Below are 288,358 nucleotides of genomic sequence, written 5' to 3'. Positions count from 1 at the left end.
GGGTTGACTTTCTAGCTTTCCCTGGGACACATTCTGAACCTAGAGGCTCAAATATGCCCAACCTGACTCAGCCACACCCAGAAAGCATGGACTCTCCCAAGCCCACTAGCTAAGGGGCAGAGCTGGGGGAGAGGCCCAAGGGATCATGGGAGGTTTGGATTCAGTCCTTATAGAAACTCAGGGCTTACAAAAGGGACTGTTTTACAGTTGCCTAATTTGTACTCCCTTTGTCTTAATTTCAACCAGAAAAGCCAACATGTGTTCAGAGTGTTCGAAAAAGCTTACTGTTTATGGAAAGAATGTGGCAGTACTTTGTATCCACTCTATTCTTCAAGCACACAGTGCCACTGTGGACCACTGTGAAATAAGTAGTATATTTATTTAAAAAATTCTTTAAAAGTTCAGCCTCATCAATTTTGCTTTACAAGCAAAACAAACTTGAGATCTAGAAAACTGCATTCGTTTATCCTTATAAAATTGAGGTGTTTTAATTGCAAACTCCAAACTTGGTTTCAAGTTCTTCCATATTTCTTTCTGTGCATTGAGATGTTGTATCCAGACAACATCTAAGAGTCAGTGAGAAAGGTCCAAGTCACATTTCATCCCCAATAGCTATTTGCTTAATAGTTTTACCTTCTTAGCAGTCCCAAGTTACTATTAAAAGAATTATCCTTTACTTTGTGTCTATTAAATAGGGAATTAATTTGGAACACTTATTTCCTATCAACCTAAGATTAAGAGTTTGTTTGCTTCCCCCGCTTTTTCACCCTGCATCTTATCAGATTAAAATTTTTAAAATTTCTTTTGTTTTTGTTTGCTAATTTGAAATCTACAAAAAGCATCTATGTTCCTTTAGTGGCCAATATTTTTTACTAGTTATATATTTTTTTCATAACAACATATAAAGCTAGTCAGGATTTCTAGCCTGTTTCAAACATATTGTGGGAATTACCAGGTTTTTAGATACCAACAGAACCTCCCAAAGAAAATGTTGATTTTTTTCCTCTAAAGTTTAGTTTTACTTTTTTCTATATACACCAAAATTAGTTTTGACTTATTTTTATAATAAAAGGTAATAATTTTTCTACCATTTGTATGTCAGAGGCAAGGGAGGGTGTGAGCTTAAGGAACCAGCTTGACTTGAATTTAACTTTTTATTATAGATTTTCAACATTTGATATAATCTCAGTTAAATCAAGCTTCTCGAGAGCTGTTGTAAACAGTTTAATACAGAAATATTCTAAATTCCACAAGATATAAAGAAACTAGAATTTTAAGGATAATTCATTGTGATTCCAAGGGGGCATCCTATGCCTTTTCGTGAATTTCTAGAATCTGTGCCACAAAATCAGAAAACCCTAAATAGGCATCCACAAATATCTTCAGAATATCTGGAAACAAAAGTTTAATCTTTAGTGATATTAGATAAATATGTAATGTAACTTAGTCTTGAAGTTACAGATCATGCAGTTTAAAACAGCATTTAATATTCAAAAAAGCTCCTTTTTCTTTAAACTTTATTCATAGATATAAAATTACTCCTTAATTAAGAGTCAAATTTTTAAGCCACTACTAATTAAACCAATGCTGTTGTTGAAAAAGACTGCAGATCCGATGCATTGATTCACACAAAGTAATAGCCATTATTACACAGAATTCAAACCTTCTGGGAAAGCAGAACACAATCTCTGAACTTAAATAAGATTCAGAGATGTTCTAAAAATGGTGTAAGTCAATATTTAATCAATCAGAACAAATCTGTTTTTGTATAAAAATTTAAACACACAAAATGAACACCTTGAGACACTTTTGGAATATATAAAGAAAAGGAATTTCCAAATAAACAGTCTGAGCTTGTGAGTAAAGCCCTCGGTTGTTGTGGGCTGCAGAACAGCAGCGCAGTATAGACAAAGCATGATAGGGCCATAGATCACAGTAATAACATTTGCAATAAACAATAACAGAACAAAGCAGACATCTATAAGAATCCCACGAGGAATTTACGTTATCCATAATTTTTCTTTACATTTGAGAAACTATGGCAGGAAAGGCCATTACATTCAATGGCACCAATTAATTTCTGCAACTTTTAATGACATCTTTCTGAGTAAAAACCTCACATAATGCCCTAAGCACATGATTGATAGCAGCTTATGTTTGATTTGTACTGGATTCCAGATTTTTTTTTAGTATTTTTAAAGAGTCCCTCTGCAGCCAATCAAGCAATCAACATGAAATACTCAGATTCTGTCTTGAAAAGTATAAGAAAACAGAAAAGACGATGTGGCTGCCTTCCCTGACCAACAGACGATTGGTGATGCTATTTAAGTAGTTTTCTGGATGATGGATCACAGAGACGTTTATTCCTAGAGAAAATGACAGTCAAAGAGAACCATCTAATTCTTGTTCTATTCAGAATGTCAGAGTGCAACATTGGGATGCACAATTTCCCTTTATTGACTTTCCTCAACTTGAGCAAAAAGAATTCCTCCACATCTAAGGAAATATCCCAAGTTTATAATATCAATGAAAAGATTTAAACTGAACAAGTAGGACCACACAAGAACTCCCATATGTTTTTAGTGGGCATGATCATGGGGAATGAGTCCTTGATTAACAAGGGGTGTGGTTGGAACTTCCCTTTTTTAACCACATAAACTCCAGTCAAAGTCTGGTTTGAGTAGTCTACGAAATAAGTCTGTAACATAAAACAGTGAGTATTTAGGAGTGTGCTGTTAAGTACAAGGTTTCCACTTTCAAAGTATTTACTATTTAGAAGGGTCTCCTCTGTGGAAGACATGGCACCTAGAAAAAAAGCTATGTAGCATGGGTGAGCACATGACATTCTATAAAGCAAAAATGACCTACTAGAAACCAAATTCTGTCCAGAACCATTTATCAGCAATGATCATGCAGAGAGCATGGTGTTGTGGAGAGACAAAACATTCGCTCATTCCATAAATGTTTATTGAGTCTCTATTACAGTCCAGATACTGTGCTAAATTCTTGTTCATATGAAATTATGAGCTGGGGGTGGTGAGCTTAGAAAGGCCAACGGGCTTGCACAAGGGCATAAAATCAGTAGTAGAGTTGGGATAATCTAATTCATACTCAAATCCTAGTTTGTAAATAATATGTAAATAGCACAAATAAAAGGACATTGGATATTAGTGAGTTATAGTGAAAATTCTTTTAATTGGTGGTTTAGCTATTTCTGAACTATTTTCATCACCAATTTTAATCATATCAGATCAAAGTTCTTGTACAGAAGGACCCCATTTAACTGTGGCAATCTTGTGTTCACAGTTAAGAAAGAATTGTTGCCTATGTACTCGAGAAATGAAATACACTTCTGCCTTTAAGTTTCTATAACTTTTCTAGTATTATCCGGGGTGTTTAGTATATTAACCAAGAATCCCAGATTACCCAGATATTACTTAACCATTATAACCTCTGTTGACAAATAAGGTTTTGGATGATAGAGAGATAGATTAGAGATGATACAGTTGAGATAGTTCCTTGACTGTCAAAATTGTCACAAAACTACTGTGTGGCTTTATATGAGAATAAGTCATGGGCTATTTTCTGATGTGTATATTTAATGTAATATCTCTTTCTATTCACAGAAAACTACCTTAAATTGAGTAATTTGGGCGGGTGATGGACGAATCCATTTTCAGCTTCTAAAATGTTATGCTTGTAGATAACTACCAAGGTTTGTGGCATATTAGGGATCCCAACCAGAAATGATCTCAAAGACAATGAATTCAAATCTCCTCATTTTACAAACCCAGCAGCCAATTCTTTGAAAGTTAAATAATTGCCCAAGAACACTGAGTTAGTGTGTGGAAAATCAGGATAGAACCCTCATGACGAGAATACTGGTAAAATCAGCCATGTTCCCTTGCCACTCTGTTTACAACATCAAAATTAGAGTAAACAAACATTAGGGCATGGTGCTGTCTTCCTTAAAACATTCTGTGAGCCTGGTCAGAGACTTGAGTATGCTTTGCCTTCTCCTCTTAAGGAGTCTCAAACTAAACCTGCCCAGAAAGATCAAACTCCAACTAAAAATTATTTCCTGTGACTCCCAGCAATCAATGTTGGTGTTTGCCATTCTCCAGCAGGGGCTGAAAACAGAATCTACCCATTATATCTGAAAAGATTATTTCCTTATTCAAATTTATGCAATCCCAGAGAATTGAGAGGCTGAGAAAGGAGGATCACAAATTCAAAGCCAGTCTCAGCAATTTGGTGAGGCCCTAAGCAAACCTAGTGAGAGCCTGTCTCAGAATAAAAAAATAAAAGGGCTGGGGATGTGGCTCAGCATCCATGGATTCAATCCCTGGTACCAAAAGAGAAAGAAAAAAAAAAAAAAAGAAAGCATAAAAAGTCAGGAGAGAAGTATTGAGAATCACAAAGGAAAGAGGTGAAGTGGGGAAAAGAAAAGAACAGTGAGATGTTACTATATTACGCCCATAAGGAGGCTATTATTACAAAACCAGACCAAAGAAAAATACCAGAAAACAACAAGTTTTGTTGACAATGTGGAGAAATTGAAACCCTTGTGCACTATTGGTAGGAAAGTAAAATGGTACAGCCACTGTAGAATAGTGTATGATTCTTTAGATAATTAAACATGGAATTACCATATGACCTAGCAATTCCATTCCTGGAGGGACATCTAAAAAAAATCAAAGTGAGGGATTCAAACAAATGTTTAATTCTCAACAGCTGAAAGGTGCAGGAAACCAAAATGTTTACTGACAGAATAATGGGATGTATACACAATGGGATATTGTTCAGCTGTGAAAAGGAAGAAAACGCTACCACGTGCTACCTTGTGAGTCATTCTTGAAGACATTATAAAATTATTATTATTATTATTATTATTATGAAATAAGCTAGTAACAAAAGTCACACTTATGATTTCACCTATATGAGTTATGTAGACTAGTCAAATTCATAGAGGCAGAAAATGGAAGCGTGGTGGTCAGGGGCCGCGGCCTGGGGAGGAAACAGGAAGTCACTGCTTGATGGGGACAGAATTTCATTTGGGGAAGATGAAGACATTTCTGGAGGTAGAAGGTGGTATTTTCTGCACAAGGGTGAGTGTACTTCTAGTTCTACTGAACTGTACTCTTAAAAATAGTTAAAATGATACATTTATGTTCTCTATATATTATCATAATTTTTTAAATTACTGGGAGAAATTTATAAAAAAATATATATCTATATAAACAATCTTTATACTTTAATATTTGCCTCAAAGAATAGCAACCTCTCTGAGGTAAATATTCATTATTTTCAGCAAAGATGATTATTTTTGTTTCTAAAACAAGCAACTGTTTTTTCCAAACAGGTGATTTGGGGATACTTCCACTCCCCTCCACCCCCGGCAATACTTAGTAGCAGGTAAATTGGTGCATTTCTTTTAGCTTAAAAAAGATATTGGAATTTCAGAATTGCCCACTTGATGGAGCCGAAATATTTTCTCCTTGTGCAGTACAAAGTTTGCTTTTATTATTTCTATTTGAAAATAAATAACCAAGTCTTTATTTTTTCAATACTCTTTCTGATCGATCCAAAGCCAGCAGGAATGAAATATTTGATCTTTCTACTCCTTTACAGTTAGTTTTTCTTTAATTACAGGAAATTCTCATTATAAATAGGCTCTGTGTTCTCCTGCGGCATTGGCTATTGGATACTTAGCCTAGATGGCAAGTTTATTTTAGTCTTTATAGCTCCTCCCTCACAAGGGCATTCCAATCTCTCCTATGCCCTTTTAGAGATTCATTAATGGCCAAGTTGCAAAGGATCATTATTTATTAAATGATAAAATGTCTTTCCAAAAAGCATATGTAATATGAAGCCACTAATTTGAGATATTTAGTGCTCATTTTTATTGGCAAAAATTACAGTATTTTGAGGCCAGGGCTTGCTTGGTTATACTATGAAGTTCTCATATAATTACTTCTCTAAGCAATTTCAGGAACTGTGCTAAGTTAGGTACTATGTTGCTCTGACAAAAGGGCCAACTGATATGTTCCTTGTCCTGAAGGATCTTATCATTTAATAGAGGCTCTATATGGATAGAACTTTTTAAGTTTTCTTTTTATACAGACTTTTGTGATTGGAATCTTCCAGGAGCAGTTCTACCCTCTATATTGCCAGAATATGCATCTTTTCATGTCTGTTCATCTCCTGTGATGTGAGAACCCAGGTCATCTCCCACAAAGCTTACTATCTAGGTTTACATGACTTTACTACTCCATTATCTTCAAGGGCATGATGTCACTATTTTAAGAGTCTCTTGTGCAGGTCAATAACTTGAGTGTTTATTACAGGAATTTCCTAAAGATCCATCAACTCTTCAATAGAAAATATCAAGAGGCAATTCACATCTGACACTTTAAACCCTTGCCTCAGAACACTTGCATTTCTACCCGTCCTAAACTATTATATCATGATCCTTACCCAATCTACTCTTCTCTGCTTGGGACGACAAACCTTAAATCTGGACTTTAAAATCGTAGAAAATCAGATCCTGCTCTTCCCTCAAGTCTGCAGCATTCACAATAGCCAAAGGGGAAGCAAAACAAAAACAAAAAAACAAAAAAGCCAACCTTGAAATCCAAACTGTTCATCAATGGAAGAATGGATAAACAAAAGATAGTACATCCATTCAGGGAAATACTACTCAGCCATAAAAAAATCAATGAATTACTGACACATGCTATATCATAGATGAACCTAAAAAACATTATGCTAAGTGAAAGTATTCAATTATAAACCATCATATATTATATGGTTCCATTTATATGAAATATCCAGAATGGTTAGGTCTATAGACTCAGAAAAAAATTTGTGGTTGCCAGGGGCTTCAGGTGGTAGTGGTAGGGAAATGGGGAATAACTGCTTCATAGTTATGGGATTTTCTTTGGGGACGATGAAAATCCTTTGGAACTGGAGGTGATGGTTGCACATTGTAATATTTACACTGTGCAGTTGTAAATATTTAAATGTACAGTTTAAAATGGTTAGTTTTATGTTATACAAATTTCACCTCAATTTAGAAAAAAATTTAGGAAACCTGTGAAATTATTGTTCTCTTTTACCTTAATAAGCAATAATTTAAGTTTTGTCTTTTTAATAAGCTGCTCCAGTGGTATCTGGGGAGCAATATTCAACAGGTGTCATTTAAGCCAGAGACCATAGTCCTATTAGGGTTTTGAAAATAGATCATAGTCCCTGGGTTGTGACTCTGGATTTCCAAAGCTAGATTTCAGCTGTGAGGTTGCACCACGTTTTATCCTAATGTTCCGTTTTCCTACGCTCAGAAGTCTTCAAGCTATTTCTGACTCTGAGGTACTCTTATATCAATAACCACAACTTCTGTTTGACCAGCTCTGCATTTCAATTTCACTGTCATCATTTTCATTATGATGCATCAGTCCTTAAAGATAATCACAGTATTTATTTATATCTAGTTGTCTGCTTGTTTGTAACCCTTATTTATTTATTTATTTTTTGTTTTGGTACTGGGTATTGAAACCTGGGGTGCTTTACCACTGAGCCACATTCCCAGTCCATTTCTTTCTTTATTTTATTTGTTCTAATTAGTTATACAGGACAGTAGAACACATTTTGACCCTCATATATAAATGGAGTATAACTTCTCATTCATGTGGTTGTACATGACATAGAATTACACAGGTCATATAATCATATATGCATAGAGGGCTTTTTTATTTTTTATTTCAAGACAGGATCTTGGTGCATTTCTGAGGGTCTTGCTAAGTTTCTGAGGCTGGACTTGAACTTTCAATCCTCCTGCTTCGGCCTCTCAAGTTGCTGGAGTTACAGGTGTGCACCACCACACCTGGTGTAACACACACCCTTTTACTCCTGCCTTTTTAAAAGTTAAATTCAAACATGAAAAGTACAAAGATACTGAAGTCACCTTGGATAGGGAGCTCTATTCAGGTAAGCTGGAGCAGGACCAGAATGGCAGCCTCAGGCCCGGGCTAATCTCTCTGTTTTCTTAAATGCAGTTTAAAAAAAAAAAAAAAAAAAAAAAAAAGTGGGGGGTGTATCAAGAACTGATTCTCCTTCCTGACTCATTTGTGCAAATTTAAACTTTTTTTTTTTCTTTTCTCATGCCGATGTCTTGTCCTGACGGTCTCCTATTCCAGTATTTTCCTGATGGCCTCCTGATTCTATCAAAGTTCAACTTAGCCAGAAATGAGTTATTGGAGGAAGTGTAGTGTGAAGATGCCTCACATTTTGCCATTATATTGCTCATTCCTTTCCACATTGCAAAATAACTCAGGTCTAAACAGATTCTAAGTCGCAGGTAATTCGTATAAGTATGTGTCTGCTTTGTTCAAAGACAACTATTTCATCCTAAAGCCCAATTCAGTAGATTTATCTTCAGCAATTACAGAGCTTTGATCACCCTAGAATAGGTGGTGTCATGTGGCCGGTAGCTGTCCTCTTCCAATGCACTTCCCTTATCAGGATACATGTCTGTTGATTTGTGGGAAGCTGGCTGTTTTTCGTTCCTGACAAACTCCAGTGATTAAAATGTAGTGGCTTGCTCTTGTTCCCCTGATAAAGGTGACAGCTGCAGAGTTTCTAGTGGTGGTGGATATCGTCCATGCAGATTGCTTTTTAATGAAAGCAATATATTATCTTACCTAGAGACCCCGAAGCCTTACCTTGTTAATGTATTCTAGCCTGGCACCACATTTATCTATAAATTAGTTGTATTAAACACATTCTTTACTATTTATCCAGCCTTTAAAGAGTTTTTCTAGTGAGAGGATTTTGCCTTTTTCCTCCATCTTAAGTATTATTGTAGTTCATGACAACGTCACCAATATTTTGAAGTGCAGTTTTGTATACAACATTCCTCAGCTAGAAGTATATGACTCCAACTACCTCTCCACCCAAAATCTTGATAATGCTTTGCCAACCGAGCCAATAAAATGAGAGCAAAAGGAGCCGATTAGAGTATGAGCCTTTCAGCCTTTCTCCTGAAACCAAAGCCCACTAAACAGTGTGGTTATATACATCAAAGGCTAAAAAGATTTAAAAGTTAGGCTGTAAAGCTTAAACATTTGAGATTATAAGAAACTTTCTTTTTCTAAGTAGATAAAGAAAATCCTGACATAGTTTAAACCACAAATAATCTCCAGCATGCAACTTTTGATATTTCCTACTTTACCTAAGTGTGTATATGATAGCGCCAGGTCTATGTGAATAGTCACAATTCTGCTGGGAGTGAATGGGATCTATTGTTCTCTGAGAGGAAGACTCCACAGTGAGCAGCAAGCTGCATACCATGGCTTTGGAAAGAACTATAACACCAAGGCCTTGTAATGACCCATGAACCAAAATTGGAAACAAACAACTATTTTGCTGAATGTGTCCTCTCTGACCTAAACTCAATATTAAACTTTTTACAGAGCTATAAATCAAATCCATTAAAAACAAAACAAAACCAAAAAAACCCAGTGAACCAGTCTGAACTAAATCCAAACCTACATATTTTCTAAAACAACTGAACTGTAACAAAACTAAAACATCAAAATATTCCCCAACCTGAATCGATATTTCATTTGGTTCAAGTCTCTGAACCATATTTTCTATTTCAAGACAGGATTATTGTTAAGTGTTAACCATCGCTTTAAAAAAAGAAATACCGAAGGGAAGTTAATGCCATGCTTAGTACTGAGTATAAATAAGAAAAGTACTCAATAAACTGCAAAACAAAACAAAATAAAACAAAAAACGCTGCTCTAAATGTTTTGAGTAAACATACAGTTGTTTAAAAGGAAGCCAGAAAATAATTGTCAGAGAGAAGCAAATAAAAGAACCAAATTTGTGAACCATTGGGAAGGCACAGGGGAATAGATTCCACAGTAGATAAAAAGAGTAAGCAAATTCGTATCAGGCATTAATGCCAACTTTTAACTTGGATTACAGAGAATTGTATTCAGTATTGCTAGAATTTTCTTTATTTGCTAGTTATGCTTTTTACTGGTTACGAATGGTGGACAGTAAGTAGTGAATAGAAAATAATTTGGGAGTGACGTTTGGTCTCTATGAATAAGAAACTACAAAATTCAGAACTATATTGTTTGGATTTTGCAATTATCCTAGGCAGACTAAAAATTTTAAAGGCTTTAAAAAGAAATTTATATTTAAGGAAATGATTCTCCAGCATCTAAATTTTTGTAAATTGGCTTATTGTTTAGAAATACAAATATGTTATTTAGAAATACAATATATTGTTTAGAAATACAAATAACAACTGAAATGTTATAGCATTTATATGGCACATTTAACTATGTTTTATGTATGTGTATGCATATATGTATACAAACATTTACCAAAAGAAATCTAAGTTCTTACCAATGGCATTATCATTAGAGAAATGAGCAAAGGCTCATAGCATGATCCATGATTTTTTTCAAACAACTTAATTCAAGTAAAACAAGACTCCCGATAAGAATACTAACATTTTGGCTGGGTGCAGTGGCGCACATCTGTGATTCCAGTGGCTTGGGAGGCTGAGGAAGGAGGATTGCAGGTTTAAAGCCAGGCTCAGCAAAAGCAAAGTGCTAAGCAACACAGTGAGACCTTGTCTCTAAATAAAATACAAAATAAGGCTGGGGATGTGGCTCAGTGGTCAAGTGCCCCTGAGTTTCATCCCTGGTACCCCCCCTGACCCCTCAAAAAAGAAAACTAACATTTTTTGTCTATTTCTTAGGGATATATGAGAAGTTAGAAGTCAGATATGTACTTGTAAAATAATAAAACTAAAACTACAATGAAGAAACAAAGAAAATTATAATTTCGTTTCTGAATTTTTTTTTTCTTGAAGAAATGGTCATGAATGTGAGAACCTTTACCTGTAAAGTTTATCTATGATCACATGTAGCAGGAACTGTTAGCTAACCCCCATGCCCATTTCCTCCTCTTGCAGGATACACAGCTAATGTATTTTCCAGCCTCCCATGTACTTAGATGGGGCTATCTGATCCAGTTCTATCAATGGAATGTGAGCAGAAGTGACGTGTGATATGTGCCATCTCCAGTCTCACTGGAGATTGTTTATGTTTTTTTCCTTTCCATGGAGACCTTGGAAGCTACATGTTAAAGATGGTGAAATCATACTAAAGAAGGATCTTGCATCTCTCAATCACTATTTGAAAGAAAGCCACCTGGTGGTCAGAAAAACTGCTTTAGACTGTACACGAGTAATAAAATTTTACACAGTAAAATTCTACTGTGTAAACTTGTTGAGATTTGTTTATCTGTTAATTGTTACTTAGCATACAATATATTTGTAAACAGCAAAATATTAGAAACAACCTGAAAAACCTAATAAAGTTATAGTGACTATTTTCTTATAGCATAAATCATTGATCACTTTAATTTTCTTCCTTGTATTGTTCTGGATAGTTTTCATTTTCTGCAACACATACATGTAACATTTGCAATTAATACATACAATTTTATAAAAATGAAATTAAACATGCATCATTTGATCATGTAGAGGGTTGATGACATCCATAAATAATTAAAACTTTTAAACTTTTAATATTTTATGATCATGATATATGATAAGTAGTTGGGCAGAAAAATACCCATCCATTTTTATTTTTCTCATAACTTGATTTAATCATATTCAATAGAAAACATGATTTCATGCAGAAGGTATGTTGTAGGTCAATTACTCTGCATACACTTTTAAAAGTCTTTGTATGTGTGTATGTGTGTTGTGATATCTGATAGAAATCAAATATAGACTTTAACATGCAAATGACTGTGGTATGACTAGATTTTCAATACTCTTAAAAATCATATTGAATCATTACAATCCCTGGAAAATATAAAGAATCAACTCTCATTTAGAGATAAATCTAAGGCTAGACAAGCATATTTAATTTTCTTTTATATTTGCCAACTTTTATTTTAGAACCAATTATGTGATTATTACCACTTTCATAATGTTCAGTATTTGTATTATGTGATCAGCTTTAACTCATTTACTTTTATTAAAGCTAGATGAATGTTTCCCTTTATTTGCATAGTACAAACTATCTTAACTGACTTGTACATGACTAACTTAGCCAAGATAAAGATGCCTTCCTTGCCATTGAAAAACCTGTATTCATATTGAACTCTATAGTATATAGAGTGCATATAGTCAACAGGTTATATTCTTTTTTAAAAAAATATTTATTTTTTAGTTTTAGATGGACACAATATCTTTCTTTTACATTTATATGGTGCTGAAGATGGAACCCAATGCCTCATGCATGCTAGGTGAGTGCTCTACCACTGAGCCACAACCCAGCCCCCAACAAGTTACATTCTAATATACTTATAGATTTCCAGAGCTGTGAACTGAGCTGTATATCTAATGAGGATTGTTGGATCTGAGATCTCTTTTCACCCTCCTTACAAGCTAAGTTAGCCTGTTATTTCATCGATGCTGGCACAAGATACAAGACTACTGGAACAGAGATGAAGGACTTTATTACTCATGGCATAGCAAGCAGCAGGAGAATCTGAATATTTGTATCAGTTTTTTTTGGGGGGGAGGGTACCAAATTTCTTTATTTGAAGGAAAGGTACAAATTAAAGAATGTAAGTAGATGTTTTGGTACAATTTATAGAAAAGGTGAAAGTAATCCCAACATGCATGCATTGCCTTGGTGACCATGGAAGTCACTTCCACAGCTATGGGGAACTCAGCTTAAGGCTGTCTCTCAGGGTGTGCTTGTCAAAGAGATACTCTGCCATGCCAGATTCTGGGGCTCCCATCCTGTGCAAGTTGGTTACCTAGTCACCCAATTCTTTGATGGATTTCACCTGCTCATTCAGGTAATGAGTCTCAGTGAAGTCACACAAGTAGGGCTCATTTTTTGTCAGTGGCTAGTTTGTGAAGTACTAGGAATGACTGGTTCACACTTTTTTTCCCAAGTGCATCAGTTCTTGCTTCCCAGTCTCATGAGAGCAGTGTAGTGGGCCCAGGTGAATGGCACAAATGCATTTGGTTTGTATTATGGCCAATGATTGATTTAAGGACTCTCTCTTATAGCAAGTAGTAAGCAATCTTTTCTTTACTTTTTTTTTGGGGGGGGGGAGAGGAGTGAGTCTGGGAAGAGATGTTGTCATATCTCTCAAAATTGCTGCATAAAAAAACCTTGAGATATGGCCTGAATAAAAGAACAGTGAAGGTCTTTCAGTTTTGGCACACCAAATTCTCTAAAACACTACTCTCAAATATGGTATGGGCAAGATAATTATTAAAATCTAGGTAACTCTTGAAATAAGAAACATAATGAGTTCTTAAAGTTCCCACAACTTTGTAGACGAACTGGAAGTAGAAATCACAGATGATTCTTTCTTGGCCTGGTGTGTGAAATAAATTTCACAAAGAATTGTTTTTAGTAAATACACACTCAACATAAATTAATGTCATGAAACGAAAGTCTGACAAACGAATGTATATTTATATGTCTTAAATTATAAATATTTAAGGAAGGTATACATAGTGTATCTAACTAGGGTTTAAACCCCCTTTTCCCATTACTTGCAGTTCCAAATATTTTACTTTTCTTATTTCTAAAAGATACTTACTATCAAATGATAAATTTGAAGCTAATAATAGACTCAGGAGTGGTGTAGAGCTAAACTCTCCCTGTAGTTTCCAAAGAGTGTCTTTAGCTTGATAGCTACATGACATCCAGTGCTACACTACTGAATTTTCTAAGGTATTTCCTTTCATAGGCCCCTTCCTCTCTCTCAGAAAAAAAGCATCTTCTTAGGTTGTTATCGATAATAGCAAAGCTAGCTACCTTAAAAACAGGTGTCCAGGTTATGAATCACTCAAAGGAAATTTATTGACAACATGACAACTTCCAATACAAATTAAGAAGAAAGAAAATGCTTTAGCAAATATGTATGAATGCTTTTTCCAGAGTTTTTCATGAAACATCAGTTGCTTTTGACTGAGTTTTTGTTTTTTCCTTGGACGGTTGATATTGAGGTTGCCACCTATGCTAGGCTGGAAGCTTCCAACTGATAAACTGGGGTGTGGATAACCTCATATGAAGAATTTTCAACTCCAGCCATCAATATTATTGCATATCTGAGCACCTCGACTGTGGCAAAGGGTACTTTTATTTTATAAGCCCAGAAGTTCTTGTAACAAGGCTGTGGGCCCATAAACACAGTGATACATTCACACTAATTAAGTTCAAAGATTTAAAAAAAAAAACTTATCTAATATACCACTTGGAAATAGCTTGTTCTCAATTCTGTTTAAAAACAAATTGAGTTAAAAATTCTACAACCCAATCCTAGTTTGGCAAATTAGTGCTTTTACTTGAATTAATATTTTATTAAGAAATATTAGGAAATAAAAGACCTTTTGAGAGAAAAAAAAATTGCTCATGAATTTTCCAACCACTACAGTGTCATAGAACATGTGTAAACAAACATTGGAAAGCCCTGAGCAGCCCGTTCATCCTGACCCTGTAACACCAGCCCTGCTCTGTAACCTCTTAACCTAATGGGACTCTTTGTCCCTCACCACTTTTTTGGACTCAGTTCCTGGTACATCCAGATAATTTGATTGACAAAAATGACCTCCTGAGGCAAAAGAAGTGAATATTTCTACAGTTAGATTACTAGGGAAAAAGAAGGAGATTATCAAAGATCTAAATAATGCAACCAGTAGCAAAACATTCTAGTAAATCATACTAACCCAGCTAAATTAGATAGCACTGTCCATATACAATTACACTGTTTGGCTCCCATGACAGCCTTTAAATGTGACATGTTATTTGACATGTTTGCAATTAGGGTGTAGAAAAAATCAATTTTTTTCTATTCCACTTAAAATAAAAAATGTACTGTTTTCCAATGAAATGCACCTTTTTTAAAACTCAAGACAGACAAAAAGGTAGCAGCAGAACAAACATATCACAGCTGCATTATGAAGATAGACAGTTGAAGTCTAATTTTATTAGATTTTGTGAAAGGGCAGAACCTAGGAGTAATTACTAGCATGTTGTATTTATGTTTGCATCATTATGTGTATTCTCTTTACCCCTAGACTTTGAACAGGAAGTGAGGTGGCTACTACCTGGTGGGCCTGGGGTCTTCTGAGGACTCCCTGTGGGAGTTGCTTGTTTCCTCCTCACGTGGAAGGGCAAGCTCTCCCTTCCTCAGCTCACCAAAGGACTAGGAAAAGGTGTTCTCTGTCCCTCCACCTTCCACTTTCCCTCAGTGTTGCTCACAAACTGCTCTGAATAATCCATGCATACTAGATAGGGATAAATAAAGGTGAAATTCTTAAGTGAATAAAGGGCTTTTCAACTTAGCCATTCTTCCTTTCTCAGGACTCCCTTGTAAACTCTTTTTTTTTTTTTTAATTTGGTACAGGGGATTGAACTCAGGGGCACTTTACCACTGAGCTACATCCCCAGCCATTTTTTAAAAAAATGTTTTATTTTGAGACAGGGTCTCACTAAATTGCTGACACTGGCTTTGAACTTGGAATCCTCCTGCCTCAGCCCCTAAAGCTGCTGGGATTACAGGCATGTGCTACCGTGCCTGGCTCTTATATTCTCTTAATATCTGTAATGAACATCTGATGTGTTTCTTTTTCATGAAAACATTTTGACTTCTACCACACTTTTCCCCATCCTAATATATAAGCAATATGTAGCAGTAGAATTACAATGATCATAACAAAAAACTAACATTGTTCATGTAGTTTGTATGCACCAGGCTGAATATGAATTATCTCAGTGGATCGTCACAATGACCCTAGTAGCCCCTTATCAATACACTCTTTTCTCAATGATAATTCCTAAGTAAATGTTCATAATTCTCATTAGTTACTTTAATGCAAAGGTAGGTGTTTATGATACTTAAATAAACTGAGAGGGATTTTAGATAAAACGAATTAAGTAAGTATTGCAGTAAACAGAATAAAGACCCCCCCCCCAAAGACATTCTTATCTTAACACCCCCAAACTGTGAATATGTTACCTTACAAGGCAAAAAGAACTTTGCAGATGTGGTTAAATTAAGAATCTTGATGGGCCTGGGGATGTGGCTCAAGCGGTAGCACACTGGCCTGGCATGCATATGGCCTGGGTTCAATCCTCAGCACCACATACAAACAAAGATGTTGTGTCCACCGAAAACTACATATATATTAAAATTCTCTCTCTCTTTAAAAAAAAAAATCTTGAGATAGGAAGATTATCATGGATTATCTGGTGGACCCAATGCAATTGCAAATGTTCTTATAGAGAAGTGGTATAGGAGTGTCAGAATAAGAGAGATTTAAGGATACTGTGCTGTAGATTCTGAAGAGGGAAGAGTCCATAGACAAAGAATGCAGATGACCTCTAGATGCTGGAAAAGATGGATCATCCCCTACAGCTTCTAAAAGGATCACAGCCCTACCAACACCTTAGTGAAACTCAGTTTGGGTTTATTACCACCAGAATTGTAAAACAGTAAATGTGTATTGCTTTAAGCCACTAAGTTTGTGGTGATTTGTTACAGCAGCAATAGGAGACTAATATAAACATGAATATGATGTAAGGTAGATGGCATGAAGTATGGGGCCCCAGAAGGAGGACCTAGAGGAGTCAGGAGGGCTTCTTGAGTCAGAGGGGCAGTGCCCACACAAGAGGGCACTTACTTCCAACACCAACTACACATTCAGGGGGTGCTCAAAACCAGCGTTAGGCTTGAAAATTCTCTAGAAGGACTCTCACAATTCTCCTTTCAGAACTCACTAAAAAATGGTTACGCTCACAGTTGCAATTTATTAGATGGAAAGGATCCAGATAAAAGCCAGCCACGGGAAGAACATGGGGCAGTGTCTGGGGAGTGTCAAACACAGGTTCTGGGTCCCCTCCCTGTTGAGTCCTGGACAGCCTCATTTTCCTGGCACTAATGTGTGACAATGTTGTGTGTGGCATGGAGGACTGCCAACCAGGGAGTCTCTGCAGAATTTTTATTGGGGTTCCATCACATGGGCATGAGTAATCGATGGATTGCATGGTTGATCTCAGTTTCCAAGTCAACTGATACCATCTAATTCAAAACCTCCACTCTATGTTATATTTTTTTCCTGGTCAGTTCCCAATCTAAATACTATCTACTGTGGTCAGAATATACCCTACCTTATGATGTTCGTCTATCCAGCATAATCCAAGGACCACAGGCACACAAAGATACTCCTACCAAGCCTGGTACTCCAAGGTCGTAGAGATTATCTCCTAGAATCCATAGGCAAGACTAATTTTTTTTTATTTCACATACACAACACACACACAGTTGACTTTAAAGAGTGTGTGGAATTTTTCCAATTGGAGCAAAGGAAAGGAAGAGAAGGGTATCCAAAATATAGAAAAGAGCATGAACAAAATCATAAACATTTGTGGAACTCCCAAAGAAAATGCTGGAAATCAGTTATAAGTAGACTATAGGGCGCTGGGTACTAAAAAATGGGAGCAGCTGTGGATAAGCCTGATTGTACAGGCCCAAGTGCTACATCAAGGAATTCTGAATCGAGTTCTTTTGTAATGTGAACAGTCACATCCCACTTCATTTTTCATGAGGCTATGCTTTGATGTATTGGATTTGTTTTTTAATAGGGTAAATTATATTTATAAGGAAGGAGGAAATTCTCTATTCTCTAATAATGCTGACAACAGAATTAGAGGATCTGCTCAGATCAGAACTGCCCACACCTCAGGGTGCTAGACAGGAATTTTTCAGGGGCCTGCTAGCAGGTCTTCTTCCCCAGACTTCTTCACCATCACCTGGAAAATGCAGGGTGACTGCTTAGAAAGCAAGGATTCTGGGACAGAGCTGGCTTGGCCGTGGATTTCTGGCAAATGACCTAATCATCCCATAGCCAGAGTAAAAGCAATCCTACACAATAGTTATCTATTTAACCTTTATTTTACTCCCAACAAAGTTCCCAAGCTACACTGTTGTGATGGTCTACAGAGGCAACCAAAGCTTGCCATTTGTCTCCATTCAGCTTACTCATGCTCAGTGGACTTCCCCACAAAGCAACACCACTGTATGCCATTTCATTTTAACCACAGGGTTGATTCTAAACAAAAACTAATTCAAGGGTAATTTTTACTTGGGAAAATTATATCATGTGCTTCCTAGAGAGAGAAAGGACTGTAGGATTATTTCAATGCCTGACCACATGGCATACATATTCTGGTTCACCTTTGTGTGATCTTCAACATACCATCTATCTAAATTTAACTTGTGAAACAATAAGCGCAATCTTCTCCCCCAAGGGCAGCTTACTCTGTGGTTTTCTGAGGACCAAGGAATATTGAGATAGTTGTAAACAATTGTGGACATGGAATTTTCATTCTCGTGACACAAGGCCTTCATTTCCTGTGAGGTTTACGGATATACTACAACTATTGTAGTAGCCCTCAGTTAGAAAGCACTGCTTGCTGTAGCACCCCTGGGGAAACAGAAGTCAAAGACTCGATGTCTACATTCTTGAGGACCTTATGGCCTACTTGATGTGACAACTTACATGGACATTGAGATTCAGCTACATTCAATTGACAAAAATACAGAATTCTTCATTAAATTTGAACTTCAGATAAACAGTGAATGCTTTTATTTATTTTAAGTCTGTCCCAAATGTTGCATGAAACATACCTATACCTAAAGAAAAAAATCTATACCTAAAGAAAAAAATCTGTTTATCAAAATTCAAATTTAACTGAGGGTTCTGCATTTTATCCTGCAACAATTCTCATAAGCCAATTAAGAAACGGACTTCTCCCTGTATTCAAAGGAGGGATGATGTCAGTTCTCAAGGAAGCAGATGCTAAGGCAGAGTTCTGAGGACAAAAGACTTATTGCAAAGTCAGACCTGTGAAAGGAAATGGAGGAGCCATCAGACATTGATGCTGACCTCATAAAGTCTCTGCCATCCAAAGCAGGAGCTAAACAAAGCTTGTCTATAGAGCAGTGCTCATTGGGTAGAAATGGCCAAACTCTTATACATTGGATTATCCAGTCTCCTCTCAACCCACCCAAAGTGTCTTCCTTCTTGATCAGCCACTGATGCTGAAAATTCTATCACTAAAGAGCCATTGTCACCCAAAAATGGAGAATTAAGTTCTCTCTTTATTCTATGTAAAACAAGTACTTCTGTTAAATATAACATAAAGACAAATGCTTATTAAAATGGGTTAGATCTCATTTTGTATACATATACTGAAATGTCACACAGCAACCCATACATATGCATGAGTACTAGGCATCCATTAAAAAAAATAAAAATATAAGCCAGGTGTGCACCTGTAATCCCAGCTACTTGGGAGGCTGAGGTGGGAGGGTCATTTGAATCCAGGAGTTTGAGACTAGACTGGGCAAAAGAGCAAGACCACATCTTCAAAAACAAAACAAAAATAGAAATATAGTTTAAAAATGGATTAATGCTCTGGTTATCAATCAATATTTAGAGTATAATCTCATTTTATTAATACTTGTATTTGAGTCCATGTTTTGCATACCTGTGCAGGTGTGCATGCACATAGACATGTGGGGATGGACGGAAGAGACAGAAAAACTGAAGGGATCTACCCTGAATCTCCCTCTGGGTGGTAGGAATTAAAGAAGGTTTTTATTCTTTTGTTACGAAACAATTGTTTCTTAATTTTCTATAGTAAGTGTAATTTTTATTACAAAGTAGAAGTTACTATTTTTTAAAGGGAACTGTTATATTTCTTGGACTTTCCCTCCCTTCTCACAAGAATTAAATACTTTTCTATACATTATCTTTAAAACATAGTTGTAACTCACCCTAGGAAAAGACGTTCCTTCCTATTTCATTCTTCTAGAGAAAGCTATCTAAGCAGTTTGCTGGGATTCTCCTCTTTAGCACCTTCTATGTGGTTATGGTGACAGCAGGCAAACCTGATAAATGCTGGTGGTCACAGAGACAATCTTGTACCTTTTCTTTTCTACACTTGTAGGAGAGACAGCAGCAGAGGCTTTCTTGTCACTACTTTCTCTCCTCTATTTTTAATGTGGAATCTATTTTTTCATTCTGGGGAGAAAAAAGATCTCTTTGCTGTATCAACACCTTACTGCTGCTAATAAAGCTTTTAAATTAAAGAGGAATTTAGATGTGGCATTTAAAGCATTGTAATAGTTTTATTTATCAGGGATGTGAATGGCTAGTTCATAAAAGATGAAAACATGTGCATTTGCCTTCAAGATGTGCTCTGGCATTCTTGGACCATAGAAAATACTGCTGTTCACAATATTATGAGAAGGAATTAAATACTCTTGAGAAGGAAGAAAACAAGTTCTTCTTGAGGTTTAAGATTTTGCAGTGAATTCCTTGTTACCACAAATCATGTGAAATTTTTCCAGTTTTAGGAAGAATATTATAAAATAGAACCAAGTTGGAGGAAAAAAATTAAGTGAGGCCAGAAAACACTTGAGTCATTCGTGAATGATGTCTTTGCTGGAGAAATCAGTAAGAGGAAACTGAAGATCTTTTAACCAGGAAAGAACTCTTCTCTCCTGTATTGCTGGCATGTCCTGCCAGGGGCCCAAAGGGAAAGTTCTCTACCTGCTTACTTCTGATTCTCTATTCAAACCTGGTTGACGATCATGTTATGGCAAGAAAGAAAGAAAGAAAGGAAGGAAGGAAGGAAGGAAGGAAGGAAGACACAACATCCAGATTTGGGCATTTATTCCCCGAAATAATATACTGAGCAACTACAGTATACTAGGCACTAAGGTACAAAAGACATAGACTATAAAATGCTGCTTTGTAAAACAGTCAGATTATATGATTGCTGAAGCTCCTTCCACACTTAAAGTTCTATATAATGTAATTTCCACAAAGCTATCAGAATCAGAAGAGTGCTAAAATCAAATTGAGCTGATGGTTGTATTAAATGTGAAGAAAAAATGAGGACTAGCATAGAGAAGGCCACCTACCCGTGCTGTGGGAAAGGAACCAGGAGAAGGTGGACAAAAGAGAGTAGGAGAAAGAAGAACCATGGAGAAGACCCCTGCAGCAAGTGAAGAGTCTTCCATATGTTTGGAGAATAAAAGTGGGTCTGCCAGAGCCACGAACATAGCATGAAGGTAGAGAAGGAGCTGATGTAGATAGTCTGACACAGCAAATTAGGAAATATGAGGAGTCAGGGACGGGTTTTCAGCAGAGAGGGAACTTGATCAGATTCAGAGTTTAGAAAATGATTCTGATATCTGCCCTTGGAATGGAATAGAGGTTGACAATTGGTGGAAGGCAGGAAACCAGAAGGAAGGGGAGAGTCAGGAGTCTAATTGTATCTTCTGAACTGAGGATATGGGGTTAAAGGAGAGGAGACATTCCAGTTATATTTAGAAGGCAAAATAAGAATAACTGGGTAGCAAATTCAGTGGACCTGGATAAGGTTTTATGTGTGGCATAGCACAGGACTTTGGCATGTCCTAGATGGGAGTCTATGTTCCTTTCTCCTGAACCTGGGAGGCCTTTGTTTTGACTAATAGAGCATGGTGGAATGGATTCTATGACCTCCATGTTTACATAAAATCCCATGCACTTGTACCTTTTTCTCCAGGGATGCTTAATTTCAAACAGCTGCCATATTGTAAGGAAGTCCAAACTGGCCCGTGTAGAGAGATCATGTGGAGACCCTGTGCATGTCTTCCAGCCAACAGCCCAGCTGAGGTCCCAGCCAAAGAGAACATCAACTACCAGACATTTAAGTGAAAGTATATCCAGATGATTTCAGGCCCAAAATATCAAACTTGAATCTTCTCAGCTAAGGTCTCAGACATAGTACATTACAGTTCAGCCAACTCTCTTGTATCCTCTTTGAAATGCTAACACACAGATTCTATTAGCATAGTAAAATGGTTGTTTTGCACCAGTTAATTTTGGGGGTACTTTGCTATACAGCAATAGTATCTGAAACAGATGCACATGCGATATTCATACAAACATGTCCAGCACAGACTTGGCTGTAGGAATTTGAAGTTAAAAGTAGACATCTGGACTGGAAACATTGAACTTAGAGTCATCAGCCTGTATAATACTGTATAATACTGAATTCATAGATGTAGGTGATAATCCCAGGAAGTGTCTTAAGTAAGAAAACAAGACAGTTGGATTAGGAATGTACTTATATTTAAGGAATATTTAAAGAAAATGAAGAATGCAAAATTGAAGAATGAAGAAGCTAAAAAAAACTGGTCAATATTCATACAGGAAACCAGAAACAACTTGATGTATCTTAAGCAGAGATTTAGATGCTTAGAAAATTATTAGAAAGGCTGGGCATCTGGTACTAACTTTTGAGATTCACTTTCCAGCTGTGGTACTGAGTCAGAGAGATTCTGCTACTTCAGAGGGTAGAGATCTGCAGGAATCTGTTTGCAACCTCACGGACCATCCTCGACATTGAGATGGTGGTCAGCAAGGGGCATGGAGGTTGTTGCAAAGCTTATCTAGGTAGGTTATGGCCATATTGCCAAGGTTGAGAGTTAGAAGGATCGCTTCCACTTTCCAAATCTAATGCCAATCATCTCCTTGCATCCTGAATACAAATTTTATCCAGAACCTTGAAGTGAGGGAATATAAGGAAATGTAGCCCAGGCTTCTTTCAGGAGAAAGCGTAAAAAGGGAATGAGAATGAATGCTGACTACGAAAATTTCTAACCTTACAATAAAACTAAAGTGTAGTCTCAATACTTCCTAAAGAAATGGAGTATTTTGAGGTACGAAATAGAGTCCACCTCTATGGTCAAGCCCAGAAGTAAAATTAAGGGGTGGAAGGGCAGTGTGTTTGGGAGACCAACAATCTTGGGCTCAAATCGCCAATTTAGTTTCTAACTTCGAGGAATTATCACTTTTCCAGGCTTCTGTCTCCTTAACTGCCAGTCATGGATGGCAACACAGATGACTGCAGAGTTTTGGGGAGAGTAGAAAACAATGTGTTGGATGCTGAGCACCGAGATCAGAACACAAAGACAAACAGAGTGGTGGCTTCCAAGGTGGTAGGTGACAGGACTCGGTCCAGGATGGAACAGGCCCTTTCCACAGGGGAGGTTTTATCTACATCCCTGGATGAAAAGCCAGAGTGGCAAATACTTAGGTGGAGCAAGGACTTTCCAAATGGCCTTTAATTCATAACCCTTGATGTAACATTGCTTCTTGAGAGTCTTGAGGTAATAGGTGGCTTCTTGTAGCCTCCTGGAAAGTTAGCTTCAACACAGTTTTGAAAGGAAAAAGAAAGTGGGCCACTTCCCAGGAAGAAAAAGATGCTAAGAGCTTGGTTTACAGCAGCATATTCCAAACTGCACTTTTCAAAGCTGACTCCACTTCTCCCTACAGCTTGTTCTGATCCTTTGGGAGCCTCGCTTCCAACATTTTGTGAATGCCAGTCTGTCTCCCTTTCCAGCTGGGTAATTTCCGTGAGGAGTTATAGACCAAAAGATGGAGCAGTTAAAACAGCAGTGTGTTCTATCTTTCAGAATGCTTAGCATTGGGGGAAAGGGGGTCACATCTGGACTTGTAGCCATGTTATGCTTCTTCTGAGCTGGGTAAATTCTAAAACTCTCTGAACCTTAGTCTCCTCTTTTATATAGTGGAATAAAATCTACTAACTACCTTGCAGGATTGCTGTGAAGATGAAACAGAATTAGTATGTGATGATAGCTGCCATTTATTGGCATGTTTGCAACTGTGCTGTGCTGAGTGCTGTACATGCATTTACTGAATTTAATTCTCAGAATAATCCTGTGAGGATGTATTATCTCTGATCTCCTTGTCTCTGATAAGGAGAAACTGAGGTTTAAAGGGGTAAGTGATTTCCTTCAAATTATACAGATAGTCAATGTGCTGCAGAAGCAAGATTAGAATCCTTGTTGATGGAAGGGCCCAGCACAGGGTCTGACACACAGGAAGTAATCAGTTGGTGGAAAATGCTTTTTAATAGTACGACTCCCCTTCATATGATAGTCTCAACCTGATTTGCAGAGAGTGACTTGCCAAGGATTAAAGCTAGGGTTAAAACCTCAACCTCCTGATACTGAGTCTAGTGATTTTGACTTGCCCCTAGACTGTCCTCTCACTGTCAGATCCCTTTCTAGGAAGACTTGAGCCTCAGACAGGCTGGACATGAATGATCACATGTACATGACAACAACGCTCTCTGCTGGCTTCTAACAGAAGTGAAAGGGGCCATCTAGCAGTTGACTTCCTGGTTGGGTTTGTTTACTATTGACCTTTCTATCTCAGCAGTCTTTAATCCCACTCCCTCCCCTAACTTTTATAAAGAGACACTTACGTGCCCTTAAATCTTCTTTATTTTACTAGAAACTCAGTCTTTAAAAACTCTGTGACTACTCAGAGTGGGATGGATCCACGACTATGGAGTTTCTCTGATGCTTCAGGACCCTTCCATTAAGATTCTAGCTCTTCCCTGTACCCCACCCTCACTGAGCATTACCTCTTGGTGAACACTGTCCTGGGTGCCACATACTTTGGTTGTGCTAGTGAAGGGGAGTATCAAGAGCAGACATGTCTTTATGGTGGAAGTCTCTATTGTCTGCATGCTTTGAGGTCATGAGGGAGAACCATCTGAATTCAACCCAGATTGTGCGCTTTTAGGGTACCAGGTTAACTGACAAAGCATACATCCCCTCAGGTGGAGTCGGAATCACAGTGTCCTCGTCTGAAAGCAAAAGTTTAGACTTAATTTCAAGTGCTTGAAGCACAAACTTAGAAAGAAATTTCTTCGTGTTAATTGAATGCTAAATTAATTGTGCCGCTTCCAAAAGAATCTGCCACCTCTATTTCTTTTCTTTTTTTGCTCCTCTCCCATAGTCTAGAGACTATGTATAGACAGTTAGAAAAGTTTAAAAAGGTTTGTTTACATGTATCCCTGGGTTAAAAACAGCTTCTAGAAAAATGCTTAGGAATACATTCTATAGGGAAGAAGTCCAGAATCTTTTGGCATTTAACTATAGAAGTTAAATAGACGAGTGTTCAGTGATCACTACACATTCAAGTACTAACATTTTGAGCAAACATTAATGTTTCTAAATGGTGAATACTTTTGTGTTAGTCAAGTTTTCATTGAGGGTGGCCAAAATACCTGAGAAGAACAACCTAGAGGAGAAAATGTTAATTTTGGACTCATGGTTCCAGAGATTCAGTCCATGGCTGACCCACTCCAGTGTCCTGGGCCTGAGGTAAGACAGAACATCATGAGGGAAGGGTTTGTCAGAGAAAAGTTGCTCAGTTCCTGGCAACTGGGAAGCAGAGGAAGAAAGCAAGTAGGTAGGGACAGATGTAGTCCCCAAGGGTATGCCTCCAGTGACCTACTTCCAACAGTTACCACCTAGTAGTCCATTAAAATTATTAATCTATCAAATGGATTAATCATTGATGAGGTCGGAGCCCTCCTGATGCAGTCTTTTCACCTCTGAACATTGCTGCATTGCCAAACATATGAACTTTTTTGGGGGGGGATATTCCAGATTCAAACCATAACAACCTGGATCATCCAATCCCTGTTCTCACTGAGGATTTAAGGAGACGATGCATGGTGCCTCGCACACAGGAAATAACTCATAAAGATTGGATAGAACAAGACAAAACCATACTGTCCCCATGACTGGCACAAACTCTCTCAACTCCTAGATTCCTTCTACAGATTGGGCATTCGCTGGCTTTTGGAATGAGGAACTGAAGCTGGGCCCTCCATTGCCAGTGGCAGTCACCTGACCTTGGTGATGTTGGAGCACATCAGCTTCGCCTGGCTGGGGAACAAACTTGTCATATTAAATATCTTCCCCTTTGATTCTCCCGCAGTTACCTGGAGGGTTTGCTTTTCTGCCCTTTATTTTCAAATTAGAGAAAATTCACCAAAACTTTTCCTTGATAGCTCACTTCCTGCAATAGAGAGAAGATGAGGCTCTGGGGAGGCAAGGAACTCAATTATAGCACTGACAGAATCTGTCAATACGGGCCTCGAGGTGGTTTTCTATCTTATTTAGGTGGCATTTTCACCAGTAGGGACCAGACAAAGTCCTAGTGATATATGCAATTTGACAGGAGTTTCTGTTACTGCCTCCAGGCTGACTGTATTTGTATAATCATTTCATTTAAAGAGGTCAATTGGTTAAAAACACAGAATAAGACTGTGAAGATCCACATTAGGCAATCTTAGATAAGTTGTTCACTACTTTGAGTTCTTCAACCCTGAGATAGGGACAATGATAACCAAATCTCTCCTGGCAGCTCCTGTGAGGGTTATAGATGATGATATGGAAACTGATGGTCCTGGTGTCTGGCACAGAATAGCACTCACCTCATTCATATATTCAACATAAGTTGACTGAGTACCTACTATGTGTCAGGTGCTGACCCTTATTTTAGAGATTCAACAGTGATGAAATAGTCAAACTTTCAGCTCTCAGAGACCCCACAGTCTAGCTGGGGGAGACTAAGGATAGACTTATAAGATAGTATATATATCTGGAACTATGTGAGCTATGTGCAGGGAAGAAAAATAAAACAGAGTAAAGGATAGACAGCATCTGCAGTGCTATTTTTGACAGAGAGAATCTCTCTCTCTCTCTCTCTCTCTCTCTCACACACACACACACACACACACACACACATACACACACACATCAGGAAAGCTTCTCTGGAAAAATGGCATTTGGGAAGGGTCCTTAGTGAAGTACAGTGAGATCAGTAAATTCCAGGCTATGGAACAGGTGCACACTTGGAATTTGGAGCAGCAGCAGGAGGCTAGCATGGTTAGAGTGAGGTACAAGGCAGAGAAGTCAGAGTGGTGTCTGGAAGCTGCCTGTGTGTGGGAAGCCACCGGAGGACAGGTCAATGGGTGGTGAAGGTGTACGGTTGTGCAGGCCGAACACTGCATGAATCAACACATTTCTCTTTCCTTGGCTCCTACTCATTCTCTCTTCTTGGCACCTGGCATAATCTAAGCACATACCTGTATCTAGAACAAGTCTTGAAAATCCATTTTATGACCATCCTTTCCCCTCTCCTCCCTTACATGGGAGCTTAAAGCCTCTGAAAAGTATAACTGGGGATTTCCAGGCCAGAGAAGGCATTTAAATAAACTCCATCCCAGCACTCACTCATTCTGCCTTTTCTATTCAGTGTTATAAATATTATCTGTTATTAATTATTGATATTAATATTAAGTGCTTCCTAATAGACTGACTAGGACTTTGCTGCTCAAGAAGGTTTTATATTTGTACATTTGGGGAAAAAAAAAAACCCTGATTAGTCTTCCTGAAAATTAACCCAGATTGTTTACTTATCTAACAATTATGAAGGTCACATTTACCTTTCCCAGGAACAAGAACTAAAGTTATTGATTGCCTGTTTCTTTCAGGGCACAGAGATAAGATTTTTGTTTTCAAACTTGGGAAATATCACAAAGCAGAAAATCTTCCTGAAAACATTAGCCTGTCTATCAAGAACGTGTTTGATGACATATTACAGACAGATGAAGCTACATGAACCATCTCTTATCAGAGGCAAAATCTGTTTTGGTGGATGCTAAGCTGTGCCTGGATTTCTGACCCACAGAATCCGTGATAATTTTTGTTGTTTTAAGTCATTAAACTTTGGGCATAATTTTTTCAGTAACAGAGAACTAAAACATAGGCCATAGATGGAGTGTTTTCTTTTAGACTTTTTTTCAATGTCCTAGTTTAAAAAACACTTTGGGAGCATAATGCTTACTAAAAGTACTAGGGTTACATTTACTAGGTTTATAAGATGGCTCTGGAAATGTAAGCTCAAAGGCTGAAGATCAAGGTTCTCTTAGCATAGAAACTGAAAAGCATTTAGGGAAAATAATAGTGAAAGCATTTAGAACTGATATAATAAAATGAATGCTTCAGAGCTCTTTCCATTATTACTATATGCTCTGGAATATATTAAAAACATAATTAAAGGCTGCATTCCATTCTGCACACATAGGCTTCTGCAGTATGTGTCTGCCACGTGGTTGGGAGTAGAGCATGTAGGTTGATAGCCCGTGGCCAAGCTTCTAGTAACTTGCAGTGAGCTCACAATTGTCTCTACCATTTGTTTTCATAATGTTTACACCACTATTTTGCAGGTCTGACAAAAGTTCCTCATTCCCTGTAGGAAGCAGCTTTTGCTTTAATATTCCTTTGGTTAAATATTTTTTTCTCTTCTTGTATTGGCATTTGGTCCTATAAAAATTCAGGTAAGCAGAATGATATACCAGGAATTTAGTCTAGAATATGGATCTGAAGCAAAACAAGAACTTAGAAATCAACATTCCTATTTACCTGATAAATTCTACCATGTGCAAAGGAATTATAACTGTTGCTTAAGATTCCAGAGCTAAGTAATTTCATGGGACTACAGAGAATGGTTTACTCCAGTGCTGGCACTTGACTACTGATAAACAGCTAGAGGTAAACCAAAAATATTCCCTGAAACATTGAAGTGGCAGAAAAACAAATAGCTCTGTTTATGAAGGGAAGAAAGCCTCAGATAAGCATATAAATAATCTCAAATAAGAAGCACTGACATAATCATGAGTACTTTCCACATAAAGAGAACTGAGTTTCTGCAAATTATACTTGCTTAGCTAAATGTGTATGCAATATTGCTAAGGCTAATCTAAATAGTCAGGAAATAAATGAGGCTAGAATCAAACCAGACATGCTGGCTAGGATGTCTTTAAAACCCACTTTCAGAGTCATAAAATTTGTTTGGAAAACTAATGCTTATAATAAATATTTGTTTACCTCTCCTTTCAGCTCCTAGTCTGTGATACATGAACACATTAAATGTTTAGTTGCCGCATTAAGGATTTCATCCATAAGAGACCTCCATTACTCTCCTGGAGTATTTACCATGCTATATGTGTGTTGTTATTCTTTTAACTATGAATGTTCTGAAAGCAGTCCAATTTTTTTAAAGTCCCCAATTAGTCTAGTCTCTGGCACATAGTAGATGACCAAAAAGCTTGTAATTGAACAAATTAATGATAAAGCAAAGGAACATGAAGAACTTGTAGACTTGTGTAGTCTCAGCACCAGAATCTATCACAGGATGGTCTCATTGGATCTTCACTTCCTCCCAAAGAATCACCATCTACACTGTAAACTGAAGGGGCTCCTTTAGGGATCTCATTCTAAGGATATTGTGAATCCCATTCTACGAATCTCATCCTATGACTCTAAATAAGCATTTTTTACCATTAAATCATTTATAGAAAGTTCTAGTTTCTTGACTTACAGAATTTATGTAAAAAAATAAAAGGACTAAAATTACAAAATGAATCAACAATTTTGGAAATAGCTGAAAAAATATAGTAAAAATCCTCATAGGAGAGATCTTACCAAAAAGATATTTTAGAAACTATTTCAATGCAAAAGAAAAATGAAAAAACTTCCACTAGATTTCATGAAGCTAGACAATTTCTGATACCAAACTGGAGAAGCACACAAAATAAACAACAACAACACTAAAACCAACAAAAGAGCTTCTGCAACTTTCATCTTGCCACCTTCCTCAGCACCTGGTTTAGCAGTTCAAAATTTAGGGCAGTGGTGGATCACACCAGTTGGATAAGCTTGCTTTGAAATATGGTGATCTGTTTGCTGGAGCACCAGAGATAACAGGAAGTGAGAGCAGAGCTAGGTTGTCATTTCTGACTAGCATGGAAATTAGTTATTATTTTAATGGGGAGACTTCTGCTAGAAAAAATAATTCAATTGCTGATACAGCCTCCTCTCCACAACAGTAATTAGCTTAAGTGAGCAACAAGTGTTTTACATGTAGCAAGAGCTGCATTTATTTACCTGAGGACCAAATCTCCAGACTAAGGAAGACCTTGTCATTGTAGCAAGCTGATGACTAGAATGTCACATTAGATTTGTGGATTAGTAGCAAGAAATTAAACCAGGAAAGTCAGAAGGCCCAGTTGGAGTCCTAACTTTATCCCTTCCTGGCTTTTAAAGCCTTAGGATACTATTTAACATACCAGATTTCATCTTATTTTCTCTAAACAGGAGATGAGGTCACCTGAAACCAACCTCATGGGGTGTTGAGAATCAAATAGCACAACAGGAGAAGATTATAGAATTTGTAATATGATACCAAAGAGAACTCTTTGGGTAGGGGAACTCTTAAAAGATTGATAAATCATATTTTAATTCCATTATTTCTGAAGCTACTCGCTTGTAACCTAGGGCATATTCCTTAACCTCTCTGGACTTCAATTTTCTTTTCTGTGAAGTGGGGATACTAGTATTACTCATCTAATAGTCCATCTATTAAGGCAGCTGTGATGACTAAGTCAGTCCTTTAAAAATGCTTAGAAATATATACATTTATTAGATAAAATAAAAATCATAGAAGCATATCAAAATTTGTTTTTCATAAGATTATGGATGATTTTGTAATAAACAGTAATGAAATGAGATTTCATATAAATTCTAGCTCATCTTCTTTGACGATGATGAGCTACTTTGCTGCAACTGTTTTAATCTTGTGGCAATAACTATTCTTGAAAGGCTTGTAAAAACCTATCTTGAAATACCTTCCACATAAAAGTATGGCCACAGACAGCACACTACTGGCATAAAAATTAGAGGTTTAAGATGAACCTCAGAAATTTAGCCCTTCTTTTATTCTGGAATTTTTACCTGAGTCAAATGTTCAGTGATATAGGTCATTATTATTGAAGATGAATGTGTTTATGTTCAAATTGGGTAACTTTTTTTTTTTTTGGTACCAAGGTTTGAACCCAGGGGAACTTAATGACTGAGCCACATCTCCAGTCCTTTTTATTTTGAGACAGGTCTCACTAAGTTGTTTAGGGCCTCCCTAAGTCGCTGAGGCTGGCTTTGAACTTGGTATTCTCCTGCCTAAGCCTCCTGAGCTGTTGGGTTCGTATTCTTCAGGACTCCTATGTGTTATCATTCTCTGGAGTTCATTGCGACTTTCTGTGGTACAACTATGCAGAAGAGGTTTGAAGCATAAGGCCTCTTCAGTGTTAACCAAATGTATACTATTAACTTGGACCCAAAGCCATCTTATTGAACCACTGTTGAAGCACTATTCTGTTTGGCTTCAATCACACCTTTACCTTCAATTTCACATATTTTCCAATAACTCCTTTCTCACTCAAGACTTTTTCTTCCCCAGAAAAAAAATGAACACCTTAAACTGCAATTTTGTAATTGCACATTCTGAATGCTGCAGAAATGACATATGAATAAAAGATCTATAGTCACAGGCAACCTAAAACATGTCTCAAAATGTTGTTAAATATATTCATATGCAATTGGATTTTTACTTTGCAAAATCCTTATTAACCAAACCACCTGTTTATGGGTAAGAATTCTTGAGCCACTTTTACAACTCTAAATACAGGGGCTTCAGCTGGTCACACAATTATTGAATTCATTTCCTCTGTGTTTCAATCCTATCCTGTCAAGAATGACCATACCAAAGTAAATTGGGGTACCCTGCAAGCCCACCAACCAGGACATTTACCAATGACAGACTTGTTTGCACATGTGGTTGTCCCTGAGAGTGAGTGGTGTTTACTGACTGAATAGTAGAAGAGGTGGCCACAGCTGTTTAGATGAGACATTAACACTTGATCTAACTAAGCCATCTTCTTAGTTTGAGGAAAATGGATTCAGAACACAGTGACAGGCAAAACCTTCCAAAGGACACATAGGACTGTTGGAACAGCCATTTTCTATCACAGACACAGTAACGTAGTTGGAGCTCATCTGCAGAAAGGGAGAAGCAGATGTGCAGGGGAAGGAGACAGGCCACTTAGCACGGGAGTAAGTGGAAGAGGACATTGAGGCTGTTTTAATTTGACGTTGTTTTGCTGTTCCTCTTTCCGGGTCTTCCAGGAGGCTGATGATGCTTCCTGTCCTTGATTGTGTGAAAGATCTTTGAGACTTTCCCATATAATCTCCTCTTCCTCCCCAGCCTAGGTTGAGTGGGTTTTTGTTATTTTTAACCAAATAGCCCCTGAACATGACCAGTGTGTAGGCAAAAACCAGTGAAGGGAAGAACTAGCAGAGTACTTACTCCTATTTCTTGATCTTGGTGCTTATTTGATTGGGTCCTGCTCTCTGAAACCTGTCTTCTTGGGCGGGCTACAGGTGGTTTGGCAGGTGTTGGCTCCTCTTTTTTAGGTGTAGGGTCTATGTTGAGGAAACCAGATAATAAAAAATCTGCCACTCATTTATCAACTTGATAAACATTTAGTGAGCATTTTCCTCATGCTAATATACTCTGAGAGGCATACAAGATGTCTATGTTAATAAAATCAAGTCCCTCTTCTCTAGGAGCTCAGTGCCAATGGCCTATATATTATTTTTAATCAGATCTGTGGCTCAAGAGCATATTTTATTTTAATTCTATGATTTTAAATTTTTAATTCCCAAATATAATGGGAAACCTTAAGAAAGATTAAAATTCAGATATAAAATTTTCTTTAAAAAAAGACTCGTCATTGGTGTGAATATAGTTTTATTCGTCTATTATGTATATTTGACTTTGTTTTACTCTTTCTGTCAAGAACTGCAGGATCTAAAACACTTGTTAAAGACACTCCACATATTAGTGCCTTTTAATTCAGAAACTTTAATTCAGAAAACTGACTTAGGAGAAGAAAACTGGGTGAAGTTAGGAGACTTACCTCCTTTCTCTTTGGATTGCATACTTCAGTAAAGCAGGTCCTTACTACTTAGAAATAAGCAAAAGAAAAAGCAAGAGTGGGGAGAGAGGAAGAAAAGAAAGAGGGAGAATAAAGGGAAGGAGGAGCAGCAGTAGAAGAAATTAAAATCAAAGCGAAGAAACACATCGGAAGCTGTTTACCTCTAGTCTCTGCTTTGCTGCTACACACTCAGAGGAAAGCCCAGGATGTCTGGAGCTCTGTCTCCCTCTGGTGACCACTCTTACCATCTCTGGATTCCCCCACAGGTTGTGGCCATCCATTTCTGTTGTTTTTTTTTTGTTTTCAGAAGTTGAGGTCCCCATTGATAAAAATGCTCCCCCTTTCCCTTTGAAGACTCTAATGTGAGCCACAGTAAGAGACCACCAATGGCCCAAGCACTGGAGAGACTTCCCCGGGGTTGGAATGCCAGCACCACTTTCCTAATCTATAAAATGAGGAGGACAGTACACGTCCCTCAGAGGTTGTTGTGAAGACGGAACAAGAGTCTCCACATCAGCACTTTGCCTGGGATCTGGCACAGAGATCATGTGTCTTGCTGCCTTGGTTTGTACCCTATCAGGGATACGCCATCCTCAGAGGGCTCTGGAACAGAGATCTGTGGAGACCCTGGGCATTAGGGAGCACAGCTACTGAGACAAGACCAAGGCACCTAGAAATGAGGGACTGAGAAGGGATGGGGAGTGTATTTTAGGAGTCAGTTTCCACATAGGAATTCGTGGCTCATGTTTTTAAATCAGAGCCCAGAAGTACAAAACATAAGAAAAACATTAAAAAAAAATTCAGATTCTGGTCACCAGAAAAATTAGATATTTCTATCACAAGGAGACTCGAGTCTGACTCTTTGGGTCAAATCCTGATTCTACTACTTTTCAGCTGTTTGAGTAAATTATTTGTCTACTCTGAGCCTTAGTCACTCACCTATAAAATGGAAATGAACTGCTTTCCATACTCATAGTGTTCTTGGGATGATTTCGTCCATTAAGTCTCAAGATTTCAATTCTGCAAATATTTCAATGAAGTTGACACAGGTATATTAAAACAGAAATCATAATATAGAGATCATACATATTATTATATTAATTAATATATTATCATTATACTATATTCTTTTATTATTAAGTGATTATGTAATATATTATTTATTGTATACTATATTTTTATAGGTGTTACATTATCTGGGACAGTGGAACAAAATGGGGTAATGTTATATAAACGTATGTTATATATTATATGTTATATGTTATATATTATATGTTAATAAACGTATGTTATATATTATGAACTTCAGTCTAATTTGAACCTCTCAGTCTCAGAGTAAAATAGCCCATTGACAAGGTACAAAGCTTGTTAAAGATAGAACAATTTCTGAAGCAATGGAGTTAGCAGGAAATAAATCTAGTTCCTTTTAAAAAGTATTTTTCAGAATTGAATACATACTGGAATTGTCTGGGAAGCTTTAAATGTCAGAACCCAGGCTTCAACCTCTAAGATTCTGCTGTAATTGATCCAGGGTGTGGCATTGAGATCTATAAAAGTTCTCCAGATGATGACAATGTGCAGCCAAAGTTAAGAACCACTTCCTTGAGAATACCTTTTGACACACTTGCATGATGTTGGATTTTTTTTTTCTGCACCTTTATGAAAAATCTTCTAAGATGTGTAAGTTAAAAAGCAATTTAAGAACAGACTGTATTTGAAATCATATCAGTTTAATGGTTTTTCAAGGTTGGGGAAACAATGGATAGGGAAATGTAAGTTATGTCAGGTATTTTTGTAAATTGTGATGCTCTTCAGAACTGTGAACCTGCTTCCATTATCTTTGAAATCCCCTTCTTCATTCACATAGAGAGCAGAAGGCCTCTGTCATTCCCTCCAGAGATGTAAAACCTGGTCATCATACACACAAGTCCACACATAAACCCAATCAACAGCCAACACTAAGGAAGGACTTTAAAGGGAAGATTATCTAGGTTTGAATCCCAGATTTGCCACTTACCATGTGACCCAGGCATGTCACTTATCTCTCACTGCCTAGTTGCCCTACCTGTAAAATAGAGATGATAACAGAACACACCTAACACAGTAGCTGAAAGCTTAAATGTCAATCAAAATGTAATTAAATGCAATGAAATTCAATGGAATCATTGTCAAGTACTCCATAGAGCACTTAGGATATATTGAGGCTGTATTCAATATTGATATTTATAATCTAATGCTGAAGAAAACACACTTAGGTTTCAAAATATGAAAGTTTTCTTAAAACAAAAATGACTACAATGAAAGGTGATGTTCAACAAAACTACGAGAGAGGTCTTGGACTTGGGAGCATTCTCATTCTCTCGTGATGAGGTCCCTTCCTTTACCTTCAGCAATGCAGCGTTAGGAGTCACTGGCTGAGATCAAGCTATGAAAAGAATGCCCTGGGAGGCCAAAGCCAGCATCCTCCTCCAAAGTGACAGCAGGGGATGCTGCAGGAGGTGCCATGCAAACGTGAACTTGACTATGTGGAGAATGGTGGGCCACACTGCATCCCAGGGAGAGGAGCTAGTTTTGAGGATTTTTGTTGTAGGGGTGCCTAAAAACAACTGTCTCCATGGTTAGGTCCTGTAGCGCCTTTTTCCACTCAGGTGGACCCGAGTAACTGAACAGTTCATCCCTGAAGTGTGAGGCCCATCAAACCTAGAGGCAGAGGGTTTCATTACAGCATCTTTGCGGGGGGTGGTGGGTGGGGGCATTCTGCTACATTAAGAGGTATGCACAAGTTCTCATGAGCAACTACAGGGGTTTTGAGAGCTTCTGGAACATGAGATAAGATGAAACCAATAAGGAGATACCTAGGCCCTCATGCTGTTCTGTAATAAACACACAGACCTTGTTTCTCTGCTCTGGGGACAGTCAGCGCTAGGTCTTATTCTCAGGCTCAGGCAGGATAGTTAAGTATTTGGTATATGGTGTTAGAGTAGCCAATTCTGGAGATGCTTAACTCATGATTTTATTTAAAACATATGAGTTAATAACCCTCCCTCCCTACAACTCCAATTCAGAGAAGAATATAGAAAGGGTGCAAAAGTGTAGCTAATAAAAGAAAAAGCTATTTGAAGGACACTGTTGAGGACATCACCCAAAATTTTTCCATAAAAGGTTTCTCAAAGGCTTCAAACTCTTAAAAATTAATTAACATTTTACATTCAGCATCCCACGAATTTCACATCTGCCACTGATTTTCTTACTAATTAGAAAAGCTGTTGGTGGAGGAATTGTTAGATGTCTGCACAGTACAAATTAGGGCATAATTAGAAGGCAGGATGTATGCTAATGAGCAGCAAGGCTGATGAACCAGTGTTTACAGAAACAGAAGACTTCCTCCTCATAGTTCTTGGGGCTAATTTCTATTAGTCTGTGTGGGTGTAGGAACAAACTCTCTTTGATAGGGTAGTGGGAGTTACTTGAAACCATACAATCTTCAGAGAGAAGATGTCCTCTGAATTCCTTTAGCTGCAAAATCCAATGGGGAATATAGCAGCCACCCAGTACCTACTGTCAGGTGTAACATGATGGAACCTAGTACTGGTTCCACAACTGCCCAACACCTACATTTTGAAATGTTGTTATTTAATGCTTCTTAAAGAGTCTCCTTGGGCTGGAGATATAGCTCAGTTAGTAGAGTGCTTGCCTCACATGTGCAAGTCCCTGGGTTCAATCCCCAGCACCATCAAAAAAAAAAAGAGTCTCCTCTTTGGGAAACTGTCAGGGGCAGAATAGCTAGTCCCAGCTGTCATAGCTGATGATTCTTGAGATTCCAGTCTCAAGTGATATAAACAGAAAATTGAGGAGATAATTTAGAGATGGGGGACTTGGGAGTGAGCTAAGTCACAGGAGACTGTGAGAAGGACCATGACAATTGTGTTTTGTACCACAGATATGATCTCCGGTGTTCTCTTTATTATTTATTATTACCACTCAAAAATCAGTGATTTTTAAAAATTATGAAATGTTTTAAATTATGATTCATTTTGTTAATAAATGCTATAAAAAGTTATATGTCCCTAGAAAGTTGTTGCTGGCAATTCATACATGCTATTTATAATGTAATATGTTGGGAGAGTGGTAAATAAATCCCTCAGGCAAAACAATTTTTAAAACTCAGGAATTCTAACACTTGCCATTTTTTAACTCTAGTAGAGTGATATTCTGTTAAAAGAACCTGTAATCTCTAAAGACATATCTACAGCAAAATATTGCCTTAAGGAACTAGAAGTACTTCATTTTTACCAAGAGCTTGTATATAAAATAATATTGACATTCTAAAGATAGTGAAGTGCTGGTGTGCTGGTGAGGTGATGTTTCTATAGTAACAGGTATCTTCTTTTGCATAACATTGGTAAGAGAGAATGTTGATTTAAAATTTTGTAATGGGAGAAATTTTTTTTCCTGTTTTTTTTTTTTTTTTTTTTGGTCATTTTTACATTTAAAAAAAAGTTAATTTACATGGGTTTGGGTGATAATCCTGAAAGACATTCCAAAACACCAAAATCTCAAATGCTTAAATCCTGAAGGATCGAAGTCCTGAAAAGAGAATTCTGTAGAAAATAATCTTTAAAAATCCCTTAAAATATTTATTTACATTTTTTAAAAGAGTTTTATTTGAGACATAAAATAAATGATCTACACTTTGTAGGTCATTTTGCAAAATGAAAGAGGCAATAATAGCAGGGGCTGGGGTTGTGAGTCAGCGGTAGAGCACTCGCCTTGCACGTGGGAGACCCTGGGTTTGATCCATAGCACCACATAAAAATAAATAAATAAGTGAAATAAAGGTATTGTGTCCAACTACAACTAAAAAATAAACATTAAAAAAGGCAATAATAGAATGTCTATTTTTGCAGGCATAAAAGATTCATTGATGGCAGTTGCATGGGAATAAGTTATGAATAGATGAACCATTTTCATAAAGAAAGAGTTTCAAAAAGAAAATGTATGAAGGCATATCACTATGGTTGGTAACTGTGTGCACCCAGGGTTATAACTGTGGTCATCTGAAATATCCTGAAGGACAACGTAAGTCTTTTCACCAGAGCATTCAAAAACTGAGATGGGTCACCATCACATATGCAGTCACCCAACAAGTTAAGATATTGATGAGTTAGCTCAGTGCCTGTCCGAAGGCCTCAGAACCAGGAAGCCTAGGGTGTAACTCAGTCTGAGGCCAAAAGCCTGAGTGAGGATCCAGGGAGCTGCTGGTGAAAGTCTTGGAGTCCAAAGGCCATTGAGATCCCATGATCAAGGCAGCAGAAGAAAACTGTCCCAGTTCTTAGAGCTGCCTTCCATATTTGTTCTTTTTAGACCCGAGACTGGTTGGATGGTGCCCACCCACACTGAGAGTGGTCCTTCTCCACCTAGTCCACTCAGAATCAAACATTAACCTCCTCTGGAAATGTTGTTACAGATACATCCAAAATAATGCTTTACAGATTTCTAGGTATTCATAATACAACTATTCTGTGAGCTACCCAAATGCACTAATCCCTTCCTCAGAATTTGACTTTCTACTCCTCTTACATAGCTTTTTTTCTCCAATGGGAATTTCAGTTTGGGGAATTTCAGCTTTCAGAATTTCAACATTCAGGATTGTAATTTTTGAGATTTTTTAGATTTTAGGGATTTTGATCTTTCTGGATTTCAATATTTGGGCTTATGACATTCAGAATTGTGTCTGATTATGATCAGCACTGAATTTATATATAGCAAAGTTCACCCTGTTTGGTGTATACTCTGGGACTTTTGATAAATGTGTACAGTTGTGCTCAGTTTAGACACTGAAGGTAAAATATAGAGATAGTCTAAAGTCTAATTGTTTCAAATTATTCTTTATATTCACTCAGTTATTTCAGCTCCTATTGATGTCCCAGGAATTGGAAATACAGAGAAGTAGATATGGCCCTTTTTGAATTCAAAGAGCTTGCTTGTTCAAAGAGGAGCCAGACACCTAAAAAGTGAGGATGAAGGACAATACCTGCTATAAAAGATTTTTGCATAGATATTACTCCTGTCCATTTACTGATCTAATATCATCAGATCCACCCATCAGTACCAGGCCTGCTGCTGCATACTGAGAATACAACTGTGGACAAGAGAGCCCCCAGCAAATCATGGACAAGAGAGCTTCAGGCAAGCTCACAGCCCTGCTAGGGAAACAAGCAGGTGGGCAAGGAGATAGAGTGCAGAGAGGAAGGGGAAGGACAGAGATCTGTGAGGTCACATGGGAGAAGCACATGCCCACTGGGAGTTGGGAGTGGTGGATCTAGACAAGGGTCCATCTTAACTGGAGCAGAGCAAAGGCATGCTAAGGAAGGCATGACAGCTCTTGTGGAATTCCCTGTGTGATTGCTCCAGCATAGCCCAATTTTGGAAGGACTTGAAGAGAACTTTACAGAGGGGTAAAGAGGTTGCTTAGTAGATTGATTTATGACTGGTTAGTGATGGAGAAAATGTGTGAGAGTACATTTATACAAAACCACGATCCAAGAAAGCTTCTGTTTTTCATGCTCCAATCAGGCATAGAAAAATGGCTAGCTTGCCGACAGGGAGTCTATGCCGCCACTGATCCATGTGGCAACAGCGCCAGAAAAGCCATTTATTAGTAAAGGGAGGACAGAGAACAGGCCTGGGTGTCTGGTACCAGCTGCCCCTCCCTGGCCCTGCTGGCTAAGCTCCAGGTGCTGACAGAGGCTGGGCCTCTGATGAAGTCGATATTGGCTGGGTTCGTTCCCAGCCACTGGTGCTGAGATAAGTGGGCCCAATGGGCTGCCTTAGTTACCTTATCAATCTCAAGGGAGGCAGACGATGGTCAGAAGGCAGCCAGAGGGAGAGGCTCCCTGGTCTGGAATGCCTGGCTTTGTCTAGATCCTGGTCTTCTCTATCCCTGGCCATGCTGGGCCTCCGGTGTGGACTATCAAAGGGGACATTTAATTGAAACAATTTCAAATTTATTTGCTTACATTAATTCCTTGTTCCCTCCACTTCAAATTATGGAAACCACTGAAAGCTAATGGCTTGCCTGGACCTATTTTACCTGCAGCCATCCTTTGTGGCCTCATTTGTCTTCCTGTATGTCTTAGATGCTGGATGCAGAACACAAAGTCAGCCTTAGACTCAATGAGACGTGGGGGTTCTTAAGATCAGCACTAAAGCATGTTGGCCTGATTAATTCTGTATTGTTTGAGTTGTCCTATGCATTGTAGGATGTTTAGCAGCATCTCTGGCCTCTACCCACTAGATGCCAGTAGTACTTCCTCTATTCGTTGCCATCAAAAAATGTTGCTAAACCTTAATAAATGTCCCCTAGGGGGCAAAATTGTCCCTTGTTAAGAAATCCTGAGCTAGAACTGGATTCTAATTCTGACTTTGCCATTTATTAAGTTACTTAGCTTTTCTGGGCCCTAATTTCCTTGTCCATAAAATATCTTCTCTGGGGCTGGGTAGAGTACTTGCCTCAGTGGTAGAGGACTTGCCTCGCGTGCGTGAGGTGTTGGATTCAATCCTCAGCACCACATAAAAATAAATAAACAAAATAAAAATATCGTATCCATCTACAACTAAAAATATGTTTTTAAAAAATCTTCTCGCTTAATATAAAACTCAGGAAAAAGTATATTTAGTTCTTTCCTGACATGTGCAGCCTGCAGAGCGCAGCTAGTATTACTACTCCAGTCCTCTGTGTGTTTTCCTGGACCATTTTAATTTTTTTGTAATTCCAGCTTTCTGGTTGACAAAACAGTTCAAGACGTCTGTGGAACTGACAGAATTTCCTTGGCTTTGTAGTCTGCCACGTTTAGGAAGCTTGAATTCCACGACACCAATTAAAAGTATAGTTTAGGGTCTCTGTCTGTGAAAACTGCTGTTTTCAACATTCCTGCAGAATGGAGTCAGCTTCTCCGGGAGCATAAAGAGACTCCTGCCTTGTTACTGTGGCTCTGAGGTTTAAACAGCCTGTGCTTTCCATTATGAGCAGGTAGATTGTGGATGATTCTGAAGTCCAGACTTGAATTCCCCAGCCTTTGAAATTCAGGATTTTGAACTGATATAGCAGTAGGACTTCCAATAGTTTGAGAGAGAGAGAGAGAGAGAGAGAGAGAGAGAGAGAGAGAGAGAGAGAGAGCCATTTCTTGAAATAAGTTATAATTCTGGAAAAAAAATAAAAGAAAATCTTTACCAGCGCTGATCATGGTTGAAAGAATTCATCTCTCTCCTCCACCACCCCAACACATTCATTCCTCTTTCTCATTCTGAAAATATGCACAGTTTTGTACAATTACACCGAAAAGTGCTCCCCCAAAAACCAGTGTTCTATTGGTTTGTTTATAAGAATGGACAAGAAAGAAACATACCAAGAGGAGAGACATTTTGCAGTTTATCAAGGGTAGGAGATAGTACATCGCTCCTTTTTCTTCCTGTCCTCCTCCTATCTTACCTCCTTCTTTTGTTTTCATTTATTCCCCTGCCTTTCTTCCATCCCTTTCTCTCTCTCACTCAAAATCCTTTGCTTTAGGATCTGCCATGCATCATGATGTTTCAGAACTAGGGCATAATAGTTGAATTGAATCATAATGGAGTTGTGCTGGAATGAGCCATTTGTTTCAATTGGGCAAAAGTTTTGGTCAAAGTCTTACTTCTGTGGTGGAATAAGGATTTCAGTTCCTTAAGATCCAAAGAGAAGCAAGAAAGTCTCTTCAGCTGAGATGGAGAGACTGAAATAGGGAGAGGAGATCACAGAATTGTGATGATTAAATTAGAACTTGACTGAAAGCAGGTTAAATCAGAAATTGTTCAGAACAGTGCTCACACAGAGTAAGTAGTCAATACATTTTAGGAGAAGAAGAAAAGGAATGAAAGAAGAACGGATTCTATAGGAATGTATATGTTCTATGATTAATGAGAAAACAAGACAGTTCTTTAGGAATTTAGAAAATATTATAGGGCATGGGTTAGAGGAAAGTCCTCAGGATAAACATGGAGAAACATATAAAATGTCCAATTTGGTAGAAACATATAAAATGTCCAAATATAGAAACAGAGGCCTTAGTTTAGCCAATAACGTAAATATTTCTAAGAAATAAGTACTCACCAGGCAACTTTCTTTCTTTCTTTTTTGGTACTGGGGATTGAACCCCAGGTACTCAACCACTGAGCCATATCCCTAGCCCCTTTTTAGAAATGGTTCTTTTTAGTTATACATGACATTAGAGTCCATTTTGATATACTTATTCAAACATGGAATATATCTTATTCTAATTGGGACCCCAGTTCTGCGGATGTACACAATGGTGAGATTCATAGGAACGTTATATCAGATTCATTCTGTTATCTTTCCTTTTTCTTATATCCCTGACCTTCAATCCCCTTTGTCTAAACTATTGAACTTCTATTCTTCTCCCCCATCCCTTATTGTGGTGTTAGCTTCTGCATATCGAGAAGATGTTTGACCTTTGATTTTGGGGGATTGACTTATTTCACTTAGCATGATAGCTTCCGGATCCATTTATCAGCAAATATCATAAAGTCATTCTTCTTTATGGCTGAGTAATACTCCATTGTGTATGTATACCGTGTTTCTTTTTTTATCATTTCATTTGTTGAAGGACACTTAGGTTAGCTCCATAGCTTAGCTAGTGTTAAGCTATGTGCTGCCCAAAACATTGATGCACCCCAGCCTTTTTTATTTTGAGACAGGGCCTCACTAGATTGTTTAGGGCTTGCTAAGTTGCTGAGGCTGATTTTGAACTTTTGATCCCCTTGCCTCATCCTCTCAAGTCTCTGGGATTACAGGTGTGCACCACCATAAACTATCAAGATAATATATGAAAATAAAACTCATTGTCTCTTGCTACCTAGAACCATGTATTTTTAGAACATATGAATATCCCATTTGCCTGTACTGGGTATTCTGCATCTCTATGAGGCACAATGAGAAAAAGGTATAGCTGTCCCCTAAAGGCACCAGAAAGAACCAGAGACATGCCCTTATTCACCCACTTTAGCTTGTAGCCATGTTTCTCAATGTGGGATTGTAAATTCTTTAAGGCACTCCTTGCTGTGTAAGTGATAATTTCCTGTATTCCTCCTAAGAGTACCTCTTTTGGACTGTGAGATTCATCTCTGGATACCTAAACATTTTATTTACCATATGAGGTAAAGTCCAACTCCATGTCTTTAATTTATTTACCTATTGGTCAAAATACTGGGTCTTGACTGAATATGGATCTGGTCTTTATTTCATTCAGGGCTGGTGATTTCTAGACCTTGGCTCGTTTGACAAACTGGGACCAAAGCAGGTTTGTATTCAGAAATATGAGGGCCACACAAGGTAACTTGGTGTGCCTTCAGATTGATGAACTCACTGCGTATTGGTTTAACATTAACTTCATAGAGATGAGGAGATGCTGATTTTTAATGAGTTAAGTTTTACACCTCTTTTCCAATGCTCAAAATTAACTTCATTACATATAAAGTATTAAATCACTTTCTTTAAAAAAATTTCTTGATAATTGCCTAGGAATTTTCCTTTTCTGGGTTAATTTCTTGGGCAGCATATTGGATCTAAACTGTAGATAATAAAATAATCACTTTTCTCAGTAAGTAACACTCTACCCTGCTTTTTTTTTTTTCTTCTCCCCAGAAAACTATTAACTGACTGATTTCAAGATTTGTTCTGGGCAGGAAGCCCTTTGGAAAGAATGGTTTTATAGTTAAATTGTACAACTTTAATTAGCAGGATCCATTCATATTTTAGCAACATTATCTGTCATCTGTGTCCTGGATTATAAACCCAAGGCAACAGGTGCCATGTTTCTAATTTTTTCTGCCCTGTTTTTCTGGCAGGTGAGGGCGTCCACTCTGGACTGCAAATCTGCACCATGGCTGGGCCATGACTGAGCTGTGGCTCTGCAGGTCTCTGAGCCCTTCACCTAGGGCATGATTTGCAGTCAAGAGCAGACCCTGTCATTGCCTGAGGACTCTGTCCATTTCCTGAGGATTCACTGAATGAGAATTGTTCATGAGTGACAGAACATTCACAGCTTCTCTTTCCAGATCTGTAAAAATTACATTGATTCTACACTTCAGAGAAAGATGTACTTAGGAGCAGGATAAAGATAATTCCATTTGGATCCTATCACATCTTCCATGGTTTAAATTTTTCCAGTTAAATCTCCCAATGTGCAACTTTCCTTTCAAAATTTTATTAGTCATCCCATTCCTTCTGGGAATTATTCATCCCTCTTTCAATCTGCTCTTATTTTGTGGTCTGCTTTATAAATGCTTTACTATATGATATAATAAGGATAGGCTTTGACTTCAGGAATGCAGCATGATTCCAGATTACCTATAGAACCCTCTCTGGCATGGGACAGGGTGGGACAATTATACCTCTGACCTTGGAAAACACTTAAGTTACCCCACATTCCCTCACATCCCAGCATCTCCATACACTTGCTTGTCTCTGAGCTTCTTTCTTAAACTGCCTCATCCACTGTCTATTAGCTGCTACAGGTTCCTGGCTGTTCCTTAAATATGTTATACTCATTCCCACTTCAGGGATTTTGTATTTGCTCTTTTTGTTGGTCCTTTTTCCTCTGGCATACTGTTCACAAATTTCTATCTGGGTTATTCTCTCCCTTCATTCAGATATCTACTCAAGTGTCACCTCCTCATAGAAGCCTTTTAAAACCATCCCATCTAAATAAGTCGCCAGTCCTACCAGCGGACTCTCTCACTTCACTTAACTTTTTAAAAATTTCTTATCACTAATGTTATAGTACTTTTTTTTTTTTAAAAAAAATGTATCTGTGTTGACTACTTTCTTCACTAGAACATAAATTCACCCAGGATAGGATTTTTATCTGTTTTACATACTTGTGTATCTTTGGCACCCTAAAGAGGAAAACTTAGACACAATAGGAGGAATTACTACGTACAGAGCAACCAGTGGCTTAGAGAATTTACAACCCCAGAAATTCATGGCCACCAGCTTACAGTGGGCAAACAAGGGGAGCTGTGGTATTGGAGGGTTTATCTCTAACTCTTTCTGATTCACGGTACTCAGCAGGTGGTTTAATAATATATATTTGGTATAAATGATTTTAAATAATTATAAGTTGCCATAATTTCCAATGTCTTCTTTAGTTCTAAAATTTTGAATCTTTGAAACTCCTAGAAGTGTCATCAATTTAGTAAAATAGGAAAAGCATGCCTTTAGAATTCCTCTGGGATCCCAGACTAGGAAAATCCTGTCAATATCATATTGACCATGGGGAATGTTTGGGAAGAAATGAGCTTGTCTCTATTTTTTTTTTCTTTTCACTGGAGAGAATGTTTCACAAATGGCAATTGAACTGAATCATGGCAGATGTACTCTCTACTTTCCAAAGTAGCCTTGTTGGCAAAAACGTAGAGAAGTGTGGGAGTTAACAGCTGTCACCAGGCTTCCAGGCAAAGCTGCAGAGAAGGTCAAGCTTGCATTCTGCATTCCAAACCACCTCGTACTTCCTGAGTCTGATTTTCACCCCATTTATTGCACTCCAGCTATTGAATTTTCTCTGGCTGCCATCTGCCTTCTAAACCTTTTCTTTTCCCTGACTGCTGCACCCATCTGCACAGAGATTTATCTTGTTTCTTCCTCACCAAGCTAGTGTTCCAATCCCATGGGTTCTCACCAACTCTAGTATAGCTGGTTCATTAAAACATTCACATAAAAGAGTGAATAAAGCCTAAAGAAAATTTGCAGTTGGAAAAATGGCCCAATATCTTACCTGGTCTTCTAGGACTTGCAATTCACAGAATCAGGCTGGTCATCTTATGCACATGTAAAGTTCACCCTATGAGCCAGGTGGTGGTAGATAAAGTGCTGCTTTGATGGAAGCCATTAGTGAGCAGTCCTGACTGTCCATGTGCCAAAAGCCTCACGTACCTCCTGACAGTCATGGGTTTGGAGTACAATCTTCGACATTTTTTCTGATCAGACCAAACTAACAAATAATGGTTTTAAGACAAAGGGATTTCCTAACCACTGAAATTTTTATGGTCTTGTGGCACAGACACAGAAAATGTACTCTGTGATTAACAAAATAGTTAACTAGTAAGAATTCCTTAGAGTCATCTTAACGTGGAACCAGAGCGGGGATCCTCCTTCTCTCTTTGCCATTAGAAGATTTTATTCTTAATCCTGGATCCTACTTCCCATTCCCCTTGACAGGCAGTGGCAATGAGTGGGACTGAGTCCTGCGTATGTAATCTTCCCTGGAGATTCTTGGGATTACTAAAGGGAGAAGACCCTAGAAAAAGACTGGAATTTCTGTTTATTTGTCTCATTGTCCTCCTCATTTAGTATGTAAGTGAAAAGAGTGACAACATTTGCTTCCTGAGTTGCTTAAATTTTAAGAAGGTAGTTAATTAAATAAAATTTCAGCCTTAGATACAAAGGCGAGTTGAGTTTCTGCAAATGGTCTGGCAAGAATGGCTCCCAATCTGATGTGGCTGGGGGGGGAGCAGTGAACACAGGACACTGTGTTCTTTCTTTGCCTTCAGTTTAAAGTAGAACCAAGATCAGAATTTCTAGCATAGGGTCCAGAAATGTATATTTTCACTGTACACCCCAGGTGGTGATGATGCTATCCAGGACTGACACCTCTGCCTGTAAGTTCTTTCAGCAGAGCAGCCAAAGACTGGGGGCTCTATGTGCTGATCCCTAAAAGTAGGAAGCTCACACAGAGCTTGTGATGGGAATTACAGCATGTAAGAGGTCTTGCACAGCTACGGGGCAGGAGAGGGGCAGGCTTCAAAAAATGTTTTAGGAGATGGATTTCACTGAGGTAGAATTTACATGCAATAAACTGCATCAATTTTACTATATAAAAAATGTACACCTAATAACCACCCCAGTCATGATACAGAACATTTCTAACACATGTCAATATTCCTGCATCCTACTTTGTGGACAGTCCCTCTACTATCCTGATCCACACACTTGGCAACCACTATTCTTGTTATTGTCAGCAGAGAGTCGTCTTGTCTGTTCTTGTAGAAGGGAATCACAGTATAAATTCTTTTGCAGCAGGCTCATTTTGCTCAACGTAATGTTTTTGAGATGAATCTTGTTGCACATATAAGTAGTTTATTCCTTCATATTGGTGAGCAGTATTCCATTGTATGAATGAACCAAGATTTGTTCAACCCTTTACCTATTAATGGACCTTTGAGTTATTATGAATAAAGCTACTATAAACATCGCATGCAGTTTTTGTAGATGTATGTTTTCACTTGTTTTGAATAAATATCTAACTGTAGAAGTACTGGATCATATGCTAGGTATATATATCCAACATTATAAGAAATGGTCAACTTTCTAAAGAGGCCATACCATTCTGTATTTCCACCAGCAACGTAAGAGTTCCAGATGATCGAAGTCCTTGGCATCACTTGGTTTTCAATTTCAGGCATTCTAGTAACTATAAAGTAGTATCTCATTTTATTTTAATTGGTATCCCCCTAATTATTAGTGATACTGAACGTTTTTTCAAGTGTGTATTTGCCAAATGTTCACCTTATTTTGTGAACTATTGGTTTAAATATTTTTCCCAGTATTTGGGGGGAGGTTGTTTCTCTTGAATTGAATGAATTCTTATATATCCAGAATATAAGTACCTTCTCAGAAATTTGTGCTGCAGATATTTTATGCTGTCTGTGGCTTGCTTTCATCTTCTTTATACAGTCTTTTGAAAATCAAACGTTTTAAATTTTGCTTAAATCCAAGCTATCATTTTTATTTTTTTATTTTTAGGGCATTTTGTCCATGTTCAAGGTCTTTGCTTACAATCTAAAGTCACAAATATTTTTCTCATGTTTCATTCTAGAAGTGTTACACACATGTATTTGTGTGTGTGTGTGTGTGTGTGTGTGTGTGTGTGTGAGAGAGAGAGAGAGAGAGAGAGAGAGAGAGAGAGAGATGGAGAGATTTTAAAGATTGGTTCATACAATGGGATAGTAGCTGGGCTAGGCTGATAGACCGTGGGCTCAGGGGAAAGCCGCAATTCACATCCAAGTAAAATTGCTGGCACAATTCCTTTTTTTTGCTTAGGGAAGTTCAATCTGTTATAATAAATTTTCTTTATTCACCAATTTAAATTCCAATCTCATTCCAAAAAACCCCTCACAAAAGCATTTAGAATAACGTTGGAATCAACACCTGGGCACTGTGATTCGGTTAAATTGACACATAATATCAATCATGGTAGATGCACAGATGTCTAGTTGTTGTAGGGCTCCTTGTTGAAAAGGCTATGTTTTCCTCACTGACCTTTGGAACTGGCCCCAAATCAATTAACTGTGTGTGTCTGGGTCTATCATTGGACTCTCTTCCATTGATTTATCTCTCTATCATTGTACCAATGGCCAATACAACTGTCTTGATTTCCACAACTTTGTAGTAAATCTTGAATTCAAGGTGTGTAAATTCTTTCTTTCTTTTTTTTTTTTCCAAATCATTTTGGTTTTTTAATGCTCTTTGTATCTACATTTTAGAATTATCATGTCAATTTACTAAGATATTCCTGTCAAGAATTTGACTGGGATTGTATTGAAGCTACAGATCAATTTGTAGTTAATTGACATCTTGACAATTAAGTTTTCCAATCATTATTCACAGTTATTTCTCTGTTTTTTTTTTACTTCTCAGCAATGTTTTGTAGTTTTCAGTGTAAATATCTTACACACACATTTGTTAAATTTTCTTCTAAGTTTTTTAGATGCAATTATAAAATATCTTTTTAATATTTTACTTTCCAAGATTCATTGCTAATATACAGAAAGACAATTAATTTTTTATTAGTTTCGTGTATGGAGATCTTGCAAATCTGTCATTAGTTCTAGTAGTTTATTTTTGTAGACTCTTTGGATTTTCCATGTACACAATCAGACCATCTGTGAGTACAGACAGTTTTACTACTACTTTTCAATCTGTAGACCTTCTGTTGTTTTCCCTTGTTTTACTATATGGCTAGTACTTTCACTACAATTTGAATAGCAGTAGTGAGAATGGACATCTCTGCCTTGTTACAAGTCTTACTCTCATGATGAAAGAGATTCACCATTATGTAGGATATCAGCAGTGGGCTTTTCTTTGATACCCTTTATTATGTCAAGAATGTTTCCCTTTTTCCTAGTTGACTGAAAGTTTTTATTTCTGAATGGGTATTAAGTTTTTTGAAGTGCATTTACAGAATCTGTGAATATAATCATGACTTTCTCTCTCTCTTTTTTTATTGTGGGGAATTACATTAATTGTTTTACCAATAGTAAAACCAATTTGCTTTCCTGAAGTAAATTTCTCATGGTCATGATGTAGTATTTTTTTTTTTACATATATTGCTAGTTTTTGTTTATTAAAATTTTATTAAAGATTTTTGGCTTCTCTTTTCACAAGAAAGACTTGTAATTTTCCTTTACTTCAATGTATATTTCTGGTTTTGATCTCAGCATAATAAAGTAAGTTTAGAAAATATCCCCTACTGTTCCATTTTCTGATTTTGTGTGGAAGTGGTATTTCTTCCTTAAATGTTTGATAGAGTTCTCTAGCCAAGTCATCTTGACCTGAGGTTTTCTTGGAGGGAAATATTTAATTTTTTTTTGTTTTTAAAATCATAACTTCTGTTTAGTAGATATTGGTAGGCCTCTATGTTTGACAAAATATGGTGTGATCAAATATATAGAGGGGTATCTAGGATGTCGATTTTTGTGTCAATTTGGTAATTCATAACTCTCAAGGGACTTCTATTTCTTATTCATTGTTGACTGTTCATTATATTTTTACTATCTTTGTTAAGTGGCCATAGAATCTCTAATGATAATGACAGTTTTGTTCCTGATATTTATATTTTATGTTGTTGTAGATTTTGTTTGATGGTTTTGTTTTGTTTTCCCCTTGCTCAATCTAGGGCTTACCACTTTTATAGAACTTTCTGAATAACTAAATAAGTTTTTTTATTGATTTTTTTTCTATTTTTTATTATTATTTCAGCTCTCATGTCCATTATGCCCTTGGTTCTAGTTACTTTAAGTTATTGTTTCTTTTATAGTTTCTTAATATGGACCATATATAATTGATCTTAAGCTTTCTTTCTTTCTTTCTTTCTTTCTTTCTTTCTTTCTTTCTTTCTTTCTTTCATGGTGCTGGGACTTGAACCCAGGGCCTCATGCTTTCCAAGCAAGCACTCTACGATTGAGCCACATCCCTAGTCCACTCTTCCTTTTTTAATATAAGTCTTAAGTTCTAAAAGTTTACCACTTAGTACTGTTTTAGCTACATCCCCCAAGTTTTGATATATTTGTTTTCCACTATCATTCACTTCAAACTATTTCCTAACTTCCTTTGTAATTCTTCTTTGAACCAAAGAAATAAACTCAAAGATATAAACAGGTAAGAAAATGAAATCATACTTTATTCATATTTGTAATCTGCTTTTTAATAATAATAATATAAGAAAATCTTTTACTAATTTTCCATAGCAGCATTTTAATAAATGCATGCTTTTGCACATTGTGTTTATATATCATACAAAATTTAAACCAAGCTCCTATTGTTGCAAAACTTAGTTATTTCCGATTTTTAAGTTATGAATTATTCTAACATATCCTTATATATTAATTTTTGTGTAATTTAAGTTTTTTGTGTGTAATTTTCTATAAGTGAAATGATTAGGCAAAGGTATTCTTCATATAGTTTTCCATTTTATGTTGACTTCTTGACCTGAGCCTACATTTTCTTTTTTTTTAATATGGTGAATTGAATCAATTTAGTTGGGAAAATTGCAACTTGTTTTCCTATAAGCCCTATTTATTTGTTGGTGGATGGTTTTTGGAAAAAATTCTTTCTACTGAATATTCATACAGAACCAGGTAAAAAGACCAAATATTTGTGTATTTTAATCTACTGCTTCTGGATGTGTTTTTTTGTTTTTATTTATTTATTTTGTCAGAGGTGATGTGGCCTATGAGCTACAGCAACACACAGACATGATTATTTAATATTTATAGTGATGAAAATCATCAAACTGACAACATGTAAAATTGGGGAATTATCACATATAGATTTTGGATTTTCATTCGCTCTTGGAAAATTGAGGATATGGCAGCACTGAGCCAGCATTCCTGTGTGATAAAAACTAGCGGGAGTAGAGTAGCTACTTACTCCTGGGTGGGTGGGACATGCCCTCTCCATTTGCCATGGTTCTCCCTCAACTGTGTCACTGGGTTAAAATACAGACAGAGTCTTCCAGGCATTTCATCCCTAATCCTTGATTTTATAGGATAGAAATGATTAGAAGGCTAATGCTAGTTGAGAACAGGCAATCCTTAATGCACCATTCTAAAACCACACGACGAGGGTTTCTATATCCAGGCACTGAAATTTCCCAGCATCCATGAATGACATTCTACTGTGGCTCCTTCCCCTTCTTTCTGCAACAGGTTCTAGCCCTCCATTTGGTAACCTATCAGAGTTACGCTTCCAAAAGGAAACTTGACTCTTTTGAGATATAAAGCAGAAATCTCCTTCTCCATGTTTTTATACACATGAGTTTTTCTAGTCAAATATTTATTATCTCTGGAACCATGCAAACAGCATCCCTCCATACAATGGCTCTCAGAGAGTTTCCATCTCAGTTTGAATGGTACATCAAAGGTATAGGCCTTACCCCTCACTAGTTTTTAATAGTAGTTTTTTACAACACAGTTAAATATATATGTGTGGGATCAAACTACTAATGCTGGATGTTTGCCATCTATTACCCTACCCCACCCAGCCAAAGACAATTCTCTAATTATCAGATCAATTTTCTAGTTCATGTGCTTCCTCTAAATAGTGGCTCTTTTCTGCTAGGAGAGAGGTGAGATCAATCAACATCATAAAGGGGTACAAGAAAGAGGGGATGAGGAAAGACACAGCACAGAGAACCATGTCTTGAGAGAACTTACTGCCAATTGTGAACTGAAATGCTCTACGTTGGCAACAAATGCAAGGGAGAGAGGTATAAGATGAAAAGGATTTTAATAAATATTATTATAGTTTTTGAATTTGGATCCCCTTTATATTTCTTGAAAAAAATTTTTTTATTAGAGCTGTATAGTTATACATAGTAGTTGAGGTTATCCTGACAAACTCATACATGCAGGGGATTCAGTTTCAGTTCATGATCCCCCTTTCCCCTCTCCTTCCCTTTATATTTCTTAAGAAACATAAAGGAGGCTGAGGCAGGGGTTAGGGAGTTCAAAGCCAGCCTCAGCAAAAGTGAGGCACTAAGCACTTCAATGAGACCCCGTCTTTAAATAAAATACAAAACTGGGTGGGGATGTGGCTCAGTGGTTGGTTGAGTGCCCCTGAGTTCAATCCCCAGTTCCCCCTCCCAATAAATAAAGGATTTGGGTTATTTTTAAATAAATTTGAGCTGTGAAAAGCTGTTTCTTGACTGTGAACCTGCTCTGAGACTGAACAGCATCTGCCCCAGCTTCACAAATATCACACAGACTTGCGAATACGTCTGCCTTGTTCGTGTCTTTGTATGATTATGTTCACTTGCTGTTCATGAGATAGTAGGTACTAAACACCTGTTTAAGCAGATTGAAGGTGGTTCATTTTAGCCTAGGATTGTGGTGTGTACCCTCTTTATAAAAAGTCCCAAACCTAGACACTTGACACAGACATTTTTCTGTTCTCCTTTCCTGTTTATGTTTTTCATTCTATGGTTTTTCTGAGGTGGGGAGTCCACATTAAAGGTCATGCTGGTTCTGGCTCTAGGATTTGATTTCTTAAACACATCCCAGGTCAACCAGAGTGCTAAGAGTTTATTACTTTTCAAAAACCAAACCCCTGCCAAGTGAAAGGAGAGAAGAGCATGTTTAGATGAAAGTGCTTGATGTTCAAATTCTGCAGTTTGTTGATGTTTTATTGCTCAATGCAATTTCTCCTACCCTTCTGGGCATTTAGCTTAATGGTTTTCCAAGAACAGTATGGTGAGGCTTCAAAGCAAGCCCAGGTTTTAGCAACACGACTCTTATTCCAGTTTATAGGAGTCACATGTCCAAAACCTTGTATAAATCTGCAGTTTTTCCCATAAACACTTATGCTCCCAAAATATGGTAAGCTATGTTAACAAGCCATATTAGATTTCACACGCTAATATGAAAATAAACCAGGTAACTCCCATGTAATAGATCTTTGTGGGGGCCAGAGGGAGAAGAGGGGATCATAAACTAGATTTTAAATGTGTAGTCCTAAATTCATTCAAAGATATCTGTTACTACTGGACTGATAGGGTCGTTGTTGGATATAATTTGTCATTCAGAGCTGGCTGTGTTGGTATGATGCTTTGAACATTGAATTATTATAAGTATACCAACAGAGTGATGCATAACCCCAAGAATTATGCCCTTCACGATTATTTATTCCATGGGTCATGGGGAATATGAGCTATTTATTAGCTTTAAAGTGGTTTTCACCTTATTGAACCACATACATACCAATAAAACACGACTTTATGAGGGGATGGGTTTTAGTTCTTTTTATGGTTAAAAATTGAAGTGCCAATTCTTACACTTGAAGAGCTATTCAATCCTTCTTTTACTATTCTTTGCTTCTACAATGGACTCCCCCCTCCCCACCTTCCATATTTGTTCTGGACTGGGAACTTCACGTGGCCAAGTGAGTCAGTTCTGGGAAGGCAGGCCCATGGAAACAGTCTGCCTGGAGGAGGAACTGAGTGGTGTTAATGGCTGCATCAACGCACAAGAGTGCATTGGTGAGCAGGAGAGTGGAATCTCATTTTCTGGAGGTTTCATGAACAAAGTACCTGCTTTCTTCTGTCTGAAATCATGGGACTGAACTTCTTCCAGAAAATTTTGGGAGGCAGCTGCCCTAGTACTCCACACTTTTCTAGTTTTTTTTTTTTGTTTTTTTTTTTTTTTTTACTAAAAAACAGAGGAGAGGGTGCTTGACCTCAAAACAAGTAGAGTTGGTAGAATCTTTTCATGGCTATGGTTTCTAACAGTGTAATCTCCCTGAAACTAACATCAGCCAAATCTGCCTCATGTACAAGATTGTGGGGGAATGCTTAATGTTTAGGAAAGTGTTAATACTTACTTGAAACTTCATCTTACAGCCATTCTGCAATACTCATTGCACAACAGAGGAAATTTTCAGCCCCGGTTTTTAATTTTCTTCTCTTCTGTGGGCTGGGGTACAGACCTCAATGTTATTTTAACTTCGTTTTCTCCAGGCGAGGAGAGAGGAGATTTACTTAATTGGGTAGACAATCAAGAAACCCTGTTGAGCATTTTGCCTGTGCATGGTCTGGTCTGTGGTGCATCTGGAAAACAAAAGAAGCCCAGGGAGGCAACTCAGCCCTTTAGATGTGCCTGGAAGGAAGCTGAAGGATATTCAAACACAGTGACTACTTTTAAGGGTACACTGGGTCAAAATAAATTCCAGAAACTGGTCCTAAAGTCAGAGGTGTGATTTTTCTTGCTTGTCAGAGTTTAAGTCAGGGAAAGAACAATAGCTGGGCACTTAGTTGGAATGCTGAAGCACATACAAGCAGAAAGAAGGGCTTTCTGTCCTTTTCTTATCTAAGATTAACCATGGATTGCATTCTGCTGGAAACTTATCACAATCTGGCAATTGTTGGGAGTGTGACATCACAGGAATTTTTCTCACAGATGTGTGTGCAGATCCAGATAAACATGGCAGTTTGCAGCAGAATTCCAGGGACCTTGTCAGACAAGCCACAAATAGAATGGTTCCCTTCTTCCTGAAGTTTTCACAGATTTTAGGAACTGCTGCAACAATCCAGTATGTGGCCAAAAAAGGTAATCACCATCAATAATGTAATGACCAAAACTCCTCAATCTAACTTCATTATTTACTCCCTGAACCTGCTATTTACTGCCTGTAATAAGATTATTAAAATTTTAAGTATGATTATATTTAAAAGTATATCTCTCAAAATAGATAAATGTAAGGGAAATAAATGCTACCAATAGGAGAAAATGACTTTAGCAATTTGCTTACATGCTCTTTAAACTAATTTCATATAAATATGGAGAATAATAATGTAAAGAATCAAATCAAAGAGAAAGAGGTGTGACTTGTTCATCTGTGAATAGCAAATTTTTTTGAGTAAAGGACAAATTATATATATATATATATATATATATATATATATATATATATAGAGAGAGAGAGAGAGAGAGAGAGAGAGAGAGAACACGTGCACTAAAGGGGCAGCTCTCTTTAACTTCTTATGAGCTTTCTATACCTTGAATTCAGATAATGTATTTTCTGTGTTGTGGAGTCAGCTTTCCTCCACAAATACCACCTCCCCCACCTCCAGCTCCTTTCTTCATCCCCCTAAGCCAGGATCTGGTCCTTGAGCCTGGAATTTATAGACCATAAGGGAACAGAATATGACTTTTTGTAATATAACTCAAGTTGGGGAAGGAAATAAAGACTCTTACCGTATGTTATAGGGAACTCACATAGTAGCTCTGAGTTAATCTCTGCAATGAAGAAGAGGGACTGTGTCCTTAGCACCCCAGCTGCAGAATCCTAAGCACTAACCTCTCCCTACCAAGCAAGGGAGGGTCACGGAGTGTGTTGGGATAGGTCATCTGAGAAGCAGCCATAAAACCAAAATAGATGTGCAAGGGATTTATTGGGGGGACATGCTCGAGAAGAGTAAAGAGTCCTCAGGCAGTGATGTGCATCTGATACTGTGAGTTAGGAAGGAGGATTGGGCAGGAAGAACCTCAGATTGCAGCACATTTTGGAGAAAGTTTTGACCAGGTCAAGGGGAGTGCCAGGCCAGATTCCCATGATGGGAAGATATGCCCTGGCTCTAATACCTCTGCTGTGCTCGGGCACTGGCTAAGAAAACCAGGGAGGGAGTAGCCCTGGGCTGAGTGCATGAGCAGACTGTGTTCCCATAGCAGGGCCTCCTGAGGAGAGCCCTGAGTATGGCAATTCACAGTGGCCATAAGAGGAATGCATTGTGCTGACCAAAGAAGTAGTCAGAGGAAGCCTCACAGGGTCTAGAACTCAGGTCCTAGATTCAAGTTACAGCAAGAAGACAAGCAAAATAACACAGAATTTCTAAAACTCTGCTTTCTGTGGGTTCCGATATATTGCCTGGTCCAGGAAAGAACTGAATAAACATTTTCCAAGTTTCTCTGAGTTTGACAAGCTACTGGTAAGGCCATTTGGCTGTGGATGTGTTGTATGTGATATGTTTTGATCTGCGATCCTCATTTTGATGCCTAATTACAGTACACGAGGACATGGGTAGCCAACCACTGTACCTGAGTATATTTGTCTGTCTCTTGTTAAATACCAGCCTTACAAGGCAACTACTTGATCTCAGCCAAATCTAGAGCGATTCTTTCAACAACATTGCCCTCTGAGATGCTGAGGCCCATAGGATTCCTTATCTTTCCATGTTTGTGCATGTGAGTTCTCCCATCTTTAGTAACAGTGAACATTTTGGAGGTAACAATTGTCTTAAGCTTTGAACCAGCATTGCCTGCACATGGAGTGTTGGTTTGAACAATCACTTAAATTAAATTGAATGAGCAAGTTTGGGTGGGTAGGGGGTAATGGAGAAAAAATAATGAAAACATATGTATTTATTTCAGGTGACTTGTTTTCAGAAAGGCTAGGGTGGCTTGTAATAGAAGACACATATGTTTTAACCATTAAAAATGATTAAAAAAATAAGAACAAAGGAAAGGCATGGAGTGGGAGAAATAGGTACTTTAGAGAAACATAGGCTAAGGATTGCTACTGAGATTGAATGCAAACTTTACTTTTGACCTTTTCCTGGCAGGCAAGTCAAAAAGGAAAATATAAGTTATATAAGGTTCTTATTAGCTAATAAAAAGAAACATGCCAGTTTATCTAGAGGCATATTTTCCCCTAGCACTAGCTCTAAGAGGAATTTATTTTATGGCCCCTTATAGAACCATTGACTTTTTTAAACATCTGATGGTTTCAATAACAGTTTTATAAAAAAAAGGAAACTTTTTTTTCTATATGGCTATTTCCTATATTGATTTTTGATAAATGCCATAGAGCAGAGATGATATTTCTGCAAAGACATGGGGTATAGTTCACCCATCAGCCACGAAATGAAGTCTGGGCCCAGAGTGTATGGAAGGATCCTTCCATCATTTAATACTAATGACACAGGCTACTATATTTTCAATTTAAATTATACTCAAATAGAATATAACTTTAACTGCATTTCTTTGAAATTTGTTTAAATAGTTCTTCCCTAATGCACATATTTTGGTTTGACCCTGGACCTTCCTAATGGGAGAATGGTCTAAATTCCACATAGATGTAATGATCTGAAATCGATTACAGTATGTCCTCAAAATATTAAGAGATAAACCACTCTGAGGGATGTGTAAGGTGTTTTTTAAAGAAGAGTCCTCTGATATACACATCACTTTAAGCACCAAACACAACTAAACAAGTTTTTGTCCTACTCTGGGACTTCTTCAATACTTGAGCATGCTAAAATTCTGTCACAGATGGAATTTCCTGGTAAATAGATTATGACATCCAGATTAGTGTGCAGGAATTTTATTGTAGTGGCTCTTGGGATCAACATTTATGAAAGGAAAAGGGGAAAAAGGTAAGGAAATGGGATTAGGCAGAGGAAGAAGCTGGGCCCAACCCATGGTTAGTTCTTAAGTTGAGATGGCTCTTTGGAGTTGTCCAGAGTTGGGTGAAGGGCTGGACCTGTGTATTTCCATACTGACCAGTCATTGCATACAGGTTGCCTGAGGAAGGGGTATGCTCTTGGGCAAGGGTGTGCTCTCTTCAGCCAAGGGTGATTCTTAGAGAAGGTTAACACATGAGGGCTTTGGGCTTTCAGTGCTGTCAGCACCTGGGGAATATATCTTTTGTTTTGGAAGGTGGTTTCACATGGTTGTATAGGATTTTGTATGCGCTGTTCATCTAACCAGCAAAACATTTTAATCATAGAGCACAACCAAATGTCCCCCAGACTTGGCAGAAAATAGAATACAGTGACATGCAATGCTGCTTTATTCCAATGATGTGCATGTATACTCTATTCTGTCACCTGAGTACGAGCACTAGGTTTTATATTTGGCTTGTCCTGTGCAAAGTCAGATATCAGTGATTTAGTCCATTAAGAGAGTTTATTTTTACTCAAAAAATAATACAGGGTACAGTTCATAGCTTATACAGATGCTCAAGAAACAGACTCCCTCTTTCTTCCCTGTTTTCCACTTCTTGGCATCAGATTTTTGTCCTCAGGACTAAACAGTCTGTGTTCTACACCAGAGAGAAAGAAGAGTGAATCATAAGGCACAAAATATTAGTGTCAGGTAAACTTCTTGCTGCACAATATTTCTTAAACCCCTTCTAGGAATTTTACTTATCTTTTATTGACTAGACTGAGTCACAAGGCCATTCCTAGTTTCCAGGGCATCTGGGCAGGTTGATAATCAAGGGGAGTACCCAACTCAGTGCCTGGTATGGGCTCAATTACCATTTGCTGAATTCATCAGCATACAGAAAGATGCTTCTTCTACTTACATGCATGGCCAGGAGGGAGTGGTGACTCACTTTTTTTTTTTTGTAAAATATCTGGTTCTGGCATGATTCTACTTCCTGTAATTCCTTTGCCAGTATTCTTTCAAGGAAGATCCTGTATGTGAGGTTTTGAGATTTTATGAACAGAGGGTAGAGAAGAGTGAGGGAAATAAAAGAAGGGAGGGAAGAATGTAAGGGAGGGGAGAACGTAGGGAGAGAATGGAAGTGGGAGAAAGAGACAAGGCAAGAAAAGGAGAGAAAGGGAAAAAAGAAAACTGAGGAATAAATGAAAAGAAAAACAGATACATGGGTGTTGAAAAAATCGTTAGCAGGTATTTACGAGCCACCATCTATGAGAAGTGACGTTGATATGCTGTTGAGATCAATGAACTTCTCATCCCACTAGGACATGGGAATCAAGTGCTGGAAAAGTCATGTAAAACTATGCAGTAAAGAAAAAAGGGAAATAAAGGTAACATAGGACATAAAGTTTGGCCCATCAAAAATGAGTGTTATGAGTAGTAGACAGAGAGGGTGAACTCCATTTTTATGGGGGAGGGGTGGAAATGGTACCAACTCTTGAAATAAATTTCTTATTCTTACTTAGTTTTATCAACTGATCTCAGTCTCAAGCATACATTGGGCATGGAAGAAAACACCTTAAACCCATTGTGTATCGAGGAAATTAAATATTTTTTTGTATCACAGAAATTGAGTATTTTTATAGTTTTTTTCTCTATCATATATCATCAGGTTATTTCTGATTATCCACTTCCGAGAAAATTTTCTCAAAATCTTACTTGAAGATATCCTTTGAGAGTTGTATCCCTACTCCCAACCCATGATGCACATCCAGAACTTTGTTAGGGTCAAAGTCTTGATACTAATGTTTAATGAGAATAAATAATGGAAATTCAATCTGTTCAAAGTGGTAATGGTTTGGTGTCTTGTTATCTTTTCTAAGAAACATTCTTAATTTGATGTGTTAAACTTTGGAAATACAAATCTCTTTAGAGACATTAAAGAAGCCAATCTTTAAAAGATGCTGACAGATGTTGTGATTTTTTTTAACACTGGAACTGAGTTTCCCACTCTGCTGCATGTAATTAGGCACGCAGATAGAGCTTTACTCATTTTATTAGCCCAATGGGAGGGAGTTGGACAGGAGCCACAAAGCTCTACTTACTAAAAGGAATCCCACTCTTTTTCTTTAACATGTAAATGTGTTTCAATTCCTATAGAAAAATAAGTTTGTGTTTTCATTTTTAAAATGCCACAGAAGACTAAGTTTGTGGTAAGAAAAACCTCATCTCTATCAAAAATTTCAAGTAACCACCATTTATCCATTTCATAAGGATCTTGGACAGTAAAGATATGTACACGTGTAATTTAATGGCCAGCATTTTTAGTGTCCTAGCAACATCATTATACATAGAAAGCCCTGTATTGCAGTCTGGCCAATTTGAATTTGTTCAACTTTTATATTTTACCTACTGTAGGGTCTAGGGCTGGGATTGTGGCTCAGCGGTAGAGTACTTACCTAGCATGTGTAAGGCCCTGGGTTCAATCCTCAGCACCACGGAAAACTAAAAAAATAAAGATATTGTATCCAGCTACAACTAAAAAATAAATATTAAAAAAAATACCGTGGGGTCTAATATGTTATTGGCGTCAAACAGTTGAATTGTCAGGTAATGTCTTTTAAACTCTTAGAATTTTCTTTGCTATGTTTAATTGATCCATCTGTCTTGCTTAGACAATCTCTGTAGAGTGCCCCGATCCCTTCATCTTTCACTTCCAAGAACACAGTTTCAGAACCAAACTGGGACCTCCTGGGGACAGAGTGAGCACTATTTGAGTCCCTTATCTTTGCAGGTCCCATCTGGGCCCAGTCCTAAAAGTCACTATAATGTGACTCATGTCGCCTCTGAACCAAGCAAAAACCACAGGAAATGCTATGGGCTTGCCACATATTCTCTTACTAGAATCTCGAGCAACAGGACAGAACCATGAAATATGAGGATCAATCAAAGAGGATAGATGAAGCCAAAGGACCAAAATCTGAGACATGGTCTCTTATTTGAGAACAAGACTGTGAGAAACGCAGAAGTACACATGGCACCAGGCTCGAATAGCAGGAATTTACAGGGCCCAAACAAGGACAGAGCCAGCTGGGTAAAATCCATAGACATTTTGCTCTCTAAGTTGGAAGGAAACTACCTCCTAGATGTGCATGTAGGCCAATCTTGCCCTTTTCCAGGTTTCTTGAGGAGGCCTTGTCCCCAGTCTAAGACTGAAGAGTCCTCTGGATGTAGAGCCAACTCCAGAACTCATGCCCCTGTGTAATAGTCAATGCACTAATGAGACAGCATAGTGTAGAATGGACAGGATAATGAAGTGGGCTCATAACAAAATCGTACCAAAGCCTACCTATGCTATTTACTAGAAGTGTTACATTGGACACAGGACTTAAACTTGCTTAAGTTTAATTTTCAAATCTATAAAATGCAAGTAGTGGCATCATCACATAATAGTGTTTGGTATATCAAAGGCACTCAAATATTAAAACCTTCTTTCATACCTCACTGCATCTCATCAACCCCAGGCTGATCTACACAGGGAAGATTGCCTCTGAATTCAGTCTGCTCTGCATACCAGGTTGCAAAATGGTCCACATGAGACTACCTAACATTGCTAGCACACTGTGCTCCCTCCTACTGGTAAGAATACATTCTACTTTCAAACTAAAACTTGTCAGACTTCTTATAGGCCATGCCAATGCTTTGAAAATAAGACTCTTGAAGTTTCAACAGAAATATATTTTTACATGATAAGATGAAACCTTCTGGAACTTACTGCTTACATGGATTGAAAGAGCTGCATCAACAATAAGCCTCTTATGAACTGGGGCTCCACACTGTCTCCTAAAGGGATTAGACAAGGCTTATAATGTGTTGGAAGCAAAAGAAAAAAGTGACCCAAGAAGGGACTAAATCCTTGGTTGTCATTTGTATTTTCCCATGTCAGCGCCAAGATCTGGGAAAGCAGAAGGATTGGCTTACTTTACTTTACTTGTCGGATCCTTTAGTATTTAATGAAATATAGAATGTTTTATTTGACCCCTATGGGAAAACAGTTAAACCGAGCAGTTTGTTCTTGAAATCAAATATCAGCAATCAAAATACTTTCAAAGTCCCTTAGAAATCAGAACATCACAGATTTATTAGAAAGTTGGTGCCCCAAGCTTATAGGTGGCTGTTAACATTGTTTTTTTTTATTTCCTTTATACAAAAAGTAGAAATGACAGAAAAAACACTCGTGACAGAAAACAATACCACTGACCTGGTCTCATTGAGGAACAGAGCCAACACTGCCCATGTTAAGGGAGAAGGGAAGTTCAACCAACATTAGCAAATACTCATGCAACTGTTGAAATCCAAGACGGTGTCAGTGGCTTGGTGAATGTCCTGTGCACGGGGTGCCAATCCAACGTTAAAAACATACATACGTTAAAAACAGTCATGCTTTTAAACAGCATCTTGTGAAAAACAAGATATATATATACAGATATCACCCAAAAATGTATATGACATAGTCTAATATAAATTTAAGGCATCCTGATATTCTGTTCTTCGGCTGGTGAGGCATTGTTCTTGTGGTTCTGTTTCCACAGAGGATAGTCCAGTAATTTCCAATTGTGTCCAAAGGGCATCAGTGAGAGAGAATAGAAAAGGGCTTTACAAAAAGAGTTCTTTTAACTCTGGCTCAGCAATGTGCTTTATGCCGTAAGATTTCTTCATTGTTCTACTGATGTCTTTATGTCTAAATAGAAAAGAAACCACAGGCCAAAATTAGATAAAACTATGGTCCAGTTACAAGACAATGCCACTGAACAGTTCACCAAAAATTAAAATTATCCACACACAAACCACAATTGAAGAACACTTCATTCCAAAAGGCAAATTATTTTCTTTTCATATATACCACTCTTTCAACAATAAAAGCAAGAGTCATGTCTCAACACACTCTTGCTGAGCACATTTGCATTTGGCTCCAGAGTAATTTCTCAATCACACTGATTGGAATCCAGGCATCCTACAGTCAAGAGGATTTTATCAGATCAAGCAAGGTAGAACAGTACTGATGGCTGAATGGAGGCAAGAGATTTTCATACTTGATTAAAACAAGATCTCTGGTGACACATTTTATTTTCTAGTTAGTTTAAGGAAAAATGCTTTTTATTTGGGTAAGTGATTACTAATTAGCATGTTGAAAAACCATAAGTAGGTAAATCTATGAGAAAATAAGGCAAATAGGGAGTGATAAGGCTGTTTTCCCCTCTACACATGATACCTCCGAAGTACATGATACCTCCCCCAAGTACAGGCTGGGGTTGTGGCTCAGTGGTAGAGCACTTGCCTGGCAAGTATGAGGCACTGGGTTCAATTCTCAACACCACATAAAAATAAATAAATAAAATAAAGGTATGGTGTCCATCTACAACTAAAACACAAAAACAAAACCAAACTCAAGGCATGGAATAACCTTGATTTTTAAATGAATTATCCTCTGAATAGGTTCATTCATTTTTTATTTGAGTTAAAAAGCTTTCAGAGAGAACCTACCTCCTTATGGTGGGAAAGCCTACACACCACTAAATTCCTGGGTGTTGCTACATAAGAGAAGACCAAACTGTTTCTGGTAATGGTTCTCCCTGACATGAGAACATGCTTGGATGCAGAGAGCCCCAATTGTGGTTTTCTGACCTCAAAATCTTGCTTGCTTACTACTATGGCTTGGATATGGTATGCAGGTTCATGTGTTGAACTTTAATCCCAGTTGTGAGTTATCAAGAGGGTGGAAATAATTCAACTCTGATACTTAGAAATGGGGATTTTGGGAGGTCATTAAGATTAGATAAGGACATTAGGGTGGAGCCCCCATGATTCAGTGCTGACGGTTTTATAAGAAGAGGAGAACCAGAGGATATTTATATCTGTGTTCCCTAATTTCCATCATGTGATGCTCTGCACCACCCTGGCACTCTACCAGCAAGAAAGTCATCACTAGATGTGACCCATCAAAATCAGATGTCCAGAAACATGAGCCAAAACAAGCCTGTTTTCTTTATAAAGTTACTAAGCTTCAGATATTTTGTAATAGTAATGCAAAACAGACTAATATGCCACTTAGCTTATTCACAATGTTCTATAAGCATTTGATCATCATCATCGGAAAGTTATAATTCTTATTTCTATTTATTCCTCTGAATAAAACTTCAGAGAATTATCAGTGTGCAAGTAAGGAAAAGGAAAAAAGTCAAAATAAAAACTTAATTTTTCAAAAGATGCTCTAGGGACTTCTAATTAAGCATGATAGATTAAATGCACACATTTATTACCTTTCTTGTAAACTAACACTTAATTTTAAGTAAGTAAAATTTAAAAAGGCATAATCCTATATGAATAAGGGAAATGAGCGAAAAAAGATAAGAGACAAAATATCTATATTTCAGAAATGAGGTGAATAGATATTTGGAATTAACAGAAAAGAAAAAGCAGAAACCTGGGCCTGTCATCAGGGAACCCAACAAACTGATTTTCACTTCAAGATGCAGCAATTAGAAACAAAACATGCTGCTGAAGACGCTAGTAATTATGTAAAAGAATGGCAAGCTCTCTCTCTAATACATAAAGACCTCCAACATGTTACCTGAAAAAAAGTAAAAAGCAAAACTGTATATGGTAAGCTACCTTTATTGTAAAAAAAAGAAGGCAGAATACACATTTGTATTTGTTTATAAAAATTTAAGTAAGATTTGTACATATAATGCTATAAAAAAGGAACCAAGATAAAACCAATAAAATGTTATTGGAAATTAACACTATCACTGCAGAAGTTAAAAAAAAAATTGGAAGGGAAATTCCAGTAAATGTCCTAGAAATTAGAACTAGAAAAAGCCGAAGTATGGATAAAGATAGATTAGAAAATGTGAGGATCAATCTGGTATATCCCACATTTTAGAATACTAGGATTTCCAGAAAGAAAGAACAGAGCAAATGGAGAAGAGAAAATTTTCCAAGAAATTATATAAGACATTTTGCAGAGTTGAAGCACATAGGGTTCCAGATTGGAAAATACCTGTTGTGTGCTCATGGCCCAGGAATGAAAGCAGATGCATATCACAGCAAAGCAAGAAGAAATCAAAATAGTGAAGATAAAGAGAAAATCACAAAAACCTCCAAGAGATTACTGTTCAGAGAGGAATGGAAGTTCTCCATAGGCACACTGGAAGCAAAAGAAAATGAAATAATGTGTTCAAGAATCTTAGAGAAAATAATATACAATTATATAATATTCTACACCCAACCAAACATGCCTAATCTAGTAAATCGAGATATATTCAAATATGCAAGTTCTCAAGAAATTTAGCATTTATTCATCTTCTTAAGACGGGAAAGTGTATTTACTAGACCACAAGAATAACTTCTCCTCTCAAAAAGAGAAAAAGTCGGATGCAGCAAATAGAGTCTACACAGGAGAGAAGTAGAAGCAAAAGGAATTCCTAGATGACAGAGTTGGGAGAATCCAGGATGACAGTTGTGTGACAGTGCCAGAATGCAGCTGCAGACGCAGGCAGGAACACAGAGGAGGGATCCACGGATAGACACAGTGAGAGACATCAGAGTTTTCTGAAAGCAATGAAAGATGGCTTTTGTCTCAAGCAAAGTGTTTAGAAATATATGTGTATTAAGAATTGTACGGGCTGGGGATGTGGCTCAAGCGGTAGCACGCTCACCTGGCATGTGTGCAGCGCTGGGTTCAATCCTCAGCACCACATACAAAATAAAAAATAAAAAGATGTTGTGTCCACTGAAAATTAAAAATAAATATTAAAAATTCTCTCTCTCTCTCTCTCTCTCTCTCTCTCTCTCTCTCGTTAAAAAAAAAAGAATTATAATGCAAAAAAAAGTACATGTATAATGGCATAAATTGACGTGAACATACTTTATATACAGAGATATGAAAAATTTTGTGCTCTATATATGTAATAAGGATTGTAATGCATTCTACTGTTGTCATGTATTTAAAAAAATAATAAAATCAATTAAAAAATGAATTGTAAAATAAGGGATCAAAATTATTTCTAGGGAAAACATAAAATTATATGAGAAAGAATATGTAACATAGTATACAACATGGATCTTTTGTGATTAATATTTGTGTAGCCATAATCATAGTAAATGCTGAATACTGATTTAACCCCAATATGTAACTTTACTAATGGCGGAAGGGAGGAAGTAAATGTGTGGGGAGGTGACGAGAGTTAGATGCTAAGACAAATTTGGTTCATTGGTAAGAAAATGGACTTTGAAGCCAGGCTGATTAAATTCAAACCCTGGTTCCACGATTTATAACCATTGTTACTGTGTAATCTCTGGCAAGATACGTAATCATCTGTGCCTGTTTCTAATATGTAAAATTTGGATAATAATAGTATCTGCCACATAGGGTCACTGTGAAGATTAAATCAGTATATGTATGTAAAGCATCTGGAATATTCTCTAGGATATTTTACTTTGTCTTATTTTTGCAGTGCTAGAGATTGAACCCACGGCCTTATGCTAGCTAAGCAAGCACTCTGCCATTGAGATATATTCCCAGCTCTTCTCTAGGATATTTTAAGTGCTGTCATTATTTTTACTTTCTATGGTAGGATGCCAGTTTATAATAGGGATAACATCTGAAATTAAAAATTCATAAGGATGTTTTAGAAAATAATACTACAGAAAATATCTGAAGGGAAAGTGGTTAATTCAGAGGGGTAGAAATAGAGAATGGGGTGAGTTGAGCACAAGGAATAGTAAATATTTGTTATAATGCTACTATTAGTATTATATGTATTATTATATCTACATCATCTTGACAAAAAATAAAATTAAAAGGTTTTTAAAATAAGGCTTAGGTTGTAGTCTAAAGATAATAAAGTTTATTTAGACTTTGATGGAACACTTCTGATTTAAAATGGGGTGCTGTATTCAAAACCCCCCAAAGAATACTCTTTTTGCAGAACAAAACCCAGCATGATTAGAGTTGAATCTAGACCAAGTAAAATGCTATCCTGAGACATTTATATGAATAATATAATAATAATTCAGTTCTCCCCAAACCCTTCAATTATGTAGTCCTGAATCACCAGTATTCAAAGGAACAAAAAGTATTTGGGTAATTCTGGCACAAATCATTCAGATAATTTGCTGCTCCTTGATTTCATTTTTGGATATGAAATCATATACTTAGTGACCAAAATTGGAAAGGAGAAAAGGCTTACATTTAAATATCAGTTTTGCAAGTAATCGAGTATGCTGACTCATCTAGGCACAGATTCCATATTTCCACAGCCCATGGAGACCAGACACAAGCCGACAGGATCAGTGTGAAATGGTCCACAGCATGCAACATATCTCCATTGATGATAACAGAGAATGGGATTTTTGCTATCTTCCTTAAAGCTTTACTGAGAGCATAACTGTACATTTCACCTACTAAAAAACTGGGGTTCTGGTTTAAAGTTTGAAAACTTGTACTGAAATGCTCAAACTAAAACTCACTGTAGGAAGAACAACTTGTGACCCCAAAGGGTTAATACAGACAATGTTTTTTTCTATGAGATAGACTTCGGGGTATTTTTCCTCTCATTTCTCTTTTCCTTTTCCTGCCTCCTTTTTCTTTCCCTACCTCTGCTTCTCTGCAAATATTTATGAAGTCCCTCCCATGTGCCAGGCACCAAGCTAGACACTGGGAGAAGCCAGGGAGGTACAATGGAGCCATCAAGGAGCACTGCTTTCAGTAGTATTCTTACTGCTCTTATCCTTTTAACACAGCTTACCATGCTTTAAATGTACCCTACTTTAATTCTCTCTTGAGAGTTCAGATATCATGCCTTATTCTGGTATTACAAAATGTGTGGCTCGGTGCTAAAGATGCTGTTGATATGAATGGCCAGGCAAACCAGGGATGTGGCATCCAGGAAAGTTTCTACCTCTGTGCTCTGATCTCAGTATAGCAAGGAAAATCCCAATGACTGTCTGGGGTAGTGATGCTTGGCAAAGGCACTAGGAGGTGTCCAGCTAGAGTCTCTATTTGGTTTTCTTAAGTCTCCACCAACCAACCACTTCTTTGACTTAAAAGAGTTTGTAGACAGATTCTGCTCTTTTAATGTACAAAGATGCCCCTAATGGTGGCAGACATGTAGTATGAATATGACATGAATGGAATATCTCCCCCATTTGGTATGATGTAATTCACAACTGGACCTTTGGGGAGTGAGGAAGGGAGGGTGGAAATGAAGAAAGGAGTTGTTTCTTCTTAGGTTTTCTGATTGCCATTGAACCAGAAATAGCATGATGAAAGAATGTCCTGGTGGGATGAGTTTGATTTCCAAGGTAGGTTCCCCCTCTGCACCCTCTATGGGGCACAGCAGATGACCACTGTCATAGCAGATGTCACATCTTCATGGGCTAAACAGTGAAGTGTCTTTTGAATAACCTTTTAATCTGTGCAAAATATTTGATGTTAGCTCTTGGCTCTGCCTATATAATTCCCAGTGTGACTAATTCCTTGGCAGTACAATCCACACTAATGGCGTTTATTGCTTAAATGTCTTTTTAAGGAGTATCCCCTAATGCTGGAGCCAGGATCAGGGTTTCATCAGGAGGCTGAGCCACCATGATCAGAGAAGGTGTCACTGGCTGTGGCCAGAGATTACCACCTTCTGCCTATTGGTAACTGGAATCAACATGCACTTCAGTGCTAGGGATCTCAGACAGACTTAAACCCTGGGAAAAAAATGTTTCATTGGCATTTTAAGACCGGTAATTGCAAAAATTTCCTTTGAGTTGTAATAACGCAAAACAAACTTATCTTTCATAAGAAAAAGTAAAGATAAATCTGCTTGTTATAAACCAACTCATCCTCTTCAGTTGAAACACACTAGGAAAGCTGTTGAAAGCAATAAGGTTGAATCTAATTTTAAAGGGCATTGAAAAGAAATTTAGATTCTTTGCTATCAAACTGTGACCAATTTAGAAAAACAAATAGCAAACAGAACTCCCTTACAGAGCTGACATTCTTTAAAATGTTCTATTTATTGCTCCTATTTTTCCTTTACTAGGAAAAATAAAAATTTCTTAGGAACTGAAATGAGATTTCATATATCTCTGGAATTGAGATCCATTGCCCCACTCTTCCCCAGGCCTCTGCTGACAGGACAGTGACTTTTAGGTAATTCCTGTGACCTGAGAGGAACCATCTGGTCTTCAAGTAATTCTGGAGCCAAGAATTGAGGCTGTTGATAAATACATGGGCTCCTTTCTTCTTGCAGTTGGGTCCCACTGGTGAAACGAGGCAGGCACTAGAGTCAATCAGGTATTTTTCATGCCAGCATTTTACTCTAATCTTAATTTCTCCAAGGACTCTTTATTTGAAATAGAGAGACCTGTCCTTGATTTATCTAAGGAATGAATCAGGCCAGTTCTCTCCACCTGTGTGTGATTATAAGTGAATCAGTGAAACATTTTCTCTGCAATAAGAAAAACACTAGTGTCTCCTTTTTATGGAAACACATGACAAATTAAAACTATGATAAATTTATAGGTTAGGGAGGAGAAGGGGTCAGGAGACTTATTTAATACATTATTTTTACTTCTGGGTTTCTAAGTGGTTAGTGCTGAAATCAAACTTTGCTAATACATAAAGCCAGAGAATCTGGAGTGTGCAGAACTGAGCCATTGGAGGGATGGTTCCTTAAGCTGAGTGGGAAAGTGCTAACCTAGTGTCAGATATCCGAGTAGCCCCATAACCTCATTTTGTGCTCTGATTTTTGTAATCCTATTATAGCAAATTGCTCAGCTTTGTTCCTTTGCTTGTAAAAAGACAAGGATGAAATATTTCTGGCAGGAGAATCTATTGTGATACTAATTGTCTTGTTCCCAGTGCTGTAGAAGCCTGGAAGAAATGAGAGGTATTCATTTTCCTTCCTGCTCCCAGGGAATTTGACAAGTGTGCTTCCTTTCCTGGGGGTGTTGCCATTGACTTCTGATTAAGGACAAAAGAGAATTTCCCAGGCAGCAGAAGACACATTCAACCCTACATGGGGACAGAGAAAGATATAAGCGTGGGGAAACTATATTGAAGGAAACGTAAGTGGGTTACTCCCTGTGTCTGGGAGGGGAGTATTTCTTCTTCTTCCGGTTCTACCACCGGCCTTTGACTCTCAGTACTGGCCAAGATTCTCTGCCCTAGGATGGCTGGAAGCAATCCAGGTACCTGCCTTCAGGCCACATGTAAGAATGGTACCCAAGCAGACCATGGTGACCAGCAAACACTGAACCTCCAAGGCTCTTACTTCAGTTTACTAATTCATAAGACCTTTAGGGCACCCCCCCCACCCCCCCCGCACGACTGAGATTTAATCTCCCTCTAGCCTGAGTACAGACTTAGAGCAGATGAAAGTTGATTTAGAGATGGGAATAAAAGAGAGTTACTTTCTTGCACTTTAGTATACTGAACTAAAATCCACATGAATAATAAATTCTCTCTCTCCTATCTCCCTCTCCTCCTCCTCCTCCTCCTCCTTCTTCTCTCTCTCTCTCTCTCTCTCTCTCTCTGTCTCTCTCATACACACACACACACACACACACACACACACACACCCTACACACATTCTTTGGAGAATTTTGCTGAATGGCATGTCATGATTTAATTATTTACATGATTTAAAAGCAACAGACTCCTTTTAAAATGGGTTTGGGGATTTAACTTTACTCAAATAAACCAGTCAAAAGACACTGAGCTCATTAGTTCCCCTTGGGCTGCTCACTTTTTGCTCCTTCGCTCTCCTCTTGGTTAGGAAATCGTGCATACTCCCCACATGGGGATGAACATCATGCTGCAGAAGGACTCTGCCCAAGGAGGTACCCCAGTCACTGGGGACCCGATCTTCCCTCTTTCATGTACAGAGCCCATGAATTTTGTATTGGTTACTAATTCTGGGAAATTGTTTTATTGGTGGGCTTCTGGATAGGGATTGTGGTTCAAAATGCTAAGCTAGAGAAGTTTCAGCCTGACAAGGCTTGCTTCTCCCAAGATTAGCAGGATGGTGATGAAAGGAGCTTTCTATCTATAGTCAGCCCTGAAATAAAACTCCAGCTCTGTTTCAAAGTTCTGATTCTGATTGGAGGCTGACTCCTTCTACCCACGACAGGAAATTTAATTTCAATACTTACTTGGTACTTGACTCCATTAAAACAAAGACTAGAAGCCAAAGTCAACTAAGAAACACAGCAAGTTTGTGAAATGAGTAGATTTTCTGAGTGATACTGGAACACAGCCCTTCCAATAGATATTAGCTACCTAAGTCCTAGTTACCATCTGCACCTGCTTCTATTTTGGGGGAAGAGTTACGACTTTCTTCTTCCTTGGTGTCATCCCCTGCTGAAAGGTTCTACAGTTCCGCAATTTCAAAGCTCATGCACTTCAAAGCAAAGCCATGGCAATGCTGTACAATGCATCTCCAGGCACCACGTACCGTGCATAGTTATGCAGATGCTCTTCAATCAGCGTGTTAGAGGAAAGATGGATGCAGCTGCTGTACATCTCCTAGAGAGGTGCAATTAAAATCATCTGAAAACATGCAACAGGCTCAGCACATGCACAGCCCCAGTAACACGAAGCATGCTGGAGACAGGGCAGAGGACAATAGCCAGGGAAACACTTTAGAGAGTAAGGAAACTATATAGAGGATTCTCCATTTTCTACTGATTAAGATAATCTATTAAGTTACTTGGAAAAGTTTTATTTGAACAATTTAAATTTTGACATATTTAATCCAAGAGGTCTGGTATCTGGGCCATGAGTGTGCCTTTCCTAGATGGAACTATCAGCTAAAATCCAGCATAACAAGGGCAAATTACAAAAAGAAATCGGTATATAATACGAAAATTGTTATTCAATCAATGGATTGGCTTAATCCGTTGATTGATTTGGTATCACAGAAAGAATGGTGACAGTTCTTAAGACTTCGGTGTGATTAAGATTTTACCATTATTGCCAAAAATATGTTATGAAGATCTGACACTCCGCTGGGTGGTTTATCTAGATAGAATGTGGATGATCTGGGTCATTCTTTTCCACAGAGAGTTGTGCATTTTGGTTGCTCTGCTGTATTCTGATGGTGTGGCAAACACACAACATGCAGAAAACATTGTCTAAAAAGACGCTGGAAATCTCTGATTCAATGGATGCAAATCACAAATTATCATGCATGGTTTTACAATAAAAGCAATTATCAGATGTAGTTTATGGCACACTCTGCCATCCCCTGTGTACTGGCAAGCACTTCAGACTCCTGCAGCCTCCAATCAACACTTAGGGTTCTGTGTTTTAAAAATGCCAGTGTGGAGGCCCCCATGGTGTACTCATTTCAAAGGTCATTCGAAAGTTGAGCAGTTGAAAGTCTTATAAATAGAGTTTCTATTTATGTGCCTTTTAATTGGGCTTGAGAATAAACTATCCAGTCACAGGGAAAGAACAAGCTCTTCCTGAGGCAGAATCAGTGCCAGCAAAGGACCTGGTTTTACATCAACTGGAGGTTTCATCTTATAGAAATGCCTCCAAGACTAGGACCCCTACCATCCAAAGGTCAAGCCATTGAGGAAAATCAAGAGACCAGAATATAATCTCTTGAGATTTATTTACCTAGCTGTCTGGCTGTCTCTCCCTCCCCCTCTCTCTTTCTCTTTCTAAAGGCAGAGCAAGGGGTATATGTACTCTCACATGATATGTTTCATTAGAAACATGAGTTTGGCTTTAGGAGTGTTTCTGGGGATTCCCTCAGAGTGGTACAGGTCAGCAATCTGTAGGGTCAGGAACAACTGAACCAATTTTAGGGCAAAAAAAAAAAATTATATTCTCCAAAGATCACTCACTGCCTTACTCTTTCCTTTGCTAGCAGAACTCGCAGGGTTTCCCTTGGCATCTGTCGTCTTCCTTCCAAGTGAGGTTAAGGGCAACGTAGAGGTCTTCAGCTGGGTGGCTGCCTGATAGTTGTTATTATTGTTCTGGTTGCCACTCAGCGTCTCCATGATGGACCGAAAGGTTCCAAAAGGCCTTTTCAGTTGTTCCCCTGATTCACTACTTGTGGAGGTCCGTTGGAGGGTCCTGCCCTTATCTTTGTCTTTTTCTCCATTCAGTTCGAGGTTAGTTTCCTCCATCTGCACCACAGGCTCCTCAAAGGTAACTCTGAGTTTCAAGTTCTGAGATGTCCGGCGTTTGGAAGAGGGAGACTTGAGGGCGCTCTTGGGACTCATGGCGACCTTCTGGGCGGCAGTGCTGTCAGGGCTGCACTGAGTGGGCTCTCCAGAGGGCTGGCTTGGAGGAGTGTTCCCCGAGACTGGACACTGGGGTTCCAGGTCTGGTTCGCTGCTCTCTGAGGTGGGAGATGGGCTATGGCCATCTAGGGATTTAGAGGCCTTGGTACTAAAAGGAAACCTGCGTCCTGATGCCAAGGAGTGCTTCTTTATCATCAGGTGTAAGCTTTCTGCGCTGTCTATACTCTCCACGCTCTCCACAATGGGCTGCGGCCGGGGCCTGTCAGCCTTTCGCACAGGGGTGTTCTTGGGGTCCTCAGAGTTGTTGGAGTCTGTGTCCGACTCACTCAGTGACCTCTGCATCAGCTGCCTCAGCCTGGCTAACTTGAGTTCCCTCTTCTCTAGAGGAATCTTTTTCAAGTTTCTAGCGGACGTCTGAGCATCCTGGAATTCCAAAGACAGCTTCTCTTGAGTGCAAACGTTCTCTGAGATTTCTTTTCCCAATAACTGGCGCAGGATCTTATCAGAATCTTCTTCTTTTGCTTTGGCCCTAGCTCGGCCGGATGCTGACAGGTTTCCAAGGACCTGAATCCCTTCTTGGACTCCTGGTTTGCTTTTGGCTGTAGACTCATCTTCAGTGTCTGAAGATTTCCACTGGGGCTTTCTGGAAGCTGGTGAGGAGGGTGAGCTGAAAAGTAGGACATATGACATGAACTTCTTACTGGGCTAAGTAAAGTGACTCAGCAATTTAAATTTTGACATATTTAATTTTGAATTGACACACAAATGAGAAAGCAGTTAAAGAATGATCACTTAATGACTTCTCAATGCAATTTGCAAATACTCCATAGTTGCAAGTGTGACTAAAGTACAGCGTGCCTTTTACCTTAAGGCTACCAAATTTGCCTGTTTTACTGTTAACACATAATTTTACATATTTTTCCCAATTAATTCAATTTCCTACAACCTTACTAACCTAAATATCCTTATTCCTGGTTTCATAGGTCAAGAAATGAAACAGACAGAGTAGATGAATTTGTTTATAGTTGTAGAACAATTCACAGAGCAGGATCTGAGTTCAGGTCTTTGGACCCTAGGTTCATTGACTATTTCACTGTGATATCTTATTTTTTGTTCCTGTTTATAAGAATAGAATGTTTTCTGTTGTCATTTTCTTAAAAGACTTTAAAAGGAAATCCAGAAGAAGGTTCAGGCATTTAAGATATTTAAGAACTCCTTACACCAGTGTGCCTGGTCTTACCTGGGTGAGGAAGGGAGAGACTTGCCCTCTGATTTCTGGGCTTCTAGAAGTTGCTGGAGTTGGTTCTGCAGTGTGACTCGCTCCATTGTCTGTCTGCAGAAGACAAACAAAACATGGCTCCCGCTATAAACTAGGATGCATAATATTTTTCAGTGATTTGAAATAAGATACACTAAATTAAAAAGCCTTTAAAAAGTACATAATCTTTATCCTCAGAGTTTAGAAATTTTCCTAAGAAAAGGATGTTTATTATGCACATTAGTGAAAAAACTGTAGCCTAAATGCTCATCTGTAAGACTAAGAAAATCAATTAAAATTACTTCTAATAATGTCAGCTTTTAAAATGATAACATATTTGACTATGTATGGGCATTCAGAAGGTTTGTCTAATATATATATATATATTTATTAGATGCAGGATACAGGGTATAAAATTCATTTAGAAAACACAAGTTATTACAGAAGTTGAAACAAATAAATCAACTGAGTCTTGCTTTGTAGAGATAAGCAGTGTTTACAGAGCCCTGTAGTACTAGAGTGGTACCCCCAAAGATGTCCACCCATGTCCTAATCCCCGGAAGGTGTGACTATGTCGCCTTATGTGACAAAGGGAAATAAGTTGTGTTATCAGCTGATGTTCAAATAGGAAGGTTTTACCAGTTCTACCAAAGGCCTGGATAAGCAGGACAGGACTTATCCTAAAGCCTCTAGAAAGGAACACAGCCACAACACCTTGATTTTAGTCTGGCAAGACCCTACTGGCTTCTGACCTACCAAGTGTTAAATCTGTACTATTTTAAACCACTAATTTTGTGATAATTTGTTATAAACAATGGAAAATGAATAAAATTAGCATAAAAGATGATAGCAGATCTCATGAGCTAGGGCATAGAACTGAATAAATGAGTTACAAGTGCTAAAGCAATGACCATGCCTTGGATACCAGGAGAAGCCCAGTGTTCTCCTTGCAGGGGGTCACTGCAAACAACAGCCAGTGTCTGCCTAAATCTAGTTCTGTGGAGTCAGATTCTGACAATACCTTTCCATAAACCCCGACACTTTCTTTCTTTTTATGAGATGCAATCAGTTATATTCCTAATATTTCATTCTTAAGCCTGTCATCTCATTTTATCTCACTTATTCTGCCAGACTCACCTATTGAAAATTTAGTTGCTAAAAGAAACGAGCAAACTTTCTTAAAGGGCCAAAGAGTAAACATTTAAGGCTTGTGAGCAATACAGCTTCTGTCACTATTCAACTCTACCTTGTAACATGCTACATCCTTACACAATACATACACAAATGTGTGTGCCTGTGTGCTAATAAAACTTTTCTTATGAAAATAGGTGATAGGCTGGATTTGGTTCAGTCTACAGTTCATTAACCTTGAGTTAACCAAAAATACATTAGAGCTTAGTGAAATTGGATAAAATGGATGAAGAAAGATTACATTCTTTTTATTTGTTTGTTTTTGTTACTAAGGGTACTTAACCACTGAGCAACACTCCCAGCCCTTTTAATTTTTCATTTTGAGGTGGGTCTCACTAAGTTGTTAGGGTCTTGCTAAGTTGCTGAGGCTAGCTTTGAACGTGCGATCCTCCTGCCTCAGCCTCTTGAGCTGCTGGGATTACAATTATGTGTCACTGCACTTAACAGAAAAATTATATTCTGTTTGAAGGATTTATTAGGTGTCCTACATGGATTATATCACAGTCAAAAAAATTATTAGGGGGCAGTTGGGTTGACTGCTGGCTGGAATCCCAGCTGTGAATGGGGAAGAAAGATTCTAAAGAAGACCTCAAAAAGGACCAGTCAGCTTTAATCATAGAAAATATATGAGAATAAATCCTATTGTATGAGTTTGCTAGAGCTGTTGTAACAAAGTACCACAAACCAGGTAACTTAAGCAGGAATTATTGTCACATATTTCGGGAGGCCTAAGAAGTCCACAATGAAGGTATTGGCCAGACGGGTTCCTTCTGAGGCCATGACAGTGTGGTCCCTGCCTCTTTCCCACTTTGGGGGAGTTTGCTAAAAAGAACTTTGGTGTTCCTTGGTTTGTAGATGCATCACCCTGATTGCTGCCTTCATGTTCTCCCTGTATATATGTCCCTGTGTCTACATTTTCCACTTTTATAAGGATAGCTGTCATCTTGAATTAAGGCCTACCCATATGACCTCATTTTATCTTGACTACATCTGGGAAGACCCTGTCTATCTATAAATAACATCACATTCTGAGGAACTAGGGGTCTGGACTCCAACATACATTTTTAGTTGGGACAGAATTTCACCCAAAATACTTAGACTTGTTGACTGGGACTTCACTAGAACTGAAGGTTGTCGTTCTAAAGAATAATTGTTTATTAACTTTATACAGAGCTGGTGAAGGTATCATAGTAGGAAGACATACCAATTCTCTCTCCTCAGAGTTTTGCATTGAGAAGACTAGTATTTTGTATCTATATCTGCCACTTTCTGTTACAGGTGCCCCACTGCCTGAGGGCACTCTATCAGGTGGATTTCTCTGTTCACTTCTAGTGTTGCCAACTTCACTGAGTACCCAGGAAGTGAAAGACTAGGGTCAACAAGATAACCTCTCACACTATCACTGGCCTAACTGGAGACAACTGGAGGGATGCTGTCTCTTAGTGTATATGTGTGTTTTAACCCATAATCACCAACAGTGAGAGCAGCCAGGCTGCTAAATTGAAGCAGTTCAATAAAACAGCCACACAGCTCATGAAAGCTTGTCAGATTCCACCGGATGAAGTCTGAGGAAAATGTTTTCTAATCTTTTCTCCATTTTAGAAAAATATTCTATTGGATCATTTTAAAGTTCCTCATTATGGATATATCCATACACTGGAGGAAATGAATATTGACAGAGCATTTTGGAAAAACATTAGGCAACATATATCCACATTTTTGAGATGTATGCTTTTTTGTGCTAATAATTCTCTTCCTAAGAACTTATTTTTAGGAATATCTACATAGGTACATAAAGACATGTATGTTCATTATGGAAAATAACTTACTGAATTGTTCATTACTTTGTGCATATTTTTTCTTCAATTATATTGAGACCTTTAAGCCTACCTAGCTAACCTGTCCTGGGAAGTTTTGTTTACTGGATAGAGCATGCTTGGAAGTAGCCCTTTATCTTTATCTTAAATTTCATTTTATTTTCTATGAAAAGTCTCAACTCATTAAAAAGATTATTTTAGGTACTGGCAGGGGTAGGGATATAGACTAGTACCTTTAAGGCAAGAGAGTAGAAGTAGAGAGAGAAGGGAGTTTTCCCCAGGTTTAGAGAAGATAAGAAGGTCCAAGGCTTTGCCATATTGTTGCATGATTTAGACCAATTAAGGCCTTTCCCCTGCCCTGGCCCTTTTACTTAAATGAGCTATAACCAGGGGACACACACACACACACACACACACACACACTATACTCACATATTTTAATATTTTTAATATATATTCACTATACTATAGATTTCACTATTTTATATATATAAAATTGAATACTGATTCCAATTTCCAGGGAACTCTCCCTAATACCGTAACTGTCATGTATTGGTGTGCTTTAAAAGGGCTGACCTCAGCCCTCTCAGGTGGCCTGAGCTCCTTCATCCTTCAGCTTGCTGTGGAGCCACCTGACAGATGCTCATCTGGCCCCTCTTTCCTAAAGCACATCACATGACAATGCTTCCCTGACACCCAGAGATGTAATGTGTACCCATTTAATAATCACATCAAGGAAAGAACTGACTTCAGTCACAGAGTGAACACTTTTCTATTCCTAGGATTCATTATTTTTTACAGGAAATTTGCTGGTAATGGTAACCAAATTACTTAGCTGTAATTTCATCTATCTATCTATCTATCTATCTATCATCTATCTATCTATCTATCCATCTATCTCAGGCCATGGAGAGGGCTGAGGTCAGCCCTTGGAAAGCACATTAATAAATTACAGTTATGGTATTAGGGAGAGTTTCCTGGAAATTGGAATCAGTATTCAATTTTATATCTCTCTCTATATAATATATGCTATATATACATTATATATATTATATATGCTATATATATATATATATATATATATAAATATATATAATTACATATATATCTCCATCCCTAACCTTTTTTTCTCTCTCTCATGATCTTGATGATCTCCAAGAATATTAAGTACAGAAGGTTGAAAATGATACATGTGTGTGCCTTCAGTGTCCTGCTACATAATCTGGCCCTGAGATGTGAATATGAAGGCTCTCTCTCCTTTTTTTATTGTGGCTCAAATTCCCTTTTTAGGGAGCTTGCTCTGCACTTTGTGGTTTAAATATCATTTTGCTGCTGCAGAGATGGCATGTTCAGCATTGAGCACTTAGGATGGGGGAAGAAAAGAAGAAGAGGAGAATGCTGGAAATTCCCTCTACCACTGGAATGAAGGGAGCTCACCATAGCCCTTGGCCTGAAATGGGTGCATGACAATGGCAAATCATAACTTTGTTCTCACAGAACCACCAGGCCACTTACTCCTTTAGCTGCTTGGTTAACTTTACCACCTGTGAGGCTAGTGACATGCAGGTCTCGACCACCACCAGGTACCGGGAGCACAGGGTGTGCCCCTGACGTTCAGCGCTCTGGGAGGGCTTTTCCCCAGCGTGATTCTGCATGGTGACGTTTGCTCCATACTCCACCAGGGTCTGTCAGGAAATGCAGAAACATGGAATTGTATCAGGTCCTCCATCTAAACATTTTTTAATGACTGTAACAGGATCAAGAAAGGACTCCTGTTATTCCAAAGCCAGTTATCAGAGCCCATGGAATTGGGGGTGATGATTCCAATACCTAGAAAAGAGAGCCGCTGGAGCCCATTTAGGGTTGATGTCTGCCTCCTCCCTTCAGAGCCTACAAAGGTGGAGCTGGACCCATCCTACTACCCAACCCCACTGTACCCTAAGGGAGAGAGGTCTGGGAAAGGGAGGAGGCTGTTGCTGTCCCTTCCTGAGAGGTATAATGTTTGTGGTGGTTGGGCTCCAAAAGAATTGTTCATAAACTCAGAGATGCCTATAAGATGGGGGGAATGAAATTATGCTTATCTGTTCCTATTTGCTTGGGCTTTGATAGCTGGTTTTGTAACAACCCTTATTGATCTCTTGCTGAGCCCACCTGACCAGAAATAAAAAGAACTGAAGACATGGCATGGCAGAGATTGGGGAAGCTATGAAGCAGCCCAGACCCTTACCATGTGTTATGGCCAGGATGTGTTTGTGGACTGAGCAGACTTTGTAGAAGGGAGCTTGGTGGGAACTGCTTTTAGCATCCCCCACTCACACACAAAAGGAGAGGGTTCTCCAGAAGCACTTGACAGTGGATTGCCCCATAGATTGAAGAAATCTATAGGAGAGGATGAGGCAAAGTGGGGGGTCAGGACTCCTATATCAGGTACTGGTGGGGAAGACCCCATCGCGGCACCCATCAGACAGATGTCATCTGAGAGTTGTCATACAGCATGTCAGTGATCACAGCCAAAGAAGCAGTGACAACTTTCAGGAGGACATGGCCTCTCCCAGTTAAGCAAAGAGACACTTGACTTTTTTTCTCTCCATACCTTCTCTTTGTCTTTGATACTGCAGCATGGGAGACAGAGGGGAGCAGGAGCTAAAGTGGTGTGTTAAAAGCAGATCAAGCCTCACTCCTCATCCCACATCCTTAATCTGGCTGGGGGGTGGGGCTGGGAGAATGCTTTGAATCAGAAATAAGATTGAGGTTTTAAGCCGGTTTGAAGTAAATTTTAATAGTCAAAGGCAAGCCTAAAGCTATGGAATCTGGTCAAGGTATCAAGAGTAGAGGAGGAGATTTGATGCAGTGTGGCAGAAATCAATACTTTAAAAGCATAGAAATTTTATTTAGTTTCTATTTATACTGTGATGCCATTAGACTTCACACAAAAAAGCTGTCACATCAATATTAATTAACCACCACAATCTGATATATTCTTTGACAGCTCATGGTGCGATTGCAAACTTCTAGATTTATTTTGGTAGTAATGTTTTTTTTCCCACACACAATGCATCTATTTAAATTCTTAGGCTACTTAAATCTCAAAGAGCATTAAGGAGCTTCTTTTTCCTTTTGGTTTATGATCACTCACCATGAAAGGTCAAATCGCTATAAAACCATTGCCACCTTCCTCACAGGGGTGTCCCAGAGACCCTGTCAGCATCGAGCTCTCCAGGAGACTGAGTACAAACACACACTGTTATTACTCCCCTGGACTCTGACCTCTGCAGTTTTCTTTCCACTGTTTTCCTTCCTCAGTCCCCTCCTCACTGCATAAGATCCCTTGCTCACTCTCTCAGACTCGTTTTCTTTTAAATCTCACACCCAGCGGACAGACCAAGGTTATCCAAGTTTCCACATCCATCGTATCTAACGCCAAAAACATCATTTGTGTTAAGTGGAGTGATGAACACTCTGGAAGGACTGACAGCTTCCCTTCACATGTTAAAAAAAAAAAAAAAAAAATAGGCCCACACCTGTAATCCCAGCGGCTCCGGAATCTGAGGCAGGAAGATCTTGAGTTCAAAGCCAGCCTCAGCAAAATCGAGGTGCTAAGCAACTCAGTGAGACCCTGTCTCTAAATAAAAGACAAAAATAGGACTGGGGATGTGGCTCAGTGGTTGAGTGTCCCTGAGTTCAATCCCCAGAACTCCCTCCCCCTATCAAAAACAAACAAACAAACAAACAAACTAACTAACTAATTAGTGATAGCAGCTGGATGTCTTTGGCTTTCAGTTATTAGTACAAGCTGATAAAAAGTTTATTCCAAGACTATTTAACATTAGAGTATCTTGTGAAAGGGAAATATATGATTTTCAGTGTTCATTCAATTATCTTTTTGCCACAAAAAATACTGCTACTCCTTTAATCTTTTTGCAGATGTTGGGAAGAATTTGAATTTCTTTCCTTTATATACTTTCCAGTTTCTTACCATTCCTTTTATAAACTGGTGTCTGGTGCCTTAAATTAGAAGATGTGTGTTTTGCCAACAATCATGGGAAAATGTTCAGACACTTTATTTCCTATCAAGTCAGTTCTTCAAAGAGCAGTTTCATGTGAGTACAAACTATAGTAAGCTTTCTGCTGGATCTCTGCTTTTGTTTTTATTATTAATCCCCTTTTTATATTCAAAGTTTTTCTGTGTAGTCTCCTATTATTTCCTGAGTCCTCTCTACTTTCCTGAGTAAATGGTTCTCACTGCTTACTTTTCTATTTCAAATACAGCCTAACCTGCACACAGTAGGGCATCAACAAGTACCTGTTGAATAAATGAATACACAGGGTTTGCAGTAAAGGAAATAATGCATCCAAAAGGAGTGCTGCTTTGTAGAGGTGGAAAATGTGTTACATGTTACAAGCACATCACATTTTGAACTGTATGAAATCGCTGAGGTGGAAATACTTTCTCCAGTCATGGCTTTCAACCATGTGTTGTCAATTTCCCTTTCCCTGAGATGTGGGGGGGAAATCCACAAATGTTCAGGCATTTTCAATGATAAGAATGGTCTGATTGGCCTGATCCTGGTAACCATAATTTATTGTCAAAAATAAAATTTCAGGCCAAACCTAAACTTCAACTTTGTCTGCCAAAGTCTTTGCTGTCCCTACACTGCTGCTCCTCGCCCACCTGTTCCTCCTCCTCCTTAGGTCACCCTCTCTCTTTCTTCTGTCCCTGAGGGCCTTCAACATTTTCCAGGTGGAAAATTCTATCTGGTTTTCACATGCATTCTCCCCCACCTTCTGGGACCTGAACGGCTCTCAGTGCCATGTGGAAAGTGGCTCAGCTTTGGGCAGCTCTGTATTCTGTGGCATGAGGAGATACCATTGCCTCTTCCTGCAGGAACCCATGCTCCTGGAGGGCTCCTCCCGTGGACTGGAGCAGGTAGAAGAGCCTCCCTCCCCTCTCCTGTGGCTCTGCTCCCCAGTCTTTTAATATCATCTCACACATTGAATACGAGAACATTTGGAAGGGATGCTGGGCTCAAAGCATGAGGCTGCTTGAGGCCTCTGGGTGGAATGGTTAGCCGACCGAGGCCCTGCCTAAGGTCCAAGAGGATCAGAACAAGGGGAAAAGCCCTACAAGAGCGACGATTTTTTAGTCTCTCCAGTGGACTTCTATTGTCCTCATTAGTGCATCTCTCCTCCCCAGGTATGCGGAAAATAGGACAGATTTTCCAGAAATGTATTAGAAGGATTCTTCATAGTAGGGGAGCAGTAGTCCAGCAAGAATGTGCTGTGTTTTTCCCCTTTCTCTAAAGTAGGGCTGAACTTCTCAAATGCATTCAAAGAGGCTCAGGTTTAGTTAGGGGTCCAAAAATATGGATATTTTTTTTTATTTAGTCAGCATTAGGGCTTTATAGTAATGTGACTTTGGACTATTGAGACAGCAGTACAAGTCCTTTTCAACACCCTTTGATGCTCCAGGAGAAACTCTTAGGGCTATTTGTGCCTACATGTATGTGGATTTTTAGAAAAAAAAAAAAAAACTGTAACATTATAATTCTTTATTTCCATGATAAAACAAAGGTGAACTAATCCAGGCATTCTCCCAGTGAGCAAAATTTCCATTTTTTTTAAAAAATTATTTGATAGCTCCTTCCTGTCTGCAGAGCAGCAGTGCTGCATACCTGGATGCACCCGAGGTAGCCGTGCTGTGAGGCGACGTGAACAGCACTGTTGCCATCCTGGTCCACTTCATCCAACGAGATGCCTTGTTCTTGCATGAACTGTAGAAGCCACAACAGAATCTTCTCCTGTCAACACAAGAACACTAGGATTCACTGGAATATCATGCAGAGAAGCCACATATGAAGACAGAGGAAAACAATAACTGGCAAAGAGTATGTAAAGGAAACTCACCTGTACCAAAAGAAAATTCCCATTCAGTACAAACTGAAAAATCCAAAAATCTCTTACCAAAAACGAATGAAAGAGGAACACAAAGGGGATTCTAAGAGCAGGAAGTTACCTTGGAAATGCTCTGGTTTTATTTACTTATTCTACCGACGAGAGAACAATTCACAGAAAGTTGAAGAACTTTCTCAAAGTCACACAGCTAAACAGATCCAAGGTTGGAACTAGAATCAGGTCTTTTGGTTCCAAGGCTCTCAAGACAATGTTTTGGCTATCGTGTTAAACTGCCTGTGGGTTTCAAGCACATTCATAAAACCCTGGACTACTGAGATAGCTAGCTTTTACTTTTAAATTTATAATTCTTACACTGCGCCTCCTAATCCCATACCTCTGGCAAATCAACAGACTTACAAAAAGAGATAACACCTTAAATTGTCAAGATAACCCCACTGAAATACAACCAGAAACCGCTTGTTGGTGGTGTTTTAAAGGCAAAGTTTTTTTTTTCTTCTTTCATGTTAAAGGAAGGGGACCAAAAGCTCTGAACATAAACCTTTCAAAGGCAAAATCGTAGAGCAGTCAGTCTGTTTCGTCACCATCTGTTTGCATTTTACCCACCGAGTGTTTTGTGGTATTTTTGTGTTATGCTTGGCCTTCAGAGAAAGCAGGGGGATGGGATTTCACTGTTTTAAAAATAGAAAAATTAAATATAAAGTTAAAAAAATATGAGAGTGGTAAAAACAACAGCATGAAGTTTAGTGGGTGGAATTTGACATTTAAAAAGATGATCATGTGTTTGAAATAGCCTTGAACTTCTTTCTTCTTAGCCTTTTAAAGGATTTTTTTTTTCCAGTTATTTGCTCAGAGTGGTCATGAACTTTTATACTTTCCTGGATTAAATTTGCCTTTATCTTCCAAACATGCCAACTAATCTGCTAAAGGAATGTTGGACAAAAACAGCCAGTTCCTTTAATGTTTCACCCCTTATGCTGGGGGACAGGGTGCTGTTTATGAAGGTATCTGAGACATCAGGGACAGACTGAACATTTGCACCACACTTTTTCCAAATGAGCAAGTAGGGAGTAAAGAGTCCTAAAGAACAAGATGAGAAAAATGTAATCACTGCTTACAGCCTCCCAAGAATGCACCTGGGGAAGCAGGGTGAGTGTTAGCTGCAAAAGCAGACAGACCCTGTAGAAAGTGAAAACCCTTAAAGATCCCCCAAGAAGGAGCAGAGCCCTAAGGTGAACGTAGGGAGTTATATATAGAGTTTGGATAAGGATATTCTGATATGCTTATATTCTGATATGCTCACATATTATCTATGCAAACCTAGAGAAAGTTGGAACTGACATTTTGGTCCAGAACAGGTAATTTTTCCACATGCATGAGGTAAAACCACTTCCTTTACCTTTCCTAATTGGGTAGGAAAGAAATACTGCATTACTTTTACTTGGAAACAGATGATTGTACTATGTAATTTTTTTTTGAGAGAGAGAGAGAGAGAGAATTTTAATATTTTATTTTTTAGTTTTCAGCGGACACAACATCTTTGTTTTGTATGTGGTGCTGAGGATCGAACCCGGGCCACACGCATGCCAGGCGAGCACGCTACCGCTTGAGCCACATCCCCAGCCCCGGTAATCTTAACTCCTTAAAAAAAATCTCAGTGAACCAGAATTGCAAGTTTGAGGCCAACCTAGATGACTTGGTAAGGCCCTGTCTCAAAATAAAAATAAAAGGGATTAGGATGTAGCACAGTGGTTGAGTACTACTGGGTTCAATCCCTGGTACCATAAAACAAATAAACAAATGAATAAGAACCTCAATGAGTAGAAGTACTTTAGGATAAAAGGCATAACCAACCATTCTAAAGTCAATGGCTAAGACATATGGATACTGCATGAGGAGGGCGGCCTGCTGGGTCCTCACTGGTGAAAAAAGATGGGGCAACCATATGCAAAATAAGCCCCTTCGGTGGGTCATTTTTAAGCCACAGTAACTTGGTTTGCTCCATAATATTAGAATATGGATTCTTAAAACTATAGACTGAAAGAAATTTTAGGGAATCATCCAGTTCAAACAGTCTTACTTTATAAATTAGAAAACTGAGGAAGAGGACATTTTGTGTACTCTGATTTCTAGCAGCTCATTATTTAGTGCAAAGGAGTTTAAGGTATTTATCAATGTATTATCTGTACCTTCTTTTCATGCAAATTTTCTTATTTTTTTTCCAGACCCAATTATATAGTATTGTGGATGCTATATTTGGATAGTCCACCTGCCCAAAGCATCATTTACTAAAATCACAGTATTCTGACTTTTAGCAGTGGGTGGGTGTAGGCAGCGGAATACAGCATTTCATAAGACTAGGAATTTTCCTGTTGTGGAAATCTGGGGTGAATCTAGGGCTCTTTGCAGAAGCCTGGTAACCATGGAGAACGAGACACACGAGGTCCATGTGAGCCAGACACAGTTGCCCTGGCTCCAGACAGCTCTTCAAGCCAGGATCAGTCTGTATAGTTATAATAAACTCCCTTATTTTCTTACAATGACAATTAGAGAGTTTACCTAATTCAAGACTTACGTAAAGGAAGAACAATTTTTGATTGTTCAGAACAAGTCAGGTGTTTGCCCAGCAACTCCAATTTAGTTTGATGTTTTTATAGGACAATTTACTTTCCAAAGAAGATAGGCAATTGGCTTAGCCAGTGTACAAAAATAAAAATCCTTCCCATTATACCACATAGAGAAGTACTACTAAAAGAAATTAGCTGATTATATGCCTGGTCTTTTAACCATTCACATTTAGGATTTCTGAGATGGACATAGAGGTGGCTAGCATCTGTAGTTTTGGTAAAACCAGAGAAATTCTGCTTGGGTTCTGGGGAACATACCTGTGAGATGCACAATTTAAACAATACCTCATGAGAAGGTCAAAATATATATGGCCACTTTCTCCTTATTAAAGCACATGTGTATTTTTAAAAAATATTTATTTATTTTTAGTTATCGTCGGACACAACATCTTTGTTTGCATGTGGTGCTGAGGATCGAACCCTGGGCCGCACACATGCCAGGCGAGCGCGCTACCGCTTGAGCCACAACCCCAGCCCAACACACGTGTGTTTTATCTATAGGCAATCGTGTCTACCTCCCCTTAGCCCTTTAACACATCTCTCCCCTTTCTCTCTCTGTGTCTATAGGGAGAAGTTAAAGAAACAATATAACTTTGATTTTCATTTCCCTGTATTACTTTCAGAGAGCATCCACTGCTGTCACATAGATGAAAAGGCCCTCTGCATTATTTCCATTTCACAGAATGATTTTCCAACTTACATTTCATCCCTGCACCCACACATGCATCTCTCTGTTCAACTTGCATCTACTGACTAAAAACTTCCTTCATGTACCAATTTCCTTTTCTAGGGATTTTCTGATCTTTTGGTAACCTGATATAGTATTGTATTTTATGTGCTCCCAAAGGCAATGCAAGTTGTTTAAAGAGGCAATTAATACATGTAATTTATGAGACTTGCTGGATAAAGTCTAATAAAAAATTTAATTGAAAGTATGTCACAGTTTTATTGCTGGTATCAATAAAATCTCAATAGTTTGTGGTGCAATCATAAGTTCTGAAAAGAGTCAGCTTTGTTTGCAGCCATAGATCATCAAATCTACCATGCCATTGATTTTAAGATTCATTCCAGTTTTTGAGAAGTTAAAATGTAGGGGAAAAATGGCCAGCCATAATTTCATAATGTCATTTATTGAAGTAAATGTAGAATCTGGAGATGGTAAACTGTGGGGGGAAAGGTGCATGCAAAAATTGATTAAATAGGTTGAGGCCCAAATAATTCTTTGGCAAGTTTCTCTTATTTCTTTAGCTATGGTGAAATAAGTAAATAAATAATACTGATAGCAATAAAATAACAAATTATAACAGTCACAACTGTCAATATTTATCTACTGCCTTCATTGTATTGGGAAGTTTGTTTGTTTTTCACTCAGTCTTTTGAACAATGTTATAAGGAAGGATCTATTATCCACATGGAGTAGATGAGGAAAGTGAGATCCAGGGAGACCTTTTCTTATTTTCTTTATTTTCTGTAAATGAATGTTTCTACCGCCATGCAGCTAGTAACTGGTGACTAGGATTTAAACACAGACAGCTTGAGTTAGGGACCAATGCTCTTCTTGACTCTGCTTTCTATCTATGAACACAAACATGCACAACTACTCATTCCTCCACTGCCCTTAAATCTAAAGGACATTCTCTTTTTCAGCCCCATGGGTCAAAGAAATCACTGTGAACTGCCTGTCAGACTGTGGGCTGTGGAGTTCTGGCTCAGTTGGGTTTTTTTTGAGATCAGTATTTGCAGAGCAGATGGATGCCAATGCTAATCAAAGATTTTTCTATTTTTCTCTCATTTGAAAAGGTAGGCAGCACTTTCAGGTTGTTTACTTATTTCTGCACCATGACAGTGAAACAATAAAGACAATGGAATAATAATGTCAAGGGAACAGTCTCCTTTCTAAAGTCAGTTGGGGAGAAACGAGAAGAACAGAGCTTGCAGGAGCATCCCTCTTGCGGGCAGGTCTACTGCTGCTCAAGCACGGGCATTCATAGAAATTGCTGAGCCTTTTCCTTTTTAGAAAGTGCTCTTTGAAAGTATCTGTGTCAGGGCAAACCTTTAAAATGGAGAATAAGTACAGCATAGGCAAAGGCGCTCTTGGTAAATGCTCGATGTTGGGATGCAATTTTTGTAGAAGGATGTCCTGACCAAATGGCATGTAAATGATTCAGAAACAGGAATTACAAGCTTGATGTTGAAAGACACAGAGAGCCAGTGACCAATGCAGAACAGGCTGATGCCCCAAGCAGCTGCAGGTGGGAATCTCTGCTGGAAGAGCCTGGATGCAACCTTCATGTTTGAATAAAAGAGCCCAACTTACATGGGCTTCGAATAGGAGCTTCGAATCAACATGGTTGTGACTCCATTGTTTTGGCAGCAACATCCCTCTTCTGGGATGGCAAGGCAGGCCTGGCTAAGGACACCTGCTTGTTCCCCCAGTCTCCCCAGGCTTTCACCTTTGTGTTCCCCGTGGCATGTTCCGCTAGGCACCATCAGGCAATGAAATAATTGAACCCTCTGAGACTTCAAGTGTCAAGAAGAGGAAAATCAATTCCTATCACCCAAAGATCTATCACTCCAGGAGGCCACTAAAAACTGCTGGCTACCCTGTGGTATTGAAGTCTTTAAAGGTAATTTTTACAAGAAAAAGGACACAAATTGGGAGTTGAATGGAGCCCATTCTTTAAGAATCGCTATGAGGGGCAGAGGGCAACTAAAATAAATGGAGAGAGGAATTTTCCTTGGTGCTATCTTTTCCAGAGGTATTTACTGAAGAAACAAAATCAGAACACACTCAAGTGCCTGCTTGATGTAGAAAAACTTGCATGTGCTGAATTCATTAGAAAACTGTTCAATAACATTCTTCCTTGTGAAAATATTAGCCTTGTCATGGTTCCAAGTTCAGGCGTCTCTGCAGGTTATCTGTTACATAAGTGGCTGTGGCGGATGTAGGACGGCTGGACAGAATTCACAGATCTAAAGGGGCTTCTATATTTTCCACTTGGGCAGGAATGTTCTCCTAAGGGTGCTGCCCGGCTGCCCCCCCACCCCAACCCTCAAAGTTCTACTTAAGGTCAATAAAAAAATGCTTATCAGCTTGAAATAATCTAAAGATTGGTAATAAAGTAAAGCAAACGACACAGCTCTTCCAACAAGTCAGTAACTTCCATAGTTTCCTCTACTTCAGCTGCACTTTACCCAGCCAGTCTCAGACAGGCCCCTTTCTTTTGTGGTATCCCAACAGATTCAAAATTATGAGGAACCTGCTGTGAATAAAGAAACTGGTATATATGAGCAACATTTCCCAAGATGAAGAATGCTGAATCTGAGATTCACTGAGAGGCTCAGAACAACTCTATCCTTTCCTCCTTGACTCTGGTAAACTCTGCCACAGATGTCTTTAAGTCCTTGTTACGCTTTATAGGCAAAAGGACTCAGGAACATGAAACAATTACCCACACAATTTAATAAAATTCTGTTTTATACTGAAAGTGATTTATAAAAATTAACAGTGATCAATACTCCTGAGCATTTAAAATTTCTATTCTTCCTTTTGCCATTATAAGCAAAATAGGGCCACCTAAGCCAATGCCTATCAATCACTATTGGTTGTTTTTAGGACATTGTGGATGGGGACTAGCCAGTAAAATGCACGAAGAAAACTGAGTAACTGCAACATTTCAAAGACAGTGGCTTTTACATGTCTTAAATATTCTTCCTGATCCTTTCTCCATTTCATAAATTTGCACAGTTGCTCACTTCAATGAGCAATGAAGTACTCTGTATATCAGTGTATTTATTGTTAGACAAAATGTAAAAAAGTCTTCTTCAGTTGTATCAATGCCACTGTTACAATTTGTACCAATTTTCTACACAGATGGGGACAAATAGAAACTGGCCCTGGAGTCTGAGGACCAAAGCAGAGCTCTAGTCTTTTCTCTTTCTAGCCATTAGACCATGTGCAAGTCATTCAACTTTCTTTCTTCAGTCCCCTCATCTATAAAATGGGGTTAAAAACATCTCATAGAGTTGTTTTAAGAACCAGATAATGTATACAAAACCCAATGGTATAGAGCCTGGCACACATAGGAAACATTATATGTGTGTATGCCTCTGAATATATAATTATATACATACAGTTTATTTATATTGTTTGAAATACATTTGTATCTGTATTAATTGAAATTACTAAGGTACAAAATAAATAATCAGTTAAAAAAATAACAAAACTATCAGCTAGCATGACTCCAACTAATGAAAGACTGGTCAGGCTCAGTGGTGCACACCTGCAATCCCAGCTACTCAGGAGGATGAAACAGGAAGATTCAAAGTTCAATACCAGCCTGGGCAACTTAGCAAAACCATGTCTCAAAATAAAATGAAAAACAGGCTGAGGCATAGCTCAGTGGTGGAGTACTTGCCTAGCATATGCAAGGCTCTGGGTTCAATCACCCCCTTCTGTTAAAAAAAAAAAAAAAAAGACTGTGACAATATTCTTCAGTCTATTTTTTGAATTTGGGACTGTTATGTTTGAAAAATCATAATCTCTTATTGACAATACCACAATTTACTGCCACTGGGAAAGTTTATGAAGTCAAAGGGATATAGTTATATGCATGAGAGGCGATTTTCTTTGCCGCAAATGTGATTAAATCTATTTTAATGCAGTTGCTGACTTTATTATTTTTAAGACTGAAATTGGTATTTTGTGGTTCCAATGTTGTTGCAAGATAATTTATACTCATCTCCCTTAAGGGAAGATAGGTTTTTAAAAAATTTTTCACTCTATATACTGAATTCTGATCTGGGTGTATCAATTACTCATGCTAAGATTTCCTAACATAGAAATTAGTTGTAACTAGTTAGTGTGCTCATCTTTACTTGAGCAGACTTCCTTGATTAATGTCTTTAACTTTTGGTAAATGTTAAATATACTTATTATAAAAATCTGAAAATATTGAACAAAAAAAAAGCCACTTATAGTTCTATCTCTTCAATAATGACTACAAATATGTTGTACCATAGTTTTTTTTTTCTGGTTTTACTTTCTATTTCTCTTTCTGTCTCTTCAAATTTCAAAGTTGGTACCAAATTACAGGAACAGTTCTGTATCATACATTTTAATTAATGTTACATAATTAGTTATACACACGAGAGGAAATTTCACATGAGAATTCCATCATATGAATATAGCTTTATTATTTATCCTATATCCTATTCTTGGGTTAACAGGTTGTTTAAAAGTTTTTATTTTTTCATTAAAAATGCTACAATTACTATCATTGCTTAAAAATCAATGAATACATTTTGAATATTTTATGTTTGGATTTTGATGAACAAATAAAAAGAAAACAAGTCAATTATATGGTGCATAAAGGGAAGATAACTTAAAAACTCCATACCTGGCCATAGCAGCCTGCATAATGGATAAGGCTTGGAAAATCCTTGGAACAACTCAGTTCGGCAATAGCTTCTGTTTCACTCACCATCCAGCGTACACATTCCAACTGACCATTCTAGATTTAAAAGAAAGAAAGTCAAAGTAATTCAGGTTTTAAAAATATCTCTGCAGTCTTTTAGGATCCACTTCTTTCACAATCAACTTCTTTCACTCTGCTTAGCACTTCTGAGATTCATCTAAGCTGCTACTTTGTTATAAGTATTTTACTCCTTTTTTTTTTTTATTGCTGAAAGTAGTCCATTGTCTCACTAGATCACAATTTGTTTATACAGTAACCTATTGAGAGTATTTGGATTGTTTCCATTTAGGGGATATTATAAATAAAGTTGCTATAAATATTTCTTTTGTGAATATGTCCTTTCATTCTGATAGGTAAATATGGAATTTACTTAGTCTACATAGGGTAATTTCCAGTTTATGACTGGAATTTCTGGATCATGTGTTGGTGTGTATTTGACTTTATGAAAAACTGTCAGACTGGTTTCCAAACTGGTTGACTACACTATCACTGGGAATGCTTGAGCATTCTAGTCGTTTCATATACAAGCCAACAATGTCAGTTATCTGTTATTATTAAAGTTTGTAAGCTAGAGCAACTATTTTCTAACACCCAAATAAAATAGTATTGTATCTGTTAATGAAAAATTAACAATCCATATTTAAAGTGCAAGAAATAAAATGAAGAATTGACAAATAGGATGGAATTGAACTAAAAAGCTTCTTCACAGCAGAGGAAACAATTAAGATGAAAAGAGAGAGCCTACAGAATGCAAAAAACTTTGCCACCTGCATCTCAAATAGAGCACTAATCTCCAGAATATATAAAGAACTAAAAAATCTTAACACCAAAAAAACCCAAAAACCAAAAAACAAAAAAAAAAACTCAATCAATAAATGGGCAAAGAAACTGAACAGACACTTCACAGAAGAAATACGAATAGTCAACAAATATATAAAAATTGTTCAACTCTAGCAGTTAGAGAAAGCTAATAAAAACTATACTGAGATTTCATCTCACTTCAGTCAGAATGGCAATTATCAAGAAAACAAGCAACAATAATTGGCAAGAATGTGGGGAAAAAGGCACATTCATACATTGCTGGTAGGACTGCAAATTGGTGCAGCCAATATGGAAAGCAATATGGAGATTCCTTAGAAAACTGGTAATGGAACCACCATTTGACCTAGCCACCCGACTCCTTAGTTTATAACCAAAGGACTGAAAAACTGCATACTATAGGGACACAGTCATATCAATGTTTATAGCAGCACAATTCACAATAGCTAACTGTGGAACCAACCCAGATGCCCTTCAGTAGATGAATGGATAGGGAAACTTTGGTATATATACACAATGGAACATTTCTAAGCATTAAAAGAAAATAAAATCATGGCATTTGCAGGTAAATGGATAGAGCTAGAGAATATAATGCTAAGTGAAGTTAGCCAATCCCACAAAACCAAAGGCGGAATGTTTTCTTGGATATGACGATGCTGACTCATAATGGCAATGGAGGGGGGGCATGGGAGGAATGGAGGAACTTTAGATAGGGCAAAGAGGAGGGAGGGGAAGGGACTGGGCAAGGGGGTAGAAATGATGGTGGAATAAGTTAGACATGTAGGAAGACAGAAATGGTGTGAAAATACTTTGTGTACAATCAGTGAATTAAAAACTTGTGCTCTATATGTGTAATATGAAATGAATAGCATTCTGCCATCATGTATAACAAATTAGAATAAAAAAAAAGAGAATACAAGCTACAATAAATGTTGGCTGAATGTGTGGAAAAAAGGTACACTCATACATTGCTGGTGGGGACTGCAAATTGGTGCAACCACTATGGAAAGCAGTTTTCCTTAGAAAATTTGGAATGGAACCATCATTTGACCCAGTTATCCTCCTCCTCAGTTAATACCCAAAGGACTTAAAATCAGCATACTACAGTGACACAGCCAAATCAATGTTAATAGTTCAATTCACAATGGTTAAACTATGGAACCAACCCAACTGCCATTCAACAGATGAATGGATAAAGAAAATGTATACACAATGGAATATTACTCAAACATAAAAAAGAATAAAAGTATATCATTTTCCAGTAAATGGATGGAACTGGAGAATATTATGCTAAGTGAAATAAGCCAACCTCCCCACGCCCCCCCCGCCAAAAAAAAAAACAAAGGCTGAATGTTTTCTCTGATTTGTGGATGCTAGCTCACAATAAGGGATGAATTGGGGAAGAATAGAAGTATTTTTGGATTAGACAAAAGGGAATGAAAGGAAGGGAAGAGGAATGGAAACAGGAAAGATAGTAGAATGAATCAAACATTATTATATATATATAGTAGTATATGTAATCATATATATATATGATTATATGACCAATGTAATCCTACATCATGTATAACCAGAAGATAAGTTACATTCCATATATGTATAATATGTCAAAATACATTCTACTATCATGTATAACTAATAAGAACAAAATAAATTACAAAGGACAGATTAAATTACAAAGGAGCTGAAAAAGTATAGCACCTACAATTATGTGCATTATATATTTGATAATAACAATAAGTAACTGTTACTGGTTTATGTATTATTATACTTTCATCTTTAGAGTGTACTCCTTCTACTTACTAAAAATAGAGTTTACTATCAAAACACACACACACACACACACACACACACACACACACACATACATATACCAGGTAAATGTCTTAATTGGTCAAATGTTAAAATTTTAAAAAGGAAAATACTCTTATGAGAGAATCAGTTTTTCATTGGTAAATGATAAAACTATCAACACACAAGGTCAAACAGCCACAACTTGGCACATTTTTTAGGAAAACAAAATGATTCTTAGGATCAAGAAGAGCAGGAAAGTAGAAGTAGGCAAGAAAAAAGAAAAAGAAGAATGTAATTTTCTTGGAGTCATTATAAGGGGTTTTATGAAGCCAGATATTATTCTCATCTTTTATTAGAATTTACATTTCTCTCCTATCTTGAAACTATTATTGGGTTTTACTCTCAGGTACTGTGAGAATTTCAGAAACTTAACAAAACATTTCAACAATTACAACACAGTTCATATAGAGGAAAAAGAATAAGAATGGTTGTGGGATCTCATGAAAATCATCTCATGAAAATCATCTCATGAAAATCAAAGGGTGAAAAATGGAGTAGATGAAAGGGACTAGAAGGAGGGAGGAGGGAAGGGAAAGGGGCAATATTTTGGAATGACTTTGGCCAATTAAGTTTTTATATTCTGTGCATGTATGAATATGTAACAATGAATCCTGCTATTATGTGGAATTATAATGTATCAATACAAATGTGGAAAAATACAGTCCACATATATTTGTTGAGGATTTTCAGGACTACTTATAGTATGATAGGCATATTCTAATAATTAAGACCCACACAGACTCTGGATTGGATTTAAATCCCTAATCTGTCACTTAGTTACAAGATGTTGGGCAAGTTACTTTATCTCTGTAATAAGCAATGGATTCATCTGTGAAAGAGGGTTAATAGTAACTACCTCCCTAACGTCACTGTGAGGATTAAATGAGATAAAGCATGCAGGCTTCCTAAGCACAGAAAGCTTTTACCTTCTACTATTAGAACGCTCCCTTGGACTCTGATGGTAACTCTGCAGACAAATGAGACATTTAATCAGCTTCCTAGTTTGCACAGCGTGGAATACAGAAAAGGAGTTACTGTGGGCATAGAGCCAGGGAAGGATTCAAAGAGGGTAGCATTTATGTTAGTATAATAGGATTATTGTCTTTTTATTTTAGAATCCTAATACTTATTTTCTCTAGGTGAAAAAGTCTATTCTAAAAGCTAGATAGAAGAGGTGATCTGCTCATTCTTTATCCTTCCTTATTTGGATAATAGAATTTCAGTCAGCATTTCGGGTCTATTTGCATGCAAATTCTGTTCCCTCTTTTTGAGATATAGTCATGTGCTACATTATGATGCGTCTGTCAACTAGTGTATACTACTGTGGTCCCCTACAATTACATGGAGCTAAAAAATATAGCACCTACAATTATGTGCATTATATACTTAATAACAATAAACAACTGTTACTGGTTTATGTATTATTATACTTTCATCCTTAGAGTGTACTCCTTCTACTTACTAAAAATAGAGTTTACTATCAAAACACCATATCTTGATTCCATTAGAAGGCCACCTTGACCTATGCCCTCTGTGTTTGTTAAGTACACCCTCTGATGTTTGTACAAGCACAAAATTGCCTAACAACTCACTTCTCAGACCATATCTTTATCATTAAGTGACACATGCCTGTATTTGCATGATTAGGTGTGTGCTATTGTTCCCCTTCTCTGTGTTCCTTCTTGCTCTGGGAGGTTGGGTTTGGCTGATGGAGATGAAGCAGAGTAAGTTTCAGCTATCCTCTGCTCCTGGCTTCCATCTAGAGGGTTTCCAACTGGCCAGAGGAGCCCTTCCTCCTACTAATGGATTAACTGACAGTACTAGGATTACTTTGATGAATCCAAGATCAAAAGCTGGCCAGTCCTTTCTGATCAATCCTCTCTAGTTAAGGTTCTTGCAACCATTCCTCCCCCAGCCCCTCCAGGCTTTGGGGGTGGTAAATGTGCTCTGGCTGTTGTTGACCCCAGGAGACTGCACTTTCCAATAGACTCCCTCCATTCACTCCTCCCACAATTTGGAGTATAATAATGCGGTCATTACAGACTTCTCTTAAATGTAAGTATGTTTCTATCAGAATTGAACAAACAAACCTACTATATATTTTGTTTCATTCCCTCTGAATAAAGAAAGGGATGGGAATTCTATTCATTTGATACAAGAAAAATGGTTAAAATAAATTGGTATTTATATAGCACACAGAAATGTGAGGCAAAGTTTTAGTAATTTCTCTCTCTCTCTCTCTCTCTCTCTCTCTCTCTCTCCTCACATTTGTTTCCACTCTAATTTTTATTATTTCCTTTCTTCTGCTTGCTTTGGATTAAGTTTGCACTACTTTTTCTAATTTCCCAAGGTGTATGATTAGGCTATTGCTTTGAGATCTCCTTCCCTTTCCTGCATCTTTTACAAATTTCCCTTTAAATACAGCTTTAGCTGCATCCTGTAAGTGTTGTATTTTCATTTTATATAGTTTCTAATTTCCTTTATGGTTACTTCTCTGACCTATTAATTATTTTGGAGTATATTAATTCTTTACACTTATGGATATCCAGATTTCCCTTGGTTATTGATTTCTAATTAGATTCTACATTGATTGGAGAGCACAAATTTGTATTTCAATACTTAAAAACTTACTGAAATTTGTTTTCTATCTTAACATAGGATTTATCTTAGAAAATTCCATGTACACTTGACAAGAATGCATATTCTGTTGTCATTGGGTAGAGTGTTCTTTTAGATGATTATTAGGTCTAATTTTTCAAGGAATCAACATTTAAAATAAATAAAACACTGCTAAGAAGGCAGAAGAAATTATTATGTCACTACTATGAGTTTGAAACCAGTATCACTTGCAATAAATATAAATACCAAGAAAAGAAACAAATGAACCAAAACATTATCTAATTCTAGCAAGAGATTTTTGCCTATCAAATTCTCTGTGTCTGGGGTTGCTCAGTGTGTTAAAAAGAAGTCAGTAAGGTTGTGTGTTTGAAGTCATCTTATCACCAGACCAACACTGTGCTTTTGGGCTTAATCAGAATGACTGAAGATAAGAATCACTAGGCAATTAAGGTCATTTTATTCCATGTCTTTTTAGCTACTAAAATAATTTCTTAGTAGTTCCATTTTAGAAAACAAGATTGCTTTAGAATTAGACATTTTAAAAATCCTTCTCCATTTCTTTTCTTAACCATCTCCAGAGGATACCAATAATGTCCTGAACTCTCAAAATATCTACTGTTGGGTCTTTCAAAAAGCACTCAATAAATTCTGCATGCAACTGGCATAATATATTATGTTTCCTTGAAGGAATTTAAGAGTGGGGGAGAGATGTTCTTAAGTTCTGATATGACTTTAAAACCCCCTTTCTCAGGTAATCTTTTCACATAATACCTTATCTCTGACTTTGCTCCCTGTCAGCTAAGTCATACTATCCAAGAAACTTCAGCCTGTTTGTACCAAGTGTGTTTGTCTTTAATGACATCAGGGCTCTGAGACCTGTGTGTAATGAGGTGAAACACCTGGGTACTGGTGTTCAAAATAAGGCCCCCAAATAGAAGAATGATGACTCTCAGGGCTCTCTCAACTTCATCAGTGTCTATCAAAATGCACTGAATGGAGAGAGGCAGGACATACATCAGGACTGATTTCTAAAGGGGGTGGTGTGACACTTATTATAAAATATTTGTTCTTAGTGCTTTTACAAATTCTAGATTAAGTAATGGAGTGGAAGAGCACATCCACTTCTACAATCATTGTCCAGAAGTAAAAATGAGAAACCTGTGACGCCAAATCAGTAACAGCTTTTGGTCTTATGAATTGGATATTTGTCTTTTATTCAAATAAAAACAAAAAAATTGTTGTTTAACTTTGCAGACTGCTTATGATATATGCATATCTTATATGATAAAAATACTTTGTTGACTACAGGAGCTTGGGTATGAATGAACATTCAAACATGTACATAACAGGAGGTATTTATGCTGAAGATTGGCTTTTTTTAACCATTAAGTTTCCTATGTATCTTTCTTCACAGAGATTTTAAGTCCATCAAAACAAGCATGAGGGTGCATAAACTAAGAAAAACATGGGCTTTTGTCCAACTACAATATATCATTAGTTATGAAAACTAATGAAAATTACATTTTTATAAACAATAAAGCAACAAGGCAAATGTCAACATTCACTGGGATTCCAAAAATATTTTATTTGTCTTTGACACATGCCCATTGATGATTACATGTAACCCCTGTTTTCTTACAGAACTTTGTCACAGGACTAGATTTCAAATTTGCCAACTTGCACTGGTGTTACTGATGACACACCTGTCTTATCTACCAGGTTACCAGCTCTATAAGAACAAGAGTATGCCTTATTAAATATGTATCTCCAGTATCTAACTAAGTACTAGATAGATGGGGTACATTCTGATAAACTCAACTAGACCAAACCCTGACTTCACATTTAATTTTCATCTCTTTATGGTGGCTGTTGTAGTTGAGGTGCTTGAGTTGACATAGCATTGTTCACAGCCAAAGGAAAATCATACCCACTACGGTCATAGGTTTCTTATTTTATTAAAATTATTTTTATACTGTTTTTGAAGTCATTATTCACCCCTGAGCAAAAATAAATAAAATTGAACACATTTGCAAATATATAAAACTTTACTGAATGATAAACAAGTTAAAGATACAAAAATTCAAAATTTGCATAAAAGATATATCAGAGGTAGGACAACGATTGTTTGTTGTTCAAATGTAACATGTTTCATAGTGAATTCACAAGTAGGTTACTTTAACTAGCAAGTTCCCCTAGTCAATATCAATATAATTCCATTTGTAAAAATTATGATTATTTGATTTTTAGAAGACACAACTATTATGAAAGCAAAGTACATATGCAGAAGTGCAAGATGTATTATATTTCCTTGAACTTCACTTCTAGCTTTTTAATAAATGTGACTGAATTCTACATTTATTTGCCAAAGATCTTAAAAGTAACTTTAGTTTAATAGCTAACCTTCTCATGATCTGTTATATTTTCAGAGCACTCACTGCAGTACTATAAAAGTCCATGTTTTCTTGTATTGTGGTTTGTAAGTTTTAACTCCATCCTAGTTGGCATTAATTTGTATAGTTTTTGACAACATATTGTGCTCTGCAAAAACTAAATGCAAAATCCACACTGATATTCTAAGCAACTCTTGATACCTGAAGACATTTAAACTTCGGATCTGATCCATTAAAAATCTATTTTATTATCTGAAATACTCCGGAGTGCTATCATCCCTGAAAACACACCTTTTCCTCATTTGTCTTGCTCATTATTCTCACGTTAGGAAAAAATGACACAGTGTCTGATAGAGCCAGGTATGGTGAAGAATTTAAATTGCAGTCACCATGAATTACATAAGTCCTTAGCACTGCAAAGGATCATTTTCCTCTCTTTTGTCTGATTTGAAGCCTAACCTTATTGGACAACAAATTGGAATACATCTCAAAGCATCTAGTGATGGAAATGGGTAATCTCTGACATGTGATGCGTTCTTTGATGTTTGCTTGATAAATCACTCTCCTCTCCCTCCCGTCTAATACTTTAGCTTCAAGGAATTTGAAAACCCAGAAAACTGACTTTAGCTGAGGAGAGCCAAGCCCCCAACCAGTCACCTTGATGGCCAGGCCTGCTGGTGTCAATTTCTCGGTATTCCGCTCATTGAGGCAATCTTCCCCCATCAAAGAAGTGAGGTGCTGGAGACATTCTGCGTGTCCCTGCGATGCAGCAATGTGTAACAGGTTGTTTCCATTTTCATCATGAATTTTGTCTAGATTGTCTGCTGCTAGATGTGGCTGTACAAACAGTAGGATTAGAAAACAAGTCAACACATCAGAATAAGAGTCTGGGGGGGGGGTTTGCTCTGGGCTCTGGGAAGAAGTAATAAGCTTAATGAAGCCCTAATGGCAGTGTAGGGATGAGAAAGAGTTCCTTGCCATTACTCCTTGTGATAATATGCCTCAGAATGTGAATTCTCAAGAGACGGGTCTTTACGTGAGACATGACAACAGGGCTAGGGCCAGTGGGCTGTGGAGGCTTCAATTTGGCTTTCTAAAATGCAGTGACATTTATGGTAACTGGAGGGTCCCTGCATGTCTTCCCCTCTTGACTGCTAGGTCCTTGAGGCTGGGGCTGTTTTATTCCCCCCTGTAGATCCACTGAATGAATGAAGAGACTACTGGTTTCTACCCGTCTGAATTGTGGAAAACTGGCTTTGACTACAAACTTCATGATGTCTGCAGCTACTAGTGTTTAGTGGGTACCTCCAGATACTGTCACCTCCTTATTGCTCCTGGGGGCATCTGGAGGGTACTCAGACTTTTGTTTTCTCACCTCTAGTGAAACTGAGTTCCCTGAATATGAGACATTGTTGGGGAACTAAGTGGTGTTCACAACTGGGAAATATGAAAACATGGTAAGATCAAAGGAAGAGAATAAACCAACAAGAATAAGAGGAAGGAACCGGGAGAAATGGAAAACATATTTTCAGGAGAAAAAAAATTACCACTTTATTTGATTAAACTATCCAATTATATTGTCTATGGCAATAATGTCTGTGATAATAGACCAAGCACGTTATATTTTATCTACGTAAGGCTTCACACTAAGTAGAAATACATGACCAAGAAGCAGTGATTTTCTTGAATGAGGCTTTAATCAGCATTGTAGTAGGAGCCCAGGCTTGCTACTGTTTGATCCATGCCTGGAAGCCAGAAAAGAACAATGCAGGCAGATGGAGTGCTATTTGAGTTGCGCTCTGAGCTGAAGCAGAACAGACTTTTCTTACATCATGTTACTCTGTGTCTTGAGTCTTTGGAAACACTCCTTCAAGCTCCCTAGACATGTAGAACTGGAACTAAGTAAAAACTACATGTGGGTCAGAGGGCAATCAAGCTCTAGGGTAAGCTTCTATCTGCAAATACTCTGCAAACATCCTGGCCCAACTCTCCTGAATAATGATCAGGATAAAACAGAAAAGTCTCTGTTCACATATTTGGCAGGCCTGTCATCGGCAAGGAACTGACATCCCTACAAATAACTGAGCGAGAGCATTGGGAATCATTTGAAAAGCAAAAAGAAAGACTTCAAGATTCAAGTGAAAAAAAAAGTGCTGGGCTCTCTTTGTTTTAGGTTAAATCTCTTTATTCCAGTTGAATTTTTAAAAGTTAAAGTGAAATAACACTCCTTCTATTATCAATTTGTTTTCCCTGTATTAACCTCCTAACTTTTTATTTTAAAACTCAAGAGGTCACTCCCCAACTGAAGCCACAAGAAAACATTAAACAAGATGCAAAATGCACAGAACATCATTGTTAAGAATGGAGCTGATAACAATAGCTCTGTAGACTACTATTGTGTATACCAAGGAGAGAGACTTACCAGGAGAGATATTTGTCCTTCTTTCACGATGTTCAAGATGCTTTTTACTTTTTTCAGATACTCACTCCTTTCTTCTGGGCCTTGGGAGCTGGTCCAGCTCATGCCCTTGACCGGCTCTTCCAGTTTGGATTCTGTTGCTGCAGATTGCAGGTGGAAGCCCCGGAGCTGACAGTCCGGCATTGTCTTCTCAATCTTTCGGCTATGCAGGTCACTAAAGGCCTTGTTTAAGAAGTCTTTATTCTGGCTTTCTGGCTCATATGCAGAGCCACATGTAACCAGAGGAGGTGAGCTCTCAGACTCTTCAGTGGAGAGCTTGTGCTGGTCGCGGAGGACAGTTGATGCTTTTCTCAAGTGAGGGCTTTTCACAGGAGAAAGAACACAGAATGGGGTCATACTGGATGGTGAGTTCTCAGTGCTTCCTGTAGAGGAGGCTTTGCCAGAAAGGCCATTGATGGTTGTGCATAAACCCAAAATTCTTTTTTCTGAAGTCACCTTGGTAAAAGAGGCAAGTTGCTGACTGGATTTAATGTAAGGCACATCCAGAATCTCATCCATGTCGAGGTCGTAATGTTCCAGTTCGCCCAGTGCAGTGCTGGACTCGGAGCTCTTATTGGGCAAGCCTCCCACTCCATCTTCAGGGCTGAGCTCCTCAGGCGGGGGGCCCTGGTCAGACTCACCCACTTTGGGGTACTCCACTTTATGGTTCTTTTGGTCATCACTTTCATTGTTTTCTAGAGTCTCTGGCTGATGTTTGAGTGGGGAAACTCGCTTCACTGGACGGAATTTACTGTATACCTCAGCAATTCCTGTGGGCTTTTGTGTGTTTGTAATAAGAGTTGAGACTCCACAATTCCAGCTAGAGCTAGAAACTGTTTTGAAAAAAAAAATTAAAAGAGAAGACTATTACATTGGAATGCTGTACACATCTTGACCATGAAGGCAGATGTGGTCCACTCAAGTTATGCTCATAATTAAGCCCCTGTGTTAAGGAGAATACTTCAAGAGGACGTATGTCCTTAAAAGGAATAATTTGTACTTACCATTGAAAACAGTGAAAGATGAAACATGTTGACCAACAGAATTAGAAGATGGGATCCTCTGTGTTAAATGAACTTTCAAATGAAGTTGGGGAGGAAAAAGGGATACATTCACATACATGCACACACACACTCCTCTCTAACATTTAAGAAGTCCCATATAAAGAAAGGGTAAATTACTTAACATTGCACAAACTCAAATGTGATTTACTGGCTGGGTGACTCATTAGTTTTCCATTAGGTGGTTAAGGAAAGAACAAAAAGGAATGAAGTGGTCAGGAGTTGAATGGACCATGGGACATAAACCATGGTTGAATTAACCTCACCCTAAGCTAAGCATCCTAAGTCCCCTATCATGCAAGGGCATCTCATGGTGCTTCTGACATTTGACACAGCAATGTAATACACTAAAACCTCACAACAGAGCATGCTCTTCAAGATTTAACACTGTCCTCCATTATTAGGAAAGCTGAAAGTGAACAAAAGGAAGAGTAAGTTTTAAAGGGAAGATGGGGTAGGAAGACTACCTTTTTCTATGCAAAGTTAGATAAAGATTTTCTGTTGGTTTACATTTAACTAAATGTCTGGTTGAGATGGAATAGAAAGTGAAACAAATACATTTAGAGGTGAAAGATAAGAACCACTACCGTTCCTACTGAGCCTCAATACAAGTTCAGCACCTCCTCACTGGGGCAGGCACACAAAGCAGCAACAGTATCCTCAGCCACGATGGTTTTGCTTCATCTCTGGTAGATGACAGGCATAGCACCCTTGGAAGCTTACAGGACTCTTATAGGTTTCTACTGATAGGTTTCTCCTGCCACTTAGTTTACAGCATTCTCCATCAAAGAGATGAGATTTCAGGATGTGCCCAGTTAGAAACCTCTCATGTATCTCTTTTCTTTGGAACGACAACAGGTGGGAAGGGTTTAACCCTAAAGCAAGCATACATGTGTGTCCTTTGCTTACAGCACAAAAAAATAATGAAAGAACCTGAAACAGGTATGTTGCTTAGCTCTGTTAACAACTGCAATGAGCCCTGGCTAGTCCTGACTCTTGGGGTGAATGCGTTCATTATTGAAGTTCCCCAAATTTAGGTTATTAATCATTCTTCTTTCTGCCAGAATGTGTTCCAAAAGGATTCAGAGAAGTTCTGGAACCAAGCAAAGGTATGAGAAAGAGTGTTTTGAATCTGAATGCTATATAATTGTGAGTTAGTTCTATTCCCCAAATGGACCACAATATGGTGTGCAATTTCAGAGGGTCTTCACTATGTGACCCACCCCTGGGGTCTTTTTGGCTCGGGCATTGTAGAACCTAAGAAGAAAATACTACCAGCTGTGAAGAAGGGCTGGTCTCTCTCCAATAAGTAACATGTAACAGAATTTGCAGAAGGGAAGGAAGGTATCAAGATGGCCTCAGACTGCTGCTTCTCTTCTCCTTTCTTGGCTCCAGTTCTTAGTCATACACAGTGCTTGCCCCAGAGCAGACAATTAACAAATGCAAGTATGTGAATTTGAATCTCACTTTGCACAACACATTAAATCTTTTAAAATGCACAAAAGTGCATCCTTCTGAGGGATTTACAGTTTAATTTCACAGGGGACAAAAGTCCTGTTAATAAACTCAGAGGAGTGATAATCACCAATAAGAGCTAGATTTTCTAAAGTTATTTATGAAATGTAAATATGCAAAGGCAAAGACTAATTCCAGTTGGTCCCTTATAAATTTAAAAGTTTTCTATCATTTATATATCCTCTCTAAAAAATGTGAAGCTATGAAAAATTATCGTCTGCCAGAAATTTTTGCCAAGCCTTTCTCTCTTCCTTGAGAACACATGGTTACTTATATAAAACAGCAGATAATGGACATAGAGTTTATAAGGTGTAAATATGCCTTTGATTTTATTCATTAGCTTTCTAAAAATGTTTTATTGGGAAAAATAAATATCCATAGACATTTATGAGATACATACTTTTATTATGGTATAGTATTTGATAATATTTGCCTTAATTTCCTTGGAACTTCTAAAAAATGTGCATCTCAGAATGTATTAAAAAATTTAAAGTACTTGTCTTAGTGGGTCAATACAACGAGTGCATTGTACTGATATATTTATATATTATAACAGGTCATGGGTTCAAAGGGCTACTCTTTTATGTTGGCTTTATTTACATGTGAAATTTTTTCCAAGTGATACAGGGAAATGGATACCATATGTTTCCCAGCTGTTTTGTTCTGACAGGAGCCATTAAGAACGCTCTATGGAAATGAATTCTGTCTGAGTCTTATGAAAACACTTCTTTCCACAGAAGGGTCTAGAAACTAAAGAAGGAGCATCAACATTTAGGCTTGTTGTCCTTCCCCTTATTCAAACTTATGAATCTTTTTTAGGCTCAGGGTTAAATCTGTGCTTTCTAGTCTATATCTTTACTGCCAAGAAAAAGTCCCAGTCCTAAAAAATGGATTATTTCATGGGTTTTCATGAGAATGCTCTAATATATTGCTATATCATATACTTGGATGAGAAGAAAAGGCAATGCTATGCTATATGCAAAAGATAACATTCAATCAGTTTATTTCTCCTAAACTAGACAAATAGGTACTTTAAATACAACAAAAGAAAAAGGGTTATTAATGACTGGTAAGATTTTCACTTCCAAATCTTTAGATCTACCAAAAATTTCACTTTACTGTTGTTCTACTCCAATGCTATGTTTCTTATCATCTATAGAAACAAAGTTCAGAATAACTATGGTCACTGGGAAAATTTCTGGGGCTAAATATACTTTCTGGATATCATGAAGAAATTCTTTACGTGCAAACAAAATATAAATCCCTGAACACTTTATCTATCTTAGATCTTTACAAGCTCCATGAAAAGAGGATCTGTGTCTAATTTATCTCTCTCTCTCTCTCCAAGCACCCAGAAAACTGCTTTACCTAAGTAGGTTTCTAAGACTTTTTGGTTGGATGGGTTCATTTTTTTTTTAACATCTTATAAAAGTAAACATGCTTAATATGCCTTAGACCTGTGTACCTGATTATATCACAAGTTTTCAAAAATAAGTAAATGAATGTGTGTATTTGATGCTGATTTATGGGCCAAAATATCTTTCCTCTCTGGCTGACATTTGGAATGACTCTTAGTTCAACTTTTGGAGTTGCTTGCTAACCCCTTATATCCATTTTTTCTTTTCTTCCCTCCCCCCCCCCTTTTTAGCCAGGATTAATGCAGGCTTGAGATATGTGAGAATTTGTAACAGGCAGCATGTTTCAACCTGGGATCTTATCTATCTGCACCCTTGTCTCCTTTCTACACACACACACACACACACACACACACACACAGAGAGACCCCTCTTTCTCTCCCCAAACATATTCCTCTTGATCCTGGCCTGGATAATCCCAAGACCATTTATGCAGTCTCTCAAGCAATCCATCTCCAAGGCATTGTTGATGATTCTGTTTCCATGACCCCTGCCCCACATCCCTCAGGAACTATCTTTTGGCTTTATTCCAAATCCTTCTTAAATCTGGACCCTCTTCATCCTCACTGCCCTGAGTGGGCCAGAGTGGGACCCTTGCCCACAGCCTCCACAATGTTTTCTCTGCTTCCATTTGTCCGCCTTTCCAGACCTGAGTTATTCCTGATTCAGATAATTTTGTTTTTGCCACTCAAAAACAGCAAAACATCGACAAAACACACCTCAGGTGGCCTGTTCTTCCTAAAACAGTACTTCTCCACTTGGGGGATGGATTTCCCTTCAGTGTCTAAGATGGTACACAGCAACCTTGCTAAATACCCCTCTCAATCAATTTTTCTCAATTTTTCTTCTTTCTAATTCTTATAAGGAGTCTCAGTTTAGTTCTAAAAGAAATTCAGTTTCTCTCAAAACCTAAAATCTCCCTTTAGAAAATGAGACTGCACACCTCAGACTGAGAGGCTTTCATCAACAAAGAATTAATAGGAATGTTTTATATTCATCAGGTTGACTTTAATGAGGATCTTGAATGGACTGCAAGTAACACTTGTTTACGTGTAAACATCTGTTTACAGTAGTGACAAAGTTTCTTTTAAAAACAAATGTTTAAAAGCTGAGTTTTAAATAAAAATTGGATACTAATTAGAATAAATTATACCCCGTCCGTGTATGTATGTCAAAATATACTCTACTGTCATGTACACCTAAAAAAAATTAAGTAAAAAATTAAAATCAGTGTTTTAGTGCAAATAGATAATAGTATAAGTGGTTTACAGGTAAAGCAAAAGTAGCAGAGATAGACCTTGGATATAACACATGTTGTGGAACTGAGTTATTTGGGAAACCCTGGCTTTTGGATTAATCTCTAAATTCTTCAGCATGATATATATAGTACTTCTTTTATTCACTAATTTACCTTTTGATCTCAGCACTCATAATTCACAAAATACTAGTTTCCCCTGCTTCTCCATTGCTAAATTCACCTATTTTGGATATATTATGTTCCTCCTTCGCTGCTCCTGTCCTTGGGCTCATTCTCTCTTGCAGTCTTCTCTGGCTGGGACTTGAGATCAGCACACAAGATGCCATCAGGTGTTATCCCACTGATGCCCTTTCTCTGATTTTCGCAGGGAGTAGCTGCTCCTTGCTTCTCAGTGCTGATAATTCCTGTACATACCCACAGTTGGGTATTTCTGAAGGTAAACACCTGTTTACTCATGCATCAGTCTCACCTCTCTCTTGAGAGTTCCTCAAGGGCAAAGGGTGCTCCAGAACCTACTTGTGTTTATGACTAGCCCTTTGTCTATCACAGTAACTTTAAGATATTGGTGCTCAATGGCTAATTCTTTCAAAAAATGAATGAAGATAGGAGGGAGGGCAGAAAGAAAATGAAGGGAGAAAAAAAGGAATATGCCAGATCAAAGATGCAAAATATAGCAAATAAATATGAGTTCTGTGATGGTATCAGTCTTGACACATTGTGGGCACACTGTGCTGAATAGTTCAAAGGTAGTGTTAGTGTGCCCTTGAAGATATTCAGATATTTACAAGACGTGCTCAATATTGAAGTACTTTCATCTATTTCCTGTGCTAAGTTCTTAGTCTCAGTTTCCTCATCTGTAAAATGAAGAGGCTAGCTATGATCTACCCCTAAATTTTATGTCTGTATGGAATGTCTATAAATAACAGGGCTCTTTATTCTGAATGAGTCACTATGAAACACTATAATTCTTCTGGATTCATGTATTTTACCAGATCTTCACAAATTCATAATTATGAGGCTAAGCTGATTGCTGACATAGAACAACTCTTTGGTTGTTGGGCCTGATAAATTAGTATTTTCTTAAGAAGATAATGTACAGTTTTGCTGCTCCAATGGTAGATCCAAATTTTAAGATTAAACATCAACACTGGCTCCTAAAATGACTATTTATTTTACTGCCAAATATGGAGTTATGTGGCCATATTGGAAAATTAGCTCAATACATGAGGGAGAGGAAGAAAAAGGTTATGTTTTGGGGTAAAATAGTGTTCCTCTGCTGTTTTTTATTAAATGGATCCATTTTCAGTGAGCAAGCAAATGGCCAGCATTAGCTTTAATAGCTTTAAAGTAGACATAACAATACACATCTACCTGCCTCAAGGACTTACCCTCTCCTCCAGCATTAATTAATTAATCCTTTCATTTTTACACCAAAAGGAGGAACATTAGAAAATATTAGAGATGTCATTGTGAGAGTCATGGGTTTCCTTCATTCTATGTAAACGGAAATCTATATGGACCCACTTGATTGCAAGCACCCCAGGTTCTGTAAGAAATGATGACAAATTCTGTAAGAAGCAATTGCTTCTAGAACCTCATGTCAATAGGAAGAAATGTCTGGTGTCCAAGTGAGCACTACTGCTGGCTGCTTTTCTGTTCTATAGTCTTTAGAGATTCCAATGTAACCTGATCCAAGAACAGGTTGAGTTAATTCTGAACTGGTAGGGTATATCTGGACATTACGTTGGGAAGAGTGAATGTGAGAAGAATACATGTTTCTAGAATGTTTCCATGGGGTTTCTTTCTTATCCCTTTAAATGAAGCCACAAACCCTTTATTGAAAGTATACCAAGACTGGAGGGAAAATTCAGAGGTCTTTATTATTATTATTATTATTACTAATAATAATAATATAAAATACAGTCTGATCTATTCACATTTCAATGTTCAAATACTATGGGAAAGAATTCAATGATTTGGGTTCTAAATTTCCTGTCTTTAAGTGGTTACTGATATCAAGCAGCTGTTGTTATATATATATCAGACTGATGATTTACGGTTCCTAGCTCTGTCCAGAATTGTGAAGACCTACCTGCTCAGGTAACTTTATGGCCTTTCTGTACCCATTTCTTCATTCTACAAAAACTTTCTGAAATACTTGAGCCCTATTACTCTGGATAGAAAAGATATTCTATCATGAAGTCAGACTCAATATTTTGACAACTTTAAACCTTTGGGCTTCAAAAGTACAGTTTCCATAACTAGTGATTGGTGGGTCTAAAGAAAGTCCAAGCTTGCAGAGTTGTGTCATCTAAAAAGTATGCTGACCTTCACTTTGACATTAGCAAAACCTCAAGAGTGTTTTGTGTTCATTCCAGGCCCATTTACCAGGTTCCTTTTCTTTCTTTCTCTCCCTCTCTGGGTGGAAATGTAGAGAGACACACATCTAGCAACAGTGAAAAGGCTCATCATGCAGAGAAGCCTGGAGCAAGACTGAACTTGTGAGCAGACTCCATCTGTGTGCTTTCTAGCTGTGCAGGCACACGTTTGCCAGTTTTAACTGAAGGTGGCGGTGTTTTACAGTGCTGATCTACTGTCAAGGACAAAGAGCACCAGGTTACTGCTTCTTGGTAAGAGAAAACAAGAGGCAGATGAGCAAGCAGGTGGGAAGTTGGAAAATCCTTATTTTCTACTTCCATCTCCCCACACTGATAGCTCCAAAATGCCTCTTTACTTTGCTTCTGAGTATGGAGCATGTATCCACATTAAAAATTAGCATTAGATACCAAGAAGACAAAGAAAAGGAGATATGTCTTTAGGGTATAAGAGTGTTCCCTATATGTTTTTAGGGTATAATAGTGTTTTCTATTTTCCATGAGAAACAAAGTGGCAAGTCTGGGAAACCTGGTCTAAATTTTGAGAGAGATGCACTTTAGGGTCTCAAGGGAAAAAGAAATATAAGAACTAGCTCTGGCCTGCAGCCTGCTCTTCCTCTTGGCAGGCCCCTGCATCCGCCTGGGCGAGCGCCTGCCTCTCAGTTACAAGGCTCTGAGAGAACAGGCAGGTGCAGAAGCACAAAGCAATGTGGGGGGAAGAGCAGACAGTGGCTCTTCCAGGATAAGCGAATGGCAAGGCTGCTGTGCCGGTGATCAAGTGCTGCCAGCGTACACTTCACGGGCGTTATCAGAAGCCATGGAAGAATGAGGCAAACGTGTATTAAGAATTCCTCAAAATGATATATCTCAGTAGGAATTTTCCTAAAATTTCCATTTAACACTTTAAAATTGCCAATACATTGTGTAAAACTTTCTTATGTTTCTAAGTTTAAGGCAAGGGTGTATTTATATCAGAGATTCAGAAGATCAATGCGCAGGTCTCATGCATTCTCACTTGAAAATAAATGAGAATTCAGGGAATTTTAAGTATTATGTGGAAAATTACATAGCATTCTCATTTCTCAACCAGGACTGAGGTTCTCTGACTCCAACTTTCCATAGCATTGGAGGAACACTTTATCAAAATTAATTATTCCCTAAGCATTCACTTTACAATTTCTCTCTTTGGGTCATATGTAGGCTATGGAATCCCAGAACCCAGGGACAAAACCCGGTCACACACGTTTCAAATTTACTTTGACCTAAATCCCAACCGCACCCTCTGCCTAAACTTTTATAACCATTTACTATCTACCCTCAGTTTGGGAGTAAAGTTGGGAGAATGGCTTTTAATAATAATTTATTAAAAGCAGTTAAGAAGAAGAATTTCTCTACTTTATTTTTAGTAGTATTTGCCCAAATTTAGATTCATCATATCACTGAATGTCTGTTCTTTCCATTTTCAGTTCCTTCCACTGATTGAATGTTGTGACTTCTTTTTAATACAATCAAGAGAAGCAGGAATATAATGAGGCACGTTCAGCAGTTTTATGTCGCAGTCATGGGAAGAATGCTAAAGTAGTCTCACAAGATTCACTCGACACACATTTGTTCTCTGCCTTCTTTGCCCATGGTCCTAGGAGTGCAGAGGCAAATGGAATACACACAGATCTTCCAGACAATAATGCACATACACAGATGAAGGAAAAGTAAAAAATGCAAAGTGCTTTGAAGGAAACAAGAAGGGCACTGGAATAAAGAACAGCTGAGAAGCCGCATCAAAGGGGTGACATTTAAACTAAAACCTGGAGATGACAAGAAGACAATCATGTGAGGATCAGAGGGAAAATAAGAGATAATTTTGTGAAGATCTGGGTAGAGGGAAGCACCTTCACAAATACCTAAAGTAAAAGAGAATTTAGTAGGTTCTGTGATTGCTGGAGCAGAGGGAGCGAGAGTGAAGATGAACATGTGGGAGGTTATCAGGGGCCAATCCATTTGGGATCTTATTGAGCACACACACAAAAATTTGGTTTTTGTTTTAGCAGAAATAGAGTATCCCCGAGGTGGTTCCACAGAGGCACATGTGTTCCTTCCTGGGTCTCTTGCATAAAGGCACTGATCCCATTTGTAAGGGCTCTTTCCCCATAATTTGATCACCTCCCTAAGGCTCCACCTTTGAATAATATCACCTTGTGGATTAGATTTCAATGTTCGGATTTTGAGAGGACACAAACACTCAGTCTATAACATGGGGATATATTTTGAGCACAGAAGAAGGATAAGGGAGAGGGAGAATTCCAGATTCAGCAATGGAGTGGATTTTTTTGAAAGCTGAGCTCTGTTTACTGAGGGGAAAATCTGGGGAGGAACATGTTGTGGAGGAGGATTGAAGAATTCCTCATGAGAATTCCATGGATGTCTATCCAATGTAGAGCAAAGGAAAATGGAGTGTGGAGATGAGCAGCAGCAAGTAGATGGTACCTGACACTGTGAGAACGGATGAGGGAGGCTGAGCAAGGGTAGGTCCTGTTGAAAATCTAGTATCACGTCAGTATTTTTTTTTTTTTTTTTAGAGAGAGAGAGAGATAATTTTTTAATATTTATTTTTCAGTTTTCAGTGGACACAACATCTTTATTTTATTTTTATGTGGTGCTGAGGATCAAACCCAGCGCTCCACGCATGCCAGGTGAGTGCGTTACCGCTTGAGCCACATCCCCAGACCTTCACTTCAGTATTTAAAGTCCAGCAAAATGAATTGGAGTTGTAAAGGAAAATAAGGAGAAACAAGCATGTCAGGAAGGAAGTGGGGAAAGAGGTGGTCTCACAAAGCCAAGAGAGGAGGCTGTTCTCAGAAAGGAGTAGCCAGTCGTCTTGAATACTGCCAAGAGCCAAAGAAAGATGAGTTTATCAGAGTGTCAAAGGATCTGGCAATACAGAAGTGGTGACCTTCCCTGGAGAGGTGAGTCAAACCTGAGATGCTAAGGCAAAGAGAAGACTGAGTAGAAGTGGGGTATCCATAACTCCTTAAGCAGCTTGGTTCTAAGTGGGGTGGAGGGAGCAGAGAAACTCCAGAATTTTAGAGTGGGTGTTCATTTTTTAAGATGGGAGGTTGACAGTGTATGATGAGGGTAATGGCCTCACAGAGAAAAGAGATTGATGGTACAGATGGTACATATTCACACTTGAATGTGCTTAAACAAATCACTTAGGGACCAGGCTTATTAAAATGCAGATTCTGATTCAAATAAAACAAAGAGAAGTGAAATTCCAATTAGGATAAAACCTCAAAAGATTCCTCTTTGACCTCTTCCTATATGTATCCACACCCCTGATACAGTTAGCAGCAATGCTCAGGAGATACCATCATGAGTAAAATTGCCCAAATAAGCTTTAGTCCTTGAGAGAAAACTGATTAAACTAGTATCATATTATTAATAAATTTGAAAACATAGATATGTAAAGAGTAGGAAAAGCATAGGAAGATAAGAACGAATATAGTGAGTTGGCAGAGGTACCGATACCACCCAGGCTGCATTGCCAATATAGAGGCCACTAGAAGCCTGTGGCTATTAAGCATTTAAAATATAGCTGTCATATGTCAAAAATCACACGGGTTAAATAAAATATGTTATGAAATTAACCCATCTGTTAAATAACCATGTGGCTCCTGGGAAGTTTTTATGTTATTTGGTGGCTCATATTTTTATTGGATGGTACTGGTCAAGGGAGTCACCCTGATGGGGTGACTTTGGAGATGGAAAGGAGTGAAGGAAGCCACCCCTGGTGAAGGACACAAAACATTTGAATAAATGAAAGAGGTTCCCTGATGGACTGGCATGCTAAAGGCAGGGGAAGAAGCAGGCAAGGGAGCCTTGGTCCAGGGGAAGATCACTCTGGGCCTCCACAGCCATGGCCACAGAAGACAATTTCCCATTGCAGATCTTGAGAGAATGATTTGGGAAAACACCAGCTGGTTCTGAGCAGGGGGGAAGACATGGTTGCATTTGCATATTTGAGATCACTGTGCCTCAACAAGAATAATAAGTTAGACTGTAGGTAGTCTAAATCAGTGCTTCTTGTACTTGAATGTGCATAAATGACTTACTGAGGGACGAGGCTTATTAAAATGCAAATTCTGATTCAGGGATCTGGAGTGGGAATTAAGGGTCTGCAAAAGCTGCCCACAGCACTGTTGTTGGTCCTGACCACATTGCGAGATGCAAGGGCTGGGGTGAGCAAATACCAGAGAAGGGTTTGAACTTGTGTAGATGACTCTATTCTCTCTTTCAGAGGATCCTTCAACTACAAGGTTCTAGGATTCTGTTTGAATCACTGAGTTTATTTTATTTGCTTTTCTTTTTCTTTTCTTCTTAGGGAAGACTAAAAGCAAAGAAGATATGGAAACAAAGAAGAGCCATAAAAGAGGAAAATAGAACCCATTTAATATTAGGAGATACAAGAGGAAGAATATGCCTTCAGCAAGAAGTGGGATGCTGTCAGAGATACCCGGAAGTTCCCCAACACACACTCTTACTCTCATAATGGACTGGGAAGATGGGATGCGGGAAACCATTTCTCCCTATGACTCCTGAGAAGGAAGTCGTGTGAGATCACACAGGTAAAAGGCATTTTGCTTCTCTATCAGGTTTTCCTGTTCTTGCGCTTCCCTTTCCCTCCATGCTCAGTGATGCTCCTCTCTGCACTTCTGGTTTCTCATCTTCCCTTACTGCAAATTCCCCGGAAATTCACCTCTCCCAAGAGGAGGTTTCCATGATGGCCAGTTTGGCGGATGGGAGGTATGTTCCTTAGAGTCCAATAAAAATAGACCAAGATGTGGAAGAGGAGACTGTGAGTCCCTTCCTCTAAGTTTCTTTTTCCTTAAATGTTGTCTTTTTTTTTTATTACGAATTCCTGAACTCCACTGCTATTAACCTTTTAGAAAACCAGGTTGCGTGGTGATTGCATTTATGGTTAAGCAAAGGGAAGACATGTTCAAGTAGAGAGAAGGGGCAAAGATGCAATGTAATTTAAGCTCTGCTACATTCCAGCCCCTCTCCTTATTTTGATACCACAAACTCTTCCTTCATTTCCTGTGCCATCTTTACCTACACTGATTTATATCTTTTTTTTCTCAGAACCATAAAGTGTTCATGGACTAAAGATGACAATCTCTTCCTTTGGACAGTTCTTCTTTCATAGGTAAGTTCTGTGGCCCATGCACAATGGTGGCCATGTGTATTGTGTAGTGATAGAAGAAAGGCAGCAGATAAAGCTGTCTTCACCTTATGATTATGGCTGTCCCCCAAAATAATATGGCTTGGGAAAAATACAGTAATTTTGTTTTGGTGGCAAGGTTAATAGTAGTTTTTAACGTTCTGTTTTTCAAATAATGGATGATATCATCTTTATAATTATAATACTGCAAACGAAAAATAAAAATAAATGTTTTACATGATGAACATTCTCATCAAGAATGTAAAACAATTTGATGTTTTACCACTTGTAAATTTTCACTGTTGTTAAAATAAATGGGATCTTTGTCATAATTGTGAGATTCTTTGCAGCATCGTGTTGAAAAGTTCATTTTCTTGACTGAGATCTTAGCAAATGTGTTTCCCTATTCTTTGGAGTCCAGTTTATATTACGTCATGTGAAGTGGATTAATCAGCAGGCTTTTCCATTTAAACTGCCATACTTTCACTTTCATGCTTTGAGCATTCAACCTTACTACAAATTGAAAACAGAAGTTTTTATATATTTAGCATCATCAACTATGTCACAGCAATGTCTACAGGATAAATTTCATGCCAACTTATTATTTTAGGTGATGGCTGAAATCCTTGACAATCTCAGAACATCACATAAGTGTCTGTTTTAATAGGTTCAGTGTCTTGTCACAAAATTTGCATGCATTGGGTTTAAAAATACAGCAAATCTAAATGTTTTAGAATATACATTCTAAATGACTTTTGATGAATACTAATTAAAAATATTCGTCATACAAGTAACATTTTACATTACTAAAATGTAAAATTCTTTTGGAGTCTATTCTCCAAGATGTCACAGGATCATTTATTACTGTTTTATAACCGATTTTTCAAACCTCAGTACATCTATGTTTTCAGACACAAAGCTGCATTAATATTTATTTGCCTTCTTTCATAAGAAAATTATACAATGAGCTTAGCAGATATTTTGAAAGAATCACAAGACATTTGAAACATCATGAATTGAAACAAATGTGTATTTGAATATCTAATTAATTTTCAAAAATTCCAAGTCAATGAAATTGAATATGTTTTGATTTGAATACCATATGTTGCCATGATGTATTTTTATCCTCATTTGGAAAAAACCCACAGAGCAGAGTTAACATTCATTGCTGTGTACTCTCCTCTTTTGCTACAGGAGTAGCAGGTATTGACCAGAGAATGCCTGCAAACATTTCACAAATAACTTCTCTCCTTAGATGCCACTTTTTCACACATAAGTTCCTTTGCGGCTAATTCTAACCTATACTATTTGCTACACATTATTCCTTAGACTAAATTACTTCTTTCTAAAATCTTTTGTTTGTTCTTTTTAGTTATAGATGATAGTGGAATGCATTTTGACATACATACATACATGGAGTACAACTTCACATTTTTGTGGTTGTACATATATAGGGTTACACTGGTCATGTATTCATATATGAACACAAGAAAGTTATGAGTGATTGATTCTACTGTCTTTCCTATTCTCATCCCCTCTCCTTCTTCCCTTCATTCCTTTTTGTCTAATCCAGTGAGCTTCTATTCTTCCCTCCTCTCCACTTATTGAGAGCTAGCATCCGCCTATCAGAGAGAATATCTAGCTTTTTGTTGTTTTGGGATTGGCTTATTAAACTTAGCATGATAGTCTCCAGTTTATCCATTTACTGGCAACCGCCATAATTTCATTCTTCTTTATGGCTGAGTAATATTCCCTTGGGTATATATGTCACATTAGCTGTATCCATTATTCTGTTGAAGGGCACACCTAGGTTGGTTCCATAGCTTAGCAATTGTGAATTGAGCTGCTATAAACATCGAAGAGACTGCATCACTATAGTATGCTGATTTTAATGGACTAAATGACTTCTCATTTGAGAAAAATTCATAGGAGTCCTGGAGACAGCCGAGATGCTCTCATGTTCACTTGCTAACTCCAGAACTTTTGGACAAATCATTTACTCTGCGGGCCTCAATTTCTTCATCAATAAAATGAACACAATGGTCCTCCCTCAGAGAATTAAGTTGAGGATACACAGGCTGTTTACATAGGACCTGGCATAAAGCCTGGCACATTCAACATCTAAGAAACAATTCGGATACTTCAGCAGCACCTGTGTAGCTCCCAGCACAGCCTGTTCTAGGGCTTCTGGCTCCTTCCCTGCCTCCCCAGCACCTGCCTGTGATCATCTCCAATTTCCCTACCTTTCCTTTCAAAATCTCTTCTCACAAAAACTGAAGCCCAGTGATAGTTGTGTAATTAATAGAGAATAGCTTAGATCATTATTCTTGTCAGGGAAAAATATAGATGTCAATAGGAATCAAAGTCTCTGATTAAAGGCAGGGCACTCTAACAAAGAACTTCCAGGCCTTGGTGAGCTGGAGGGAGGAGAAAGGAGCTGGGTCCCAGGCCTCTGTAACACTCTCCCCCTGCAGTTCCTGCGAACCCCCACTGGAGCTGGCCCTGATGCAGAGATGAAGGAGGTAAGCCCTAGCTCTATGCCTTGCACAGGGGCTTCCAAAAGGCCACAACTAGGGCTTACTTGACATCCCTGCTCCTCTACACTCAGGAAGCAGGCAGAACTGCTGAGCCCACCTGGGCAGGCAGGAAAGATATGTAATGCCTCATAGGAGCTATTCCATGGGACTCACACGCTCTGATCAGAACACCCGGAAAGACCCCTTGGATTCTGTTCTGGGTGTTCGGCTTTAAGACGCACCCTGGAAAACCTCAGTCATCCACCAGAGAGCAAGAATGACCAGGATGCACATAAAACTGGAGGGAAATGTGAACCTGGAAAAGACCGATGGCTATCTCTACACACTTAGCAGCACTCTTGTCCGGGAAAATTGTTCTTCTCAATAGTTCCAAGGAAGAACAAGGTTGATGGGTGGAAAGTCAAGGGACACTGAGTTTGGCTGAATAACAACATTAACCTTTATGGACAGGCTGCATCCTAAGACTGGGCACTCCCTGACACCAAGTGATGAAATACAGGCAGAGTGACCCCAGGGTTGGGATAGTAAGAATCACCTTCAGAGACTGGCTTTGGAATACATATTTTTTTTTGTTTGTTTACCTTTATAGAAAACTTTTTATTTATAAATAATTTAAAATTTTCCATTAAAATAAATTTATATCATAGTTGCAAAATTAAGAAATTACCCCCAAACAGCTGTATATCCTTCATCCACACTCATCCGTTGTCAACATTTTACCCATTTGCTCTATTGTTTAGACTTTCTCACTTACTCTTTCGCTCAGACTTGATGATTTTTAAAGTCCCTTACTTACTAAGAACTCTGATTCTACATGCTGAGGCTTCTTTCCTGGTACAGGTTGAGCGTTCCTAATTGACAAATCCAAAATGTTCCCAAATCTGAAACATTTTGAGTGCTGACATGATGCTCAACAAGTTTTGTTTCTCAGAGCTTTGCAAATTTTGGATATTTGGATTAAGAATGTTCAGCCACTTAAGTATGCAGAAATCCCCAAATTCCAAAAAAAAAAAAAAAAAAACACACAAAAAAACAAAAAAACCCAAACCTCTGAAATCTGAAGCATTTTGCACAAGGAATACTCAACCCGTGATAGAGTTTTAGAAAAACTGGAATCCTGCTGGCAGTGCTTTTCACTACACTTAGTAGAAAACTGGAACTCCCTAGGGAGTTTGGCCTGGGCCATCTCCCTGATCTCACCTCTTATCACACCTGTTCTGATCACCAGGCAGCCACTTCACAGTTTTGCTTTCTTCCTCATATTTGCTAAGATCATCCCTGGCTCAGGGATTTTGCCCTTCCTTAGTTCCTTTGCCTTAAATCCCCAATCCTCTTCACTGCCTTTCACATGGCTGATTGTTCCAATATTCCCTGACCTTCGAAGCTCTTTCTAAAACCCTTAAGTTATTCTTTCACATTTGCTCCTGAGGCCCCATATTACCCTCTGTAATGATCCTACTTGCCTTCTGACTTTACCATGTTGAGATTTCTTTCAAAGTCCACAGGTAATTTATTATACAGCAGTGCTGTATACAGGTGAATTTGTCTTGTGCATCTTTTTCTAGGATTACTTTTTGTCTACTCGGAGGCTGGGAAACTTCCTCCAAATGGTCCATCAAGTTGGAGGTGGTATATGTGGTTTCATCGAGAGGTCTGAGCCTTTTCCTTGTACATCAGTATTCTGGCAAATCTCATTATTTCTGATCACCCTGAGCCTGAGTCCTTGCTTTGGGTGAAGGGCAAATGCTCATGAATGTGAAGCTGGCCTCCTTCACCACTGCAGAAGAACATCTAGAATCCCAAATGATGGACATGGCTGTTAGTTACAAGGCCTGATGAGAAAGGAATAAACCAGCCCCAGAAAAACAATTGTTGAAAGTTTCTGTTTATTCACTTAACTTGGTAAGTAACAGTAGTTATTTAACAGAGAAAAAGAAATTCACCGCTTAATGGGAGGAAAATGCTGATTTTAACAGCTTTAAAAGGATAGCATCCTACAGTTGCCACTAAGTCCATTTATCTGAGAGTGGTATATGTAAAGAATAAAAGAACAAAATCCAGAGGCAGACTTCCTGGGGTGTGAATTCCAGTTTATGACTTAACTGCTATGTGACTCTGGGCAAGATACTAATCTCTGTTCCTCAGTTTGCCCATCAATAGTATAAACTACTAATAGTACTAAGCTCTCAGGGTTATTAGAATTAATGTAGTTAATGGAAGTAAAGTACTTATAGAAATATTGAGTACATTAACAGTGCCTATTTCTTTACAATAAAGCATTTGCTATTATGTTTTCTTATGTTCCACCTCTAATTAAAGAAGAAATAAAATTTTATATCTACAAAATGCCTTAATATACATTACCCAATTTTGATCCTAACAATAGCCTGGTGACTTTGGTAAAAGAAATTTCTTCTTTATTCTATAGATAGCCACAGGTTCAGGGTCATATAGCTGTTAAATGGCTGATTCTAACAAGAACCCAAGTCTTAAGTCTTTAGTCTCTGAGCGTGGTGGCCTCTCTGTTGCACTCTGTGGTCTCTGTCACTAACCACAGTCGTTGGTTCAACTTTGAAACAAATGCTACCTTTTAAGGACATACTGCTTTATAAGGCTTACAAACAAAAGCCTCTCTTAAACCCTATAGAACATGAGAGTCTTTGAAATAAAAAGGTAGAACAAACTAAGGGCAAATGAAAAGTTTTATTTGAACTTTATGCTATTTTCTGACCCAAACAAGGGTACATCACTTTCATTCACACTCACAAACAACATGCAGATAAACACACAGAGACCAGTTATTTTTCCTGTCTCATCTAAGCAAAATGTTGAAAGAAAACAATCCAGGGAAAAATTAGCTTTGCAAAAGTCCTTTAAGTAAGAAAGTCCTGGACTTCTGGTAGCTGTCTCGGTAGGGTATGCCTATTTATTTTTAAACATGATATACGTAATTTGAGGATTATCTTAAGCCTTCACCAACCATGGCTCTCCAAACTCTCCTTACTATCAGAGGAAGTCCAGCCTTGGCAAGGTTAATGGTGATGCCTTATGGTAATTACTGGGGAAAAAAACAATAAATTTCTTAGTTTAATACCATGATATCATTCCCATCAATATCCTTTTTATTTTCATTTTTGCCCATCACAGTGAGAAAAGCAGAAAGCTTAATTTGATTTACACAGAGCAAAACAAACCCTAAATGTACTTTTTTTTTTTTTTATTGAGGGAGGGGGCTGAAAGGAGAAAAGGTCAACCAGCTGGTTTTCATCTATATGCCATAATTCTCTGTTTAGTTTACACTATTAAACTCCAAAGCTTTTCTTTAATCTTAACTGTTACAGTATGCCTTATTGCAGATTCTATCATGTCACACTCCTGATAGGGTTTCAGACTTTGGCAAAGCACCATCCCCCAAGCTGGTCCTTGCCATATGGGTAGTAAATACATCCAACATTTTTTCATTGGCGCCTGCATCATTATGTTTTGTCACCAATGCCTTCTTGGGTTTTCAGTAAATTGCTGCATACACTGTGGTTTGGAGATGCTGAGATGATGTACAGTTTATCTGTACACAGCCGGGTCCTTATTAGGGCTTCTCTGTCCTGCTATCCTTTTGTGGATAACCTTATCAACCGTTTGTTGAAGGTGGCAGGGAGGGGGTGTGAGCGGAGAAATTGCCAAAAGAAATGAAAACAGAAAGCAGGAGGGCAAACTATTTTGCAAAAGTCCTTAAGTCAGGATGGGGGAAAGAGGAGAGCAGCCCAACATACCTGATCTGTCTTCATTTTGCGAGTCACATCTTCGGCACAGCTCTGGGATGGTCTTGAGTGATGTGACTGAATACTGAATGGGAAGTCAAAGGAGAAAGGTGTAAAATAGCAAGTTAAAATGAGAACATTCACTCAAATAGGTTGGGGGGAGGTAATAAAAACACAAGAAGAGATACCTGGATGCTTTGGAAGTCTATCTCATTATACCCTAAATGGCAGCATCCTAAGCTTCACCTTCAAGCATCTAAGCAGATGCAGATTAAAAAAAAGGGCTGCTGACAGTCCTTCTTAAACTAACAAAGTTGGATGTAGCCTCCAGATGCTCCATCTCTCCTCACTTCTGCTACTTAGGAGAGATGGAAGAATTATATGACCTTAAGAGCTTCCAGAAGATGGCTATAACATTTGCATCCTGAATTCTCAACTGTGTATCATTATGACAAATAGAGGAGTTATTATTATTATCATTGTTATTATTATTATTATTTGTGGTGCGAGGGTCTAAATACAGGGCCTTGATAATGCCAAGCAAGCTTGCATTCTGAATCATTTTTATGCAGGAAGAGCCAAGTGAAGGAGCAACTGCCTTCCAGGGCAGTCAGGGGACATGTCTGTGTTGGATGCTGACTGGACAATGCAAATGTCCCTAATGTTGTCATTTACCACAGATTTTATTCTGCAGCATCTGTGGTCTCTGTGGGAAATACCAGAGTAATATCATAAAAAGTGAGAAGAGCATGGTTCTGTGTTTGAAAGCTCATGTGTTTCACGTACAGATTAGTCTGAATTGAAAGAAACCATCTTTCATGCTTAGCCCAAGCACCAACTCAGGGGCTGGCTATCAGGATAACAAATTATGACATAGGAGACACAAAATCGGAAGAGCTAAAACAAATGTAAAATCAATAGCTATGATTTATGGTGAGTACATTTGATGACAATCAATCTTTCTTTAGAGACGGGTGTTTTAAAACAAAATAAATAGGATGAACTCTTTCTTTAATCAAAGGCCAAGCAGGGACTGCCTTCAATTATGCACATACTTTAATTTGTAAAATGCAGCTTACTAAAAATATTTTTGCTCTGTACCTCTAAGAACAATGTTCTGATGTAAATGAGAATGTATCATAAATTACTTCACCAGTGCAAAATTTGGGGGACTTGTGAGAAAACATTTATTCTGGAAGAAAAATGATCACTGGAAGCTCATTAGGATTATTCTAGCATTGCAAGTAAGAAATGCGTAATTAGGACACATTTTTCAATACGGAGGTTCTTTAGTTAGTGTGATTTTGATGGATGAAGCAAAGAATCTTCATGGAGACCTCCAGTGCTTTCTGCAGGCTATCAGCACAGCAAGATGGAGGGGGGTGCAGTTGTGCATATTGTCAGTTTGCCAATTGCACTTCACAAACAAATTAAATTTCCAGTATTTCCAAGTGAAAAATGAAATCTCAGATGACTAATTAGAGAAATTATTCTTACCTGTCTGATGCAATAGCATCCTGTTTATGTTAGCCCTTCCTCAGAGACTACTGGTACTTTAGCAGGTTCACTAGATATGCAGATGGAGGGATGATGGTCTCTTAAACCAAAATGGAAACCCAAAGTGTTTTCCCCTTTTATATAATATTCTTTGAGGCAGTGGGGGGTCATCAAGGTTAACATTGAGAAGACATTTTTCTTGGTACTAATAAAATACTTTATGTTTATGGCCAAGTACAAGCTCTTGAAGGAATATAGGAGCTTCATGGGATCAACTGATAGAGGTTAAATAATTACATAGTCTATAATCCAATTAAATTTTTTTGTTTTGTTTTCTAAATACCCCATGAACGACTCTTCGACAAATACTCTTCCTCCCTCCCTCCCTCCCTCTCCCCCCTCTCTCTTTTTGCTTTTTTCCAAGGCAAAATTCTAGATAGAGGAAATTTAAGATTGATTGTGTTTAAATATAGTTAGTGACAAATTCAATAAGGTTTGCTCACTGAGTTTAATGAAATACATCTTATTAAAATGGGTGATCTCCTATCTGCATTTCTAGACACATGCCTCCTAGCTCCCATCCCAATGTCAGACACATTAGGATCTCTGATTTATTAGTTGTTGTTCCAACTCTTCCTTTTTGACCACAAAAGCCCACGTGTGAAGTAAGTTTTAATTTGATGAGGTTTGAATTTGAACAGCACCAGCTGCCTGGCTGGTATGGGGATGGGGTCACAGGCAGAGACTAGTGTAACGGAGCAGCCCACTGCCTCAACCTACATCCCTCCCCACCACCCACAGCTGTATAAAATGTCACTTCTGGGGAGGCATATATTTGAATTCCTCACATGAAAACTTAGCCACTTGAGGGATAATGACCTTGAAGGAAAAGTCATGTGCTGCTCCTGGGAATGGACATAAAAAAGCACATCAATCTAAGGAAAGGATGATGTGTTGGCCAGAAAATTAAAGTCTGGGGTAATTTTAAGGATGTGTGGAATGTAAAATCAGCACTGACCTGAACAAATCTGTCATTTTTTAATTTAAAAAAAAACATTAGAAAAAAAGTAATTTGTATTTGGATAGAGGATCAAACTTAAAGGAACTCTGTAAAGATGGTTAAGATGTGATGGGAAGAAATACAGTGGAAACACAATTCACAAAATCAACATGCAAAAAACATTTTCATATTTACAAATTTGGGAATGAGCACAAAACCAGGAATCTCCCTTGTGAGAGTACATTGTGCTACCATCTGGGAGCTAAAATGGAAGACTTCCCAGGCCTTCATCCCAATTCATAAGACAGATGGCCTTTTATAAGCAGCTGTCAGATGGCCAACTACCTCATTGTCAGGACAATGGCCAGCTCCCAGGGCAGTAAACTATTGTCATTTTGGCCCCATCAGGACCAAAGCCCAATGCATTTTCCTTGTTTGCTGTCCACCAACCCAAGTTTTATAGCCTCTTCTCTTGATTCTTATTATCCTTGGGTGATAAGAAATGAGAGAGGGCTTGATGTTGTTGGAGAAACACTGTGTGTATTTCCTTTCACTAACTGGTCCTAATGTATTCCTTTTCTAGAATCTTCCAGAGGTTATTCACTGTGGGAAAATTCTTTCTGATATAAACTTCTTTTCCACTTCTCTACTATGTCTCAAGAAGAGTCCTTGCCAGAATTTAACCAGGTGCCCCAGCTTCTACAATGTCCTGTCCATTCAAAGTCTAGTTCTCCCTCTATTCCTTTACTCCAGGGTCCCTCTTGCTTGCAATGATTTATTCTAGCCATGCAAATACCAGGTTCTGTATTTGTCGTGCCTTCTCCACAAAGCCCTGGCTGATTGTTTTTTCCCTAGCTGACCTTTCTCAAGTCTTCCCTTGGTAAATTTCTGCCTTGTCTTGTGTTTGGATGTTTCCTCTGTATAAGGGTTGGTTCCCATACGGGCTCATGGGAAAGGATGATGTCTTTGACTTCTACGTGTGCGTGGCACACAGGGACTAATTAACTGAGGGGAATACCAGGATGTACATACATTTTACTATGCTTGGGTACAATTCTATAGATGTTCAAAAGAGCTTTTTCATGTTTAGGCAGTAAGTGGGAATTTCCTCCAAGCCTTCATATTGGCACTAGAATTAGTTTCCCAAAATACAAATGTGACTTAAGTGTGTTTCCATTTCAAATCCTTCAGGGGCTCTGCACAGCCTATAGGACAAAGACCATGTGTCAGTACAGCATGAACTCAGCTACATCTCTCACTATTGTCTACTTCTCTTTCAATTTTAGCAATAAAAAAAATATTTTGTGGTTCACCTGTTGTTTTACCTATCTATACCCTTTAATATGTGCTATTCCATCTACTAAATGTGATTCTATCCAGATGCAAATTCCTTCTAATTCTTTAAGATTTATCTGGATGCCATTTCTACAATATCTTTTCTGACTCTTCCAGATGGAAGAAAATGTCAGCTTTCCAAGTGTGTTCTCTGGACCAGTGGTATCAATACTACCCAGGAATTCATTAGGAACTCACATTCTTGGGAGCCATCCCATAGCTGCTAAGTTCAGAACTCTGATTATGGGGCCTAAAATCTATTTTTTTATAGCCCTTCAGGGGGTTCTGAGGCATATTGGGGTTCAAGAACTAATGCTCTATATTTTTCCTTATTTTAGTGATTCATCCATTACAGAATCTATCACAAAACATTTCATCTATATATTTACATAAATGCTTTCTCTGCTTCTTCAGGGTGTGGTGGCCAACACTTTATTTATCTAAGACACTAAATATTTATTAAAGTGGATTAAAAGCATTCATCTAGATAGTTTGTGATTTCAGACTCAGTAATAATAACTGAAGTGACCTTAGAAAAACCTATAATTACAAATGTAACAATAAAATCATGATACACTTAAAAGAAAAATACTCTCAATATGCTAACAGTATGAGTATTCATTGATGTCTAAGTCTTTTGAGTACAAGATAGTGATTTGTAGCCAGAAGATTTGGATTCAAGTGGCAACTCTGACATTTATTTAACTTTGTGGTTCTGCACAAATAAATCATTTCATATCCTGGGACTTAGTTTCCCTATCTGTAAAACACAAACAATTATACAAGATAATATGGGTGAAGTCATTTTGTAAACTTTTATGTGGAATTAAAAGTTTGTCTCTTCTTTGTAACCTGTTTTCTATGAGTGTCCACAGCCCTTTCCTCATTTTTTATTCCTGATAGTTAAGTTGATTTTAAGCGTAGAATCAGACATGAGAAATAATGGTGCAGGAAGAGAGGAGGTGAGCTGGAAAGAAAGGAAAGATGGTTCGGCCCATCGCAGCATGTTATTTGACTTATCTTTATTCTTTCTTCACCCAAGAGAGTTTGGGGCTGACGGCCAGCACTGAAAACTCAGCTTCAGACTGCATAGTTGATATGACACAAGAAAATTCTACATACCCCACAGTCTATACCAGTTTTGTCACTCTGCCATGCAAAACAGTTGGAGCATGCATGGGATTTATAACAACAGTGAATGATTTCTACATTGGGCTATGGGGATCTCTGACCACCCTAGATATTGTTTGGGACTGAAAAGCTTTGGCCCCTATTCCTGAAAATGAGAGCCAGTTGGGTGGACAAGCAGACATTACTCAAATGGAAATGAGCCACAGAAAATGAAAGAACAACCTACCCAGCACCTTTTCAAGCTAGCGACTTTTAAATAACTAAGGTCCCACTAGGTTTCCAAAACAAACAATTAAGCCTTCCATCCAAACAACCATCATGAAGTTCATGATTTCTCATAGAGCCTTCCAAAATTTAGACAGGATCTTAACAGGCATACAATAAAAACAAGGACAGTAACGTGTACAAGCACAACTGGCCATGAAGGCAAAGACACACAGCCAGAGAGATTTTCAGAGCATACTATTCTTCCAAAATGTTGTCGATCTCATCAAAGGCTTGCCCTTCCCATTCAGGAAGAATGCCCTGGCTTCATGGCCCTCTTGAGAAGGTGGCACTAAGTCCACCCCTGCATTGCCAGCCTTCTGTGGGTGCTCACCTGTCATCTTCTCCCATCTCCTGAGGACCATGCCCTCCCAGCCATCATCCCTGCCTCCTTCCCTCCTTAGCCTCTGGATCCTCTAAAAATTAAATATGATGTAAATATATTTCTTAAAAAATTAAGAAGCACCCCTGCCACCTCGGAAAGTTCTGCCGCCTGACTGATGATGGGCTTTCCTGCTCTTGGGTTTGTTAGCCATCTTTGTGAAGGAATGGTCTCTGTTCTTATCTCAATTTCCTCATCTCTGCATTTACTCCTCCTGTCACCCTGACATGGTCCTCCCACCATCTCACAGACACTGTGCTTGCCACGGCCACCAAGGGCCTTACCTGGAAAATCCAGTTGGTACTTTCACTCCTCACCTTGCCACTACTGACCAACTTGTCTTTAAGTTCCTTAAACCCTGTTCCCCCTTTTTGGATTCCTTAGTTTTCTTTTTATGTCTAAAAATTTCTTTACAGTTTCTTTTATACTACTTCCCCCAACACACAACTTGCAGGATATACTTCTGTGTAGTTTCTTCCTCAGGACATTTTCTCTTTCCATATTCCGTTGTTTTCACAGATGACTTACCTGCTCCCACAGTTCCCGCCACCACCTTTCCACAGAACAGATAAGGAGGGTCCACGTGTTCCTATATCTATCCCACTCTGCTTTAAGTACATTTATTTTCACTAATTGCCTAATTGCCAATAATGAAAAATATTACACTTCACCCTATTTTTAAAGGCATTTGATTTTTGCTCTGGCTCCTTATTTTTATATTTTCCATTTTCCAAGAGTTTTAAATACTTAATAATAATACAATTATTTTATGCTAGATTTTATGATGAGTATTTGGGAAAACTCAGTAACTCTTTTTGACCATTTTAAGAGTAAGCCAGGAAATGGCTATAGGACATCAACATATAATTTGCCTTTTCTGGATTAGATGATTCCTAATTTATTTCCTGAAAAGTACTAAGGAAACAAATTTTAAAATAGCATATGATGTTAGAAGAACATGATAATATGGGGCTGAAGAAGAGGAATGAGAGAGAATTTGTACTCAAGTACAGGACATTGTGAAAACACCACAAAAAAGATGAGTCATTCAAAACAGTTGCTAAAATGAGATCACATTGGGAAGCACTAAGAAAATTTTGAATATAAACAGAGCAGGTCAAATCCTGGAAGGTCAGGGCTGGTAGGACAGTGACACTGGGATGGAGACAGCCAGCATTGGTCACCTTCTAGAAAAGTGGAAGAAAACAGGGTTTATTTTTCTCTGATGATATTAGCTTCCCTCTGCATCCTATAAAAATTAAGAAGCACCCCTGCCACCTCAGGATGTTCTGCTGCCTGACTAATCATGGGCTTTCCTTGCTAGAGTAGAAAGGCAAGCCAGGTTGTTTATATCTTGAATATCTTCCTACTCTGTTCCATACCTAAACTCATGTATCCTTTACACACCCCAACTCATGGCTGATGTCCACTTGAGGGGTTCTCCATCCCCTTTCTCAAGGTCTCCCACTGCTGTGAAATGGGTCTTTGCTGAAATGTAACAAAATTGGGGCAAATGTCAGGACACTGAATTGAGTAAAAAGTGGTATGCAAAAAAACAAAAAACAACAACAACAACAACAAAAAAAAAAAAAACAGAAGAGGGCTAGGTAGCTCAGTGACAATGATGCCCAGACTACAAGGAATCTTTTTTTTTCCCCCATCAGAACGTAAAAGCTCACTAAAATGAGATTAGTTTTGACCTCTAAGAATTTTTATTTTTCCATCAGACTACTGCATCAGACTTCAAGCACCTCAGAAAATGAATCAACAAAATTTTATGTGGTTACTCTAGGTTACAATGACTTGGATCAGAAGGGATAGTAAAGAGGAAGGACACAAATTTCTCTATCTTGATCTCACATGACTTGCACAAAAAATAGTTTCAGCAATTAATAAAAAAAGGTAAACTTTTACCAAAGCTTCAGTAGAGTGATACAGAAAGGCAACAAAAATTCTTGCAAAGAGGAAAAGAGTATTTCAATCACTTTTATTTGTATGTATACTTTTGTATGTATCTATAATTAACATGTACACACATGTGGCTGTATGTATATGTGTATGCATATGTACAAGTATATATAGTTATGTATATAGGAGTGTGTTTATATAATATATATGATTTTTCAAGTTTTCACCCATAAAATCCAAGGCGATAAGATAATCATTATTGTTTTATAGAAGGGCAACTTGAAATACAGTAAAATTAAGAGATTTGCATAAATTCCATTTAGCTGGTTTTATTTTATTCATTTATAATATATACCAACTCCTTTACTACCCAGAAGCAATCTGTAATCACTTCAGTGCCAAACGGGGATAGTGATGGGTGAAGTGACTGGTCTTAGGGACACCTCCATTCAACCAAGTTGCTCAGAGGGAAAAGTAATGTGTCAACAGTTCTGTATGTAAGTCCTGATCCTGCCACTTGCCCATCTGTAACCTGTGAAGATCATACCACCTCTGCAAGCCTCAACTTTCTCATCTACAAAATGGGATGAAAGAAGAGACTGTCCCCCAGAAGGAATGTGTGGCCTGAAGAACATAATTGACCTAAAGAGTTGAGCTCAGTGTGTGGCATAGTGGGCAAGTGATGATGGGTGGTGGCTTCAACAGATCCCCAGTGCAGTGTCTGCTGCATTCAGTCTTGGATATGATTCTATTTTTAAGAACAGCAAGTTGGCCCTTCTTAATAAAATAAACACGCCATGACTCCTAAGAATTCCAGAGGGTTTTTGTTTTTGTTTTAATTCTGGAGGGATCTGGCTCCCAGAGGAAAAAAGAAAGAAATCTGTAAACCCATTTGCAGTGACAGAAAAGCCCTGCTTTGAACCTTGTGTTTATGTGTGTCATCACCTCTCTCTCACAGATTCGCATTTATTGCACAACGTTCTGCCCTTTTTGATGGCAGAGTTACAAGAATGTATAGTTTAAAGTCTGCATTTTTCAAAGGATGTGCATTATTTTTGAGTCTGGGAAACTTCAAAATAATTTGGTTGCCTTCTGTGTTTTGTCTCATTAGGTAAAGGAAAAAAAAAAACTAGTTGTTTTTTAAACCAATATACAGCTTGTGCTTTAATTAAAACAAGAACAAGGCTCATGACCAGAGGGGAAAACCATGAAACACAAAGCCTAAACTACGTAATAGGGCTATGGCTGGAGACTCAGAAGAGGCGTTTTCAACTCCAACATGATTTTTGTAAACATCTTTTTCAAGTGTAATGTGCGTTTTCCTCCCCATTCCTACCATTTAAACAGGAAAGTGGCAAAACGGCCCTGAGAGATGAAGGTTTATGGAATCCTAAAAATAAAAGCATGTTCATGGGAAATGACATTTCTTTTTATGCCAATAACTTAGCACACTGAAAATATTTTCATTTTTTTCAATTTTAGCATTTGAATAATTTCCATTTACCCTGAAAGCAGCCGTAACATTCATTGCTCCTAGTTTACCTAAATAGGCTAACAATCATTTCAATATTTATGAGATTATATCTGCTCTTTTTTCCATGAAATCACTGCATAAGAACAGTACAATTCTGGCATATTTAAGGCATTAAACTTAGATGCACTGAATTATATTAAAATAATCTTCTATGCTGTAAATGAAAGTAGAGCTTGCCCACTTCCAAGAGGATTAACATAGATCAGTATCCTCAGTACTACCAACATTTTGGGTTGGGTAATTCTTCCTTGTAGGGGATTGTATACAACCAACAGGGGATGTTTATAAACCTCCCCGGTCTCTCTACCCATTAGATGCCAGTAGTATTTCCCCAGTATGACAATAAAAAATGCCCAGGTATTACCAAGTATTCTTTGGGTGGGGTGGGGAGGGAAATAAAAATTCCCTGATGTGGAACACTGTGTTAAACTACACTCATCTTATAGAGCCAGTCAAGTGTTATAACTTCAAGTGAATACTCCGGAGACAGATGCTCCTGACTAGGTGGGGGACATTCAACCAGGTATATAAGATCTCCATGCTTCCTTCCTCCTCTGTCAGATGGAGATGATAAGAGCACCTCCTTCACAGGACTGTTGTGAGGATTGAAGGAGATAATGCCTGTCCTACAGTCAGCTCAATAAATATCAGGCATTATTATCGCTTCATCAATTCTATGTACTTGCAAACTTGATTCAAGCTTAACTGGAGGTTAAATATCCAAATGAAAGAAACATTTAAAGGGGGAAGTCTGGGTGGGGTTACACTATTACAGATGGACATTTTTATTTATGTTTCAGAGTGATGGAGTTATAGAAACTCAACTATTGCATAATCTTGTAGCCTAATTTGCTAAACAGTTTTAGTTATTGCTTAGCATATTTTATCTTTCAAGTAGAGCTTCCTAATTCATCAAAATTATGGGCTGCTGCCAGATGATTCCTCTGTAAATACAACTGCTCTGTTGTGTTTAAAAAAAAAATCTTGACAGCATGCCTGGTCTTTTCCCTTGAGTTCTTTCTTCACCATTGGTCATATAAATATTATTGTATTATTCACCGAAATAATAACAAAAGCTACCATTTTTAAGAGTAATTTTCCGTGTGCCAAGCTAAGTGTTTCACATACATTACTATTTCACCCAATCCTCAAAACAATCTTAAAAGTTAGGTGAGAATCTCAGAGGGGTGAAGTTAATGTGCCCCAAATCATCCAGCCAGCAAAAGTTAGAATGAGATAGGGACCTAGGCTGGCTGCCTTCAAAGTCTGTGTTCTCATTTTTCTTTTTTTCCTTTTTTTTAAATACCAGGAATTGAACCCAGAGAGACTTAACTACTGAGCCACATCTTCAGCTCTTTTTAGTTTTTCTTTTAAGACAGGATCTCACTAAGTTGCATAAGGCTTTGCTAAATTGCTGAGGCTGGCCTCAAACTAGCAATCTTCCTGCCTCAGTCTCCCGAGTCACAGGCTTGCGCCACCACCACAACCTTATTATCCAACCCAGAGAGCTATCTCCCAATTCTTAATCATAACACAAGTTTCTTTTTATACAACACCTTCCATCTTTCCCACATAAGCCCATAGTTTCATTATTTTCCTTGCTCTTTCACCACTCAAATCAAAATACCTTGAAGGGAGTGGTCATAAAACAACCATTCTCTGAACACTATCATCAAGTAATTGAGAGACCAACCACAGATAACAGACAGATATCAGGGGAATAAGAAAACTCACTTCACATTAAATTTGAACGAGGATCAATTAAAACTGTCTGAAAGCTAAAACTGGAAAGGTTGAATTAACATTTTCTGATACAATAATAAAGAAGAATCATCAGATCATATAAAACAGGTGATTCATCAAATTCATCTCAGGGATCTATATCTGGTATATAGTATGCATATTTCACTTCAAGGTAATGAGTAAAGCAGAGGAATAAAACTGTAGAAAGAGGTGTGGTAAAGTAAGCTCATCATTTCCAAACAATTTCCAGGGGTGACCTAAAGTTCCGGGCCATGAGAGATCAACAGATGATGAAAGCAGATATTGTGAGCTCCTGGAGAGAAAAGTTTTATGTCTAGCTCAGAAACAGCAATGGCCCACCACAGACTTGAGAGCCCAATGTTTCTGGGGCACTAGATGCCAAGATTTTGTCTGTGGGTGTGGCCGAACTGACTGGGTGGCCAAGGATAAGTCACGTGGAGCTCTAAGCAAGGCACATGTAGACAATTCACTCAGGGCAGCCCTGAGTGAACCTGAAGAAGCAGAAAGTTTGTTTGTGAGTGTTATAGGAACTTAAAGAATCATCAGCCACAGTATTACAAAATTAGTAGAACCTCAAGGTCAGCTGGTCCAGTTCTTATGAATGCATGACTCTTCCTGAATATTCCCAAACCAGTGTCCAGTTTGTGCTTTGATACCTACAGTGACTGAAAAGATTCCCTTTATTTTTTATCAATTAATAAATGTCAATTTGGCTTCAATCTGTGTTGTTATGAACTGTGGAGAATGCTGGCATGGAGTAGCCAGATATATAAGAAAATTGGGAATTAAAATTCATAAGGTTGATTATGTGCATACTCAGACAATCAGTAATTTTGACAACACTGGAACAGATTAGGAATGGGAGGCTCAATGAATTAAGTGCCTTGCCCTTCTAAGCTTGCACATAATTAGGTGGGGTTCACTTCTTGGTCCAGAGACCCTCAAACCACACTTTGCTTACCACACAGAGTTCCTTGCTTTCAATTTCTAAATGTAGTCCTAGGAGTTGCTAATAAACAGATGACAATAAAGTATGAATTTGAAGGTAGAAGATCTTGAAAGCATGGTTTACAAGAAGTAACACTTTTTTAAAAGAAGTAATACTTACAGATATGTCATCACTAAAGTCAATTTCATCCAAATCAAGATATTCAGGGGCTTCCATTATTCTTCTTTGCACATTTTGAGTAAGATCAAATACTTATGATTTCCTGGCCAAGACAGAAATAAAAAAGAAAGGCAAAAATGTTAGCTGTTTATAGCCAAAAATATTATCTATATTTAAACAAACATGAAGGTGAAAGATAATCAGGTGCTAGTATATTTGCAGACTATATTCAGAGTATATTTCCCCTCTCCAAAGCCCCTCACTGGGCTTTCCAGAAGCAGGAGCACAGCTCCTCCACAGACCCCAGCATGGCTCCCCAGAGAGCAGCCATAATTCTTTGCTTTACCTGATTTGCACTTGCTTGCCTTTGCCAGAGCAATAACATGGGTCAGAATTTTCCCCTATGATCAATGTTAGGATTCACTCCAATACACACCCTGCTCTCACCGTACCCTGGGTGCACGTATGGGATTCAAAGAAAGGGAACCAGCCTGGGAATCTTAGGAAAACCATATTCATGTATTTCCTGAAGGCATATCCTTGGATTCTGTGCATAGAGCAATGAATACTAGGATCTCTACCATAATCATAGAAGTATAAGATACCAACTAATCTAGAGGAACAGCTTTTTAGAATTTGTGGTACAACATCTCATACAATTCTAAAAAGCTAAAAAGCAAGAGGGTGGGGAGAAAGAATGAATGAATGAAGGAAAGAAAGAAAGGAAGGAAGCCTTCTTCTAAGTCTAAATCATATTTAAGCCACAATTATTGCATTGCCCTCTGCCTTAAACAGCTTTGTCTGACTGTGCCAGAGTGACCTGACACAGGCACCAGAATGTCCTCCGTCAGCACTTGCCTCAGGGCTGCCTGTGGCAATCTTTTAAACCTGTCAAGGTAAGATGCATCGCCTCTCACTTCATCTTCCCATCACTTATCATCATCACCGTCGGCAGTGGCAGTGGCACCTACAGATGTCAAGAGCAGAAATATAGATCTCCTGGCAGTGCCTTGGTGTGCAATTATCTTCTGCCAAACCAATTCTCAGATACTGAAAGAAAATTATATTTCCCACAACTTGTCTTTCTTATTATAAAAATTGTCTTATACACCCAGACTTGAGTATTTGAAATGATCCATTTTTCTCTTTTAGTTCTCTAATCAAGGTGTTCCTTGCTGAACGGAGAAGAGCCATTACTGGAGAGTGAAAGTGCATCTAGGCTGATGAAAATGGGCTTCTGAATACAAGATCAAGTGCAAAAATGCTTGCTTTTTTAAAAAAGGAAACTCTTTACTCTAAATGCATTGCCTTCTTATTCTGAGCTATTTCTCTTTTTTAAGCTATGCAAATTGTGTTACTACAATAAAGAGAAAAAAATCATTCCTCAAACCTATCACCTAATTTTTCCTGTTTCCTCGCCTTCCTTTCTCACACACATGCATCATTTTTTACATAGATTTATTTATAGCAGGTAAAGAGTCCCAAGAAAAATTTAGAATGCTATTTTTACGATCAAATGAGATAATCTAATTATGATAAATGGATAAAGTTCTTCTGAAATCACAAGGGTTTTTTTTGGGGGGAGGGGTGCATCCTGAGGATTGAACTCAGGGACACTCAACCACTGAGACACATCCCCAGCCCATTTTTTGTATTTTATTTAGAGACAGGGTTTCACTGAGTTGCTTAGCACACCTTGCTGTTGCTGAGGCTGGCTTTGAACTCTCTATCCTCCTGCCTCAGCCTCCCAAGCTGCTGGGATTACAGGCGTGTGCCACATGCCCAGCTGACATCATAAGTTTTTAAAAGAAAAGAAAATCAAATTTGTATTTGTAAAAATAATTTTAAGCCAGAAATTTTGTTATTGACAGAAATCCTAAAATAGGTGCTCAAGCAAATAGTTGGGTATAAAAATACATTACTTTCCTTGTAATCCTTACAGAACTTTTCAGAAGAAAACACACACATTTGTACTTGAGAATTACTCAAAATAACTTTCTCTTTCTGGATTTCAGCTCATCAGCTAACAGACTTTCTTCCAATCCAATTTCATTTCACTAAATCTGTCCTTCACAATGACTAGCTGATCTACAGACTCTTTCTGTGCCTTGGTGAACAACACAAAGATGATATAGTACAAACAAACAAACAAAACAGGGGAGCTGCATGCTAATCCTTTCTTGGATGCACTCTATCTACTACAATTAAAACTATGGAAAAAATGGCATATGCCTGCAGGAAGGGAAGGGGGAGAAACATAGAAAATTAAGATAGGTAATAAGTTGAAGGTACAATATTTTTTGTTTAACATAATCGTGCCATTTGTGTAGCTTTAAAAAAAAATAGCTCAAAATGAGCAAGCCATGCATTCAGAATCACCAGCAACATGGAAATATGAGAAAACATATATCAGAGCTGAGGACCAAGAAGATCTTTAAATAAATGGAAATACAAAACTAAATACAAGATGAAGATGAATATGCCTTAACTAATCAACTTCGCAAAGAGTCACTGAATACCTGTTTGAGATGCTCTGACAATAGAGAGACAGGGCCCTATCCACTTGAGGTTTGTCATTCTAGCAGAATGTAACCAGTGGGTAATAACATGACATCAGAGCAGAAAGTCTTTGTGTCTGCACTTGAAGGAAGGTAGTGAAATTCTTCATTCTGTAGCCCAGAAGGTAAGAGTTACAACAGCTGCAGCCCATTGTGGAAGACCTGGGTCCCTGCTCATGTTATTCTGGGTTGGATGATCCAACTGAGACTAAGAGTCCAAGACACCAGGAGCTTTCCTTTGCTTCCAGCAGGCCTCCACACACAGCCATCCACTTCATGATGTCTTATTCAGTCTATGTCACACTTTCTGTAGTCTGGTTTCAATGCTTCTTTCAAGGTGTCACTTTGAGAGCATTTACATTGCCAGTAAAAATGTGCAAAAATACCCACAGATCACCAATCCTGACCATGTTTCCAATTGCTTCTTTACAGTCAGGGGTGAGTTCACAGTTGTCTCCGAGGTCATTACTGTCTCCCTCTTTCTCATCTGCCCTTTCACAGATCATTGCCAGCTTTGGGTCCCCTTCTGAGGCAGTAAGATGAGGTCGGGTCAAGATGAAACAAGATGAGGAAACTAAGCTAGAAAAGCTAGACCCTTGTGGATTTGCTCATCCTTCTCTTCTGCCACCTCCTACCAATCTGCAGTGGAAACCCAGCAACTCCCATTTCTGACTGCCAACATGTGTGCTGTAACAGAAAGCTCAGCTACACAGGGCACATCAGAGGCCCATGAGCCAAGTCTGGCACACAGATGTGATGTGTTTGGCCCTCATAATATTTTAAAAAATCGAATCAGTTGCCAACTTGTAGACCTTGGGTGATTTCACATAAGATTCTGAATTTCTGGCTTTGCTTTAAAGTATCTGAAGCTACTGCAACATCGGTTCACTTTCCCCATGACGCCAACAGTAGCTGCTCCCACCTATCTATGAGGTCTGTGCTTTACCAGATCCCCTCTGTGGTTGCTCTACTAAGGCATATGCCCTGCCTAGTCTTGACTAAGCCTCAGAGGGTCACACGCTCAAATGCCCTGGCCTTTTGGGTATTCAAGGGTTTGACCTTCAGAGGGAATTCAGTATTAAACAATGAGTACCATCATCACCACCACCTTTTTCATTTGGTGTCTTCTGCCAAAAATGTTGACCTCATTTGTATTCTAAGACCAAACTTGTATTTTTAAGATGGTTTTAAATTCTTATACCACAACAGCAACAAAACAAAATTTCTTACAAATAAACTACTGCTGGGGGTCACAATTTATGCTTTCACTGAGTCTCTGTTTTCTTTCTTAGAAAATCTTCACAAATATAATGTTACAAGGTGGGGATTATGCTTCTAACCAAAAGATGGGAGGGTTCTTTGCTTTGTTGTGGATATTTACATGAGTCTACTTTCCTGCTGAGAGCAAAGAGGACAGGGGAAGTCATGCCAAGGGCAAGCCCAGGTAGACCCCAAGCCATCCTCCATCTGACCCAGACCAGCAGCTCAGAGATAAGAGGGCTGCCCCTTCTCAGGCTGGCAAGGATGAGTTTATGCCTGAGTGAAAAGTAATTTACAGGCTTCCCAGAATGGGCAGTTCAGCTTAAAATCCTTCCTATGAAATTTTTCTTGCTACCTATCATAGTTGGCCATGGGCCCCCTTCAAGATCTCAGGACCTAGTCATCTGTAAATTTGTACTGCACCCCCATACCATCAGCCCTGGCCCTACAACCTGCGTCACTTAGCCCTGGTTCTCTGAGATCTCCTGAGGGCTTTCTATCTTCTTAAAGTCCCTCTCGCCTCAACATACATCTCCCAAGATCTGACTTAAGTACTGTCCACTGATTGAAGTCATCCCATTTCAAGCTCAGTTTGTTTTAAATGTATCTTCACTGCATTGGCAATTTTCAGTTTGTTACTCGTGTAGGTAAGTGTGTTCTGTGTTTTGTTTTTTTAAAGAGAGGAGAGAAGATGCTAGGCTGGGGCAGGGTAGGAGAGAAAGGTAAAGAAAACATTTTTCAATGGTTTATTTGAAAATTTGAAATTTTTTAAAATTTGAGTAGAAAAACTATTAGGAAAGGAAAGAAGAAAAATAGTAGAGCACGGGGACACAGAATCAGATGCTGGAATATACGCTACGTGGAAGCTGCTGGTGACATCTTGGTCTCTTCTTTGAATGCACCCAAAGCACAGGGAGAAACTTACCCCAACTCCAAACTGATGCTTGGCTTGGAGAGATGAAGCATGAAGTAAAAAATCATCAACCATGCACAGCATCTGTAGGCTTTTCCAACTTTCACAGAACTTTAATAAACTGCCAAGAGCAGAAATGCCTCCAATGCCTATTAAAGTGTATGTTAGGGGCACATGCCCCCGATGGGTCTATCAACAACATGTCACCTTCTCATGGGTGACCTCAGAGATGGCCCCACTATTCCCCTCAAAGGAAGATTCCCCTGGGAAAGAGCTCAAAGTAACAGAGTCAAATGGGATCATAAAAAGTAGCTAAGCCACTGAAAACAGTATGTTTCCCTGTTCCCCAGTACTATGATTTTCGGGTGACATCTTGATTTTTCTTTTTTTTTCTGTTGTTGTTTGGAAAAGAAAACTGACTAAAAAAATCATTTCAAATGAAGACTTCCAAAGAAATCTGTTGGGTAATGGCAGCATCACTGGAAAAAGCTTAGAGTGGCCAACAAAATTTCTTTGAGAAACCATACTCCCTTTTAATGTATACATTCTAGTGTGCTTGGCTTATAAAAGGCTCATTGATTTGTGACCATAGTCACATATCACATAAATCGCTTTACTGAAATTCCTTTTAAAATGGATCGCCTCACTCCATTTTACAAGGAGTCAGTATGGACTCATTCTGAAGGCTCAAGTTACACACATTTCTCATTTTCTGCCAAAGTCACTATTCTTACATTTACCAGTGTACTATGAGTCTTGGTAATTAAAAATAAGCTGGGCTTGTCAAAATAAATGAGCAGAGTACATTTGGCCATGAGGTAACTTCAACTGATTTGCATTACAATTTATTTTTTCACTCTTGAACCCACCAACACTTGGGAAAATATAGCCACTCCCTTCCCCCACCCCGCACACACACACACACACCTGCCAAATTCACACTGGGATAAATTTTCAGTGTGAAAGCCGGCATGTAGATATTCAGCTTACTTTCTTCAATGTAAGAGCTTTTTTTTAAAAAAATCACAAACTAAGAACTGGAAGGCTTGGGTGGAAATGTTGTCCCCGTTGGCTCAGTAACTTGGCCGGCAAGGAAGCATCTCCTTCCAAATGCTGGATTCAGTTTCCTTCCCTCTTTGATTCAACAGTGGCCAGAAGCATGGCAGTCACTAAATGCCTAGTCTAGAAGCAGAAAAATGACAGAGGCAAGAAATTTCTACCAGAAAGAGGCAACTGAAGGAGAGCCAAGGAGTACACACAAGGAAAAAGTGGGAAAGCACAGCCCTGCGGCTTTTCCCCTCTTGGTGTGTGGAATATTCTGGTGTACATGCTGCAGGGCTGTACAGTACACACAGTGTAAAGTGAGAGGAAGGAAAACACACTGTTACAATGTAACATGGACTTGCTTACATAAACACACAGGGACCTAAGAAGCTGGTCTAGATCTTGGAGAGGAGAGGAGCCTGCCTGGGGTAAACAAAAAGCTAAAGGATGAGGGGCAGGGGCAGGAAGAAACTCTAGGAACGGTTCTAGCATGGGCAGAGCCTGGAGGTGAGAATACTGAAAGAAGATTTCTAGAAACATGACTGATCTAGCACCTATTGCTATACTTTTCCCTCTAAAAATAGATTTTGAAGGGTGAATACCAGAGTGGTGGGGTGATAAATAGAAATACTCAGGGCCATATTTCTAAAGCTAGGGTATAGACAGAGCACAACCTGGAACATCCTATTTTCTGGCTTATTTGAAAAAATACAAGTGAATATTTGATATCAGACAAAAGACTTCATTGTAATATACTAAGCCTGCTCTAGCTCCTGGGGAAGGAATAATGTGTTTTCTTCGTGCTGTCCTGTGGGGTCATTCATGATTTCTGAACTCTGACACCAAGAATGAACTAACTTTCACTAGAACTTCAGAGCTTGGGTCGACCCTAGTTTTTAAGCCTAGGGAAGAAATGCATGTTTATAATTATAATTTGTGTGTGTGTGTGTGTGTGTGTGTGTGTGTGTGAGAGAGAGAGAGAGAGAGAGAGAGAGAGAGAGAGAGAGAGAGAGATTTAAAATGAGTTTAACACTGCATCTTCTTGGAAGAAGGGAACAATTCATGCTCACAGCAACTGTACAAGAGAGAATAAAAGAATATACAATAGAAAAAAAATACACATGAACACACACACACACACACAAAAATGAAAAGTACATTGTGTTCAGTTCTGGAGGTCACTTCTTAGGAAGGCCACATTCTAGATGGACTGCAATGTATCAGGACACAGTGAGGAAACCAAGACAGCCAGGATTGGGAAACTCTTGTCTTTGGAAGCAGGGTTAAGGAAATATCAACCTTATAGAAGAAAAAATTCTCTTTTCTCTCAAGAATTTAAAAATTCAGCAGATAAAGAGAAGGATTTCATTTTGAGGATAGATCTTAGAGGAAGTTGCAGAGATTCTGAAGGTGCTATAACGGAATAGGATGCTTTGAAACATCAAAACCACCCAGAAAGAAATAGTTCAGACCAAAGTTTGGAGGGGTACACTGAGAAAGGAAGAAGGGAGGAGGGGATGGAAGGATGAAAAGGAGGAAGAGGAAAAGAAGGAGCAAGAAGAGTTAAGAGGAACGAGACAATGAAGAAGGTGGAGAGAGAGAGGAGGAGGTTCTGTGTGGTCTGAGAGGACAGTGGGAAATGTCTCGGAAACCAAACCAGGTCCTTTAGTCCTTGGGACTGTCCTAATTTTTATCCTTCTTGAGGGTGCTACCTATGACAATCTCTGTGAAACTTGCTCATCCTCTTTCATCTGCTGTCCTAATCCCACCAGGAGCTTGAATAAAGTATGAGAAGAAAAGGGAGAGAACAAAAACGTTAAAATGAAAATAATTTTAAAAGAGAACTGGAATGTTGCTCACTCAGTGAGCATAGGACTTTCTGTTGCAGATGAAAGCTTATTAATTAATTCCACAAGGTGAAATGCTGATCTAATGAGACCCAAACAAAAAGAGGATATCTGGGAAGAAAAAGAAAGCATTTCTACCACTGGGAAGTTGAGTATGGGCCTAAGCCAACTGTGTCTTGCACTGGCTTCTGGAAATGAACTATGGAATAATCTGGGAACTGGATTCTTAGTTATGCACAGGAAAGTATCCAAATCCAAGTTCCAAATTTTTGGCGCACCTGAGGTGGTCATGCTTTATTCTTGATTTTGCAAAGATTACTTATTTCTACAGTGGATTTGTTCGTTTGGTAACTGTTGAAATGTATGGAATACAGACAGCAATCCTGGTTCCCACTTTAGAGAGAAGGAGAAATGACAGGAATATGCATGGAGAGCACTGAGGATGACCTTTTGAGTCAGTTATCTTGGCTTCATTCTGATCGTTTGTGGGGATTAAACTCTGAAGCAACCCTAGACTCGTGGCTCTCAAACATTAGTGTGAATGAGAATCATCAGAAGGCTCATTTAAACAGATTTCTGGTCCAGAGTTTGATTTAATAGATCTAAGGTGGGGGTCTAAGAATCTGCATTTCTGACAAGTTCCCAGGTAATGCTGATATTTCTGGTCCCAGGAACACAGTTAAGAATCACAACCTAAGATCAGCATCCATTCCCAGCTCTGGCTACATCTGCATTTAATTAGAAGATGGTGACCTCTTCCCCACATCCTCCAGCTCCCCAGATGTTAACTTCATTATACAGGATCCATGCCTAGTGCCCTTCTGATTAAACTGCCTCAGTGGACTCCACTGAACATTTCCCATGAAGACCACCTGGAAATCTCAGAAGGTCTTACGTCCATCTGTTTTGTTTTTAATTCCCAGTGCTGTGTAAGGGACAGACATTGGCCCACACAATCCTACAGAATTTAAGCCTTGGCTACTTTAAAATTTACTTCCTCTGTAGTATATTCATGAGAGCAAAGATGTTCTAAGTCTCTTTTGTAAATGAGATCCAGATTTATAATTTTCAATGCAGTCTTTTTAGAGAAGGAATCTCAAATTCCAAGATACTCATTCACTATAACTATCGCAGAATAAATCTCAAGTCTGGTCATAAAAAAGGAAAATTTAAAAATGTAACAGGAATAAGCTAAGAATTCAATGCCGACCCAAATGTATGCACAGATATTTAAAGTAACTGTTCCCTATATCTAAAGCACTCTAAATGGCTACACTGAAAAATAAAAACCCAACCATGTATTTTTAATTGTAATTATAATGTGATTACTTTTATTGATCAAGAAACCAAATTATTAGGAACACTTTATCGGTTCTTTTGTAATTTGTAAATGTACCAATGTAATAACCAAAAGGGGGAAATAAGTCATGTATAAAATAAATGTCATTTTTTTCTGAATAAAAGAGTATAGTTTGATATATGTTTTCATGTTTAAGCAATGACAGAGGGCTACCTGTCTGTAGCGACCAAACAGTTGTACATCTACATATTCACACTGAGTATAAATTAGCAAGTTAATTCTTTAATTCATTGCTTTTATTTAGCCCTAATATACTATAGATACTTAGGGTAAGGCCAATGAATAAAATGTACTTCCAGATTACATGAGGTACTATTACTAAAAGTGCAAAAACGGAACACCACACACCTACCTAATGTACTTCCAATATGTGTGGAGGCATTTCAAGAAAAACACAGATGAAAACATAAGATTACTCAGGAGTATCTTTGGGAATTCATCTAGGAAATGTTATCCTCAGTTTCAACAGTATGTTGTTGTTTTTTTTAATACAACACATTGCACAGAGAAAATACTTAATACAGTGTTTATTTTGAGTTCATTTCCAGACTGTGATTGTTGTTACTTTAGAATTGCTACATAAAAAGTCTTGGTATTATCCTAAATAACAAATGGTGTGATGACTATTTTTCTTCTATAGGCAGTAATTTAGCGATCTTATGTCTTCCTCTAGCAGTTTCCCTCGTTAGTCTATTTTGGAGATGAGTCAATTCTCAAGCAGTCCTTTCAGAAACTGTTATTTAATAAGGGCTATGAAAACTTTAGCTGCACCCTCCAAACACAAGGCCTGTTTTCCGGGGATTAAAATTGAGTTCTTGGCCATTAAGCATATGGAGAAAGAGTAACATTCACAGACTGTGGTGCGGGTGTTTCCTCCTTGGCGTTACAGAAAGACACCAACTTCATTTTATAATTAACCAACATAAGCAGGAAAGGACTGAGAGCAGAGAAGCCTGAAGAGAGGGCTGTGAGAACAGCTGGAATAAAGACATAGGCTGCCAAGTCTTTCAAGAAATAGACTAAGATAAAGTGAGAAATCCAAAGTGGAGTGATCAGCAACATTAATAAAATACTGAACTTGGCCCCTCTAAGAATTTCAGTTTCTGAATCATCATCTCCAATCCAGATGTCACCATATGTCATCTTCTTTTTCTCTGAGAGGAGGAAAGACATCCAGAAACAGACAAAGACTAAGATAGCTAAGGGAAGAATATCAATCAGAACTAAAAATATTTTCCCATAGTAAAACTCTACCTGCTTGTTTCCAAAGCCAATTAAGCAATCCATGTAAATCCTGTTAGTCGACAAGGAGTCTGTATCATTTCCTGTGTTCAGGTATTCTGATTTTCTAGTATAAATTAAAACTGGGATGTACACTGCCACACCAGCCACCCAGAGTGCAGAGACCCGCTTCAGGGAATGTTTCTGTTGGTCCAGGTTTGCAGCCTCACTGGAGCAGTAGACAATGTGGTAGAGCTTCCGGTGGTAGAACAATGCAAAGTGTAACAGGAACCAGATGGCCAGTGAAGTTGTCAGGGCTGCGGTGAAGTGCAGAACTTTGCAGCCAGCTGAATCCAGCACGATACCAGAAGAATACACAATTTTCATGACATTGACCACCAAGTTTTTTATAAGGTGGACAAATACAAGACTGAAAATGAGAAGAAATGATGTCTTCAAACATCCAGAGATGCACTTCCTTGTAGAATAAAATAAACAAGTGTTTCCCACAAAGCTGACAAGGATTAGAATGGCACAAGCGATGATCTCAAGCACGTCTGCAGAGAGCTTCATGGTAAATGCCCAAATCAGTATTTCAAATACCTTTTCTCTTCAGCTTGGCTCATTAGGCTTCCAGAACACTTTTGAGAGGCCTTTAAGAAAAAGATCTCTTGTTTTTTTTTTTTTTTTAAATCCACTATATTGAAAAAAAATCATCAACTGGTAATACTTTAACAGTTCAAAATCGGTCCATAACAGAATTCTGCTTGCTCCAGCGAGGAGCAGCTGAAAACAGAATGACTTCCCAAGAGAATGCTGTTATATCATCTCCAGGGGCTTAACTATGATGAAAGGTTCTAGGTATCATTGCTTAATTAAAAGTTCTCAGAAATGTATTTATGGTACTCTAATGCAATTTCCTAGACATAGTATGATATAGTTTTCAAAATAATAGGGGGAGAATCAAATTAAGTTCATTATAGCAAAGGAAAGGTGGTCACTGGTTAAATCACCAGGAAATATCAAAAAATATAAAAATATTCAAAATCACAAAATATCAAATTAAGATTGAAGGGAATAACATGACAGATTTATACAAGTGCAGTATTGTGTACTTTACTATTTTTGCAAATCATGGATACCGTTACCTGTTCTGATGACCTCATGGGATTGTTAGGAATACAAAAGATGATAGAAAATACTTGTGAAGAAAGTAGGGGAACAAAAAAGGAAAAAAGAGAGCCACAGAAGGCAGATGGAAGATGGGGTAGGAAGAAAAGGAAGAAGATGTTTTTATAAATCTAGACATCATATCCATGACCAAATTTCTAAACTGTTGGTTAACAAAGTATTAAATAATTGGGAAATGATTAGAGAAATTTTCGTGCTTGGAGAACAAGAGGCTGGGAAAAGACTTCTCTTCTAAGTATGACTGGAGAGTTCAGAGCAAGGGTAGAAAGATGGCATTGAAATACACTGTTCAAAAAACCTGACATTAACTCACTTTCTGGATGAATCCTGTTGGCCAAGTATATCTGAATGATCTTACTTACTCTGAGGACACAGTACTGTCATGCAGGGCTTAACAATAGGCATAGGTTCTGAAAAAATGCTTTGATATCTGATCTCATCATTGTGTGAACATCACAGAGTGTGATTACACAAACTGATGGTTGTGACATCACTAGGTGGTACAATCTTAGGGAATCACCATCATCTATGCAATCAGTTAAATGAAAATCTTACAAGAATCCTGGCTGTACTTTTCCTCTATTGCATTTGCTTATAAGTGTTGTTGTCAATCATCCTACTCTACACTGTCAAAACATGGAACTTTCTCCTGACCCACAAGTGCAATGGAACTAGTTTGCACTGTTGTGAGCAAATGTGCTTACCTCTTTACAACTCAGTGATTTCAAAATCAATGAATTGTACATCACAACTCTGTGATTTACAATTCAGTGATTTCATGCTGACAACTTATAATTAGCAGTGTCGGGAACACGCACACTATGGAAATTGGCAAATACTACAATTCAAGACGTTTTTTGGAGGGAAGCTATTTTCTTAAGTACAACAATGGTCTGAAAAAAAGGTATGGATTAGAATGATATGAAATTAGTTGATACTTTATCTGTATAAAAAACTCAGTATTTGGTATCTGCCACCCTTTCAGTAAGGAAATGAAAAACTCCTAGAGTGAAAGTGGCAAGAGAGTTATCACAGTATTAACAGATACAAAATCTACACCCCACAACTCCACTGCTGGGGTAGGTGGGGGTTAGGGACTCGCAATTTCCTAATAATTCCTTTTCCCCTAATTGTATACAAAGATGGCTAACCCACTCAGAGTTGCCACACACCAAACTTATCTTTCCTTAGAAATATCAATGCCAATTGCGGTCAAGTAGGAAATCCTGTTTCTGATGATGATGATGATGACGACGATAGTGATAATAAAATTAACACAAAATAATGACCATTTTGGCTATAATTTATTTGACCCAGACACTGTGTTGGTGTTATGCTTTATAAATTTATATGATGTAATCTTTCATATCATTCTCATTTCACTGATAAGGAAATAAAAGACCAGAGAGTAACTGTTCTAAGTTATAGATGAATAAGACAGCAATCCCAGCCAGTTGTGACTGATGTTCAAGCCACTGGCTCTTAGGCTCTCTTCACACATACTTTCAGACTATAGATTTTTCTACTAATTAGTCTCAGTTTCCCACTAATGATTTATAACTGGTACATCCAACAGATAAAGTCTATGAACACGCTTATTTTGAGAAGATTTTCCTTGAGTTTATAATATACAAGTTATGAACATTTTTTCATGGTAATTGGTTTTCCCCCTTATCTTCCAATAATAATAAATACTGATGTTTACAGTTTGGTACCTTATGAAGTCCTACAAGCATTCTGTTACTTGATTCAAGATGCTTTATTTGAAATGGAAAAATACTCTATCCACAAGAGAACACACACAAATCAATTGCTTTCTTATACACCAATGATGAACTGCTGAAAAAGTAATCAATAAAATTTCTCCATTCCCAGTAGCCCCCCAAAATACTTAGGAATAAATGTAAATAAAGATATAAAAGAACTCTATAATTAAAATTATAAAACACTGAAGAAAAAAGTGAAGAAAACCTTAGAAGATGAAAAAACCTACCATGTTCATGGATAGGTAAAATCAATATCACCAAAATGACCATAATATCAAAAGCAATCTACAGATTCAATGCAATTCACATCAAAATACCAATGACATTCTTCACAGAACTAGAATAAACAGCCCTAAAATTTATATGAAAGAATAAAAGATCCAGAAGAGTCAAATCAATCCTGAGCAACAAGAGTAAGATGGGAGGCACCGCAATACCTGATCTCAAATTATACTACAGAACTATAGTAACAAAAACAGCATGATGTTGGAATTAAAAAAAACATATATGAAGAACAGTGGAATAAACTAGAAGACTCAAAACAAATGCACACAAATACAGTTATCAGATCCTTGACAACGGTTCAATAACCTTTTAAACAAGTGGTGCATAGAAAAATGGATATTGATATAGAAGAATGAAACTAGATCCCTACCTCTCACACTGCACAAAAATCAACTCACAGTGGATCAGGGACCTAGAAATTAGACCAGAAAATTGGCAAATGTAGGGAAGAAAATATAGGGACAACATTCCAACACACTGGCATAGCTACCAACCTCCTTAGGAGTCTAAAAGATCAATAAATAAAGCTGAGAATCTATAAATAATTTCTGATGATGATGATGATGATGATGACAAGAGTGATAATAAAATAACACAAAATAATGCTCATTTTGGCTATAATTTATTTGACCCAGACACTGTGTTGGTATTATGCTTTTAATTAAATTTAAAAGATTCTACACATCAAAGGAAACAAGAGTATCTAGATAGAGCCTACAGAATGGGAAAATATCATTGCCAAATACTCTTCCAACAGGGGCTTAATAACAAGAATATAAAAAGAACTTAAAAACTTTACACCAACAAAACCCCCTAATAATCCACATGATAAATGGGCAAAAGGTCCAAAGAGACATTTCTCAAAATAAGAAATACAAATGGCCAGTCAACATATAAAAAAGTACTGGTACCAAAACAGGCAGGTGGACCAGTGGTACAGAACAGAGGACACAGAAACCAATCCACAAAATTACAACTATCTTATATTCGATAAAGGGGCTAAAAGCATGCAATGGAGGAAGGATAGCATCTTCAACAAATGGTGCTGGGAAAACTAGAAATCCATATGTAATAAAATGAAACTGAATCCCTTTCTTTCACCATGCACAAAAGTTAACTCAAAATGGATCAAGGAGCTTGATATCAAATCAGAGACTGTGTCTGATAGAAGAAAAAGTTGGCTCCAATCTACATATTGTGGGGTCTAATTCCTTAATAGGACACCCATGGTACAAGAGTTAAAAACAAGAATCAACAAATGGGACTTACTCAAACTAAAAAGTTTTTTCTCAGCAAGAGAAACAATAAGAGAAGTAAATAGGGAGCCTACATCCTGGGAACAAATCTTTACTCCTCACACTTCAGATAGAGCCCTAATATCCAGAGTATACAAAGAACTCAAAAAATTAAGCAATAAGAAAACAAATAACCCAATCAACAAATGGGCCAAGGACCTGAACAGACACTTCTCAGAGGAGGATATACAATCAATCAACAAGTACATGAAAAAATGCTCACCATCTCTAGCAGTCAGAGAAATGCAAATCAAAACCACCCTAAGATACCATCTCACTCCAGTAAGATTGGCAGCCATTATGAAGTCAAACAACAAGAAGTGCTGGCGAGGATGTGGGGAAAAGGGTCCACTTGTACATTGCTGGTGGGACTGCAAATTGGTGCGGCCAATTTGGAAAGCAGTATGGAGATTCCTGGGAAAGCTGGGAATGGAACCACCATTTGACCCAGCTATTGCCCTTCTCGGACTATTCCCTGAAGACCTTAAAAGAGCGTACTATAGGGACACTGCTACATTGGTGTTCATAGCAGCACAATTCACAATAGCTAGACTGTGGAACCAACTTAGATGCCCTTCAATAGATGAATGGATTAAAAAAATGTGGCATTTATACACAATGGAGTATTACTCAGCACTAAAAAATGACAAAATCATGGAATTTGCAGGGAAATGGATGGCATTAGAGCAGATTATGCTAAGTGAAGCTAGCCAATCCCTAAAAAACAAATGCCAAATATCTTCTTTGATATAAGGAGAGCAACTAAAAACAGGGAGGAAGAGCATGAGTAAAAGATTAACATTAAACAGGGACGAGAGGTGGGAGGGAAAGGGAAAGAGAAGGGAAATTGCATGGAAATAGAAGGAGAACCTCATTGTTATACAAAATTACATATAAGAGGATGTGAGGGGAAAGGGAAAAAAATCAAGGGAGAGAAGTGAATTACAGTACATGGGGTAGAGAGAGAAGATGGGAGGGGAGGGGAGGGGGGATAGTAGAGGATAGGAAAGACAGCAGAATACAACAATCACTAGTATGGCAATATGTAAAAACGTGGATATGTAACTGATGTGATTCTGCAATCTGTATACAGGGTAAAAATGGGAGTTCATAACCCACTTGAATCAAATGTATGAAATATAATATGTCAAGAGCTTTGTAATGTTTTGAACAACCAATTAAAAAAAAAAACAAAACAAAAAAATTTATTTAACATTTTAGCAATCACGAAGATGCACATCAAACTACACTGAGATCTCCTCTCACCTCAGTTAGAAAGGCAATCACCAAGAATACAAATAATGATAATTGATGATAAGGATGTGGGGGGGAAACTACACTTAAACATTGTTGTGGGAGAAAATTAATACAACAACTTTAGAAAGCAGTATAGAGATTCCTCAGAAGACTAACAGTCTTTTGGTAACGATGTGACCCAGAAAACCTACTTCTTGATATTTATCCAAAAATAATTAAAATCAGCATACTATAATGATACATGCATAGGAACAGACAGGCATAAAGTAAATATTCCTAAATATAGAGCATCACAATTCACAACAGCCAAGTTATGGAACCAGCCTAGGTGACCATCAATAGACAAATGGATAAAGAAGAGTAGGATATGTGCACAATGTATTTCTCCTCAGTCATAAAGAAGAGTGACATGATGTCATTTGCTCGTAAATGGATGGAACTGCAGAACATTAGGCTAAGTGAAATAATCCAGACTCAGAAAATCAAGGGTCAAATGTTTTCTCTCGTATGAGGAAGTTAGACAGAAAAATGTGCATCTCTTGAAAATAGAAGAGAGATCAGTAGAGTACAAATAGGGGACCAAAGGGAAGAGGGGACCAGTAGAAAAAGGGAAGAATTAGAGCAGGATGTTAACCAAATTATGCTATGCACAGGTATGAACATATCATAATTCATTCCAGTTTTACATATAATTATGTTTTAGTCAGCTTTTCCTCAGCTATGACTAAAAGGCCTGACCAGAATAACTGTAGAGGAGGAAAAATTTATTTGAGGCCTCTCAGTTTCAGAGGTCTTGATCCTTAGAGAGTTTGTTCCACTTCTCAGGTCTCCAGGCAAGGCAGAACAACACGGTGGAGAGAGTGGCAGAGGGAAGCAGCTCACAGGATGATTTGGTACAGAAAGAGAGAGACCTCCACTTGCCAGATACAAATATATACCCCAAAGCCAATGAACCGCTTCCTCCAGCCACACCCACCTGCCTCCAGTTACCACTCAGCTAACCCCATCAGGGATTAAGTCACTGATTAAGTTAAGGCTATCACCCAATCATTTCTCCTCCAAACCTTCTTGCATTGTCTCACACATGAGCTTTTGGGGAACACATCTAAACCATATTAACTGTAATGGGCCAATTAAAAACTAAGTAAATAAATAAATAAAAAGAAGAAAGACCAATAAAGTAGAGGAAGGGTTATCAGTGGGAAGGAGGAATAAAGGGAAAGAGGAAATACTAGAGACTGAATTGAGGAAAACTGTATTATATGCATTTATGAATATGTGAAAATGAACCCTACTGTTTCATATAAGTATGATGCACTAATTTTTTCAAAAGGACCCAGAAGCACAAATGACTACCTGGGGTAGATTTGTAAAGTTGTGAAGGACGACCCTAAATGACAAGCAACCTATGAGCCCACTGTATTAATCCATTTCTCATGGAAAAATAACTGACACCGGATGATGTATAAAGAAAAGAAGTTTATTTATCTCATAGGTTTGGAAGCGAAAATTCCAAGATCAGGCTTCCCTATTTGTTTGGCCCTTGGTGACAGCCCCTTGGCTTTGTTCCACTGTGGACGATATTATGTTAGAAGTGTGTATGAAAGGCAGAGATCACATGGTGAAAAAGGAAGTCAGAGAGAGACAGAGAGAAAGGAGGGGTTAGTCTGGCTTTTTCTAATAACTCACTCATGGAACTAACCAGGATCCCATGGGAACTACATTAATTCCTTCCAAGGTCAGCAGATCCTAGGATCCCATCACCTTCCACTTTGCTCCACCTATTCAAGGTTCTACCACCTTCCAATATGCACCCTTACTAAAGACCAAGCTTCCAATCTATGAACTTTTGGGGGATGCCCTCGAACCATATTCAAACCATAGCCTTCCCTTCCTCAAGTGCTCAAGTGCAGTCTACAATGCAACATGTATCTATCCCCAGTAGTGCCAAAGTCTTGACTCATTCCCCTGTCACTCAAAAGTCCAAGACCAAAGTCTCATTTGAGAATCAAGGCAACCTGCTTCCAGGTAGGAGCCTATAAAATAAAAAACAAATTACACCTTTCTAAGCTTCAAGGGACAGGCAGACACAAATAAATATTGCCTAAAGAATAAATATATGCCTAAAGAATAAAAATATGCCTAAAGAAAAGGGAAGCCGGGTGGAGGGTGGGGGCAGGTCACAGGTCTCTAGCAAGAATAAAATCCATCAGGATAGACACTTAATCTTGAAGTTCTAAGTCTGACATTTTGTGCAACCTGTAGGGGAAGGACCTCAATCCCTCAGGGAACCCTGTGCACTGGCTTTGCTGGTTTCAAGTGACACGGTTATCTCTCTGGCTATATGCTGAGGACTGCAGTTTTACTAGGCTGGCTCTACATACTGCTGGTTGCTCTACTTTCCTGGGGTCCCTGCTGTGGATCCACTTCAGCAGCTCCACCAGGCATTTTCTCAGTGGAGAATCTCTACTGGCTCTGGTTCTGGAGCAGGTCTCTGCCTGGCTTCCCACACTTTCCTTTGAAATTCTGGTGGAAGCTGCCACCACCCCATAACGATTGCTCTCTCTGCACCCGTAGAACTAGCACCACAAGAACACTATCAAAGTGTGCTGCCGACATGAACTATAGCTTCAGCCATGGAGTACATCACTAGTGAATAACAAAAAGACTCTTGTGGAAGACCCGGGCAGCAAGTCCATGGAGAGATCACCGGAGTTCCCTGAAATATTTCTATTCTAGGTTTCTGGGCCTGTGATGGGAGAAGTGGCCTAGAAGGTTTCTGAGATACCCCGAAGGCCCAATTATCTTGCCAATTAGCATATAGTTCCTTTTTTCCCAGGTTAATCTCTTTAGCATGCTGGGCTACTCTCTCATTGTGTTCTCTCAAAGGTGCTTTTTCTCTTCTCCCCTGGCCAAGCTATGAATTTTCCTCGTGCTCCCAAATCTCACTGGAAATATGACTAAAAGCAGCTAGAAAATGCTTTGCCATTTGGAAATCTTTTCCACCAAATATCCTAGGACACCCCTCTTAAATTCATCCTTTCATAAAGCTCTAATGCATGGATACAACATAGTCAAGTTCTTTTAACAGTTTAAAAAGGACGACCTTTACTACAATTTCCCATAAAATCCTCATTTCCTTCTGAAAGTAGTTCCCTAGTCTTGTTTTCTGAGCCTTCATCAGAATCACCCCTAATGCCTCACATACAACATTCCAGGATTTTTCCTAGGCAGCTCCTCCAAATTCTTCCAACTTCTGCTTGTTACTTAGGTCCAAAACGAGTTCCACATTTTTAGGTTCAGTTATAGTAATGATTCCAATTCTTGGTACCAATCTTCTGTATTTGGTCCATTTTCCATTGCTATAACAAAATACCTTAAGTTGAATACTTTTTAAAGCAAAGAGGTTTACTTAGCTCAGTTTGGAGGGTTTAAGGGCATGACACCAACATCAGCTCAGCTCTGATAAGGACCCCATGGAAGACAGCATCACAATGGCAGAAGTATGTGTGGAAAGGAGAGGCCACATAGTGAGAAAGGAAGCCAGAAAGAGAGAAAGAAGGCCAGTCTTTCTCTTTTACAACAATTTTCTCATGAGAACCAGAGCTGCACAAGAACTCTGAGGGTAGCACCCTTAATGATCCACTCACCTCCCACTTAGGGTTCCATCACCTCCCAACATAATCACACTGGTGAATAATCTTCCAATATATGAACCCCTGAGGAACACACTCTAACCATATTCAGACCATAGAACCCACCTTTATTTGAGATTTAACTCTGGGATAATAAATTTAAAAATTGACTATATGGTACTATTTTTCATATATGCCCATAGTCATAAATATGGCAAACAACAGATTTTCCTTGGCATCAGGGAAAAAGTGTCATGTTTTTCTTTCAAGGTGATCTCTAATATTAGAAAAATGAGACATTTTTAAATATAAGAGGAATACTATTAATTTTTGTGAATATTTGCTTACATGATGAATACTTTCCTTTATTAATTATGTGACAATAGGATAAAGAGTGTTTACTGAGAACTTATTGTGTTCCTTACTTATGCATATTTATGTCATTGTCCCTACCTAAAGTTATATGGTTTAGTTGTAAGAACATGTTAATGTATAATATATATGTCATATATATTATACTACATTCTGTATATACATGTATGATATGGGATATTATATTTATATTTTAATAGTTATCAATAACCAATAAAAGTGTATAAGTTGGGGCTGGGGATGTGGCTCAAGCGGTAATGCGCTTGCCTGGCATGCGCGGGGCGCTGGGTTCGATCCTCAGCACCATATAAAAATAAAATAAAGATGTTGTGTCCACCAAAAACTGAAAAATAAATATTAAAAACTTCTCTCTCTCTCTCTCTCTCAAAAAAAATGAGTAAGTCCATGTACTAGGTCACCAGGTTGTGAATGCAAACATAAACTGTCTGGGGAAGAGAGGGATCCATGTGGGTACTGTTTTAATCTCCAGTTCAAGGAAACTGAAGCCTGGAGAAAGTTAAGCCATTCACCTAAGCAGCATGAAGAAGTGGCATTGAACTCCAGGCCATTTGCTTTCAACAGCTCTTTTTGAGAAAGACGAAGGAGGGAAAGGTTGTTGTTAAACAGAGGTGCTGACAAACCTGGGCGCCAAGCCGGGGAATAACTGTTGCCGTGCCATTGGTGCCATGCTCACACCGATGAGCTCCTTAAAGCCAAAGTCCCATTTCTCAGAGTGATATCCATGGCCCAGAGCCAAGAGGGCCCAGGAGGCAATACTGCATCCTCCACCAAAGAAGGTAACTCTGATATGGACACTTCAAGAGGGAATGAAAAAAAAAAAATCTTTCTTTGAAAACCAAACATTGGCTCTGCCAATCCAACTTCACTGAGGTCACTTGAGAACGGAGGAGTTCAAAGGTTCTCTACAGCTTCCATTTACTTTGGCATAAGATTTAACAGAAAGAGAACTAAAGGGGAATTTATATGGCCCAGGCTGTTTTCCAAATCTCAAACTGCTAAAAGTTATTTAGAATTTGCTTTAACTCCAAATCACATATAAAGTGGTTCAGATGTAAATGCTTTCCGTGTGGCATAAGGCAGTCTAGGTTTCCTTAAATGCACATATGCATTTCCAATATTAAAAATTTCAAGTGGAAATCCCTAAGTACCTCGGACTCCTCTTGATTGGAGACTGCCATTACTTTGTGCAAAGTTGGGTCAGAAAGTGGTGAAATAAAACACGCTGCCTTCATTTGGGCATTATGTTCTCACAGTAGCACTAAGATAAACAAACTTCAGAGGCTGAGGGAAAGGCATTGACTCCTTTAAATTAAGTATGTAATATAAATAAACGTCTTCTAAAAAGAGATGCCTGAAACTTGATTCAAAGTCGGAATCTATAAGGGGGCACTGATGTATTTTAATGAAGATCAGGATGGAGTGGAGGAGGGGGACTTACATCTTGACAGCAGAGCTGGTCTAACCAAGCAGGATTATTCACTGACTCACAGAAATATACTGCTGGAAACTGATTTGTTCACTGGCCAGGAGCAAAAATTAATATTTGCATCTTTATATAAAACCAAATGGAAGGAATTACCAAATCTTCTACCTTTTAATCAGTGGTTGCCTGAAGTTCTTTTCAATTCTGAGCCAGTGAGGTTGTGACCAGCTAGGGTAGAACTACAAACCCCTAGCCCCAAATTAGAAGTGAATGGAGAAGAAATTTCAGGCTGGCTGAAGCCAGAGCAATTAAATGGTAATTGCCTTTTAGATATACTAATGTCGCTAATTATATTACTGTGCTAAGTGCTGGGAACTATGGTTAAGAGCTCCAGGCCACTCTGGTGGGAGAAGAGAGAGAAGATTTATTAAGCCTGGCACTGAGCTGGAGCCTTCACATACGTTATCTCCTGAAATCCTTACAATAACCCTACGAGGTATTATTAGACTCAATAAGGCTGAGAAACTTGATCAGTTCCAGTTGGTTCGGGACTGGGTCAGGAGTCCCATCAGATTTGTGTGGCTCCAAAATGCAGTGGGTTGGCAAGCCCTTGAGTAGAAACAGAAAGAAATTTGTGACTTCTGGATATACTGGATTCAACAACTGGAAGCAACTGGTAGCAAAGAAAGATGAGAGAATTTGAGAACTAGGCCATGATGAAAAGTCGGCAAGTAGGAGGCCCCCAGGAGTATCTTTCGTCATTGTGTGTGGAAAGGAAGAGCCCCAGATGGGAAAGCTTTGTGAGCAGAATCTGGGATGCCCTCAGATCTGAATGCAGGAGGGTGGGAGGAAAGAAACTACCACCATAGGCAGATTGAGCCTATGGTGTTCAAGGAAGCTGCTCACTACGCTGGACACAGCAGGGACCAGGGAAGAGGTCCCCAGAATGACTAAGGCTAAAAGGCCTGCTGAACCTGAAAGTAAAGTGGAGGAGGCGGTGGGTGCCTATACATCTGGCACTTTCCAGGCCAATCTATCAGAATGACAAAATCTGCTAAAGATGGCCCTAGGAATCCAGAAGACCTAGGCTAAATCATGTATGGACTGTGGGAGATCTGGACAGCCCTGACTACTTACGTCTCATGTTTCTAGGAAGAAGTTTCTCAGAGAAAATGAAATGTAAATAGATGTGTGTGTAGGTTTGTCTATACATGCTTGTGTGTGTGTGTGTGTGTGTGTGTGTGTGTGTGTGTATTTACTCAGACACACAGCTATGAGATGATCATGACTCAAACTTTGAACTCATATGGAAAATTGCAGAATGATAATGGCTGTTAATTTTAATAAGTGTTTAGTTCCTAATATAATATCTATTATAGTAATAGAGGTACTTTCTGCTCAAAATAAAAAACATGGTATACAGGATCTTTGCCAAAGACTGAAATTCTAAATACATTGTCTTTGCAGCATAAGCTCAGTCCTTTGATAAGCAACTGTGGAAAATCTCCCCATGCTTTTTCAGGTCTGACTCTGGCCCTAAGCCCCTTGGCCTCTATCTCTCTACTCTACCCTTTAAAGACCAACCTTATCTGCTTTGTTTTGTTGCATCTGACTATGCATAACCTGAATTTCTACCAACTCTACAAAAAAAAAAAAAAAAAAAAAAAAAAAAAAACCACCCAAATTCAGATTCCATCCCATCTTTTCTCCCTTTTCATCCAAACTTTCAAGAGAGGTATCTATCTATATCTATCATTGCACTGCCACTTTCTGATCTTCCTTTTACTTGTTAACCCAGCATAATTTAGTTTCTCCTTCTTTTTCCTCTGAAATTATCCAGAACATTATCATCTCCTACCAGTAAATCCAAATCCCACATTGATATTATGTTTCTTTTATGCTTTTTTTTTTCTTTTGCTCCATATGGCAAAAAAAATCTAGGTTCACTTCTCTTCTCACTCACATACTGACCTCTGAATACACAGATTCTATCTGCTCCTGGACATCACTACCTGATGTCCCATAGGATCCTCCTCAAACTTAACCTTGCCTGGCAACACCATCATCTTCTGCTCAACTAACATGAGAGACCTGGGTATTATGCTTGGGCCTTCTCTCTCTCCCTTATTTGCACATCTAGTCATCCCACCAATTAGATTTTATCCTTTCCATTCTTTCTACCATTTTCATACTAATGGTTCTTATTGGTTTTTTGCTTGAATACATCTGAGAACAAAAGACAAAGAAATTCAATTTTTACTTCCTCAAAAGCATTCTACAACTCTACACAATTATTAAAGTGACCTAAAATCCAAATATGGCCTTGCCACTTCCCCGGTAAAAACCCACCATTCTATAGGACAGCTCCTCTCTAGGTCCTATGAAGCCTCCCATGTTGGGAGTCTGCCTTCTCTGCAGCTCCAAACAGTCTCTGACTCACATGGGTAACTTCAGCAACAATGAGATTCTGGGCATATTCCAAGCTGTTTTCTTGTCCTGGTGTTCTGACTTAAGTTGATCTCTGTGAATATATCCTCCCCTTCTCAAGGCCTCACCAAGCCTTCCAACCCCAGGTCTTTGGCTTCTCACTTGCCAATGGTACCGTCATTTGCCTATAAACTCACAAAGTCATCCTCCTAGGAAACTACATTTCCTAAACTCATTTGCCAACTGAATGGCTTCCAAGACGTCTGGCTAATGGGAGGCTCAGGAAGATGACTGAAGGCACTGGAGGGCAAGGATATTCCATCCCATCTTTTCTCCTTTTTCATCCAAATTTCCAAGAGAGGTATCTATCTATATCTATCATTGCATTGCCATTGTCTCTCTTTCTCCCTCTGTCTCTCTGCCTGGCTCCTGCCCCCACTGTCTGTCTGTCTGTCTGTATCTTACACACACACACACACACTCTCTCTCTCTCTCTCTCTCTCTCTCTCTCTCTCACTCTGTCTAGGCAGTGTCTTCACATATCATCATTCTATCTTTTCTGGAAAGTTCTAACCTGTGGGTGGGAACAGACCTCTTCCCTTTGTCCTTTAAGCCCCTAGGCATGGCAGTGTCTTCCTTGCTATCAGTATTCTCAGGATTGCCTTATATTGCTTAGTCTGTAACTTTGTAGTAACAAATACTCTATTTTAAATTTCCCCCTGTTTGAAATATTTAGAGTGGTTTCTGTTTATTTGGACTCTACCATGAATAATTCACTTGTTTATTCTTTGAACTTATTCTAAAGACTCAGCTTAGGTGTTTCCTTAGGAAGTAACATCCAGGAAGCTTTTAAGTTCACATTTGATTTCAAGTTTAGATTATATACCTGTCAATTCCTCTGTGCAGGAACTGACACTCCTGAACAATCACATTCAAAGCACTTTCCATAACAATATTGTTCTCTGTCTATGCATCCACATTCCACATGAGGAGATCCTTTGTCTTGTTCACCCATAAACCACAGCAATCAGCATAGAATTTTAAAAGTATTGATGAAGGAAAACGTGAAACTAAACAGGGATCTTTCTATAAAAAGCCAACTTTGGTTTAGCCACAGACGATGTCCTAAACTTTCTATACCAATACTACAAAAAAAAGTTACCACAAACAAATCAGAGCTTTATATTTTAAAATAAATATGCCATGCTGCCTTTTGGAGAAAAGCATGTATCATAAAATTGGCCATAATTAAAAAAAAATTAGGGGTTCAAGATTTCAAAGAGTCTAGAAAGAGAACTGGGAAGAGTAAGAAGACTATGGTATTTCATAACAGTAAATGAACTAAACGAGACTGATCAAGGACCAGGGTAGTCAGGATGCCAAGTGGAAGAAAACATGCCAATTAAAACAGTAGGTTCTTTTGATACTCATTTTATGTTCAAACTCTAGTCCTCCTCAAAGGCTTTATATGTGCCTATTTTATGATTATTCTGTTTTTTGTTTCTTTGCATTGGGAGAGCCACTAGACATCACTATTTACAAAATCAGATTGTCTAGCACATTAGTATCAGCTGACCAATGAAGAAAATGAGATCTAGAGGGGCCTGGTGGCTTGCTTAAGGCCACACAGCTTGCTAATGGAACTGTTAAATAAAAGACACAGATCTCCTGAGTTGTTCTGCCCACTACTCTTTTAAAATTTATTAAAACAAAGTAAAATAAAATTAACAAAACAAATATTTATTTTTTGACATTAGAGCAAGTTTATTTGGACAAAGCACTTAGTTCAAGTGACTTCATTAGCTTGACATCCATAAACACTGAACATCTCATTTTCATTATAACCAGGCAAAAGACATAGTAGTATAAGCATCATCTGCCTAGAAGGCAATTTTTTTTCTTTTTTTGTACTGGGGATTTAACCCAAGGTACTTAACTACTGAGCTACATTTCCAGACCTTTTTTATTTTTTATTTTGAGACGGGGTCTTGCTAAATTACCTAGGGCCTCACTAAATTACTCAGATTGGCTTCAAGCTTGGGATCCTCCTGACTCAGCCTCTAGAGTCACTGGGATTACAGGTGTACACCATTGCATCCAGCTCCAAAAGTCAATTTTTTGAATGTTCATCTGAAGTCCTGCTACCTAATGTAAAATATCTGAACAACAAAGAGTTGAATATAAATGCTGTGCTTTTATGTGTATAACATGTGGTTTATTTCTTTAAGAAAGTCTTCAGTTTCAAAATTTTTAAAAACCAATCAAGAGATGTTTTTAAACTCCTCACCAGCACTGTTCTAGGTGCTATGCAAAACACAGATTTTCTTCTTTATCTCTGATACCTAAGTTGTATTAGATCTTCATATTATAATGTATGTTTATTCCTGTTTAATACCCATCTTTCCTTTTTTGGGGGTGTAACTCTCCCAGGTAAGGTATGGCCAAGGTGGCCAATTTCAAGCCCAGAGCCTTTGTGAATCCTGGCAAGCATATGCAGGACTTTCAGGCCAAGTTCCTTCTAGGAACTGCTACCAAGTGGTAGAATGGCAAGAAAGCATGCACATGTGACTGGCTGAATGGCTGGCATAGAGTGCAACCAAGTCAGTGAGAAAAACAGTGGAGGCCACGGTACCTGGAACTTAAATATAGCTACTTTCCCCCTTGATGCTATGTTTTGTCTGGGGCTCAAACCCTTATCAATTTTTCAGGCAAGATCAGGCAGGTTCAGGGTGGTATGGCTGCAGATACCTTCTGGAACTTTTCAAAATCTCCATCCCCCAGAGTGAAGCAAGCTGGAGCTCATGATGCTGCTGCATTATTCAATCCACTTACATGTGTTTGTTATCACTGTATCGTTATGAAGGGGACATTGCCAAGGCCATCAAGTGTGGTTCATGCTTAGTTCAGCTTCATTGGACCCTCTGCTTCATTCCATCAAACTCCAGCTAAGGTCTTGGCTCACTCCATTCTTGTTATCTAGTGAACCATGGACATTCTCCAGCTCCCCATCCCCTGGTTAATCTGATTCTGAACTTGGTAACTAGTACACATTCCTATGAGTTCTCAGACTTCAAACATACCATTTCTACTGATAAGCCTTAAATTTCCCATTCAATATACCACAATTCTCTTCAAATCAATACTGCTGTTCCTCTGAATAGCTCTGAGCTTAACAGTGATAAAACATGGTCTTCAATAATATTCTTTGCACTTCCTCTATTCTCAGATTCTATTTTTTTGGGGGGGAGTGGGTTATTGAGGATTGAACCCAGGTGTGCTTTATCACTGAGTTAAAATCCCCAGTTCTTTTTTTAATTTTAAGACAAGATCTTGCTAAGTTGCTGAGGGTCTTGCTAAGTTGCTGAGGCTTGCAATCCTCCTGCCTCCCTCCTTGCTAGGATAACCGGTATGCACCATAACATCCAGCAGTGCTCAGATTCTTAAATCTCCGGTGTATCCCTGTAGTGAGCTCTACTGAAAATCTATGTAGTTTTAGTTCTTTGTACCTCAATAGGCAACAGCATCCATATTATTCTGTGCCAGATTTCTACTCCATTAGCCATTCATCCACAGGCATTTAAATGATGGAGATTTGGTATCTTCACTGTAAAATAGGCTCTTGAGGGTATTGTGAAGATACTTTGATCTTGGACTATGAGGATTAAATGAGATAATACAGGCAAAGTCCTCAGTAGACGTTGTTATTGTTTTTACTCTTCTCCACTTGATCCTAATATGTCCCTTGAGAAGATAAGCAAAATTACTCAATGCATCCAGGTCAGCAGTGATTAGGAAATCAGGACTCTGCAGCTGGAATTTAGAATACTCACACATATTATCCTTTCTTCTTATTGTCCCCAACTGAATCCATTCCCTAGGAGCAGAAAACTTTCAGGATCATTATTTCATAAACATTACTATCCAGGTTCTTTTGCTTGTTTTAATTTCTTTAATCACATTTATTTAGTCAGTTTTATAAATGATTAAAACTTGGTTGTGCTGATACAAGGCATGAACAATCTCCTCCCCACCTTTTTTTTTTGTAATATACCTAGGGTGTTGCTAGGAAATGATGATGTGATAGCAAAGAATCAAATAATGCTGATGAAAAAGCTATCCTGGAAAGCCCAGGGGACAGGATGAACAAACATGCTGAAAAGGATCATGCTGGGGACCTTTGGGACATGATGTAGCTCTTCATCAGGGTACGACAATAATTCTACACAGAGAGCCCTGGTTATCCAACTTCCCACAGTTTCCAGGGTGCATAGGGATATAAAAGTCATCATAACATGAAAATATTCATGAATTGGCTGTTTTAATAAACATTCCCCAATCCCGGCTTCTCTCTGTATCTATTAAATCAACATCTTTGGAATCTCACTGATGTGGGAGATTTAAAACCCTTCTTTAATGTAACACAAATAAAATACAAGTAGGTTGGAAGTGAAACTGCAAAGCTTGCAAAAGATGCAGGATTAGCTAAGTCAGAGAAAGTGATATTGAATATCTGAAATACACACCAGGCCACTAGCACACTTGGAACAGTTAATTTCAGAAACATATTAATAAAGAATGATGGTATGGTGAATGCTTCACAAAAGAATGATCTGACTACTAAAGAATACAGAGAGGACATTGGATAAGTTGATAAAGCCCAAGAACATTTTTTTTTTTTTTTTTGCAAAACAGATTCTCTCCTACTATGTACTATAAAGTCAACACAGAATGAAGGCTGTCATGTAGTAGGAGTATATAATTGTGTTGAAATAAATGTTGGCCAATTCATCCCAAAGAGCTAACCTAAGTTTTATTAAATATAGATATTCATACACTTATTTTCATAATTTCATTTTGATTTTTCAAGACAAATTCCAACTAGGTGATTTATTTCCTTTGATTTTTGTTTTTTTGCTATTTACTATGAAAACATGGTTCCAAGTTTTTACTGGCTTCTTCTTTTTCTTCATTCCTCTCCTGAATATTCATAGATAATAAGGCTTTCTGGTACATATAATCATACATTTTCTCATGGAGCATACTTAGAGACATTACAAATTAAACTTAAGTGCTAACTGAATGTAGTCCAAAAAACCCAGTTCTCTCCTTTTTTCCAAGTTCAGCTGTTGAATTTCATGAACTAAAGAGACATGACTGCAGTTTGAGCAACTACCACACGCCAAGCCGTTTACATGCTTAACTATTAAAACTTACAACAACTCTGCAAAGTTGGTACAATTATGCCTATTTTAGAGATAGGAAAATGGCTACATAGGTTAAGTAATATTCACTGATTCACAGAGCAAGTAACTGGTAGAGAAAGGATTATAATCCACAACCCTACTCATCACCAACCTGCACAAGAAAGCAGCAGTTTCTTGGGCAGGCTGCATAGCCTGTCAGGAAGATAGATAATCCCCAGCTCCAACACAGGTCCGGGCATTCTGTTCCACTAAAGCTGCCATAGGCATCTGAAGCAATGGTATGCCTTCTTATGCATTTAACTAGTTCTGGGATATTCTTTCACTGGAAAGGCTGACCATGTTAAAAAGCACTTAGATGTCTATGAGCCAAAAGCAATTCTAACATCAAAATATTCACAAAATCCAAAAATGAATGGTGGAAAAGTGGTTTCAGGTGCTTCCTGGAATAATGCTTTCCTACACCTGCGTAGATGAACCCCACCACAAGTACAGATAACTAACACTGACTGCATAAGGAGTTCTTAAAATCCAGCAGATTCTCTGAGCTGTAGAGTGTTCCCTACACAGAAATACTTGCAGCATGAGATCCTCCTTTTCAGAAGTCGAAGGTATTATTTTGTGTGGCTGAAGGCACTATTATTTCTGTTCATGTTGGAGAACATGAATCTTTATCTCTAACCCTACAGATCCATGGCCTGCTTACCACTTAGCTTTTTTTTTTTTTTTTAATTAATTTTTATTGTAGGTTGTTCAAAACATTACATGGTTCTTGATATATCATATTTCACACTTTTAAAGACCTACTTTTCCAATTAAAAATAAAACAAATACAACTCAATACTATTGTATTGCTCTCATGCTATCTTATGAAATGAAATTGTTCACCAATTCATTAAGCCTTCTGAAGAAAGGTATAACAGATCTACCAATTTTATTTGTTTCATTCAACGTCTAAAAATTTCATGTTTCTTATGATATTAAGACATTAGACATGAAACCTACTCAAAAAGGTAAATGGTCTAACACTATTTTTTATAGTTTAAATCTAATATTTATAGGATATAGACTTAACATGATTTAACAAGTTATTTTGAGCTTAAATCATTTATCTGTCTTAAATATGACCAATTTGGGGGAAACTGCTTTTATTTGAATACAATTATCATATCTACCATATGGAATTTTTAAAAAAAATCTAGACAACTATGAATTAACAATTGTTCTCTAGGAACCAGATAATTTTTAAAACATTAAATTATTACAAATCCAAGAATCAAACTTAAAAAAACTATGTGATTTGTTTCAGAGAAGATGCAAATTCTCAGCCTTAGATTACCTTACTTCTTATCACATATATTCAGAAGTTTCTCTGAGTTCAAAAGTTCACAGTAACAATTTATAAGGGTATTAGCTCTGAAGCAAGCCAGAGGGAAAGCACTGCTTTTAATCAACACGCACCAACAATCCTGACGCAGCAGCAGATCTCGCCTATCCGGTATGATATAGGGTGCTGCAAATCCATACACTGTCAAGACACTTTCAGAAAACACAATTTTTTTTCCACAAGTAAATTCAGAAATATAGCTCACGTAACAACTCACAGGCAAAGGCATTCCATATTTCCAGCTTTGAGGAACTGTAGCCTCAGTGAGGGTTAGCAAAAATCTTGTGAAATACATTCTAGAGATAAAGGAAGAAAATGGTTTATTGTGCTAAACAGAGACAAGGGGGAAATGGGCCTTTCTCCTGGAAGCAAGATAAAGACTTTATTTGAAGGATGTAGTTCCCAAAGTAAGGCTCTAAGAAGACGAGGTGAAAGGTGGCATTAGTAAGAGGGGATTACATTACAATTTAAACATTCCCCCAGTTCCCTGTCATATATTTAGAGACAAATTTTAATTTCTTTAATCCTAAATTTCAGTCTATTTTAGGGATGTGAAAGGATTGACAACAAACATTGAAGGGACGACGGTAATTCTTCCTGAAAAAATACAAAGCTCCTCTTCTTTCACTCATTCATTCACTCCATTCAGTATCTATTGAGCACCACACGTCAGACGTGGATGTTGAAGTTTCAACAGCTAACAAACCAAACAGGATCTCTGCCCCTGGAGAATGCATGTTTCAATGCAGCCCTGTTCAACAGAACTCTCTGGCTTACGGAAACATTCTGTACCTGTGCTGTCCAATATAGCAGCTAGCCATCCAATGATTGAGCATTTAAATGTGGGCTAGTGCAATCAAGGAACTGAATTTTAAATTTTATTTCACTTGAATTTATTATATTTTATTTATATTATTTTTACTTTATTTTTTGGTACTGGGGTTTAAACTCCGGGGCATTTGATTACTGAGCTACCCCAGCTGTTTCTACTTTTTATTTTGAGACAGGGTTCTCACTAAAATGCTTAGGGTCTCACTAAGTTGATGAGGCTGGGCTGGAACTGGCAATCCTCCTGCGTCAGCTTCCTGAGTCCCTGGGATCACAGGCAATGCCGCTGCACCCAGCTATTTTATTACATTTAAATTCAAGTAACCACATATGGATAGTGGCTGCCATACTGGATAGCACAATTTTAGTGGACTAATCAGACCATAAATAAGTAAATCACTAGATAAAGTCTTTTCAGGACTGGATAAGTGCACTAAGGGGGAAAAAAGTTTGAAGGAGACAGGAATCCTGGGTTCGCTTAAGTATGATGAGTCAAGAAAGGCTGAGTTATAAGGAAGAACGTTATAGAAGAAACCTAATTGATGAAATAGAACATTCTGTAAAATATGTGGGGGAAGATTATTCCAGTTAGAGAGCATTGCAAGGTCAATAGCCCTAAAGATTTCAAGGAGTGAGCTCAGCAGAGACACACAGCAAGGCCACAGTGCAAGGGAATGTGACAATAGCAAGAAAAAGAGAAAGTCAGAGATATAATTCTGCAGGGCCGTAAGGCCGTGAGAAGGAGTTTGGAATTCTTATGTAAAGAAGCCAGTGAATGGTTTAAAAACTGGAAGAGTATGAAGTTTATTTATATTTAATAAGATTGGACCCAACATGGGGTTAGGTAAAAACAAGCCTGAAAGACAGGAAGAATAGAATCAGTGGCCCACTAGAAGGGTACTGCATTAGTCCAGGCCTGGTGCTCCAGGGGCTTGTGTAGAGCAATACCAGTGGTCAGTCGATGAATGTGTTATGAGGGTACAGCCAACAGGCTTTGGTGATGGATGACATGTGGTGAGTACATATGTGTAGTGAGGAAGGAAAAAAAGGAGTTGAGGATGAGTCCAAGGTTCGCTGTAGGGCTTATTCCACCACCACCACCAGATACTGGGGAGAGACTGAACTTGGAAGAAAGAAGGGAAAAAGTGCCCCAATTTCCAGAAGCAGTCTAACCAACCATACAAGTCCTTATAAATATGTTAGGAAGCACTTCAGCATACATGTGTACGGGTGTGTTTTGTAAGTAAACAAAGCTTTAAGTAAAATGTACCCAATTACTTTAGTCTGATCAAAAAGAATTCTTTAACTTTAAGCACATAAACTATGTAATGACCCTTTAAAAAGGAAGTCGACTCTTGCAACACTGAATTGTTGCCAAGCTACCCTTCAGCATAGTATTGGACACAATCTCCATGTATTTAAACATGCATAAATGACATCCACCTTCAAAAACAGTTACTCTAAACCATAACCAAATGTATCTAAAAGCATTTGGATACAGACCACTTCATTCTCTCATTACAAATGTTGGTTTCTAGTGTTTAACCTTGGCGTTGACAATGTATTTCCTGACAAATTCACTGGCAGAAAAATCCTTCAAGGACTTCACAGGTACAGAATGTCACTGCATGTATGCATTTATCCTCAATTCAAATATATGAGGAAAAGGAGGAAGAAAGGAAAGCAAGTGACTTGGAAGCTCAACTTGCTATTCCTCACAAAGAGTCTAGGCCTGATACTGAACATGGGAGATGAGACAGAAAATTAGCTGTTACCTCTCTGTTGATTTGGTTCTCATTTATTTTATGCTGAGGATCTTCCCCTGCCAGGGGCTTTTCTAATGTTTTAAGAAATATACTTTATTCTGCAACCTACCTGGCCCTATCTCATTAGATGCTCAAAGTGATGTTTCCAACACTAGGGGAAAACCTAGTGTTTTGAACACTATGTTGAGTTTGAACTCAGACAGCACTGAGTTCATAGGAAGGTAGATTTTATGGGCAATTTAATAGGATTTCAAGGATCATTTTGACTAAACATGATTATTTGCCTCATATATTGATCTTATAACTAATCACCTTAAAAGTGGGAGTTCCCTGTGTACCATTATTGGCACAGAGTTGCTTTAGCTTTACTTAGAAGGAAGATGATAAAGAAACTTATATTACTAATGTTTCAGTTTGAAAAAACCTGAAAATCAAGCTATTTCATGTTTTTTTTTTTGGGGGGGGGTGTCATCATACATGTGAAGGACATTAATACAAGCAAAAGAGAATATGAAAATTTCAAGGGATCTTAACCTGCTTAAAATCTAAGTTGAGCTTGTTAGATGTTTGTTTATATAACCTATGGATAAGAAACAGGAACGTCTGTACATGGAATTCGCTTACCTCTCTAGAAATGTCCATGGTATGAAGCTGAGCTCTTGAACAAAGAACATGTACACCCTTACACATGAGCTCTTTTTTTCCTACTAAAGATTATATGATCTCAAAGCCTAAACATTCTTTTGGAACATAAAACCAGAATTTATATCCTGGCACTTGCAGATTTGGGAGTTATGCCTAGAAAAACAAACATGTTTTCTTTAATTAGTCCTAAAGGAAAAGAAATACAACTAGAAATTAATATTATAGGTTTTAAAATGCATTAGAAAACATGGCTTATATATGTGAAGGAAATCTGAATTTGTACTAGGCAATCCAAATACACTGTCTGAATAAAAAGTATAAAAATAAATAAAGGCTCAGTTGATCTGCTTCTCAAGGGATGTTTCATTTACTGTTTTTGATCAGTTTGTGTTTTTTGCTCATGTTTAAAACTCCTATTAGGCTGATCATTGAAAATATCATATAACCCGAGTCCCATAATATTAACATGATGACTTCATGGAGATAGCTGCTCCAAGACAATCACCTCAGTCAGGGCAACTTTTCTTTCAATTGCCTTTGTTGAAAAGTTGCATAAACATCCCAAGTCAGTTAATTCTTTCCATGGGCTTTAAGCCTCATTGACATGCAGATGAGAGTCTGATCAAATGACAAGTCTGGGAGCCAAGTGATGTGGCTGAGTCTCCCTGCATAGAAATGATGGGCACTGCAGCCTGCAAGCCCGGAGGAGCACTCAGCAAGGTCTGGGCTCTCATCACAGCCCTTCTGAAAGACCAAGGTCTCTCACAAAGCATATCCAACTACGCTCAATTCTCCAAACATTCTTCCCTTGAACAAAATGAAGCATGCAACAAGCAGAAAAAGAAAGGAAATCTTAGTATGTGCCTTAATAAAACGAAATACTTGGCTTTCTGAATAGGAATATTAATGTGAACCAAGGAAGTGCAACCTCAAATGTCTTCTGGGGAAGGATAAGTCATATAAATGAGTTGGTTGGAAGGCCTGAATTCTAAATTCCGTGAGCTCAGGGTCTAGCTGGGTCAGTCTAAATCCCAATATCTTCTGGTGTGCTGCACCATGTCAGGGATGTGGTATGTGCTCAATATACATGTATTACATGAATTCATAAATGTTGTCATCAAGTAGCTGTGCAATTTTCAGCTAATCACAGTCTCTGGGGAGCTCTCTTTTCCTCACTTCTGCAATGTGGTGGATAGGTTAGGCCTATGGTTTTCAGACTGCTTTACCCTGACTCTGTCCCCATCTTGGGTCCTGCCATAAGCCCTGTGTAAACGACAGCAGCTGTCTTCCCCTTCCCCACACACACTCTTATAACTGTTAGTATTTTAAGCTGTCTGTTGAAAGGTATTCAGTCCATAATTGCATAGCTTAATGAATTTTCACAAACTGAAGCGTTCTCCTTCCTGCCCCATTTTAATCACGATCCCCCATCTTCTGAACCACATATAGGAAACCCAGTGCTGAATCCCAAAATGACTTGCCTCGTTAACTTTATATAAACAGAGTCACAGAGGTATGCTCTTGTGCCTTCTTTCCTTTTTGTTCAACATGTTTGGGAGATTCATACTGTTATATGTAATTATTGTTTCCTCTAGCTCTAAATTTCTGCTGATGCTAATGACAAATAAGAATAAATCAGAAAAAAGATAAGAAATAATACTTTCTTATCAATAAATAAGGAAAAATACTTTTGAAAACATCCAAGGCAATATAATGGGTCATATTAATAAAAAGAACCATTTCTAGACTAGGTGAGATCGTCTTAATCTTTATGTGTAGTAAAGGATCTCCTACGTAGACTGAGTTCAGTACCCACTGGTAGAAGCTGGTGATGACTCCAGAACTGTTCTAAAGTTTCTTCAAGAGTTCATGGTTTTAATGAAATGCTTGGTTACAGCCATGGCACATCAACTGTGAGTATCCAAAAATTTACCTCTGAAACAAGGTGGTTTCAAGTAGCCTATAAGTCATTTGCATGAAATAACAAGAAATAAACATGTGTTCAAACAAATGAACTAACAGAAGGAATCCAAAATTATCTTCCGATGTTGTGTCATTTGCCCACACAACTAAAGTCCCCCTCCCTTTGGCCTTTAACTGCGAGGTTTAAAAATCTGATTCTTTTTACAAGGTTCAACGAGGTTCAAAGAGGACAAGAAATATCTGAAATTTTACATAGGTTAAAAAAAAAAGCAGACAAACAAAAATTAAAATCCTTGAAGAACTTTTTTTGTAGTGGGGAACTATTTTCCCATGCCTACATGAAACCAATTTTTTTTTAAGGTTTCTAATGAAGATTTATGATACAACAGAATTATGCAAATAAAAAAATCGCTGGAATCTCACATTTGCCATTTTTTTCTTCAGCAAGGGATATAGAAAATACAGTAATACAGAGTAGATAACTTAGCCAAAGAAGGGAATTTTCAACCCTGTGAATGAGAGTTCAATAGAAGTTCCAGTAATATACAAAAAGCTGTTAAAGCTATTTTTTTCAAAGAAGGTTTAATAATAATGTAGAGTTCTGAAAACCACCCGAAGCCTTGTAAAGACTTTGAGATCATTAGCAAGGAGTGGTGTTATCTTTGATGATAATGTAGAACTGATAACATAAGGAATTAATTTTCTGGGAGGGTCTGGATGAAATCTTTCACTGAAAGTACCACACTAACCAGTTTAATCCATTTGTGAAAACACCATTTACAAACACTAAGCGTCCAAGATTTTGGAAATTGCACTTGCTGGTCATTGTTAAGCCCTGTTGCTTTCAAGACAGCAATTAGATGAATCAGACATGGCCTACCTCCTACAGGGCATGAGAGGGTGAGATCAGAGCGCCCTGCTTTGCCTGCTTTTTGGAAGACCAGAGGTCATCCTCGCTGACAGAGCTCTCCTTCTGAGAAGGCCATCATCTGGTCTTCTGGTATACAGCTGACACACTGTATACAAACTCATTTGGTTTAGGTTTGAGTTGGCCAAGTTTGCTAAGCAGCCAGCCTTCCTCATGAGGTCAGCACAAACATCCCAGTTACAGCTGGAACCAAACACAGACTATGTTGCATGCTGTTGATTAGTGCCCTTATTGAGGCCTGTCTGGGTCCTAATGACATTAAATGCAAAACGAAAAAAAGCTGTTCACTGGCTATGCTAAGTATACAACCTCTACAGAAGAAACATGTCTTTAATCAGTTCATAGTCTTAATATTCCTCTGCAAATTCCTTATTTGTAAGCACATCAATTAGAGAAAGAAGACATAAAATGAGGAGAAAAAATGTTACAAAAAATAATTTAGGGCAGAAAAAGACTGAAAATGGGTACCAAGTTCATATGTAACAAAACATAAACCATAAACATAATGGTCTTTAGGATGAAAGAAAGCCATCAGCAAGAAAAAATACTGGAGATCTTAGTTGTCACATGATCTTTGGTGTTGGCTTCTGTTAAGCCTCTTTCTAAAGAAACCCTTTAGCCAGGCACAGTGGTACCCACTTGTAATCCCAGCCACAGGAGACTGAGGCAGGAGGATTGCAAGTTCAAAGTTAGCCTCAGCAACTTAGCAAGACCCTGAGCAACTAGTGAGACCCTGTATCCAAATAAAAATTAAACAGGGCTAGGGATGAAGCTCAGTGGTTAAATGCCTGAGTCCTATCCCTGGTAAAAAGTAAAACAACAACAACAAAAAAGATAAGACCCTCCCCATCCCACCTCACCCTGGCTCTCTTCTCACTTCATCATGAACAAACACCCTGACCCCTTACACCTCCTCTCCATCCCATCTCACCCTGGGAAGGCCTCCTCCACAGGCTCTGCTGTGAAGAAGCCTGGAGGTGATTTGGAGAGCTGTCTCATGATCTCACCATACACATTCTGTGACCTTTAGGTTTTGTTACACATGTAAGCACAAAAAAGCTAAAATAATATGGTTTTTGACCCCAAACCCTTGCAAGTGAGGTTGGTGAGCAATGAACTGTGAGTCAGCCTCTGAGCTAAAAACCAGAGAAATGATTTATAATCCTTTCCTAGTGATCAACATTGATTTACACAAAACTCTTTAATCCTTGTGAACCCTTTGTGAAACATTATTTGTCACAAAAGGAATGTACACATCTAAACCACAAAGTCTACTTAGTATGCACTGAAGTAAATGAATAATATTTAAAAAATTATATCATCCCAATTTTTTAAAATGACCACTAGTTGTAACTCACTCCGGAGATGAATTAAGAAAAAAAAAAAAAAATGAACAGGAACTTAGTTACCTGTGAGGTCTCTTTCCTCTGAACATGAAGATCAGCAAACTTATTTATGCATTTACAAATATTTTCAGCTAAATTTTATCCCTAAATTTAGGTATCACCATATCTAACTTATTCCAAATGCAGAAATATGGCATAACTAAGAAAATGTAAATCTTGAAATAAATCTGTATAAATTTTTGTTATATGTAAATGAAACTGAGATTCTTCCCATCAGCATATCCTTATCCATCATTTCCTAACTTAATAATAAATTGCTGGATGTCTATTGAATATCAGCAAATTATAATAGTTGGAAGAAATATAATATAACTGCTCTTTCAAAGAACATCAAGCTGATGGGGGAGGCAAGCTGCACAAGTCCAGAGATGATCTTCTAACTGGCCAGGAGGCCCTGTGATGGGTAAATGAGCAAGACAGCTAGAGCAGAGAATAGCCCAAGTAATAGCACTGAAGCTTTATTAAGCAACACTTATTTAAGAAACAAAGTGTACATTTGTGTGTAGAGGATAGGATACACAGTGGAATGAAACAGCACAAGAGAACAGAAAGCATGAAAAATTATGATTTTTGAAGAGGTCCTGTCAAGTCCTCAATCTCTCAAAAACACATGCACTGTTTTCTCTAAAGACAGCAAATAATAGCAGAAAAAATAAGTTGAAAAAATATTTAGTTCAAAATTAAGAAATGTGTTATCTTGCTTAAGTTATCTCTTTCTTGTCAATAAAGATATAATATATTGCTATTTTTTAAAAATTTTATTTCTATAAGGGAAAATCTTATAAGTTTTCAAACATATAAAAGTGTAGGTAGGGTGCAAATCATATCGGTATTTATTTTTTCAGTTGCAAAGCTCAATGCTGAAAGTTCTATTTGATGTACTATTGGTGGCATTCGCTAGAAATTCATGGAACAACTGTTAATAGTAATTTGTTTCAAGTTCTATCCACCCCACCACCCCTATCCCCTGAGATTCTGATTTAATTGTTCTGGGCCTGGAGCCTGGGCTTCAGTATTTTTAAAGACTCCTCAGTGAATTTTAATGTGTGTCCAGCATTGAGAATCACTGTGCTGAATAATTATGCTGAAAAGAGACAAATAAATACTGTGAGGTTTAAATGGCAGGGGCAACTGAGGCACATTCTATTCATAACTAAAGATAGTAGGAATTTCAGAGCTGTGGCTTTATTCTAGAGGTCTTTATTTTTAGAAAATAATAGGTAACAGAAAAGGGTCAATATACTTTTTCCTGAAAATAGTCAGAAATATCACGCTTGGGTATTATCTTAAATAAGTTCACTAAAACTATATCACAAGAAACAAAGTTTAAGCTGTAATTATAGCTATGAACTGAAGACTGAATCAAGTGTTAATTTTTTCAGTACATAATTTTTTCTTGTACAAAATTATAAAACATGGCCTGGCACTGTGGTGCATGCCTGTAATCCCAGTGGCTCTGGAGGCTGAGGCAGGAGGATTGTGAGTTCAAAGTCAGCCTTGGCAACTTAGAGAGGCCCTAAGCAACTCAATGAGACCCTGTCGCTAAATAAAATACAAAACAGTGTTGGGGATGTGGCTCAGTGACTGGCACTAGTGCCCCTGAGTTCAATACCTGGTACCAAAAAAAAAAAAAAAATTATAAAACAGGTTAGCCTAAACCACAGCTACTATTGGCCAAATACTCAAAAAGTCATCAATTTTCCCAAGAGTTTCCCTTATCCTTTGAGTCTGAGATAATTCTCATATGAAACATCTATTTATGTCCTCATCCATTTCTGTCCTCTCATTTTCAATTGCTCCTTAGTCTAACTTTGCTAACGCTCACTTATCAATGCATTTATATGTGATACACGCAGTTTTTTAACATTAGTTTCTTGAATTAAAGAATTCTTGCAATCAATTTGCTTTGTTATATGGACTGCATGTGTGTTATACATTGAGCATTGTATTTTGTACATTAAATTGTGGTGCTAGACATCCAAGCCAGGGCAAGCACTCTACCACTGAGTTGCACCCCAGTTGGAGGGGATTTAGAAGACTTATTTTACAACTAGTTATTTCATTAGTGAATACTTACAATCCTCTTATGACAACTTTGTAACTGAACTATGGGGATTCCGGTGATGTTGGTAGGGTGCCTGTTACCCCAACACTTATTTGAGAGTATTAAGGTAATAAAAAATAATAATTGCCTAGACCATAATGTTCCACAAAGTGAATGTGGGCTTATCCATTTTTTTTTTCTCTTTTTAGTGCTGGACCTTGCTAGGCAAATATTCTACCATTGAGCTACATATACCAGCTCTCTATGTCTTTTTCCTTTAATAAGCACAAATATCTTATCAAATATGAAGGAGTAAACTTCATAAATAGCTGTTTCTATAATTCCCATTTCTTTAAGCAGTATATTAAAATACCAGGAATTTAAAATTTCAAGTTGCATATCAATCGTTAAATATTCTGATGAAAGGTAAATATCCCTTAAAATCTGAAATGATGGAGGAAAATCCCAGTCATCTTAACAAAATTTAAATACCACCAATATCTGTAGCATTATTTAGACACTGAAAACCACTACTGATTTAAGAGCTCAAAATAAAATAGCTATAGCTTAGATTGCTGGTAACATGCTTGGAAATGTTGAGTATACAAAAACCAAGAAAAAAATGGGAACTAGAATAGAAGCACTTTTTTTTTTCTGATGTTTTTAATCAAAAAGGTCATCAGAGGAAATATCAGAATATGTTTCTTAAGTTCAATTTTGCCCCCTCCCTTCATAGCTTCACAATGCTAATTTGTTTTTTGGATTTGGTACTGGGGATTGAACCTAGTGTTGCTTAACCTTTGAGCCACATCCCCAGCCTTTTTTATTTTTTATTGGGAGACAGGGTCTCCCTAAATTGCTTAGGGCCTCACTGAGTTGCTGAGTCTGGCCTCAAACTTGTGATCCCTCCTGCCTCGGACCCCTAAGTCCCTGGGATTACATGTATGTGCCACCACACCAGGCCCTGTATGTGTGTATGTGTGAAAAGACACAAGACACTTCTTCATGTCACAATATTCTATAAGTTCAACAAAGAATAAGGTGCTCAGTTCAAATATGTCTTCATGAATGTATTCTTCTAATAAAAATATAAAGAATTTCTAGAAATTGAAAACTTAATTAGAATGGAGACAAAGAAAAAAATCATAATTTTTTTCTTGGTTTTTGCATAGTAGACACATGTGGAGGTGCCTCTGACTTTGAACTTACATGGAGCAACAGAACACAATCTCACAGGGCTATACTTATGGTTTTACTGCAATCTACACACATGCACCCCCCCACACATGCACCCCCCCAAAAAAACACAAACATGCACCCGTAATTGTTATCTGTAGTCTAGCTTCAAGCACAGAAGCTGGTCAAGAGAGAAAAAAAGTCATTCCCTGAAGCATTCCCACAACCAGTCAAAGAAAGCAGAGCTGGTCAACAGATGTTCTTTGTAGTAAAGATGTAATGATGGCCACTTTATCCCAGAAAGCTTTAAAAAGCATTTCTCACATAGACCTTCCAGAAAGCTGAAACATATTATGAGTGACAAAGAATTCATAGTCTATCTTTTCAAGTTATTTGTGGGTAAAATGAAGAAAGACATATAACACTGACTTCTTGAAGGTTCTACTGAAGTACATGCCATTTGCTCCATCTGCATTAAAATATTCAGTTATCTCTAATCTAATGATAAAAATTAGCTCACTCACATCTGGGAATCATTCCTGCAAAGCTTGCCTCAAACTCTGTTTTAATTATTTGGTAATATAGTTAATGTGATTGAAAAAAGCCCTACACAATCCAGTGACAACTGCTTTCATTATATCTATAATTATATCCATATTATTAGTGTCTCATAACCTCACAGTTCAAATATCTCAGTAGTCAAAATTATTACTTTTATGTGGCTACTAAAAGGTTTTAAAATTGACTGCTTAGCTTTATACTAATGTGCACTGAACATGACAAAAGACTTGCAAATAGATCATTGCAACTCAACTTTCATTTATCCAAATTCCAGTAAGTCATTAGAAACAAATATGAGAGCCCTTTTTCAATGACTAGAAGAAAGACATGTACTAAGTGTCTACTGGTCCAGCTGTCTAGATTATCTCTGATTTTACAGTTCTAAAACTCTATTAGTCCATGAGCCTATTCTATGCAACAGACATAATGTAATCAAATTTATCGGTCGAATTGCCTTCCACTTGAATGAAAAGAGGAAGTGCTATTTTGACTTTGGAAAAATAATCAGCCATCAGAAGCTCTATTCTCTCCTACACTTAAATTTTTCTTTCAGCCTCATTTAATAATGTTAACATACTTAGAAAATGTAAAGCCACATAGAGAAAAATCGATATGGGATAAACCAAATAAATTTTTGAGTTAAAAAATAAATCTCTGAGAGGATGCATTCTACACAACAATAAAGATGCTACTAGCCAAATCATTAGGGGTAAGCATTCTGTTGGATGTCCAAAAGTTATAGAACCATGATTTCCTTGAATTTCTATCACTTGAAAGAAGACTTGTGGCTATGGGCTACTCTAGTCCAAGGAGGAAAACCATGAGAGAACAGGCTTCCTGCAGTGCAGGGCCAGATAATATTAATCTTCCAGTCCCTCATATTACCTATTAAGATATTTTATACTTAGGTCTGGGGCTGCAGCTCAGTGGCAGAGTGCCTGCCTAGCTTGTATGAGGCACTGGATTTGATCTTTAATACCACATAAAAAATAAATAAAATATAATAAAGGCACATTCTCCATCTACAACTATAAAAACATTTAAATAAAGATGATGTACACTTAATGAAAACTGAGCATGTCTAATTAGTGAACAAAACTGTTTTATCTCAATTTTAAGCAGTCCTCTACTCCTTTCCTCTTTCTTTGTTCCCTGCCATCTCCACTCAGTTCAGTATCATTATAAAATTATACCCAAAAAACCCTTACTGCAGGTATTGAGCAATGCTAGAATTTAGAATAGGCAAGATGCCATCATGTTATACCATAAATGGAGATGGAATAGTGTAGATCATGGGAGCTGAGTTTCAGGCAGGAATTTATCATATTATAATCTACTGTGAAATCGGGGGATCAATTCCTTTCCAGCACAGTCAATAAAGAAAAGGTCTAGAACACTCAGTTTGGTTCTTTTAGTTCTATAACTAATCTGTAATAAGCAAGTGTCCATTCTACAGTCCTAGGGCTGCCCTAGACTCATCAGGACTTGACTTTCATCCCAGGAAGTAGTTATGGGGAAAGAAAAACAAACAAAAATTAATATTCCTATGAATTATTTTGACCCTATGTTTAAAAGTATTAAATAGTAGATTCTTTAAAAGAGCTAACTAGGGGTCTGAAGCTATAGCTCAGTGGTAGAGAGATGGCCTAGCACACGTGAGGCCCTGGGTTCTATACTCAGCACCATATAAAAACAAATATATAGAATAAAGATGCTGTGGAAAAAAAAAATTCTTCAAAATAAAAAGAGCTAACTAGGCATTCTAACTAAGAAATACACAGGCATTAAATCAACCAAGAACATGAAATTTTATATTAACATTTTTGGAAAGATAATGATATTAGTGAATTCTGGCATCTGCCCATGGCCAGGTTGGTCATTCATGTCAGTAGGGTTCAGTACATAATCTGAAGAGGCCACACTCTTTACCTTGCTGCACACCTGTCCATCATGTTCAATACAAAAATATTTGGTGGAATGTATAGCTTTATTATTTCCTGGCATTTTAATCCAATAATTTCTGGGCCTTATAACTAAGCCAAGGATTTTGTGATTCATTTTTATGATAAGGTGTAAATTTCCTATTAAAGGCAACTACTTTGATTCAAAAGATTGAGTGTGAAGGTGCTTAAAAACATTTGTAATTGGTTGAATTTGGGAAGCTGGCAACATAATATAAATTTTTAAAAGTTTTGAAAGTATAGATTAAAATTTTAAACTGATAATTAAAATTTTTGCTTAAAATTCAAAACTCTTAGTTTTTAGTTCTAATCAAAACAGCATTCAAAGGAATATTGTGCTTGTCCTTCTGAACCTTCCAGTGAGACCATGTAATGATAGCCCTTTGCTTAGTGATATATTTGCAGTGACTACAGAAGAAATGCTAGTATTTTTCCTGCTATTTTCTCACTTCATGCATCATCTGGGCTTTTTCTCCTCATTTCCTTACAGCTAAAAGCTTTTTCTTCTCTGAAGTCATTGTTTGCTTGACATGAAAAATAGACTCTAGTAAAACTAATTATATAAAATGAGGGGAAAACCTAAATCTCAATTATGGAATAATTAATTATAAAAGCACTAGGTGGAATGACTGTATGAAGCTGTGGCTTCTTCAATAAAAATTCTCTTAATTTATTTTCAGCTACATTTGTGATTTTTAATATCTTCCCTCTTCACCTTTTTACATAAATTGTCCGTAAATAACTGACTCATTTAATCAACAATTACTTATGGGTTGCAAATTATGTGCCAGGTCTTAATCTATGCTCTGGGATTATACCACTGAACTAAAAAAAGAAAATCTTACTCTCACAAAACTTGCATTCAAGTGGAGGAGGAAGACAAGCAATTAAATTCATAATTTCAGTTGGGGGCTGGGACAACAAATACAATGAAGTGAAGTGAGGGTGACAGTCACAGGATTCTGCTATTTTCTAATAGAGAGATTGCAGAAGGCCTGGTAAAATGATGCATGGGCATAAGTGTCTGAAAAGAAAAAAGAAACCAGCTTAACCTTAGATATTAGCCACATTCTCCACTTTAACTTGGCCATCAACAGTGCTGATTTTTTCCCCCTGTGTATTTGTTGGTGCTTACAGTTGTGTGTGTGTGTGTGTGTGTGTGTGTGTGTGTATGTGTGTGTGTGTGTATATATATATATATATATATATATATATATATATGGAAAAAAATCAACTCTGTACATGTGTACATGCACACAATATAATGATATAATTTGGCCAATATCATTCCCCAGTATTCCCCTTTCCCTTTTCCCTCCTCTCCCATCTTCCCCTGGTCCCTTTCCTGTATTCTACTGATTTCCATTCAATTTTTATGAAAGTCCACCTACCTTTCTTGTCCTTTTTCTCTAGCTTTCACATATGAATGGAAACATACAACTTTTGACCTTTTGAGTTTGGCTCTTTTTGCTTAATGTTCTAAAGTTCCATCCATTTTCCTGTAAATGACATAATTTTATTGTTTTTATGGCTGAATAAAACTCCATTATATATATATATATATATATATATATATATATATATATATATATATATATATCACATTGTTTTTATTGCATTCATCTATTAAAGGACATCAAGGCTGGTTCCATATTTATCTATTGTAAATTGTGCTATAAACATGGGTATATGTACATATTGCTATAGTATGATGACTTTAATTCTTTGGGGTAAATTCTAGGAGTGGTATAGTTGAATCATACAGTGATTACATTCTCAAGTGAGGAACCTCCATACTTATTTCTATAGTGGTTGTCCTAATTTACAATCCCATCAATGGTGTGAAGGTGTTCCTTTTTCTCCACATCCTCTCCAGCATTTATTATTGTGTTCTTGATGACTGCCATACTGACTGGTATGAGAAGAACATTGTGGTTTTGATTTTCATTTCTCTAATTGCTAAAATTATTGACCATTTTGTTGACCATTGTATTTCTTCTTCTGAAAAGTATCTATTTAGCTCATTTGCTCATTTATTAATTGGGTTTTTTGGCATTTTTAAAAAATTCTTTACATATTCTGGATATTAATCCTCCATATCAAGAGTAGTTAGCAAAGATTTTCTCCCATTGGAGAAATCTCCCTTCACATTCTTGACTGTTTTTTTTTTGTTGTTTTTTTTTTTTAATGTGCAAAAGCTTTTTAATTTGGTGCCATCCCATTTACTAGATCTTGGCATTATTTCCTGAGCTGTGGAGGTCCTGATGAGAAAGTTACTTGTGTCTATGTGTTGGTGTGTTGACCTACATTTTCTTCTAAGAGTTGCAAAGTTTCTGGTCTAATTCTAGGTCTTTGATTTATTTTGAGTTTATTTTGTGTAGAGTGAGAGAAAAGCATCTAATTTTATTTTTCTATATATGGACCAGCATATGTTTTTAGCACTTTTGTTAAGGATCAGATGACTGTATCTGTGTAGGATTTTTTTTGTGTGTGTTTTCTATTCTATACTGTTAGTCTATGTTAGTCGGTTCTTAATGCCAGTGGCATACAACTTTCGTTAAATTTTTGATAGCTCTGTAGTATAATTTGAAGTCAGGTATTGAGATGCCTTCAATAGTGCTTTTTGCCTTAGAGTTACTTTGGCTATTCTGGGTCTTTTATTCTTCCAAATTAACTTCAGGACTGCTTTTTCTAGTTCTGTGAGGACTATCATTGGTATTTTAATGGAGATTGCATTAAATCTATATATTGCTTTTGGTAGTATGAACATTTGAACAAAGTTAATTCTGCCTATTCATGAACATGGGAGTTCTTTCCATCTTCTTATATCTTCAATTTCTTCACCTCCTTGGTTATATTTATTCCTAGGGTTTGGGTGTTTGGGGGTGGTGGCGGGGAGGCTACTGTGAATAGGATTGTTTTGCTGATTTCTTTCTCAGCAGATTCATTTACTGGTGTACAGGAAAACTTCTGTTTTTTTGTTTTTTTGGTTTTTTTTTCCGTATGTAGATTTTGTAACCTGTTACTTTGCTGAATTTGTTTATTTGCTCTAGCAGTCTTTTAGTAAAGATTTTGGATCTTTTAATTATAGCATCATATCTGCAAACTGATAATTTGACTTCTTCCTTTCCTATTTTTATCCCTTTTGTTTTCTTCTCTAGCCTAGTTGCAACAGATCTGATATTTTGATGTCAATTTGTGGTTTTTCATCTGGTTAAGAGTCACAGAACAACAATTCTCAACCTGGGGTGATTGTGCCTACTACTGGGCAAGATCTGGAGACATTTTTGATCGTCACACCTGAAAGAAGATGGCTTGCTACACACAGCTAATGGATAGAAGTCAGAGACAGTATTAAATATTCTATAAGGCACAAGGACAGCTCCCCAGAACAAATGATCTGATCCAAAGCTCATTTGATTTGAATCAAGGCTGAAAAACAGTGCCACAGAAACTAAGGTAGAACTGCCTTTTCCTAAACCCTCAATACCTAGAGAAAGTATAAAAAGAAATGATTACAAACATTCTTAGTTATTATTTAAACCAAGACATGATTATCAACATTTCATTACTTCAGTTAAAAAAAACTGTTTAATACAAAAGCCATACTGATATTGTTTCAAATACTCAGCAACTAAAATTCACACTAATTTCTACAGTCTCCAATTCAAATTATGGAATTTTTAATGATGCATTCGAACTCAATATGTATTGCCTTGGAATAAAAGATTTCAAATAGTAAAGATTATTGAGAAAAGAGGCAAAGAGTGAGAAAATTACTTTACAGTCAAGAGTTCAATTCCACAAGCAGGCACTTAGCTATTCACAAGCAAGGAGTTCTGAGAGGTAAGGAAAAGAGCTAGTCAAGTTAGTTTGAGAGGTAAGTACCTATGTTTCAGCATTAAAGAGTTGTTTTTATTGTGTCATTGGAAAATCTGGTTGGTATGAGGACTCTTATAATTTTAACTTGTGAACATATTTGCTAAAATTATTTTAAGACACCATCTGTCCTGGCATCTCTTCCAATACAAGTGCAATCATATGTTTAAGAAGAAAGAAAGAAAAAAGACATTCTATTTTGTTTCTTACTTAAGGCAAATATGGAGATAGCAGTTCATATGTCAATTGCAGAGATCCTTTACAATTCATCTCTAAGATAAGAACAATATATCTTAAACATTCTGCTACTGGAAAAAAGAGCAATGCCTGCTTATCATAGTCACCAAGAAAAGTGGTAGAAAAAGGAAGCTAACATGGAATGCATCGTACATTTAGTGAGTAGGCAGACAGCCGGGAGACTCAAGGCTGTATTGGGGACAAGAGATTGGAAGTGAGAGTTGAGTCCTTTCCCAACAACTCAGCTGAATTATAACCAAGGGAAAGTTCCTTGACTTCTCTGTAAAGCTGTTTTTTTCATCTGTAAATTGGGGATGATGGTCATCAAGGTCCCCTAGGACTGTCATGAGGATTAAATAAGATAAGGTCTAGAAGCACTTCCACTCAAAGGGCCACTCCATGAGAACTCAATTGTAACTGACAGCTATTAGCCATTGTGATTAGCTGCCTGTGGACTGTTTGCTTTTCAGTATACAAATCCATATTCATTGATCTGAATCATCGCGAAGAGATGCCAAATCTCTGCTTGTAAGGTTTCTAAGTACATGGGTACCAAAACAAAAGTAGTCAGACCATCAAGGATCAAAGTAGAAGGGGAGGAAAGTTGAAATCAAGTATCATAACTTCAGATATGTTAATACTGATGTTTGGTAATTGGAAGCCTGATCAACATGAGAATGCCCAGATGATGGTCAACAGCTAAAACTGAAGATTTCCCATATGTCACCATCCCCAGAAGTGCCAGTTGCACTCTCATAGGAAGGAAGAAGGTGGCTTAAAGACAAAAAGCATACATTTTAAAAATTCTCTACAGAGACTCTGTTTACACTTTAATTTCTGATTCTAGGACATAATCAAGAAGCAGATTTGTAAGAGACAAAAGATTTTGGAAGAAGCTACATTCAGGATGAGGATCTGTTTATTTAATTTCTGCTTCTCTGACCACACCCCAGGTGTCTTCTCCTATCCCATATTTCCAAGATATTAGGGGTGGATTTCACATGGTTGGAGCCCACGCACAGACAGGGGAGTTTCTTACAGAACCTGTGAGACAAAGGCTTTACTGCTCTTTTGAGGAAACATTAGAAGGGCTGTAGTTTTCACCCGTGACCAGAAGCATGGAAAATCATACCATTTCCCAAATCAAAGCTGGAGGTTCACTGCATTTGTCTGAATTGAGGCAGAGTTCATTAAAACCTGGGATGAGGTTAATTTCCAAAGGTTTAGACCTGAGTCTTTAAAGGATTTTGCCTTTTCTAATACACTAAAAGTGGAAAACAAATTGTCTCCTCTGGTAAAAGTAAAACTATAAAAAGGGAACATTGCTAAGTATCTACATATATATTTTACCTTTTAGAGTATGTACTTCCAATTTTTATGTATTAGCTAGAAAATATCAATGACTAAAGTAGCTGTTTCAGTTAACTGGCCACAGTGTGTTACTCTGACATCTGAAAACAACTTAAATTTCAAAATCTTCCCAGAGGCCAGAGAATTGAGACTGCCCGACCTGTATGCTCTGTATACCTCTCTTTCAACACTTTAAAAATGTACCCTTGTCAGTTTTAAGAGAGACAAGGTGTTGATTATCCTCACTGGTTAGCCAAGACATAAAGTAGAAATTTCTGGCACTAGAGAGAGTCTAACTTTAAATACGTCCTTCCTTACCGTCAAGCTGGCTCTGGAGGTTGAAATTGAGGGAGGAGTGGAGTGCCAGAAATGTATTAAAATACATTTTTCTTCCCTCTTAGTTCCATGACCACTTGATTCAATTTATGAATGTCTAATCCTTGTTTAAGCTTAAATTCTAAGGTACTAAAGCTAATTTATGTAAGTTCTCCTGTAAGCAGCTTAATAAACAGGTATTACTCACCGTCAGCAAGTGCCTAATAAATTTGTCTAGACACAGGTGATGAGGTAGTAAAATTTTCCTTAAATTTTCCATGGAATTTTTGTACAACCATATGTTTCTTTCAAACGCTTAAATATAAGTGTTTGCATATTTTTTTTAAAAAGGGGACAATGAAATAATTGTTTATGCATGAGATAAACTGTAAATACTGAGGATGCTGTGGATATTGACAAAGAGATTAAAGTCAGATTGACTTTCTAAGTTATTTTCATGGCTGCTGTGACTATCTTGAAAAACATTATTTTGCTTTGAAGTGTTAGTAAGCTTTTACCTGGAGATTGCTAGTAGTATTAATGAAAGAGAGGAAGCCCTGCTGGTGAGGGAAGAGAGGGGCTGATATTGGGAAGAATCTGGAATATTTTGTCACTTCCTTCTACTTATTCTCATTCCCATGTACTATTCCATAATTTTTACCAGTTAACAGTATAAATGAGTGGGGGAAATACGATGGCTCTCTGTGTTCCCATACAGTGAGGGAACAGTTCTGCAGAACGTTAGTTACATTTGGCTCCTCAGTATTCAAAATAATGCAACTGCATCTTGACTTCCTCATTCATCACACGTTCAAGAAGCAGAGCAAAATTCCCATGTTCTCCACTGAACAACCAAAATGAAACTCAACACATTGAAAAACTACCTCAGGAACAACAGGGAAAAAGAATCTCTTTACAGTTTCCAACTCTAGTATGGTTCATACAGTGACTTTTTCTAAAATGCTTGTAAGGGCAATTTATGAACTCTTGATTACTATAACACATTGTGCTCCTAAAAAAAGAAAAAGGTAATAGTAGTTTGGCTTCTTGTTGGTATGCCATTTTTTTACAGATTATTATATTGTCTTCAAGCTAAGTTGAGCCTGAAATTAATAAAATTAGTCCCCTGCTCAGCTCTATGCATCTATTTTCCATTCTCATTCATCTTTTCTCTCTGCCCCTAAAGACAGACTTGGAAAGGAAGGAAACCTGTGTTCAGTGGTCAAACATTCATTGTTAGTTCCCAGACTTCTGTTCTAGAAGCCAGTATCAGTTGAACGTGAAAACAACTTGAGAAATCACAAGAGACCCTTCACAGCCGAACAGCTTGTGTTCCACAAATAGCACTTACATTTTCTGTTAAAAATGTTATAAAAACATATCAAGGATATCAGACAGACAAATGATCAGATAAAAACTGACCACAAAGGTTCGAATCAAGACAGGAAATCTCATACTGAGATATAAATGGGGAAGAGGAAATCTGGTATCCAATTTTGGGTCAATCAATAATAAAAGACAATGTGCCAAATGAAACAGATTCCAGCCTCTCCCTGGTTTTGGCTAAACATTATATACAGACGGCTTTGTATCCTATTGGAGAATCATTATATTTTTCACACTTGAAGAAGAAAACTTTAACCTGTCCAAACCTGGTTTTGATTCTGTTTAGAAGATTCTATAAATATAATTTGTTTCATACTCAAAATGTATTGGTATGTCATATATAAAATGGAAAATGACCCAGGACTCCAGTCTCTACTTGACTTAGATGGGAATGTGAATAATGGAGGACTTTGGGCTGCATGAAGCCCAAGTAAGAGATTGATGGTCTACTCTGTATTTTAAATCTCTCCAACACACACATATTTTTGTCTTCTTTTGAAAACCAGAAGATGTGGAGAAATTGGCACTGAATTCTTAAGTGACCACAAGTCTAAGAGCCTCCAGGCCTACACCATTCAATGTGCCAGTCTCCACCACTTCCCAATGCATAGAATTTTCGCCTTCCTCCTGGGGACCCAGTACCTTCCTGGCTTTTGCAGGTATTCAACTTTGGGATCCCTGCCCTAGAAGCAGAAGAGTGTGTGTGAATCCTGCTATACACACTCATGTTTGCGTGATCTATAGGTTTTAGGAAATGAGTATTCCCTTCGAGACTTGAATCAGACTTGAATGACAAATAAAAGTTCCTTCAAACTCTATGGGGGTTTAAAACAACAATGAAATCTAAAAGTCCTTATTAAATCCCCATTCATTACATATGATTTCTCAAGGTATGATATTAGTACTTGATTTCTAATTTGGTTCTCATGTATAAAATAAATTGTCAGATCAGCATAATATATGAATGTATAGGTATACACAATGGTATTATTGTAATTCTGTGACCATCTTTATACTTAGAATAATAAAAAAGCTCTTAGTCTTTACAGAATGATTAGTAATAATCTGATTTACAGATCTTTAGATTAATACTGATACATTACCAATATGTATTTTTGGGGGGAAGTACCAGGGATTGAGCTCAGGGACTCTCAACCACCGAATCACATCCCAAGATCTATTTTGTATTTTATTTAGAGACAGGGTCACATTGAGCTTAGCACCTCACTTTTTCTGAGGTTGTCTTTTAACTCGCGGATCCTCCTGCCTCAGTGTCCTGAGCCACTGGGATTACAGGTCTGCACCACCACACTCAGCATGAATATGTATTTTTAAGTCAACTAACCTATGGTTCTTAATAACATATGCAAGCTTATGTGTTTGTGATGTATTAAAACATCTATCTATAAATACCTAAATCCCTCTTTTTCTATTTAAAAAGGCAAATGTGTCATGTTTTTAATACTGAAGTCCCAAATAATGTATGAGGCAGTTATGTAATATATATGGGACACTACAACTATCAAGCAGAAATGTCTGTTCTTTTCAACCATTCTCAAAATCCTCCATTAAATTAAGATTTGAGCTGAACCAAATACAGGTGAATAAAGCAATAGTTGCTGGGGAAAAAATGTCGAATATCTCAGATTGAGATTACCTTCACTTTTTTATATTAAGGAATATGTGACTGAAAATATAATGACTCTCCTTATTCCTTCTTTCAATTATAGACAATGAAATGTATGAAAATCTGACAAATGCCTTTAAATTCCCTTGGATTATCTGACACAAGCAGTATCCTTTTAAAATAAACAAAGGAACAAGAGAACCTTGTCTACTTTAATTGTGCCATCAAAAACAAACCAGAGGAAACCAACTGTCACACAGCGATGGAAGTTTTGTGTCATTTGTAACATAACTCAACTGTGGGCATCAGTCAACCATGGTCCCAGAAAAAGAGACACGCAGCTCAGGCATTTTAATAAAAGAAGAAGCCCTTAGGAAGTTATGCAAATTTAAATGAGTTTTAAATTCATTTCAAAATTCACTTACGTCACATATTTTAAGTGCATATGTTTACATTTTTCCTAGTGGCCACTAAAATCATTCCTTTCTACTAACTCCAAAATGTCCTCATTATGAATTAGAGAATTATAATACAGGGTCATTTGAAGATGGGTTTGTATATACTTATAAGTATATATTCATGGTTTTCCTTCTGCATGTTAATCCCATGGAGGGAGGGAAATCAAGCATTGGATTTGGAATCACTGGACCCACAGCCACCTCTGAATCCCACTACAGTATGCATTGTGCATTTCCTTTACCTGCTATATATCTATTAAATGGGATAGGAGTACAGGGCAGAAGCCATTCCATTTTCATAAGATGCTGGGCCTCTATCATCAGCACTACAGTCCTGCTAAGGTGGGGAAAAAATAATTCCTTTTTACCAGCAGAGTTTGTGGCTATAGCCAAATGAGATAAACACTCGGTTTAGATGTCAAATTTTTGAGGTCTGTGAGGACAAAATGCCAGATAAGAAAACAATGTTAAAACTGAGGCAGAAAGTTATCTGTTGAGGCAAAAAATTTCTGGCTGAAGTTCAAATTCTAGAACTAACAACATAGAATGTGATCAGGAAAAAAAGGCTTTGATTTGGGCCAATCTGGCTCTGAGTCATCATGACTCTACCACTGACTGGCTATATTATCTCAGACAAGTCTCTTAACCTCTCTGATTCTGTTTACTTAGTAGTATTGGGACAACAGCATCTTATATGATAAATGATAAAACTTTAAGTGATAAAAATGTTAAGTTCCTAGACAGTACTAAGACCAAAAGTGGCTTACACTGTTTATCTATCACACACATACACACATACAACTTGATAACCCACGTATAACTAAACATATGATTTTCCCTTTTCTATGCAAAAAAAAAAAGTTTATTCAAATAACAAAATGTTTCTTAGGTTTATTTTCTTTGTAAAGAAAGCTTCTATGATTACACTATATAACTTAATGTCAATAATAAAATGTGGATATGACTTTTGATTATTTCCATATCTCCCTTAAAAATGCAAAATATCATTTGGTCAATGACTCTGGAGAGCAATGTTGTGTGGCCCCCAGCCTCCTTCTTAAGACTGGAGGATTTATTTCCCCAGAAGCTGGGAAGGACATTACTTGACTGCCTTCAGCTGAAATTGTCCCTTGACTAGAGAGAGTCACTGTCCAGGGGCAGCCTGGGTCCAATGACTGGATAGCATGGAGTTATACAGGCCAGACCCCTTTGCTCCAACTTGGTACAATTCTGAACAGCCCTGTGAGCCTACATCAGAGCCCAGCTTCTCTTCTGCCCATGCTGGTTCCTTTCCTTCCTCCCACTGGTGCTGAACCCTACACCACTCCCTAACAAACTTCCTGCATGGAGTCTATTTCCTGGGGACCCTTAAGCACAGCCATACAGGCCAGAGAAACCCTCTGCCAAAACTTTCAAAGTTAACAATGGTCGGGTATCCTGTGCCATCCCAGCTAAGACATTTTTCATAAGAGCTGGCTTACCTTTTTGCTCTAAAAGGACAACTGGGATACTTTTCGTTAAGAAAGATGAGAGGAAAAAACAAAACGTTTAACTCAGCCTAAAAATTGTTTTTACTTATATGGTCACTGAATTGAATGGTTAATCAAACTGTGCAGTTATTTTGACTTTGTGGAGACAAAAACTTAAGACACGCCATAGGAAGAAGCCTTACCATTTTGAGTCACTATCACTGTGCCTCTAGGACTTTTCACAAAACTATCCCTCCTCCCCAATAACTATATTCCACTAAAGATGAATACTAAAACATCAGCTTTTGTTTTTCTTTAAAATAAGATTATGTGGTATCTTGGTTATCAAGAAAAAAATAAAGGGGAAAAAATGCTTGAATATGTATTCAAAGTGCCTAAAAGTCTTCCTGCCACCCTTTCAACTGTGTTAGTTCTTTAAAGTGAAGACATTTTGCCAAATGCATTTTAGAATATCTCCTAGCCCAAACTACATGGATTTAAAAACATCTCTGGCAATTTAATATTTCCTGAAAATTGTAGTCACTAAATTCATACCTATAGAATCAAAATCACTTTTACCCAAGGGACAAAGATTGAGGGAGTAATCCACAAATTACTGGGCACTTTTCCAAAATTACTGGTTTATTCATTTGTATGATGGTAACAATAAAATATTTCACATGCAATTTAAACTAATACTACTCCAAATTTGCAATTTTCTAACAAGATATTTTTCAACAGCAGCATCAAATTTCTAAAATAATTTTTTTTCTACTATGAATCAACATTTTCCAGATTTGGGTTTGTATTAAACCATTTTCTTTAACCATTCCCCCTATCCCTCCATTTCAGCACCTGATGTCCACTGGCTGTGTGCCCCCTTCATGACTTACCTCTCTGCTGTGACTCTTTTGAGTATGAATTATTTAGGTGTTGACCCTGAAAGAAGAACCTGATGTGTCCATTCATTCTTTTCTGTAATAAATAGTTAACCCTTAAAAACCAAATTATTTTATATTGTCACCCACATCTGAAAGAGGCAATGCAGTGTAATCATCCAGAGCATGAACTTAGATCTCAGGTTTCCAGGGTTCAAATCTCAGCTGGGCCTCGTTAGCTATGTGACTTGGGCAAGTCACTTTAGCACTTCCTAAGCTTTGTCATTCCTTTGTCTTATGGTAGATAGGTTAATCACTCCTTCCTCACCCGGTTATCATAAAGAGTAAGTAAGTTAACACATGCACAGCAATATAGACCAGAATCTGCATGTGGTACTACATACTGTGCAAGAGGTAGCTGTTATTAGTCACTCCATTTTCATTTTTCTTGGGTGCCTCTTCTTAGAGACTCTCTGGGAGAACTCTGTACTATCCCCTCATGGTATTGCTTGACTCATCTTCTTCATTCACTTCTCTTCTCAAGCTTGGTCTTCCATAACTGGTATACTCTTTCTGGAGGCCTTTATCTCTACCAGAATGTATTCCATTTCCCAAAATTTCTGATGACTTCCCAGCCCACTTTGGCCTAACCATGTTTTATCTGAAATGTAATTTACTAACACTGATAGTAGATTGCAATCCATAATCTTCAAGGCACACAAAATAAAGGACCACTGCACTGTACAACTTGGTGCTGTTTCTTTTAAGAACAAAAATTTTGTTGTGGCGGTGGTGATGCTGTTTCTTTAATATGTTATAAAGTAAGCTTTATCTCAACTCAACTTGACAGAGTGGCTATAGTGGCCATGTCTCTCTACTAAACAGATTAGGGACAAAGTCATGCTTTTAGTTCAACAAATTCAACATGATAGCTTAAGAGCTGAAGGAAAATGGTGGGTAGGACAATTAGAATATAAGATGTAGATTCGAATTAAATATGAACTTGAATTTTAAAGAGCACACCACTGCATTTCTGTAATTGAGGTATGATCTCCATCAACAAAGTGCCCTTATTTCTCCCTCTTCTAATGCCATCAGCCACAATATCAGCTCTAGTTTAAGCTTTTGAGATTCCCAAGGCTGTGTGAAGTAGAAAGGACAGCATCTCACTTTTATAATGGCTACTGTGTGTTGGCTATGCAAGGCAGGCAATAGTAAAACCTAGTGGGAGTCAATAAACTGTGCAGATAGGACTCGGAAAATACCTAACCAACAAATAGGTTCTGTAATAATGTGACATTTTTATAGTCACATTTTTTAACCATAACAGCACTTGAATGGTACCCATTATAGTATTTCAATTTAGTCATTTATCTAAAAATGAGTTTTATCTTGGCTCATAAATAAACAGTGACATTTCAGCAATTTGAAAAGCTCAGCTTCACCTTTTGCTGTGAAGCTCATTTTACAATTACAGAAACACGTGCCCTTCTGTGCCATGTTGCTTAATCTTTGATTTATGGCTCCTATCTTTGTGGTAACCTCTTTGTATAAACTACACAAAGTTTGTACAAGCTCAGCTATTTCATTCTTATGTCTACTCTTAATGGGTTATTTTCTCTGTAGTGGCTATGTCTTTCCCTCAAATAGAATAGGGGAAAAGTATTTACCATTTCAGTGCACCAAATACTATTTAGTGTCTTAGTGTGTTCTGTCTGAAACAAGTAATGCAGTTCCCTACCAACCTAGCTAGCTCTAACACAAAACCCTTGCTTTTCTGTCCTCTACTTTTGCTACAGCTAATGTGCCTCACAACAAAGCCCTTAAGAGCAATTGCTGCCTGCACTCCTCCTTTCCCCACTTCACTTTCAGCAGGCTCCCTCAGCCAGCAGGCTAAGGGAAAGAAAATGAAAATGGCACATCAGAACCATTTCTCCTCCAGACTCATCTCACCTGCCTTTCAGTGGTGATACTTGGATATTTCCAGAGTCACTCCCAACTTCTCCCTCAGCCTCCAGCTTTAGGTCTTGACACATAAATCAGGGAACACGGGAGATTTTTTTTTTTTTATGGCAGTGCACTTAATTCAAGGGAAATCTACGTCTTACTCAAGGTCCAAGGAGATGAGATAAGTGTAGGTTCTTATAATCCTCCCTCACCTGTTTCCAAACATTACAGACTTGGCAGGTGGGCTGCAAGGTTTTTGCACTGGGGTTGCTGCCAATGACTTATTTCATTACAGATGTGAATTTTCTTCTCTGCATTTCACTATTTCTGTCATTTTGGAAAGTGGAAGAAATGTGCATTTACTCCATCATTTTTAAAGAGAAGTCATTATAAAATTTTTTATAAAAATATAGAAAGATGCTGATGTTTGAATACTCAGTGAAAAAATGCAGGATATAAAATTAGATATCTAGAATGATGCATAATTATGATACATGAAGGATAAAAACACAACAAAATGCTAAATTATTGTCTCAGAGTCAGAGAATGATTTTCAATTTTTCTATTGATACATCTTTGCATTTTTTTAGTTTTTTTGTGTGTTTCTAATGAACAACTATTACATTATAAGTAGGAAACAATGTTTACAAAAACATATTCATGTGGAAAAACAACCTATTTAGGACACTCTACTAAGTCTAGGCCTATATTTACACACTTCAATCATTTAACAAATATTTATTGAATTTCTGCCATGGCACAGAGATCATACTAGGTTTGACAAATACAGTAGCAAACAAAGGAAAGTGTTGCATTTATCAGTTAATATTCTGTTGGGATAGACAGATAATAAACAAAGAAACATAGGATATTTTAAGTTGGGTTAAATGCTATGACAAAAAAATAATTCAAGGTAAAGAAACAGGGGCTTATTTATTAAAGAAACCAAGGAAGGCAAAGAAGATGAACAAAAATAAAGGAGCCTCACTACGTTAATACTACAGGTACTTATGGTCCACTATAATTTAGTTATTTGTTAGGCAATACTACAGTATTCATATGTTGAAATTAATCATCAATGTGATGGCATTAGGAGATGGGGGCCTTTGAAGGATGATTAGGTTATGAAGGATTAGTGTCCTTCTAAGAGGTCCTAGAGAGCTGCCTGGTTTCCTTCTACCATACAAAGACATGGTGGAAATGGGCAATTTATGAATTAGAAAGTGGGTCCTCACAAGACACTGAAAACTGCTGGTGCCTTGATTTTGAACTTCTCACACTTCTCTGGAAGTGTGAGAAATGAATTTCTGCTATTTATATGCACCTAGTTTATTTTGTTATAGCAGCATGAACAAAGTAAGGCATTCTGATTCCAGGATCCACACTTCTAACCATTGCTGTCTGCTAACAACTGACAAATAAATCACTAAGCTTACAATTACTCCAACAGAAGCTTCATTTTCTACTAAGAGTTATAAAGTACATGGCATATGGCTATGTTCACTTGAACAATTAGTTTTTAACCTAATTTAACAATTTTACCTGTACTTTTATAATTTTAAATATCTACGTTTAAAAGTCATGTCATTTTACACTCTCATGATAAATCTCTTTTGTCTGTTCAGCCTCTTGCCGTATAAGCTGCTTCTGCACTTACACCAGTTTGTTGCTCCTCTAATTCTAATAAGTGTATTACACCAAAGTTACTAAGATGTGTAAGTTAAATAAAACTATTTCCTAGCTGAGATCTAGGATATAAGCTCGGTTCTCTATTCATCCATCCATCTAATCTCACTAGGATTATTTATAATAAATTATCTCCATTTGATTTCTATTGCTGCTACCATAGAATAGAACTCTTTTAAATTCTCACTTGTTTTTGCCATCTTTATTGGAATCCCTAAACCAAATTTCTTGCCCAATCTTCAAATGTTTTGCCAGATTACTTTATGATATCTTGATTTTGTTTTTCTTCTTTAAAGGAGATCATGTACATAAATAAATTACCACCTTGTCTAGTCTATAATTGCTTAGTGAATACTTGCATTTTTGCATAGCTATGTGCCAGACAGGAGACTAAGCATGGGGCACATGACAAATATAACTGTAACATTATGTCTGGCACTGAGAGCCTGAGGTCTGGTAGAGACAGAGAAAGTAAATAATCTATGAACTGGGTGAAGGCAGAGGTCAGGAAAAATGAGTTGACAGGGCAAGGAGGCTAGGAACAGGAAGTGGAAAATACCCAAGAGATTAACTGACTCTGGAAATTTCAGGAAGCTTCAAGTTATTCAATATTTGGAGGAAGGGTAAGAGATTGGTCCTGGAGCCCATGAAGCTGGACAGGTTGGCAAGGCCAAAATCATAAGGGCTTACATGCTATGCTGAGGACGTTTTATTTTATCCTAGAGCCAAAGAGGACTTATTAAAAATTTACTAGCAAAAACATAGGCAAAATCAATGTTAGAAGTGCTATAGGAATAGGTAAGTATTCAAATTAAGAGATTGCTGCAATAATCAAAGGGGAAAATGACGACAACTAAATAAAGACACTAGAAATAGTAGAAAGAAGACAATCGTGGTGAGAATAATTTAAAAAAATTAATAAGGCAAGGCTTGTCAAGTGTCTGGATGCTGAAGTATATAAGGGGTAGGGATCAAGAGAACAGAATGCTATAACTCTCTTGAAAACTGGGGCCATTTACTAAACAAGGAAGTTGGAATAGAGCCAAGATTTGAAGGAAAAGCGATGAATTTACTTTGGATATAGACTTCATAAGAATGGATAAAACATTAAAATACAGATGGTCAGAAAACAAAGAGGATCTCTAGTCCAAGACTAGAGATAAAAACTTGGAAATCACCAACAGAGGTGATAGGATAAGCCTTGAGAATGGATGACACAATCTATTTAGAATTATTCATTAATACTAGTCATTGAAAAACACACATAAACTCTCTTTCCATAGTGAGAAAGGTTTAAGATTTGGCTCAAATCATCCTTTTAACCTCATCTCTTACCACTCCACACCATACATCTTATTGTGAAGTCACATCAAAATACAACTTCCCAAGGTCTGTTAGGTCCCAATGCTCTCCCCTAAATTTTCTGCTGGTGAACCCTCACTTGGCCCTTAACTCTAAATCAAGTGCTACGCCCCTCCCCGAGAAGCCTTTGGGAATCTGACCATCTTCCTCTCCATTCTCATTGCTCTTTCCCCATCTTCATACTATAGTACGTGGTTCATGCCCCTACTACTGACATATACTTGTCCTTCTCCACCACGCAGAAAGTTCCTAAAAGAAAAAAAAAAAAAACTGCATCCACACAAAGAAAGGTACCAAAGCATGTTTACAGAACAACTGTGTAAAGTGATATGTCTTCTACATGTAAGTGCCATCAATCAATCTACCTTAAAGAACCCATGACCACTATTTGGCAAGCAGCCACAGAAAGTTCTCAGGTATGATGTGATATCTGGAGTACGATCCATGCAGACATTTATTCTCACACTATTAGAATAGCCAATTACTCAAGTCAATACAATTGATGTGAAAACTGTAATCATTTAGAACAATTACCATGAATATACAGGTCTTCTCAGTGAAAATGTTACTGTATTTCCTTCAAGGCAAAAAATAAAAGGAAATGAAATCTAAACAGAAGTAGAGGTTTGGACAAAGTGGTAGGAGGTTTCACTAGGATCAACTGGGAGATCATTATGGCATTTGATGTAATATCTCCTCCAGAAATGAGAGTTCAAAGACAATAAGTAATTGAGAAAGTTTATATTTGTTTAACACCCAACATATGAAAGCACATCTTCATAAGAGATAAAGAAATAAACTACCTGGGATTGACCTTGAAGAAAATGCTATTGAAAAAAATAAAGAGAGATCCACATATTTAAATGACCATAATTCCTTCTAGAAGCACCAGCTCCTCTGACAATAGGGTATTTGTTTTTGCCTACTCAGCTCCTAACTCAAAAGGGACAATAAATAAATCTTTATTTGGACTGACATCAAAAGACCTTTAAAATTGCTATTTCTCCCTTGACTCTACTTAATTGTAGAGAGACACTTCTGAAATTTCCTTTTTCTCCTACAATGTTAGAGACTACTTGGGCAATTTTTCTAAGACACTGAAAGATACATCTCTAAGATCTGAAATTTTAATAACTACTAACAAATTTATTATCAAATGGAAAGAAGTTGTAGTATACTTTGTGTTTTCAACTGATCTCTACTTCAAGAAATTTGTTAGTTTTTACTCTTGATAAATAATGAATATACTGTAAGTTATGGATAAGATGCTGCTAAATATCACAAAGTGAACTATTTTTGTGGCTCAAGAACACTCTAACACAGAAGTCAGAAAAATGTGTATAAGTAGAAAATCTGCTACACAAATGATAATGCTTGTCTCCTACTATGTGTGGACTGTAAATAAACAGATCTAGCCCCAGGAGCCTATAAGACATTCAGTCCTAAACTACCAGGAGGACACTAATGAGAAATATTTAGCCCTATCCCTTACGGTAATTAAGTTGAAGCACTGAGTTGTCCATGATTCAGCCCCATGATTACTTAGAGGTCATGGTAGGATTTTTTACTTTAGGAATACCCAATTATCTCAAGAAAGTTGTTTTAATTTACTAAATGCTTTGAAGTTGCAATTTTCTTTTTCAGACATGTTGTGACTATGTATCCTGGCTAAGAGCAACAAAAATGAAAATCCTTTCTTTACTTTTCAGTTCTGCCAACTAGAAACACTGTGTGACCTTACCCCTTGATTTCTCTGTTCGTTTTTTCCCATTTTTAGCATTTGCAAGATAATAGTGGTTTCCCTCTCACCTTAAACAAAAAATTTTAAACTATGCAACAACAATACTGCAAATCCAATACTTTGCTTAAAAAGAAAAAAAAAACAAGCAGAGGGTGTAGCTTCGTGCTACAGCATACAGGCTTGGATTTAATATCAAGAACTGCAAAAAACAAACAAACAAACAAAATGCTAATGATCATAAGTCATGTGCCACACAATAATGTTTCAGTCAGTGACACACTATGTTGCTTACTAGCTATCTTAGTTTGTATTAAGTATATTCTATGATATTCATACAAGGATGAAATTATCTAATGATGCATTTCTTAGTATGTGTCCCCAATATTAAGTGACAGGGAACTAACTACATTTAACTTTGTTGGATGCATACTACAAGCCAATCATTGTACTAAATTCTACCTAAACCATGTCATTCTTACAATGACTTTTGAAACAGGTAATTACTTCTATCAGTCAGGTTCCTGACAGGACACAGATAACACACTCAAATGCAATTTGAGGGTAGTTTACTAAAAAGATCATTTTCAAAAGTATGGGAAGCAGAGTCTAAAGAAGCTATAAGAGACAGTGCAGGACCCTGAGCTGGTAAGACTCAGACAGTGCAGGACCCAGAAGTGTCTAGAGGAGGGCACAGTCACTGAACCAGAGAAGATCCTTGAGGAGACAACAGAGGATGGTGGCCTGGGAAGGGGGTGTCCAGGGAATAAATAGCCCAAACTCCCCTCTTGTTTGCTAATCTCCTGGTCATGTCTCCCTTTGGCCAAAACCCAACCATAGCCAGAGAATAAAGGAGCCTGCTAATTCATCTCCTTGGCAGGTGTTTTAATACACAGAGCAGGTAGAGAAAGATAAAGTGGAACCGATATCCATTGTTCCCATTTTAGCCCCAAAGAGCAAAACTTACTTGAATAAATGAGATGATCAACAAATATTTGCTAATAAATAAATAAATCATGTTGAAATACTGAGAGGTTCAATAAGCTATCCCAAGTGACACACACAGAAAGCAGTTGAGTCAAGCCTTGCTCTGAGGGTGAAGCCCATACTCAGTACATTCCTCTGCCTCCTTATCCCATGCCATTCATATACAGTTGGATATTTTCAGAGATGCTGAAAATGACTGCCCTCAAGAAGCTTGTAATCTATGTGGCAGGTTTCCTGTCCCATCTCATTATTGTCAAAGCTCTAAATTTTCTCCTAGCATTAAAAATTCTATAAAGCAGGCCTAAACCTCTTACAGTTCCATCACAAATTCCAACTAATGACTAAGCAGTGAGATTTTCCCTCACCTGGCATTTTGCCTATTTATTTGACCAAATCCAAAGCACCTCAATTCAGATTGTCTAAGTAACACAGGTAATGTGCTATATCCATTATGAGATAAGCTCCTAACCTTGATTAACTACAATGGAGTAAATCTTAGGTTTAGATTTTGGATTATGAACACATTTACTCTGAAAGACATATAGAAAGATTAATTTATTCATCCAACATATTGATCATATAGAACCTATCAGACATTGTGCTAGATATTTGCACAGATAGAGAAAACAATTCTTACCAAAATTAACAATTGGCTTTCTACAGGAAGGACTTCATTATTCAGAGGGTAGCAGAAAGTGTGTACCTTCCAAAAGAGGCTGTGAGCTCACATGCTGGACTGCAGTCATAATCCTGCCCCCCCACCCCCCACCCAGCATCCTTCTCTAATTTTATTCAGGTTTTTTAACTTGGATATAAGGATATGATCCTGTAATAAGTACAGGTCATCCTAACCCTGTTCCTGAGACACTTAAGTACTTTACTAGTTTTCCATCTCTTATGGAAGAACCCCTGCTTTGAAATACCAGTCCCTTTGCACAGGGGATTGCTTCAAATAGACATCAAATAGGAATTTATCCCTGTGGGTTTTTTCTTAGTTCTGTTTTTTGAGCTTGGGGAGGACTCTTTCATGCCCAATCCAGACTAAAATAGCATACAGCAATCTTCGTCTTTCTCAGGGACAAGGCAAGTGAGCTGGCATAGCTCCTCCCTTTCATGCTGTGCAAGCATGAGCTTTGCATTAAAAAAAAAAAAAAAAAAGTCCCCACTATTGTACACTGCATCATGCAGTGAGGTTTTCCAAAGGAGGGCAGAAAGAAAGAAAAGCAGAGTTGATTTCCTACACGCAAGTTTTAATGATTTTGGAAAACTGTCAACCTGGACCAAATTTCTGTACTAATTTGACATTTTCCCACTAAGGCAAGAATGCAAAACCATCAATTAGGTTCATGATAATTAGATTTCAAACAGCTATCCATTTTCTTGACAATTATAACAAATGGAAAAATTCCCTCCACTAGAAATCCAAATACTTCATGATGCTTATTTCATGGAGGACCTCTAAGTAAAGATCACATTTTCAAAACAATTGTACATCCACTGCAAAAGAAAGCTTTAAGTTTACAGGACTCCACTGCATGAAATACATTTACATACATTACAAAAGAGAGAAGCAATGATAGTCTCTTACTGGGAGAAATTTACTACCTTCTTTTCACCAAATCAGTCTAACTTTCAAGGAGCTCCCAGCTCTGCTATATTTCCTAGCAACAGGAGTAAACATTGTACTACATCCAGTGCCCAAGATTTGTAACCATGTTAATCTGTGAGTACTCAACGTAATTAAAGATTAGACTTTTCAATTGTATTTTTAGTGCACAACAGTACTGCTAAATTATGATTATCAGTGGCTAAGTGTGCTTACGTCTGCAAAACTCAGGGAATGAAAATGAATCATTTATTTCCATCTTGATATGACTGCGCTTCTCAGAGGCGCTATTCTCTGAGTTCATGGGCCTTGGAGTTCATTGGAATTCTATGGTTAAAACAGCTTGGAGACCTCATTTATGAAAATTCCTTTAAACCTTTCACCACTTTGACGAATCCAGTCCAAGTTCACTGAGCCAATTCAAAAGTAGCTTTCAGCCTTTTTATAGGTTTTCAATTACACCAACACAGCACACCAGAGCCATCATGTTTGAAGAAGGATATTTTAGTTGCAGAGAGACATGAATCCTTTTTTTAAAGACCCAGATGAAAGCAGCATTCCCCCAACTCGAGCAAACAGATGCAGAGCTTTGTCTATCTTGAACCATCCTTGTCTTACTAAACTCAAGATCATCAAACTACTTAAACATGGCTAATGTTTAGTTATTTACTATATGATGTAGGCTGATTTTTTTAGTTTTTCAGAATTTCCTTTCGAGAACATTAGCAAGCCACCTCACTCTCAAACTGTTCCAGATAGTTCTTTGAGGAATTGTTCAAAACGTTTTCTAACTTATTAATCCCCCTAATATATAGCATGTGACAGTAAGATCTTCTTTTCCTGTATGAACTCAGAAACAAAATCCCAAGTAAGTAAATGAGCTCTCCAGGTTGAAACTGGTGATCAATGGTTAAGACTGAGGTAGGCCCAATTATACCTTTCATTCCAATGTCCTTTTTAAGTGGGCCTGGCTAATTATTTTCTTTTTCCTTTTTGTGATGTTTGTATGACTTAATAGCTCAAACACTAATATTTTTTCCCATTTTTAAACTCTGAATTTATTTGAATATATAGGTAATATTATTTTATGGAAGTACCAATATTTTAGACTTGGTCATATGGATTAATTTCAAATGACATTTATCATGAGGGGTAAAGCAGACAACCTAAAACATGCACATAAATTGTTTAGAAGCACAGGCAAAAATTTAAATACTATATGTGCAAAGGTAAATTTACTCAGGATATAAATCTGTGGTTCTCTCAGGGGGAAGAGTGATAATTCTAAATGATTGGAAACATCCAGAAAGTCCATAGTGATGGTCCTAACAGCTCCCTGATGCTGCCTGTTTCCTGCGCAGTTTATGTCACTTGGTCCTTTGTAATCTCAGTAGGAGGTTTGTTCAATGGATCAGTGTTTGCATTTGATCTGTGCTGCTGTTCGTTTTCTCATCCTATTAAATAAAATTATTATGATTTAACATACTAGGGTATTAAAGAGATAAAGCTATAAGCTAAACAACTTTGGTGTAGGGGTAGAGACCTGAGGACAATTCTGGTGTAGGGGTAGAGACCTGGTTTGTGACTACAGAGGCCACATGTCCATTCAGTTTGACCCAAATGCCATTCTGTGGCTCCTGGGAGATTGAGCTGGGAGCTCTGAGACAGGGGAGTAGTAAGCAGGGGCTGGACAGATGGGCCTTCACAGATCAATCCCTTCAGCTCCTGGGGCTACAAATAACCTTCCTTGTGGCTGGAGTTGTGGCTCAGTGATAGAGCACTTGCTTTAGCACATGTAAGGTACTGGTTTGATCCTCAGCACCATTAAAAATTACTAAATAAGATACTGTGTCCATCTATAACTAAACAAGTATAAAAAAATAACCGTCCTTCATTGGTTAGTGTATTCACCATATACTGAGTGCCAGATGTGGGCCCATCAAATACTGCACTCTGCACCGGGGAAAAAAAAGATGACAGCAATACTTCCCCTACCCTCAAGCCCAGGTTGAAGAGCACAGACAGCTATGTACACCTCCTATAGAGTCAGCAGCAGAGGTTGAAACTGAGTCCTGAGGGAGACAGAGCAGTTGGTTGGTGAGTGTACTTGGATGCTCAGAGTGTATAAGCCTATGATCCACTATGGGGGCCTGTCACTACATGTGGCTACTGAGTATTGGAAATGGGGCTAGTCTGAGTCACGTATAAAATATATACGACAAATTCCAAAGGCTTTGATTGGGAAAAAAAAAAAAAAAGAATGTAAGGTCGGTTAATGATGTTTTATATTGACTGCATGTAGATATGCTGTTCTGGGTATACTCTGTTAAGTAAAACTTAATGTCACCTGTTTTCTTTTACTTATAATGTGTCCACTAGAAAATGTTAAAGTATCTACGTGGCTCACATTCATGAAGTCTAACACATTTCTCTTGGGCAGTACTGGGAATAGTCACAAAACACTTGCAGAGAAAACCTGGGAAGGCTACCCAGGGAGGCTATCCAGAGAATCAGAGATGCTGCCTCAGGAGCAGATGGGTGAGTGGGGAGAAGTAACTATGGAATGAGGAAGAGAACATACAGGGGAACCCACCAGGGGCTACAAAGAGGGAGCAGCGACTGGCCATGTGTTTGCTTTCTGAGCAGGATTTGTCTGCTGAATTCATTTGTAGCAAAGAGAGCCCAGAACATAAAGACCATGATAATAACATCTCCAGTAAATTAGAAGCAGCTTGTGGTTTATAGTGAGCAATGCTCTACTGGGGACCAGACCAACTAGTTACCCCTGTCTTCACCCTGTCTGTGGTTAAGTCATTTGGTCACTCTTGCTTTCTCATCTGCAACAGGGACACTGAGATTAACTACTCTCACTGTGTGTCCCCTGATTCTGTCAACCAGGAAACAGAAGCACTCTAAAACATCCTGGAGGGAGGAAGGGCTAGAGAAGTTGACAATGGTTTGTAACTGAAGTTCTAAAGTTGCAAAGAACAGACATTAGAGTAGAATAAATTATTTATACTTTCTTTTACATAAAAATTATCACACTTTATTTAAATTATTTATGAGCCCATTTCCTGGCAAGATATAAGGTAGAGGGTAAGTTCTACAAGCTCAGGATTCACTTCTGTCTGCTCACAGTTCTGACAGTAGGTTGAAGTAGGACAGGCTCCAGTAAATATCCCTGGAAGGGATCACATGGGGAATTTGCAGTCATTTTTTGATGCTGAGTATCAACTAAGTTAAAATTTTCAGGTGTGAAAACTATAACTAGCAATGTAGTAGGAATGTACCTAGAGACCATCAAGCCAGAAGTGCTATCTTTAATGATTTCACCTGCTCTGCTCTCCGTGTGAGACAATTGTGGGATGTGAAGGAGCAGAGTGAGCTACAACCTTCCTAGCCTTCTGGTGCTGGCTGTGCCTGTACTGGAGACATATCGGGGGCTCTGACTACAGAAGCAGCCACTTAACCTATTTTTGACCAGGACATTGAAGTCTGAGAGAGGTCAGGACTAACAGAGGGTTCAAATTTCCCTGTTTCGGGTCTGATGTCTCACGTGGTAGGATAAATGAACATGGCAGCAGCATGAAATAACAGGGATACAGAACTGGGTTTTGCATTCAATTTCATTTCACCATTTGACAGTCAGAAGACAAGTTCCTTCTTATAATCTCATCTTCCATAACTTAGAACTAGATTCATCGTGCATGTCTTAGAGGGTTGGTTAGCTATGATATATTTTTCAAAAAAGGCTATAAAATGTTAAATAATAAATGGTCAAGTGTGATACAGAGAAAGCCTTCCCAGGTTTTCTCTGCAAGTGTTTTGTGACTATTCCCAGTACTTCCCAAGAGAAATGTGTTAGACTTCATGAATGTGAGCCATGTAGGTACTTTAACATTTTCCAGTGGACACATTATAAGTAAAAGAAAACAGGTGACATTAAGTTTTACTTAATAGAGTATACCCAAAACAGCATATCTACATGCAGTCAATATAAAACATCATACTCAACAATGCTGTTTTCTTTCTTCTGTTTTAAACAGGATTTTTAGAGTACTATGGAGTGCCAGGATTCCATAGTGTCCATGAAGTACCAAGAAATCCAAAGATGGTATTCAATAGATCCTTGAAATCCCAGAAATTAAATATAAAGGGGTGTGCATATATGTGTTTGCATATATATAAGGAAATAATCCATAGCTTCATCCAAACCTCAGGCTGGAGACAGGTTAAGAACCATTGAGTTTCTGTGCCTTCCAAACTGTTTGGTTCCCTTTATGAAATGAGTCTGAGTGACTCTCAAAGCCAAGCTTTTTCTGTGCCTGCTCAAGAGGCCTGCATTTTATACACAGCAGCACGACCTCCCTAGGAGGCTTTTATTATCTGGAAGCAGCAGGGTCACAAGAATATGACTGGAATCGCTAAGGTAGAAATTCATCTTAATTTCAGCTATAGTACTAAAGTCCTTGCCTCTTTACAACTTTTCCTTTGTCTTTTTGCCATAATTGATGCCCAACAGAGGCTACTATAGTGTTTTAAGGGGTAGTCACTTCTTCTTAGAAGATCAACAACAATGAAAATCATCTCAAGTGATCCAGGAGGGCCCAGTTAACACTTTATTCTCCTCCTCAGCAACCCAGACGAGTGTCTGGCAGCTGGACAGTCTCCAGGGAAAGGGAGTTTAGGGTCCATCAAGCCACCTCAACTCTCTAAATCCCAGTTTCCTCTTACATGAACAAAGGATGATAGATAACAACACCTCCTTCCCTAGGGCTGCTGTGAGGATTAAATAAAAAAGTAATTTTAAGGCATCTGGGGAGCACACAACACAGAGTATCTCATAAACATTAACTATTAAACCTCCTCTTTGATGTTAGGAAGGAAAATGACTCCTCATCTGGTCTCTGAAACAGCTTTGAACCTACAGATTCACTTTGGGCTGATGCTATTTTTCAGCCTCTTTCTTAAGGTAGTTGTTAATGATAGAGTAAAACACAATTATAAGAACGCTTGGAAAAACTTAAAAAAAAAAACAACAACTCTCTGATCAGCAACTTCAAAGAGATCCTGCCCTTCATGTCCAATGTTCTAAGATGAAAACTTGAGAATAAAGTTAAAGGAAATGGAATAACTCTAAACAGAAACTCGCTTGGAAAACCTAGAAATTAATGATTCAGCCCAGATTTTTTCATTCATTTGTTTTAAACATTATTGAGCATATATGGTGTGAGAAGCACTATATTAGGTCTGGGGATATGCAAAGACCAGAAAGTACAGTCCTATTTTTTATTTTTATTTTATTTATTTATTTTTTGAGAGAGAGAGAGAATTTTTAATATTTATTTTTTAGTTTTCGGCTGACACAACATCTTTGTATGTGGTGCTGAGGATCGAAACCGGGCCACACGCATGCCAGGCGAGCGCGCTACCGCTTGAGTCACATCCCCAGGCAACTCCTATTTTTGACATTTGTGTAGAGGAAGAGACAGGGTTTACCACAGGAGATGGGTGCTCAGCAAAGGCAGGGGTTGAGTTGGGAAGGATTAATAGATGATTATTGGGTCAAGAAAAGAGAAACAATTCCCACTGAGACAATAGCACAAGAAAAAGCGTAAGGACGAAGCAGAATATAGCCACTGGATGTTTTAAAAGTTAAGCAGGTCAGTCAGCATGGCCAGAATATGGGCAGCTAGAAAAAAACTATGCTGAACATCCCCTTCTCCTGCATCAAGGAAGGCAGAGCCTGCATTATGGAAAACCTTGGCATTACAGTCTGCAGCTTGGACTTTTCCCCAGGAAAATGAAAAGATTTTGAATGGTTCTTAGCAGGGAGTTTCAGGATTCGGTTTCATTTATCTGTTCTTTAAAAAGAGCACTCCAGTAGGTGAGACTGGAAGAGCATTCTCAAAGATGTCCCAAGAATAGTGAAATGGAAGGTCTGGAGTAGGGGGAGGAGGAGTGGGAGATGAGATCAAGAGCAGTCCCAGGCTTCTGGCCTGGGGATACAGATGGGAAAGGCAGTATCTGCTGTTTCTGCTCACACTGCACTCACTCCTTTTCAAAATTTTCTTTTAAAAAACATCCTTGCCAAGTATGGGTGGCTCATGCTTGTAATCTCAGCAACTTGGCAGGCTCAGACAGGAGGATGGCAAGTTCAAGGCCAGCCTCACCAACTTAGTGAGGCCCTATGCAACTTGGTGAGAAAATTAAAAAAAAAAAAAAAAAACAAGGGCTGGGTATGTGGCTCAGTGGTAGCATGCTTGTGTGGTATGTGTGAGGCCATGAATTTGGTTCCCAAAGAGCCAGATGGGGAGGAAAGAACAATTACAAAATCTTTTCCCACTCTCAGGTCCCAGGACTTACGAGGGTTCTGCTGACCACTCTCCCATTCACCTACTCTGTCCTCAAATTGCTACTCTGATGCATACCTCCAACCCCTTCTGGAAGAACTGGACACATGAAGAAACCAGAGCCAAGAGGCATGGTCTAAATTTTGGTCATAAGAACAAGATCACGTCTGTGAATGTGATCAAAGTGGTCTAATCAGAGCTAATCCTGAATTTTTCTCTCTTCTTATAGGAGTTAAGACTAAAGTTGCTGATGACCAGTTTTCCACGAGGAAGAAGAAAGGAAATCAGAATTGGATCATTCCTGAACTTTTCCTTTACATAAACCAGACTTTGCCCTTCCTAGTTAAGTAAACTGGGTTTCTATCACAACCAAGAGTCCTAATACAACAAAAGAAATATAAGCTTATTTTTATGACTGGCAGATTAAAAAAATCTACATTACTATGACAAGAGTGCCTTAAAACATTTAAATCTACAAAAGGCACTTAGGGATTTTATAGCAAACTCTACCCTGAATAATGAAAAGCCAGACCAGACTGTTTTAGAAAATGTTACTGCACCAGATAATGGCACATTCACTCATTCAATTAACATTTATTGAGTATCTTCAGGGTTCTTAGGCTTGTGCAATAAAAACTATAAAAGTGTATGCTTGGGTTTTAGCTGGTCCATCCAAGGGCCTTCTATAAAGAGCAGCTGTGTATGCTGTTCAGACTAATTGTGTGAAGTCACAGAGGCCAGGTGTTTCTGTCTGGCCCAACAGCTGCACTTGGTGGTAAGGACACCACCTGAATTTCAGTCTGGCTGTCTATAAAATGAGGCTGATGAAGCAGCAACTCAAATGAGCTCTTAGGTGAAAGATAGAACAGAAAATGTTTAGAATTCCTCTCCTCTCTAATAAAATGTCCCCTAATGTTTATGGAGGAGCCTGGATAAGGCGTCACGCCAGGCCATCTTTTTTTTTCTTTGCTTTCCATGAGAAAATACGCCTATTTGCATGGGCTTAACTGTTAACAATGCACCTACATCTCAACATACATATGCCTAGGTGGTTGCCTCCTGCCCTGTTGGCTTTCTTGTGACTAAGTCCACATAAATCTCAAGTGTCCATCTTCAGTGAGCTTTTCTTGATTTTGCCACAATGTGTCCATCCCTACTTCTGATAGCACCACCTCAGTGTGTGCCATCTTGGTGGCACTAACTCCCCATTGTTTGACACCTTGGTGGGGCCATCAATTCATGCATCTAACTCAAGAGTATGCATGCCCCTCAAACTAGGCCAAAGGTATGTTCCTGACTAGTCTGCTGAATCCAAGCAGATTTCCGGATGTGCCTCTGGAGAGAGAACATCAGTTCTCCTTCCTAGATAGCCAGAGCAGTTATTTCCATTCCGAGAGTGGTTCTTCTGACTTCCTTTTGACATCTTAGGGTATCCTCAATGTCACATTTTATTTTTTCTTGCTTTACAACTAAAAATACTTACCTATACACAATAGTCTATGGCAATTTAAACACAAAACAATAGCTAACATTCATAGCATACTCTGCAGCTTAGGATGTACTTTCCCCTTCAATTTATCTCTTTTAATCAACCTTTCTGGAACTGAATTTTCTCCTCCCCCCAAATAAATCACTTATTGATTTCTCTATTTCTCAGAACAGCACAATCATTCTTTCAGTCACTTAAGCTTTTTAAAATCTCAGAATGATTTTGACTTTATGCTTTTACTAACCCCTATAATCAGTCACCTAATTCTAAATATGGGATCTCCCAGATCAACCCCTTGCTTCCCATATTCTCTGCCTCCACCTTTATCAGAGCCTTCCCTTTATCCCAGCCTTGCTCTGTGAGAGTGCCACCAGCTTACTGTCTGCAATGCCACTGTCAGAAGGATATGGCTAAGATTTTATTTTCATTGTGACACTCCTCTTCTTCCTGTGGTTTAAAGAACAAACATTATAGGACAATGGTTTACAAGGCAATTCCTTAACCTAAATTCTGGATTTGCCATAAGCAAGCTCTTCCTCTTCTCCAGCTTACATTCCACTATTCCTCAGCAGAATACCTTTGCTAGAAATAAGTTTACTCAAAGGTATATAGCCACCATCCCCCAGAAAAAGAAAAAGGTGGTAATTTTTTGCAGGTCCTTCTCATTTTAAGTGGAGTTCTTTCTACACTCGTTGAATCTGGGCTTATCTTATGATTTGATATAATTAATGAGAGAATAGCTAATGGGAGACTAGCTAATGGGATACAAGCAGAAGATTAAAAGTCACCTTTACCCTGGGAGTTGTTCTTTTTCTGTTCTTAGAACACTGTTTGGTTGCTATGTAAAAAATGCCCAGGCTAGCTGACTGAAGAATGAGAGGTGCATGTGCCAGTCACCTGTGCACCTGATGGTGTGACAACTTTCAGACAAATCAGTGAGGCCATCCCAAGATCATTCACTTGCTAACTGATGATGCTTGAAGGAACCCAGCCAGGATTAGCAGAAGCAGAAGCACCTGGCTGAAGTCAGATCAAACTGTTGACCAGAGGAATATGAGCTATAGTAGTTGTTTTAAGCAACTAAATTTTGGGGTTATTTTATAACTCATTTTTATGATTTGGGTATAAGGTGCTTCCCAAAAGCTCCTGATAATATAAGAATATTCCGAGGTAAAAATGATTATGAGAGCTATAACCTAAATCAGTACATCCTAGTTTGAATGGACTGACCATATGAGTGGTAACTATAGGCAGGTGGGATGGGGTGAGGCTGGAGGCGGTGGGTTCTTCGGAGCATGCTCTGGAAGGGTTCTTCTTTCTTGTGGCTCCATCCCCTTCCCTTCTTTCTCTCTTTCTGCTTCCTGGCCCTGCCATGAACTGAGCATGGCCCTTCGCTTCATCTTGGGTCTAGAGCAAAGGAGTCAACTGTCTATAGACTGAGACCTCTGAAACTGTGAGCCCCAAATAAACATCCCCTCCTCTAAATTGTTCTTGTTGGGAATTTTGGTCACAGTTATAAAAAGCTAACCAAAAACATTGATCAATCGATAACTGATATGGTCACTTCATCCTCCAAATTCCATCTCAATTACTATTAAATATCTTGGGCATTCAATTAAAAAATGTCTTCTTTAATGTTTTGTTTCATTATTTAATTTTGATGTGTCCTATTCCACCTATTAAGTTCCTTGTAAAAAGATTATTTCTTTATGTTTCTATATTCCACATATGTGTGAAGTGAATAACAATAACTCCTTAGGAGTCTCTTAGTACTTTTTAGGGACCAGCTATCAATCATATCAATTAACAATCAGCATTTCAACATATTTCAATCATTAATTTTGAATGCTAAAAAGGAGTTCACAAGATGCAAACCACAAAATACAAAATCTATTTATCTAATTTCAAAATAACACATATATTTATGGATTTGTGAATTTGTTTTCAGTAAATTTTGTACTGCAAGTAAACCTACATACCAATCAAAGGGACAAAAGGAAACAAATGTGTAAGAATGAGTGTTTCACAGAAGTGACTACTTGATTTTCACCAGGGTATTACTTTTTCCCAAGACACATATTTCTCCTACGTGGCTTACGACCGTAACCTGAAAAATTGCCAAAAACTAAGCTTTTATTCTAAGTGAGTCACTGATTCTCTTGTTGCTCTTCAATTAGGTTTTGCATTTAAAAGAGAAATTCCCCTGTGTTTCTTATAATGATGCACCTGCTCCTTGGGAGATTTCCTCTTTTGACAAGAAATGCCTTAAATCTGGCAAGAAAAATGGCTCCAGGCTTTCTCTGATAATATCAAAGAACATTTGTTTGTATTAGATGTTTGTGTGGGTTTCCCGCCTCTTAAAAGCAATAAAGTACTGCTACGATTCTTTCCAAAACAACAGCACACACAAAGTTTCTTGGCCTCTATTCTGTGTTTCCACTGTACACCTGCACCAGAACGAATGCCTGGAATTAGCAAAGCTGTGACATGGCAGAGAAATTCACTTGCTTTAGTCACTTCCTTTCAGACATCAACAAATGGTGAATGTCAAGTTCATGAAAACAGCATCATTTCCACTCTACTGTCTTAAAAACTTTCTTCATGGAATGCTTGCTATAGAGACAAGGGTGCCATTCAATGTTACATCCCTTCTTTCTAAATTTCCTTTATCATTATCTGAGATATTCAAAGATCTGTAAGAGAAGGCTGGTCATATTCTTTCTGATTCAAGGTTTGAAAATTCAGTATTTGATTATAGGTAACCCTCTACTAATACACCCTTCCAAAGACTTCTGTGACCAATACCAAAATGTCACATCCTTTTCTAATGGTTTTAGCTGCATTTTAAAGGTGTCTCCCTTCACCCTACCACGTTGAATATAATTTGAGTTGCTTTAGGAACAGCTAATAAGCGTTCTCTCCCAGGTGAGTACACATTAGCATATTGGTTTCCAACACCTTGTTCTCTTCGCTTTTTAAAATTTCAATATGTACAAATGAAATACAGACTACAATCTATTCCCAAATGAGATGTCTGTTCCATAATATAAAAAATAGGTGTTCGCCTTCCTGCAGATTCAGCAACGAAAGCGGTGCTTGAAAATTACGTGTTTAGAGTGACACCTTGGAGAACTGACATACTCTGCACACATGTAATCCTCATAAACCTCCCAAGACAGCCCTTATTTCATTTTGCAAACTGCACCCTGGCTGGGCTCCATGGCACGTGGTGTGTGGCTAGATTGTCCAGCAGGGGTTCTCCCTTTTTCCAGGCTATTTGATGGGCACTTGTCAGTAATAACCAAAAGAAGTGGAGCCCAGCCTCCAACAAGTGAAAAGGGGTATAGACAACAATGCTTCCTTAATTAACTTTCCCAAGGAAAGCAATGTTCCCACAGGAAAAAACAACACGTTTCCACCCTCCTAGCGGTCCATTGAAAATGAGCAACAATGCTGTTGCCTTTTTGTTTCCTAAAGACTTTCTTTGCTGCAAGCAGTAGCGTGTTCCTCAAAGAATGCTAGTATTTCCTGTGGAAACTGTATGGCTGCCAGAAATGGCTCATAATTTTTCCTCTTTTCTTTCCGTAAAAAATGAAATAAACAAAACGTGGCACTTGACAATAGCCAAAATTGAGTTTCACCTCACTTACCACCTGCAGATGAAAGTCATCACCACAGAGAAGGCCAAGGGAGAAACATTCCCGCTTAAATGGACTTGCAGTGCAGGACAGCGCTGGAAGGCGGTCCGGTCCGAGCCAGGGCTGGATGGGGCAGCCAGGAAGCCTGGTGCTGATGGGAGAGGGGCTCCCCCTGGGCGGCGACACCAGGTGTCCTCCTTCTTTTCGTTTATTATTGTTGTTACTACCTTTGCTATTACTATTACTTCACCCTCTTCTTTTATCAGCTCTTGGGAGCCACTGCACTGCCCATCACTGCTTTTGATAAGATCAGAAGCGGCAGCAAGAATAATAACCACACGAAGAGGGCAGATAAAAAAGAACAATCCTTTGGAAACCGAGGCGGGAGCTATTTCCCCTTCCCCGGAGTAAAGCAACCGCTTGGCAGCCGCCGCCGCCTCTTCTGTTACTATAGAGACCTCCCCCCAAACCCTTTCTGCAGAGGCGCCTCAGCTGCCCCAAGCAGCCGGGACTCGCCGCACAAAGGGGGCCCAGGGGGTAGAGGGAGAAGGGGCGACACCCGCCGGGGTCGCCCGGTGCAAAGTTGGAAAGGCATAGCCGCCGGTGCCGCCGCCCCTCGCCTCCCCGCGGGCGCCCGCTGAGGATCTGGACTCACCGGGTTCCCAAGCGCGCCAGCGACTCGGGACTGACAGACGGACAAATGGACGGCGGCGGCGAGAGCAGGAACAGCCACAGGGAGAGCAGACGAGCGGCGGAGGCGCTGCCGCGGCTCCTCTACGTCACAATGCGGCCGGGCCTCTGGCGCCGCTCCCCGGGCCCCCCAACTGGCGCGCGCGGGCGGGGGTAGCCCCGGGGCGGCCGCGGCCGGGAGCCGGCGCCGAGGGATTCGGAGCGCGGCACGGGCGCACGGTCGGAGACCCGGGTGCGGCCACCACTGCTGAGGCTGTCGGAGTCGCCGCGCCCTCGGCTGCCGTGCGCACTCGCGCCCGCTCCCCCGGCCAGCGAGCCCTGCTCTGCCTGACTGACAGCGACCCTCCCCGCCCTCCCCGCGGCGCCCCCCGCCCGGCCCACGTCCCTCCCTCGCTGCTTCCTTCCCGGGGATCCCCGGCCAGCCCGGCAGGCAGCTCCTGTGCACGGACCTGCTCCTTTCTTCTTTACCTTTGGCTCTTTTACCTCTACTGCCTTTGCTTTTCCCCAGCTGGGTTTCGCCTCTCCTTCCCGCCTACTTTTGGCCCCCGCCTCCCACTTTGCCCACCCCCACTTCGCGGCCTCTCCCCCTTGAAGTCACCCCTCACCGTGATCCATGCGTCAACCGCTGTCACCTCATTGGTCCCCAAACCATTCCTGGGTTCCAGCATAAACCGGGAGGGGGAGAACGGAAGGTGGGCTTGATCCTGGGAAACTGTTGTGTCTGAGAAGCGTTTTGGCAAGAGTGATTTGCGTTGGCTCCGAGTCTTCAACCCTCAACCTTCCCCTTCCCCGAGGCTCGCCCAGCCTCTTCGCCAAGTAGGGAAGGGCAAGGGGCGGGGAGGGGGGTCCTTTGCCCAGAATGTTCTGTGCCTAAGTGTGGGTGGTGGTGAAGAGGATCTTGGTCTGAAATATTGGCTTGTTAATTCAACAACGTTTTAATGTACTCATGATCCTATAGTTATATTAACTTTACTTTTAGTGTTTCTTAATTGTTTAGGGGCAGGATGAGGCGGCAGTAACGCCTGCAGTGGTGACTGCCTCTTTCCTTTCTTATTTCCGAAATGAAATCAGGAGGGAGTGGAAGCATTTATGGTAACTTTGGCTCACAACCGCCTCGCTGTTGCCCTTTGGAAAGCTTTAAATGGTTTTAAAGAAATCTCTTTCCCAGGCGAGATGACTGTGAGCCTTCACTCAGCAGAGCAATTGAGGACCACAGTCTTGTTCCAGTGTTTGCCTGCTTACCTGAAGCTGTCCCAGAGAGGTGTGAGGACCTAAGACCTGGCCAGTTTCAGAGCATCCTTGTTCCCTTTGCTATTTTCAGAGAAGAGCACCAAGAACCAGATAAACCCAGCACAGTCTGGGTAGTGGCCATTGGGGATGTTTGTCATGTGTGACCCTGTCATTGAAAATATATTGCCAATAAAAAGAAAGTCCTGGTTGTTTAAACTGGTGTTCCCTGAGTAATTAGCATAAGTAATTACTATATGCGGTCCCTATGGAGTGCATAGGAAAGAGGCAATTATGGCCAGAGCAATCCTTGCCCTGGACCTATTTGGACTAGTATCATAGTCACTGAAATGGGGAGTAACTTGAATACCAGCAGACATTTCACGTGCTTTTAATTCCATTTTTCTTACTGAAAAGTTAAATTTCTTTCTCAGCTTGTGACTTTTAACCAAGAGCATGTCCTGCAGTATTTGTTTACTGTAACTGATCATGTATAAGATTCTAAGTACTTATATGGAAAGTGGCTTCATGATTTTGAAAATACACATTATCCCTCAGTAGAAAATGTAAAATCAGATGACATCATATGGCACTAAAAATACTTGAAAATATTGGGTTTAATTTGTTCACATCTGGTTAAAATAAAACTGCCTTTTTTTTTTTTTTTTTTGGCCTAGTGTAAACTTTTGAGAAAAAGCACATCTTGCTTTCATCCGGTAGATATGAATGTAATTGTTGTCACCTTTAACATGATCTTCAAAGAACATACTTTTACTCTGTCTTTAAACATTTCTATGCTCTTCTTTTTAAAATCAAATTTCAACTTATTGGCAGAATCATTTTATTGAAGCATTATAAATTTTTCAAGTGTCCTGAACATCCCCTAGCTCTAACAATGAGCCAGGTGTTAACTCAGTGATTATGATTCAACAATAAGGGACGTATTATATGTACAGAAAATGGATGGTTCTGGGAAAGAAACTTTCTGTTTTTGTATAGCATACCATACTGTAAAGAGCAATCTTTGAGATGTTTCAGCTATTTCCTTTATTTTTTGTAGTTCTTTTGTTCCTTTTTTTTTTCTGTTTCTAACATGTTTTTGATTACATACTTACCATTGTTTCCATGTGATTATTTTTGCAATGTGATTTAGATCTATGCTTGTGTACACTTTCCCACATAGGCTGTGAGCTTGCTTTTGTTTGGATTGTTAGTTGGTTTGCTGCATCTTTGCAAATTCTTGCCAAATGCAAACCACAAATTGATACACCAAAGTGTGGAAGTAGTTTGGTTGAAACAGATTTGAGATTGGATGGCAAGAATATTAGCTTCCTCAGCATAATGTTGGCTTATTTGCCAAGAAAACAAAATCCTTCTTCCTAGTCCTTCAGGCGCTTCTTAGTGACAACCCAGTCTCTGATACTGTTTTCTAATCAAACAGATGCCTCTAAAGGTACCTAGAACCAATAGAGTAGTTTAGCAGCCACAGCCACTGGGCCACTTTCCCCTCTGAACAAACCGTATGCCCATGCATGCCACAGCATAGGGTGTGTTTCTCCTAGAGTGCTTGACTTGTTTCTGCTTCTTGCTGGTTTCTTAGCCCCTACCATTCAGTTGTCAGCTACCATCAAAAATAACAAGGAATTTGTATTACTCATATTTGGATCCTCAACACTGAGCACATTTTTACACTCCGAGTTAGCTACTGAAAATAATTAGTGCAGAAGTGCATTTCACTGTATATCATCTGCCAAAGAGCTGCCATGTAATTGTTCATTCAATTATTACAATTAAACATCTGCCTCCTCTGTCCTTTTGCCCAATTTCCATAATATATCTTTATTGTGCTATAAAAATCAGATGAAACTACCATAATATTGTCAGTGATCAAACAGGAATGTATTCTCTATTTTTTTATATATTTTTAAGTGCAGATTTTACTTAATAAAAATCCAACTCTGGTGTAAAGGCTCAGTTTTTACTGAGTGATTCTGGATCATTGGAAAGAGTGTATTTGAGGTCCTTTTTAATAATTCAGTTGGGTCAGGCTTCTTTTTTATTCTGGACCCAGGTTTGTTTCATTTGTTTTGCCTTCACCACATATAAATCATTATAAGTTATTTATATCAAGAATCAGACCATACTGCACGTCTTATGCAAATGTGATTGTATCAGTCAGGATAGGTTAGGTTATGCTGTGGTAACAATCATACAACCATCACTCTAAATTTCCATACATTAATAAAAATGTATTCCTTGCTCTCACTATACCGCAATTTTAGATCAGCTACATCTTTGCTTCACATCTTTCTCACTTTAAGACACTAGCCTAGTGGAACAATATCACTGGCCACTCTAGTGAAGGAAAGAAATCTCTAGAGTGTCTTACACCAGGAATTAAATGCTTCAGTTCAGTCATTTTTGCTCACAACTCAGTGACCAGACTAATTGTGTGGCTCTAGCCAGTAAGAGCATGAGAAAGTACAACCCTACAATATATCCAGAATATTTTTAAATAAAAACATGAAAGGAGTATGAACATATAGGACATTCACTGTAGACATAAAACATGAGAACTCTCTGGATGTTTTACATAAAAGCAATACAACTATGAAAACTGATGCTGAACAAAAGTATAAATGCTATACCCATGTTAATTTCTGAACATGTTTCTGAAATAGCTCAGAAATAAAACTAATGAAACTATAGGGCTTTGACAAGATTGATTAGGAACCCAGACTTTGATCATTTTTGAATTTCAAAGAGAAAGGAATGATTAGAGATGATATATTGTCACCAGTTTTCTACTAGGTTCTAGAACATTTCCCCAATCCTCCTTTCTTGTATGCTTGCCTCCATATCCTCTACTTCTTTAGAGCAATGTGTCTTTTTGTGCCTGAGCTGAGCATAAATAGGAATTGGAAATTCCTTACCTGACCTGTTTCTATGGTAATTTCTTCACTAATGTTTATTTTTTCCTTAAGTATTTCTTCCTTTCTCTTTTGTTGGGCCTTTGAGTTTTGCACTTCTAATAAAGTTATAACTGAAAAGGGAGATGAAATTCAAATATGGCAGTGTGGCTGCTTAAAATATAGCAGCTTTGATTTAAAAACTTGGTGTAGAAGAAATTTTATGGATTATTAATCTAATTCCCTAAGATTATCCTGGGAATCCAATTATTCCTATTACTGTGCCTTATGCAGTATTATAAATCATTTGAGGTTGTTGTTGGTGTTTTTAAATGGAAACAATTGGACAATATACAAAAATACAACCAGAGACAGCCTCGGGCACAAGTACAGAAAATATCTACAAGAGACTAAGGGGACTTCCTGTAAATCCTCCAGTTTGGAAGCAGTGATCTTTCCCCTATGTTCATCTTCCCTAATGAGTCACCAGCAGAGAGCCCAGTGAATCCGTAAAGCTACTGGAAGAGAGAAACTATGGATTCCAAACTCTCTTCAGACAATATATAAGTTTCACTGCTGGATTTAACTGTACTTATTTTCATACAATAGCTGGACACTTGAAAGTCAGCATTGAGATTGACTTGGGTTCATTGTTCAGCTTGGCCTTAAGAGACTCTTTGCCCATTCTCCTTAAGCTCCATCTGTAAACCTTCAGTTTTGATTTGAAAGTGGTATTTTTGCAGCTACCTAAGCCCCAGTGGACTGCCTCTTTTTTCCAGGGATTCTACCCTCATTTCCTGGAAAGTTTTTTTGCCTGTCAGGGTGAATTCTCATCTTCAGGTCTAATTGAACGATTCCCCTTGGGACATATCACAGCCCTATCTGTCACCTGATGTCTCCATTCTGAGTCAGGTTGCCATTTACAAGATAGTGAACTCTCTCCCTGGGAACTGTGCTCTCAGGAAACAGCTGTAGTTGAGAAACCTGTGTTTTTGTGTTCCAGAAAATGGCTCACCATAAGGAGCCACCCTTCACCATGTGACTTTGATAAAACTCAATCCACTCTTTCTCATGACTCCCATAGGACTCACAAATGACTCCCTTGTTTACCTATGATAAGGTCAAGCCCAGACCTTTCTGTTTTTGCCTGAATGTGCTGAGAAGACCAGACACAGACCTTCCAAATTCCTATTCTTTGTCTCATGAATGATTAGCTGAGATTAAATTGTCCCTTTGAAACTTGTGAGACACAGAGATAAACTTTTCAACTGACTGGCCTAGATTTTTTTTTTCCCCAATTGCAGAAAGATCCTAACTGTAAATTCATTCACCTACTTGTCTACTCTTCTCCATAAAAGTCTAAGGCAAAATCAACACACAAAAACACTGATATTCAAAATCAGGGTGTTTCCATATTATAAGAATCTGAATAAAATTAATCTTGTTTGTTTTTGCCCTTATATAATCCTTTCTTCCTTTGCCTTTTACTTTCTACTTTTTTCAGATTTTTAAATTTGTTTTAATTAGTTATACATGGCAGTAGAATGCATTTTGACACATCATACATAAATGGAATATAACTTCTCATTCTTCTGCTTGTACATGATGTAGAGTTATATATGCACATAGGGTCAGAATGTCTGATTCATTCTACTATTCTTCCTACCCCCATACCCCCACCCCTTTATTCACTCCCCTCTGTCTAATCTGAAGTGTCTCTATTCTTCCCTAGCCCTCTTTCTCTAACACTGATGTGAATCAATATCATGGATATGCTATTTAACCACAAGTAATTATTTCTAAGCAAACTTTTGCAACAAATATTTTTATCTGTAAGGGAAATATCTGACATTCTAAACAACTGAGGAGTGTTTTAAAACCCTTCAAATTGTACAAATTTATTATTCAAGTTTTTCTTCATTTTTTTCTTTTTTTTTTCAAAAAAAATATTTTTATTTGTGTATCTCAATTACACAGAAGGGTGGGTTTCACTGTGGTCATTTTTTTTCTGTTGGTGAAATAATTTTCCTACATCAGAATATTCAACCTAGGGATAAATGTGAATGCTATACATTTGCTAAATGGTCACTATATTTGCTCTTATAACATGACATGTATATAACAATATTTTATTTATTAAAGACCCAGATCTATTCTGTTGCTCTATCATGGAATCAATATTCTATAAAGCTTGGGGCTGGGGTTGTGGCTCAGTGGTAGAGCGCTCGCCTCGCAAGTGAGAGACCCTGGGTTTGATCCTCAGCACCACATAAAAATAAATAAACAAAATAAAGATATTGTGTCCATATATAACTAAAAAAATTTTAAAAATATATTTTACAAAGCTTCCAAATCAGTACTTTCCTTTCTGAGTTATACTACTTTCCAACTTGGGCCAATAAGACAAATATTTTTTAAGTTGTAGGATTAGGATGGGTGCTTTCATCAATGTATATCTCACAGATTAAAGACTACTTAATACAGTGAAGGAAAGAGAGAGATGGAGAGGAGAGGAGAGGGAGGGAGGGAGGGAGAGAGAGAGAGAGAGACAGAAAGAAAGGGTACCTGTACCTGTGCGCAAGAGAGATCCTCCTCAGGGGAGCTTCACTCCCAGAATGATTCCCTGATTACAGGCCAGTGTGCATAAAATAAGACATCATGTGAGGCAGTCTGACCCAGACTGGGGATTTCCATTTTCAGAGGAGAAAAAAAAAAAATGAGAAAAGTTCATTTAAGATGAAAACTTAGGGCTGGAAAGTCTTACAAAATTCACATTCTGTAAGTTAGACACTAGGGATTTCACACATGTGCACAAAAACAGATTAAATCTCTGTTTTAGTATTTGAAATTAATTTTTTAAGGAATATAGATAATTTGAGTGTGTTTAAATGATTTAAAGAGGAATGGAGGTTAGCCATGTCACATTCACTTGGACCTGCCATGGTTGCAGACTATGAAATCTATGAAAAGGCATTCCATCAATTGCTTATCAATTGTAACCACATTATATATTTAATTACAGCTGATTGTATAGGCAATTACAATGTCTCCTTTCTAGATTTTGACAATAATTTTAGGACCGCTTATAATTTGTGTTTTACATGTTACTATGATATATGTCCACCTTAGTTGGATCCAGAATTTCTATTATCTTTACAAACAATTCACCATTTTTCCGCACCTATTATACCTTGAGACCAAATAATGCATTTGAAAATGATTAGATGGATTCACAAGTGGTATTCACATCTATTAAATGTAAAGGGAGGATTTAGATCCTGTGAGGATTAAAACTATAACTGACTTTAGTCCAAGGTTTAATCTTTAAGCCGCTTTTAGTGGGTTAATAGGACAAAAACCTCCCCACCCCTGGATAAGCCATGCAAAGGAATTAGAATTGGTTACCTCTAAGCAGCAGCAGAAAGATGTCAAGGAGCAGAATGCTTAAGTAATTATAATCCCCAGTGTTCCAAACCAGAATAAATCCTATTTCCAAACAGTTTTGGGGAATAAAGAGTAGTTCTGAAAATGAATTAAGTTTTTCAGCCTTAGATATAACTATCTTGTGAGTTTTGTTTTCTTCCCCAAATTTATAGCTTTCAGAATCTAGTTCTCTAGCATGGGGACATATGGTCCTCTGTAGAATAAAACAAAGAAAGAAACTGTAAATATATAGAAAGCTGGATGAAATTTAAAAAGCTGATGGCTGATTTAAAAACAAATGTTTCTTGTAAATCATGGGGAGATTTTTAAAGTTGGTTTATAAGACTAGAGAAAGATGGAATTGTTGATGGAACAAATGTTTTTAAAATTTAAAGTCCAAGGTAGCCCTGTAGTTTAGAGATTAAGTACACTGACCTAAAAGTCAGACTTCTTAGGATCAAAACTCACTGTCTTCTCTGTCTGTCACTGTCTTTAAAGTTATTTAATGCAAGCAGGCTATAATTTCCTTAAGTACAAAATAGGCTGTTAAGAGTTCCTACTTCAAAAAATTATTATGGGAATTAAGTAAGCTAATATTTTAAAATAATTGAAAAACTAAATAATTAAGAGAATGAGTATTTTGTTAAGTAAGAAAACTCTATATAGCCTAAGGATCCTGTGCAAATCATTGGCAATATAAACTCTGGAGCTGAGGTTTGGCTAGCTGGATGCAAATCTATTTCTCTGCTTATATCTTGGCATAAATGGAACCAGAATTCTTTGTTCCTTAAGCTATAAATAATGGTAGCACATTGTGTATACTTATGCAATAATGTATCCTTGTTCACAACCCTATTCTTATTGTAATCACATAGATTATATAAAATGTTACATATAAAACCTTTAAATTCATGCTTAAGTATTGCTATTGGCTCTCTGGAAATTTTAAGACTTTTTAAAATTTAGATTCTCTCATTTGATACTTAACTTTGGCTCATAAACAGCTTTTAACTTCTACTCAGGCTTTTAATGGTAATTTGACTAGCAATTCAGGAATGGATGAAGAAAGAGAACAAATTGTCAAAAAATAAACATCTTTGTTGTATATGGCCTTCATAAAAATAGAGGGGAGATTAGTGGACTAGAAGAAGGAGGGTAAAAGGGAGGGAGGAGGGAAAGAGGAAGAACTATGGAATGAAATGGACCAAATTTTGCTACATACATATAATACCACAGTGAATTCCACCTTGGTGTGTGTGTATATATATAAAGCCCCAATTAAAAAAAACAATAAGTAATTAGAAGGAAGAACAGTGGAGTAAAGGAAGTGGGATGAGGAAGGGAGGAGAGGAGGGAAAGAGGAGGTACTAGGGACAGAAATGGAGCAGATTATGTTCCATGCATGTATGATTATGTCATAGTGAACCCCACTATCATGTACAAGTATAATGCTCTAATAAAAACATTTTTAAAAGTCAAAAAATAAAATATCTTTAATGAGAGAGTAGTATTAATGTTTTTAACTCTAGAACTGAATATTATATGATCTTGATATGTTTGCCATTAATGTGATATAAATGGAGAAATAGAGTTCTTGGGAAAATACAAAGTGCTTCATTATGAATTATTCAACAAATTCTGAACAACTGTTATGTGCTTGGCCCTAGTGCCCTAGTATAGTTAATAAACACTTATATTGCAGTGTTGTTTACAGTTGCAGAAGCAAGAAACAGAAATAACTGTGGCAGAACACACAGAGAGGATCTAATGTAACTTTGGATGGTCTGGGAAGGCCTCTGAGTATTGAAGAAGAAGAAGAAGTCAACACCATGAATAGTGAAGACACACATTCCAGGTGGATGCAGCTTGCACTGCTGAGTGTCCATCCATAACCACTTGGAAGCCAGAATAGTTCTCAGAGTAGCTTTCAAAAAGCTAAGTGATATGAGGAGGGTCATGTGCAATCTACTTGTTGGACAGGTATACACATGTACATAAACAAAACCAATCATCCACACCACCACTGTTAACCATAGACTTAGGAAATGGGCATGGGGATGTTGACGTATGGAAGTGCTTACAAAGCTTCTGGGCATTCCACATCACTGCTTGTTGCTCATCCCTAGAAAGTGTCTTCAGAGAAGATAGGAATTCCCAAGGCCTCCTGCCCAGTATAAGGATCAAGCCATAATACTAGAAATGTATGGCCAAGGTAGACAAGAGACTGTCTCAAAACCTTGGAGAATTGAGATTAGAACATAAAATAAATCCAGGGGCAGCAGAAAATTATGAAAGTGATGGAAAAGTCTATGAGAATCATAAATAATCTGGAAGATACTTTGCAAATTTTTATTATCTAATGTGGAATTTAGCTTGAGAATTATGAAATAGAAATTTAAAGAGCTCACCTTTAACTTTCCATATTTTCTGAAATCTATCATACTTCAGAAATAGCTTTTAATAGCTATATTGATTTAAGGGAAAAGAACTTGAAATCTTGGTACAGATTTGGGGAAATGTGATTTTTTTTAAATAAAATCAATTTTATGTTCAGAGCATCCTAAACTACTTAGAAGTATGTCATGTTATATAAAAGTATCATAAATTCACAGCAAATGCTTTCAGTATAACCTGCAGAGTCTTTCTGCGGCTGCACTGTTGTACAGTAGCCTCAAGCTATGTATACTTATTGAACACTTAAAAGTTCAAATTGAGACACACTTTAATTATAGTGTGTCTGGATTTCAAAATCTAAGTACACAAAAGAATGTAGAATATTCCACTAAGGGGCTGGGGATGTGGCTCAAGTGGTAGCGCGCTCGCCTGGCATGCGCGTGGCCCGGGTTCGATTCTCAGCACCACGTACAAACAAAGATGTTGTGTCCGCCGATAACTAAAAAAAAAAAAAAAATATATCAAAAAATTCTCTCTCTCTCTCTCTCTCTCTCCTCTCTTACTCTCTCTTTAAAAAAAAAAAAAAAAAAGAATATTCCACTAATAGTTGTATGAGTTTGGATATATTGGACTAAATAAAATATTTAAAATTAATTTCACCTGTTATTTTTATTTTTTAAGTCTAGCTACTAAAAGCCTAAAAATCACACATTTCTATTGGACAGCTCTATCCTAAAGCAATGTGAAAAATCATCACTATCGTACCTGCTCCCTAAACATCCATCCCCAACTGTTCTGTCAAAATGGACAGCAGTGTTGTCAGAGAGGGAACAATAGGCAGCTAACCAGCTACAGGTTTACATGGAAGGTAACAGATGGATGTGACAGCTAGGCAGTGTTGGAAAAATTGACGCTCCATAGAAAACTCATCAATAAATGTCAGAAGGAAGCTACTAATGTGTTCTGTAGATGTTCCTGAAGACGGAAACTGGGAGCATTAAAAACAGAAGAACAAAACAAAACATTATTTTATCCTTGTGCTCAGTGACTGAGGGGCTGCAGAACATATATTGCCCTCTAGATTTATTAGGCTTTTTCAAACAGGAGAATATGCTTGGTTCTCCAAACTTATACCCAACCTTCCTTCCGTGTCCATCCCAAACAAATGAACAGTCAGAAAATAAGTCTTTACAGTCATTGGGTTAAATATCCAATGCACATTGCTCAAACTTCATGACAATAACCCCATTCCAAGTAGAGTATGAAACAGATGTTGCTGATACTTAATGTGAGCTAAAGACAGAAAAACTATCATATCTTAACTATTTTGCTGAAGGAAAGTCTTTTCCCTTTAAAAGAAATGTGTAAATGCATACCCTTAGCAAACTAATATGTCAGGCTTCAAAGTGACCAGACTGCACACTTGCTGTTTTACTAATCCTCCAGCTTCCCCTGTTTTGAGATGGTTATAGAAAAGTCCATTTTGGAATATTTTTCCTTTGGCTTTAACACTTGGCAGAGAAGTTCTGTGTCCTCTGCTTTTCCTTGAGTTAGTTATAAAACTGTTTGTCATCTCTAGCATCCGGAACACCTGCTTTTTAAAGGACTGTTGGCTCAGGAAAAAGAACATAAGTTATTTTTATGCAATAACTCACTAGCCTAAGACTTTTTAAAACCCTATCTGATAAAGTAAACTTTCTTCCCTCATAATCAAATAAGGTATTTTAAAAATCAGAAATTTTCATTTTACTAGAATTTCCTTTTGACATAAATCATTGAGAGATAAATAAATGACAGGGCAGTTGGCAAACCAGAGAAAGAGAAAAGCTTTTGGTCATAACAGGATACCCAGGGGAAGAAAAACACGCACAACCACATCTAACAATTCAGTGAAAAATTTTTAAAGAAATTATAGAAACCTAAGATAAAGAAATCTTAAAAAATTTATGAAGGGGTTGGGGCTGTGGCTCAGCGGTAGAGCACTTGCCTGGCATGTGTAAGGCACTGGTTTTTTTTCCTCAGCCCCGCATATAAATAAATAAAATAATATTCTATCAACAACCAAAAAAAATTTATTTTAAATTTATAAAGACCAAGAAGATGAGGGTGGCTTTGTTTGTCCTCCTTATGGAATCAACACATTTTAAATCCCATACTTAGGGTACAGCTGTCTTTCTTTCTTGCCACAGTTATCTTTTCCTTGTGGGAACTCCCCTTTCCCTCCTATTGACAGCTTTGTTAAACACTTGACCTGCATCCCTCTCCATAGGGTTGAGCACATGACCAAGACTGTCCAATCAGAGGCTGTTATCCTCAAGTCTGTCATGATGGCCCAGGAGTGGAGATTGGTTGGAGCTATGGGGAAAAAGGCATTCTTTCATTCTCTTCTAGAGTTTTTAGCTCAAAGGGTGATGAAATTCTAGGGCAGCTGTGGTTTCCATCTTCACTACCCTGAGGGGATAGACTGGTTGAGATTGAAACAATAAAGAAAAAAGTAGCTCTGAGAAGTGGAAAAAGAAAGACAATCTTGATGAAAAAATTTAAGTCCCTGGATTTCTTACTTATATGATCATAAAATTTTCACCCAAGTTCTCTTTTTGGCATAAACTAGTTTGAGTTTGGTTTTTGTCTCTTGTAAATCAAAATGTTCATGACTAATACATGATATTTGAGTGCAAATTAAATTTATGTAACAAAAGACAAAGAAAACGAAGGAAGAGGGGGAAAGAAACAATAATACGAACCTTCAAAACTTAAAATGATAAAGAATTAGAAAAAATAGAGAAAACTTGATTTCTCTATCAATATATTAGCAGACACTATAGTCACTAAACTCTGATATTTCTCTCTCTCTCATTTTCTCTCTCTCTCATTCTCTCTCTCTCTCTCTCTCTCTCTCTCTCTCTCTCACACACACACACACACACACACACACAATCTAAAGAGAAAAATTTAACTTATCCACTAGAATGAAACAAAAACTAATTGCAATAAAATTTTATTTTTCCTGGCAATGTAAATGGTCTGTACACCAATATACAAAGTTTTGAGCTATATCTCTCAGCCCTTTCCATGTTATTTTTTTTCTATTTCACTGTTTTCCTTTTTCTTAAGATTGAAAAACTAATCATGTTTTTAAAAATTAGTATTAGTAAGCTAATGTATACCTGGTGTTATGATGTATGCCTATAATTCCAGCAACTTGGGAGGCTAATGTAGGAGGATCACAAGTTTAAGGTCACACTCAGCAACTTCGCAAGATTCTGTTTCAACATTTAAAAATTTTAAAAAGTATTGGCAATATAGCTAAGTGGTAAAGCACCCCTAGTTTTAATTTCCATCACCATGAAGACCAAAGCAAAACAAAAAAAGAAAATGAGGGTGTCTCTGTTTGGCTCTAAAAACTAAAGTATAATCATTAAAAAATTGAATAACAAAATAACATCTATTCAGTAAAAATTGAAATATTACTTTTTCAGACCTATTAAGTATATCCTTATATACTTTCAGATTCTTCTTCACATATATAAAATATTTTTTCAACCAAAACTGGAATCAAAGTATACATGATATTCCCAATTTAAGTCTACTTTTAAAAAATTTAAGGCAATTTATGGTTATATGTTCATACCTACAGATCCACTCCATTTTATTTAGTAGCTAAATATGTGTTAATGGACATTTAGCGTGTCTCCAGTTTTTAATTTACTTTTGTTCTTACTATTAGACCCACAATACAATAAAGAACCTTCAATATATTCTTATACTCTTTTCTTTAATTATGATTTTGTATTATCATTGCAGCAGTTTCCTAATTGCAACTTATTAGCTAATGATCAGGATGAGGACCAAATGAAAACCTTCATCCTGCACACATCCTTATGCACATAGGGTCTGTGAGGCACTATTTGAAGTGTAACATGAGAAAAATCATCAGTGTAAATGAACTGTCCCAGGACTGGTGAGTTCACAGCCATAGTCACACTTGCACAGTCATCTTCCCTTCTGTTTGTGTCTAATATTCAAATCATGCTCCCCGGCTTACAAGTTTTGGCAGATGACTGACCTCTTTGCCTACATCTCTGCCATTTTCATTGTCAGCTGCTGTCAATTACCACATGAGACAGTTAGTAAAACAGTTCTTCACCTTCAGGCAGATGTCTGTTGTCCATTCATCTAGATCAAGAGGCTTACGAGCATCTCTAATTCTGAATTTTGTTCGGGTGTTTGGATTCTGGCAGGATTGACAATACAATTGCTGCTCTTTAATCAGCCCAGTGGACAGAAATCATTTATTTTGCTTTCTTCTTTAAATTCCTTTCCAAAGGAGCTTCTAGAGTTTTACTCCAGTCCAGTTCTTTCTTATTTTCTTTGTATTATTATCAAGCCTGTAGACGGTACTAGCTCTTCTATGGTGGTAGTGGTGCTATATGATACTTAAGGTTACTGAAGCCTGACCCAATTACCTTTAATATTTCCCTTTACCTTCCTCAGGCAAGAAAACTTGAGAAAATGATCCTTTCTCGTGGTGGTCTATTGCCTGGATTAATTTTCTTTACTCTGGCGTTTTTATGTGCAGCAGTTGTTTCCTTTCCTTGTTTGTCTAGATAACCTGACTGGTGTGGGATGTGCAGATGAATTGCCTGTGACCCCAGAGGATCCACAGAGCCTATGTTTGTTTTTATTTTATTGTTTTATTCAATTCTATTGAAAGTAAGAAAATGACATTAGAAAAAAAATTGTAATTAAGTCTAATAGTGGCAATTATTTGGCCAAAAACTACTGGCTGACTAAAATAGCAAGCCCCACCTCAGGGGACAAAGGAGATAAACTGAAGGCAGATTCATGTTCAACCACAGATTTCAGGAGTCTGAAGCCCATGTCAGCCAATGTGGCTTCTGTTTTTCTTTGTTTGGCAATCGTAAATGGCTGCCACCAAAGCAGGGGTCATTTCTGACTCAAGGCAAGGAACTGACTGCAAAATTGTGGATAGTACCAACCTACTTACTTTGCTTGTCACCCACCCTCTACCTCTAAAAATAGTCCCTAATTTTCCTTGCGTCTGGAAACTCATTGTTCTAACCATCGACTGGGCTGCCCAGGACCCCACTTTATTGTCTATTCTTGGAACTGGGCTGTGCATCATATCTTGAGTTTTTCTGTTTTCACACAACACTTGCCACCAAAATATTCTTGGTTTGTGTCCCACTCTCCCTGGATCCTAATGAATGTGGAATCAAGTTGGTAAACTCATGCAAGTTAAAGTCACTAGTGGGAACATGTCTTGGGTAAAACTGTGTGCAGCTAAGAGGTTCTGTTTAGGTTCTCTATGCAAAAGGAAAAAACACAATGGTGACATTTTCAAGCACTTTTTATGGGAAGTGTTTGGTGACAGAGGTGCTTTCAGAAACTCCTTAAAACACATCGAAGACAGCTCTCTACCTCCCAGACCTAGGTCTGGCTTTCTGCCATCTTGACAGGAAACCTGATGGGCTATCCTAACAGAGCTGCAGCTATAGCTCAGCAGTCATTAGGTCTCCTCCCCACAGCAGGGGAAGAGAGCTCTGCCAGGAAACATTCTCCAACATGAGGCTGACTCTTGAATGCTCAAGGGAGAGGGAGTGAAAGATCTTGTTGTTTGAAACGTGCAGATTTCAATGGTTGCTTTTTTTTTCACACTCATATCTCACTTCTTCCCTGGCTGACCTGCTCTTGTCTGTTATGGAGCACACTGGCGAGTAGGTGTTAACTCCTGCTTTATAATCTTATTTAAATGCCTCTCTTGCAATGTTGAACTAGTGAGCTGAAAAGAGACACATGCTCAGTCAAATTGGGACATAGGCAACAACATTTTCTAACTGATAAGATGATTACTTTGGCCTCTTTTCATCTCAGTCTAATGTTTCTAACACTTACTTCCCTGTGTCATAATTATTTTTTCTTTAAACAGTATAGATTCCATGTAGTATTTTTAAAAAATATTTATTTTTTTAGGTGTAGATGGACACAACACAATGCCTTTATTTTTATGTGATGATGAGGATCTAACCCGGATCCTGCCCACGCTAGGCAAGTGCTCTACCTCTGAGCTATAATCCCAGCCCCTCCATGTAGTATTTCAATTATATATTCCAAGCAGTTTCTGAAACCATACTGTGTGATATAATTTTTAATTAAGGTAATAGAGAAGTTAGTTTAAAGTAATAATAAAGAAGTTTGTTATTTCTCTATACTTCTTAAATGCAAGTAAAACTTCATTTTGCATATAGTAATAAACAAAATGCTCCAAAATATTTTCCTATATTAAATCAATAACTAGTTCTCAGGTCAATATCTCCAGTTATATTGGTATAAGGTGGTTTGAAAGAGCTAACCTATTACCAGGAGTAGATATTCTTGGCTACTTAACTATTTTGTATATGACTCTATCTGAACACAATGCTTTCTAACTTTTCCATAGATAAAGACCTTTTTCAATTTATTTATTTTTAGTACCACATAAACAAAATTTATAGGTACATTAGTTAATTTTATGTTCAATGAAGTAGTGATTTGAGGGATTAAAGAATAATTGAAGACTTTGATTTTGATTGCTTTAGTACTCATAAATCAGCTATAAAAGGAAAACTTATTTACTTTTCACTCACTTAATTAAATATGTATTTCCCAATCATGTTCAAGAGAGAGGAATTACACAGCATGGGAAAACTTCACAGCTCAAGAAAAATAGTAAAAATGGGCATGCAGTTATAAATCCCTATCAGGAGATCTTAATGTTGGTGACAGGACATCAGGAATGAGCTAATTGGCAATGTAAGAAAGACCTGAGGTAGGAAGAAGATTTTCAAATCAATAGAGTAAACAATTGGTTGACATTAGATAGATAAGAGAAACTTGTTTTATACAGCTGTCTGAAAGCTATGTTTTCCCTTGCTCTCAGTCTGGGAAAGGCTGAGTATATAATGTAAAGTGGCAAATAGGGATGAATCCAGGGATTTCAGGTTTTCAGCTTGGGGCTTTGCCATAGTCCTAAATCATCCACATGGTCTCATTTCATCCTTCCCTCCTTTCTCCTCAAGCCCTGTGTAAGGGTAATAAATATATCTGTCATTTTCACATTTTGAGGCAAAGGTTTAGAAAGAAAGCAGAATTCCTCTGGGGATTTTTTTTTTTTTTTTTTTTTAAGAAAATACCCTAATGGCCGGAGTCTGTTTGGCTATGAAAGTTGAACACCTCCCTTTCCTTCCCTTACCAGACCTAAAAACTGTTCCCCATCCTGTGATATGATTGCTCTTTATTAGCCACAATACCTTCTGCAGACCTCTATCACATTTAGCCTTAGGCTAATAGTACTATGACAAGTGAAAAAACTCTTGTTTTTTCCAACTGCTATGTCACTCAGTTTCAGAGATACCATTCACTCCTGGAGGTGTTCTGGAAGTAGACTGCAGTGTGAGTGCTGCCCCCTAGCCTTGTGCAATAAAATAACCCTCAGTGCTGTCCAGACAGACTGGGGCCTATGGAAGGAGGTAGGCTGCATAGGCACAGGAATTCCTGGAAAGAGACAAGCCAGTGAACCAATCCCCCAAGGAAATCTGTAAAAATGTGGGGATGGACATTGGAGCTGAGATGTTGATTTAGTTTATATGGATATTAAAGAAGTGGCCCCTCAAAAAGGCTGGCAACTTTGGGATAACTCCTGGGCCTCCATTTCCAACCTGCCTTCACAAATATACAATATTCTAAATTTCCTGTCAAAATGGGTCAGATCTGTGATTTGTGCAGAATGAGGGGATGTGGTCTGCCTGAGCAGAGGGAGAGAGGTCAAGAAGCTGTCAAAGCATAGTTCCCAGTGAACCCAGTCTCCATAAGTTCTCTTTTCTGTTTATTAATAGCACAAAAAGCTAGAGAGTTTGTCCAAGAATTGAGAACTGAACATTGTACAGAATTAATTCAAATATGCATGCAATGAATTTTTGGTAAACAAACTGTTCTTAGAAAATGATTGCAGAATTAGGTAGAAAAAACAGCTTAAGATATTTGGGTTTTTCTTTTTTTTAGACAACTGGTTTTTTCGGTCTTGCACAATTTTTCAAATGCACTTTAGTTCTTTGTTTCATATGCATAATACTGCCTACATCCTGGAAACATAAGACAATCAGAAGAATCATTCAAGAGTAAAGTGATGAACTTTGTATCAAACTGAGGTTAAACATTTTGATTCCTTCTGCTCTACAGGGTGTCTCTCACTATTTTAATAAAAGAAAACAAGCCTTTTTATATTTTAACTTAAAAGATTGGAATTATGGTATTCTAAGCTATTGTGTATCTGATTTAAAATATTTTGCATGTAAGAGAGCCAGATTAGGAGAAGGGCGAGCTCAGCTGCAGGAGTCATGTGACACTAAAAAGCAGACACTTCAGAGGGGGAGTTGTTCCTGGTGAGGCAAATAAGAAGCAGCTGGGGCTCCAGAATTTCTTCTCATCCCAGACACTCCCAAACTGGGAACCAAAGTGCCAACTTGATGTGCAGGCTGAAATGCTTATCTTTAAATAGTCCTCTTAAATTCATCTTTCATCTATTATTATTAGGAACGCACCACCCCCCATTCGTGACCCCTAAACACACAAAATGGGTCTAAGACTCAATGATTAAAGGAATGGTAGAGAATCCTTATTCTTTTATGTGTCAGTGACTAGGTGCCAGGACAAGCATAAATTACCACAAAATATAGATCCATAATCTGAAAGTATAAACCTGCCATACTATTGGATAAGAAACTTGGCAGTTCAAAAACAAATGCTTTTGAAACGGGCAATGCACCTGGTGAAGGGATCTTTTCACAAGCCAGAAAATCTGGAAAATTACGTCAGGACCTTGTCTCCACTAGCACCAGCATGTAACTAAAAGATCAAGCATATTTTGAACACAGTCTAAGAAAATAGGAAGGGCTGGGGTTATAGCTCAGTGGTGGAGTGCCTGCTTCACACATGTGATGTACTGGGTTTGAGCCTTAGCCACATAAAAATAAATAGATAGATAGATAGATAGATAGATAGATAGATAGATAGATAGATAGATAAATATTGTATCCATCTACAACTAAAACAAAAAAATGGGAAGATGTTTTAGACACTGTCACATTTGATCCTATTAACATTGTTTGTTACAGCAAAGATTTATCAGTTGGTTATCAACTTTCTATATATGTTGTGCGGGGTTTAAATGAAAGTCAGTGGGGAGACAGACGACTTGTGATTAGGTGCTCAACTTCAAATCAGGAGTATTTTTTTCCCCTACTGCTTGTTGTTATGCAGTAGTAGCAACATTGCAGTATCATCTGACAGTATCATCTTTAGTCTTCCTAAAATATTCCATCTGGCCTGGGCACCCCCTGCAACAGGAAGATTTTTCACATATGTATGTAGATAGAGTCTGAATCTATGTAAATTATACTAGGCAGACTCAAAGCACAACGTGGGGACTTTGCCATCTATACTGACTGAATACAACAACCCCCAGAGGAAGATCTCTGCTCATTCATGACAGGAATAAGAATATATCATCACCACCCATCATCCACCCTTTCCCCACCAGGTCCAGCTCACAATGCCACATGGCCAGAACTATTGTTTGCACTGTCATGTATCACAGAAAAGAGTGGCCACTGAGAACTCCTTCATCTGAAGCATGAGGATGATCAGGCCAGATCCACAATGGACCTCTTCTCACTTTTGCAAGTGATTGTGGTCCTTTGTATCTTCACCCAGCACTAGGGAAGATCTGGGTCACACTGCAATACAGGGCTAAGTGGGGAAGGAGGCAAGGGCTGCAGTTGCTATTTGTACTTAGGCCACATGGTTCGACCCCAGATGCCTACTCATTTAAGGACTGCTCTTTGCCACAAATTCTGGGAATTCATATTCTCCTGGAACTGCCAAACAGTCCTGACATTACCCCAGTGATGGATGGCCTGGGTCATGGGTCTACCTGACCAAAACACATCCTGCAAAGCCAAATATTTCTGTCAGTAGAAAATAATCATGCTTGCCAAAATCTACAAATGCACAATTCCAATCTGTTAACACTTGTAAAAGACAGATACTTCCAGAACAATGAGTTTCCTTGAATTCTTTAGTCTCCTATAATGCCTTTATGTTTTTTTTTTTTTTTTTTAAACTGCATTTCAATTCCTATTTGGACATCAAGGCAAATGTGGACTTAAGGAGAATATGCAAATGGCAGGATAAAGGATTACCAATCTGATCTCTAAGAGCAATGGTCAGGCATTTTGGTGTGAAGCAATTTGTCCAATGTGTGCTAATCACAATTTGGAACCAGTGCTTTAAAATTTTGTATTCAACTATACTCAAATAGCTTGAAATGCTTTAAAATAATTATAATTGCAACTGTTCAAGGAAATAGAGGCTTCACATGTTCCCACATTAAGTATTATCCAAGGAAGAAAATTCTGATCTTATGGGCTAATGAATATCAGAGGCCAGTTTATCCAGGAGAGTAAAATAGACTTATGCATGAAGGAGAAATCTCATGCTGGATAGTTTTAAATGATATCTGGTATTTGACATTATCACCTAAGCTTATAACAGTTATTTCTGTTGGTGATTCTTTGTCTTCGGACTGTTGCTTCAGAGTTTTTGTTTGTTTGTTTAAATTTCATGCAGAAAGAGTTGAGACATTTTATTTATAAGGTTAATGTGAAATCCACACATCAGAGTTGAGGGTAAGCTGTATGGGGCATTGTAGTAATTAAGCTTTCCTTTGAAGTCGTGGATTCTTGGAAGGTGTATCTCCCACGAAGTTCAGTCCTGCAATTTTGTGATTAGAAGAGTTTGCTATGTAATCATGAAATGGGAAGTGGTGTGTGTGTGTGTGTGTGTGTGTGTGTGTGTGTGTGCCAGCCATATATATATGTAAGCAAATGACACTACACTTCTTATTTACGTGGATGTTTGAAATACGGCTCATCAGGCTAAATTAAAAACACTTTTTGTTGATCTGAATGTTTCTTTTTTTTGAAATGTGCTGAGGAAAACGGGTCTGTTTTGTAAATTCACTAGATCTCTAAGGAATTGGAGAACAATAGGAGTAGGAATGAATATGAAGGTCCTTTGTGTTCATGTTTCAAAACCTTACATATATGTCGTTTTTATCATGTCTCCCATTAGTTAAATTAGAGGTGGGGCACGATAAAGACCAAGTATTTGATGTTTAAAAATTTTCGAGCTCAAAATGTAAGGTTTTCAAAATTAACTGAAGAAATTAATAATGCAATTATGTTTGGGACTTTAGTAGTAACACGGTCAAACTGAACATTACTTTATAATTGTCGACTCATTAAATGAGATATAGCTACTTTTGAAGAAAGTTAACTGAAAATAACTTTCCAGCTAACAAAAGTGGCTATTGAAGTTTTAAGGAAATTTCAGATATATACATTCCTACCACCTTCTACTCTTTAGAGAAAAATGATAGGTAAATATAAGCACTTAGATTATTTGCCAGGCTGGGCTTCACCAGGTGCAAACCATAACAAATTGAGAGAAATTCACATTTGGCAAATCCTCAAATGTTGGAAAAGATTGACTCTAACACACTGCCTTATGATGATGAAAATTAATTTTTCTTTCAACACCACTACTGGATCCCAAACTTCCCTTGTATTCAGTACTGACAAGTTTAACGGTCCACCACAGAAAATTTATCCTTATGGATTATTTCCTATTTGGTACCCTTTGTGTCAACTTTCTCTTATATCATCTTAATTGTCCATAAAAATTAAAAATATGTATTTAGAGACTTCAGATATTTGCAATTCTTTATTTTCTGTAAGGTTTGTATAATTTTTAAAATGTGGGGGAGGGGGAATAGATACCAATAAGAAATTTACGGATGGCTGAGGAATCTTTGAAAAGTCACTGCAAATTCAAGCAAGCTTGACTGACTGAGGTGAGAGATGGAGGAAAGGAAATTCTTCCAACCTGGATGATCTCAGGTCTTCCTGCGACTCCAAAGGATGGTTCCTCTGTCTCCGTCCCCTCCCTTCACTAGCTCAATCTCTTTAAACCTAGACTTTGTAACAATCCCATCAGATATCATTCTCTCCATAAAGCTTTCCCAGCTTCTGTGGGTCAAAAAGACCTGGTATAGTGATGCCACCTGCTTCACGTTTCCTGCTAAGAATTGCTTTAGCTATTCTGGGTCTCTTATTTGAATACTGACTGTTCTTTGTTTGTATGGACTATATTGAGGGGCATATAAAACTTTCTATTTTATATTATTGGTGTTTTTGGTTGTGTGCCACTTTTAAGGCTACTTGAAGACAGAGGCTTATTTACTTTTCTGCTCTACTTCAGTGCCTAGCATAATTTCACACACATATCATGTTTTCAATAAATGTTAGTTAACTATATAAGTGAACAAAGTCAATAAATGAATGCATATCAGAATACAAATGGCATATCATCTATGTATCAAGGTTCAGGCACAATAGTGCAAAAAATAAAGACAGTCCTATGGCTTCAGAGTCTAATAGCAGACTTCAATTTCTAGATTGTAATTTTACAATTAGTTTCTCTGCACAGGATTTTCATTTTGCTTTATGGAATAATCCAATTAAGAAATTACTCACATAAGCTGTCATAATGTTAATAAGTGTGCCGTCATCAGAAAATAAAACTCATTAATAATCCTGAAGAGTGATAACAGAGAAAACACCAATGAAAGCCATAATTTGAATGAGATTAAGATACAAATTATGCTTTATTAACATTTTGTATGAAGAAAGATTGTATTTATATCCAGTATATTTTTGATTTCTCATATACTACCTTGGATCTAAGTAATCAATGCCATTTTCCATTTGTCTTGCAATAGTCCACATAGAGTTTTGTGTTTACAATATAGTCAGTATTTTAGAAATTGCTTAATAATTACCTATTGTCTCTCCATTATATTTCATTTGACTCCTTTGTCTTGTTTTGATATTTATAAAGTTTTATAAAATAATTAGAAAATAGGAAGAGAATAGAATTGATTTTCTTTTTTTTTTTTTTTTTTGTTTCAGTAATTTCTTTAAAACTGGAGATTGGAACCAGGGTGCTCTACCATTGAGCTACATTCCCCACCTTGTAAAATTATTGTTATTATTTTAATTGTGAAACAGGGTCTCCCTAAGTTGCTGAGGGTCTCACTAATTTGCTAAGGCTGACCTTGAACTTGTGATTCTCCTGCCTCAGCCTCCTTGAGAAAGGCTGTTTTTTGGTTTTTTTGTTGTTGTTATTTTTGTTTTTGTTTTTCTCTTGCCTCTCTTCCTTTATTGAGGCCCCAGCACCCAGGCTCCTACAACCTGGCAGAACTGATTTGGTTTTTTTTTTTTTTTTTTTTTTTTATAGAACTGATTATTTTTAATTAAACTATTAATTTTAGATAACTGGAGTTTCACATAGTCTTAAGAAATAAAACAGATATTATATGTACACTTTACCTATTTTCTCTCAATGCATCTTCAAAACTATGGTATAATATTGATAGCCAGGATGTCAGCCTTGCTGTAGGCAAGAACAGACAGCTCCACGAGGATCCTTCTGTTGCCCTTTTATAGCAAATCTCATTCATCCTCATCCCAACACACTAGTAATCAGTTCTTTATTTTCCATAATCATGCCATTTAAAGAAGGTTATATAAATTAAATTGTATGGTGTATGACCTTTAGGATTGACTCTTTAACTCAGAGGTTCACCCAAGTTGTCATGAGTATCCTTTTTTACTGATGAGTAGTATTTTATGGATATTTGAATGTTTGACCATTCACATTTTGAAACATATGTAGGTCATTTTCATGTTTGCACATAGTTTTTAATTTTCTGGGATTGCCCAACTGTGCAATTACTGTGTCATATAGTAGCTTCGTGTTTCATTTTATAAGAAAGTACCCAGTTGCTTTCTATAGTGGGGTACTATTTTTTATTCCCACCAGCAATGCATGAGTGATTCAGTTTCTTTGTTTTCCTGTCAGTGTTTGGTGTTGTTGCTTTTTTTTGTTTTACCTTATTGGTATGTAGTGATATCTTTTTGTGGTTATAATTTGCATTTCCCTAGTAGATTTCATCTTTTTATATGCTTATTTGTCAACTAGATATCCTCTCTGGTTAAACACCTATTCACAGGGCTGGGGGTGTAGCTCAGGTTGTGCATGTGCAGGGTCTTGGGTTTAATTTCTAGCTCTGCAAAAACAAACAAACAAACAAACAACAAAAACAACAAAAAAACCCCCAGCAAAACAAAACAAAGCTAGAATTACCCTGTTCATAACTTTCTCTATTTGCATTATTTGGTTACTGTTGAGTTTCTAATGTTCTTAATGCATTCTATATCCTGGTCCTTTGTTGGACAGATAATTTGAAAATGTTTTCTCTTATGTAGCTCCTGGAATTGAATTCAGGGGCACTCAACCACTGAGCCACAGTCCCACTCACTGAGCCCTTTTTTGCATATTATTTAGAGACAGGGTCTCACTGAGTTACTTAGCACCTTGCCATTACTGAGGCTGGCTTTAAACTCACTATCCTCCTGCCTCAGCCTCCCAAGCAGCTGGGATTACAGGCATGCACCACCACGCTCAGCTTTCATTTCCTTTTAAGTATTCTTTCATCAAAATTCAAAAAATTTAAAACTTTGAAGAGATCCAATTTATTTATTTTACCTTTTATAAATAATAAGTTGGCCTCAAGTCTAAGAACTTACCTGGCCCTAGATCTCAAAGATTTTCTCCTAGTTGTTTTAAAGTTTAAAGTTTTACATTTAAGTCTATGACCCATTTTCTTAATATTTGGATACAGTAAAAGAGTTGTGTTAATGTTAACTTTCACCATTGTTCTTCTAGTCCAGAATTGGAAAAGATAGCCTTCCTTCATCAAATTAATTTTGTACTATATTAAATATCAGTTGAGCGTATTTCATGTGGGGTCTATTTATGAGTTCTCTAAACTGTTCCATTGATCCTTAGGTCTATCTTTTTATCAGTTTCACTGTCTTGATTATATTATATCTACATAGTCAGCCTGAGTAGAGCAGAGTGATTCCTTCTACCTTATTTACTGTTTCAAGACTATTTTAGTTGTACTAGGACCTATGCTTTCCCATATCAATATTAGAATAAACTTCTCTTATCACTTCCTACAAAAAAAAAAACTTTCTGGAATTTTTAAAGGATAAGATAGTGATAACTATGGATAACTTTGGACAACCAACATCCTCATTATGTTAGATTTCTAATTTATAAATTCAGTGTCTCCCTATTTATTTATTTAGGTCTTTGATTTCTTTCTTTTTTTGGATGGAATACCAGGGATTGAACTCAGGAGCACTCAACCACTGAGTCACATCCAGACCTATTTTGTATCTTAGAGACAGGGTCTCACTGGTTGCTTACCACCTCACTTTTGTTGAGGCTGGCTTTGAACTTGTGATTCTTCTGCCTCAGCCTCCCAAACTGCTGGGGATTACAGGCATGCATCATGTGTCTGGCTATCAGCATTTTTGACTTTGAGTTTTTGTTTATAACTTTAAGTTTATACCGAAGCATTTAATTTTCTTTGGAAAGACTGTTAACACTATTGTGATTTTAATTTTGTTTTTCATATGTTCCTTTGAATATAGAACTTATACTGTTTTTTTAGGTTTTTTATGTTGATCTTGTGTTTGCATCCTTACTGAACTTATTAGTTTTAGAATTATTTTGTGTGTATCCCTTAGGATTTTGTATACAGATAACCATGTTATCTGCCATAGAAATTTTTCCATTCTAATTTGTATTTAATTTTTCTTGTATTTAATAATTATTCTCCCCTCCTTTGTTTTCATCTTCTTCTTTGTCTTATTGAAGTGGATAGAATTTCAAATACTATGTTGAATAAGAGTGGTATGGAGATTTCTTGGAAAATTGAGAATGGAACCACCATTTGACCCAGCTACCCCTCTTCTCGGTCTATACCCAAAGGACTTAAAAACAGCATACTACAAGGTCACAGCCACATCAATGTTTATAGCAGCACAATTCACAGTAGCTAAACTATGGAACCAACCTAGATGCCCTTCAGTAGATGAATGGATAAAAAATGTGGCATATATACACAATGGAATATTACTCAGCAAAAAGAGAATAAAATCATAACATTTGCAGGTAAATGGATGGAGTTAGAGAAGATAATTCTAAGTGAAGTTAGCCAATTCCGAAAAACCAAATGCTGAATGTGTTCTCTGATATAAGGAGGCTGATTCATAGTGGGATAGGGAGATGGAGCATGGGAGAAATAGATGAACTATAAATAGGGCAGAGGGGTTGGAGGGGAGGGGAGGGGGCATGGGGTTAGAAATGATGATGGATTGTGATGGTCATTATTATCCAAAGTACATGTATGAAGACACAAATTGGTGTCAACATACTTTATATACAACCAGAGATATAAAAAATTGTGCTTTACATGTGTAATAAGAATTGTAATGCATTCTGCTGTTATAAAGATAAAATAGAGTAAAGTAGTTATAAAAAAAGAATGGACATCCTTGTCTTGAGTCTTTTACAATTAAAAGTAATATCAGCTACATGTGTTTTGTAGATGCATTTTTATTGAGTTGAAGAAGATTCTCTTTTATATCTAGTTTGCTAAGAGCTTTCACTATTAGTGAATGTAGAATTTGGTAAAATACTTTTTCTACATTGATTAAAAAGATCCTATGATCCTATCTTTGTCTTTATCCTGGGGATATGGTAGATTATGTTGGACAATGTTTCAAATGTTGAACCAGCTTTGCATACCTGAAATAAACTCCATTGGGTCCTGGTCAATGGTTTATTTTGGTTCATGGTTTCAGAGGTTTCAGTCCCTGTTTGTGGTTGATTCCATTGTTTGGGGCCTGTGATGAGGCAGGGAGCACATGATAGAGCAAAGTGTCTTATCTCATGGTGTCTGGGAAAAAGAAGGAGGAGGAGGAGGAAGAGGAAAGGAGAAGGAGGAGGAGCAGGAGGAGGAGGAGAAGGAGGAGGAAGAGAAAGAGAGAGAGAAGGGGAGGGGAGGGAAGAAGAAGAAGGAGAAAAGAAAAGAAAAGAAAAGAAAAGAAAAGAAAAGAAAAGAAAAGAAAAGAAAAGAAAAGAAAAGGAAAGGAAAGGAAAGGAAAGGAAAGGAAAGAAAACAAAAGGAAGAAAGGGGCCAGGGTCCCAATCTTCTTCAAGGGCATACCTCCATGACCTATTCCTTAGAACAGGCATCAATTCCCAAAGGTTTTACCACCTCCCAATAGCACCACAGGCCAGAAACCAGTTCTTTAATATATGAGCCTTTGGGAAACATTTCAGATCCAAATTATAGCAATACATATAATCACGCATTAAAGGATTCAATTTGCTAATGTTTCATTGTTAATTTGTTTAGTTTGCTAATATTTACTTTTTAAAATTATTTTAAAATTTTATTTATCTATTTTATCTTTATTTATTTTTATGTGGTGCTAAGGATTAGACCCAATGCCCAATACATGTGAGGCAGGCGCTCTACCCCTAAGTTACAGCTCCAGCCCTAATATTTACTTTTTTATACAACCTTGTGAGAGATATTGGCCAGTAGGTTTCTTTTTCTGTATTGTCTTTGTCTGATCTTAATATCCGGTTAGTAATACCTTCACACAATGAGCCAGGAAGTCTTCTTTCTCTTCTGTTTTCTGGAAGAGGTTGCATAAAATTGGTTTTAAATCATTAAATTTTGGTAGAATTCTCTTGTGAAACCATCTATTAGAAAATTCTTTATAACCAGCATTTAAGTAATTAATTTAAATTAGTGCTTGTAGAACTAGTTTACCTACTTCATCTTGGTTGAGTTTGGGTAGTTTGTGGATTTTCAAGACCATTTCTTCTGAATTGTGAAATTTATAAACATAAAATTGTTTCTAATGTTCATTTTTTTTTCTTTTTGATGTTTGCAGGCTTTATAGTGATAAATTCTGATTTTTCCCTAATTTTGGAAAATTGTGTGCTCGCTCTCTCTCTCTCTCTCTCTCTCTCTCTCTCTCTCTCTCTCTTTCTCATATCAGTGGTGTTAGAGATTTATCGATTTTATTGATTTTACAAAGAACTAGCTTTTTGTTCCATTGATTTTCTCTGTTGTTTTCCTGTTTTCAATTTCACTGATTAAAGCCCTTTTTATTTTTTCCCTTGGCTCAATTATGTTAAAAATTCATTATTCTATATTTGCATTTTCATTTTAGAAGTAGCTAATTTTGGAATTGACCTAATAGTCCACAAATATAATTTCAATTGTGTTAAACACTGAATAATACTGGAATGGGTAACAGTGTTCAACATTTAACTGTACAAGTAACAAAATAGTTTAGATATAAAATGAGAGCCTGTTAATTTGTAGATAATAAATTAAAGTCCTATTCACATTTCCATATAAAGCAATTATAAATATTTATAGTATTCATTCTCAATCAAAAAAAAAGTCATATCTAGGGAAAAATTGCAACACATCTATAAATCACTATGCTCTCATTTGTTGAGAGCTAAGAAAGTTTTATAAGGAGTCTTTCTTCTAAGGAGGAACAGGGCAACTGGAGAGTAGAAAATAAACTGGAGAGAAATGAATTATCCACACAGGAAAGAAGGGATCTTTCAGCTGAAATATAGATGGAAAATTTAGGTAGAGTCGTACACAAGAGAGGGCAAAAGAAACGTCTGAGTCAGGGAAAGATCATTCCCTAAAGAGAAGTAGGCTGCCAAAAAGCTGGGCTTTGCAACTGAGCTATGTTGAGAGAGAAAAGAAGACCTTTCTTTAAAAAAATAAAAGAAATCTAAATTTTTAAAGACAAGCAAGATTAGAAGTAAAAACACTAATTAATTTATCTTTAGGAGTTTATTAATTCAACTTATAATCCTGCCCTCCTAACACTTGCAATCTAGCCAATTGAGTTAATTTCAAAGATTTGCTTTAAAGTACATTATACTTAAATTTTATATTCATATTATTAGTCTACATTGTATTTGCTTAAGATGGACAATGAATTTTCAATATAAAGTTAAAGCCTTTAAACAACCTATACATTTATATGAATCTCTGAACTTTAGCAAATGTATCTCTCTCTCTCTCTTTTTTTTTTTTTTTTTGCATTGCTAGGGATTGAACCCAGGGTCACATGGATGCCAGGCAAGCAATCTACCTCCAAGCCATATCCCCAGCCCCAATTTATCTGTCTTAACAATTAGTCCCTTTGATCTACACTGAGTTTGGTTTTCTAAATACTAAAACATAAATAAGAACCTAGGTGTTCCATGTTTATGACTGCTGGAATACAAGAGCAACCTTTAGGTAATCCTATTTCATTTTTAAAGTTAGGTCTAGATAATAGTTTTTCCCATGTTTCTGAAGATGCCCAATTTCTATTTTGATTTCTGTTCTTCTTTTAGATCCCTAAATATAAACCTTCATCGGTGTTTGTCTTCAGGTTGTTCCTCTTCTGGTCTAAAATTCCACAATATCTAAGTCTAGGATGTCTGAAATTGCCCCCAAATCCCCTCAAAATCTGTCAAACTGCCATGTGCATTTTCAAACTCAGCTCAAAAGTCACCTCCTCTGGAAAGTCATCTCTATATTCTTTCTCTCTAGAAGTATTTCCTGTATATACTCCTTCTGCTAACAACACTCATACCTCACCAAACTTTATTTTACATTTGTCTTCCTAATTGGACTGGATGGCAGAAGTTGGGTCCTATGTCTATAATATTCCAAGTCTCTAGCACAGAGAATGAGCTTGATAATAAATGCTGCTGAATGAATGGACACATTTATATAACCATGGTTACTTAATAACATTTAATTAAAATAGCTATCACAATGGGGCTAGGGTTGTAGGTCAGTGGCAGAGTGCTTGTCTGGTACGTGCAAGGCACTGGATTCAATCCTCAGCACCATCCAAAAATAAGTAAATAAAGATATTGTGTCCATCTGCAACTAAAAAAAAATTAAAAAATAGCTATCAAACATACACAAAAATACTCAGCATATTTAAACTATTCTTCCTCTTCTTAAATGATGAAAAAATAGCTTAAAAGATTTTTTTTAAATGTTGTATACTTCTATAACATTCAGTGCTAACCAATAAAACTTAACTTTATGAAAGAATGAATATAACCTTAAGCAAGAAACGATGCCTTTGGCTTTTTTTATTTTTATTTTTAAAAGAATTTCTACCAAGAGAAATTCTACAAGAAGACTGGTCACAACCTGGGATAAAATATTTGCGAGACACATCTGATAAAGGACTTTTAACCAAAAATATACAAAGATCTCTTAAAACAATAAGATAAAGAACAATACTTCCATAGAACAATGGGTTGAAAATTTGAACAGACACATCACAGAGAAAATACACAGAAACTAAATAAGCATATGAAAGATGCTCTACATCACAAGACATTAGAAAAATGCAAATTAAAATAACAGTAAGGTACCACTTCACGCCAATTAGGACTGCCAAAATCCAAAACAGTGACATCAAATGTTGGGCAGGATGTGGTGCCACAGGAATCCTCATTCATCATTGGTAGGAATGCATAATGGAATATCTATTTAGGAAGATTGTTTCTAAAAAAAAAAAAAGTAAACATACTTTCATCAGAAGATCCAGCAATCATGCCTGTTGGTGTTTACCTGAATGAATTGAAAAGTTATGTTCACACAAAATCCTGTATACAGATGTTCAGGGTAGCTATTTTCATTTAAAACTTAGAAGTCATCAAGACATCCTTTTTAGACAAATGGATAAACTGTTATCCCCAAACAACGGAATATTATTCAGCATTGAAAAGAAGTGAGCTCTGAAGTGATGAAAAGACACGGAGGAATCTTAAAAAACACATTGCTGTTTGAAATGAAAGAAGGAAATCTGTAAAGGTGACATACAGTATGGTTCTGACTGTATGACATTCTGGAAAAGGCAAAACGATGAAGACAATAAAAAGATCAGTGATTGCCAGGTCAGGGAAACAGAAGATATGAAGAGGGAGAACCCAGAGGGTTTTTAGGAGAATGGAAATGAAAGTGCTCTGATACTTTAATGGTAGATACTAGGCAAATATTTATCAAAGCATGAGAATGTACAAATCTTAACGCAAACTCTGGACTTCGGGTGATGATGTGTCACTGTAGGTTCATTAGTTGTAACAAATGTACCATTCTGATGGCGGGTGTTGGTAGTGGGGGAGGTTGTGAAATTGGGGGTGAAGATCAGAGGCTATACAAGAAATCTTTGTTTCCTTCTCAATTTTGCTGTGAACTTAAAACTTCTTTTTAAAAAATGTCTGTTAAACAAGAATATCCAGGGAGGGGAGAGGAGGGAGCATGGGTGCAGGAAAGATGGTGGAAGGAGTTGAACATCATTATGCTAGGTACATATATGACCGCATATATGGTGTGACTGTACATTGTGTATCACCAGAGAAATGAAAAGTTGTCCTCCATTTGTGCACAGCGAGTCAAAATGCATTCTGCTGTCATGTATAACTAATTAGAACAAATTTAAAAAAGAATATCTGTCCTACAATTTTTAGAGTAAATAGTTAAAACAAAAATGACAATAGCATTGCATGCACAGAGCAGGACCTTGCTATCTGAAATGTGTCTTTACACCTGGGAGCATTTTGCAAAGGTAGATGCTCAGATCCTTCCCTTCACTTACTGAATCACTGTGTTTTTTTAAAAGTTCCTCATGTATGCAAGTATTGGTATGCATATCAGGATTTGAGAGGTACTGGTGTGGAAAATAAAAAGTAAAACTGGGAACAAGAACTAGGTTCTTTTCTTACCTCATCCACATAAAAGTCATTTAGCATTGAGCAATGTATCTACACTGCAGGTTTCTAGTCTATAAAACAAGAGAATTGGACTGGGTCACTCTTCACAGTATGGTCCCTGGGAGGAGCAACATCACTATCACCTGGGGTGTGTTAGAAATGCAAACTCTTCTGACAGAAACTCTGGCAGTGAGCCTACAAACTTGGCTTTGACAAGACCTGCAAGTGTTTCTTATGAGACCTAAATTTGAGAGCCACCAGATGATCTAACGTCTTCTTCAACCTTAACATTCTGTAAGCATTTGGAAGAATTTAAATGTCCCATGATCTTGAAGTAATAATACATATTATCTTGAAATGTAATGTTTACACACTGATTAACTGATATCCTTTGCAATCTGATTGTGTCCTTATCTATTTGCATTTCTTATATATTTTTTTAAAATATAAATATGTATATATAAGCATTTCTATAAACTTTTATTGAATTTTTCAAGTAAGAGGAGCACATTCTGTGGACACAAATGGAACAATTGATTTGAAAACATCCCTTAGACAAAGAAATTCAGAGTTTGCTGCCCACTAGGGTATGAAGATTTTAATCTAACATAATAGCTTTTTTCTCTTTTGTAATTAGCAAACCACATATATTTAAGTACTAGAATGACTGGATAGGGTCATTTTCATTATCATATCATTCCGTGGGAATGTTATGAGTGTGTCTTCTACCCAATAAGATAATCTGAAAAAAAAAAAAAGCAGACAATGTAAACTTTAATTTGGGTTAAGCACAGACAGGAATGCTATGATAGAATTTGGTAAGACAAAAATGCAGGCAATAATTTCTTGTCTGACTCGGATGAGAGAATTTGCTTTCATTTGAAATTCTGTCAAGAACAACACAGATAAGCACTATGCTAAATCCCTACTTTTATCACCAGAGAATTCACAGTGTAAGAATCAAAGCTAGAACTTACAATGGGGAGAATAGTGGGCACAGACTCCCAGAAGATCAGCTTTCATTATCATACAGTTGTCAATATTATCGTGGGCACAAATGTCTACATTCCAAGATTATGACTGCAGGAGGCCATGTTTCATTCATTCCGTAAGCAACATGTCACCAACACAGCTCCAAGGACTTTTTCTCCTGGCATCTGACTATGAGCTATTTCCTAATATATTTCCTAATATAATAAGAGAGCAGTGGGAGATGATGCATTTACCTGCCTTAAGTATAATTGATTTTAACCATTTAATTTCTAATATATATTAGCCCTGGTAACTCATCAGTGCTACAAGTTGCTGGATCTGGCATTTTCTTTCCATTGCTAGTCACACAGTACTGCCATTTTTGTTTGTTTTGTTTTTTGGTTTTGGTTTTGCTTTCTCCAAAATATTTTTATTCTGTTGGTCTTTTAAGTCTCTATCAATAGAACATTTCCACCAATATTTTGGCCCAGAGTTTCAAAGGAGGAGTGTTCCATTTTACGAAAATAAATTTGGCTTTTTACCTCTTATTTTGCAGAAAACAATTTACTGGCTTTCAGCACAAATCAAACAGCGTCTTCAAAGCAAGAGACTCTCTGAAAATGGAGAGCTCTTGATATTCTGGTTGAAGTGTCCTAAACCAGCAGGTATTATGGTAGGTTTCTCTAACATTCTGCCTCCTCAAGGGGATGACTATTTGGCCCCAGGATAAAGAGTGCAGTGGGGGAAAGGAGGTGACACTGAGGAGACCTGGCAAAATAGGCTCTGCAGAGAATATGCTCAGAGAGGCACCTATTCCTCCAAATCCCAAAAGCTGCCCCCAAACACATGATAGACAAGAGAAGGAGAGAGAAGGGATGTCATGAGTAAAGAATGATTGGCAGAGGAGAAACTGCAGAAGAAATAGAGAAAAAAAAAAGGAAGAAACAAGAGGGGGGAAAGAACAATAAAAAGAAAAGGGAGTGGGAGGAAGGAAATGCAGGTCTGAGGAAGAATCCCAGACAGAGAAGAGGCAGAGAAAAGGAAGTGGTAAAAGGGAGCAGGCTGAGGCGGGTATTTATCTTGGAGGGATCCTGGTGGGTGTGGTCCTAGCTTCTTGTCTAAGGGAGGCTCTGATAATTGCATGTCAGACAGCTGACAGCCTCTGCGCCTCCCCAGCATTTACCTACAAATGCATCACTGGAGTGGATGAAATTAGAACCAGGGCTAGTCTCCTGAGATATATTGTTCCTGAGAGTAGAAAAAGGCAGAAGGTGAAATTTCTCTCCTGTCATCATTGGAAACGATTAGGCATAGCTTGAAGGAGGATCACACTATGGTGTTGTCACATCCCAATTAGCCTAGAAAAACGCTTTAGCTGCTATACAATTGTTTTTTCCCATTATTCTTCCCATAATGGATTTTCGGTCACTGTTGGATGTGCATCAAGTTTTCCTTTGTTTAACATTAACAGGAGTCCGACTGTTGTGACATGAAGAGGTCTAGCACAGAATCATCCACACCTTGTCTTTATAAATTAATTGTTAAGTTCTTAATAATTTAAATATTTAACTAATAAAGATGGCATATATTCACAGTGTACAATGTGGTAATTTGATATACATAACATCATTATTAATGATCATTGCAATCAGCTGGGTGTTTTCAGTCGGATACATATACATTGTGTTTTTCTAATATTTATTTTTAGACACAGGTCTAGTTGGAAATTTTAGGAAATAAGTCCAAATATTTTCTTAGTTTTATTAGTAATGTAACAAAACTCAGTTTACTTCTGTTCAACCTGGTTATGTTTGGGCTACACATCAGTTTTATCATTCACATGTTTTATAATATTATCAAATTTCTTTTTCTCCAGCTATTTGATATCTGTTTGCCCCAAGAGAAAGTCTTTTATTACATGAACTATTGCTTTATATAAGAAGAGTTAAATTTTCTATTAATAAAAATATACTTTTTTTCTTTTTCCTTACTGTTTTACAAACTAAGCTAATATCACTTATTCCTTTAAAATAATTTTATTATTCTATTATCTTATAATTTATTTTCAGGATACTCTCCTGAATGCTAGACCAATAAATGACTCCCAATAAAACACCAGTTTAAAAAAATCCTCATTTTTTTGGGGGGGAAAGAACCCCTACACAGACAATTTGGAATATGTTCAACGTAAATGAGAATCATCAGTATGTAACGCTTTAGAATATATTGAAAGGAAAAAAATTTTCCAGAAGAGAAAGTACCTTAAAGTAATCTCGTAGCATCTGGTTCACACCTGGAAAAGTAAATTTTATAGTTTAGCACTGTGATCATTTTAGAAATCTAATACAAACTGGATGTTATGTTCTCTTAATTCAGAATATTTCCATAACCAAACCTATGTTATGTTATTTTGGTCTTTCTATGCACATCTAAATACCTGTAAAACGTTGCAGAGAAAAATTAATTAAATTACACTGTGGTATTCTCTCAGGTACTAGCCAGAGCCAGTGTGTGTGGATGTGCTAGTCTTTGTGTCATGATGCCACTCAAGTCTTTAGTGTAAAAGTACAGCCACATCCATACCCAAGACTTGGGTGTAAGGCCTGTGTATGCAGAGGGAGAACACATGCGGTGCTTCCTAAATGCAAAAAATGTTACCGAAAGGTCTTCAATGCTTCCTTCCTCCTTCCTCCCCAGTCTCCTTTCCCTTTTGGTGGTGGGGATTGAACCAGGAGTGCTTTACTATTGAGCTGCATCTGCAGATCTTTCATTTTTTAAAAAATTTATTTTGAGACAGGGTCTTACTAAGTTGCTAAATCAGACCCAAACTCTTGACCCTACTGTCTCATCCTCCTGAGCTGCTGGGATAACAGACATGTGCCACTGCGACTGGCTCTTTTTCCTTTTTCATATTATCATGGTGCCTGAAGGTGATTCTAATGCTTTCTTTCATAATATCAACTACTTTGCATTTACATTTTCCATTTGTTCCTTTAGTTCTTAAGTTTTGCATGTAATATGTATATATATATTTTAAGTGAAAAGTGTTTATAAAACAACTAAACCTGGGCTGGGCTTGTGGCTCAGTGGTAGAGTGCTCACCTAGCACATGAAAGGCCCTGGGTTCAATCTTCAGCACCACATAAAAATAAAAAAAAAATAAAATAAACCTTTCCAGATGATGGTACACAAACTTGAATATCTCTCCTTTCTAAATCCTCTATTTATGTTTGTCTTGTCCACTTAGTTCTCTCATGTGTGTTTCATGTGACCTTATAAACTGATCTTCACAAATGTGATCTACTTGCATAGATAACAAGATAGCTTTCTACTAGCTTCAACTGCTTTCTTCTTTTCTGGTAATTTGTTTTGTTGTTGTTGTTGTTGTTGTTGTTGTTGTTAGCCCTAATTCTACCACTTGGTATTGCCAATCAAACTAGGTGACATGGTAAGAAGGCCAAGAATGTATAAGATATTCCCCTTCCTTTCTTCATCATCTCACCCATCTTTCCCTCCTCTCACTGAACCAGTGTCCTTATACTATATCCCATGGCTCTCTCTTTCCAGACTTATCTCCTAATACATGCACAGACTGTAGGCAGCATCTTTTATTGCTTATTTTAAATTAAAACATTATTTTTATCATTGAATTATGGGTATTAGTTTTGGGACACCATATTATTTTCTACTTAAATGTTTGCCTGTATAAAAAAATTTATGTAAATAGTGTTTGATTATAATTTATTAGTATTAATTAGTTGTACTTTACTATTAGACCCCTTGTAAAATTGGTACTATTCTAATTCTTACTCCATTTCTTAGCTGTAGGGACAAAAAATATATATATAGTTAATCCCATTTGTAATAGTTTTGTTAATTTTTAGCTATTCTTTTTTATAGCCTAGAGGTTTTATAACTCTGCTTGAAAATAAACAAAGCTGTCAATGGAACAGAATAGACAGTCCAGGAAGAAATCCAAACATCCAATCAACTAATTTTTTTTACTAACTAATTTTTGACAAGAGAACCAAGAGGACACAATCGAGAAAGGACAATCTCCTTAATGACTGCTCCTGGGAAAACTGGTATTCACAAGCAAAAGAATGGAACTGGACCTTATATGATGCCATACAAAAAAATCAACTCAAAATGGATTGAAGACCAAAACATGAGACCTAAAACCATGAAATCTCTAAAAGAAAACACAGAAGAAAAGCTCTTTGACATTCACCTTGGCAATAAGTCTTTGGATATTACACCAGAAGCAAAAGCAAACAAGTGGAACAACATTAAATTATACTTCTTCTGCTCAGCAAAAAATAAAAAATGGAATCATCAGATGACCCAGCTGTATTCTTCTCATTATATATTCAACAAATGAAAACACGGCCTACAAATTAGGGAAAAATACTTATCTGATAAGGAGTTAATCTCCAAAATATACAAGGAACTCACAATTCAACAGCTAAAAGATTTTTTTTTAAATTTAAAACTGGACAAAGGACCTAAATAAACATCTCTCTAAAGAAGACATAGAAATGGCTGACAGATATATGAGAAGTTGCTCAACATCATTGATCATCAAGAAAATGCAAACCAAATCCACAATGAGATTTCACCTCGAACCTATTAAGATGGCTATTATTATCAAAAAAGACAAGGGATGACAAATGTTGGGAGCCCTTGCATGCTATTGGTAGGAATATAAATTGGTATGGTCATATGGAAAACAATATGGATCTTCCTCAAAACATTAAAAATGGAACTAACAAATAACTCACCTGCTTCTCTTCTCGTTATATATTCAAAGGAAATGAAATCAGAACCTGGCAGAGATATCTACATTCTCATGCTTATTGCAGTGTTATTTACAATAGCCAATAGAAGTGTCCATCATCAGATGCTGAAAAAAGAAAATTAGTGCATACACAATACACACATATAAGTGTTATTAAACCCTACGAAGGAACATATCTTTCCATTTGCACCAACAAGAATAATCCCGGAGGACATAATGCTAAGTGAAATAAGCAGATACAATAAGAAAAATACTATGTGGAATATGCATATTTAAAAGATTCAAATACATAGAAATGGAGAGTAGAACGTGGTTACCAGAGGCAGGACTGTGGAAAGATGTACAGCTTCTCATACTTCTGAATCTTCCTCAGTCCTGTGGTCCACCAAAATGCATCAGATTTTTGTCATAGGGTCCTCTTCTTCAATAGATAACCAGAATAGAATTAATCACAAAACTAATCCCGTCAGTGTGAAAGTGAGGTGATTCCTTTACGTTATCAGAGAGCATGAGTTTTTCCCCAGGTGCACACCTTTTATTCTCTAGGGCTCGTTTCATGTGTCATCTCTTCAAAAAGATTTTCCCTGACCTCCTTCCTCTATTCTCTACTCTACCATCATGTATTTAAATATTTGAATCAAAGCATTTTATTTTATGCATAAACCATAATTGCACAGCTTGATGGATTTCTACTCAGTGACATGTCCCATTACCCTCAGACAGATCCAGAAGCAGTACACCACCAGGGGCCCAGAGATCCACCTCATGTCCCCTTTGGGTCATTTCTCCTCTTCCATCTCAAAGGTAGTCACAATTCTGAAATCTGTATCATAGCCTAGTCTGCACATTTTTTGAACCATATGAAGTAGAATGTGCTTTTTGTATCTGAGTTTTCATGTGATACTATGTTTTGTTTATTACTCCTGTTGTTTCATGTATCTCATTCATTTTCATCACTGAGTGACAGCAATACATTTCATTATGTAAATAAATAACATTTATACATTTTATTGTTGAACAATTTAATGTTTCTAATTTGGGACTATTACAAATAATACTTTTATGAATATTTTTGTCCTTGTGTTTGCATAAACATATGTGTGCATTTTTGCAGGCTTTTTATTGACATGAAATTATTAGGTCATAGAAAAAAATTTTCAGATTTAATATATATAAAACATAAGTTTCCCAAAATGGTTAAACCAGTTTACATTTGTTCTATCACATAATAATAGATAATCAATTTTAAATTAAAGCCATTTTGGTGGGTGGGTTGTTCTATCTCATTGTGATTTTAACTTATATTTCCTTAATGCCAATTAAAGTTTAGCACATTTTCATGTTTATTGTTCACATAGATACTCTCTTGTATGAAATACTTCCTCAAATTTCTTGCCTATTTTCCTGTTGTGTAATTTGTCTTGACTTTCTTACCAGTTTGCAGAGGTTCTTGACATATTCTGAATATGAATCCTTGCAAAATATGCATCTTTCAAATCTGCCATATTCCAGCAATACTTTTCATTTTGTTAATGACATCTTTGGGTAAACAGAACTAAATTTTGATGCAGTTTAATTTATAAATCTCTTCTTTATGCTTAGTGCTTTTATGTTATGCTAAAAAATATCTATTCAGTCTTCAAAATCAGAAAGGTATGTTCCATGCTGCCTTCTAGAAACACTGATATCTTTTTTATCTTTTATTGATTTTATTATTTTTAAATACATGATAGCAGTGGAATTCATTACAATTCTTATTACACATATAGAACACAATTTTCATATCTCTGTATATAAAATATATTCATGCCAATTTATGCCTTTATACATGTACTTTGTTTTTTTGCATTACAATCTTAATACACATATATACCACAATTTTTCATATCTCTGTTTGTATATAAAGTATGTTGAACCCAACTCAAGTCTTCATACATGTACTTTGTATAATGATGTCCATCATATTCCACCATCCTTGCTAATCCCCTGTCCCCTTCCTTCCTCCCCAACCCTCTTTCCTATCTAGAATTAATCTAATTCTCCCATGCTCTCCCTCCCTACCCCATTATGGGTCAACCTCCTTATATCAGAGAAAACATTCGGCATTTGAGAAACACTGATATCTTGTCTTGTGTATTTAGATCTACAGTTAACCTGGAATTGATGCTTGGATATGAATCAAGGCAAAAATAAAATTTCATTTATTTTAATATATAGATATCCAATTGACCCATCATTATTTATTGATAAGACTGCTCTTTTCCCACCTCTAAACAATACCATATTTGTTATAAATCAAAGATTTTGGGGGGGGTGTGCCTGTTTTTGAATTTTCTACAATGTTCTCTTCATTTGTTTCTCCTTTTCTAAACTATCATATTATTTTAATAATTGTAGATTTATGATATACCTTGATATTTACTTGTGTAAATCTTCCTACTTTGTTCTTCTGCAATAATGCCATGGTTATTGTTGGCTTTTGGCATTTCCACATACATTTTAGACTTAGCTCCTTTATTTATAAATGCATGCACATGCATACACGTGCTCACACACACACACACACAAACACACACAGAAACACACACGGGCACACATACATGCTGCTGAGTTCATTTTTTAATCAAGAATTCAAAACTTAACAAGAGTATTATGATCATGAAAAAATCCCAATGTCTTTCATGAGCATATATTCTAAAAATCTAAAATAACATTTAATAAACCACTATGGTCCAGCAGACATCTGAATAAAAATGTGGTCTCTGACTGACATTCATATACTTGAGTAAGCTACTGAATATTTCTATGCCTCTAGACTGTAGTTTGAAATCTTCACTTATTATTGTCTTGTGAGGTTCAAATGAAATAATGCATTCAAACCACTTGTGAGAGTGGCTCGTATGTAGGATGCCAATAAAAGTAGAATATTATTATTAAGCTTATCTTGTAGCATCTCTTCATTCAGTCTATTGCTAGAATTCCTTCTTTATAAGTTTATATCCCTTTTAAAATTAAAATCACTGTGATTGTACGGTCCTTGACTTAGATGACAGGGTCCATGACCCAGGATCCATGCTTTTGTGAGTTGCAAATATCACAAATACAAAACTATTGGATTTACTAAAGAGCACATGGGTGCTTAGTCACTAGAAAGTCTACCCTAAATGTTTTTAGTGTAGTCTGTCATCCTAACAGTGAATATAGAAATAAACCACTCATGTTCCTTGGCCACACTTCTTGTCTGGTGCCCCCAAACAATGATAGTTGCACTTCAGTGTTGTAAGGTGTTGACTGTCCCCTGCCTATGTCAGAAGCAAATAGTCCCCTAAAACAAATCAGGCAGAGGCATTTAGGGAAGAGAAAAGACAAAATTATTATTATTTTTTTTTTAGAGAGGGAGAGAGAGAGAGAGAGAGAGAGAGAGAGAGAGAGAGAGAGAGAAAGAATTTTTAAATATTTATTTTTTAGTTCTCGGCGGACACAACATCTTTGTTTGTATGTGGTGCTGAGGATCGAACCCAGGCCGCACGCATGCCAGGTGAGCGCGCTACCCCTTGAGCCACATCCCGAACCCCAAAACAAAATTATTAACTATCAAATTCTTATTATGCAGCATGAATGCAATAGAATTTTGCAGAACAAAGAATCATGTCTCTGTAGTGCCAAGATTCTCTGTTCTTGCTTTTCTTTATACTCTACTTTGTGGTTCTAAAGATAGGATATTCACAACAGTTGCACATAGTAGTAGCTGAAGTACCTCTTGAAATATTAAGTAATTTTACTGTATGTAAATCTAGACATAACACGCATGAAGCATGTTACTAAATCTTTAGTTGGCAATAAAAATGTTATTTCACACTAGAAATGCAAATAGTTTTATTTTCATAAAAGTACTTGTGACATTTCATTGTTTTCAAAACTTAAACATTTTCTGCTTTACTTACAGTTTTGGCTTTAAAAGAACATTTATAGCTTTTAAATATTTAGACATTATTATATGAGCTTTCATTTATACTCTTGACAGGACCTGGCAGATGCGAAGTGGGTCTTTCCCTGAAATCCAAGACCGTGTCTCATTCATCCCTCTGACCAGACATGAATTCCAAACACAAAACTTGCCTCTCCAAATATCCAATCAACAAAGTATTCTTTTTGAGGTTATCAAGTATTTCAGAGCTGATAAGACTTTTGACACCTCTAAATTATACTGTCAGAGGTAGCAACATTTAGACTCCCTCTACTCTGGCTTTGGGTAGGGTCACTGCTTGCTCAGACACTCTGCAAACTGTACTCCTTCCTTCTTAACCACTTCCTTCCCCAATAGCTCCGGAATTCCTTCATAGTCCATCTCTTGGGACTATCAGATTAAACTGAGCAGGAAAACTGGTAGAAAGGTTAATACGATTGGATCCAAATTTGGAATCATTTAAATTCAAGGGTTTAGATGCTAATTCTAGTCCCAGGGTAGGATTTTTAAAAAGCAGACTATTCCTGTTTAAATAATCTTCCTTAATGATGATATAAAGTAAAATAAGGTAGCTTTAAAATGTCCTGGGGACAATTTTTTTCCTTTGTTTCTTGGTTTGTGTTTCTGTCCACTCAGACTGGGTACAGACGAACATAGCCACATAAAGTTGTCAGCTTAGGGGAAAAGACCAACATCATTTTGTATTTATTACAAAATGTAAAAAAAATATGATTTAGACCTCCTACTGAGTTGCACTGAATCAATTTAACCAATTTTTACTAAATCGTTGTGATGCTTCTCTTTCTGTAACTCTTTTTCTTCTTTCTTCTCCTTCCCCTCTAACATTCTTTACCTAGAACAAAAGCTTAAAACTACAAGAGTAATAGTAAATTTGTTCTAAATGCCTTAATGTGTTCCAGTGCTTTAATCTGCATTCTTTACTTTAAATATTTTTTTAGTTGTTGATAGACCTTTATTTATTTGTATGTGGTGCTGAGAATCGAACCCAGTGCCTCACATATGCCAGGCAAGTGTGCTACCGCTGAGCCCCAGCCCCAGCCCCCTGCATTCTTTATCCATGTTCAACATATCATTGCCATCCTGGTACTTGGCATAGCATTCATTTTAGATTGCCAAGTTAAACTCTTTCATGCCCATGGTACCTTCTCTTCTGAAAGAACTGCAGATATCTCTCTGCATGTCTTTAACACTCAGAATATCTCTACTTTGGAGTTTAATGGTCTTTCTCTTTCTCAGATCAGTGCCTTGTACTCAGCAAGATGTGCTTTAGAAACTAATAAATAAGAAAAATAATTGCCTCCATGTTTATCAACTCAGCCTGTCTTCATCATGCATTTTGCCAGTTAAGGACTTGCAGTTTGCTTATATTTATCTATTTCCTGCCAAATGATTCTCTGCTCGACTCTTCCACAAACCAGGATCAGAAAAGAAGTTTAAGTTGTTCTTATTTGATGACTTTATTTGGTTCTTTCATATTTCCAAGGCTCACTTTTCATCCATAAAATTAAAAATAGAAGCGAAAGTCATCTTTATTTTTATAATTGAACCCTTATTTAATTAAATTGGATTTCACTGGCAGGACTTAAAGGCATAAACCTTCCGCTTCCTATCATCATCCTTTGTGATTCCTGCAGCCATTACTTCTGTGGCAGATGACTGTGGTTTGTGCTTTTGTTGTTGTTTTTAAATATACGTCCCTTACTGTTCTTTGGAAAGTGGCCATTGTTAACATGGAGGTTCTTCCATATTTCCACGTTTATGTTTGCCAGATGCTCTAGAATAAATGATTATTCAAACCATATTTGAGTTTTTTTTCCTTCACAGTTTAAACTTTGTATCCCCAAATCAATGAACTTAAAGCAGAATTTTCTTGTTATACATTTACAACATAATCACATGTATACAAAAGACTTTTTTCTGTTCATAGAAAATGCTATAGGCGTTAGCTCTAACAATGCCAGTAAGGTCCCCAATATTCTGATAGGGACCTGATGTATCACCAAAACATCTGAGGCCAGGAGAAGAAAGTGGAAGGGGAATTGCCAAGCCACTGGAGGGTATCCTAAGGTCTCTTTCACTATCATCAATGTAGTAAGGCTAATAGCTACACCTACGCCTTAGGGCTTTAACTATCTGCACCAATGTTCAATCTAATATACAATATAAAACATCAAACAAATGTTAATATTTTACAGAAGAAAAAAAATTTGTTTACTATGTAGATGCTTCTACAAAGGGTATGTTTCTCATCACCAGAGCTCTGTCTTTGAAAAAATCAAATGTAAGCTATCATGCTGCTTTTCTTCATCAATCAACATTTTTGTTTTTATAAATGTCCCTGCTATGATGCCAGTTTGTCTTTGCAAGTGCCAGCAACTTTCACAGAGGTATAGCCAAACAAATAAGAATGTGAAAAATACCTACCTAGTGGGCATCAATAGGAGCCAGAAAAGTACTTATAGGTACTGACTGCAGTCTGAAAGAAGAGCTGGGTACTTATAGATGCTAAGTGCAGTCTAAAGTCCAGGTAAGTCTGCTCCTAAAGATAAGGTAACTTGGGTATATACTCAGGATATTAGCAACAAGGGCTCAAGGGAGATGACGTCATGGCTCACCCAGCAGGCATGTTACATTCTATACACAGACAGAAAATTGCAAATGAGATGCTTGTATGCAGGTAAAAATACCACTGTGGAATTGCTGCTGGAGTCTCCAGAAGCAACATTGGCTTCTGGGGCAAGCTGAAAGAAAAGCACCCAAACAAATGGATGCACAAAGGAATGTGTTTCTACTTTACACATGCTCCTGTGAATGCACCTGTATGCGCATACACACACGCACGCACACACGCACACACACGTACACACACGCACACACACACACACACACACATACACCCACACCTCTCCTCTGTGCTCTCCCTGCTCCTCCTCCTCTTTGTCCTTCTTCTATTCCAAGCTTCTCTCCCCCTCTCTCCCTGTCTTCCTTCCCCCCTCCTCTATCGTCTTGAACAAAATGAATTCTTGTTTTTAACCTTTGTTTCTGAATTCCATTCATCTTAGCAGAGCCAAGAGGGACTGGCAAAGGGCCTGGAATTGGAGAGGGCATGTGAAGCTTAAAAACATAAAAATCATTAAAAATGTTTGTAACCCAAAGTGAATTCATATGCAGTCCCAAAGAAAAAATAAGAAAGAAAGAAAAATGAAAAAGAAAAAGAGGCCTTTGACAGTTTCTGATGTTCCATAATTTGTACTATCATTTGTTGACTCAGTTCCATACTTAGGAGCACTTAGATTATTTAAATATACCAAAAAAGCATATATATATATATCTCCTTTAAAAATAACTCCTCTGGTTAAATTTCTATAGGTGGAGTTGTTAGTTCAAAAAGTATCTAATTTAATATTTTATATACATGCCGTATTGCCTCCTGAAATCTTTTTTTAAATTTTATTTATTTTTTTAGTTGTAGTTGGACACAATACCCTTAGTTTTTATTTATTTGTATATGCAGCTGAGGATCGAACCCAGGGCCTTGCCCATGTGAGGCGAGCGCTCTACTGCTGAGCCACAACCTCAGCTCTCTGAAATCTTTTACATAATAAAAGACTTGGTGTTTTGTGATCCCTATAGTCACATAAATCTGTGCTAATTTCATGAGTAAAAAATAACTCATATTGTCTTTCCATTGCTAAATTAGCAAAAGCAAATGTCTTTTCTATATGTTTTTCAGTCTTTTTCTTTCCATTTTTGATCTGCCTGTTATTTTCTGTGTTTTTTTTCTCTGTTGGAGAGGTTAACAGTTGCCTTTGTCTCATTGATATGCTAGAAGTCTTTATATACTAAATGCTTTACACACACACACACACACACACACACACACACACACATTCTTTTTGTTCGGGGACTTACTTTGAAAGTTCATTTCATGGTTTATAATTTTGTAATAAGACTAATCAACATCTCATTATGAATCCTGAATTTCTTATACTGCTTAGAAAGATTTACCCATTTTAAGATTATAAAGTTACTTACCATATTCCCTTCTTGTATCTGATAACTTCTTTCTTATGTTTCTTCTTTGTGTTATTTTATTCCTACACATTTAAATCTTTGATCCATCTGGTAGTTATTTTCCCATAAAGGATTCCGTTTTCTTTTCCCCAAATATCTAGCCAGCAATCCCAATGTCATTTATTGGAAACTTAATAATTTTCTTCTCACCAATTTGAAAGTATATTTGTCATATACTTAACTAGCACACATCTTTGGGTCTATTTCTGACTTCCTTATTCTGTTTTACTTCAAGCTATTCCTTTGCCTTTGGTGGCAGTCTTGTCTTAGATACTGTAATTTATATGTTTTAGTACCTAGTAGGAAAAGTACTGGGTATGTTTCCTTTAAAGTTTTTTACAAACTTTCTTGATTTTTGAATGAATAATTAATAAGCTCAAAAAGAAATCTTACTCTAATCATAAATAAAGATGTGTAGATAATATTATTTTGAAGGAAATAAATAAATAAATGTTGAGGTTTTGGTAACCATGAACATGGCTAAGTATGAGTTTAATCAAACACCTTTTAGCATCTTCTGTGATTCAATAAATAAATAAACAAAAATCTAATGGATTTTCAAATATGAATTTGAGACATTCTCTGAGTTGATTTTGTAGTATTCTTTTAAAGTACTGTTAAATTAACTCTGCTAGTATATCATTTAGAACTTTTTGATGGGGGAGAGAGAGAGGAAGAGAGGAAGAAAGGAAGAGAAAAGGGAGGGAGAGGGGAAATCTGTTGGTTGTTACTATCACACATGTTATTATTGTAAAAGAATTTGAAGAAAAATTCCTTATTTGGTCTTGCTCTGTGTTGCTCAATATTAAATAATATTGAAGTAATCTATGTCTTGGAAGAATGAAAAATATTGTTGAAGACACCTTGTAGATCAGAAGCTTTTGGAAAATTATGGTAACATTTACATTTTCTCCCACAGTTTATACTCTATTTATTTCTTGAAAAAAAGAATTCAAGTTTTAAAAGCAACTAATATAAGTTGTACACAGTATTTTCACATAATGATTTTCTCATCATCTGCAGTCATTCTTCCTTTTCATATTTATTTTATACATTTGTGTTTCTTTGCTTTTTTCTCTTGTATTTAGTATTTTTAAATTATCTATTAATTGTGTCATATTTAGTCCCATTCACTCATGTGTAATTTCTATAATTGTTCTCCTTTTGGTGTTTTGCTTCTTATTTTTAAAAATTCCTTTCTTCCGTTTTTCTCATTTTTCTAGCCTAACACATGGCATCTTATTCACTTATTTCCATTTTTTTCTTTTTTAAAAATATAAATGTATAAGGTTGAAAATTTTTTCCCTCACTCTTATTTTTGAGTAATTCTATAATTATGAGTTTGGCTTTTATTTAACAAGATTTGTTTAATAAAAAATTTTCAGACTGGAGGTCTAGCTCACATGTACAAGACTCCAGGTTCATTCCCCAGCATTCCCCACTCCCCAAAAAAGTCTTTTAAAACTCTCTTGTTTCCATCATTTAATGCATTTTTGCCAGAGAATGTTACTTATAATATTTCTACTTTGTGGATCTTATACTTTTATATTTCAAAAAAATATGAGAAATACCTGTAAGTACTGATGGGTCCTTGAAAAAAATTCATTACTTTTTGTTTCTAGGGTTTGACATTTGACCTGTACATATCTGTTAACTACTATCACACACATGACTATTCAAATCTATATTTTCGCTAAAATTTGTCTTTTTAATTGAGAAGAATTTTGAAAGTGAAGTGTTGCCTTTCACTATTGTGATGCTCTTATCAATATATTTTCATGTTCCATAATTTATATTTTATTCATAGTAATTCTTTTACAATTTCATAAGGAATTTTATAATAATTTTATAATAGTTTTATGAGATCTTTTAACATTTATAATTTCTTTGTAGATTTTAACTGCATCAGGTGACATAGGATGCTTGAATTCAACTCTATCTGATAATATTATAAAGCTTCCTGCTACCACCATACTGTTTATTTAGAAAATTATTATGTCATTTACTTTTATCATCAAACCTGCAGTTTTAGTCTTGTCATACTGCTGTCTTTTTTTTTCCAAAGATTTTTTTTTTTTTATTTTAGTACCAATGATTAAATTCAGGAGTGCCTACAAATGGAGCAACATTCTTCTCCCTTTTTATTTATTTATTTTTATTTTTAAAAATTTATTTTAATTAGTTACACATGACAGTACAATGACTTTGACATATCATACATTTGAATCACATGGGATACAATATCTCACTTTTCTGAGTATACAAGTTGCAGAATCACATTGGTCATGCATTCACATATATGCACACAGTAATAATAATGTCTGTTTCATTCTACTATCTTTCCTATCTCCCCAACCCCATCCCTCCCCTCCCATCACTTCTCTCTACCTAATCTAAGGTAGTGCTATTCTTTTTTTTCCCCTCACATCTTCATATGTGTATTTTGTATAACAATGAGAGTCTCCTTCCACCATCCATGCAATTCCCTTTCTCCCTCCCTTTCCCTCCCACCCCTCTTCCCTATGTAGAGGTAATCTTCTTCCCATGCTCTTCCTCTCTTCCCCATTTTGAGTCACCCCCCTTATATCAGAGAAGACATTCGGCATTTGTTTTTTAGGGATTGGCTAACTTCACTTAGCATAATCTGCTCTAATGCCATCCATTTCCCTGCAAATCCCATGATCTTATTATTTTTTAGTGCTGAGTAATATTCCATTGTGTATATATGCCACATTTTTTTAATCCATTCATCCATTGAAGGGCATCTAGGTTGGCTCCACAGTCTAGCTATTGTGAATTGTGCTGCTATAAACATGGATGTGGCTGTGTCCTTGTAGTATGCTGTGTTTAGGTCTTTTGGGTATAGTCCGAGAAGAGGAATAGCTGGGTTAAATAGTGGTTCCATTCCCAGCTTTCCAAGGAATCTCCTTACTGCTTTCCAAATTGACTGCACCAATTTGTAGTCCCACCAGCAGTGCATGAGTGTACCTTTTTCTCCGCATCCTCGCCAGCACTTGTTGTTTGACTCCATAATGGCTGCCATTCTTACTGGAGTGAGATGGTATCTTGGAGTAGTTTTAATTTGCATTTCTCTGATTGCTAGGGATGATGAGCATTTTTTCATATATTTGTTGATTGATTGTATATTCTCTTCTGAGAAGTGTCTGTTCAGGTCCTTGGCCCATTTGCTGATTGGGTTATTTTATTTTATTTTATTTTATTTTTTGGTGTGTAGCTTTTTGAGTTCTTTGTATATCCTAGAGATTAGAGCTCTATCTGATGTGTGAGGGGTAAAAATTTGTTCTCAGGATGTAGGCTCCTTATTCACCTCACATATTATTTTTCTTGCTGAAAAAAATCTTTTTAGTTTGAATTCATCCCATTTGTTGATTCTTGGTTTTAATTATAACTGCTTTCTTGTTTTCGTGTTTCCTTTCTTTGCTGTTTTCTCTGACATTTGGAAAAACACTACAGACTGTATTAGGTTCAAAAAAGAATTGTGGTTATAGTTTAAAATGTGTTTAGACCTATAGTTCTTTTTAAACAAATTTTATTGTGTTTCTTTCAGGTATACAACAGGATATTAGGAGATGTAGATAGATAATAAAAATGTTAGTACAGTGAAGCAAATTAAATTTCCATCATCTCACAATTATCTATTTTTTATGTTATTTCTGGTAAGAGCAGCTAAGTGTATGCATTAGCATGAATCCTATCTATATACAGTATATTTTTGTTAGCTGTGGTGCTCATGTTATATTTTAGATCTCTGGACTTGTTTGTTTTATATATCTACTGCTTTGTACTTATAACCAATACCTTCCAATTTCCTCCCACCATGGTAATTACTCTTGTTTTCTATCTCTGTATATTTCATTTGTGTTTTTTGTTTTGATTCTGCACTTAAGACAGATCATGTGATTTTTTTTTTTTTTTTTTTTTTTAGAGCCCGGTTTATTTTACTTACTTCAAATTTCTTCCAGTCTCTCCACGTTGTGCCAAATGGCAAGATATCATTCTTTTCAAGGGTGGAATAATATTCCATTTTATATATGTAAAAATTTTGTTATTCATTCCTCAGTTGTTGGATATTTCATTTCCTTCTATATCATGGTTACTGTGAAAAATGCTGCAATGAACATGGGAGTTCAGGTATCCTTCCAATGTCATGATTTTATTTGGGCTTATACCCAGAAGAAGACATATGGTTTAAATTTCTTTAGAAACCTTCACACTGATTTCCATAATGGCTGTACCAATCTACATTCTACCAACAATGTACTAGAGTTCTCTTTTCTCCATACTCTTGCTATTTGTCTTTTGACTTCCTAATAATAACCATCTTAATGAATGTGATGTGTTAATTCATAGAAGTTTTATTTTGCATTTCTCTGATGAGCACCTTTTCAATACCTGTTGGTCATTTTCATATCTTCTTTGGAAAAATGTCTGTTCACATGTTTTGCCCATTTTTAATCATTATTTGTTTTTCTACCATTGAGTTGTATGAGTTCTTTATAAATGTGGATACTAACTACCTATCAGATAGATAGCTTGCAAATATTTTTCCCAATCTGTAGAATCCTGTTTTATTTTAATTATTTATTTTACTGTGCTGAAGCTTTTAGTTTAATGTAGTCCCTTTACCTTATTTTTGCTTTTTTATCCTGAGCTCTTTGTGTTATATCCCCTCAAAAAATAATTGCAAAAGCCAATATCCAGGAACTTTTCCCCATGCACTATTTTAAGAATTTTATACTTTGTGATATTATATTTAGGCTTTTATTCATTATGATTTGATTCGTGTATATATTTTTAGGGTCCAATTTCATTCTTTTGCATGTGTGTATCCATTTTTCCTAGTACCATTTAATGAATAGGTTATCTTTTCCATGTTGTATCTTTTTGGTGTCCTTGTAAAAAATTAGTTGAGTGTATGTGTTTGGATTTAGTTCTATGCTCTCTATTCTACTCCAATGATTTATTTGTCTGTTTTTATGCCAGTATCATACAATTTTGATTACTTTGACTTTGTAATCTAATTACATATCAGGAAGTGTGATAGCTTCAACATTTCCCCCCTCAGACTTGGTTTAGCTATTCAGACTTTTCTGTGGTAGCACTTGAATTTTAGGATATTTTTTCTATTTTGTAAAGAATGCTATTCAGATTATGATAAGGATTGCATATATATATATATATATATATATATATATATACACACACACACACACACACACACACACACATACACATACATACATATGTAGTTTTAAGTATATACATTTTAACAATTTTAATTCATTTAGTCAAAAGCACGGAATATCATTCCATTTATTTATGTCCTCTTCAATTTTGTCCACCAATGTTACATATTTTTCAGTGTACAGGTCTTTCATTGACTTTGTTAAATTTATTCCTATGTATTTTACTTTTTTTCTACTTATTACCATCAACATTTTTATATGAAGATGTTCAAACATACAGTGTTGAGCCACATCCCCAGCCCTTTTTATTTTATTTTATTTTTTAAATTTTAGACAGGGTCTCACTAAGTTGCTTAGGGCCTCTCTAAGTTCCTGAGGCTGGCTTTGAACGTGTGATCCTCCTGACTCAGCCTCCTGATTATATGGGATAACAGGCATGTGCCACTGCACCTGGCAACATTGACTCCTTAATATTTTATTGAACATGATTTAATATATGTTCATCCATCTAACCATCCCTCTATCTATCAGTATATCTTATTTGAGTGCATTCAAGTTGAATTGCAAGCATAAGTATATTTCTTACTACATTGTTAAGCATGACTATTGTATTTTGCTTGTTTTGATTCTATTATAAATGTGATTGTTTGCTTAAGTTCTTCAGCTAGGTTGTTTGTGTATAGGAATGACACAAATTTTTGAATGTTGATTTTATGTTCTATAAATTTCCTGAATTTATTAGATCTAATAGTCTCTTTTATTTTTCCTTCTCCTTCCTTTTTATTTAGTGTGTGTGTGTGTGTGTGTGTGTGTGTGTGTAGTCTTTAGGATTCACTATATATAGGATCATGTCATTTGCAAATAGAGTTAATTTTATTTCTTCCATTCTGATTTAGATTTTTTGTTTCTTTTTTTTTTGTTTCTTTCTTTCTTTTTTTGTTTCTTTTTCTTGTCTAATTGCTTTTAATAGTATGTTCAGCATTATGTTGAATAGAGGTGTCAAAAGTGGTCACCCTTATCTTATATCAGATCTTAGAGGAAAAGCTTTCAGCTTTGATCATTGATTATATTATTAGCTGTGGGTTTTTCATAAATGGCCTTTATTATGTAGAGGAAATTTATTTCCACAACTAAAATGTTAAGAATTTTTATCTAGAAAGAATTTTGAATTCTGTCGAATGCTTTTTCTGTACCAATTGATAAAAGCCTGTGATTTTTGTCTTTCAGTCTGTTAATGTGATATTTTACATTGATTCATTTGTGTATGTTAAACCAGCCTTGCATGATGTGGATGAATCCCACTTGGTCATGATGTCAGAATAATCTTTTTGATGAGTTGTTTGACTTATTGTGCTAATATTTTTTTATTATTTTCTCAATAATGTTTCTCAGAGAAATTGCCCTGCAAGATTTATTTTCTTGTGATATTTTTGTTTTAGATATCAAGGTGATGCGGCATAAAATGAGTTGGAAGTATTTCTCTAGCTCTGTTTTTTTGAAGGGTTTAAGAAGTATTTCTATTAATTATTCTTGAACAAAAGTATTTCTATTACTGGTTCTTAAGTTGTGAAGAGATCTCATTCTGGACTTTTCTTTGTTGGGAGGATTTTAACTGTATTTCATCCCTCTATTTGTTATTAGTTTTTTCAGGGTTTCTCTTTCTTCCTGACTCAATTATGGTAGGTTGTTTACCTTAAAAAATTATTCATTTCCTTTAGATTACCCAACTTGTTGGCATGTAATTATTTATAATTATCTCTTTTTATATCTGAGCTATCTGCCACAATCTCTTCACTTGCATTTTTAAAAATTTGTTTGAGTCTTTGATCATGTTCTTATTTGACGAATAATGGGTTGTCAATTTTATTAAAACAACTCTTACTGATATTTTTCTTTGGTTCTTCTATTCTTTATTTAATTAAGTATTTTATATATTATTTTTATTATTCTTTCTTCTGCTAGTCTTACATTTATTTTGTTCTTTTTTTTCAGTTCCTTGAGGCACAATTGTTAGGCTATTTATTTGGAATTCCTCTTCCTTTTAAAATATAGGTGATTATTGCTCTAACTGGTCCATTTCACAAATGCTTTTGTTTCATCCTGTATTTATTTGTCTCCTGTTATCTTCAAATTTCTCTTTTGATTTCTTCTTTCACCTACTGGGTTGTTCAGGAACATGCTGTTTAATTTTCAAAAAATATTTGTGAATTTCTCAAGGTTCCTCATATTAGTGATTTCTAGTTTCATATGATTATGATCTGAAATAATAGATATGATTTCAATTTTCTTGAATTTGTAAAGTTTTTTTTTTTTTTTGGCTCAACACATGATCTATCCTAGTGTACTGGAGAAAAATGTGCTGTTGGAGAGTTCTGCGAAGGTCTGTTACGTCCATTTGGTTAAAAGTGTAATTTGAGCCCAGTATTTGCTTATTAATTTTATGACTGTTCAATCTATTCACTATCTAAAGGGGGGATATTTAATTTTTCTACTACTATTATATTGTTATCTATTTCTATTTCCTTCTTGTCTGTAAATATGTCTTATCTATTTAAATGACCCAATGTTGGGTATATATGTTTTGCAATGCTTATGTCCTCTTGATGAATTTACCCATTTGTCATAAAATAATAACCTTCTTTGACCCTTGTAACAGCTTTCTCCTTGAGGCCCACTTCATCAGATATAAACAGTGGTATAGCTACCACTGTTCTCTTTCAGTTGCCATTTGCCATAGATTATTTTTTTCCATCTTTTCACTCTTAGCCTAAATGGATCTTTTGTAGGCAGTATGTAATTGGATTTTTTTAAAAATACAAACCAATTCAGATACTCTATATTTTTAGTAGGAGGATTTAATAAAGCTGCATTCATGTTTATTATTGATTGGTGTAATGGTATGACATGCCCCCCAAAAGTTCCTGTTAATGAAAAAATATTCAGAGGTAAAATGATTAGATCATGAGAGTAGTAACCTAATCGATCTGTCCTTGTTTGAATGGACTGACTGGAAGGTAACTGGGGGTGTGGGCTAGAGGAAATGGTACACTGGGGGCATGTACCTGTAGTCCTTCTCCTCCCCCCACCCTTCTCTTTCTCCCTCTGCTTTTTAACCCCATTATGAGCAGAGCAGCTTACCTCCACTGGGCATTTCCCCCATTGTTATTAGTCAGCTTTCTTGCTGCTGTGACTAAAGGACTTTACCAACATAATTGTAGAGGAGAAAAAGTTTATTCAGGGGCTCACAATTTCAGAGGTCTCCATCCATAGACAGCAGGTTCCATTCCTTGGGGCTTGAAGTGAGGCTAAATATCATGGCGGAAGAGTGTGGCAGAGGGAAGCAGCTCACATGATGATCCGAGAGCAGAGAGAGAGTCTCCATTTGCCAGATACAAAATATATACCCCAAAGCCATGCGCCCAATTCCCACCTCTTCCAGCCACACCTTAACACTTCAGTTACCACTTAGTTAATCCCTATCAGGGGATTAATTCAATGATTGGTTTAGGACTCTCACAACCCAATCATTTCTCCTCTGAACCTCCTTGCATTGTCTCATCTGTAAGTTTTGGGGGGACATCTCACATCCAACCCATAACACTGATAATGTGTTGCCTGACTTTGGTCCCAAAGCAATGGAGTTGGTCATCTATGGACTGAGACCTCTTAAACCATGAGTCCCATATAACTCTCCTCCTCCTAAGTTGTTTTTTGGTCAGTTATTTTAATCACAGAGATGAAAAAGTAGTCAAAACAACAAGCAAGAACTTACTACTGCTATTTTGTAATTTTTGTTGTTTTGTAGCTAGTTTCTTTATCTCTATTGCCTACCTTTATGAATTGACAATTTTCTATAATGCTATTCTTTGGTTCCTTTCCTCCCAGGAAATTGAACCCAGATGCACTTTATCATTAAGCTATATCCCCCACTATCCCTTTTTAAAATTTTTTATTTTGAGATAGGGTATAACTAAATTATCCAGGCTGGCCGTAAACATGTGATCCTCCTTCCTCTGCCTCTTGAGTACCTGGGATTACAAGTGTGTACCACTGTGCCTGGCTGATTGCTTTTTCTTTTTTGTTGGTATGTTTGTTATATATATATATATATATATATATATATATATATATATATATATATATATATATATTAGACATAATACCTTTTATTTTATTTATTTAAACCCAGGGCCTTGCATGTGCTAGGCAAGCACTCTACTACTGAGCCACAATCCCAGCCCCTGTTGTAGGTGGTTTTTTTTTTGTTGTTGTTGTTGTTGTTTTTTGCTCTGTATGAACCTTGACACTTAATCAAAACAGAATCTGTCATTTTAAACTGATAGCAACTCCTGTTTCATATAAAAGCTCTAGAATTTTATCTATGCAGTTTTTGTTTTCAATGACCCAATTTACAAATTTTTATATTGTGAGTGACTTAACAAATATTGTACCCTTATTGTTGACTATTTTGACTTGACAGGTCTAGTGGTAACGAATTCCCTTAGCTTTTGCTGTGAAAAGACTAGACGACTTTATTTCTGTTTCATTTCTTAAGGATATCTTTGAAAGGTGTATTATTCTTTACTGACAGTTGTTTTTTGTTGTTGTTGTTGTTGTTGTTTAGTTGGTTTGGTTTGTTTTCCTTTTCTCACTTTGAATCTACCAACCCATTTTCTGCTGACCTGCAAGGTCTTTTTTTTTTTTCCTAAGAAATCTGTAGATAGTTTAATGGGGATTCACTTATATATAACTTTGCACTTTTCAACTGCCACCTTTAGAATCCTTTTTTGATTTTTGAGAGTTTAATTGTAACATGCCTCAAAGAGGATCTCTTTAAATTGAAGCAATTTGGGACATTTGGGCTTCTTGGATCTGAAGGCTCATCTCTCTCCCAAGACTTGGGAAGTTTTTAGGAATTATTTTATTAAATAAGTTTTCTGAGTTTTTCTTGTGTTCTCCTCTACTTCTGTAATTTCTGTATTGTATATATTTATTTGTTCACATAATGGTATCCTTAGATCCTTTAGGCTTTCTTCACACAATTTTCCTTTCTTTCTTCTTTCACTTTTTTCATCTGAATTCCTTCAAAAGATTTGTTTTTAAGTTCATGAGTTTTTCAACTTTTTTCTATCTAGTCTGCTGTTGAAATTCTCTATTGTATTTTCTATTTTGTTGATTGAATTTGTCAACTCTAATATTTATGTTTGATTCTTTTTTATATCTATCTGTATTGAAATTTTAATTTAGACCATGAATCATTTTCCTGATTCATTACCATGTCTATTTTTATTCTCTTGTATCTTATTGAGTTTCTGTAAGATCATTACTTTCAATTCCTCTCAGGCAATTTGTAAATGTGTGTCTTCCAGGTCAGTTACTGGATTATTCTGTTCCTTTTGTGGTGTTATGCTTCCTGGGTTACTCATTTTCCTGTGCTGCTGTGTGGATGTCTATGCATCTGGTGGTAAATCCACTTCTTCCTTTTATAGAGGAAACTCTTTTACCTACACTCTAGTTGTGCAGGGTATTATGGCTCTGGTTTTGTGTGGAAAGATTGGTGTAGTCTCCATGCAATGTCTTTACTTGTGATCAACATGGGGCATTCCAGGTGCCTCAATGCTCTAAGGAGTTTGTGGCAAGATTATTGGTAGCTACATACGTTATCAGGATAAGAGACTTAGGGAATCCTCCTATTTTTGTCTTCCTTGCAGTAGGAAGTCTTAGCTGTGGTCTTTCTCGTGGTGCTGGATTTGGCATGACTCACAGGCAAGCACAGTAGCACTGAAATTGAGGATATAAGTTCTTAGAGTAATTATGAGAACATGTTTCTGGACTCAGAAATTTACAAAACATCTACAACACTTGAGATTTGAGGCATAGGTTCACTCTTCAAGGTATGCATGGATGTAGTTCTCTTATTAAGCAGAGGTCTCTGGGGCACCTCAGCAGCTTGTACCTATAGGGCTAGGATGAAGTTTTGGTTCTGATCCTGAGGTGAAAGTTCAGGGTATAGCACTGGAATGGCCCTAAGGGAAAAAGGCAGGCTCCAGAGACTTGGGCCCTAGGGAGCAGAGTACAGCTGCAATTTGGAACCAGAACCAAAAGGGCACAGTGGCAGCTCTAGGTCTGAAAGGATTGAGGTATCATCACTCTGTAACCTGGGATGGTGGGAAATGCAGTAGCTCAGATTCTCTGAGGCCAACTGTACCAGCGGCAATGTCTGATAATGACAAAATGCTGCTGTGTTTGGGACCTCAGTGGTGATGGGGGGATGGGGGGGGTGAGGAGCAGCACAGCAATGACTCCACTCTTTGGAGAGGTGCAGTGCTTCGGAAGGTTGAATTGCAAAGGGCTAGTCCAGTTCCAGGGAGGCAGAGCACTGTGGCTGTTCAGACTGGAGAACAGGGTGCCAATGCCCAGTCAGGGCTCTGATTCCCTGGGCCAAGAAATCCCACATCTGTTGTGTCTCAGAAAACATGGCTACATGGATCAGCAGAGCCCAAGAGCCAGGACACCACCTCTCCTTTGACACAGGAAGGTAACTACTTCAGTAGTTCAAGACTCTGAATTCTCAGACGTGGGTCATCACTGCAGCTTGGCCCCAAAGGACATGGTGTAAAAGCAGCTCTGCTCTGGAGTGGCATGCTACCAGTGGGCAAGGCACTACTGTGTCTGATGACAGGATGCAGCAGCTGCTCACTCCTAGAGCAGAGGCACTCTAGCAGTGGCTCCAACTCCAGGATGGCACAGCACAACAGCAGCACAAGCCATGGGGAGGGGAGTCAGGACACAACATCGGCTCTTTGTGGGTAACAGCATGTGGACTCTAGGAAACGCCCTCAACTGGGTTCAGAGCCTTTTTTGGAGCTGACCCTGACAGGAAGATGGGGTGGCAAAGCCAATGTGTTTCTTTACCTTCTCTATGTGGCCCTCCTGGGTTTCCATTGCTTCCTGGCTGCCCTTCAGTGTTCTCCTTTAACTTTATTTTTGTTGAGATACTGCTGTTTGTTATTTTGGCTTTTTGTGTGTGCATATTGTACGGGAGAGTGCTAAGAGCTTATAGCTGACTACCGTGCTGATATCCTATATGGTTCTTAATTTATCCATTTTGATTTAAAATAGTTATTTTTAGCCATCTTGATACACTAAGAAATAAATGCTAATTTTATTTAATTAAGTGTTAGCATTTAGTACTTAATTTTAGTTTCTAATGGCTTACTTTTATCGCCCTTTTTTAAACCCAGAAAGACTGATGTACAAAGTGTTCTGATATTTTGTGGATTGACTACTTCCCTAAGTTGGTGGTCTGAGGAATCATCTATTACATTGCTGAAAGTGCAAACCACAATAAGTGTTCAAGGGCACAAATTTTAAAACTTAAAATTCTCATAGACCACTTTATTTTACTCATTTCAATAACAACAGAGAGACTTTATTTCAATACTGTAAAGTGTTAAAATGAATGACCCATTTTCTCCTTGCTCTACCTCAGACCATTCAGTTACTTTAGTCATAATATTTTAGTTTTAATTCTCCTTTCTTATTAAAATGCAAAAGAGAGACTAAATGTGGTCAGTGCAAAAAAAGAAAAAAACCATAAAAACAAATCCACTGGAGGATGATACCCCACTCCACGCTGACAGTGGAAACTTATATTGATTAAGACACAATGTAACTTGATTGCTTTCTTATTTTTTGAGTGATAACATTCCTTATGGCATTATATTAAAAATTAGCCATGGCAAGGGAGTTAGGGAGGAGAAATGGGAACGAAGTATATTTTCCCACCCACTGGAATTGTGGCCAACTGGCAGAAAATACCAAACATGTCAGCATATCACCCTGCTCTGGCTCAGTGGATCGTAATAGCCTCCATTCCCATCTATTCCCCAAGCACCAGAATAAATTCTGGGACTTACACCATTTCTCTGCAGGGTTTGCCTTCGTGTGTGTGTGTGTGTGTGTGTGTGTGTGTGTACGTACTCTGCTGCGCAATACAGTCTCCACTATGCACAGAAACTGGAAACTGGTTGTTTCAATTTCTTCTTCAACATATAATCACCAATCCCACTGTCTCACACTGAATTTTAGAAAGTGAACCTTTGCAGTACCCCATGCCTGCCTAAGAATTAGGAGAATCTAATTCTGCCAAGGGATTTCTCAGGGTGGTGTGGCAAAGAGTTTTGCATGGCAACAGAGTCAACTAGCAACAATGCCTTAGTTTTTCTCTCTGCTTTGGAAACTGAAAAGGTTGTTTTTCTTTATTTTTTCTGTTACTGTTAAATTTTATTAACAATATATAAAGTATTAGTGCTCTTTTGGATCTGATTATGATTTGGGTCCAGAAAAATGTGTAATCCCCAATGAAGAATATATTAAAAGAGCCAACTCCTTTCCAAAACTATATTAATCAGATGTTAGTATATGAAAAACTTTTGGCTTGGTTAGAAAACTTATTCCTTCACCCATTTTTTTTTTTTTACTTAAAGCATACATTTTAAGAGTCATTTGTTTCCTTTTCAGTCAGGATCCTTGCAAGAAACAGATGGCACAAAGTGGATAATTTGAGGATCGATGTTTAAAAGAGACCATTTATAAAGGTATGGGCATGATAGATGGGAAACACAGGTATGGTGCAGTACTTTGGGGTAAATAATAGTCAGGAACCACTCAGCCCAGGCTTGAGGGGGTAAACGAAAGAAGTTGTTACTGGAACCTTGAAAGAGAACTGGGTGAAGAAGGCCCCTCTAGAAAGCTGGGATTCTCGGGGAAGTCACATGGCCATGCTGGAAGAACCAACAAAGAGGAAATGAGGGGAGCAGATACCTAGGCCTCACTCTCTTCCTTCCTTGAGTCTCCCAATGGTGCTTCTATTGGCCAACCCCACCAAATCTCACAGAGCAAAGAACCCCAATGGCACTATGTTTAAGTCAACCCCCAGATACGCAGAGCATGGTGGAAAAAGTGAATGGAACAGCTGAAAAATCTAGCACATTCCTATTTAAAATCAACTAATATTTATTTTAAAACTACATTTGAGGAATTTGTCATTTCTAAAAATTCATCACATGCATGAATTGGAACCCAAGGAGAATTTTCCCATAGATATTGAATCTCTAGACTGAAGGATACTGCCATGATGAAGTCTGGATAACTCCAAAGTCGCTGTCATGATTTGTATTTCAATACTGGCTTTATCACATATGGATTTTATTTCTTTGAATAACTTACATCTGATCTCCGGTACTCAGTGTATTGGAATGGGGATGATAATTATGTCACTTTTACTTTTGTCACAAGAGTGTTTCTAGTATAAAATTATTTAGTATATGTGAAAATACTCCATGAACTAAAATAAACTTCAATTTTAATTTTCTTTGGAGGTATTTCTCTGAAGGCATGACATTTTCAACTTCTTTACAAGCCAAACTTTCTCCCTTGAAAGGGAGGTAGTATTGCCAAAGACATTTGATCATTTAACAGTTCACAAATTTGTATCTCATGAAAGTAAGTGAATGCTCAGAGTGTATACAGAGACTCTCCCCAAGGAATTAGTAATTTTCTTCATCCCATCAAGTACATCTTACAAATAATGTACTATAGACAGAGACTGCTTTGCTCATTAATTACATGCAGTTACCTCTACTCTAGAAAGAGGGTCTGGGTTGCCAAGTGAACTGCTGGTCTGGTTTCAGCGAGGGAAGCAAAGAAGTAATGCAATAGGCATTGCATTAAGGACCTTTGGGTATTATCTTCCCATCTCTCTCCCTCTGGGAACCTGAGCTGCTTCCAGAGATTATGGAAAGTACACTCTGTAGGTACTCTGGGGCATACGTTCTGGGACCACCCCAGCAACAAGAGAAGATCTAACTTGGGAGATTTTAACAAACCTCCCTCAGAAAGGCAGGTAGTCAAAAACCATGTATGATTTTATAGGGGATTTGGAAAAAATAGCATACTTGAACAAGCAGATAAGCATTTGCAAAAAGATTTTCTCAAATACATAAGATTCATTCACAATAGTAGATCATATATTTGGGTAAAAATAAAATCACAATAAACTCCCAAGATCAGTAGCTATAATGTACATCTTCTAATCAAAATACAAGAGAGCAATACAAGTTTACTTGAAAATTTTAAAACACACAAAACAATAAAATAATAAAAACTAAGTTAAAAGTACTTAATAAAATAAATATTGAATATAAAGGAACTAAATAATGCAAATGAGAAAAAATGTAAAAACACATCCAATGAATGTAGAAAATGACTCAAAGCATGTAGAATATGTAAGTCAAGCATGGCCTCTTTGAAACCGCCAATAAAATAAACAAATCTTTGAAGACCTAATTAAGAATAAAACATTAAAATAACAAAAGAGATTATAAAATCTACAAAATTATGAAATAATAAGAGAATATTTTTATACAAGGTAACTTAAAAAATCAAAATGACTGAATTTCCTAGAGAAATATGAAGGAGGTTTCACCAGGAAATTAAAAAAAAACCAAACAAACAACAACAAAAAAAAAACCAGTATAGATCAGCAGGACAAACCAAAAGAAAAACTCAGTCAAAACCCAGGCCCAGGCTCACCTTCTGGTCACCTTTACAACCCAGGCCACTTGCGGCCACTGGGTTCTCCTGTCAGCTGGGTTAAGGGTCGGGGCACAACACTCGGAGCCTCTCAGCTGCCCTTCAGCAGTCAGGGAGGAAGTGGGCTTCAACTCCAGGATGTCAGGGTCCTGTAGTGAGTGATGAGATTACCACCAGAGATTTTTTTTTTTCCAAAGTGAGTGCCCAACAAAAGACAAAAAGTAATGGAATTGCTTTCTCTGCTGGTGTTTAAAAATAGGAGGAGCTCTGACCTCTTCAGCTGCGCGGGGATAGGGAGTTGTAAACTGTCTAAATGCTGTTTGCTTAGGATCACTAGGCAATGCTGAGCTGACGTGGATCTGGGGCGAACAGTCTGGGCACAATTCACAATAGCTAGACTGTGGAACCAACCCAGATGCCCTTCAATAGATGAATGGATAAAAAAAAAAAAAAAAAAATGTGGCAGTTATACACAATGGAGTATTATTCTGCACTAAAAAATAACAAAATCATGGAATTTGCAGGGAAATGGATGGCATTAGAGCAGATTATGCTAAGTGAAGCTAGCCAATCCCTAAAAAACAAATGCTAAATGTCTTCTTTGATATAATGAGAGCAACTAAGAACAGAGCAGGGAGGAAGAGCAGGAGGAAAAGATTAACATTAAACAGGGATGAGAGGTGGGAGGGAAAGGGAAAGAAAAGGGAAATTGCATGGAAATGGAAGGAGACCCTCATTGTTATACAAAATTACATATAAGAGGTTGTGAGGGGAATGGGAAAAAAAACAAGGAGAGAAATGAATTACAGTAGATGGGGTAGAGGGAGAAGATGGGAGGGGAGGGGAGGGGGATAGTAGAGGATAGGAAAGGTAGCAGAATTCAACAGTCACTAATATGGCATTATGTAAAAATATGGATGTGTAACCGATGTGATTCTGCAATCTGTATTTGGGGTAAAAATGGGAGTTCATAACCCACTTGAATCTAAAGCATGAAATATGAGATGTCAAGAGCTCTGTAATGTTTTGAACAACCAATAAAAAAAAAACCCCAGGCCCAGAGTATTTTGCATGGATTTCTCAAAATCATATCAGGATATTAAGAGAAGAGAATGCCATAGATTTCTTATAAAGCTACATGTGAAAACACTAAATAACATATTAGCACTTTTAATGAAAAACATAATTAATATAAAAATACACATCATGATCAAAAAGTGGGCTTAACAGACTTGCTAAATAATGGAAAAACCATAAACAAATAGGTCAAAGGAATACCATAAATCATCTAAAAAACTGTGTGTGTGTGTGTGTGTGTGTGTGTAAAGCAAGTCTAACTTTCGATAGATAGATATAGTTTACATTAAAAGACACTATTTCTAACCAGTGAAGATGTGATGAACTATGCAAAAAATGGGTCAGAATAATCAGCCATGAAAAAAGTTTAAATTGCCAGGTACAGTGGTGCAAGCTTGTAATCTCAGAGGCTCAGGAAGCTGAGGCAGCAGGATTATGAGTTCAAATCCAGCCATAAACAAAAGCAAGGTGCTAAGCAACTCAATGAGATCCTGTCTCCAAATAAAAATACAAAATAGGTCTAGGGATGGGATCAATGGCCAAATGCCCTGAGTTCAATCCCTGGTACCCCCCCCCCAAAAAAAGGGGTTAGAGTTCTTCATTTAATATCTTTCTAACTTTTGTTTTACGGTGGTAAGAACAGTTAATATAAGATCTACCCTCTTAAATTTTTAAGTGTCAGTCCTATATTATCAACTACAGGCACAATGCTATACAGGAGATCTTTAGAATTTCTTCATTTCTTCTTTTTTTAATATTTTTTTTTTAGTTTTAGGTGGACACAATATCTTTTTATTTTTATGTGGTGCTGAGAATCGAACCTAATGCCTCATGCATGCTAGGCAAGCGTGCTACCACTTGAGACACATCCCCAGCCCCTTTCTTAACTGAAACTATGCCCGTTGATTAGCAACTCCCCATTTCTTCCCCCACCCCTGACCTTTGGCAGTTTCTATTATAGTATTTGATTCTATGAATTTGACTATTTTAAATATCTCATAGAAGTGGAATCATGCATTATTTGTTTACTGTGACTTGCATTTCACATGACATGATGTCCTCAAGACTCACCCATGTTAAGGCATACTGCAGAATTTCCTTCTTTGTAAAGGCTGAGTAGTAGTCTATTGTGTGTACCTACCATGTTCCTTTATCCATTTCTCTAAGGACATTTATTTTGTTTCTGTATGGGAATGTTAAGATCTCTTCAAGATCCTGATTTCTGTTTTGGATACTGCTTAAAAGCAGTTTTCCTGAATCATATGATAGTTATATTTTTAATTTGTTTTTGGTAATCTCCATGTTGTTTTCCATAGAAGCTTCTCCATTAAATTTTCTATCAATAGTGTACATGAGTTCTAGTTTCTCCACATATTCATCAACACTTACTATTTTCTTTTTATTTTTTTTACATTTTATTTTATTTTTTATTGATTTTTTAAAAACATACGACAGCAGAATGACTACAATTCTTATTACACATATATACCACAATTTTTCATATCTCTGTTTGTATATAAAGTAGGTTGACATCCAATTCGTGTCTTCATACATGTGCTTTGAATAATGATGTCCATCATATTCCACCATCCTTCTTTTTATAACAGTCACTCTGGCAGATGTAAGGTTTTGATTAGGGTTTTAGATTACCTATTTTGATTATTAATGATGGTGAACTTTTTTTTATGCCCGTTGCCCATTTATACATCTTCTCTAGAGAAATGTCTATATAAGTCCTTTGGTCTATGTGTCTGATGTTATGCCAACACTGACTGTTTCTATTACAGTAGCTTTGTAATATAACTTAATCTGGGAAGTGTAATCCTTCCAGTTTTGCTTTTTTGTTGTGATTCCATATAAATAATATGATTTCTGTAAAAGAAATATCCCATTAGGATTTGGATGAGGATAGCATTGAAATTGTAGACCATCTTGAGTAGGATAAATATTTTAACAATATTAAATCTCCAGTCCACTTGTTTGTGTATTCTTTCTTTCATCAATGTTTACCACAGTAAAAAATTTTAAAAATGAAATTTATGTTGATAAGTAAGTAAACTTAAGATAAAATGAATAACAAGTGCTAGAAGAAACAAAATAGAATATATATATTTTCTGAGTATATAGATAATAGCTCTCTCTTATCTAGAGGGTTATGTTCTAATATACCTACTGGGTACCTGAAGGCCAAATAATACTGAACTCTATGTATACTGTTTTTCCAATATTAACACACTGATGATAAAGTTTAATTTTTAAATCAGGCAAGTGAGAGATTAACAACAAATAAAATAAAATAGAATAATTATAAGAATATGTTGTAATAAAATTTCTAGCATCTCTACTTTTGTGCTTTGGGGCATTGTTAAGTAAAATCACAAGCACTACTAATACCATAACAGAATGTTTGATAACTGAAATACATGCTGTTATGGTTTAGATACAAAGTGTCCCCCAAAAGCTCCTGTGTTGATGCAGAGATGTTCAGAGTTGAGATGATTAGATTATCAGACCTGTAACCTAATCAGTGCATCCAAGTTTGAGTGGACTAACTGGGTAGGCAGGTGAGGCATGGCTGGAGGAGGTGGATCACTGGGGTCATACTCTGGAAGTCTCATCTTCCCTATAGCTCCTTCCTCTCTTCCTCCTTCTTCTCTCCCTCCTTCTCCTTCTTTTTCTTCTTGGATGCCATGAGGTGAGTAGTGCTACTCCTCCAAATCCTTTTATCATGATATTCTGCCTCATCTTGGGCTCAGAACAATGGAACTGACTAACCATGAATTAAACCTCTAAAACCACGAACCCAAATAAAATTTTCCCTCATTTCATTTGTTCTTGTTCATTATTTTCATCACAATAAAGAACTGATAAGAGAGATACTAAATGGCTTATGAATGGGTAGTGAATATAATATGGAAATGTTATACAAAGGGATGATTCACTGGGCTCAATACTAGACTTTTTCTCATTTCTATTTCCACTTATTTCCTAAAGGAGCTCATTCACCTTATGGTTCCACAATTCCCCTAAGTCTGTCCCAGACTCTCACCTGTCCTCCATATTCATATACCCAATCTTGGTTGTATAACAGGCATCTTAAACTTAACTTATCTGAAAACTAACTTCTCACCTTCCTCTAGTTCTTCTCCATGATTTCAACTCAGTAAATGGACTTCCATTCACTTAGTTGCTCAGGCCAACCTCTTAGGAGTTTTCCCTGTCTTCTCTTTTCTCTTGAAACTGACATCCAACCCATCAGTAAATCTAGTCAGCTCTACACCAACAGGATATCCTCAGAATGACTACTGCTCGCCACTTCCACTGCCATCGACATAATCAAAGCCACCAGCATCTTTCTTTTGAATGAACTACATTTGTCTCTTGGCTGGTCATCCTTTTCCACTATTCTTTCTTTAAAGAGTCTATATTCAAACAGAAGGTGGAAAGATTTCCTTAAAATGAAATTAGGATCATGTTCCTTCCCAGCTCAAAATCCTCCAATTGTTTCCCATCTCTTTGAATGAAAATTTTAGGTCTTTATCATGGTCTGCAGAGTTCTACCTAATTAGTATCCTGGTTACATCTTCTGACTCATTTCTTCCTTCTACAAACTCACCCTTTTTTTTATATCCTGATCCTCTTCTAGTTCCTCAGCTGAGCCACACATGTTTTTGCAATAGGACATTTGCTAATAACTGCTTTCTCTGTCTCAAAGTCTTTCCCCCTATATCTATGAATTATCTTCACTTTCTTCTTTAAATTCTGTGCCTAAACATAGATACTTCTTTGTGCACTCTGTCTAAACTGAGCTCATAACATTCTTATTACTCTTATTCCCCTATCCTGTTTTGTTTAAGAAAATTATCTATTTTTATTTTCCCCTTTCATCCCTTCAATGAAAGCCCCAAGAGTTCAGGGATTTTGTGTTTTCCATTTATACCTGCATTCCCAGTATGCCTGGAACATGGTCATAACCAAAAATTAACTTGTTTTCTATAAGTTGAAGACCAGCATTATTAATTTTCTAAAGAGAATTATGTGGTGTACTCATTCTCAAATATTTTATATCGCTCCCTATGGAGGGATTATATATGTTTGCCCATGGAATTCAGACACAGCTGTGTGACCCTCTCTAGGCAGAAGCTTAAGAGCCTGTGTGTGGTTCACCATGTCTTCTTGGCCCCTCTACCACAGTAACCAGCAGTGTTCTAGACAGAGGCTGCTCTGTCAGCGTAGGCCCCAGAGAAAATGCTGTGGAGCAAAGCAACAGTCCAACATAGCATGTGTAGTAAATAAAGTTTGCTGTATTAAGCTATTGAGATTTTGGAACTGTTTCCATAGTATTACCTAATTTATCTTGACCAGTACAGGCACCTAGGCAACCATAGACAAAGGGACAGCCTGAGAGTAGCAAAGATATTTTGACATATTATGTAAGTTTGCCTGAGCTGGATATCCCTAACAATCTAGTGCCTTGCCACCACAATGTTTTATTTGAAGAAAAAAAAAAACACTAGGATATTTATTTAAGCATGATGAGTGTCATTATCTTATTTCCTCATGTTTTCATGAAAAGCAGTATAGGAAAAAGTAACTAAAGTTTCTTATGGATTTAAAGCTGTTTACCAAAACATGGCATATCTTAAGATCAAGTGAAAAACTTGCAAATGATACTGACAACAAAAGCTGTGCCTGCCTCAGACTGACTGAATCTGAATCCCTGGGATTGGTGCCTTCAAATCGATATTATTTTTTGAGGTTCTCGGATGGACTCTGATGTGGTCGGTCCAATAACAAGACAAATGTTTCTATACTTAAGATCCTAAAAGACACGGAGCAATATATAGAATATTAAGAGCCTCTATTCTACACCACTTAAAAACGTACCCGAAGACAGAGCCTCTACAATCTCTCACTGCTTCACAGCGCTTCAAATTGTGAGCAGAAAATTTTGCATATGTAGGATAACACTCTAAAGAAGAAAATGCTTACTTTAGTTTTACTTGCCATTTCAGTGGAAATAGGTCACTCTATACAAAATTCTCAAGGCAGAATGACTTAGATCCACTCTTGTACATATTTAATAGACAAGTATAAGAATGACATCAGAACGTAATACAACTGTTCTCTGTTTGGGCAAAGTGACATGGGTTCGGACCCAGTGGGAGAATTTCCTTCATTAATACAATATGGAAAATTTGCTTACATTATTTTGCAAGAGGAAATTCAGATGAAATATTAGCAGTCATCAAGAATCCTACAGGAAAACACCCGGATTTTATTGCTAGATGCCAGAAACAGCCCATGTTGGATGTGAAGAAAGAAACTGAACAACATATGGATATTTCCAAATGCAGAATATTTTCAAATGCAGATAGAATTATCAATAAAGGCTTACTTCTTGCACAAAAATGCATTTAACACCATTTATACTTTGCCCAGGGTTTCCTCCTCCTCAGTGATAGAGAAGTGAAAAAGAAGAGATTTTAGCCTTTTGAATCCTTTATTTGATCTAAGTGGCAAAAGTTTAAAGGTTGAAGAAGAGAATTATTAGAGAGTTAGAGGAAGGAAGCATCTAACAATGCTCTTAAAGGAAATCAGAACTCTTACACCTATTTGTAATGTATTGACTTTCAGGAGCAAGAAAGAGTCACGCTGAACAACTGCTGTCCAAAATGAGCTATGTAGTGGGTCACCATGCCAGAAGCAATAGCTGGGAGCAATGTGGCTCGCTGGGTAGCAGGATCAGTTCTGTATGCCTTGGCAGAAGGCCTCAGATTCATCTAGATACACATGCAGCGTTCAGGCAGAAACAGATAAACATCTACCGCCACTGAAAGAGGAAGAGAACTGGTCTACCACATCAGGGCTTCTTTGTCTTCATTTTTAGTAATGCAAACACAAATGAGATTTTTCTTTCCCATGAAGTAACTAATTACTAGGTAAGTTATTTTAAGTCCTAGCTTCACTACAAAGTAAAGCAAATGCCTTTCTGGCACCACCTTAAAAGAAGGATTTCAATTGGATTAGATTCCTTTAATCTGGATGAACATAATAATACCTTTTTAAAAAATCAAAAACAAATCCCTCCCTATTCTATCTTTTCTTCATTTCCACTTAAAAAATAGCCTTTATTACTCATATTTTATGACTAAGCATTGCCAATTATAGGCAAAAGTACAGATTTTGATAAATCATGTGCATAATTTGAAATAATCTAAACATGAATAGTTGAATTATTTAGAAATTTGAGGGAATAAACATACATTACTTCACATGCACACAGGAGAGAAAGGAAAAGAGACAAGATATGATAAGCAAATATTTCCTATAGGTCCAGAATACTAACTGACTCTGTTTTTGTAATTTTTCTACTCAAATCATACCTGTGAATTGAGTAAAGCTGAATTGCCTGGAAATTTTCATGAGTGTCTGCTTTTCTGAAATTTGTATTTAGAAGGTTTGCAAAAAACTGTATTTTACACATGTGTGGGTTTTTTTCCCCCACCTTTATTTCCATGGGCTTATTTTAATTCTTAACAGATTAGGTGTTTATCATTACATGAAATACTCACCTAAATGTAGTACAAAACAATCCTGGGAAAGGTAAGAAAATTCTTTCAGGTCTCAGGTCTACTTTGCTGGTTTTTATTTTTTGGGGGGGTGGGTATACAGGACTGAACTCAGAGGTACTCAACCACTGAGCCACATCCCCAGCCCTATTTTGTATTTTATTTAGAGACAGGGTGTCAATAAGTTGCTTAGGGCCTCACTTCTTCTGAGGCTGACTTTAAACTTGCAACCCTCCTGCCTCAGCCTCTCAAGCCTCTGGGATTACAGGAGTGCTGCGCAGCTACTTGCCGTTCTGAGAAATGAAGAATGCCTCTTCTTTTTCTCAGACCCCTCCAGCTGCTAATTCCCAATTAAGAGCCCGACAAACTTTAACTTCTCAAAGATTCTCAGTAGAGCAATGGTTTCTTTTTATAAAGAGAATTTCACAAAACCATCTAAAAATCTACTTTAATCAGGGGAAATGTTTTTAATTGGGTAAATTGCTTTAAAAATCTACACTTTAGTTATTTCTTGTTTACCTGCTAGATCAAAGGGAAGACGGAGTTCTGGAATGTAGTTCTATGCTAACCAATGCTACTTCTGATATTTGAGAAGAAAAAAAATCCCCCATAATTTTTTTATGTAATCATTTTAAATATTTTCCTTCCCATGAGTGGATAAGTTCTCTGAAGGTAAGAGCTGTGACTGTTTTATTCACTTCTACGAAAACATGTTTTAAAATTTAATGTATAAATGGACTTGAATAAATCAATGAGTTCAAATGACCAGCCAATCTGTATAGTGGGAGCATTAACTCCCTTCACATTCTGGTGAAACACGAACTGTGCTAGTCATTTATGGGGCTTTAATCCTTGGTTCAAGATAACATCATTTAGAAAGTAGTTTAGGGTTGAATGCTTTTTTGTCAGCTTTTTTTTTTAAGCTGTAGATGGACACAATATCTTTATTTATTTATTTATTTTTATGTGGTGCAGAGGATCTAACCCAGTGCTTCACACCTGCAAGACAAGCACTCTATCACTAAGCTATAGCCACAGTCCTTTTTTTCCCCAGCTTTTAAGAAGTTTCCAGAAATTAGGATTTGTGGGAGGGATGTGCTGATTGAGTTCAGCTGCTGTTACACACTCTTATCAGGATGAATGTCTAAGAATTTGAGAAAGCAGTGCGACATGTTGAGCAGTCAAGAGTTTCGCTTTGCTCAATACATTATGAATGTTTGTCAGGGTTTTTTTGTTTTTTACATTAGAAAATATTTTAGGATTTTTTTTGAATCATGTATTTTTAAAATTTTTTATTTGTTTTAATTAGTTGTGTATGACAGTAGAATGCATTTATGCACTTTGGTATATCATACATAGATGGGATATAATTTCTCATTTTTTCTGAGTGTACATGTTGCAGAATCATATTGATCACATAGTCACATACATACATACAGTAATAATGTCTGTTTCATTCTACTATCTTTCCTTCCCCACATCCCCTCCACTTCCCTCTCCCTAATCTAAAGTAATACTATTCTTCCCTAGTGCCTCCCACCTTATTGTGAATTAATATCTGCATATTAGAGAAAACATTCAGCCTTTGTTTTTTTTTTTTTATTTCACTTAGCCTGATATTCTCCAACTCCAACCATTTATGGCAAATGCCATAATTTTACTCTTCTTTAAAGCTGAGTAATATTCCATTGAGTATATATATCACATTTTCTTTATCCATTCAACTATTGAGGGACATCTAGGTTGGTTCCATAGTCTACCTATTGTGAATTGAGCTGCTATAAACATTGATGTGGCTACGTCACTATTGCATGTGATTTAAAGTCCTTTGGGTATAAACCAAGGAGTGGGATAGCTGGGTCAAATCGTGGTTAAATTTGGAACTATGTGTCAAAAACTGGAAAAGGTCTAAGATTTTAACTTATATACAAATAAATTAGATTGCCACAGTTTCATAGCAACTGGAAGAAGATACAAAAATCCTGATCAGATGTAAACAGTTTATAACCACAGAATTAGAAATAATGTCATTTCTATGCTGGTCCCTGAGTTCCAGTTCTTCTAGGTCAATTTAACTATAATACTCCTGCACTCATAGTGAGTAGATATAGGACAGGAATTCCAAGCTCAGGCAAACGAATTCTTGTAACAGCAGAAAGCGTTCTGGCCCTTTGTTCTAGAGGGGCACAACATCTTCTAAGGCAGTTCACTATATAAACATCCTTAAAAATATGGCCTAGAGAAAAAGGTCAATCTGTATGTCTTTTGTAAGATGTGCAGAAACATGAGGCACCAGAAGTCTTGTCCCCCAACATCATGTCTCTGCAAAGTTGTTCTCAAGGGGCTTTATTAAGATAATTGATGCACACAGATGTATGCAGATATACATAAAGAAATCCTCCACTTTCCACATGGCTCATACACATGCTTCTGTCGGGGGATGAAATCAGGTGAGTGAAAGGCTAGAAAGCCAAGTGTCTAGCTGAGAGAGGGCAGGGTGAATGCCCCTTCCCATCACCCCGCTTTGGTGTGTCTAATGGAAGTTAGAGATCGATGCAGAAAACAGGGATGAAAAAAACTCCAAATATCCTATTCCTTTCTCCTGTCAGAATATATTGTCACTTGGGACAAGCTAAATTACTTCTCTTTATTTTCATTTATTCTTATCTAGAGCTTATAAAAGCCCAAATAACCTTTCAAAGTCTACTTAATCTCTGCTTAATATGCAGATAGTTTGTTATCCTCAAAGGCCAGAGAAAACTCAGGAGCAAAAGTTCAGATATGTCAGGGGTTGCAAGGGCAAAGGAAAAAGAAGAAAAGCCATTTGTCATCTGTCATACAAGGACCCAGCAGTGCCGATGTGGAAGTTCCGTGAATGTGGCTCACTCCTGTTCTTGCTAATACAATTATGCTAAAAGTGAGCAGCATTTTGAGGTTTGGGATAAGATTGTTCTTTAAAAAATCATCACCTGCCTTTACTTAGACTAGGATCCTACCCATACAACAGGCCCTTGGGGTACACATTTAGTAAGCTGAAAGATTTTTTTTTTTTTCGAGGAATGATATAAAGCTCTTGAGGATTTACAAACTGTTTCATCTGTCAGAAACTATTTATGCAGACTTGGCACATAGAGTGAATTATTCTTATTAAGCAAAAATTGAGAAATTTATTTAAGTCTCTACAGAAGGTTCCTGCAGTCTATCAGATGCTAAGACACTCTGTAACTATAAACTTAAGAGAAAAGAAATTACATGCCAGTGTGGATGTCTGCAGTGAGATGGACGACTCCAGAGAGAATGTGTCCTAGCTTTGTCCCTCATGCTGTTCATGCTAGGTGACCTTTCCATTCTCATTCCCTGGGGACCTTGGTGGGGGATGGGCTCTTTTGTAAGGAGTACATCCCAAGGACATGTGCCCTTTAACTTCCCCCATGATATTCCTCCCTATGGTATTACTACTGCCATATAGAATATGCAAATACACTCAAGGACTTCTACAAAGTGCTAGGCATATGCATAGCAGTCTCCATGAATTCTTTCACTAATTTCTAGCAACAGTTCCACGAGGTACTATTATAAATCTCATTGGACAAATGTAGAAACTGAGGGGCAGAGATTGAAGAAGCTAATTAAGATGGAAGTCCCATAGTTGAAAAGATAGATATGGGATGTAAACTCAGGAAGCTGAATCTGGGACAGACTCTTCTAACCATCCCATAATGTCTCATTGTGCTTCTGCTGCCAGAAGTCACAGCGTCACCTGATTTGGCTGATAAAACCTGGGATATACTAGGAAAATTTTCCAAGCAGCCTTTTCTCAGTGGCCACTCAGTCCAGAATGTTTTAATTTGCACAATTATAAGCATTAGTCTTATTCCCCCTTTGCTTATCTACCTTTTCCTTTATCTTTCTGAATATACAGAGCTTTACCAGTTCTAATTCGTTATAAATTTGCTAAATACACCCCCTTGTGATGCTTGACACAGAGAGAGCTCTGGGAGATGCTTGATGACTGAACTTAGAAGGCAGATAATTCACATCCTACTGGGCTTATTAGTGTCAAAAGCGTTTATTGAACACTTCCTGCCTTAGGATGTACTACCTTTGTTCTTTCCTTTGAATAAACAAATCCCACATTTACACAATACATCTGCTCCATTGGCCTGGGGTCATGGATGTAGCATGCCAAGCTCACTTGAACTAATTGCCCCATTATAAAAACATTTTGAAAGATTCACCTTTCTCCCCCCTAAAAAAATTTATTTAAAATTTAAATCAATATTTCTAAAACAGTCCCAGCCAACATAATCATTTTCCAAGACCCCATTAGTAATATTTATTGGATTTGCGTGTAGCTTCTGACAAACGAGCATCATCATAATAGAAATTGACATTTAAGACATGATGTCCTGGCACATCTAGTGTCACTAGAACCACTTTGAATACAATATATAAGAAATCAAAAGACAGTTGAGGAGCAGAAATGTTTTCTTATTAGTCTAGAGAAAAGATTCTAAACGTTATGTAAGTTGTGTCTTGAAGAGTTACCACATCAAACAATCAAAATATTCTGTGATTAATATTCTCCATAGTTGCTCATGTCTACTTAGCTACTCTTGGTTAACTACCATGGCTTCTGCTTCTCTCTCTCTCTTTCTTTCTCTCTCTCTCTCTCTCTCTCTCTCTCTATATATATATATATATATATATATATATATATATATATATATAATACTCTTGTCAACTGGTGTTAAATTATGCACTAATGCCACCATTGAATGCTAAGAACTGACCAGTAAGATTGAGACAGTCATAGCCTGCTCTTCATATAAGGATGAGTTCTTCCTTTTAATAGCTCCTTCTTTCATGATCCTGATTCTGTATTTATTGTGAAAGGTCACAAAATGCTCAGACTTTTTTCACAAAACCTGGAGTTAACTCCATTCACTCCTCAAAATCATCAATAGTCATATGATCCTACTTGTATTAAAACCAAGGAAGGAATTTTGCTCTCTTTTGCTTATTAATTATACTTATAGCTCAGAATCCTAAATGGACTTTGAAATAAGAGACACATTTCAGGCAAACATTTGGGGGGCTAGACAGTGGAACTGCACTGAAGCACTCCATAGACATCTAGCAGAACTCCCAAAAGTGATTTCTGCCTCTGTAATTGTAGGATTTTTTGCCTTTATCTACTCTTCACTCCATTACCAGAACAAAATTATCCCCTTTTTCAGAATCATTAGTAACTCTCTTTTGTTTCTTACTCTGACAACTCTAAACTCTCCCTGGTTTCTGTGATCCTACATAGGTTTGCCTTATACTTACTCTCTGAGCAGATTTTGAGATAGAGATTTGCATGTTGTATTGAGTCTGCTTTGAAAATCCACACATGTGGGGAAGAAATAGAAGCAGGAATGGCAGAGAGATGTTAGACTTTGAGACAGTAAGGAGACCTCTGATGATGCACGAAGAACCCCTGAAGCTGGGAGGTGGGACTGACCTATAGAATCATCTCTCCATTGGGGCAAGAGGGCTCTTAGCTTTTGTACCTTAGCATAAATTAATCATTGCAAATGGCAGACCACTGAGTAGCAATGAGATCTTGGCCCTTGTGGCTTTCTTTAGTTGAGAGCAATTTCTGGAGCAGTCTCAGATGAGAGACTTCAACAGTTCCAGCTTCAGCAGTTGGGGGATGAGTGTTTTAGACCCAAAAGAGGGTTTGGGGTGACATATGAGGGAATCCACCATCCCTTTTTTTTGTTTTGTTTTGTTTTCCTCTCCAATACTTACTTCTTTCAGTTGGGCCCTGTATTATGAATGTTCATAGTTTCATATCTAGAAACCTGAGTCTTTATTATAACTATTTTACTAACATCTCCATCTAACCTACTAACCTAGGTCTCTCTCTTTTTCTAATCTATTGAGATATTATCTCTTTTCCATATCTGGGTTGTTTGCAGCCCTCTCTGAGCACTCTGCTTTCTGAATGTGCCTTCAGTCTGTGGCATAATTAATATTTAAGTACAGTTTCTTTAGGAAGGAGAATAGGAAGAGGGAGGAGTGAAGGGAAAGGGCAGGGGACAGGGACTAAAATGGAACAAATCAAATTCCATGTATGCATGATTTTGTCAAAATGAATCTAACTTCTACATATAACTATAATGCTTTAATTTAAAAAAAGAAAATAAATATATGTAGTATCTCTTAGTTGAAACAATGATGTCATTGTTCTGTGTGCTTGAGCGCTAGAATAGGCAAATGAAGAAACAGGAGTGTCTGTCTTCTCATTTTGGATAGTATACTTCTTGAGGACAAAGACCATGGTTTTGATTTATTGTGTACTCTACAATATATGCAAAATGCTATGCATATTGGAAATGCACAATACCTTCACAAAAACATATGTGTTCAAGCACTTACTTTGTGCCAAGAATGATTCTACATACTGAGGTTTCAATGATAAATACAATGAAGGCTCTACTTTCAAAGGAGACTACATTGTGGTTACTAAGAACTAGAAGCTAGTTTGTTACTCACTTTAGCTCGATGTTTTATTTGTCCTTATCCAGAAATAACAATGCTTAGAAAGAATCTCAAATAGCTGGACATGTTAGTACATGCCTGTAATCCCAACTATATGGGGTATTAAGTTAGGAGAATCAAAAGTTCAAGGACAGCCCCAGCAACTTAGTGAGACCCTGTATCAAAATAAAAAAAATAAGGGTTAAGGATGTAGCTCAGTGGTATAGCACTCCTGGGTTCAATTCCCAGTACTACCAAAATATAAAAAATAAAAATAAAAGGAAGAAAGAAAGAAACTCAAGTAGTTAAAAATGTTATAGCTTCCTTACATAATAAAGCTATATTGTGGTATTATGGTAATTGAGTAGCCCTGAAAACTCAGTGACTTAACAAAACAAAAATTTGCCAGACTCATTGTACCCAGACATGGGTTTGGTGCCTCTCCTCCTTCTTGAAACTAAACACTTTGAAACGTGTGGCCTCCAAGTTCTCTTTACTAGGGAGAGAGTCAAGGGCACACTGGTTCTTAACTCAGTCCTCTACTCCAGTTTATTGGCTATAAATAAACATATGGCCTTTAACTAACTGCAAGGGAACCTGGGAAATGTAAAACTAGAGGGAAGCCGTGAGCACTAATTGTCTTTGCCATAATAGCCAATATCTGTTGAGTACTTCTAAGTGAAAATACCGTTTGAAGTGCATTATATTTATTATAACACAATGAGGTAAATTATAACATTTTTATAGATAAAGAAATGGAGGGACAAAAAGAATGAGTCATTTACTCAAGATCCCCTGGGTAATAATTGGTGGAGGTACCATTTTTAACTCAAGATGTAAGCTCCAAATTCTATTCTATTTTCACCAACTATACTTATAAACAAACCAAAAACTCCCTAACAGAAATGCCTATCTCCTTCTGGGAATGATCATTGACAAACATCCTGTAGAGCAATGTCTTCTTTTACTTTGGTATGATATAGAGACGCCAATATGTCCTATTACAGAAGTTTCCTTTGAGTAACAGCCCTGCATGAAAATATTTTTTTTTTTTTACTTTTCATAACAGTCATTAATAGTTGAAAGATTTCATTGAGCTCCCTTTGAATAATAAGTCATACCAAACTGTCTGCCAAGAGCCTTACCATTAAACTGAAAGCCATTGATGACTAAAATTTTATTGTCCTTTCCCAACTAAAAAAATCGTCTCAATGGTTAATATGCACAGAGGTTACTGAAACATACATGTTCCTTATGAATAGGAGTTTTCAGTGACTTGGGAAGAAAAAGAACTTCTTAAGGGCTCCGATGATTTTGTGTGTAAGTTTTCATTCTTCCCACTCCACTCTGACTCCTCCCTATCCTAATTTCCATGAGAACAAGGGGACCATAGAAAATCAAAATTATGCTTGCCTTAATGATGGGTTAAGAAGCGGGTGTGGGCATCTTCAAAGCCTGGATGGGAGGAAGAGCAGAGACTCTATTGCCACCTGCTGGGCTACAGATTTTCACCATACTATCTGTTCCACCCTTGCTGATTCCAGAGCTCTGTTTCTAGCTCCTTTTGCAGGCTAACTTTAGATCTATGACATTTGTCGATCTTTTGGTTTCAACTTTGATGAAAAATGCTGATGAAAAAGAAATTTGAAAGTTTAGCCGTCAGCATCAACTACTCTTTAAACTCATGCTAATTCATAAACAAGGATAATGACTAACCACTTCTGCACTGTGCTCAGTTGCTTCCAAGTGTTTTTCATTAAACCTAAGTGAAAACGCTTCCCAGGATGCAATTTGAAGGGAATACTGTATTATTAATTGCATGCTGTGATTAGCCTTGGAAAGTGGAATATGTGAACCGGTTGAATAAAAATTGTTTTCTTCTTTCTGAATATCCATATTTAACAAGATTGGTACTGCTGGAAGTTTTAGTTTTCTAAAGAAAAAAAATGTGATCTATATGAAGTGCTTTTCCAGCTGTATAGTGATTTGCAATGATGCCTGGCATTTAATTTCATATAGCTTTGTATTTTAGCTATCTTGTTATAGAGCAGATATTGATGTGGACATTTTCAGGGTCTACGGCAAAACTTTACAAATATTTTCTGTAGCCCTTAAGAAAAAAAATAATTCAATTTAACAACATAGATTTGATAAATGAACATAAGCTCCTAGTATTTAGAAATTTTCTGAATATGAAGTTTTAAATATCTCAAACTCTCAACTCCTTGTGTTTTAACAGTCTCTTGGAAAAGTTTTCTTGAAAAACACATGTCTGTGAAAACGGAGATGCCAACGAGATAAAAGGTACAAAATATACAAAAAAATTGATTTAATGGTAAAACAAATTATCGTGGGTAGGTGGATAGAATTTAGGATTGCAGATTCATAATTTCTATAAAATTGTATAATTTTTATAAAAGTATAAATACACAAATTATATGCTGTATTCCTGAGTGGAAGGAGTCCATATTGTAATCATGCTAATTACTCTTAAAATAACTTATCAGTTTGATTCAATGTAAATCAGTAAAATTATTTATGCTATTTGACAAACTTGATTTTAAAATTCACCTAGAAGAAGAAATGAATAAGAAGAGTCAAGAAAACAATTCTATCGAGATACGTTCTAAAGATGTAATCGTGTAAGCAATGTGATTAAGTTGCGGACATAAATGAAAATGGATCAGTGGAACAGAAAGGAACATCTAAAAATGGACCCATGTCTATATAGGATATGATACCGGAAAACTTCTTTGGGAAAAAAAGTTAGATTCCTATTATGCATCATGAATAAAAATTTCAGATATATTAAGGGCAAAATATGAAAACTAAAAAAATTCAGAAGAACTAAAGAGACTGTGAAGTTTTAGGAGGGAGGTGGAAGAAGGGTTTTTAAGTCAGACATCATATTCAGGAAGCAGAAAGCAAAAGCCTAACATATTTTACAACATTGAAATGTTTCATTGGCTACATGAATCAGTGATAAGACCACCTCACTTCTCTTCCACATATACCATGCCTGCAGCAGTAGTCAAGGGAAGTCCAGAAAGATCCCTTTAATCCTGCACCACTTTTTGGCCCCCAGTCTAGAAAGGAAGCCAGTGAGCACCACAAGCCTTGAACTCTAGTGAGGCTCCATAAACTCCAAGCCGGGCTTGACCACTCCTGATCCAGAGAATGAGTGCTCCCAGAACACCGCCTTTCTCCAGACCTCCCTTCTCCCAGCACCTGCTCATTACCCTTGAGGAAGCTCTAACTAGGACTGATGAATCACTATTCCCCAAAAGACCACCAGTACTAATCTCACTGGAAATTATAACTCTGTGTTCTTTAAACACAACCAGAAATTCAGGTTTCCCAGAGCATCATGGTTACTCTTATCCACAGACAGGTTTATATTACCCAAACTTCTACACATCCCTGACCTTCAGCCATGTAATTACAGAGCTTAGTGCAAAAGGCAAATGTAGAGCCCTTTGTTCAAAACTTGAGATTTTTGTGATGGTATCAGCAAAACATTAAAACATGCATGG

The 288,358-nt window shown here is 37.4% G+C and overlaps 3 protein-coding genes across 6 annotated transcripts; 1 reads left to right on the top strand and 2 right to left on the bottom strand.

The window, feature by feature from the left end:
* Positions 1–61,772: 61,772 nt before the first annotated feature.
* Positions 61,773–209,516, bottom strand: Sncaip (synuclein alpha interacting protein). Of its 4 annotated transcripts, none has more exons than XM_076856671.1 (12): positions 209,159–209,516; positions 132,398–132,500; positions 120,487–120,559; positions 101,302–102,170; positions 99,537–99,716; positions 91,120–91,233; positions 82,856–82,981; positions 78,699–78,868; positions 74,158–74,250; positions 72,516–73,584; positions 71,117–71,187; positions 61,773–62,349 (listed from the first exon to the last, which is right to left on the bottom strand). In XM_076856671.1, exons 2-12 carry the CDS (start codon positions 132,452–132,454, stop codon positions 62,265–62,267), a joined length of 2,907 nt encoding a protein of 968 aa, XP_076712786.1. In that variant the 5' UTR covers positions 132,455–132,500; positions 209,159–209,516; the 3' UTR covers positions 61,773–62,264. The 4 variants fall into 4 exon arrangements, with proteins under 4 accessions (XP_076712786.1, XP_076712787.1, XP_076712788.1 ...); XM_076856672.1 differs by lacking the exon at positions 209,159–209,516 and adding an exon at positions 208,516–208,558; XM_076856673.1 differs by lacking the exon at positions 71,117–71,187 and having other exon boundaries at positions 72,524–73,584.
* On the bottom strand, positions 142,202–143,173 carry LOC143399523 (uncharacterized). The gene has a single exon (XM_076856233.1). The coding sequence runs from the start codon at positions 143,171–143,173 to the stop codon at positions 142,202–142,204; it is 972 nt and encodes a 323-aa protein (XP_076712348.1).
* Positions 208,525–210,639, top strand: LOC143400388 (uncharacterized). Its single transcript, XM_076857631.1, has 4 exons — positions 208,525–208,692; positions 208,770–208,910; positions 209,101–210,285; positions 210,362–210,639. Exons 1-3 carry the CDS (start codon positions 208,525–208,527, stop codon positions 209,893–209,895), a joined length of 1,104 nt encoding a protein of 367 aa, XP_076713746.1. The 3' UTR covers positions 209,896–210,285; positions 210,362–210,639.
* Positions 210,640–288,358: the final 77,719 nt, after the last annotated feature.

This window comes from Callospermophilus lateralis, chromosome 5 (genome assembly GCF_048772815.1).
Source record: "Callospermophilus lateralis isolate mCalLat2 chromosome 5, mCalLat2.hap1, whole genome shotgun sequence".
NCBI classification, from domain to species: domain Eukaryota; kingdom Metazoa; phylum Chordata; class Mammalia; order Rodentia; family Sciuridae; genus Callospermophilus; species Callospermophilus lateralis.
The sequence above is the reverse complement of the archived record's forward strand: the minus strand, read 5'-3'. Positions and strand labels throughout refer to the sequence as shown.

Coding starts and splice junctions, on each gene's coding strand:
- Sncaip (XM_076856671.1), bottom strand. CDS start 132,454: ATGGAAGCCCCTGAATATCTTGATTTGGATGAAATTGACTTTAGTGAT. Junction 78,869..82,855: donor GCTACCTCGGGTGCATCCAG/GTATGCAGCACT, acceptor ATTTCCTGACAG/ACCCTGGTGGAGTATGGAGC. Junction 74,251..78,698: donor TTAACCAAGCAGCTAAAGGA/GTAAGTGGCCTG, acceptor TGTCTTCTGCAG/ACAGACAATGGAGCGAGTCA.
- LOC143399523 (XM_076856233.1), bottom strand. CDS start 143,173: ATGAAGCTCTCTGCAGACGTGCTTGAGATCATCGCTTGTGCCATTCTA.
- LOC143400388 (XM_076857631.1), top strand. CDS start 208,525: ATGAAAGTCATCACCACAGAGAAGGCCAAGGGAGAAACATTCCCGCTT. Junction 208,693..208,769: donor CCCCTGGGCGGCGACACCAG/GTGTCCTCCTTC, acceptor TTCTTTTATCAG/CTCTTGGGAGCCACTGCACT. Junction 208,911..209,100: donor GCTATTTCCCCTTCCCCGGA/GTAAAGCAACCG, acceptor GGAAAGGCATAG/CCGCCGGTGCCGCCGCCCCT.